Here is a 288,358-nt window from a genome sequence, read left to right as displayed (position 1 = left end):
AGTATATAAGACTGAGCCCTTATATACTGTATATAGGACTGATCCACTATATACAGTATAAAGGACTCAGCCACTATATACAGTATATAGCACTGAGCCCTTATATACAGTATATAGCACTGAGCCCTTCTATACAGTATATAGGACTCAGCCACTATATACAGTATATAGGACTGATCCACTATATACAGTATATAGCACTGAGCCCTTATATACAGTATATAGGACTGAGCCCTTATATACTGTATATAGGACTGATCCACTATATACAGTATATAGGACTCAGCCACTATATACAGTATATAGCACTGAGCCCTTATATACAGTATATAGCACTGAGCCCTTATATACAGTATATAGGACTGAGCCCTTATATACAGTATATAGGAATGAGCCCTTATATACAGTATATAGGACTGAGCCCTTATATACTGTATATAGGACTGATCCACTATATGCAGTATATAGCACTAAGCCCTTCTATACAGTATATAGGACTCAGCCACTATATACAGTATATAGCACTGAGCCCTTCTATACAGTATATAGGACTGAGCCCTTATATACAGTATATAGGACTAAGCCCTTATATACTGTATATAGGACTGATCCACTATATACAGTATATAGGACTCAGCCACTTTATACAGTATATAGCACTGAGCCCTTATATACAGTATATAGCACTGAGCCCTTATATACAGTATATAGCACTGAGCCCTTATATACAGTATATAGCACTGAGCCCTTCTATACAGTATATAGGACTCAGCCACTATATACAGTATATAGGACTGAGACCTTATATACAGTATGTAGCACGGAGCCACTATATACAGTATATAGGAATCAGCCACTATATACAGTATATATCACTGAGCCCTTATATACATTATATAGCACTGAGCCCTTATATACAGTATATAGCACTGATCCCTTATATACAGTATATAAGACTGAGCCCTTATATACTGTATATAGGACTGATCCACTATATACAGTATAAAGGACTCAGCCACTATATACAGTATATAGCACTGAGCCCTTATATACAGTATATAGCACTGAGCCCTTCTATACAGTATATAGGACTCAGCCACTATATACAGTATATAGGACTGATCCACTATATACAGTATATAGCACTGAGCCCTTATATACAGTATATAGGACTGAGCCCTTATATACTGTATATAGGACTGATCCACTATATACAGTATATAGCACTGAGCCCTTATATACAGTATATAGCACTGAGCCAACTTATGTTATGTGCTGCACTTACCAGAAGGTGAGGCAGCACCCAAGTCCGCAGGGGAGAATGCCCCTGGGCTGGTGGTCCCAGACGATGCCGCTTCTGGAGGTGGTGTGGAAAGTGGAATATTGGAACCGTCTGTTGGTGGCATAGCTGGTGGAGCTGGAGGCGGCCTTGCGGGTGGAGCTGGAGGAACTGGAACATCTTCTGGTGGTCCTAGGGATAGGTGTTAGCTAATATTTAGCGGAATTCTAATTTAAGTAAGTAGATTATTATAGTTTATTATAGTTTAGTATAGTTATTATAGTTGACTTTAGGGGTGGGGGTTAGGGGTGGGGCTTAGCCTAGGGAGAATGGGGGGACAGGGGAGCCAGCAATGGACAGGGTAAGAGGCGAGTATCATGAGGAGGAACTTTTTTTAATACAGTTGCGGTAATTGGCGTCATTTTTAAACCGCCTGTCACCACGTGTACAGCCCTGGGGGGGGGGCTAAGCCACCTCCCCTGTGGTGTAGCACAAGTCTCCATGTACCTAATAAAGCTCCATGTACTTGGAGCTCAAGTGGACAGCGTGGTCGGGGTTAATAAGTAAACCCCACTTCACTACACCCGGTCTACAGAACTCACGGCGATGTCTCTGCCTCTGTTCCCGGATTCTGGCTATGAGATCCCCACACTTGTATCGCAGATCCGCCAGTTTTTTCTGGATCTGCTTTATGGTCCGCTCCACTCTTAACTTGCGCTGCAGGCCGCGGGCGATCCTCCGAAGGACCATCTGTTTATGGAGAACAGGATGCTCGTGCTCCCCATCATAATCCCAATCATCGATTTTTTAGATTAATATTCAAAGAAAACCACAGCCGCACCATGATTTACCAGATGAAATTATAAATAATAAACATCATAATATGTATAGACAGGATCCTGGATGGGGACTGAGGATAAGTCGCAATAATTTACCAAGAAGAGAGAGAACAATACGACCAACATCCAAAGTGCAAAAAGTGAGATCTTTATTGAGGGTAGGTGCAGGGCGGCACAATACAAGTGGAACCACAGACAACAAACACTGACAATATGTGCACAGTATATCACAAATTGTAGATGCATCTATGTACAGATCACATAACTCCAATCTCTAGTGCATATGGGAGACCCTTGATTGTGTATACAGATTCAGAAGTATGAAATTCAAAAAAGTGGACAAATTATCACAGGGGAGGGAAGGATTGCTATTATGTCCCTCAGGATGTATTATAGAATCCAGAATATCCCAGATATGTGTTAATTAATAAAATCGCATTATATACATAGCATGTGCTGTTGTCAATCTCAAACTGACATACTGGGTATCAGAAACTAAGCTGAAAGGATCTATAGAAAAATGGAAAGATGTGTACCACAGATTTAATGGTCACAAAAAAGAGGAAAAATTTCCCCACATCTCCCAACCATCAGAGATGTCCACTTAATAACAGTATGTTAATGTTTCACAAGGGAATCCCACAGTGCCTAAAGGAATGATGTAATCAATACTGTATACACAGTCCAAAAAATTCTACTTAGTAATAGCCACAATTGGCCTTATTAATAGACTGTGATCCTAACTATCATAGATGGTACACAACCATAACAAACCAATATAAGCGGTCTGCACCACTATGTGTGCTGGAAAGAGAGAGAGACATTTGTATGTATCTCAATCATGTAGGTCCGCTTATTATAGCTCAAGTACCTACATGCAAGGGAAACCATACCCCAATCGTGGCACACATATGGTACAGCACTATACCTGAATATTGATAGTCAGTGGGTGTTGTCCGCGTCCTTCCCGACGGCCGTTTCGGCGAGATGCCTTCGTCAGGGGGCCCCCTGACGAAGGCATCTCGCCGAAACATACTGTTATTAAGTGGACATCTCTGATGGTTGGGAGATGTGGGGAAATTTTTCCTCTTTTTTGTGACCATTAAATCTGTGGTACACATCTTTCCATTTTTCTATAGATCCTTTCAGCTTAGTTTCTGATACCCAGTATGTCAGTTTGAGATTGACAACAGCACATGCTATGTATATAATGCGATTTTATTAATTAACACATATCTGGGATATTCTGGATTCTATAATACATCCTGAGGGACATAATAGCAATCCTTCCCTCCCCTGTGATAATTTGTCCACTTTTTTGAATTTCATACTTCTGAATCTGTATACACAATCAAGGGTCTCCCATATGCACTAGAGATTGGAGTTATGTGATCTGTACATAGATGCATCTACAATTTGTGATATACTGTGCACATATTGTCAGTGTTTGTTGTCTGTGGTTCCACTTGTATTGTGCCGCCCTGCACCTACCCTCAATAAAGATCTCACTTTTTGCACTTTGGATGTTGGTCGTATTGTTCTCTCTCTTCTTGATTTTTTAGATTAAGTACACCTCTTCAGCCTGCCCCCAGGGTAAGGAACGTCTCCTGGATGCCATGTCGCCGACTATAAACAAAGACATCAGACTTCCTTTGACGTTGGGAATAGCGTCATGGGGCGCTAGCGTCACTTTAAGAGTGCAGCTGCGTCTCCGTCTGCCGGGAACGCAGTAGCGTCGCCGGAATTAGGGAATGCAGCTGCGTCTCTGGCCAGAAGGGAACGTTGGTGTGTGCACTAATTGTACAAGTGTGAATGTCTATGTATCTATCTAATAGATAGATGTATAGATATGGAATTAGGCATGTGTTTGTATATATGTATGTCGGATATTATGTATGTGTGTATTAAGATATATATATATATATATATATATATATATATACAGTGCCTACAAGTAGTATTCAACCCCCTGCAGATTTAGCAGGTTTGATAAGATGCAAATAAGTTAGAGCCTGCAAACTTCAAACAAGAGCAGGATTTATTAACAGATGCATAAATCTTACAAACCAACAAGTTATGTTGCTCAGTTAAATTTTAATACATTTTCAACATAAAAGTGTGAGTCAATTATTATTCAACCCCTAGGTTTAATATTTTTTGGAATAACCCTTGTTTGCAATTACAGCTAATAATCGTCTTTTATAAGACCTGATCAGGCCGCCACAGGTCTCTGGAGTTATCTTGGCCCACTCCTCCATGCAGATCTTCTCCAAGTTATCTAGGTTCTTTGGGTGTCTCATGTGGACTTTAATCTTGAGCTCCTTCCACAAGTTTTCAATTGGGTTAAGGTCAGGAGACTGACTAGGCCACTGCAACACCTTGATTTTTTCCCTCATGAACCAGGCCTTGGTTTTCTTGGCTGTGTGCTTTGGGTTGTTGTCTTGTTGGAAGATTAAATGACGACCCATCTTAAGATCCTTGATGGAGGAGCGGAGGTTCTTGGCCAAAATCTCCAGGTAGGCCGTGCTATCCATCTTCCCATGGATGCGGACCAGATGGCCAGGCCCCTTGGCTGAGAAACAGCCCCACAGCATGATGCTGCCACCACCATGCTTGACTGTAGGGATGGTATTCTTGGGGTCGTATGCAGTGCCATCCAGTCTCCAAACGTCACGTGTGTGGTTGGCACCAAAGTTCTCGATCTTGGTCTCATCAGACCAGAGAACCTTGAACCAGTCTGTCTCAGAGTCCTCCAAGTGATCATGAGCAAACTGTAGACGAGCCTTGACATGACGCTTTGAAAGTAAAGGTACCTTACAGGCTTGTCTGGAACGGAGACCATTGCGGTGGAGTACGTTACTTATGGTATTGACTGAAACCAATGTCCCCACTGCCATGAGATCTTCCCGGAGCTCCTTCCTTGTTGTCCGTGGGTTAGCCTTGACTCTTCGGACAAGCCTGGCCTCGGCACGGGTGGAAACTTTCAAAGGCTGTCCAGGCCGTGGAAGGCTAACAGTAGTTCCATAAGCCTTCCACTTCCGGATGATGCTCCCAACAGTGGAGACAGGTAGGCCCAACTCCTTGGAAAGGGTTTTGTACCCCTTGCCAGCCTTGTGGCCCTCCACGATCTTGTCTCTGATGGCCTTGGAATGCTCCTTTGTCTTTCCCATGTTGACCAAGTATGAGTTCTGTTCACAAGTTTGGGGAGGGTCTTAATTAGTCAGAAATGGCTGGAAAAAGAGATAATTAATCCAAACATGGGAAGCTCATTGTTCTTTGTGCCTGAAATACTTCTTAATACTTTAGGGGAACCAAACAGAATTCTTGTGGTTTGAGGGGTTGAATAATAAATGACCCTCTGAATAAACTTTTCACAATTTAAAAAAAAAAATAAAAAAAGAAATAATATTCTTTTTTGCTTCAGTGCATTTCACACTTCCAGGGTGATCTACAGTCCACATGTCACAATGCCAAGTTAATTCCGAATGTGTAAACCTGCTAAATCTGCAGGGGGTTGAATACTACTTGTAGGCACTGTATGTATCTGTTTTCGTATCTGTGTGTGCATATACATATTCATATAAATACGTATGTGTACATGGATGAATGTTTACATTAGAGTACACGGATGTATATGCGTGTACGTGTATATATATATATGTTGCTGAATAAGCATGTGTATACATATTTACAAACTGCTTAGTAGTGAAACAATGACAAAAAAAGCTGTGCTAAAATAAAACAAAAATTTTTTTGGACGTATCAATACAGAAAATAAAAAGTAGGGTATCAGTAGGCAACTATAACATCTGCTTAGCGAACTATAATATCTGCTGCTGCCAAGTAACAGCACCTGGACTGTTAAAATATTCACAGTACTTTTCACGGCAGGTCTTCGCATCATGTGTGTTTCTGCCATGTGCGAATGTTTGCAGGTCTGCAATAGCAGCAGTGTCTTGACGCCATTCACTGGGCTCCACTGCCCCATTGGCCGTATCCACAGAGTCCACAAAGCCAGGTGGACTGTACGCAACAGTATCGCGCTGGCGTAGAAAGTTGTGCAACACGCAACACGCCAACACAACAGAGTCTATTGACTCTAGCTTCAAGTTAATAGACGTGTGGAACACTCTAAAGCAATTTGCCATAGTACCAAAGGCATTTTCTACAACACGTCGCGCCCTTGATAAATGGTAATTATAAATATGTCTTTCATCCATAAGAGTTTTCTGGGGGAATGGTTTGATAAGATTTGGAAGAAGCGGGAAGGCTTCATCGTCGATAAAAACAGAATTAGGGTTGCCGGTAGTCTGAAAGTTTGGAGGCAAGTTCAAGTCACCGTTCAGCAATCGCTCTCCAAAACGTGTGTGCTCTAATACACCACCATCGGAAACCCTCCCGTTCATGCCAACATCAACATTTATGAATTCGTAGTTGGCATTAACAAGGGCCATCAAGATGATGCTGAAATATCCTTTATAGTTATAGAAATAGGATCCGGAGTTGTGGGGTTGGGTGATGCGCACGTTTCCTGTCCAATGCCCCACCGCAGTTCGGGAACTGCCAAATTCGCTCAAAATCAGAAGCAATTTTTTTCCATTCCTCCTGTGTTTTGGGAAACCGCACGTAGGAACATAGACTTTGAACAATCGCTCTGCATGTCTCTGGAATTAGAACGCTCAGAAGGGAACTTGAAACTGCTGCTGAAAAATGCAGGTCCTGCAGTGAGCGTCCAGTGGCTAGGAATCTCAGCGTGACTGCCAATCTTTCGTCTGCAGGGACAGCAGCACGCATCAGTGTATCCTTCCGCTGAATGAGTGGCGTAACCATTTCCAGCAACATTTTGAAGGACTCTTCTGACATCCGCAGATAGTTTCGGAAATCTTGAGGATCCTTGTCATCAAGCTCTCTCAGAAGTTGGATGTGGGATATTTCGGACCTCTTCAGCAACCACTCTCTGGTCCACATGCGACGCTTTCGTTTCAACGCCTCTCAAGCATCCTTGCATTATCTCGTCGCCGAGATTCCTCCATCAGCAATGCAGCAACAACAGCACGCTCTGCATCGGTCATGATGTGCAAACTGCTAAAATACAATGTAAAGATGAGAGAAGTTGCAACAAAATCATTACACATGTACATGTTAAATGTCAATGAGAACTGTATTCCATGTATGTGAACAGATACTGCACGGACCTCCAGTATGGGTGTTTACACAGATAGAAGGCAAGCCCTCCATTTGGTAGCCAGTGTAGAAGCATGACAACAATACAGAATAGGAGTTATGGATTGCACATGTCAGAAAATAAAATGGAAACACTATAAAGATCAGAATGTGATCACTACAAAAATCAGAATGTGATCGCTACAAAAATCAGAATGTGATCGCTACAAAAATCAGAATGTGATCGCTACAAAAATCAGAATGTGATCACTACAAAAATCAGAATGTGATTGCTACAAAAATCAGAATGTGATCGCTACAAAAATCAGAATGTGATCGCTACAAAAATCAGAATGTGAACGCTACAAAAATCAGAATGTGAACGCTACAAAAATGATGCTAACCGTAATTTATATTGACTTTATAGTATTGCAGACCAGCACGCTCAGGAACACAGGAACAGAGTAGCTTTGAAACAAAGGACGGAAGAGCTTTAAGTTGCCTCCTATTCAGTGAAAGCCACCAATCAGAAACACTACAGCGACCACCAATCGGAGGTAAGGGGGCGGGAAAGGGAACGCTATAGCACGCCTACGGGCTGGGTTCTAAGTTGCTAGTGATGTCGTTGTAAAGGTGTCAAACACACGGATGCATGCTGCACAGCAGGAAACAAAGGACCCAAAAATGTTCCTGAATGATTTGTAGCGATCAGCAACTTCCCAGCAGGGGCCAGGTCGCTGATGTGTTTCACACACTGCAATGTCGCTGGGAAGGTCGCTATTACGTCACAAAACCGGTGACGTTACAGCGATGTCGTTTGCGATGTTGCAGTGTGTAAAGCCACCTTTAGAGAGCTGTCCCACCCACACCAAGCTCCAATAGAGATTGTACAATGACAGAGACGTGTGAATCACAGGAGGGGTTGTGACATTGTAGTCCAGTAATCATAATCACTAGGTGATAAATCCTTTTGTATACATAAACAACAGCACACAACCTGATAAGAGATTTATAGTTAATTTTTGTTTTTTTAACCCCTACAACAAGCTGTCTTCAGATTATATTCCAAAAACTTCCTGACAGATTTTTTTTAAGCATAATTAATTGAGGTGTGTCATGTTGTAAAAAAAACAATTCATATGTGTCTTCTAAGGAAAGTGTTTGAACATTGTGGAATAGCAAGGACATCAGAGAAACACATTGGACGACGACGCTAATTGGGGGTACCCTTAACAATAGGTGCATTTAGAAAGTATGTAAAGTTGAATGAACTACAACAACATAGCTGTTTATGTGTAAAATTCCTTTTATGAGCAATTTTTTTAAACAAATTATTCATCTTTTCTTCTTGTAGACATTTTTTACCTTTAAATTATAATTAGACCATGATCATTTCATACTGTTTAAATTTATTTTTGTATTTAATAGGCAACCATTAATTTATCTTGATCAGAGGAATGATCCATCAATCTCTATTAACTCTGTATAATTTTATTAAAATAATTTTAAGGCTAAAATAACATTTATTGTTTTAAATTACCCATCCCATAACAAAAGTTGCTTAACCCTAAAAAAAAAATCGGCTGTACATAGGTGTCAGCACAGAAATTATTTCATGGCAATAGCCAGCAGTACAGATAGGCCTGCAATGTGTAAAGGAAAAGTTGAAGGCATGTGTTAGAAGTACTTTGCATGTTGCGACATCGCTACTGCGATATCGTCGGGGTCAAATCGAAAGTGACGCACATCCAGCGCCAGTAACGACGTCGCAACGTGTAAAGCCTAGATGTGACGATAAACGATCGCAAAAGCTTCGTAAATCGGTGATCTGTGTAGTGTCGGACATTTTTATTATGTCGCACCGATAGGAGATACGATGTTGTTCGTCGTTCCTGCGGCAGCACACATCACTGTGTGTGACACCGCAGGAACAAGAAACATCTCCTTACCTGCCTCCACCGACTATGCGGAAGGAAGGAGGGGGGCGGGATGTTATGTCCCGCTCATCTCCACCCCTCCACTTCTATTGGCCGCCTAACATGTGACATCGCTGTGATGCCGCACGACCCACCCCCTTAGGAAGAAGGCGGGTCGCCAACCAGAGTGACGTCGCAGGACAGGTAAGTGCGTGTGACGCTGCCGTAGCGATAATGTCGCTACGGCAGCTATCACAAGATATCGCATGTGCGATGGGGGAGGGTACTATCACGCTCTTCATCACTAGCATCGGCTACTGATGTCGCAGTGTGCAAAGTACCCCTTAGAGTTTAAGGTCAGATGAGGTGGAATCTAGTTTAGGATAGAGTAGGAAGTTTCTGGGAAGAGGTGGGGAAACAAGGGGTACATTAAAAATAGAGGAGGCGCTGAGGACTGAGGACATTTTCCATGATGATTCAAGATCTGTTAACGACAAAATGGACCCAATACTGTTGCCATCCTTGAAAGAAGCAGTGTAGAGATATCAAAAAAATAGTAGCTCCAGGAGCAGTTGAACTTTGAGCTAGACCTTCACAGCAACCCAGTGTGCCCACCTGCTAGAAATTGGCATCCTACAGAATGCGTAAGCTCTGATATGCCTCACCACTTCAGGTGTAGAAGAAGAAAATTGCACACCCTTCAGCAAGTTCTTGAGACCAGGTGAGCGTCTCCATAGGCTGAAGCACTCAGAAAAAGTCTGGACCACAATGCCATCACAGAAGGCGAAGAACATGCGGCCTCCGCTTTATCCCATGAGGTAGCTTTGGCCTCCTCCATTGCCACAATGAATTTCTAGTAAACAGTAAAAAAGAAAAACACAACGCATAGAAACATTTTTTTTATTAGAAATAAAACAAAAAAAGTAGAGCCTCCATCTTTATTGTAAAAAATCCTTAGCCCGACGTAGTCCACAGTGAGAGCCATGTCAGCTCTGCTTCATCGCTGGGTAAACACAAGTGTTTCTACAGAGCGAGCAGCAGAGACAGCCATGTCAGATTTGCTTCATCGCTCTGTACAGAGCAATACGCAGGCTAACAATGAGGGTATGATTCCACTTGCGTCTCACATTGCATCACTCCACATGGCCTGACACTCTCCAGATAGGGGCGGCTCAGCTGCATGGAAATACATGCAGCCGACACGCTCCTGTCGGGAGAGTGTGCGACGTGCCGCATGATGCGATGCAAGACTCGCACAGTGACAGTCAACTTTCAATCGAGTCCATGGCAGCCATGAACTTGGGTGAACCCTGACATCACCGTGAACACGGCCGAAAACAGCTGAAGACTGCCGAGTGACGAGCAGTGCAGTGAATACCCCCGAAAGTTAACAGGACCTTCCATTACATTATAGCCATGTGACCAGTCTGTAAGCCAATGTCTGTACAACATTCACACCAGACTGGTTACATGGCTATGACATCATGGAAGGTCCTGTAAGTCAGTGGTGGTTACCCCGGGGGCACAGCAATGATGGTTGAGTCAAGAATGTACGGGCTCCTGCCTGGTTAGTGGGCGTGACTGGCCTGGTTGGTGGGCATAGCTGGCTTGGTTGGGGGCATGACAATGTTTCTTCCTCTCCACTATAATCATGCAAGGGAGTTTCACCTCCCCTGCACCTCCTCATTTAGAGGTCTTACCCCCAGACCCCGTTTCTCTTATAACCAACTCTATGCCCATGTGGACTTAGAGAAAGAATGTTTATTCCCTCTGGAAAAGTCCGGCTGGAAACATCAGGCTGCATTTTGAACATGCCCCATCACATGACAAGTTACATCATACCGAGCAGGAGCCCAAACACTAGCATCTACCCAGCAATGATCGGACGCGGAAGCATAATGGCCAGGAGACATAGTCTGCAGGACGCATCGCGAGACCTGTAAGTACTCATAATGGTTTTTAATATTGTGCTTGCTTTTATAGCCCCTGGACGCAAACTGGACCCGAACTGTAACACGAGCTTCCCAGGAAAGCTCATATTAGGGATCGTGTGCACAAACACCATGTGTTCGGTACGGACCCCAAACTTTACAGTTCGAGTTTGCCCATCACTACTAGTGACATGTGGCCACACTGGAGGCAGAAAAAGATAGGATAATAAAAAACATTAGAGAGAAGATAGAGGCATTAATCAAAGGACAGATGAAATATAAAGAGGTTAGCAAAAGATTTTTTTTGTTCTTTTTCAGCCCTGTCTAGAAGGTTTGATTTGCCTTGAACTCATTCAAGGTGAATCGAATTTCCATAACAAGTTTCGATAAGTTGAATTTTGGAACGTATTCATTTACAGCGATATCCTCATTGTTTTAAGTTCTCAGGTTAAAGAAAGTGGAAAGATTTCAAGCAATAAAAACTGAAAAGAGAATAAAAACAATAGTGTACAGAACATAAGCAGCTGATTTCACTTTTACAAGTTTCTGTTCGAGTATTTTTTAAATTTAATTTAAAAATTTAAGTCTGGCCTCCACTAACAAGCAAGCCATCCTACCTCAGCCCTTCCTTTATATTCTTGTAGTGGATTTGTTTCTTCTTACAACACTTTTTGACGGCCAATATTAAACACTTAACGGATACTATTACAAAAAAAAACTTCTTTTCTCACTTTATGTATTAACTATGCAGTTCAAGTATATTGTACATTAAAAATATACCATAAGTAATTTATTCCTCCTTATGTTGGAGGAAAATATGTAAATCCTAGCAACTAAATTGTTCAACATAAAAAATAGTGACCTTGTTAAAATGAATATCTATTTACAGTTGCCCTTTTTTAAATTACTGTTTCCAGCAGGTGAAATAGAGATTTAGAATTTTACATTAATACTTTTGTAGATGCTCTTAACAAAAAAAAAATAATAATTGCAAATCGTAATTTTATTCCTGAATTGAATAACTGAAATAATGGAACTAAAGATGCAAATAGATGTGAAAAATATATATGTATGTTCAATATAGATACTTTGAAATAAAACAGAAGAATAATTATTAACCCCTTCACCCCCGGCAATTTTTCATTTTTCGATTTTTCCTCCCCTACTTCCAAAAGCCATAACTTGTTTTCCACCAATATTGCCATATGAGGGCCTGTTTTTTTGTATGGCAAGTTGTATTTTTCAATGAAACTGTTAGTTTTACTAATTAGTGTACTGGAAAAAGGGAAAAAAATCAAAGTGCATTGAAATTACAAAAAAAGGTCAATTGTACAATAGTTTTGGGGGTCTTTTATTCAACCTGATCACTGCATGGTAAAACTCATTTGACATTATGATGCCTGACATTGGTATGAGTTTGTAGATACCAAACATATATGCATTTACTTTTATCTAAGTGATGAAAAAAAAATCAGAATTTAATTTAAGAAAGGAATACCACTTTTGTCACCATTTTCCGAGATCTGTAGCATTCTCATTTTTCAGGATCTGGAGCTCAGTGTCATCTTATTTTTTTGCGTCTTGATGTGGTGTTTTTAAACATACTATTTTTCTTTAGATTTAACTTTTTGAAAGCCTATTATTGCATTTTAAAGCAATGTTGTGGCCACCAAAAAATGAAACTTTGGCGTTTGGAATTATTTTTCTCACTACTCAGTGTGCCGATCAATTTATTTGATTTTATTTTTTGATAGATCGGGCATTTCTTCAAGCGGCGATACCAAATATGTGTATTTCTTTATTTTTTTTAGTGTTTTATTTTTAATGGGGTGAAAGGGGAGTGAATTGAACTTTTAGTTTTTTTTTAATTTATTCATATTTTTTCAAATCTTTTTTAAATTTTTTATTGATTTTACTAGTCCCCAGGGGACTTTATCACTGTAATGTACGATCGATTGTGCTGATCAGAGCGATGCTACAGCACAAGTAGGTTGTCCAGTAATGGAAGTTGTTCCCATGTCTCTTGTCACTTTAAGGCATGTCAATTGTTTTTGCCATTTGAGTTTTGAACTGCAAAGCTGAGTTTTTGCCCAAATTTCTGCTGCAAAAAAGGCACCTTTTTGAACAGCATAGTGTGCACAAGAAACCCAAATTCCCATAGACTTTGCTTGAAAAGCAGAACACATCCATTTTGGCATTAAACACTGCAGTTGAAAAAGCAGGCAAAAAGCAGGTAAAAAGCAACGTGGATACATAACCTTATGTCCCACACGTACACCTCGAACACCCCACCTTCTTACACTTCTAGCACAACCTTGTTGTAATTTACCACTCATGGTTGATGTACCCTTCTCCTTTCAAACAGATGTCACGCAACCCTACACCCACACCTGTCAGACACTTGACACAAAAGAAAAATTTCTTGCCTGAGATGGCAATATTGTGAGGGCACTTAAAAGTACCAATACCTAGAAATGTGGTTCCCTGCACAATTTGGAGCAGAAACTAAAAAGTGCCAATACCTTTTTAGCTAGTTCACTAGCAAATTTAAAGTAGTCACTACTAAGTAACAATACCTAGAAATGTCATTCACTGGATAATTTGGAGCAGGCAGTAATAAGTAGCGATACTTAGAAATTTGCCTTATTACATAATTTGGATCAGGCACTGAAAAATGCAAACACTTATTTAGCTAGTTCACAAGCAAATTTAGAGCAGGCATTATTAAATAACAATAGTTAGAAATGTTGTTCACTGGGTAATTTGGAGCATGCATTAATAAGTAGCAATACCTAGAAATTTGCTTGACTGCGTAATTTGGAGCAGGCACTGAAAAGTGCCAATACCTATTTAGCTAGTTCACTAGCAAATTTAAAGCAGGCATTATTAAGTAATAATACCTAGAAATGTGGTTTACCGAGTAATTTGTAGCAGGCAATAGTAGGTGGCAACACCTAAAAAATTAGTTCACTACATAATTTGGTGCAGGCAGTGAAAAGTGCAAAGACTTTTTTTAGCTAGTTCACTAGAAAATTTAGAGCAGTCCCTACTAAGTAACAATACTACTAAGTAACAATACCTAGAAATGTCATTCACTGGGTAATTTGGAGCAGCCAGTAATAAGTAGCAATACCTAGACATTTGCTACACTGCATAATTTGGAGAACCCACTGAAAAGTGACAAGACATATTTAGCTAGTTCACTAGCAAATATACAGCAGGTGCTACTAACAATACCTACAAATGTTTTCCACTGACCAATTTGGAGCAGGCAGTAAAAAGTAGCAATACCTATTTGGATTGTTCACTGACAACTCTTTAGCAGGCACTCACAAGTAGCAATATATATTTCTATCATGAAATGCCGATTTGTGGCACAAATCTTTCCATACACTGCATTTCCCTATTCTACATTATCATTTTCCTATCTAACTCAACTACCTATCATTAAACCCCTAACTAAGCTAACTGGCTAGCAGTACCAGCGATAGCAGCAGCGGCAGCACCTTCCCTAAATTTAACATTCACAAAATGGCACCGATGCCTCATTTTTATGCAGCGGGACATGTGACAAGGGCCATTTACATGGTGCGACATCGCTGACGATATATCGTCGGGGACACGTCGTTAGTAACGCACATCCGGCGCAGTTCGAGACATCGCAGCAGGTGACACCAAGAAGCAACATTCAACGATCGCAAAAACGTCAAAAATCGTGGATCGTTGACAGGTCGCTCCTTTACCAAATATCGTTGGTGCTGCAGGTACGATATTGTTCGTCATTCCAGCGGCATCACACATCGCTATGTGTGACACTACAGGAACTACGAACATCTCCTTACCTACGTCCACCTGCAATGAGGAAGGAAGAAGGTGGGCGGGATATTCCATCGGCTCATTTCCACCCCTCCTCTGCTATTGGGCGGTTGCCGTGTGAGGTTGCTGTGACACCGCACAAACCGCCCCATAAGAAAGGAGGCGAATTGCCGGCCAGAGCGACGTCACAGGGAAGGTAAGTCCGTGTGACGGGTGTTAGCGATGTTGTGCACCACAGGCAGCGATTTGTCCATGACGCACAACCGATGGAGGCGGGTATGCTCGCTAGCGATATTGATACCGATATCGCAGCGTGTAAAGTACCCTTTAGGCAGCTAATGATACATGCCTTTATGTCAAAATCTTGTGGATGTTTGCTGCACTATGATTGGATACAGTAACTTCCACAAATAAAGTTAAGAAAAAAAAAGTGTGCCACTCCTTTGGCTTCTCCCATCACAGGAAAGGGATTCCCTATTCAGTGTGATGCCCTTGCTGACGATGAAACCCATGTGTTTTAAAACGTTTTGGCTTGGAGTTTGGCCGCTCCAGGTCTCTGTACTCAGTGGTGATGTCACCCACTTTAACTCCTGCAGAGTCTGCTTCCTGTGTCTTGCCATGTTGCTGGGGATGCCATCGGCCGAGGTATTCTAGCAGCGGCACCGTACTGAGCAGAACAGAGAATCCCTTTGCTGTGAAGGGATAGACACACATAGCATCTAATACGCTCTCCGGGGCTCCATCCATTCCAAGACTGCGGACCACGCAATGGATCTGATCATTTTGATATAACTCTCTGTGTCTGTCCTGCATGATGGTGGATCTCATCCTGCTTTGTATGTTACTTGTTTGACTTATTAACTCTCTGGACTTACTCCTTCAGCCTCCAGTGCTGAGAATTAAGTTAAAAGTAACCTTTGAAATGTAAAAATGCTATTATCATGCAGATATCGTGTTATTTTGCAGGTGATTAGAGTTTGAATTTCAGTCACGGTGGCAGTGCTGGCATAGGTTCAATCACCACTTTGTGTATAGAGAGCGACCAATCTAATCATGCACCCTGCACTGACTGACAACAGGCTCTGCATTAGAATACCTCTTAGTGAGGGCATGGTTACAGCCCCCGTTCTTCATACATAGGGCGGTACCTTAACCTCCGCCGGTGACTGAAACTCAAATGCTGCCAGGAGGAATACAGTTATTTTACTCCTAGCAGTTGGTTTCAATTTCCAGGCAATAGGTAGGTTTCAAACGCTGTTAACCTACAGAGTACTTACAGCAAAGAAGGAACTGCAGCTATACACTGCCTAGGCCAAAAACTACTACTCCAGAAGGATACAGCTTAGCCCCCACTATATTATATAGAGTGTAGGGACCTACAAGCATGAGGTTCCGGTGATGAGGGTTGTAAGCTTCCATTTTATGGCCATAACACCAACTAAAAATCTCATAATTTTTTGTACAGGATACAGCTAGGCCCCTTTTTGTTGGGCTTTGCATATTAGAGTTCCTGTCCCTGTATGATGCGCAGTTTGAGTACAGCTTGGCAGCCCGCCTGATTTAATAGTGTGGGCGTCGCCTAATAGGCTGTGAGTTTGTGACTGTGCATCTGCAAGTGTGAACAGCGCTCTATGCAAGCCATCAGTGTGCAGTTTTACCATCCAGCAATCGCCCCCTCCATGTTTTGGAATCGTGTGTGTGATTTGCTCCTCCTGCATCTGTGATGCCTCCAACAAGTGGTGGCTTAGCTGTATTCTGTTGGAGTAGTAGTTTTTCGCCTAGGCAGTAGAGATGAGCGAACCAGTCGCGGTTCGGCTCGAGTTCGGTTCGCCAAACGGAAGTCTCGTTCGAGTTCGGTTCGGCGAACCGCTCGAACCGCATAGGAAACAATGAGAGGCAATCACAAACACATAAAAACACCTAGAAAACATCCTCCAAGGTGTCCAAAAGGTGACAAACAACTCACAACACAACACAAACACATGGGAAAGTGACAAGGACATATACTCCTGCAAAAACAAAAGAGCTGGACAAGGAAAAAGAGGAGGAGACAGAGATATAGGCATGGCATGCCCTTCTAAAATCATGTAAAACACCGCAAGGTTACTCCAAGCGGAGTCTCCCTTTTTTCCAAAAATTAGGCCACACACACACCCACCCTTTCAGTGGCAGCACTTGTGCCCCAGTTGTACACTTCACAGGTAGATTTGCATCAAGCACATTCAAAAATACGCCACCCTTAACCGTCACCAGGATGACACCGGGGTAGGTAGCTAACTCTTTCCTGATCCCAGCTCTGTTCATCTTGGATCATTTTTAAAAACACTGTAAGCAAGGGTTACTCCAAGCGAAGTCTCCCTTTTTTCCAAAAATTGGGCCCCACACACACCTACCCCTTCAGTGGCACCACTTGTGCCCCAGTTGTACACTTCACAGGTAGATTTGCATCAAGCACATTCAAAAATATGCCATCCTTAACCGTCCCCAGGATGAAACCGGGGTAGGTAGCAAAGTCTTTGCTGAACCATGACTTGTTCATCTTGGCTCCTTTTAAAAAACACAACAAGCAAGGGTTACTCCAAGCGGAGTCTCCCTTTTTTCCAAAAATTGGGCCCCACACACACCCACCCCTTCAGTGGCAGCACTTGTGCCCGAGTTGTACACTTCACAGGTAGACTTGCATCAAGCACATTCAAAAATAGGCCATCCTTAACCGTCCCCAGGATGACACCAGGGTAGGTAGCAAAGTCTTTGCTGAACCATGACTTGTTCATCTTGGCTCCTTTCAAAAAACACAGCAAGCAAGGGTTACTCGAAGCGGAGTCTCCCTTTTTTCCAAAAATTGGGCCCCACACACACCCACCCCTTCAGTGGCAGCACTTGTACCCAAGTTGTACACTTCACAGATAGATTTGCATCAAGCACATTCAAAAATACGCCATCCTTAACCGTCCCCAGGATGACACCGGGGTAGGTAGCTAAGTCTTTCCTGATCCCAGCTCTGTTCATCTTGGATCATTTTTAAAAACACTGTAAGCAAGGGTTACTCCAAGCGGAGTCTCCCTTTTTTCCAAAAATTGGGCCCCACACACACCCACCCCTTCAGTGGCAGCACTTGTGCCCCAGTTGTACACTTCACAGGTAGATTTGCATCAAGCACATTCAAAATCCTCAAGCATTTACTCTCCCCAGGATTACACAGGGGAAGTAAATTCCTTGTGGATCCATGACTTGTTCATTTTGATGAACGTTAGTCTGTCCACATTGTCACTGGACAGACGCGTGCGCTTATCTGTCAGCACACACCCAGCAGCACTGAAGACACGTTCAGAGACAACGCTGGCAGCTGGACACGACAAAATCTCCAAGGCGTAAGTGGAGAGTTTTGGCCATTTTTCAAGATTTGAAGCCCAAAATGAGCAAGGCTCCATTTGCAAAGTCATGGCATCGATGCTCATTTGGAGATACTCCTGTATCATCCTCTCCAGCCGTTGACTATGTGTCAGACTTGTTGTCTCTGGTGGCCTTGCAAAGGATGGTCTAAAAAAATTATGAAAAGATTCAATAAAATTGCTGTTACCAGCACCATATACGGTAATACTGGTACGGGTAGACTGTTGAAGATGACGAGACCGTCCCATGTTTGTAAAGTTACAACTGGAAGATTCACTCCCTGCACCACGGTTGTTTGGTGGAAAAGCTGAGCTAAGATCAAGTAACAGCTTCTGCTGATACTCCTGCATACGTGCGTCCTTTTCTATGGCTGGAATTATGTCACAAAATTTGGACTTGTACAGGGGATCTAATAGTGTGGCAAGCCAGTAGTCATCGTCACTTCTAATTTTGACAATACGAGGGTCATGTTGGAGGTAGTGCAGCAAGAAGGCGCTCATGTGTCTTGCGCAGCCATGCGGACCAAGTCCACGCTGTGTTTGTGGCATAGAAGTGCTAACCGTTCTTTCTTCCTCTGACATCTCCCCCCAACCTCTTTTAACAGAAATTTGAACAAGGTCTCCCTCATCCGCTGAGTCTTCCATGTCCATGGACAGTTCGTCCTCCATTTCTTCATGTTCTCCTGCACCTTCCTCAACATTTCACCTGCTACTATGCGCCCTTGCTGATCCATGTTCCCCATGGTCCCATGCCTGCCGCGTTGGTGATGATGAACGTCTGGACCTTGGTGATGTTGTTGTGTCTTGCGCATATGAATCCTCCTGTAGTTCCTCCCCTTCCTGTTGTCCCACCCCCTGACTCCGAATAGTGTTTAGCGTTTGCTCCAGCATGTAAATGACTGAAATTGTCATGCTGATAATGGCATTGTCAGCGCTAAACATATTCGTCGCCATGTCGAAACTGTGCAGAAGGGTGCATAGGTCCTTGATCTGAGACCACCCCATCAGGGTGATCTGCCCCACCTCTGCATCTCGTTGGCTCAGGCTATACGTCATGACGTATTGCACCAGGGCTCGACGGTGCTGCCACAGTTGCTGTAACATGTGCAGAGTCGAATTCCAGCGAGTCGGCACATCGCATTTCAGGCGATGAACCGGCAGGCCGAAAGACTTCTGGAGCGATGCAAGTCGCTCAGCAGCGATGGTTGAACGGCGGAAGTGAGCAGACAGTTTCCGTGCCCTGTTCAGAAGGCCATCTAGACCGGAATTAGTGTGTTAAAAATTGCTGGACAACAAGGTTCAACACGTGAGCCATACAAGGCACGTGTGTCACCTTGCCCAGGCGAAGGGCAGCAGCCAGGTTTGCAGCATTGTCGCACACAGCCTTACCAGGCTGCAGGTTGAGTGGAGACAACCATTTATTAAACTTAGTCTACAGAGCTGCCCACAAATCAGCCGCTGTGTGACTCCTATTTCCAAGACATTTCAAGCTAAAGACCGCCTGATGCCGTTGCGCTCTGCTGCCAGCATAGTAATGAGGGGTGCGTGATTCCTTCTGCGCAGTTAGAATGCTGGTGGCCTGACCAGGCAGGCTTGGGGCGAAGGTGGAGGACCCAGACGAGGTGGAGGAGGCAGAAGCAGTGGCGGAACTTGGACAGACAGAGGATTGACACACAAGTCGTGGGGATGGCAAGACTTGTGCAGCAGACCCTTGACCATCTATCACCATAGTCCCAGTGCCCTTTCAGCGACATGTAACGTCCCTGTCCATGCTTACTGGTCCAAGTATCGGTGGTGAAAAGCACCCGGTCACACACAGAGTTTCTCAAGGAAGCGGTGATGTTGTGTGCGACATGCTGGTGTAGCGCAGGCACACCTTTCTTAGAGAAGTAGGGGCGACTGGGCATCTGGTACTGGGGCATAGCGACAGACATAAGGTCTCTAAAGTTCTGTGTGTCCACCAGGCGGAAAGGCAGCATTTCGGTAGCCAAGAGCTTACAGAGGGATAAAGTCAACCTCTTAGCTTTGTCATGGGTCGCAGGAAATGGCCTTTTATTTGTCCACATCTGAGGGACAGAGATCTGGCTGCTGTGTGTAGATGGTGTTGAGTAGGGTGTCCCTGGAAAGATGCATTTTTGTGAGGAAAGTGCAGGCGTAGAAATGATGTTGCCTTCATCCAACGTTTGTGCTAGAGAGCTGTACACACGCACTTGTTTCCCCTTCCAAACCAACTGACGACCTACCAAGCAAACTGCCTGTTGCGGTTACAGTGGTGGAAGTTGTGCGTGGAAAACCAGGTGTGACAGCTGTCCCCATGGACAAACCCTTTTTTTCCTTTTGCAACACGCCTCTTCCCCTTTCCACCAGCATCTGTCATTTTGCCACTCATTTTGATTGCGACAAGATTGTGCACTTAAAATGTGGTAGTAAAAATTGAGAGGTGGTGTAGATTGCAGCGGTGGTCTAGCTTTATTAACAGCAGAATAAACAACAATAATTATCCCTGACAATGCAACTACGGCCCTTAAACTGGCAGCATAGTTTGCTAGTATAATGGCTTAGTAACAATGAATTTGAGTGTGCAATGCAGAGGTGCTGCAAATAGATTTGCACTAGTGGGACACTAATGGAAGTCCAACAGCCACTTTTAGGATGCCACTAAGTTTACTCAGTGTTTGCTAGTATAATGGTTTAGTAACAATGAGTTTGAGTGGGCAATGCAGAAGTGCTGCAAATAGATTTGCACTAGTGGGACACTAATGGAAGTCCAACAGCCACTTTTAGGATGACACTAAGTTTACTCAGTGTTTGCTAGTATAATGGCTTAGTAACAATGAGTTTGAGTGTGCAATGCAGAGGTGCTGCAAATAGATTTGCACTAGTGGGACACTAATGGAAGTCCAACAGCCACTTTTAGGATGCCACTAAGTTTACTCAGTGTTTGCTAGTATAATGGCTTAGTAACATAGAGTTTGAGTGTGCAATGCAGTGGTGCTGCAAATAGCTTTGCACCAGTGGGACACTAATGGAAGTCCAACAGCCACTTTTAGGATGCCACTAAGCTTACTCAGTGTTTGCTAGTAAAATGGCTTATTAACAATGCGTTTGAGTGTGCAATGCAGAGGTGCTGCAAATAGATTTGCACTAGTGGGACACTAATGGAAGTCCAACAGCCACTTTTAGGATGCCACTAAGTTTACTCAGTGTTTGCTAGTATAATGGCTTAGTAACAATGAGCTTGAGTGTGCAAAGGGCACGAGGGTACAGTGGCAGGGTTGTGGGTCAGTGTACAGGAAAGGAAGCCTCACTTTCTATCCCTCCTAATGGGGAAATGCAGCGAGGAAGTCCCTGACCTTAGCTACACAGACGCTGTTATCTGTAGCTGTTAAAATCTGTGTCCACGGATCTGACTGTCACCTATGGCTCTGAGCCTGCTGTTATTAGCCCTTACAAGGGCTAATAGAAACTTCTATCCCTATTCTGTATAGCGCTGTGTGTAGAGGGTACACAGCAGTATCGGAGATAGGAGCTACGCCAGCGGTCACTGACACCTAGACACAGAAGAGATAAAGGCGTCCGGACGAGCAGATACCCGTTTTTATAATGCAGGGACATGTGACATGGACATCCTATCACACATGCCGTTGCTTCTCTGGCTAAAAGTCCACTTAGCTGTGTGTGTGTCTGGGATTGGCTGACATGCTGGCCCGCCCCACTACACGCGCGCTTAGGGAAGGAAGACAAGGAAAAAAAAAAAAAAATGGCGATCGCCATTATCCCAGCAGCAGTGATCTGAATGCGCTGTTCCCGCACACTATACGCTGAAATATCATAATAGTGTGAGTCACAGAGTGACTTACACTATTACAGCGGAAAGCCAGCTAGTAATTAGCTTGGCTTTTTGCTGCTAGAACCGTTCTCGAACGTAACTAGAACTATCGAGCTTTAGCAAAAAGCTTGAGTTCTAGTTCGATCTAGAACAGCCCCCAAAATCACTCGAACCGCGAACTGGAGAACCACGAACCGCGAACCACGCTCAACTCTACTAGGCAGTGTACAGCTGCAGTTCCATCTTTATTTTGTTGCTTTTTTTTATAACCTACAGATTAGCCCCATATGTACAGTTTAATAGTCTTTTTTAAGGTATCAGGTTCCCTTTAAGGACTGGTGTTTACACCTATTACATGTTCTTCTACCCATTATATGCTGCCACAAATTCAGACACACACACAGAAACATACACAGACATTCATACTCATAGAAGCACATAGTTATACAAACTTAGGTACACACCTGCTCTGCTGCTCTCTGACATCTTATGACCACTGCCTCTACCTCTCCTCAGCCAACACTAGAGGCAGTTCTGCATACTGAGAGAGGAGGATGCAATGTATGTGTTGCGGGCGGAGGAGGGGACGCTGCGCTCTCCCACTGCTCGGGTCCGGCCGCTGCTGCTGCGGCTGCTGCTACTGCTCAGTGGTGGCTCGAGCGGTGGGCCAGATCCCGGGGACTCGAGCGGCGCTCCTCACCCGTGAGTGAAAAGGGGCTGGGGATTGGATGGTGTGGATTTGGATATTGCCCGTGACGCCACCCACGGTTGTGGTAATATTGGTGACACCACCGCTGCTCTGGACGTGGATCCCGGGAGCGGTGACAGGGAGCAGCTTTGATGTTAGTTCTCCCCTCTGTGGGTAGGGAGTTGGTTGTCCCGGGGCCCGGTGATGGGGGTAGGGATGGATGACAGGCGGGCCACAGGGCCCGGTGAGGTGCAGGGCCATGGGGGCAGCGCTGTGCCGCACGGCACGGTGGCACCCACTCATCTAACGATGAGGACACAGCTCTTGGCAAAACACACGGCTGGATGGACGGGTCCCACAGACGGCCGCGGTGTTACTCCTCCCGGCAGGTTGATGGTGACTGCCTTTCCCTGCACCTATGTACGGTAGATGGTTCCAATGGGTTCCCACTGGTAACCCGCTCCCCAGCTTGGATATGGGCTGGAGGAGCCCCTTTTGCCCGCAGGCTCTGGCCCTGGGAAGGGTAGCCTTGGCGGTGGCTGTGTTTCCCTCTCACGGTTGGACTGTTGCCTTCTGTCGGGACCTGACCACTGGGAAACCCAGGAGGTCCCCCTCGTCAATGAATTTGGCAAATTCACGGCGACTCCCAGCCCCGCCGGGGTCCGCAAGCCCCTGCCAGATGGCGCTGACCTCTCCCCGCGCACCGGTCCGGCACCGCCGGGCCACCGCCTATCCATGGTCCCCACGGCAGACTCCGATAGGCCACTCCCGCAGACGGCCACCACCGTCCTCCAACCTTGCTGTACCGCCCGGGCCATACACCCGGACACTGTCAGTTAGATGCTCCACTACCACTTTCCTTCATCTCACTTTCACCTCCAAAACTAAAAACTGTTTACTTTTCCCGCCTCCAGGACTGTGAACTCCTCGGTGGGCGGTGCCAACCGGTGTGAACCTCAGCCCCTGGAGGAAGGCAACAAGGGTTTTGTGTCTGACTTTGGTGTGCCTGACCGGGAGTGTGGGGTGTGTGGGTGTTGTTCTCTGTGGCCCCTGGCTTGTCCAGGGCGCCACATATGCAATGTATGGAACTCATCCTTGTCTATGCAGGGATGCCAGGCTTCTCTCCCACAATAAGGGAAATCTCAGGTTAGAGGCCTGGATCATGGCCGTGGGGAGGCAACGATCAGGGCACACCGTAACTTTCAACTGACTTGCTGTTTTCCCCACTGCAATTTGATGGCCAGTGCCCTGTGAGGTTGCAGAAAGTTAAGGCCAACCATGAGAGTTAAAAACTACCTGCAGGTTAGTTTATAGACACATTGAAAAAAAATTATACTCGATGACCTGCTTTTGAATACCTGCAATTGACTTCTCCAGTAAATTACAACTCCTGAGCATCACACAAGTAAAACAACCTTTGATCAGCTAACGAAAATCTATCACACAAATTAGTTAATCCCTTTAGGTCACGTGGACACGTTGAGTATTTGTTGAGTTTTTACCTCAGTATTTGTAAGCTAAGAAAAGGAGTGGAAGGACAAGAGAAAAAGCATTTTGTATCCACTTCGGGTTTTATCTTACAAATCCTGAGGTAAAAGCATCACCGAATACTCAGCATGCACACATAGCCTTACACATTACAGTAACTACTGGTAGCCAAATATTTCTTGTAGATTTGCTTTAATGGCATAATATCTACATTATGGAGCCTATGTTAAAGTTATGATTAAATCTTCATTATTTGAGTTTTACATGTATATCCTAACAGCAAATTTTCATGAATTGTTCTGTGCACAAGATATTTTCCACTTTGACGCACATTTGATTTATTGTGATATTTTATGCTTTTTCACTTAATAATCAGAAGTTGAACCACTACTATATTCTGTTTATTTATGTTAATAGAATTCCCAGAAAGGTATAGCATTAAATCAAAAGATTTCACAGGACATTAATCAAAAAGCACTAAGAAGGCATGTACAATTCTGAGATACGTAATAAATTAAGACTCAGAGATATTAAACATGCTTGGCAAATGCAGATCACAGTGTGCCATCAAATATATTTACTTATGGTAAACATAAGGTAAAAATATATAAAGTTTTAATTTTTTATATATTTAATTAATATGCATAATATGGTATGTTATTTAAGGTATAAGAGATATATATTTTTTGCAATATCTCATTTCTTTACTTTACAAAATTATAACAATAGGGGTGAAAAGAAATTTAATGAAAAAAATAATACCAGTAATACAAAAAAATACAAAAAAGTGTAGCAAAGTGAGGGCTAGAATTAGAGATATTCGGTTTGAGGATGCCAAAGGAAAATTGCAAGAAAAAGAACCCTGATAAACTAAAGATCATAGTAGATAGAAATTTAATTTTAAGAACACAGTGTACCTCAATGTCTCATTTAAATAAATTGTAGATTTTTACAGATAGCAAGAGATACAGTTTACAAAAAGTGGGATGTCTTTTTCCAGCTGGAGATGAGCACTGCAATTGAATTTGCCATTCCATTGTTGAAAAACACAATAACATTAGATCTGTTATACATATACTTTTAAGGAGAAAACATGCCCAAACTTTAAAGGGAACCTGTCAGGTGCAATATGCACCCAGAACCACGAGAAGTTTTGGGTGCATATTGATAATCCCTGCCTAACTGTCCTTGTCTAGTAGCATAGATAAAGTGATCTTTAGAAAAAATATTTCTGAAGATCCTTTATGATATGCTAAATAGCACAGGGACTAGTCGCAAGGGCATTAGTTCCTGCACTTATTCCACTCTCCTACCATGTTAGCACACCCACAGATGCGTGCTAACATGCTATTCAATGCTGCATTATCAGCGGTAATGCATGGACCTGTGCCCCCTCTCACCGCTGATCAGAAGTCCCAGCACTTCCAATCATGCACACTAGATCTCTCTGACCCGGGGATGCATATACCTGGCTTCATACTGCGTATGACCGGAAGTGCCAGGAATTTAGCTTAGCAGTGAGAGCCTACATCTTTCTCTCATCACCTCAATATTTGTTATGTCAGTAGTCTAGGAAGCTAATGGTTATGTCAAAACAGTGGGGCTTCACTGTAAAATGTATTTTTACTGTTTTGGAAGCTTTTCAACACCCCCTAAAGGTGTTCTCTCTGTCTTAGGTTTGGCCTCCATTGAATCCAATGGGGTTTGAATTGGTTCGGCGAACAGTTCGGTAAATGTATCATTTGATCAGTAAGGCTTGGCGAACTGAACTTTGAAAGGTTTGCTCAACTCTAGCCATTATAGCTATCAGCTCACCCTGATGTTGTTGCGATAGAGAGCTCCCACCCTCTCACAACCATCTAAATGATGAAACTGATATTGAAGATAGCATCAGGAGGGTCAATCAACCAGTGGCTGTTACCGCTCTAGCTCAGCTGTCAGCTTAGCCGAGCGCCTGCGTTGATCTTGTGGGTAAGTGCTCATATTTCAACACCTTCTACCGATAACAGCGGTTCATCAAATTTACTTACTGACCAATCCAAACAATCAGAGAGTAGGAATCGCTGTAATTGGTCACCACGTCTTTAGACGTATCAGTCTGCTGTCAGACTGTTGTTGCAACAAAACTGTCACTGTCTATGTTTAAGGGAATTTTGTCATACTTAGAACTCTGCTGGCAAATGTGTTCTTATTCCTGCCAACGACAGCATTCATCTTTGACATGAGGTGGACCCTTGTATGGCTGGTACCTATAGCTGCCTTCCGGGACAGCACCCTCAACTTAATATTTAGTTACACGCAGTTTGGAATGAAGAACTGTAATTAGCTACTTCCTATGACCCTCAGCAAGTTTCTTTCACTTCTCAACTAGAATTTTGAACCACTCATCTCTTGTAAACTGCTCGAGGTCTCTCATGTTTGAAGGATGCCTTCTCTTGAAAGCAATTTTAAGATGTATCCATACATGCGCAATGCAATTTTAATCTGGAATCATTGCTTGCTACTTCTGGACTCTCCAATATAGATGTGTGAACCTCCCAGGTTCATGTAGGTTAGAGTTTGCTGACTTCACTTGTGTTCATCCAACAGTTCAACGAATTCCAAGACGAACATATCAGAACCCCATTGAATTCAATTAGAGGCAAAACAAAGTGGTAGAAAACACCTTTAGGGGGGCCCAAAAGTTGCCCAAACAGCTCAAACCATTTTACAATAGAGCCACACTGTTGTGGTACAGCCATTAGCTTCCTAGACTATTAACATAAGAAATTTTGAGGTGGATTAGTGACAGGGATAAGCCTGGTGTCTTGGGAGCCCTCATACCTCATGTAACAGTTAAAACTGCTTTTCTGCTCAGACACACTCAGGTGGCTGAAATATAGACTTATTGCTAGACACATTTAAGGACAGTGAGAGAGGTAGATGAGTGAAAGGTAGCTGCATACCTGTCAGTCTGAGAGCTTTACTGCTATAGGCCTAAAACACACTTCCACAAAAAAAAACGTCCGTATGACACAGTCCGTTTTTCGGGCCCAGGTTCCGTATTTGTGGGGCGTTTCTCCGGTACGTATGGCATCCGTGTGATGGCGTATGCGAGCCGTGTGCACGTGTGGAATGTCCGTATTGTCATGAAATACGTACGTGTGCAGTCCGTGTGCCGTCCGTTTTTTAGATACGTATTTTCACACAAATAACCTTGTTAGCCCTTCATAATGTGCTCCTGGTGTGCTAAATTGGTCAATTAACTACCCAATTTGGTTAGTTTGCTTAAAAAACCTTAAAAAACATGGCTTCAAAGCTCTTTCTCACATGAGACACACTCCAAAATGTCTCTCTCCAATGAAGCAACCATGTATTTTCTCTGGTTGATATCTAGGAGATTTGGGGTTAGGCGACATATGATTGAAGAAGAGCCACCACTGGAGAAAAGGATGTGGATTCACCCCCTTGTGAAGCTCAGGAAAACACATGGCCATTTTAATATTTTATATGGGGAAACGCGGAAATTTCCACCTAAATTCCAAGCCTACTGCCATCTCACCATTAATTCATTTGACAACATCCTTGGCCTTGTGTACCAATGTTTGAAGCATCAGGACACCTCTATGCGCCTCAGCATCTCCCCTGAGGAATGACTGTTGGTGACTTTACGGTAGGTGTTGACATGTTTACTCATGCCTTATCTGTCATTTTGAAATACATGTTAACTTGCTAAAGCATCATTTTGTAGATATATTTAAATTTAAAAATATCAAAGTTGTGGAAACTTTATATTGATCACTTAACCACATTGCAAAATCAAATTAAAAACTGAGAAGTCACTTCTTCCATTCTATATTTACCAAGATTAAAGAATCAAGAGGCTTAACTCAAACAAAATTGTTTATTAAACACAAAATTAGATAATTTTCCAATATGGAAAGTAAAGATCACATATGCTTTTCCCAACCAAAGAAATTATAACAAAACATACACAGTATCTCGCCAGTCATTGGATGTTACAAATATGTGTTGTGAAATATAAATTACATGAATAGTCAAAGTAATGTCATGTTTTTATTCTATTTCAGATACCTAGCAACTGGCCAATCCATCAGCAGTCTGCACTTCGAATTCTTATTGGGAAGGTCCACAATTGGCAAGATTATCCTACATACCTGTACTGTGCTTTGGGAGACCCTTAGACATCATGTCATGCAGCTACCTTCAACACAGGGATGGATGCACATTGCAGATGAATTTTTGGAGAAAACAGCTTTTCCTAATTGTATTGGTGCCATTGACGGAAAACACATTAGAGTTAAGAAACCACCGAACTCTGCATCAAGATATTTTAATTATCATAAGTTTTTTCTGTAGTTATTTTGACCATGGTAGATACAAACTATTGCTTTTTATTTGCGGATATTGGTGCCTATGGCAGTGCATCAGATGCACGCATTTTCAGAAGCTCACGTTTAGCAAGACAATTAATGTCTGATAGTTTAAGTTTGCCTGCACCAAGACCATTGCCTGGTACTAATGGCCCAATTGTCCCTTTTGTAATGGTTGCAGATCAGGGGTTTGCATTGTCAAGGCATTTGATGCGTCCATATCCCAGAAGGGGGCTGGACAGATCAAAAGCCCTATTTAATAGCAAATTGGCCACATCACGTTGCTATGTAGAACGTTCCTTTGGCATTTTAGCCTCAAGATGGTGCATTTATCAAACCACCATACAACTCCAACCAACCACCGTCAAGGCTGTCATTAAATCGACAGTAGTGTTACATAATTACTGTAGATTACATGAAAGCAATGACGAAGATATTGAGGAGTCGCCTGCTTTAAATGCACCATTTGTAGACAATGGTAGTGTCAGAACCACTGTGTCCACTTCTGGTCTACAAGTGAGGAATCAGTTAAAGATTTTTTAGTTTAAATAGCCATAGTCATGTATAATTTTGACATGAAGAAAGTTTGTCAACACTTGGTTACATAAGCACAAACACATATGTAATACAAAAAAGAAAATGACCATACATAGGTATCATTTGTGGTTTTTTGGTTGGTTGGTTGTGTTTGTGGTACCCATAAGCTTTTGTGATACAACTATATTGTTATGACATCAGGAATTTTTGTTATTCTTAAAAAAAAACTACTGAATGTACATGACTAATAAAATTATGGCAAATTTGTTATGAAAAACTTAGTCCAGAATTATTATTTTACCTATGTATGTATGTTCTCTTTTGCAAAACACCCTGTATTTTTTTTTAAATACAATTTTGTCAGGGACTTTAGCCCATACAAAACACCATACTTTATTATTAGTGATGAGCGAGTACTAAAAAGCTCGGGTGCTCGAGGCTCGGGCCGAGCATCCCAAGATACTCGTGTACTCGGCCCGAGCACCGAGCCCAATGTTATCCTATGGGAGACCCGAGTATTTTTGTGAAATGACCCCCGGCAGCATGTAAAAACCCTAAAAATGGCACAAAAGTCTCAGAAGAGTGCTCAAATGACATGGCAACAGCATGGGGAAGACCCCTTGAAGCATTTATCACTGAAAAGTCACAGCTGTGAACAATTTTGTCCGCGTTTTACGCCATTTTTACGGACTCACCAGAAAACCTTCCAAAATGACACCAAAATGAATTTTCATGGCGGAAATGTTAAGGGCACATACCCAATAGTGAGATAGAGCTAATGTATGTTACTTTTTGAGATTAATACATGAAAGATTTTACGTAAAACATTGTGTGGCACTCCGATGTCCCTGAAAAGAGACGTACATAAAGGCCTCTGAGTCTAATGTGCCCATTTTGAGGAAGTGAGTCTTTGTAGTATTTTCCTTTGCCAGGGCAGTCCAAAATTGTGAGGTTCACCAATGCCCCTGCATACAGACGTGCATGAGGGCCTGTAAACCTGAAGTGCCCATTGTAAGGAAGTGGGTCTATTGTAGTATAGCCCTTAGGCAGGGCAGCCAAAAATTGGGAGGCTCCACGTTGTCCTTGGATAAAGACGTGCATGATGGCCTCAAAACATTAAGTGTCCATTGTCAGGAAGTGGGTGTATTATAGTATAGCCCTTAGGCAGGGCAGCCAAAAATTGGGAGGCTCCACGTTGTCCCTGGATAGAGATGTGCATGATGGCCTGTAAACCTGAAGTGCCCATTGTAAGGAAATGGGTCTATTGTAGTATAGCCCTTTGGCAGGGCAGGCAAAAATTGCTAGGCTCCACGTTGTCCCTGGATAGAGACGTGCATGAGGGCCTGTAAACCTGAAGTGCCCATTGTAAGGAAGTGGGTCTATTGTAGTATAGCGCTTTGGCAGGGCAGCCAAAAATTGGGAGGCTCCACGTTGTCCCTGGATAGAGACGTGCATGATGGCCTGTAAACCTGAAGTGCCCATTGTAAGGAAGTGGGTCTATTGTAGTATAGCCCTTTGGCAGGGCAGCCAAAAATTGGGAGGCTCCACGTTGTCCCTGGATAGAGACGTGCATGAGGGCCTCAAAACATTAAGTGTCCATTGTCAGGAAGTGGGTGTATTATAGTATAGCCCTTAGGCAGGGCAGCCAAAAATTGGGAGGCTCCACGTTGTCCCTGGATATAGAGATGTGCATGATGGCCTGTAAACCTGAAGTGCCCATTGTAAGGAAGTGGGTCTATTGTAGTATAGCCCTTAGGCAGGGCAGCCAAAAATTGGGAGGCTCCACGTTGTCCCTGGATAGAGACGTGCATGAGGGCCTCAAAACATTAAGTGTCCATTGTCAGGAAGTGGGTGTATTATAGTATAGCCCTTAGGCAGGGCAGCCAAAAATTGGGAGGCTCCACGTTGTCCCTGGATAGAGACGTGCATGAGGGCCTCAAAACATTGTTCCCATTGCAAAGGAGCGGGTCTCCTGTCGTTGTAATGTCCATTTTGTAAAGAATGGGCGAAAAAATTTACCACTGGGGGTATACCTGAAACAAAGGCCTAACTATTGTAACGGTCATCATGGTGGCGCATGAGGAGAAGGAGGAGCAGTCCAGCGATTATCCAAAGTCCAGAAGTGTGTACCCATGGGTGAGTGGAGGTACATGGCAAATTCCCGTTACAAACTTTAAATTCCGCTCTCATTTGCTGGTGGTGTGGTGAAGTCTGGCCCAATCCAACCCTTGTTCATCTTGATCAGAGTCAGCCTGTCAGCATTTTCAGTTGACAGGCGGGTGCGTTTATCTGTAATGATTCCACCTGCGGCACTAAAAACACGCTCTGACAAAACGCTAGCGGCAGGGCAGGCCAGGACTTCCAAGGCGTAGAGAGCCAATTCATGCCACGTGTCCACCTTGGATACCCAATAATTGTAAGGCACAGAGGAATGTCGGAGTACAGTTGTTCGATCTGCAAGGTACTCCTTGAGCATCTGGGCAAACTTAGGATTTCTTGTGGCACTACCCCGCACCTCAGGGGCTGTGGTACGTGAGGGGCAGAGAAAACTGTCCCACATCTTAAAGACTGTTCCCCTACCTCTGGCGGATTGGACTTGTGCCTCTCTCGGCTGTACGCCTTGGTTGTCCACTGATTCCTGACCTATGCCGCTAGCGTTTTGTGAGGGGAATGCTTTGCCTACTTCCGTGACTATGGCCTTCCGGAACTGCTGCATTTTGGTTGACCTCTCCGCCTCGGGAATAAGAGACATAAAGTTCTCCTTGTAGCGTGGGTCTAACAGTGTTACCAACCAGTAATGATTGTCGGCCAAGATGTTCTTAACCCGAGGGTCACGAGACAGGCAGCTTACCATAAAGTCAGCCATGTGCGCCAGACTCTTAACAGCCAGGACTTCAGTAGCCTGACCAACACGATGACTGAACATGCTGTCCTCCTCCTCCTCCTCCTCCTCATCTACCCTGTCCTCTGGCCAGCCACGCTGAACCGAGGATATGACTGGTGTGCATATCATATCCTCAATTTGGCCGGAGAGTTGCTCCATGTCTTCATCCTCCTCCTCATCATAGTCCTCCACTGCACATTGTGATGAGACGAGGCTGGGCTGTGTGTTATCACCCACACCCACTACTGTTTCTTGCTGCAACTCATCGCGCTCCGCCTGCAATGCATCATGTTTGTTTTTGAGCAGAGACCGTTTTAGAAGGCAGAGTAGCGGTATGGTGACGCTAATAATGGCGTCATCACCACTCACCATCTTGGTGGAGTCCTCAAAGTTTTGGAGGATGGTACATAGGTCGGACATCCATCTCCACTCCTCAGGTGTTATGTGTGGAGTTTGACCCATTTCCCGACGGCTTAGGTGATGCAGGTACTCAACAACTGCCCTCTTCTGCTCACATATCCTGACCAACATGTGCAGAGTTGAATTCCAACGCGTGGGGACATCACACACCAGTCTGTGAGCCGGAAGATGCAAACGGCGCTGAAAGCCGGCAAGGCCGGCTGAAGCAGTAGGTGACTTTCGAAAATGTGCAGACAGGCGGCGAACGTTTACCAGCAGATCAGACAGCTCTGGGTATGACTTTAGAAACCGCTGAACCACGAGGTTGAGCACATGGGCCACGCATGGAACATGTGTCAGCTGGCCTCGCCTCAAAGCCGCCACCAGGTTCCGGCCATTGTCACACATGACCTTTCCTGGCTTTAGGTTCAGAGGTGTGAGCCAGTGATCTGCCTGCTGTTTCAGAGCTGTCCACACCTCTTCTGCATTGTGGGGTTTGTCACCTATGCAGATTAGCTTCAGCACAGCCTGTTGCCGCTTCGCCGAGGCAGTGCTGCAGTGCTTCCAGCTTGGGACTGGTGTGGAGGGTACAGTGGATGAGCATGCGCAGGAGGAGGAGGAGGCTGAAGAGCATGACATTCCGGAGCTGTAGAGTGTGGGTGAAACCCTGACTGAGGTAGGGCCTGCAAACCTTGGTGTGGGAAGGACGTGTTCCGTCCCTCGCTCAGACTGGGTCCCAGCTTCCACAATATTAACCCAGTGTGCCGTCAACGAGATGTAGCGGCCTTGCCCACAAGCACTTGTCCACGTGTCTGTGGTTAGGTGGACTTTGGGTGAAACAGCGTTGTTCAGGGCACGTGTGATGTTTCGTGACACGTGGTTATGCAACGCGGGGACGGCACACCGGGAGAAATAGTGGCGGCTGGGGACCGAGTAACGTGGGACAGCTGCCGCCATCAGGTCGCTGAATGCTTCTGTCTCCACCAGCCTAAAAGGCAACATTTCCAGCGCAAGCAGTCGCGAAATGTTAGCATTTAGAACTGTGGCATGTGGGGTGTTGGCAGTGTATTTGCGCCTGCGTTCAAAGGTTTGCTGAATGGATAACTGAACGCTGCGCTGGGACAAGGACGTGCTTGATGATGGTGTTATTTCTGCGTAGGCAACTGCAGGTGCAGGACCGGAGGAGGCTTGTTCGCAGGCAGCATGGACAGGGGATTGGCTCGCATGCACAACCAGCGAAGACGTAGCAGTGACATCAGCAAGCACTGCTCCTCGACTCTGTTGTACTTCCCACAAAGTCGGGTGCTTGGCTGACATGTGCCTGATCATGCTGGTGGTGGTCAGGCTGCTAGTTTTGGTACCCCTGCTGATGCTGGCATGGCAGGTGTTGCAAATGGCCTTTTTAGAATCATCTGGAGCCAACTTAAAAAACTGCCAGACTCGGGAAGACCTAACATTTGTACAGGCACCTTGTGTCGTGTTGTTGTTCCGGGGAACGGTTGCCTGACGTCTGCCTGGAGCCACCACCCTGCTTCTTACTGCCTGTTGGGATGCTACGCCTCCCTCCCCCTGTGCACTGCTGTCCTCGCTCTGCATATCCTCCTGCCAGGTTGGTTCAGTTACTGGATCATCCACCACGTCGTCTTCCTCTTCCGCACCCTGCTCCTCCTCCTGACTTCCTGACAATTGTGTCTCATCATCGTCCACCCCTTGTTGAGACACGTTGCCAACTTCGTGAGAACGTGGCTGCTCAAATATTTGGGCATCTGTACATACGATCTCCTCATGACCCACTTCAACATGAGCTGGCGAGAGGCCAGAATGTGTGAATTGAAACGTGAACAGCTCTTCCGAGTGTCCAAGTGTGGGATCATTAATGTCTGAGGACGTGTACTCAGCCTTGTGGTAGGAAGGAGGATCAGGTTCTGAAATGTTCGGTGCAGTATCACGGCTACTGACACTTGACCGTGTGGAAAACAGAGTGTTTGTGGTGGTGCCAATCTGACTGGAAGCATTATCCGCTATCCAACTAACAACCTGTTGACACTGGTCTTGGTTCAAGAGCGGTGTACTGCTGTGGTCCCCAAGAATTTGGGACAGGACGTGCGAGCGACTAGATGTGGCCCTTTGTTGTGGCGAAATTAGAGCTTGCCCACGACCTCGGCCTCTGCCTGCACCACCATCACGTCCACTTCCTTGTTCCTTGCCAACGCCCTTGCGCATTTTGCAATGCTGTGCTGACGTGTATTCACTAGACTTGTTCGTTATATCCAAGTTTGTGCAAATCGTGCACCTGTACGCTGCCACCGACAGGCACACACGTGCGGTTTTTAAATGCAAGCACGGACGCACTAAGAACCTAACAGGTTTTTAGGAGCAAAAATTACTGAGAAGTCTGACACTATCAGCCACTGCTGACTGACGTGTATTATACACTACACTTGTGCGTTATATAATAGTTTGGTAAAAACGCACACAAGTGCACCTGTACGCTGCCACCGACAGGCACACACGTGCGATTTTTAAATGCAAGCACGGATGCACTAAGAACCTAACAGGTTTTTAGGAGCAAAAATTACTGAGAAGTCTGACACTATCAGCCACTGCTGACTGACGTGTATTATACACTACACTTGTGCGTTATGTAATAGTTTGGTAAAAACGCACACAAGTGCACCTGTACGCTGCCACCGACAGGCACACACGTGCGGTTTTTAAATGCAAACACGGACGCACTAAGAACCTAACAGGTTTTTAGGAGCAAAAATTACTGAGAACTCTGACACTATCTGGACTGTTTTAGACTGTGTACACCAGCCCCAGATATGATGAAGGCTGGTATACGGTCACCACTAGGAATGGCTATATACCCTGCCTGCCTGCCTGACTGCCTGTATACTGCTACAATAGTCCTGACAAGGACTCTTCTGGTCACTAGCCTGTATTCCGACCTGGCTATACCCTGCCTGTATATAGCAACAATAGTCCTGAGAAGGACTCTGCTACTGTACTCCAACCTGGCTATACCCTGCCTGCCTGTATACAACTAGAATAGTCCTGAGAAGGACTTTTGGTCACACTGTTTGCAGCCCTGCTATGGAAATAGCTATAAAGGGCCGCAAACCTTTCCCTGAAGCAGCAACACTCTCCCTGCACTGACTGTCTGGATGGCTGTGAGCAGAGCACAGCGCGCCCGCCGGTATAAAGGCTCGGTCACGCTGTGCGGGCCGGCCAATCACTGCAATTCCACAACTAACAGGGCTGTGGCATTGCAGTGGTCTGCCAGCCAATCCCTGCATGAGGGCTGGCTCTCAAAAGAGCGCCAACATGCAGGGATGAAGACCACGAGTACAGCACGAGTATCGCGAGATTACTCGGTCCCCGCAGAGTAGCCCGAGTACAGTGATACTCGTGCGAGTACCGAGTAGTAACAAGCATGCTCGCTCATCACTATTTATTATGCAATAATGTCATGCAAACATAATTTGTTGTACACTATTGGAATACAAGTATGGGACCGGACAATATGCAGATACTGCATAGTGTCTGGATTTTTAATAATAAAGGTGTCTGCATGTTAGTGTGGTAGTTTATGTGTGTGAATCTTAGCCCTAAACCCAGTTAATTCTAATGGATGGTCCAAACAACATGTCCAGAGCAAGGCATCATTCTAGCAGCCAGGTATTGTTTTTGAAGTGATAGAGTAATTGCTATTTTTTTTGGTAAATGAAAACAAAAATATGACCCCATGCATATAGAGCAAGTAATGTGTTACATTTTGAAATGTTTTCCAACCAGCAATACCCTAGAAAACATACCAAAACGTAAAATAATACATACAATATCACATTATGATTCAACTAAATCCTCTAGGCTACTGATATTTTCCTGTGTAGTCTTTATTGCATTGACATCTACAGAATGTTTGCTGCACAACAGTAGATGTTGTAGTGAGTGTCTGATCAGTGTTTCCACTAGTAACAGTTGTTGCACTTGGAACAAATAATGAGGCAGTTGTTTGAGCAGATGGGAGACCAAGTGTAGGTGGTACATATTGATGTGTTGAAAGAGGCTGAGTATGTGTGTATGTAAAGTTAGTTGGGTAAGTCTGTTGTTGAAAGTACTGTTGTTGTGGATTATTAGGAACATGGTAGGCTCTTGGTTGTTGAAACATTTGAGGTAGTCTATGAACATTACTAACAATACTAGGATAGTTAAAAGAGGTTTGCATTGGTGTTTGTTGGGCTACTTGTGGGACAAATGATGGCTGTTGAGATGGCCTTTGTGTCATTAATGTACCTGTTTGGTGTGGGACAACTGTTGGCCTAATTTGTACATCAGTTACCATAGAAGAAGATGGACACTGTATATGTGTTTGTTGCACTACAGGATTAAGTTGAAAATTAGAGAAATGTTCTTCTGTTTGGGTTTCCACAGTTTGTTGAGTTGTGTTTGTGTGTGGGCCACGTGGATTGGCTCTCCATTGTTCTATCACTTCAAAACAATAAATGGGTTCTGGCTCACGTTGGGTAGCAGATATTAGTGTTATTAAGGATGCCCTCAATCTATCCTGCCTATCATCAGGAACCAATGCAAGAGAGGGAGAAAGGAAGCTGCAAAATCTCTCTCCATCACTCTCTGGTATCAGTGAATTCATCATGTATATAATTCTGGTATCAATGATATCTGGCAGGGAACGTAAATCTTCATAACGCCTATGACGGCGTCCGATAGATTGTGCTACTGTGCGCATGGTATTAGTTGATATTCTTGGCTGTGTGCCTGCATGTTGCTGTAGACTACTGTCTGCAATAACTGGTGAAAGGACACTTTGTTGCCCTGTAGACTGGCCTGCAATTACATTAGTGGATTGACTTGTGCCCAAACCCAAATCAGAGGACATTTCTTCTGCGTCTGGCTGGCTGGTGTTGGGGATTGGTGGAGGTTGATATGAGGTTGGCTCTATCTCAGAAGCAGAGGTCGCTGTTAATACTGCTGACTGGGCTTCCTCACTATCTTCCAGGTTATCCTCTCTACTTTGATGAAAAAAAAAAACCCATTACTGTGTGCCTTTTAAATAAAACCACCATGTGATGTAATGCTTGAAACTTACTTTGGTACTTCCATAATAGGCATAAGGAAGGTCAGTTTTTCATAATGGACATATTTTTTCTTCTTTGCAGCAGCAGCTGTGGTGGCCACTGGGTTATACTCTCTGCGGAACTAGTCACGGGCTGAGCGCCATCGCCATTTGACAAGATCCACTGTTAAAAAACATTAAAAAATGTAAATTCAGGTCACTAATTCAAACAATTGTAGATGTTAAAAAATTAGACATTAGTCTTGGATTGCATCAATTGTATGAAATAGGAAAACACATCCATGTGTATGACAACAACAACCCATTACACTCATCTAGTGACATAATAACACAATAAGCATGGGAATAAAAACAAGTTCAGCAGTAAACATCTGCAACCACTTATTCATCATTCATCTCCTTATAATTGTTCAAAAAATAAAAAACCTACAGAAAGCCATGAAATAAAATATCTACAAACCCATGAAGTGCCATATGTTCCACATATATTTTCCATTACACACTACACATTACTGTTACCATTCCAGACATGGTGACACCAAGGAACTTGCATAATAACCCAAACATAGAAATACAAATCCAAAAATATAGAAAAATCACAGCAAATTTGCAATAGAAAATGCACAGAAATGGTAACCAACCAAACCCCCAAACATGTTTAATAGTGGCTTCCCCACCATGAAATGCCATTTGTACATGCATAAAATACTTTAAAGCCCATATATACACATGCTGACATTACTAGTAAATTGCAAGGAATACTTCAAAAGTGCAGAAAACTACACTCTCCTGTTTGTGAGTCTCCAGTGTATCTCAAAATGAGTCAGGCCCATTAATACAGGCCCAACAAACAATACAAATATGAATATACTCTGCCTACAGACTGTGCAGATGTAGGTAAAGACAGAAGCAATGCAAATATCTGTACTCACCATATCTATTTTTCTTTCCAGGGGTACATTGAGACCATCCATTCCTAGGGTAGACTATCTCTGCCACAGCCATCCATGCTCGTTCCACCATTAGCCTGTCATGATAGCCATCAACACGTGTGTCCCACAGCTCTGGATGCCTCTCTACTTCTCCAATCAGCCTCTCTGTATCGATTCTGGGTGCCATGCTCAGTACCTGTGTTGTTCTCTGTGCTCAAAGTTCCCCTGCAGTGAGAGGACAGGTGTCCAGCTGCTGTCTGGCCTGCAAATGAGACAGGAAATGTATGTTTGGCACCAGAATTAATGGCCTACAATTGACCTGATAGATTGGTAACAAGTGTTTCAGATTTTGTGATGAAATACAGACACGGACGATACGTACTGAACACGGACATACTCCGTGTGCGGTCCGCGCAGGCACGGACCCATAGACTAAAGCGGGCCCGTGCCTGCGTGTTGCCGGCCAAAAACGGACATGTCGTCCGTGTTGAAAAGCGCACACACGTACTTACGACACGGACACACGATCCGTGTGATTTTACGTACGTGTGCCATCTTCCATTGAGTAACTTGGGTCTCCGTGTGTACGTGTCTCCGGTACGTGCAAACACGTACCGCACACGTACAAATTACACGGATGTGTGTTGCGGGTCATAGAAAACACACAAGGACCCCCAACTAGGAGTCCCCACCCCCATTTCCCAAAATTAGGGGCAGACACTAAGACAATTTCATCAATTGCCCCAGAGTACTCATAGTGTGTTTGCACAGCAGTCAGGCATGGGCCCTGCACCAGACAAGGTCTGGTGCATAATTTACAGCTTTCAAGTGAAGAGGTGGATGAGTGACAGGAGTAGGCCTGCTCCTCTGAGACCCCTGATACTACAGACAAGACACAACTTGGAGATCTAAGTTGGAGCTTCCACATTTCCAAACATTAGGGGCAGACACCAGGACAGTTTCATGAATTTCCCCAGAGTACCCATAATATTTTGGTGCAGCAGTGAGGCAATGGCCATGCACCAGACAGAGTCTAGCCCAGAATGTATAGTTTTCAAATGAAGAGCTGAATGAATGACAGGAGTAGATCTGTTGCACTGAGACCGCTGACACTACAGACAAGACATAACTTGGAGACCCAACTTGGAGTCTCCACATTTCTAAAAAGTTTGCTTTTCATGACTCAGGAGGAAGCAAAAAGAGGAGGAATAGAAGCAGAAATAGGAGGAACATTTGGTGCTTCATACATAAAAAAGCCAAATTGTAAAAGTAACAAGAGTAGACACACCATTGGATTGTTGTGCCACCAAAGCACTTGTTGGCAACATCAGCAGCAGTAGTAATAGAAGCCACAGAAGCCATGAAAATAGGTGAGAAAGACTGCAATACCGCAAGATCAATGCAGCACACTGAAAACTACACCCTCGCCTAGTCTGTACAGTCTGAGACTGGGGTAGAAAAGTCATTGGAGATCCATGACAAAATTCAAAAGGATCCAAACCCACTCTGATGGAATTGATATTGCTCTCTAGATACTCCTGCACTATTCTCTCCAATCATTCAGTATGTGTCAGACATGTACACTTTTCTTCTGGTGCACGGGATGGTCTAAAAAATGTTTGCCAAAACTCAGAAAAATTAATTCTACCACCTAAATTGATACTGCTGCTAAGGTTTCTATGATGAGGACTAGACATTCCTGGGGTTAGAAATTCAGAACAGCGATGTACACTGTGTGACTAATTACTGTCTTGGGGAAATCCACTTTTTAGATTGTGTACCAGTTGGTTTTGATACTCCAGCACATCCTTTTTAAGGTTGTGAAGCATCTGGCAAAATTTACTTTTGTATCGTGGATCAAATAGAGTGGCAACTCAGTAGTCAGCACAATTCCTAATCCTAACAATTCGGGATTCAAGTTGCAGATAGTGTAGCAAGAAGGTGCTCATATGTCGGGCGCATTTGTGAGGTCCAATCCATGGGGTGTTGGTGGTGGGCTAACATTCAAGCTTGTTTCCTCTGTCCAATCCCACCAACCACGGATAACAGAGAGGGGATCAATATCTTTTTCATCTCCTAACTGTTACATGCCCATCACCTTTTCCTCCTCGTTCTCCTCTATGTGTTTCTCGGCTCCTGCACCTTGACTAACAGATTGCATAGTACCATAAGCCCCTTTCGATCCCTGTACTCAACCCTCCCATGCCACCTGCCTGTAGTGACGACAGTCCGGACTTTACAGATTTTGGTCTCCTTTCTGCATCCTTATTTTCTTCCTCCACTTCCTCTGGGACCACCACCTCCTTGCATAGACTATTTAATGCCCGTCAAGTATGTACATGGCAGAAATATTAATGCTGATGATGGCATCATCAGAGATAATCATCTTTTTAGCCATTTCAAAACTCTGAAGGGTGAAGAGGTACAGACTAATCAGTGCCCACTCTGCAAGTGTGCATTGGCCCTGGCTATGCATCATGACATACTGCACCAGGGATTGTTGTTGCTTCCACAGTTGCTGTAACATGTGCAGAGTGGAATTCACAGGGTTGGCACATTGCATATTAACTAGTTAACCATTAAGCCGAAGGACCTCTGTAGCGATGCAAGTTGATTAGGTGTGCGAATGGCTGAAATGAGCACACAGCAACTGTGCCCTCTGCAGCACCGCATCTAGGCTGGAATATTGGCCTAGAAATTGCTGTACAACCGTCTGGCTGCCACCAGGTTTGCAACATTTTTGCACATGGCCTTCTATGGCTCCAGGTTCAGTGGAGACAGCCATTGCTGAATCTCAACCTGGATAGCTGTACACAACTCTTCAGCTGTGTGACTGCATTCTCAAATGCATTTTAATTTCAACACTGTCTGATTGCAGTGTACCCTGGCTGCTCCTTCCCCATCTGCCTCCTCAGCCACTAGAGTCACCCAGTGCCCAGTCAGTTAGATGTAATGCCCCTGGACATGCTTGCTCATCCAGGTGTCTGGACTTTGGCTATTCTGATTATCTTTTGGGCATTTTTGCACTCTTCCAAGATGGCGTCCTCTGCTTCATTCCTCTCCAATTTTTTTTTGCCCTCCTGTCTTTATAAACCCAAGTCCAGCCTTTAGTACTCTACTTTAGTATTCTGCCTGGTTTTCTGCTCCAAGTGGTATCTCAAGTTCCTCCCCCTACTCCGGCAATTCCTATGTGACGCTCCCATTGCTATTCATTAGAGGTTCTGCTACCTTCACCTGTTGCCAGCTTGCCTGCTGCTGTCAGCTGCTGCTACCTTACCCTTTGCTGCAGCTCTTGCTGGATCTGCTTTTACTGATATGTAAGATGGTTTGCTTAATAAGTGCTTTGCCACTTCTACATTTGAATAGGTGCAGTAACAGAGTTTGGGAATGTTCTGAACTTTTGTAAACTGCTCTGCATATTTTCTGGACTTTAGTAAACTGCTCTGCATCTGTTCTGGACTTTCAGAAACTTCCTTTCCCAGGTCTCCTTGGGTGTGTAATCTAATAGACTTTGCTAAAGCATCTCCTAGTGTTAACAGCTTTAAAGACTGCACTGCTAAATAGCATAATGCTGTGTGGCTTTCAAGAGACTTTGCTTAAAGGTTTCATATTGATATTTTAACTGTGTTTATTGACTTAATTGTTTTCCTCTGCACTTAGTTTGTTATCAACGTGTGTTACAGTGCAGACTTTATCACCTATAAACTGGGTTTAGGTGTGTCTTTGCGCCATGCAAAAAGATTCCTGAGTTATCCATTATTATTATTACATCAGGTGTCAGTGGTGAAATGCTCCCTGTTAGGCCCCCTTCACACGTCCGTGATACACGTGCGTGTTTGGTCCGTTTCCGTATATACCGGAGACACGGCCAAACGTGCACCAATGTTAATCTATGATTGTGGTCACACGTGCGTTATTTCATTATGTCCGTATGTGCGTGTCCGTGATCCGTATGTGTTTGCGTTTTGCACGGATGCATGTCCGTTATCTGCACGGAGCACGCACACGTGGACACAATGAAAGTCTATGGGTATGTGCACACACGTTAGTAAACACGTATGCATCTACCTATAGTCCGTGTCCGTTTGGTGTTTTTATTTCTAGTGATGTCGGCTATTTCTGTGTATGTCGGTCAATCTCCCTGAGTCCGTCGGTCGGTCTCTCTGTCTCTCTGTCGGTCTCTCTGTCTGTCTGTCCCTCTCTCACAGTCTGTCGGTAAGTTTCCCCCCCTCTCTCATACTTACCGTTCCCCGATCACCGGCGCGGCGCTGCACGGCATTCACACTGCTGCAGCGGCTTTTACTATTTTGAAAAAGCCGGCCGCTCATTAAACAATCTCCTACATTATATGCGACAGTTCTGGGGCTGTACCCGGCTCTTCCCGATTTACCCTGGTGCTTTGGCAAATCGGGCTAATAAGGAGTTAATGGCAGCCCATAGCTGCCACTAAATCCTAGATTAATCATGTCAGGCGTCTCCCCGAGATTCCTTTCATGATTAATCTGTAAATTACAGTAAATAAACACACACACACGAAAAATCCTTTATTAGAAATAAAAAACACACACATATACCCTGGTTCAACAATTTAATCAGCCCGAAAAAGCCCTCCATGTCCGGCGTCATCCAGGATGGTCCAGCGTCGCATCCAGCGCTGCTGCATAGAGGTGACCGGAGCTGCAGAAGACACCGCCGCTCCGGTCACCTCCACGCGGCAAATGAAGACAGCCGCGCGATCGGCTGAGCTGTCACTGAGGTTACCCGCTGTTACTGGATCCAGTGACAGCGGGTAACCTCAGTGACAGCTCAGCTGATCGCGCTTCTCACCTCAGTTGCTGCGTGGAGGTGACCGGAGCGGCGGTGTCTTCTGCAGCTCCTGTCACCTCCATGCAGCAGCGCTGGAAGCGACGCTGGACCATCCTGGATGACGCCGGACATGGAGGGCTTTTTCGGGCTGATTAAATTGTTGAACCAGGGTATATGTGTGTGTTTTTTATTTCTAATAAAGGATTTTTCGGGTGTGTGTGTTTATTTACTGTAATTTACAGATTAATCATGAAAGGAATCTTGGGGAGACGCCTGACATGATTAATCTAGGATTTAGTGGCAGCTATGGGCTGCCATTAACTCCTTATTACCCTGATTTGCCAAAGCACCAGGGCAAATCGGGAAGAGCCGGGTACAGCCCCAGAACTGTCGCATATAATGTATGCGGCAATTCTGGGCGGCTGCTGACTGATATTGTTAGGGTGGGGGGCTCCCCATAACGTGGAGCTCCCCATCCTGAGAATACCAGCCTTCAGCCGTATGGCTTTATCTGGCTGGCATTAAAATTGGGGGGGACCGCACGGCGTTTTTTTTTAATTATTTATTTATTTATTTTACTGCACAGTATAGACACGCCCACCGGCTGCTGTGATTGGGTGCAGTGAGGCACCTGTCACTCAGTGTGGGGGCGTGTCTCACTGCAACCAATCATAGGCGCCGGTGGGCGGGGAAAGCAGGGAATAGGAGATTGTTTAATGAGCGGCCGGCTTTTTCAAAAAAGTAAAAGCCGCCGCAGCAGTGTGAATGCCGTGCAGCGCCACGCCGGGGATCGAGGAACGGTGAGTATGAGAGAGGTGGGGAAACTTCAGTCACTCGGGGGATTAGCGGTCACCGGTGAATCCTTCACAGGTGACCGCTAATCAGTACTCGACACAGACAGAGCCGCGGTATGAGGATGAAGTCGGGTGAAGTTCACCCGAGTTCATTCTCATCGCGCAACTCTGTCTGTTGTCAGCCGACATTTATAAACGACATTGTGCATCACACACACGGACATTACACACGGACATTACAGGTACACATACACGTTAATTCCACACGCACACACGGACATTCTACACACAAACACGGCTAGCATACGCAATTCACACAGGTGCCACACGGACCATAAAAACAGACACAAAAACGGGACACGGACCCGAAAAACGGCCCGTAACACACATGCGTGTTTTTCACGGACGTGTGAAGGGGGCCTTAGACAGAGTTTTTCAAGGATCGGGTGATATACTCTGCCTCATGCTGGTGTAGCACAGGGACAGCTTTATTAGAGGAGTGTCTGGATTCTGCTCGAACCCTACTTCATCCAACCCCAGAGCCAACTGACAAAGGGCATCGGTGCAGATGCTTTTCTTTTCTTGAGTCTCGGAATCTTTGTTGCAGACCTCTGATGCCCATGAAATACAATGTGTGAAAAGTTCTGCAGACTCGCCTATCTGTGGCTCCACAAAGTCAGTTGGGCCGTTGAAGAGTTGTGATGCATGGGGAAACAAGGCTAATTGGGATGCCACCTCTAAGGACTGTTCTGTTATGTTGAGGTGGAGGAAAAGAAGGAGAGACCACTTAATGCAGCGCTTGCCATCCACTAAAGCACATGCTCATTTTGGCTCACATCTACAAGTTGTACCTTTGTATGGCTGCGAAAGGGAGAGAGGCAAGTAGCCCATCCAGTAACAGAAGTTGTAATTTGTCTTTGTATAGTATGAGCTGGTGTTTGTTCCGTAGAGCTTACAATAGCATTAGCGCCTACCCCACATACATCTCAAACACCACGCCTATTCCCCCTACCACCATATCTGCGGGATTTCCCACACATGTTTGATGTACCCTTCCCCTCGGTTAACCAGCTGTTTCACAACCATAGAGCCACACCTGTCAGTCACCTGTCACTAAACTAGTAATTACTATGTAGATGGTGAAATGGCAATTTGTGGCTTGACCATAGATGTTGCACTATTTAGATCATGAATTAGTAATTTTTAGCTGGACCACACAACTATCATTATTTAGATGAATAAATGGCGATTTTTAGCTGGACACTTAATTACCACTATTTAAATTATTGAATGGCCATTTTTGGCTTGAACTCAAGTTTTCTCTATTTATATGATGAAATACCATTTTTTGGCTGGACCACACAGCTACCACTATTTAGATAATTAAATAGCAATTTTGACCTCACCACAGATTTTGCATTATTTAGATTATGAAATAGCAATTTTTGACTGGACCACACATTTACCACTATTTAGATGATTAAATGGCAAATTTTGGCTTGATTACAGATTTTGCAATCTCTATTTAGAAGCTGAAATAGAAGTTTGTGAAAAGTCCAGACAATTAGCAATCACTAGATGATGAAATTCCAATTGGTGACACACACCATTCCGCACACTGCACTTCCCTATTCTACACTATCACCGTCCTCACTATCTCAACTATCTAAAATTAAATGCACTAGCTAAGCTAACTATTTGTCCAGCAGCAACAGCATTGGCAGCACCATCCCTAAGCTTTAGCAATCACAGAATGGTGCTGACATTGCATTTTATATGCAAAGGGACATGTGACTTAGGTACGCACCCAATATCAGAATCCCTTGTATCTGGTGTTTCTACTCCATGATTGGCTGCCAGAACATCCAAACATAAATTTAAAACAAAATAAAACAATCTACTGCTCCACTAGCCTCTCCCTAACACCCCCATCATCTTCTCACACATCCCCCCACTCATCATACAGCACCACTATCCTAACCAAAGTGATGATAAGGTAGAAGAAAAGCAGTAGTGCAACTGCAAAGGGTTACCAAACAATGCTGATCTTTGCCGATTTTTAAGAAAACTGTTCATGAATCCGATTTCCATTCAAACGAGCCAAGTTTTATGCTGACTTTGAGATTGTTACTTACAGCAAGATGGAATTGCAGCTGTATATTGCTCAGGCCAAAAGACTACTGCTACTCCAGCAGGATACAGCTAAATCCCACTAGGTGGAGGCATCACAGGTGCAGGAGGAGCCAATCACACGCACTTCCAAATATGGAGGTCACATCCAGCCATCACCTCCTCCATATTTGGAAGTGAGTGTGATTGGCTCCTCCTGCACCTGTGATGCCTCCACCTAGTGGGGGTTTAGCTGTATCCTGCTGAAGTAGCAGTAGTCTTTTGGCCTGAGCAATATACAGCTGCTATTCCATCTTGCTGTAAGTAATGATATTCTTTTTCTGCTTTTTTATACGACTTTGAGATTGGCAAATCTTTTCCGAACAAGCTTGCTCATCTCTATTCTCCAGTGCTTTACTTCCATCCATTTATGAGTGCTTCTTGAAGTACGTTTAAGGTCATTGTCCTGTTAGAATACCCATGACATAGAACACAAAACAATCTTCCTAAAACTGTGCACTACATTACGACCCAAAATCCTTTGGTAATCTTCAGATTTTATGATACCTTGCATACAGTAAAGGCACACAGTGCCAAAAGCAGCAAAGCAACACCAAAGTATCTTAAAACCACAACCATTTTTAACTGTATGTATTGTGTTATTTTCTTTGGCCTCATTTCATTTTCAGTAAACAGTAAAATAATTTGCTTTACCGAAAACCTGTATTTGTCTCATCTGTCAACAGGACACTTTTCCAAAGGATTTTGGCTTACTCACAAAAAATGTATCTTTGTACCGTGTTAGCCAATCAAGATAAAAACAATTGTTTAAAAGAAGTGAAGTCCTCAGTGGTTGATACCTTTTAATGGCTAACTGAAAAGATGTAATAATAGCAAGCTTTCGAGACTGGACTACTCAGGTCTCTTCATCAGGCTAAGTATGTACTAACGTACATTTTGGTGAACTGCAGTCTAGCTTTTATATGTGAGTGTTACAAGTGGGGTCCTCCAGGGTCTTCTCCCATAGTGTTTCATTTCATTCAAATGTCGACAGGTAGATCTTGCAAACACTGCACACTGAGCCAGCAGGACAGTTTGAACTTCTTTGGAATTTGATTGGGGCTGCTCATCCACCAACCAGACTATCTTGTGTTTCAAACTTTCATCAATTTTTCTCTGCTGTCTAAGTCCAGGGAGATTAGCTACAGTGCCATTGGTTGTAAACTTCATGAACATGTTGTACGCTGTGGACAAAGGAAAATCAAGATATCTGGAGATGGACATGTGGCCTAGAGATTGTTGATATTTTTAAACTAATTTGGTTCTCAAGTCTTAAGAAGAGATGAGCGAACCGGTCACGGTTCGGCTCAAGCTCGGTTCACCGTACCGAGGTCTGTTTCTAGTTCAGTTCGGCAAACTGGTTCGGCGAACCGCTCGAACCCATAGGAAACAATGGGAGGCAATCACAAACACATAAAAACACCTAGAAAACACCCTCAAAGGTGTCCAAAAGGTGACAAACAACTCACAACACAAACACATGGGAAAGTGACAAGGACATATACTCATGCGAAAACAAAAGAGCTGGACAAGGAAAAAGAGGAGGAGACACAGATATAGGCATGGCATGCCCTTCTAAAATGATGTAAAACACAGTCTCCCTTTTTTCCAAAAATCGGGCCATACACACCACTTCAGTGGCAGCACTTGTGCCCCAGTTGTACACTTCACAGGTAGATTTGCATCAAGAACATTCAAAATTACGCCATCCTTAACTGTCCCCGGGATGACACCGGGGTAGGTAGCAAAGTCTTTCCTGATTCCAGCTCTGTTCATCTTGGATCATTTTTAAAAACACTGTAAGCAAGGGTTACTCCAAGCGGAGTCTCCCTTTTTTCCAAAAATTGGGCCACACAGACACCCACCCCATCAGTCGCAAACCCATGAAGTGCCATATGTTCCACATATATTTTCCATTACACACTACATATTACTGTTACCATTCCAGACATGGTGACACCAAGGAACTTGCATAATAACCCAAACATAGAAATACAAATACAAAAATATAGACAAATCCCAGCACGTTTGCAATAGAAAATGCACAGAAATGGTAACCAAACAAACCCCCAAACATGTTTAATAGTGGCTTCCCCACCATGAAATGATATTTGTACATGCATAAAATACTTTAAAGCCCATATATACACATGCTGACATTACTAGTAAATTGCAATGAATACTTCAAAAGTGCAGAAAACTACACTCTCCTGTTTGTGAGTCTACAGTGTATCTCAAAATGAGTCAGGCCCATTAATACAGGCCCAACAAACAATACAAATATGATTATACTCTGCCTACAGACTGTGCACATGTAGGTAAAGACAGAAGCAATGCAAATATCTGTACTCACCATATCTATTTTTCTTTCCAGGGGTGCATTGAGACCATCCATTCCATTGCTAGAGTAGACTATCTCTGCCACAGCCATCCATGCTCGTTCCACCATTAACCTGTCATGATAGCCATCAACACGTGTGTCCGACAGCTCTAGATGCCTCTCTACTTCTCCAATCAGCCTCTCTGTATCGATTCTGGGTGCCATGCTCAGTACCTGTGTTGTTCTCTGTGCTCAAAGTTCCCCTGCAGTGAGAGGACAGGTGCCCAGCTGCTGTCTGGCGTGCAAATGAGACAGGAAATGTATGTTTGGCGCCAGAATTAATGGCCTACAATTGACCTGATAGATTGGTAACAAGTGTTTCAGATTTTGTGATGAAATACGGACACGGACGATACGTGCTGAACACAGACATACTCCGTGTGCGGTCCGTGCAGGCACGGACCCATAGACTAAAGCGGGTCCGTGCCTGCATGTTGCCGGCCAAAAACGGACATGTCGTCCGTGTTGAAAAGTGCACACACGTACTTACGACACGGACACACGTTCTGTGTGATTTTACGTACGTGTGCCATCTTCCATTGAATAACATGGGTCTCCGTGTGTACGTGTCTCCGGTATGTGCAAATACATACCGTACACGTACAAATTACACGGATGTGTGTTGCGGGTCATAGAAAACACACAAGGACCCCTAACTAGGAGTCCCCACCCCCATTTCCCAAAATTAGAGGCAGACACCAAGACAATTTCAGCAATTGCCCCAGAGTACTCATAGTGTGTTTGCACAGCAGTCAGGCATGGGCCCTGCACCAGACAAGGTCTGGTGCATAATTTACAGCTTTCAAGTGAAGAGGTGGATGAGTGACAGGAGTAGGCCTGCTCCTCTGAGACCCCTGATACTACAGACAAGACACAACTTGGAGATCTAAGTTGGAGCCTCCACATTTCCAAACATTAGGGGCAGACACCAGGACAGTTTCATGAATTTCCCCAGAGTACCCATAATATTTTGGTGCAGCAGTGAGGCAATGGCCATGCACCAGACAGAGTCTGGCCCAGAATGTATAGCTTTCATATGAAGAGCTGAATGAATGACAGGAGTAGGTAGGTCTGTTGCACTGAGACCGCTGACACTACAGACAAGACATAGCTTGGAGACCCAACTTGGAGTCTCCACATTTCTGAAAATTTTGCTTTCCATGACTCAGGAGGAAGCAAAAAGAGGAGGAATAGAAGCAGAAATAGGAGGAACATTTGGTGCTTCATACATAAAAAAGCCAAATTGTAAAAGTAACAAGGGTGGACACACCATTGGATTGTTGTGCCATCAAAACACTTGTTGGCAACATCAGCAGCAGTAGCAATAGAAGCCACAGAAGCCATGAAAATAGGTGAGATAGACTGCAATACCGCAAGATCAATGCAGCACACTGAAAGCTACACCCTTGCCTAGTCTGTACAGTCTGAGACTGGGGTAGAAAAGTCATTGGAGATCCATGACAAAATTCAAAAGGGTCCAAACCCACTCTGATGGAATTGATATTGCTCTCTAGATACTCCTGCACTATTCTCTCCAATCATTCAGTATGTGTCAGACATGTACACTTTTCTTCTGGTGCACGGGATGGTCTAAAAAATGTTTGCCAAAACTCAGAAAAATTAATTCTACCACCTAAATTGATACTGCTGCTAAGGTTTCTATGATGACGACTAGACATTCCTGGGGTTAGAAATTCAGAACAGCGATGTACACTGTGTGACTAATTACTGTCTTGGGGAAATCCACTTTTTAGATTGTGTACCAGTTGGTTTTGATACTCCAGCACATCCTTTTTAAGGTTGTGAAGCATTTGGCAAAATTTACTTTTGTATCATGGATCAAATAGAGTGGCAACTCAGTAGTCAGCACAATTCCTAATCCTAACAATTCGGGATTCAAGTTGCAGATAGTGTAGCAAGAAGGTGCTCATATGTCGGGCGCATTTGTGAGGTCCAATCCATGGAGTGTTGGTGGTGAGCTAACATTCACGCTTGTTTCCTCTGTCCAATCCCACCAACCACGGATAACAGAGAGGGGATCAATATCTTTTTCATCTCCTAACTGTTACATGCCCATCACCTTTTCCTCCTCGTTCTCCTCTGTGTTTCTCGGCTCCTGCACCTTGACTAACAGATTGCATAGTACCATAAGCCCCTTTCGATCCCTGTACTCAACCCTCCCATGCCACGTGCCTGTAGTGACGACAGTCCGGACTTTACAGATTTTGGTCTCCTTTCTTCATCCTTATTTTCTTCCTCCACTTCCTCTGGCACCACCACCTCCTTGCATAGACTATTTAATGCCCGTCAAGTATGTACATGGCAGAAATATTAATGCTGATGATGGCATCATCAGAGCTAATCATCTTTTTAGCCATTTCAAAACTATGAAGGGTTAAGAGTAGAGATGAGCGAACCGGTCCCGGATCGGCTCGAGGTCGGTTCGCCGAACGGAGGTCCCGTTCGAGTTCGGTTCGTCGAACGTTCGACGAACCGAACTCGAACCGCATAGGAAACAATGGCAGGTATTCACAAACACATAAAAACACCTAGAAAACACCCTCAAAGGTGTCCAAAAGGTGACAAACAACTCACAACACAACACAAACACATGGAAAAGTGACAAGGACATATACTCGTGCGAACACAAAAGATCAGGACAAGGGAAAAGAGGAGGACACACAGATATATGAGTATATGCAAGGAAACTTCGATGCCATTACTGTGCAACTTGAGCCCTGCTCATTTTATACTTCCAATCTGGATAAATTGCCTGAGCTTGCCACGTACGCCTTGGGGATCTTGTCGTGTACTGCAGCCTGCGTTCTCTTGGAACCTGTCTTCAGTGCTGCTGGGGGTCTGCTGGCAGATAAGCACACGTGTCTGTCCACTGACAATGTGGACATGGCTCTCAGAGGACTTTTCTTCCCCTGGGTCATCCAGGGGTGGCGAAAGGCACGCGTATTTTTGAGAGTGCTTCATGCAAAGCATCTTTGTAAGCTTGAAAATGGGGGTCAACTGATGCCAGTCAAGTGGGGTGTGTGTGGCCCAGTTAGTGGAAACGAGGGAGACTGTGGTTGGAGTCCCCTCGCTTTTGAAAAAAGAACCAAGATGAACAAGTCATGGCTCTCAGAAGACTTTTCTTCCCCTGGGTCATCCAGGGGAGGCGAAAGGCACGCGCATTTTTGAGAGTGCTTCATGCAAAGCATCTTTGTAAGCTTGAAAATGGGGGTTAACTGATGCCAGTCAAGTGGGGTGTGTGTGGCCCAGTTAGTGGAAACGAGGGAGACTGTGGTTGGAGTCCCCTCGCTTTTGAAAAAAGAACCAAGATGAACAAGTCATGGCTCTCAGAGGACTTTTCTTCCACTGGGTCATCCAGGGGAGGCGAAAGGCACGCGTATTTTTGATAGTGCTTCATGCAAAGCATCTTTGTAAGCTTGAAAATGGGGGTCAACTGATGCCAGTCAAGTGGGGTGTGTGTGGCCCAGTTAGTGGAAATGAGGGAGACTGTGGTTGGAGTCCCCTCGCTTTTGAAAAAAGAACCAAGATGAACAAGTCATGGCTCTCAGAGGACTTTTCTTCCCCTGGGTCATCCAGGGAAGGCGAAAGGCACGCGTATTTTTGAGAGTGCTTCATGCAAAGCATCTTTGTAAGCTTGAAAATGGGGGTCAACTGATGCCAGTCAAGTGGGGTGTGTGTGGCCCAGTTAGTGGAAACGAGGGAGACTGTGGTTGGAGTCCCCTCGCTTTTGAAAAAAGAACCAAGATGAACAAGTCATGGCTCTCAGAAGACTTTTCTTCCCCTGGGTCATCCAGGGGAGGCGAAAGGCACGCGTATTTTTGAGAGTGCTTCATGCAAAGCATCTTTGTAAGCTTGAAAATGGGGGTTAACTGATGCCAGTCAAGTGGGGTGTGTGTGGCCCAGTTAGTGGAAACGAGGGAGACTGTGGTCGGAGTCCCCTCGCTTTTGAAAAAAGAACCAAGATGAACAAGTCATGGCTCTCAGAGGACTTTTCTTCCACTGGGTCATCCAGGGGTGCGAAAGGCACGCGTATTTTTGATAGTGCTTCATGCAAAGCATCTTTGTAAGCTTGAAAATGGGGGTCAACTGATGCCAGTCAAGTGGGGTGTGTGTGGCCCAGTTAGTGGAAATGAGGGAGACTGTGGTTGGAGTCCCCTCGCTTTTGAAAAAAGAACCAAGATGAACAAGTCATGGCTCTCAGAGGACTTTTCTTCCCCTGGGTCATCCAGGGAAGGCGAAAGGCACGCGTATTTTTGATAGTGCTTCATGCAAAGCATCTTTGTAAGCTTGAAAATGGGGGTCAACTGATGCCAGTCAAGTGGGGTGTGTGTGGCCCAGTTAGTGGAAACGAGGGAGACTGTGGTTCGAGTCCCCTCGCTTTTGAAAAAAGAACCAAGATGAACAAGTCATGGCTCTCAGAGGACTTTTCTTCCCCTGGATCATCCATGGGAGGCGAAAGGCACGCGTATTTTTGAGAGTGCTTCATGCAAAGCATCTTTGTAAGCTTGAAAATGGGGGTCAACTGATGCCAGTCAAGTGGGGTGTGTGTGGCCCAGTTAGTGGAAACGAGGGAGACTGTGGTTGGAGTCCCCTCGCGTTTAAAAAAGAACCAAGATGAGCAAGTCATGGCTCTCAGAGGACTTTTCTTCCCCTGCGTCATCCAGGGGAGGCGAAAGGCATGCATATTTTTGATAGTGCTTCATGCAAAGCATCTTTGTAAGCTTGAAAATGGGGGTCAACTGATGCCAGTCAAGTGGGGTGTGTGTGGCCCAGTTAGTGGAAACAAGGGAGACTGTGGTTGGAGTCCCCTCGCTTTCGAAAAAAGAACCAAGATGAACAAGTCATGGCTCTCAGAGGACTTTTCTTCCACTGGGTCATCCAGGGGAGGCGAAAGGCACGCGTATTTTTGATAGTGCTTCATGCAAAGCATCTTTGTAAGCTTGAAAATGGGGGTCAACTGATGCCAGTCAAGTGGGGTGTGTGTGGCCCAGTTAGTGGAAACGAGGGAGACTGTGGTTGGAGTTCCCTCGCTGTGTTTTACATGCTTTTAGAAGGGCATGACATGGCTTAGAGGTTGACTTTCAGCATCTGGAAACTGTTGGCTACCAAAATGCTGCCTTTCCATCCTTTTTGACCGATGATTTTCGAGACCTTATGCCCATCGCAGTGCCCCAAGAGCCGATGCCCAGGCGCCACTCCTTCTCCAACAAAGGCGTGCACGCGCTACACCAGCATGTCGCACTAAACATCACTGATTCCTTGAGAAACTCTGTGTGACAGGGTGCATTTCACCACAGATAATTGGCCCAGTAAGCATGGACAGGGGCGTTACATGTCGCTGACTGGGCAATGCGTTACTGTGGGGAGAGATGGAGAAGGGTCTGCTGTACAAGCCTTGCCGTCCCCACGAGTTGTGTCAATCCTTCTTCTGTATTTAGAAGTTAATACACTGCTTCTGCCTCTTCAACCTCGTGTGGGTCCTCCACCTTGGCCCAAACCCTGTGTGGTCAGGCCACCCTTCCTTGTAACTGCGCACAAGGAATACCACACACCTCCTTACTATGCTGGCAGCAGAGCTCAATGCCATCAGGCGGTCAAAGGTTTACTTTGAAATGTATAAGAAATGTGAGTCACACCGCTGAGAAGTTGTGGACGGTTAGCTCTGGAGACCGAGTTTCATCAATGGTTGTCTCCAATCAACCAGCAGCCAGGGAAGGCCGGGTGCGACAATGATGCAAACATGGGTGCGGCCCTTCGCCGTGACAATGTGACACATGTGCCTTGTGTGGCTCACGTGTTGAACCTGGTTGTCCAGCAATTTTTAAAGCACTATCCTGGCCCACATGGCCATCTGCAGAGAGCACGGTGTAACGCCTTCCTTGATCCACACACTCAGATGGGCTGTAAATGATAGGCTAGAGGGAAGCCACTCACATAGCAGGACCCCTAGAACCCTGAAACCCTTTAACCCCTATACAGGGATTAGGAATTACACAGGGCCCAAGGTGATCAATACCTGTGGAAGGCTGCAGTTCCAGAGAATAGTAGTCAGGCAGGGTCAAAACATTAATTGAGGAACAGGAACAGAATGGGATGGCCAGGACTTAATCAGAAAACAAGCAGAGGTGAAATGCGGATCGGCCAACAAGGTACATAAACAGCAAGCAGGAAAAGTAGTCAGGTAACAAGCACACAAAATCATAAAACTGAACTGGGGGTAAAAGTAACCAGAGGTTCATAGCTATGTTTGGCAGTGGTCTGCAGACAGGATGGGCATAAAAAAGGGTGTGGTGTCTTCCCATTGGTTGTAGCTGAATGATGGTACTTCATCTGTGAGATACCCACCAGCTACATTCAGCCAGAGATTCTGCATCTGTCAAGGTAATGCAGCCCAGTGGGTGAGCATAACCTGCGTCCACCTGCGCCGCTGGCATCGACTCCTCTCCCATCATCAGCACTATGCATGAAAGGAACACGTTGTCACCTGGCGACCGGAGTACAAATTGACGGAGCGGACTCCGTTGGTGACTTAACAGCCGTGTGCGGCAATGATGCAAACCTGGCTGCGGGCCATCGTCAGGGCAATGTGACACACGTGCCTTGTATAGCTCACGTGTTGAACCTAATTCTCCAGCAATTTTTAAAACACCATCTTGGCCTACATGGCCTTGTGCAGCGGGCACGCTCGCTATGTGCTCACTTCCATCGTGCGCACACAGCAGCTCAACAACTTTCGTCGCTACAGAAGTCTTTACGTCTGGTGGTTAAACGCCTGAAATGTGATGTGCCGACACGCAGGAATTTGAATCTGCACATGTTGCAGCGTTTGTGGCCGCACCGCCGAACCCTGCTGCAATACGTTATGACATATAGCCTGGGATAACTTGATCCAGAGGTGGTGCAGATCACACTGCTGGAGTGGTGTCAGATCAAGGACCTATGCACCCTTCTACACAGTTTACAAATGTCGACGAAGATATTTAGCACTGGCGATGCCATTCTCAGCGTGACGATTCTGGTCATCTACATGATGGAGCACACTGTAATTATTATTCGGAGTCAGGTGTTGGGACAAGAGGAAGGGGAGGAAGTACAGGAGGAGTCATATGCGGAAGGGATAACAAGATCTACGAGGTCCAGATGGTCAGCGGCACCTAGGCGGCAGTCATGGTGAGGGAGAGGGATTAACAAGGGCGCATAGTATCAGCAAAAAGTGTTGAGGAAGGTGCAGGAGCCCATGAAGAAATGGAGTACGAACTGGCGATGGGCATGGAAGAATCAGCAGATGAGTGAGAGCTTGCTCACATTTCAGTTCTGCGAGGTTGTGGGGAGAGGGCAGAGGAAGGAGGCACGATTCTCACCTCTCTGCCACCAACACACCAAGGACTTGGTCCTCCTGGATGCACAAGACACATGGGCGCCTTCTTGCTGCACTACCTACAACATGACCCTCGGATTGTACGAATTCAAATTAATCCTGACTACTGGGTTGCCACACTGTTAGATCCCCGGTACAAGACAAAATTTGGCGAAATAATTCCTGCCATAGAAAGGGTCGCACGTATACAGGAGTATCTGCAGAAGGTGGTACGCAATCTTAGATCTGCTTTTCCTCTAAACACCAGTGCTGCACAGAGTGAATCTCAACGCTTTGTCATGGATAGGAGGAAATGGTCTTTTACTTGTCCACATCTGAGTGACCGAGGGCTGCTGGCTGCTATGCTGAGATGGCGTTGAGTACGGTGTCCCTGCAGAGTTGCACTTTTGGTCATATACCAAAATGAGTTGAAAAAGGACAGATGCTGGTGGAAAGGGGAACAGGTGTGTTGGAAAGGGGAAAAAAGTTTTTGTCCGTGGATTTGGTGGTTAAGCAACAGTAACATTTGATGAAGAAACACCATCTGTTACAGTGGGACTGGCAGATTTGGATAAGGTGGTATATACTATGTTACCGCTATATACCGAAAATTATTAAGAAAAGAAAGAGAAAGGTATATATCCCCATCAGCAGCCAGTGTCCACCGTGCTCCCAGATGGAAAAGGAGAGGTTGGCAACTGGAAGGTTTGGTGGAGGATACAGAGCTGTGTGGCTATGAAACTAATAGTAGCCTGAACCGAGTTAGACGCCATTCGGATCTGGAGACTGGGACCCCTGTTAGCGTCACAGGGTCCACATGCCCACCCAGCCCAGGAACTCCCTGTTAACAACACAGGGGCCATTGAGTACGCTGACCATGTGCGTAGGGGCCACACCTGTGGACAGCAGGTGCATCAGCAGCAGCAGGCCTGTTAATGCCACTGGGCTGCACAAGCAGGACTGGTAGGACAGGAGCTGGTCTTAACCGTTCTGCGTTACCAACTGTGGTGGCGGCCTGCATCGACGCCCTATCCCTGCCTACCTCTGGCCTAAAGCCGCAATGGGTTCAACACATGGAGGTGTGCTCTTTCGGAGCATAATAGAAGACTGCGCACCTCCTTGTTGGCTCCAGCCCCTTTTATAACCTGGGTCCGCCCCAAACCAGGGTGGACCACAATGCACCTCCTGGAGACAAAAGCAGAGTGATATGTCATGAGTGGCATAACTAGCGTCCTATTTGGAACCGCAACTTCAATGATGACCTCATGGCTGTCATGACCCAAACACCTCCCAGTCATCGTCTGACCATCAATAATGAGGTGACAAGTCATAGGGGCGGGCCTCTGCAAGCCATTTGGGAGTGGCCTGGCCACATCGTCAGGACACCTGATGCCCTGTGGTCTATATGGGACCCCCACAGTAGGGGCAGTGCCAAAGAGTTCATTACCGGACCTAGTCTCCGATGCAGTAAGTGCCTGAGCATGCTCAGTAGCATGAAATACAGTGTCTGAAAAAAGACTATCAGCTTTATGGTGTCTAGGCACAACACAGGACCTAGACCCGGCACAGAGTGCAAGTACCTGTGCAAAGAGGCTTTTCGCACTAAGTGTGGGAGCATGCGCTGTATCCCGAAATGAAGACTTAGCCTCAGCAATGGCACAGTCAGGCTGAGCATACTCACTAGGCGAAACACTGTAGTTAGGCTGCGGCTGGAATAAATCGGCACACGCATGCGCACTAGCTGCCTCTCCACACTTAGACGTGGAGGAGAAAGCAGCCAGCTGGACAACCCAAGGCACAGCCCTAAATGGCAGCTGACGCCTGGGCGCAAATGAAACCACAGCAGGCTTCAGGTTATAGGTTTTGTAACAACAAATACCATCCAAAAGAACAGGTGTACTTCTTCCCATGGATAATCTGATATGATCCTTTTTTTCAAGGACACAACCATCGCTAACAAATGTAGATGAGGCCAAAACAGCAACTGCTTCAATGGATCTGAAGTGCTCCATAAAGTGGCCTCTCCTCCACCCCAATTTCAAGATCCCAAATACTCCATTCCTCTGTGGTGTCAATCCAATCGCACTTGCTTCCTAACAGCTCTCAAGTTTCCACCAGCCCTGCTGAGTATGGGGTAACAGAGATGGTTGAGTTTGCATAGCTGTTCAGTCGCACTATAGCCTGGGAATCAGAGGTCTGCTCCAGAGCTGCAATGAGTACACACAAGGAAGTTATTATTATTTTTATTATTATTGATTTATAGAGCACCATTGATTCCATGGTGCTGTACATGAGAAGGGGGTTACATACAGAATACATATACAAGTAACTATAGACAGACTGGTACAGAGGGAAGAGGGCCCTGCCCTTGCGGGATTACATTCTAAAGGATTTATGGGAGGAGACCGTAGGAGTGGTGTAGCTTGAGCGTCAAGTACATATGGTGGTGGTGTCATTGAAGGTTATAGTCATTTCTGAACAGATGAGTTTTCAGATTCAGTTTGAAGCTTGGGGGTGTAGCAGATAATCTGACGTGTTGAGGTAGCGAGTTCCATGAGACAGGGGAAATGATCTGCGCAGATGGCCAGAAGCTTTGTGAGTGGAATCCAGGCCCCGATGAAGAAGGTGCTGAGCCTAATCTACACCCTCATTTCCAAAAAGTAAATCCTCCTGGTGGAGTCAATGGGGAACATGATGAGGAGCACAGATACCTGATTGGAATGACAACTTTACTATTCGGTCAGGGCAGGAAGAGGTTGTCTCGGAGGACTCAGGACGAGGGGAATGAAAACACACAGGGTTATTGATGAGGTTGGAGACCACACTTAATGTGAAACCAAAGTCAGCCAGTCGATGAGGTCAGCAGAGGAGGTGGAGGAGGATGCTACTGACGACGAGGTTACGTTGCGTCTTCCTAGCCAGAGACAAAGTACTGGAAGCACGTCAACAACTGAATCCTGGACCACAACTTTGACTCTGAGCAGAAGTCGTGTTGGCTATGCAGGTCGCATGGGCTGTAAGCCTTGCCTAGCCTGTGAATTTTTGGACATCGCAAAGGATCACCCAAGTCATGGAATCTGTAAGATTTGTCAACAATCTGTAAGTAGAAGGCAAAAACTCACACCTTTGAGTAGTTCCTCCATGAAGTGTCACATGGATATGAATTGATAGCGTGAAGGTGTATTGCTCAGCTTTAGCCACTGTCAATGCAACATGCTTATTTGCCATTGCATGCATTGTTGCAGACTACACACAAGGGGCTGCTGTTTTTTTGGATCTGCCTTTGTTTGGTCACTATAGCAATATCAAATTGCTCTTCGGATGTGGACTTGGAGATGCTGTCTATGAACAGAAGGAAAAGCTAAAGGTGTGTGTTACAGCAAAGAGCCACCGCGGAAACACTTCGTTCAATTGTGAGGGGAGTCATGTTGTACTTTGATGATGAGCCCCGTAATGCCAGTGAGCAGCATCCTGTGCCACAGACCAACATTCTTACATTGCTGTCTATACTGTTTACCGTGAGAGGAGCGTAAAGTCTGTATTTCTGGAAACTGGACATCAGAGTACCCGGGTACGGTAGGCTGTGCCCAGACAATAATGCGGGCACGCAACACTTTGTTTTATTAGCAAAACACATATCTGTTCTGGGTAGGCCGACTATATAGACAATAAGACTTGCTGCCTCTGCACTGTCAAATTGTCACGTACAGTTTAAATCATAGAGGGACAGCAACACATGTTTGCATTGACTGTTGCTTTTCAAGATTTCCATGACTGTGTTGCAGAGCTCTGTGGTTTGCATTCACACTGTTATCATCTGCATTATCTGTGAGGCTTCAGCTAACAAGGGTATTCAGGGGGGGTAATGTGTTTTGACTATGTTTAGGTAGATATCTTGGAAGCTCTTGTGATGCGCCACTGGTAAGTCGTGTTCAAACACACACACACACACACACACACATGCACAAACACACAATTAGTGCTACACAGAGGGATTAGCAGGTAGTAGGCAACAGAATAGATTGTTCAATTATTTAAATTGTATGCATGGTTCTTATTGTTTGTTTTGGTAAAGTTAAACAAACATTTATCAACCCAACTGCCTAGAGTCCTTTTCCTGTTGCCTGGTTTTGCTGCATACTGGGGAGCCCACCCTGTACACAACTTAAAATGAAGCATAAGTCGCAATGTGAATTTCACTGTGCTACAATGCGGCCTAGCGTGCTTGTGCAACCACCGCCTGCCCCATCAAGTGCATCTGCGTGCTCTTCATCCTCTGTGACTGTGGGGACAGCAGTCACACATGGTTTTTCACACTGAACTTCCACTCCTTTACCCGCAACAGGGAGTGTGATTGGCAGGTCATCACTAGAGATGAGCGAACCGGTCCCGGTTCGGCTCGAGGTCGGTTCGCCGAACGGAGGTCCCGTTCGAGTTCGGTTCGTCGAACGTTCGACGAACCGAACTCGAACTGCATAGGAAATAATGGCAGACAATCACAAACACATAAAAACACCTAGAAAACACCCTCAAAGGTGTCCAAAAGGTGACAAACAACTCACAACACAACACAAACACATGGGAAAGTGACAAGGACAAATTCTCATGTGAAAACAAAACAGCGTTACGAGGAAAAAGAGGATGAGATACAGATATAGGCATGGCATGCCCTTCTTAAATCATGTAAAACACCGCAAGGTGACTCCAAGCGGAGTCTCCCTTTTTTCCAAAAATTGGGGCCCACACACACTGACCCATTCAGTGGCAGCACTTGTGCCCCAGTTATACACTTCACAGCTAGATTTGCATCAAGCACATTCAAAAATACGCCATAATTAACCGTCCCCAGGATGAGACCGGGGTAGGTAGCAAAGTCTTTCCTGATCCCAGCTCTGTTCATCTTGGCTTCTTTTAAAAACAATGTAAGCAAGGGTTACTCCAAGCGGAGTCTCCCTTTTTTCCAAAAATTGGGCCCCACACACACCCACCCCTTCAGTGGCAGCACTTGTGCCCCAGTTATACACTTCACATCTAGATTTGCATCAAGCACATTCAAAAATACGCCATAATTAACCATCCCCAGGATGAGACCAGGGTAGGTAGCAAAGTCTTTCCTGATCCCAGCTCTGTTCATCTTGGCTTCTTTTAAAAACAATGTAAGCAAGGGTTACTCCAAGCGGAGTCTCCCTTTTTTCCAAAAATTTGGCCCCACACACACCCACCCCTTTAGTGGCAGCACTTGTGCCCCAGTTATACACTTCACAGCTAGATTTGCATCAAGCACATTCAAAAATACGCCATAATTAACCGTCCCCAGGATGAGACCGGGGTAGGTAGCAAAGTCTTTCGTGATCCCAGCTCTGTTCATCTTGGCTTCTTTTAAAAACAATGTAAGCAAGGGTTACTCCAAGCGGAGTCTCCCTTTTTTCCAAAAATTGGGCCCCACACACACCCACCCCTTCAGTGGCAGCACTTGTGCCCCAGTTATACACTTTACAGCTAAATTTGCATCAAGCACATTCAAAAATACGCCATAATTAACCGTCCCCAGGATGAGACCGGGGTAGGTAGCAAAGTCTTTCCTGATCCCAGCTCTGTTCATCTTGGCTTCTTTTAAAAACAATGTATGCAAGGGTTACTCCAAGCGGAGTCTCCCTTTTTTCCAAAAATTGGGCCCCACACACACCCACCCCTTCAGTGGCAGCACTTGTGCCCCAGTTATACATTTCACAGCTAGATTTGCATCAAGCACATTCAAAAATACGCCATACTTAACCGTCCCCAGGATGAGACCGGGGTAGGTAGCAAAGTCTTTCCTGATCCCAGCTCTGTTCATCTTGGCTTCTTTTAAAAACAATGTAAGCAAGGGTTACTCCAAGCGGAGTCTCCCTTTTTTCCAAAAATTGGGCCCCACACACACCCACCCCTTCAGTGGCAGCACTTGTGCCCCAGTTATACACTTCACAGCTAGATTTGCATCAAGCACATTCAAAAATACGCCATAATTAACCGTCCCCAGGATGAGACCGGGGTAGGTAGCAAAGTCTTTCCTGATCCCAGCTCTGTTCATCTTGGCTTCTTTTAAAAACAATGTAAGCAAGGGTTACTCCAAGCGGAGTCTCCCTTTTTTCCAAAAATTGGGCCCCACACACACCCACCCCTTCAGTGGCAGCACTTGTGCCCCAGTTATACACTTCACAGCTAGAGTTGCATCAAGCACATTCAAAAATACGCCATAATTAACCGTCCCCAGGATGAGACCGGGGTAGGTAGCAAAGTCTTTCCTGATCCCAGCTCTGTTCATCTTGGCTTCTTTTAAAAACAATGTAAGCAAGGGTTACTCCAAGCGGAGTCTCCCTTTTTTCCAAAAATTGGGCCCCACACACACCCACCCCTTCAGTGGCAGCACTTGTGCCCCAGTTATACACTTCACAGCTAGATTTGCATCAAGCACATTCAAAAATACGCCATAATTAACCGTCCCCAGGATGAGACCGGGGTAGGTAGCAAAGTCTTTCCTGATCCCAGCTCTGTTCATCTTGGCTTCTTTTAAAAACAATGTAAGCAAGGGTTACTCCAAGCGGAGTCTCCCTTTTTTCCAAAAATTGGGCCCCACACACACCCACCCCTTCAGTGGCAGCACTTGTGCCCCAGTTATACACTTCACAGCTAGATTTGCATCAAGCACATTCAAAAATAAGCCATAATTAACCATCCCCAGAATGAGACCGGGGTAGGTAGCAAAGTCTTTCCTGATCCCAGCTCTGTTCATCTTGGCTTCTTTTAAAAACAATGTATGCAAGGGTTACTCCAAGCGGAGTCTCCCTTTTTTCCAAAAATTGGGCCCCACACACACCCACCCCTTCAGTGGCAGCACTTGTGCCCCAGTTATACACTTCACAGCTAGATTTGCATCAAGCACATTCAAAAATACGCCATACTTAACCGTCCCCAGGATGAGACCGGGGTAGGTAGCAAAGTCTTTCCTGATCCCAGCTCTGTTCATCTTGGCTTCTTTTAAAAACAATGTAAGCAAGGGTTACTCCAAGCGGAGTCTCCCTTTTTTCCAAAAATTGGGCCCCACACACACCCACCCCTTCAGTGGCAGCACTTGTGCCCCAGTTATACACTTCACAGCTAGATTTGCATCAAGCACATTCAAAAATACGCCATAATTAACCGTCCCCAGGATGAGACCGGGGTAGGTAGCAAAGTCTTTCCTGATCCCAGCTCTGTTCATCTTGGCTTCTTTTAAAAACAATGTATGCAAGGGTTACTCCAAGCGGAGTCTCCCTTTTTTCCAAAAATTGGGCCCCACACACACCCACCCCTTCAGTGGCAGCACTTGTGCCCCAGTTATACACTTCACAGCTAGATTTGCATCAAGCACATTCAAAAATACGCCATACTTAACCGTCCCCAGAATGAGACCAGGGTAGGTAGCAAAGTTTTTCCTGATCCCAGCTCTGTTCATCTTGGCTTCTTTTAAAAACAATGTATGCAAGGGTTACTCCAAGCGGAGTCTCCCTTTTTTCCAAAAATTGGGCCCCACACACACCCACCCCTTCAGTGGCAGCACTTGTGCCCCAGTTATACACTTCACAGATAGATTTGCATCAAGCACATTCAAAAATACGCCATAATTAACAGTCCCCAGGATGAGACCGGGGTAGGTAGCAAAGTCTTTCCTGAGTTCAGCTCTGTTCATCTTGGCTTCTTTTAAAAACAATATAAGCAAGGGTTACTCCAAGCGGAGTCTCCCTTTTTTCCAAAAATTGGGCCCCACACACACCCACCCCTTCAGTGGCAGCACTTGTGCCCCAGTTATATACTTCACAGCTAGATTTGCATCAAGCACATTCAAAAATACGCCATAATTAACCGTCCCCAGGATGAGACCGGGGTAGGTAGCAAAGTCTTTCCTGAGCCCAGCTCTGTTCATCTTGGCTTCTTTTAAAAACAATGTAAGCAAGGGTTACTCCAAGCGGAGTCTCCCTTTTTTCCAAAAATTGGGCCCCACACACACCCACCCCTTCAGTGGCAGCACTTGTGCCCCAGTTATACACTTCACAGCTAGAGTTGCATCAAGCACATTCAAAAATACGCCATAATTAACCGGCCCCAGGATGAGACCGGGGTAGGTAGCAAAGTCTTTCCTGATCCCAGCTCTGTTCATCTTGGCTTCTTTTAAAAACAATATAAGCAAGGGTTACTCCAAGCGGAGTCTCCCTTTTTTCCAAAAATTGGGCCCCACACACACCCACCCCTTCAGTGGCAGCACTTGTGCCCCAGTTATATACTTCACAGCTAGATTTGCATCAAGCACATTCAAAAATAAGCCATAATTAATAGTGATGAGCGAGTATGCTTGTTACTACTCGGTACTCGCACGAGTATCACTGTACTCGGGCTACTCGGCGGGTACCGAGTAATTTTGCAATACTCGTGTTTTACTCGTGGTCTTCATCCCTGCATGTTGGCGCTCTTTTGAGAGCCAGCCCTCATGCAGGGATTGACTGGCAGTCCACTGCAATGTCACAGCCCTGTTAGTTGTGGAATTGCAGTGATTGGCCGGCCCGCACAGCGTGACCGAGCCTTTATACCGGCGGGCGCGCTGTGCTCTGTACACAGCCATCTCATATTCCCTGCTTTCCACGCCCACAGGCGCCTATGATTGGTTGCAGTGAGACACGCCCCCACGCTGAGTGACAGGTGTCACACTGCACCCAATCACAGCAGCCGGTGGGCGGGTCTATACTGTGCAGTAAAATAAATAAATAAATAATTTAAAAAAACGGTGTGCGGTCCCCCCAATTTTAATACCAGCCAGATAAAGCCATACAGCTGAAGGCTGGTATTCTCAGGATGGGGAGCTCCACGTTATGGGGAGCCCCCCACCCTAACAATATCAGTCAGCAGCTGCCCAGAATTGCCGCATACATTATATGCGACAGTTCTGGGGCTGTACCCGGCTCTTCCCGATTTACCCTAGTGCGTTGGCAAATCGGGGTAATAAGGAGTTAATGGCAGCCCATAGCTGCCACTAAATCCTAGATTAATCATGTCAGGCGTCTCCCCGAGATTCCTTCCATGATTAATCTGTAAATTTCAGTTAAAAAACACACACACCCGAAAAATCCTTTATTAGAAATAAAAAACACTAACAAAGTCCCTCATTACCAATTTATTAACCCCGACAAACCCTCCATGTCCGGCGTACTCCACGGACTCCGGCGTCGCGTCCAGCTCTGCTGCATGGAAGTGACAGGAGCTGCAGAAGACACCGCCGCTCCGGTCACCTCCACGCAGCTAATGAAGGGAATAGCTGCAGTCAGGTAACTCCCGGCCACCGCTGGATTCAGCGGTGGCCGCGATTAACCTCAGTGACAGCAGCTGATCGCTATACTCACCTCAGTTGGTGCATGGAGCTGACTGGAGCGGCGGTGAGTAGCGCGATCAGCTGAGCTGTCACTGAGGTTACCCGCGGCCACCGCTGCATCCACCGCTGGATCCAGGTAACCTCAGTGACAGCTCAGCTGATCGCTATACTCATCTCATTAGCTGCGTGGAGGTGACCGGAGCGGCGGTGTATTCTGCAGCTCCTGTCACTTCCATGCAGCAGAGCTGGACGCGACGCTGGAGGACTGTGGAATACGCCGGACATGGAGGGTTTGTCGGGGTTAATAAATTGGTAATGAGGGACTTTGTTAGTGTTTTTTATTTCTAATAAAGGATTTTTCGGGTGTGTGTGTTTTTTAACTGTAATTTACAGATTAATCATGGAAGGAATCTCGGGGAGACACCTGACATGATTAATCTAGGATTTAGTGGCAGCTATGGGCTGCCATTAACTCCTTATTACCCCGATTTGCCAACGCACTAGGGTAAATCGGGAAGAGCCGGGTACAGTCCCAGAACTGTCGCATATAATGTATGCGGCAATTCTGGGCGGCTGCTGACTGATATTGTTAGGGTGGGGGGCTCCCCATAACGTGGAGCTCCCCATCCTGAGAATACCAGCCTTCAGCCGTATGGCTTTATCTGGCTGGTATTAAAATTGGGGGGACCGCACGCCGTTTTTTTTAATTATTTAATTATTTATTTCACTGCACAGTATACACACACCGGCTGCTGTGATTGGGTGCAGTGAGACAGCTGTCACTCAGTGTGGGAGCGTGTCTCACTGCAACCAATCATAGGCGCCGAAAAGCAGGAAAGCAGAGAATACGAGATTGATTAATGAGCGGCCGGCTTTTTCAAAAGAGGAAAAGCCACCGGAGTTTGAACAGCCGTGCAGCGCCGCGGCAGTGATCGGGGAACGGTAAGTAAGAGAGGGGGGGGGAACTGACCGACAGACTGTGAGAGGGGGACAGACAAGACAGAGAGAGACAGACCGACGGGAGATAGAATGAAAAAAAAAATGACCGACATCGTTAGTAAAAAGCACAAAACGTGCGTTTTGGACATCGGAGTGCCACACAAGGTTTTCACGTAAAATCTTTCATGTATTAATCTCAAAAAGTAACATACACCAGCTCTATCTCACTATTGGGTATGTGCCCTTAACATTTCCGCCATGAAAATTCATTTTGGTGTCATTTTGGAAGGTTTTCTGGTGAGTCCGTAAAAATGGCGTAAAACTTGGACAAAATTGTTCACAGCTGTGACTTTTGAGTGATAAATGCTTCAAGGGGTCTTCCCCATGCTGATGCCATGTCATTTGAGCACTCTTCTGAGACTTTTGTGACATTTTTAGGGTTTCTACATGCTGCCGGGGGGTCATTTCACAAAAATACTCGGGTCTCCCATAGGATAACATTGGGCTCGGTGCTCGGGCCGAGTACACGAGTATCTTGGGAGGCTCGGCCCGAGCTTCGAGCACCCGAGCTTTTTAGTACTCGCTCATCACTAATAATTAACCATCCCCAGAATGAGACCAGGGTAGGTAGCAAAGTTTTTCCTGATCCCAGCTCTGTTCATCTTGGCTTCTTTTAAAAACAATGTATGCAAGGGTTACTCCAAGCGGAGTCTCCCTTTTTTCCAAAAATTGGGCCCCACACACACCCACCCCTTCAGTGGCAGCACTTGTGCCCCAGTTATACACTTCACAGATAGATTTGCATCAAGCACATTCAAAAATACGCCATAATTAACCGTCCCCAGGATGAGACCGGGGTAGGTAGCAAAGTTTTTCCTGATCCCAGCTCTGTTCATCTTGGCTTCTTTTAAAAACAATGTAAGCAAGGGTTACTCCAAGCGGAGTCTCCCTTTTTTCCAAAAATTGGGCCACACACACCCACTTATTCAGTGGCAGCACTTGTGCCCCAGTTATACACTTCACAGCTAGATTTGTATCAAGCACATTCAAAAATACACCATAATTAACCGTCCCCAGGATGAGACCGGGGTAGGTAGCAAAGTCTTTCCTGATCCCAGCTCTGTTCATCTTGGCTTCTTTTAAAAACAATGTAAGCAAGGGTTACTTCAAGCGGAGTCTCCCTTTTTTCCAAAAATTGGGCCACACAGACACCTTATCAGTGGCAGCACTTGTGCCCTACTTGCAAACAGGATGTTTTGATTTGCATCAAGCACATTACAAATCCACAAGCATTTACTCTCCCCAGGATGATACAGGGGTAGTAAATTCCTTCTGGATCCATGACTTGTTCATTTTGATGAACGTCAGTCTGTCCGCATTGTCACTGGACAGTCGCGTGCGCTTATCTGTCAGCACACACCCAGCAGCACTGAAGACACGTTCAGAAACAAAGCTGACAGCTGCACAAGACAAAATCTCCAAGGCGTAACTGGAGAGCTCTGGCCATTTTTCTAGATTTGAAGCCCAAAAGGAGCAAGGCTCCATTTGCAAAGTCATGGCATCGATGTTCATTTGGAGATACTCCTGTATCATCCTCTCCAGCCGTTGACTATGTGTCAGACTTGTTGTCTCTGGTGGCCTTGCAAAGGAGGGTCTAAAAAAATTATGAAAAGATTCCATAAAATTGCTGTTACCAGCACCAGATATGGTCCTACTGGTACAAGTAGACTGTTGAAGATGACGAGACCGTCCTATGTTTGTCAAGTTACAACTGGGAGAATCACTCCCTGCACCTGCATGGTTGTTTGGTGGAAAAGCCGAGCTAAGATCGAGTAACAGCTTCTGCTGATACTCCTGCATACGTGCGTCCCTTTCTATGGCTGGAATTATGTCACAAAATTTGGACTTGTACCGGGGATCTAATAGTGTGGCAATCCAGTAGTCATCATCACTTCTAATTTTGACAATACGAGGGTCATGTTGGAGGTAGTGCAACAAGAAGGCCCTCATGTGTCTTGCACAGCCATGCGGACCAAGTCCACGCTGTGTTTGTGGCATAGAGGTGCTACCCGTTCTTTCTTCCTCTGACATCTCCCCCCAACCTCTTTCAACAGAAATTTGACCAAGGTCTCCCTCATCCGCTGAGTCTTCCATGTTCGTCCTCCATTTCTTCATGTTCTCCTGCACCTTCCTCAACATTTCGCCTGCTACCATGCGCCCTTGTTGATCCCTGTCCCCCATGGTCCCATGCCTGCCGCGTTGGTAATGATGAACGTCTGGACCTTGGTGATGTTGTTGTCCCTTGCGCATATGAATCCTCCTGTAGTTCCTCCCCTTCCTGTTGTCTCACCCCCTGACTCCGAATAGTGTTTAGCGTGTGCTCCAGCATGTAAATGACTGGAATCGTCATGCTGATAATGGCATTGTCAGCGCTAAACATATTCGTCGCCATGTCGAAACTGTGCAGAAGGGTGCATAGGTCCTTGATCTGAGACCACTCCATCAGGGTGATCTGCCCCACCTCTGCATCTCATTGGCCCAGGCTATACGTCATGACGTATTGCACCAGGGCTCGGCGGTGCTGCCACAGTCGCTGTAACATGTGGAGAGTCGAATTCCAGCGTGTCGCCACATCGCATTTAAGGCGATGAACCGGCAGGCCGAAAGACTTCTGGAGCGATGCAAGTCGCTCAGCTGCGGCGCTTGAACGGCGGAAGTGAGCAGACAGTTTTTGTGCCCTGTTCAGAAGGCCATCTAGGCCGGGATAGTGTGTTAAAAATTGCTGGACGACAAGGTTCAACACGTGAGCCATACAAGGTACGTGTGTCACCTTGCCCAGGCGAAGGGCCGCACCCAGGTTTGCAGCATTGTCGCACACGGCCTTACCAGGCTGCAGGTTGAGTGGAGACAACCATTTATTAAACTCGGACCGCAGAGCTGACCACAACTCCTCAGCTGTGTGACTCTTATTCCCAAGACATGTCAAGCTAAAGACCGCCTGATGCCGTTGCGCTCTGCTGCCAGCATAGTAATGAGGGGTGCGTGATTCCTTCTGCGCAGTGAGAACGCTGGTGGCCTGACCAGGCAGGCCTGGGGCGGAGGTGGAGGACCCAGATGAGGTGGAGGAGGCAGAAGAAGTGGCGGAACTTGGACACACAGAGGATTGACACACAAGTCGTGGGGACAGCAAGACTTGTGCAGCAGACCCTTCACCATCTATCACCATAGTTACCCAGTGCCCAGTCAGCGACATGTAACGTCCCTGTCCATGCTTACTGGTCCAAGTATCGGTGGTGAAATGCACCCGTTCACACACAGAGTTTCTCAAGGAAGCGGTGATGTTGTGTGCGACATGCTGGTGTAGTGCGGGCACACCTTTCTTAGAGAAGTAGTGGCGACTAGGAATCTAGTACTGGGGCACAGCGACAGACATAAGGTCTCTAAAATCCTGTGTGTCCACTAGGCGGAAAGGCAGCATTTCGGTAGCCAAGAGCTTACAGAGGGATAAAGTCAACCTCTTAGCTTTGTCATGGGTCGCAGGAAGTGGCCTTTAATTGACCACATCTGAGGGACAGAGATCTGGCTGCTGTGTGTAGACGGTGTTGAGTAGGGTGTCCCTGGAAAAATGCAGGTTTGTGAGGAAAGTGCAGGCGGAGACATGATGTTGCCTTCATCCAACGTTGGTGCTATCGATGTCTGCGAGAGCTGTACACACTCACTTGTTTCCCCTTCCAAACCAACTGACGACCTACCAAGCAAACTGCCTGTTGCGGTTACAGTGGTGGAAGTTGTGCGTGGAAAAACAGGTGTGACAGCTGTCCCCACAGTCCTAGAAGATGAAGAGCGCGCGGATACACTAGAAGGGGCAGGCGGTGGATGGTTCGCTCCGCTAGGCCGCATTGCAGCACGGTGAGCTTCCCACCGGGACATATGATATTTATTCATTTGACGATTCATGGAAGAAGTTGTCAAACTGCTGAAGTTTTGACCTCTACTAATAGAACCATGACAAATTTTACAGATCACATAATTTGGGCGATCTTTTGCTATGTCAAAAAAGGACCAGGCTAGGCAAGGCTTAGAGGGCATGCGACCTGTTGATGTACCCCGACTAGTGCTCAGAGGCAGAGTGGTGGCTGAGGATGCAGTTGTAGACGTGCTACCAGTACTCCGACTCTGTCCAGGAAGGCGCAAGGTAACTTCGTCATCAATTGCATCCTCCTCCACCACCTTTGTTGATCTCCTCGAGTGCCTGACTGTGGGTTGACAGTAGGTGGGATCTACAACTTCATCATCAATTGTTGTGTTTGCACTCCCCTCCCCCTCAGACCGAGCCTCTTCTTGCCCTGACCGAATATTTAAGTTGTCATCCCAATCGGGTATCTGCGTCTCATCTTCATCAGTATGTTTCTCATTGTCTATAACCACAGGTGTTACAGTTTGTGACAAAGGGTCAACATTATGCTCAGAAACTTGGTCCTCACGGCCTGAATCAGAGTCACAAAGGTTCTGGGCATCACTGCAGACCATTTCCTGTTCTGTACTCACTGTAGCTTGGGAGCAGACCTCTAATTCCCAGGCTATAGTGTGACTGAACAGCTCTGCAGACTCAGCCATCTCAGTTCCACCATACTGTGCAGGGCTGATGGAGACTTCAGAGCTGGGAGACAGCAAGTTTAATTGGGATGACAACTCAGAGGACTGGTGTTTTTTGGATGCGGTACTTGAAGTGGCTGAGAGGGCACTTGTTGGACCACTTGAGATACATTCAAGCATTTTCCTTTTTTGGCCATCATCTACCTTTGTTCCTGTTGTTCGTGTACGTAAAAAAGGGAGCACATCGGATTGTCCACGGTAAGTAGTAGACATCTTACTTTTGCTGGTAGATGGTCTATCTTCAGCAGATGATAATGGAGCTTTGCCACCTTCCCCACGGACAAACCCTTTTTTTCCTTTTCCACCACGCCTCTTCCCCTTTCCACCAGCATCTGTCATTTTGCCACTCATGTTGATTGCAACAAGATTGTGCACTGAAAATGTTGTAGTAAAAATTGAGAGGTGGTGTAGATTGCAGTGGTGGTCTAGCTTTATTAACAGCAGAATAATAAAGAATAAATATCCCTGACAATGCAACTACGGCCCTTAAACTGGCAGCATAAATTGCTAGTATAATGGATTAGTAAATATCAGTTTGAGTGTGCAATGCAGGCAGACGTGCTGCAAATATCTTTGCATTAGTGGGACTATACAGAAGTCCAATAGCCACGTTTAGGATGCCACTAGGTACACTCAGTGTTTGCTAGTATAATGGCTTAGTTATAATTAGTTTGAGTGTGCAATGCAGGCAGACGTGCTGCAAATATATTTGCACTAGTGGGACTATACAGGAGTCCAATAGCCACGTTTAGGATGCCACTAGGTACACTCAGTGTTTGCTAGTATAATGGCTTAGTTATAATGAGTTTGAGTGTGCAATGCAGGCAGACGTGCTGCAAAAATCTTTGCACTAGTGGGACTATACAGAAGTCCAATAGCCACGTTTAGGATGATACTAGGTACACTCAGTGTTTGCTAGTATAATGGCTTAGTTATAATGAGTTGGAGTGTGCAATGCAGGCAGACGTGCTGCAAATATCTTTGCACTAGTGGGACTATACAGAAGTCCAATAGCCACGTTTAGGATGCCACTAGGTACACTCAGTGTTTGCTAGTATAATGGCTCAGTTATAATGAGTTTGAGTGTGCAATGCAGGCAGACGTGCTGCAAATATCTTTGCACTAGTGGGACTATACAGAAGTCCAATAGCCATGTTTAGGATGCCACTAGGTACACTCAGTGTTTGCTAGTATAATGGCTTAGTTATAATGAGTTTGAGTGTGCAATGCAGGCAGACGTGCTGCAAATATCTTTGTACTAGTGGGACTATACAGAAGTCCAATAGCCACGTTTAGGATGCCACTAGGTACACTCAATGTTTGCTAGTATAATGGCTTAGTTATAATGAGTTTGAGTGTGCAATGCAGGCAGACGTGCTGCAAATATCTTTGCACTAGTGGGACTATACAGAAGTCCAATAGCCACGTTTAGGATGCCACTAGGTACACTCAGTGTTTGCTAGTATAATGGCTTAGTTATAATGAGTTTGAGTGTGCAATGCAGGCAGACGTGCTGCAAATATCTTTGCACTAGTGGGACTATACAGAAGTCCAATAGCCACGTTTAGGATGCCACTAGGTACACTCAGTGTTTGCTAGTATAATGGCTTAGTTATAATGAGTTTGAGTGTGCAATGCAGGCAGACGTGCTGCAAATATCTTTGCACTAGTGGGACTATACAAAAGTCCAATAGCCACGTTTAGGATGCCACTAGGTACACTCAGTGTTTGCTAGTATAATGGCTCAGTTATAATGAGTTTGAGTGTGCAATGCAGGCAGACGTGCTACAAATATCTTTGCACTAGTGGGACTATACAAAAGTCCAATAGCCACGTTTAGGATGCCACTAGGTACACTCAGTGTTTGCTTGTATAATGGCTTAGTTATAATGAGTTGGAGTGTGCAGAGGACAGGAGGGTACAGTGCCAGGATTGTGGGGCTCTGGGTAGAGGAATGGAAGCCTGCCTTTCTATTCCCTCCTAATGGGGAAATGCAGCGAGGAAATCCCTGACCTTAGCTACACAGACGCTGTCTCTGTTTTCAGGACCTGTCACCTATGGCTCTGACCCTGCCGGTACGAGCCCTTAAAAGAACTGATATAAAGTGCTATCCCTATGCTGTACAGCGCTATGTCTGGAGCGTAATACAGCTGTATCGGCGATAGGAGCTGCGCCATTGATATCTGACACCAAGGACGCAGAAGGCAGATAATGGCGTGCTGGAGGAAAATGTCCAGTTTTATAATGCAGGGACATGTGACATGGACATCCTATCACACATGCCGTTGCTTCTCTGGCTAAAAGTACACTTAGCTGTGTGTGTGTCTGGGATTGGCTGACATGCTGGCCCGCCCCACTACACGCGCGCGCTTAGGGAAGGAAGACAAGGAAAAAAAAAAAAAACTGTTGATCGCCATTATCCAAACAGCAGTGATCTGAAGGCGCTGTTCCCGCACACTATACACTGAAATTTCATAATAGTGTGAGTCACAGAGTGACTTACACTATTACAGCGGAAAGCCAGCTAGGAATTAGCTGTTTTTTTGCTGCTAGAACCGTTCTCGAATGTTTCTAGAACTATCGAGCTTTTGCAAAAAAGCTCGAGTTCTAGTTCGATCTAGAACAGGCACCAAAATCACTCGAGCCTAGAACTGGAGAACCTCGAACCGCGAACTGCGAACCGCGCTCAACTCTAGTCATCAATTGTTTTGGAAGTTGAAACAGAAGGCATTGTTGAGCTGTCAGACATCGAGAGAACCATCATTGGATGCAGGCTACATTATATCCACGCCTGCACCTTCGTCACAGATTGGCTGGACTACCTGCAGTTAATAATTGCATTCCAGAAATGGAAAGGAGTGTAGAATGCACATGTGTTGTACCTTGCTTCGCAGCAAAGGAACACTAACTTAGTATTCCAGACAATTTTAGGATGGCAGAAAAAGAGTCAGCTCTTTGGGCAAATTAAATAGCGTGGCAAAAGTGGACAGATGGGTACAGTGGCCGTGTTCTGTGGGTACCAGGACTGTAAAAGAAGCCTCACTTTCTATCCCTCCTAAAGATCAAATGCAGCAAGGAATTCCCTGAGTTTGCTATAAAATTAGCATAGCTAAATGTGCATGAGGGTAGAATGCAGAGGTGCTTGAGATTGCTTGGCACAAGTGGCACAATAAAGGAGTCCAACAGCCACCTTTTGTATGCCACTAAATGGCAGTATTTTTTGCTATCATTATAGCTTATTAAAAACAGAGCAGAAGGGCGTCCTGCACAGCTGCTAGAAATAGCTTGGCACCAGTGGGGCACTAATGGAATACAACAGCCAGTTCTATGATGCCACTAAATGGCAGTATTTTTTGCTATCAATATAGCTTATTAAAAACAGAGCAGGAGGGTGTCATGCACAGGTGCTAGAAATAGCTTGGCACCAGTGGGGCACTAATGGAGTACAACAGCCACTTCCTGTATGCCACTAAGTTTACTCAATTTTTGGTATTATAACGCCTTAGTAAGTAACAATGAGTTTGAGTGTGCAATGCAGGCAGACGTGCTGCAAATATCTTTGCACTACTGGGGCAATACAGCAGTCCAACAGCCACGTTAAGGATGCCACTTGGTTCAATCAGTGTTTGCTAGTATAATGGCTTAGTAACAATGAGTTTGAGTGTGCAATGCAGGCAGAGGTGCTGCAAATATCTTTGCACTAGTGGGACTTCACAGATGTCCAATAGCCACGTTTAGGATGCCACTAGGTTCACTCAGTATTTGCTAGTATAATGGCTTAGCTACAATGAGTTTGAGTGTGCAATGCAGGCAGACGTGCTGCAAATATCTTTGCACTACTGGGGCAATACAGCAGTCCAACAGCCACGTTAAGGATGCCACTAAGTACACTCAGTGTTTGCTAGTATAATGGCTTAGTAACAATGAGTTTGAGTGTGGAAAGGGCAGGAGGGTACAGTTCCAGGGTTGTGGGTCTCTGGGGAGAGGAAAGGAAGCCTGCCTTTCTATCCCTCCTAATGGGGAAATGCAGCGAGGAAATCCCTGACCTTAGCTACACAGACGCTGTCATCTTGTGTAGCTGTTAAACTCTGTTTTCAGGACCTGTCACCTATGGCTCTGACCCTGCCGGTATGAGCCCTTAAAAGGACTTATAGAAAGTGCTATCCCTATGCTGTACAGCGCTGTGTATGGAGCGTATACAGCTGTATCGGCGATAGGAGCAGCGCCAGTGATGTCTGACACCAAGGACGCAGAAGGCAGATAATGGCGTGCTGGAGGAAAATGTCCATTTTTATAATGCAGGGACATGTGACATGGACATCCTATCACACATGCCGTTGCTTCTCTGGCTAAAAGTCCACTTAGCTGTGTGTGTGTCTGGGATTGGCTGACATGCTGGCCCTCCCCACTACACGCACGCGCTTAGGGAAGGAAGAAAAGGAAAAAAAAAAAAAATGTTGATCGCCATTATCCAAACAGCAGTGATCTGCAGGCGCTGTTCCCGCACACTATACACTGAAATGTCATAATAGTGTGAGTCACAGAGTGACTTACACTATTACAGCGGAAAACCAGCTAGGAATTAGCTGGTTTTTTTGCTGCTAGAACCGTCCTCGAACGTATCTAGAACTATCGAGCTTTTGCAAAAAGCTCGAGTTCTAGTTCGATCTAGAACAGCCCCCAAAATCACTCGAGCCTCGAACTGGAGAACCTCGAACCGCGAACCGCGCTCAACTCTAGTTAAGAGGTAAGGACTAATCAGTGACCACTCTGCAAGTGTGCATTGGCCCAGGCTGTGCATCATGACATACTGCACCAAGGATTGTTGTTGCTTCCACAGTTGCTGCAACATGTGCAGAGTGGAATTCACAGGGTTGGCACATTGCATATTAACTGGTTAACCATTAAGCCGAAGGACCTCTGTAGCGATGCAAGTTGATTAGGTGTGCGAATGGCTGAAATGAGCACACAGCAACTGTGCCCTCTGCAGCACTACATCTAGGCTGGCATATTGGCCTAGAAATTGCTGTACAACCGTCTGGCCACCACCAGGTTTGCAACATTTTTGCACATGGCCTTCTATGGCTCCAGGTTCAGTGGAGACAGCCATTGCTGAATCTCAACCTGGATAGCTGTACACAACTCTTCAGCTGTGTGACTGCATTCTCAAATGCATTTTAATTTCAACACTGTCTGATTGCAGTGAACCCTGGCTGCTCCTTCCCCATCTGCCTCCTCAGCCACTAGAGTCACCCAGTGCCCAGTCAGTGAGATGTAATGCCCCTGGACATGCTTGCTCATCCAGGTGTCAGGACTTAAGCTATTCTGATTACCTTTTGGGCATTTTTGCCCTCTTCCAAGATGGCGTCCTCTGCTTCATTCCTCTCCATTTTTTTTTTGACCTCCTGTCTTTATAAACCCCAGTCCAGCCTTTAGTACTCTACTTTAGTATTCTGCCTGGTTTTCTGCTCCAAGTGGTATCTCAAGTTCCTCCCCCTACTCCGGCAATTCCTATGTGACGCTCCCGTTGCTACTCATTAGAGGTTCTGCTACCTTCACCTGTTGCCAGCTTGCCTGCTGCTGTCAGCTGCTGCTACCTTACCCTTTGCTGCAGCTCTTGCTTGATCTGCTTTTACTGATACGTAAGCTGGTTTGCTTAAAAAATGCTTTGCCACTTCTACATTTGAATAGGTGCAGTAACAGAGCTTGGGAATGTTCTGAACTTTTGTAAACTGCTCTGCATCTGTTCTGGACTTTCAGAAACTTCCTTTCCCAGGTCTCCTTGGGTGTGTAATCTAATAGACTTTGCTAAAGCATCCCCTAGTGTTAACAGAGCTTTAAAGACTGTACTGCTAAATAGCATAATCCTGTGTGGCTTTCAAGAGACTTTGCTTAAAGGTTTCATATTGATATTTTAACTGTGTTTATTGACTTAATTGTTTTCCTCTGCACTTAGCTTGTTATCAACGTGTGTTACAGTACAGACTTTATCACCTATAAACTGGGTTTAGGTGTGTCTTTGTGCCATGCAAAAAGATTCCTGAGTTATCCATTATTATTATTACATCAGGTGTCAGTGGTGAAATGCTCCCTGTTAGGCTTCTGCCACACTCACGTGTAAAAAATGTACGTGTGCTGTAGTCCGTTTTTTGTGTCCGTGTTTCGTATTTACTGTCCGTTTTTCACCTCCGTGTAGTGTCCGTTTGCATATCGTGTGTCATACGTGTGTACGTGTGTGCGTTTTCCTGTGCGTGACATACGTCAGTGTGTGTTCCGTGTGCAGTCCGTTTTTTTGTGCGTGTTTCACATGTTTCACACATTGAGATAATGGTGATCAGTTGGAATTAAATGACACATAGGTGTATGTGATTAGGACATAAATATAAGTTACCTATAAACTGTTTCCTGCTTGTATTCTGCCTTGGAGCACCTATGTGTTTTGACAAATTTTTAGCAATGCCATTATCCACAGAGGCCTTAGTGTTTTTATGTTGGATTATATCTCGTCGTTTTGGCGTTACACGGCACATGTTGCAGTATGATAATGTAAGACGACACAGATTGTGGGTGCATCCACTAATCATGATGCGGCCTATGCATGGTCATTTCCATACTTTATTTATTGAGTTACGGAATTTCCCAGAGAAGTTTTTTTCATACTGCCATTTGTCAGTTGAGAGTTTTGATTACTTACTAAATATTTTACGACCTCATTTGCAACATCAGGACACTTGGATGCGGCTTTCCATTTCCCCAGAGGAGAGATTTATGGTGACTCTGAGGTATTTGTTGTTTTTACATTCTTTTTCAAATGTGTTATGTTTCACATTGAAATGTGTAATTGATATTTCTTGATCTCATCTCAGTTTTTAATCAATGTTTGTGTTGGTTTTTTTTTGGTTATCTTTAAAAAAACATATTGCTAATTTAAAATCATTGTTTGTCTTGTGTTCATAGATTCTTGGCGACTGGTCAATCTTTTAGTGCTTTACATTTTGATTTTTTGTTGGGGAGATCAACCATTGCCGTTATAGTACGTCACTCATGCGACATGATATGGCAACATTTAAAAGACCAAATGATGCCTCAGCCAAACAGAGAAGATTGGTTGAAAATCTCTAAGGGCTTCAAGGACTCTGTGGACTTTCCTAACTGTATAGGAGCTTTGGATGGCAAGCATTTCCGAGTTAAAAAACCACCAAACTCTGGTTCACGTTATTTCAATTTTCATAAGTTTTTTTCGGTTGTTATTTTGGCATTGGTTGACACAGAATACCGTTTTATTTATGCTGACATTGGGGCCTATGGTAGTGCCTCAGATGCCCGTATTTTCCGTTCATCAAGATTAGCCCAACGCCTGCAAGAAAATTCATTATTGATCCCACCCCCAGTTGCCCTACCTGGTACATCTAGACCGTTGGCACCATATGTCATGGTAGCAGATGCAGGATTTGCATTATCAAAACATGTTATGTGACCATATCCAAGGAGATCAATTGATGACAGGAAACAGTACTTTAATAATCGGCTAACTAAAGCTAGACGTTATGTGGAGTGTGCATTTGGTATTTTAGCTAACAAATGGCGCATTTATCACACAACTATTCAGTTGCAGCCAAACTCTGTCAAATCTGTCATCAAGGCTACCATAGTGCTTCACAATTTCTGTCGGATACATGAAAGAGGAAATTATGTTGATGATGAATCTGAGATAAACCATGTTGTTAATCCAACAGGTGAACCTATGTCTCATAATTCCGTGACATCTGGCTTGCAAATTAGAAAATTATTTACTGATTACTTTAATTTTTTTGATGCTAATAATAATATTGATGTTTGTTAACATTGTTATGTTTTTTTTTTTGTTAAAACGTCTTTTTTGCACTTAGATGAAAATGTTTAATTAGTTGAAACAATCTAAGAGCTAAAAGCTTACTTGTATTAAAGTGAAACGGCGTTAATCACCAACTGACATTTCTGTATGTATGTGTTTGTACATTTCTGTGTTAGTATCCTGTTTTGTTGTTTGTTGAAACTTACAACAATAATAATGTTAATAGTCTATGGTAAAAATGCAATATTATATATAAATATAAAAAAGAAACATAATCTTTATTTTGAAAACATATTTTTTTATTAATAATATGCCTATTATTACATAAAGTAATGATGGTTTTTTGTTATTTTCCCAATAACAAATGAAAAGCGTGCTCATCTTCTCTTAACTTTTACAAAGGTAAAAATTTTAATTATTTTCTTTACAAAATTTAAATACACTTTACTTAAATTAATAAACTTGTCCAAATTTTTACATTGCTTGCAATGTTGGTAAATTGTCAACCTATTATGTTTGTCACATGTTGGACATTGACATAGACATAATAATTTGAAACTTGTTTTTGAGAAGATATGAACTCATCTACCCATCAAATTAGTTGGTTACAATTGTGTTCATAAAAAAATAAACATATCCATGGCATAAAACATATATGTCATCCGGCACCAAATATAATCACACATGCCTTTGTTTTTTTAAGACTCTAAATTTAAACATTTTTGGCAATCCTTTTTTTTTTTTCCTCACATTCATTGTTTGTTGAATGTAAAGATTACCAAAAATGTGTATCATAAGTCAACAAGATCTTCTAGGGAAGTAACCTGAGTGTTGCTGAGTATGTTGTTTTGGGTGGCCTCAGAAATAGTATTTTCAGGAATGGAAGCAGTTGATTGCTGAACAACATTCCTATTACTAACTACAGTAGTGTGTGGAACAGTCTGTTGCATGCTGGTTTGTCCCAACACATTGCCTGTTGTTGAGTACACCTGTGGGTCTACATGGGTAAGTGGGTATTGTGTGTGTGTATGTTGTTGACCTTGAGGATAGTTGACTGATGTTTGTAAGTGTGGTGTAGGTAACATAGTTGAGATTGGATAATGAGGCATCATGAATGATTGTGGGTATGTTGAACCAGGAAACATGTTAGGTAAACCACCAATATTTGTGGGTTGAGTAAAGTAACTAGTACTTGGAGTGGGTTGTAAATTAATATAGTTTATGGGTTGCTGTGAGGTAGCACTTTATACAGTGCTTAAGGCGCCAGTATTGGTTGCAACATACCCTTGCCTAATTGGTGTTGGGAATACCGTACTTGAAGAAATAGAAGCTTGACCAGATTGTTGTAATACTGGATTAGTGACAACTACTGTTGCCATTGTTGTTTGTGTTGCAATGGTATTTGGATTGTCTGTTGTGTTTGGGACTGTATGTTGTTGCATAATGGTACGCCAATTTTCTATGGCCTCATACACTCTCACTGGTTCCTGTTCTGCCTGACTAGCTGACAGTAGGGTAAGCATAGCAGCTCGTACACGTTCCTGCCTATCGGATGGAATTTTGGTTAAGCTAGTAGATAAAGACCGACAAAAACGCTCGGCATCTGTTTCTGGAATTAAAGTGTTCATTATGTGAATAATGCGTGTGTCAATTATTTCCGGTAAGGATCTCATTTCCTCAGGTCTGCGGATTCTTCTTGCACGGAGAGGTTGTGGTGCAAAACGTGGAAGTACATTTGTTTGTGTTGATTGTGTAGCTGGTGTTGTTGTTTGTTGTGTTGATGAGCCTTGGGTGTTGGTTTGTGCACTCTCTGTCCCACGCTCATGTGATTCAGTTGCTGCTGCTGCATCTTGTTGGATCTCTTGATTTTCACTGTCTTCTCTGCCAGGTTCTTGTTCTGATGCTGAGGTGGCTGTAGCAGAGGGACCAGCTGTTGGTTGTTCATCAGAATCGTCGAGATTATCCTCCGTTCTATAATCAAATAGATAACATATTACAATCTTAACATTTATATTTTTAAAAATCACTTCTGAAAAAAAAGGGATTAATATTAAAAAATATTGTTTTGAAACAAATAAACATTTTTTAAAAAATACTTACTGTGTTACTTCTAAGATGGGTGCTAGGAAGCTTATTTGTTCATAATAAACATATCTGCGTTTGCGGCCTTGGCTGGATGAGGATGGTATAGGGTTGTACTCCCTTCGGTACTGATCACGTGCTGAACGCCAACGTCTTTTGACCAAGTCAACTGTTGAATATAACAAAATATGTCACTTGCAACATTCAGCATTATTGTGCACACATTAATGACAATAATGTTTGTTAAATGTAATATACAATTATAAAAAATAAAGGTGGCTAAATACATTAGAGGAAAAATAAAAGTTTTATATATTGTTCACTTAAAAACATTTTGCTATATTCACACATAACAAAATAATATTTCTCAGAAATAAACTTTGAAGTAATTGTGATATAGATATTAAAAAGGTATGTTTTTGTATTTGCAATATAATTAATAGAAAAAAAAGAGAAATATTATTTTATTATTTTATGACATGATCTAGAAATGTTATTTTACAAAATATTTGAAAAAATGTAAACAAAAAAATTAGAAATTGGTTTGAAAAAAATATTGAATCACAACACATGGAATTGAAAATCACATGACAGTTTTATCTGTTAAATAATTAACTTCATGAAGAATTAAGAATCATATTACAAATTAAAGTTTACTTTGAATTATTGAACTTTGGAAATGTTAGGTAACCTTTTATGAAATTTAACATTAACTGAATAAATAGATTAATACATATAACAATTCTTCATAAAGTTAATTTTAAGTAAAAACAACATTAAAATAACAAAACATTCACAGTTTGAAATAATTTAAAAAAACAAAAAAAAAATCAAAAACAAAGATAAAAATAATATAAAAACTTACCATATTTAGCACGCTTTGAAGGCGAACATCTATCCCATGCATTATTGGGGTACACTTCCTCAGCAACTTGAAGCCAATGGCGGTCAACTGTCAGTCTGTCATGGTAGCCATCAACACGTGTATCCCATAATGGTGGGTGAGTCTCGACAGCTGTTATCAGTTTCTCCGTGTCCACCCGTGGAGCCATTATTATATTTTGAAGCAGAAATTGTGCTCAAAATAGGTCTTTCACTACACAGAAATACAACTGCTTGCTTGCACACTCCTTCTGCAAATGCCAAGTAAGTTTTGTGCAAAACAAATATGTTAGCTACGCCACCTGAAAGTATTTGAAATTGTAACAATCTTCAAATTTAAAACACGGACACGGACCACACGGATAGCATACGGAGGCCATCCGTATCACGTACGTGTCAACACGGACCCATAGGATTTAATGGATCCGTGAGGACGTTATGCCGGTGGAAAACGGACATGTCAGCGCTTTTTCGGCACGGTCAAACGTATGCACGGAACGGACACACGCTCCGTGCCAAAACACTGACGTGAGGCTATTTAGATTAAAATGACTGTGTCAACATAAGCACGTGTCTCCGGTACGTGTAAAAAATGCCAAACACGTACCGGAGGCACGGATGTGTGGCACTAGCCTCAGACACAGAGTTTTTCAAGGAACGGGTGATATTGTCTGCCTCCTGCTGGTGTAGCACAGGGACAGCTTTATTAGAGGAGTGTCTGGGTTCTGCTCGAACCCTACTTCATCCAACCCCAGAGCCAACTGACAAAGGGCATCGGTGCAGATGCTTTTCTTTTCTTGAGTCTCGGAATCTTTGTAGCAGACCTCTGATGCCCATGAAATACAATGTGTGAAAAGTTCTGCAGACTCGCCCATCTGTGGCTCCACAAAGTTAGTTGGGCCGTTGAAGAGTTGTAACGCATGGGGAAACAAGGCTAATTGGGATGCCACCTCTAAGGACTGTTCTGTTATGTTGAGGTGGAGGAAAAGAAGGAGAGACTACTTAATGCAGCGCTTGCCATCCACTAAAGCACATGCTCATTTTGGCTCACATCTACAACTTGTACCTTTGTATGGCTGCGAAAGGGAGAGAGGCAAGTAGCCCATCCAGTAACAGAAGTTGTAATTTGTCTTTGTATAGTATGAGCTGGTGTTTGTTCCGAAGAGTTTACAATAGCATTAGCGCCTACCCCACATACATCTCAAACACCACGCCTATTCCCCCTACCACCATATCTGCGGGATTTCCCACACATGTTTGATGTACCCTTCCCCTCGGTTAACCAGCTGTTTCACAACCATAGAGCCACACCTGTCAGTCACCTGTCACTAAACTAGTAATTACTATGTAGATGGTGAAATGGCAATTTGTGGCTTGACCATAGATTTTGCACTATTTAGATCATGAATTAGTAATTTTTAGCTGGACCACACAACTATCATTACTTAGATGATTAAATGGTGATTTTTAGCTGGACACGTAATTACCACTATTTAAATTATTGAATGGCCATTTTTGGCTTGAACTCAAGTTTGCTCTATTTATATGATGAAATATCATTTTTTGGCTGGACCACACAGCTACCACTATTTAGATAATTAAATAGCAATTTTGACCTCACCACAGATTTTGCATTATATAGATTATGAAATAGCAATTTTTGACTGGACCACACATTTACCACTATTTAGATGATTAAATGGCAAATTTTGGCTTGATTACAGATTTTGCAATCTCTGTTTAGAAGCTGAAATAGAGGTTTGTGAAAAGTCCACACAATTAGCAATCACTAGATGATGAAATTCCAATTGGTGACACACACCATTCCCCACACTGCACTTTCCTATTCTACACTGTCACCATCCTCACTATCTCAACTATCTAAAATTAAATGCACTAGCTAAGCTAACTATTTGTCCAGCAGCAACAGCGGCGGTGGCAGCACCATCCCTAAGCTTTAGCAATCACAGAATGGTGCTGACATTGCATTTTATATGCAACGGGACATGTGACCTAGGCACGCACCCAATATCAGAAGCCCTTGTATCTGGTGTTTCTATTCCATGATTGGCTGCCAGAACATCCAAACATAAATTTAAAACAAAATAAAACAATCTACTGCTCCACTAGCCTCTCCCCAACACCCCCATCATCTTCTCACACATCCCCCCACTCATCATACAGCACCACTATCCTAACCAAAGTAATGATAAGGTAGAAGAAAAGCAGTAGTGCAACTGCAAAGGGTTACCAAACAATGCTGATCTTTGCCGATTTTTAAGAAAACTGTTCATGAATCCAATTTCCATTCAAACGAGCCAAGTTTTGTGCTGACTTTGAGATTGTTACTTACAGCAAGATGGAATTGCAGCTGTATATTGCTCAGGCCAAAAGACTACTGCTACTCCAGCAGGATACAGCTAAATCCCACTAGGTGGAGGCATCACAGGTGCAGGAGGAGCCAATCACACTCACTTCCAAATATGGAGGTCACATCCAGCCATCACCTCCTCCATATTTGGAAGGGAGTGTGATTGGCTCCTCCTGCACCTGTGATGCCTCCACCTAGTGGGGGTTTAGCTGTATCCTGCTGAAGTAGCAGTAGTCTTTTGGCCTGAGCAATATACAGCTGCAATTCCATCTTGCTGTAAGTAATGATATTCTTTTTCTGCTTTTTTATACGACTTTGAGATTGGCGAATCTTTTCCGAACAAGCTTGCTCATCTCTATTCTCCAGTGCTTTACTTCCATCCATTTATGAGTGCTTCTTGAAGTACGTTTAAGGTCATTGTCCTGTTAGAATACCCATGACATAGAACACAAAACAATCTTCCTAAAACTGTGCACTACATTATGACCCAAAATCCTTTGGTAATCTTCAGATTTTATGATACCTTGCATACAGTAAAGGCACACAGTGCCAAAAGCAGCAAAGCAACACCAAAGTATCTTAAAACCACAACCATTTTTAACTGTATGTATTGTGTTATTTTCTTTGGCCTCATTTCATTTTCGGTAAACAGTAAAATAATTTGCTTTACCGAAAACCTGTATTTGTCTCATCTGTCGACAGGACACTTTTCCAAAGGATTTTGGCTTACTCACAAAAAATGTATCTTTGTACCGTGTTAGCCAATCAAGATAAAAAAAATTGTTTAAAAGAACTGAAGTCTTCAGTGGTTGATACCTTTTAATGGCTAACTGAAAAGATGTAATAATAGCAAGATTTCGAGACTAGACTACTCAGGTCTCTTCATCAGGCTAAGTATGTACTAACGTACATTTTGGTGAACTGCAGTCTAGCTTTTATATGTCGGTGTTACAAGTGGGGTCCTCCAGGGTCTTCTCCCATAGTTTTTCATTTCATTCAAATGTCGACAGGTAGATCTTGCAAACACTGCACACTGAGCCAGCAGGACAGTTTGAACTTCTTTGGAATTTGATTGGGGCTGCTCATCCACCAACCAGACTATCTTGTGTTTCAAACTTTCATCAACTTTTCTCTGCTGTCTAAGTCCAGGGAGATTAGCTACAGTGCCATTGGTTGTAAACTTCATGAACATGTTGTACGCTGTGGACAAAGGAAAATCAAGATATCTGGAAATGGACATGTGGCCTAGAGATTGTTGATATTTTTAAACTAATTTGATTCTCAAGTCTTAAGAAGAGATGAGCGAACCGGTCGAGGTTCGGCTCAAGCTCGGTTCACCGAAGCGAGGTCTGTTTCTAGTTCGGCTCGGCGAACCGCTCGAACCCATAGGAAACAATGGGAGGCAAACACAAACACATAAAAACACCTAGAAAACACCCTCAAAGGTGTCCAAAAGGTGACAAACAACTCACAACACAAACACATGGGAAAGTGACAAGGACATATACTCATGCGAAAACAAAAGAGCTGGACAAGGAAAAAGAGGAGGAGACACAGATATAGGCATGGCATGCCCTTCTAAAATGATGTAAAACACAGTCTCCCTTTTTTCCAAAAATTGGGCCATACACACCACTTCAGTGGCAGCACTTGTGCCCCAGTTGTACACTTCACAGGTAGATTTGCATCAAGAACAATCAAAATTACGCTATCCTTAACCGTCCCCAGGATGACACTGGGGTAGGTATCAAAGTCTTTCCTGATCCCAGCTCTGTTCATCTTGGGTCATTTTTAATAACACTGTAAGCAAGGGTTACTCCAAGCGGAGTCTCCCTTTTTTCCAAAAATTGGGCCACACAGACACCCACCCCATCAGTGGCAGCACTTGTGCCCTAGTTGTACACTTCGCAGGTAGATTTGCATCAAGAACATTCAAAATTACGCCATCCTTAACCATTCCCAGGATGACCCCGGGGTAGGTAGCAAAGTCTTTGCTGAACCATGACTTGTTCATCTTGGCTCCTTTTAAAAAACACTGTAAGCAAGGGTTACTCCAAGCGGAGACTCCCTTTTTTCCAAAATTTGGGCCACAGAGACACCCACCCCATCAGTGGCAGCACTTGTGCCCTAGTTGTACACTTCACAGGTAGATTTGCATGAAGAACATTCAAAATTACGCCATCATTAACCGTTCCCAGGATGACCCCGGGGTAGGTAGCAAAGTCTTTGCTGAACCATGACTTGTTCATCTTGACTCCTTTTTAAAAACACTGTAAGCAAGGGTTGTTCCAAGCGGAGTCTCCCTTTTTTCCAAAAATTGGGCACACAGACACCCCATCAGTGGCAGCACTTGTGCCCTAGTTGCAAACAGGATGTTTTGATTTGCATAAAGCACATTCCAAATCCACAAGCATTTACTCTCCCCAGGATGACACAGGGGTAGTAAATTCCTTGTTGATCCATGACTTGTTCATTTTGATGAACGTTATTCTGTCCACATTGTTACTGGACAGACGCGTGTGCTTATCTCTCAGCACACAACCAGCAGCACTGAAGACACGTTCATAGACAATGCTGGCAGCTGGACACGACAAGATCTCCAAGATTTGAAGCCCAAAATAAGCAAGGCTCCATTTGCAAAGTCATGGCATCGATGTTTATTTGGAGATACTCCTGTATCATCCTCTCCAGCCGTTGATTATGTGTCAGACTTGTTGCTTCTGGTGGCCTTGCAAAGGATGGTCTAAAAAAATTATGAAAAGATTCAATAAAATTGCTGTTACCAGCACCAGATATGGTGCTGCTGGCACGGGTAGACTGTTGAAGATGACGAGACCGTCCCATGTTTGTCAAGTTACAACTGGGAGATTCACTCCGTGCACCCCGGTTGTTTGGTGGAAAAGCCAAGTTAAGATCGAGTAAAAACTTTTGCTGATACTCCTGCATACGTGCGTCCCTTTCTATGGCTGGAATTATGTCACAAAATTTGGACTTGTACCGGGGATCTAATAGTGTGGCAAGCCAGTAGTCATCATCACTTCTAATTTTGACAATACGAGGGTCATGTTGGAGGTAGTGCAGCAAGAAGGCGCTCATGTGTCTTGCGCAGCCATGCGGACCAAGTCCACGCTGTGTTTGTGGCATAGAGGTGCTAACCGTTCCTTCTTCCTCTGACATCTCCCCCCAACCTCTTTCAACTGAAATTTGACCAATGTCTCCCTCATCCGCTAAGTCTTCCATGTCCATGGACAGTTTGTCCTCCATTTCTTCATGTTCTCCTGCACCTTCCTCAACATTTCGCCTACTACCATGCGCCCTTGTTGATCCCTGTCCTCCATGGTCCCATGCCTGCCGCCTCGGTGATGATGAACATCTCGACCTTGGTGATGTTGTTGTCCCTGCGCATATGAATCCTCCTGTAATTCCTTCCCTTCCTGTTGTCCCACCCCCTGACTCCGAATAGTGTTTAGCGTGTGCTCCAGCATGTAAATGACTGGAATCGTCATGCTGATAATGGCATTGTCAGCGCTAAACATATTCGTCGTCTTGTCGAAACTGTGCAGAAGGGTTCATAGGTCCTTGATCTGAGACCACTCCATCAGGGTAATCTGCCCCACCTCTGCATCTCGTTGGCCCAGGCTATACGTCATGACGTATTGCACCAGGGCTCGGCGGTGCTGCCACAGTCGCTGTAACATGTGGAGAGTCGCATTTCAGGCGATGAACCGGCAGGCCGAAAGACTTCTGGAGCGATGCAAGTCGCTCAGCTGTGGCGGTTGAATGGCGGAAATGAGCAGACAGTTTTTGTGCCCTGTTCAGAAGGCCATCTAGGCCGGGATAGTGTGTTAAAAATTGCTGGACAACAAGGTTCAACACATGAGCCATACAAGGCACGTGTGTCACCTTGCCAAGGTGAAGGGCCGCACCCAGGTTTGCAGCATTGTCGCACACGGCCTTACCAGGCTGCAGGTTGAGTGGAGACAACCAATTACCAAACTCAGTCTCCAGAGCTGCCCACAACTCAGCTGCTGTGTGACTCCTATTTCCAAGACATTTCAAGACAAAGACTGCCTGATGCCATTGCGCTCTGCTGCCAGCATAGTAATGAGGGGTGCGTGATTCCTTCTGCGCAGTTGCAACGCTGGTGGCCTGACCAGGCAGGCTTGGGGCGCAGGTGGAAGACCCAGACGAAGTGGAGGAGGCAGAAGCAGTGGCGAAACTTGGACAGACAGAGGATTGACACCCAAGTCATGGGGACGGCAAGACTTGTGCAGCAGACCCTTCACAATCTATCACGATAGTTACCCAGTGTCCAGTCAGCGACATGTAACGTCCCTGTCCATGCTTACTGGTCCAAGTATCGGTGGTGAAATGCACCTGTTCACACACAGAGTTTCTCAAGGAAGCGGTGATGTTGTGTGCGACATGCTGGTGTTGCGCGGGCACACCTTTCTTAGAGAAGTAGTGGCGACTGGGCATCTGGTACTCGGGCACAGCGACAGACATAAGGTCTCTAAAATCCTGTGTGTCCTCCAGGCGGAAAAGACAGCATTTCGGTAGCCAAGAGCTTACAGAGGGATAAAGTCAACCTCTTAGCTTTGTCATGAATTGCAGGAAATGGCCTTTTATTTGTCCACATCTGAGGGACAGAGATCTGGCTGCTGTGGGTAGACGGTGGTGAGTAGGGTGTCCGTGAAAAAATGCAGGTTTTTGAGGAAAGTGCAGGCGTAGACATGATATTGCCTTCATCCAACGTTGATGCTATCGATGTCTGAGAGAGCTTTACACAAGCACTTGTTCCACCTTCCAAACCAAATAATGACCTACCAAGCAAACTGCCTGTTGCGGTTACAGTGGTGGAAGTTGTGCATGGAAAACCAGGTGTGACAGCTGTCCCCACAGTCCTAGAAGATGAAGAGCGCGCAGATGCACTTGAAGGGGCAGGCGGTGGATGGTTTGCTCCGCTAGACCGCATTGCAGCACGGTGAGATTCCCACTGGGACATATGATATTTATTCATGTGACGATTCATGGAAGAAGTTGCCAAACTCCTGAGGTTTTGCCCTCTACTAACAGAATCACGACAAATTTTACATATCACATGATTTGGGCGATCTTTTTCTATGTGAAAAAAGGTCCAGGCTAGGCAAGGCTTAGAGGGCATGCGACCTGCTGAGCCCCCCCGACTAGTGCTCAGAGGCAGAGTGGTGGCTGAGGATGCAGTTGTAGACGTGCTGCAAGTACTACTCCTCTGTCCAGGAAGCCGCAAGGTAACTTCGTCGTCAGTAGCATCCTCCTTCACTGCCTCTGTTGACCTCCTCGAGTGCCTCACTGTGGATTGACAGTAGGTGGGATCTAGAACTTCCTCATTAAGCATTGTGTTTGCAGTCCCCTCACCCTCAGACCGAGCTTCTTCCTGCCCTGACCGAATATTTAAGTTGTCATCCCAATCTGGTATCTGTGTCTCATTGTCATCAGTATGTTCCTCATTGTCTATTACAACAGGTGTTACAGTTTGTGAATAAGGGTCAACATTATAATCAGAAACTTGGTCATCACGGCCTGAATCTGAGTCACAAAGGTTCTGGGCATCACTGCAGACCATTTCCTGGTCTGTACTCACTGTAACTTGGGAGCAGACCTCTGATTCCCAGGCTATTGTGTGACTGAACAGCTCTTTAGACTCAGCCATCTCTGTTCCACCATACTATGCAGGGTGGATGGAAACTTGAGAGCTGAAAGAAAGCAAGTGTGATTGGGATGACAACTCAGAGGACTGGTGTTTTTTGGATGCAGTAGATGAGGTGGCGGAGAGGGCACTTGTTGGACCACTTGAGATCCATTCAAGCATTTTATTTTTTACTCTGTGACTCACACTATTATGAAATTTCAGTGTATAGTGTGCAGGAACAGCGCATTCATATCACTGCTGTATGGATAATGGCGATCGCAATTTTTTTTTTCCTTGTCTTCCTTCCCTAAGCGCACGCGTGTAATGGGGCGGGCCAGCATGTCAGCCAATCCCAGACACACACAGCTAAGTGGACTTTTAGCCAGAGAAGCAACGGCATGTGTGATAGGATGTCCATGTCACATGTCCCTGCATTAAAAAAACGGACATTTTCCTCCTGCACGCCATTATCTGCCTTCTGCGTTCTTGGTGTCAGTCACCGCTGGCGCAACTCCTATCTCCGATACTGCTGTGTACGCTCTATACACAGCGCTGTACAGAATAGGGATAGAACTTTCTATCAGTCCTTTTAAGGGCTAATACCGGCAGGGTCAGAGCCATAGGTGACATGTCCGTGAAAACAGAGTTTAACAGCTACACAAGATGACAGCGTCTGTGTAGCTAAGGTCAGGGATTTCCTCGCTGCATTTCCCCATTAGGAGGGATAGAAAGGCAGGCTTCCTTTCCTCTACCCAGAGACCCACAACCCTGCCACTGTACCCTCCTGCCCTTTGCACACTCAAACTCATTGTTACTAAGCCATTATACTAGCAAACACTGAGTGAACTTAGTGGCATCCTAAATGTGGCTGTTGGACTTCCATTATTGTCCCACTGGTGCCAAGCTATTTCTAGCACCTGTGCAGGACACCCTCCTGCTCTGTTTTTAATAAGCTATAATGATAGCAAAAAATGCTGCCATTTAGTGGCATACAAGAACTGGCTGTTGTATTTCATTATTGTCCCACTGGTGCCAAGCTATTTCTAGCACATGTGCAGGACACCCTCCTGCTCTGTTTTTAATAAGCTATAATGATAGCAAAAAATGCTGCCATTTAGTGGCATACAAGAAATGGCTGTTGTATTTAATTATTGTCCCACTGGTGCCAAGCTATTTCTAACACCTGTGCAGGACACCCTCCTGCTCTGTTTTTAATAAGCTATAATGATAGCAAAAATTGCTGCCATTTAGTGGCATACAAGAAGTGAATGTTGGACTTCCATTAGTATCCCACTGGTGCAAATCTATTTGCAGCACCTCTGCATGACACCCTCATGCACATTTTGCTACGCTAATTTTCTAGCAAACTCAGGGAATTCCTTGCTGCATTAGATCATTCGGAGGGATAGAAAGTGAGGCTTCCTTTAGCTTTTCCTTCTGTTCATAGACAGCATCTCCAAGTCCACACCCGAAGAGCAATTTCTCCTCCACGTCTAAGTGTGGAGAGGCAGCTAGTGTGCATGCGTGTGCCGATTTACCCAGCCGCAGCCTAACTACAGTGTTTCGCCTAGTGAGTATGCTCAGCCTGACTGTGCCATTCCTGAGGCTAAGTCTTCATTTCGGGATACAGCGCATGCTCCCAACTTAGTGCGAAAAGCCTCTTTGCACAGGTACTTGCATTCCGTGCCGGGTCTAAGTCCTGTTTTGTGCCTAGACACCATGCTAAAGCTGATAGTCTTTTTTCAGAGACTGTATTTCATGCTACTGAGCATGCTCAGGCACTTACTGCATCAGAGACTAGGTCCGGTAATGAACTCTTTGGCCCTGCCCCTGATGTGGGGGGCCCATATAGACCACAGGGCATCAGGTGTCCTGACGATGTGGCCAGGCCACTCCCAAATGGCTTGCAGAGGCCCGCCCCTATGACTTGTCACCTCATTATTGATGGTCAGACGATGACTGGTGAGTAGAGTTGAGCGCGGTTCGCGGTTCGAGGTTCTCCAGTTCTAAGCTCGAGTGATTTTTGGGGCTGTTCGAGATCGAACTAGAACTCGAGCTTTTTGCAAAAGCTCGATAGTTCTAGATACGTTCGAGAACGGTTCTAGCAGCAAAAAGCAGGGCTTTTTACAGCTACAGTGAGCAGGAGCCATCACTGGCAGCCTGCCACAAGCTGGTAACCAAGATAAACATCGGGTATCCAAGCAAAGCGCTTTGGTTAGTAACCCGATGTTTATCTTAGTTACATGCAGGAAGCCCAAACTTCCCCGCTCAGCTCGCTCCGCCCCCTCCTGCCCGCGGCATGTACACATACATACACATACACACACACACACACACACACACACACATATACACCCCCCCCCCCCGCTCGGCTTACCTGCGGTGATGAAGTCTCGCCATCCCGACCTCAGCGCTGTCACTGTCCTCCATGGCCGCCGCTTGTCACATCACCTCTCGCTTCCGACCCGAGACTGACTAGCGGTGACGTCACGGACCTCTCGCGATACTTGAGGGGAAGGCGCCGGGCGGTCATTGAGCTCAGTGACAGGGGCTGTTGGCAGTGCTGGAGATCAGCGCAGGTAATGTACCTCGCTGACAGCAGCACTTGTCATGCCCTGCAGTGACCTGGGCTGACCCATTGATGTTAGCTCAGGTCACTGCATTGCTCTCCCAGCCAATGGGGAACATTCTGCTCTTCATTGACTGGGACAGTGTGGGTCGTCATGGCAACCCCTTGGATTACACCAGACCTGGATTTGTTTTTCATTCTAATAAATTGGTTAAAGAGGGAATGTTTTGGGGAGTGTTTTTTCAAATAAAAATGTGTTTGTCGTCTATTTTTTTTTATTACTGACTGGGTTGGTGATGTCGGGTATCTGATAGACGCCTGACCTCACCAACCCCAGGGCTTGATGCCAGGTGACATTACACATCTGGTATTAACCCCATATATTACCCCGTTTGCCACCGCACCAGGGCGCGGGATGAGCTGGGGCGAAGCACCAGGATTGGCGCATCTAATGGATGCGCCACTTCTGGGGCGGCTGCGGCCTGCTAATTTTAGGCTGGGGAGAGTCCAATAACCATGGACCTCCCTAGTCTGAGAATATCAGGCCCCAGCTGTCTGCTTTACCTTGGCTGGTGATCCAATTTTGGGGGACCCCTACGTGTTTTTTTTTTAAATTATTTATTTAATTTAAAATAACAGCGTGGGGTGCCCTCAGTTTTGGATTACCAGCCAAGGTGAGGTTGCCAGCTGTGGTCTGCAGGCTGCAGCCGTCTGCTTTACCCTAGCTGGCTACAAAACTAGGGGGAACCCTACGTCATTTTTTTTTTCATTTTTTTGGCTAAATACAAAGCTAAGCACCCCTTAGTGCCACATGAAAGGCACCAAAGGGTGCTCCACTTTTTCTCCATATTTTCTCCACTTTTTCTACATTTTTTCTCCACTTTTTCTACATTTTTTTCTCCACTTTTTCTCCACTTTTTCTCCACTTTTTCTCCAATTTTTCTCCACTTTTTCTCCACTTTTTCTCCACTTTTTCTCCACTTTTTCTCCACTTTTTTCTCCACTTTTTCTCCACTTTTTCTCCACTTTTTTCTCCACTTATTTTCCAGTTTTTCTCCACTTTTTCTCCACTTTTTCTCCACTTTTTTCTCCACTTATTCTCCACTTATTCTCCACTTTTTCTCCACTTTTTCTCCACTTTTTCTCCAATTTTTCACCACTTTTTCTCCACTTTTTCTCCACTTTTTCTCCACTTTTTCTCCACTTATTCTCCACTTTTTTCTCCACTTATTCTCCAGTTTTTTTCCACTTTTTCTCCACTTTTCCTCCACTTTTTTCTCCACTTATTCTCCACTTTTTCTCCACTTTTTCGCCAATTTTTCTCCACTTTTTCTCCAGTTTTTCTCCACTTATTCTCCACTTATTCTCCACTTTTTCTCCACTTATTCTCCACTTTTTTCTCCACTTATTCTCCACTTTTTTCTCCACTTATTCTCCACTTTTTCTCCACTTTTTCTCCACTTATTCTCCACTTTTTCTCCACTTATTCTCCACTTTTTCTCCACTTTTTTCTCCACTTATTCTCCACTTTTTTCTCCACTTATTCTCCACTTTTTCTCCACTTTTTCTCCACTTTTTTTCCACTTTTTCTCCATTTTTTTCTCCATTTTTTTCTCCACTTTTTCTCCACTTTTTCTCCACTTTTTCTCCATTTTTTTCTCCACTTTTTCTCCACTTTTGCTCCACTTTTTCTCCACTTTTTCTCCACTTTTTTCTCCACTTTTTTCTCCACTTATTCTCCACTTATTCTCCACTTTTTCTCCACTTATTCTCCACTTTTTCTCCATTTTTTTCTCCACTTTTTCTCCACTTATTCTCCACTTTTTCTCCACTTTTTTCTCCACTTATTCTCCACTTTTTCTCCACTTATTCTCCACTTTTTCTCCATTTTTTTCTCCACTTTTTCTCCACTTTTGCTCCACTTTTTCTCCACTTTTTCTCCACTTTTTCTCCACTTTTTCTCCACTTTTTCTCTGTTCTTTTTCTCTGTTCTTTTTCTATGGTCGGTCTACCCATTAGCTCTGCCATGCATACTGTAGCTCTACACCTACTGCACATGTTACTTTGTGATTGACATCTCTTTCGTACCAGAGCTGTCTAAGTCTACTCTGACCCCATATTTGTCATTACTATATTGTCCTTGTACTGTATTATGACATTTGTATCATGTGTTTCATTTCTTGCTGTGTTGCAATTTTTTTGCTGCATCCCAATTGTACCTCTACATTGTTCTAGTTTATGTTATTGTTCTCTCACTCTTATGTGATACTGATTATTGTCATTTTTCATGATTACATGCAGATAAGTCCAATCTGACGAGGGCTCAGGCCGAAACGTCATTTGTAACTTGTTTTGGACAAAAACATATATGCTTATGAAAACATTTTTTTTCTTAATACGGACCAATAAAGAGTGATTTTGCATTACTATCCGTTGTGACTTACTGACTTAGTCTGGGAGATTTAGAGTGCCGAGGTTACTCACTAATTTTATCTATTATTACCTCTGAGCACCTATATACCAGTGAGCAGAGCTTCCTCTGCAGTAGTTCTCCTGATTAGGCATGCCCTTACCTCATGAGCAGGGCATTGCAGCTTTGGTAGCAACCATTACGACATGGACTCTGCTGCTGTGGACCCGGGGAGAGTGAGTGCAGATTCATTGCACCCACACTCCTCACATGAAGGGTCCGCACTCCTAGAAAATGGGGGATACGTTCCCTGAGTGTCTCCCCCCCATATTCTAGACAGTCCAGAGTCGTCGTGGGACCCCTTTATTTTTTTTCTTACAATAAATTGGTGAAAGAGGAAATGTTTTGGGGACTGTTTTTTCAAATAAATTTCTTTTGTCGATTTTTTGTTTTTGTTAGTACTGACAGTTTATGATGTTGGGTATCTAATAGACGCCATGACATCACAAACTGCTGGGCTTGATCTCAGGTGACTTTACAGCTAGTATCAACCCGATTTATTACCCCGTTTGCCACTGCACCAGGGCACGGGATGAGCTGGGGTGAAGCGCCAGGATTGGCGCATCTAGTGGATGCGCCACGTCTGGGGTGCCTGCGGCCTGCTATTTTTAGGCTGTGAAAGCCCAATAACTATGGACCTTTCCACCCTGAGAATACCAGACCACAGCTGCCCGCTTTACCTTGGCTGGTGATCCAATTTGGGGGGGATCCTACTTTTATTGTGTAATTATTAATATTTATAAAATAATTATAAAAAAGAGCCTGAGGGGACCTCCACATTGGATCCCCAACAACGGTAAAGCTGCCAGCTGTGGTTTTCAGGCTACAGCCGTCTGCTTTACCCTAGCTGGCTATCAAAAATGGGGGGACCCAACGTCATTTTTTTTTTAACTATTTTTTAAATAGAAAAAATTAATGGGCTTCACTGTATTTTGATTGCCAACCAAGGTAACGGCAGGCAGATGGGGGTGGCAACCCATAGCTGTCTGCTTTATCTGCGCTGAGAATCAAAAATACCGCGGAGCGCTACGTCATTTTTTTAAAGATTTATTTTTACAGCACTGTGATGTCCAGCAAATCATCAATTTAAATAAATAATTAAAAAAAATATATATGGGCTCCCGCTGCATTTTTTGTATTGCTAGCTAAGGGTAATCCAAGCAGCTACTGGCTGCTAACCCCCACTGCTTGGTGTTACCTTCACTGGCAATGGAAAATCCAGGGAAGCATTATTTATTTTTTTTGCCAAAAAACTACAAAAAAGGACGTGAGCTTCGCCATATTTTTGTATGCTAGCCAGGTACAGCAGGCAGCCACGGGCTGCCTCCAACCCCCAGTTGCCTATTTGTACCCGGCTGGGAACCAAAAATATAGGGAAGCCCGTTTTTTTTTTAATTATTTCACTTATTTCATGAAATAATTAAAAAACAAATGACGTGGGCTTCGCCCCATTTTTGTGTCCAGCCGGGTACAACTAGGCAGCTGGGGATTGGAATCCGCAGCACAGGTTAGCCCGAGGTTTCTGGACAGGCCAACCTGTGCTGCGGGTTAAAATCCCCAGCTGCCTAGTTGTACCTGGCGGGACACAAAAATTGGGCGAAGCCTACGTCATTTGTTTTCTAATTATTTCATGAAATTCATGAAATAATAAAAAAAGGGCTTCCCTTTATTTTTGGTTCCCAGCCGGGTACAAATAGGCAACTGGGGGTTGGGGGCAGCCGTACCTGCCTGCTGTACCTGGCTAGCATACAAAAATATGGCGAAGCCCACATAATTTTTTCAGGGGGCAAAAAACTTCTGCATACAGTCCTGGATGAAGTATGCTGAGCCTTGTAGTTCTGCAGCTGCTGTCTGTCTGTATGGAGAAGAGCAGACAGCAGCTGCAGAACTACAAGGCTCAGCATACTCCATCCAGGACTGTATGCAGAAGTTTTTTGCCCACCAAAAAAATGACGTGGGCTTCGCCATATTTTTGTATGCTAGCCAGGTACAGCAGGCAGCCACGGGCTGCCTCCAACCCCCAGTTGCCTATTTGTACCCGGCTGGGAACCAAAAATATAGGGAAGCCCGTTTTTTTTTAATTATTTCACTTATTTCATGAAATAATTAAAAAACAAATGACGTGGGCTTCGCCCCATTTTTGTGTCCAGCCGGGTACAACTAGGCAGCTGGGGATTGGAATCCGCAGCACAGGTTAGCCCGAGCTTTCTGGGCGCCTCTGCTGCGAATTTCAGTCCGCAGCCGTCCCAGAAAATGGCGCTCTCATAGAAGCGCCATCATCTGGCGCTGTATTCAACTCTTCCAACAGCCCTGGAGCCGGGTGGCTTGTTGGGTAATCATGAGTTAATACTGGCTTTGTTTTACTAGCCAGTATTAAGCCAGAGATTCTTAATGTCAGGCACGTTTGACCCGGCCATTAAAAATCTCCAATAAAGGGTTAAAAAAAACACCACACAGAGAAAAAATACTTTAATAGAAATAAATACACAGACACATTAGAGACTTCATCTTTATTACCCCCTGTCAGCCCTCCACGATCCTGCTCTTCTGTCTTCTTTCTTTCTAGTGTAGTAGTAGTGACGATTGTAGTGAGGATGAGATTCACCAGCTCATCACTTGGGGCTGGGGAACCTCCATCCTCACTACAAACCTCACTAGTGTAGTAGTAGTGACGATTGTAGTGAGGAAGGATGAGATTCACCAGCTCATCACTTGGGGCTGGGGAACCTCCATCCTCACTACAATCATCACTACAATCGGGAAGCAGCATGCAGCCTTCACTCCGTGATTGATCACTGCTGGCTGTCAGCGATAACAGCGGTAATGCTGACAGACGCATTACCATAGCAACGGTGCTCTCGGAGCCGCGGTTAGCGGTGACATCACCGCTAACTGCTTTGCTATGGCAACGGTGATCTCCGTTAATGACCGGCTGTGTCAGCCGGTCCCTAACGGAACGGGGAGTCGACCGTGTGCTAGAGCATGTCGCCGGTACACGGCGATACACAAATGTGCACCGTGTACCGGAGAGATGCACTCGCAGGTCCTACATGACGTATCATAGTCATGTGACCAGTCTGTAGCCAATGAGATAATAGCCACGTGACTGGTCACATGGCTATTTTGACGTCACGATAGGTCCTGCATCTCTGCTGGCAGTGCCATCACCGGGAGAATTCAGCGATCATCGGATGGAATAGCGGCAGGAGACAGAGTGCAGAAGGGATCGCGAGGACCGGTAAGTGTTATGGCAATCTTTATTAACTGTTTGTGTACATTTATAATGCATTTTTATGTGTTTGTGATTGCCTCCCATTATAGCCTATACGTTCGAGTTCGGTTCGTCGAACGTTCGACGAGCCGAACTCGAACGGGACCCCCGTTCGGCGAACCGGCCTCGAGCCGAACCGGGATTAGTTCGCTCATCTCTACTGGTGAGGTGTTTGTGTCGTGGCAGCCATGAGGTCATTATTGAAGTTGCGGTTCCAAATAGGACGCTAGTTATGCCACTCATGACGTTTCACTCTGCTTTTGTCTCCAGGAGGTGCATTTTGTCCACCCTGGTTTGGGGCAGGCCCAGGTTATAAAACGGGCTGGAGCCAACAAGGAGGTGCGCAGTCTTCTATTATGCCCTGAAAGAGCACACCTCCATGTGTTGAACCCATTGCGGCTTTAGGCCAGAGGTAGGCAGGGATAGGGCGTCGATGCAGGCCGCCACCACAGTTTGTAACGCAGAATGGTTAAGACCAGCTCCTGTACTACAAGTCCTGCTTGTGCAGCCCAGTGGCATTAACAGGCCTGCTGCTGCTGATGCGCCTGCTGTCCACAGTTGTGGCCCCAATGCACACGGTCAGCATACTGAATGGCCCCTGTGATGTTAACAGGGAGTTGGGTGGGCATGTGGACCCTGTGACGCTAACAGGGCTCCCAGTCTCCAGATCCGAGTGGCATCTAACTCGGTTCAGGCAACTATTAGTTTCATAGCCACACAGATCTATATCCTCCACCTAACTTTCCAGTTGCCAACTTCTCCTTTTCCATCTGGGAGCACGGTGGACATTGACTGCTGATGGGGATATATACCTTTCTCTTTCTTTTCTTATTAATTTTCGTTATATAGCGGTAACATAGTATATACCACCTTATCCAAATCTGCCAGTCCCACCGTAACAGATGGTGTCTCTTCATCAAATGTTACTTTTGCTTAACCACCAAACCCACGGACAAAAATTTTTTTCCCCTTTCCAACACAACTGTTCCCCTTTCCACCAGCATCTGTCCTTTTTCAACTCATTTGGTATATGACCAAAAGTGCAACTCTGCAGGGACACCGTACTCAATGCCATCTCAGCACAGCAGCCAGCCCTCGGTCCCTCAGATGTGGACAAGTTAAAGACCATTTCCTCCTATCCATGACAAAGCGTTGAGATTCACTCTGTGCAGCACTGGTGTTTAGTGGAAAAGCAGATCTAAGATTGCGTACCACCTTCTGCAGATAGTCCTGTATACGTGCGTCCCTTTCTATGGCAGGAATTATTTTGCCAAATTTTGTCTTGTACCAGGGATCTAACAGTGTGGCAACCCAGTAGTTAGCGTTACTTCGAATTCGTACAATCCGAGGGTCATGTTGTAGGTAGTGCAGCAAGAAGGCGCTCATGTGTCTTGTGCATCCAGGAGGACCAAGTCCTTGGTGTGTTGGTGGCAGAGACGTGAGAATCGTGCCTCCTCCTCTGCCCTCTCCCCCCAACCTCGCACAACCGAAATGTGAGCAAGCTCTCACTCATCTGCTGAGTCTTCCATGCCCGTCGCCAGTTCGTCCTCCATTTCTTCATGGCTCCTGCACCTTCCTCAACAATTTTTGCTGATACTATGCGCCCTTGTTAATCCCTCTCCCCCACCATGACTTCCGCCTAGGTGCCGCTCACCGTCTGGACCTTGTAGATCTTATTATCCCTTCTGCATATGACTCATCCTGTACTTCCTCCCCTTCCTCTTGGACCAACACCTGACTCCGAATAATGCTTACAGTGTGCTCCATCTTGTAGATGACCAGAATTGTCACGCTGAGAATGGCATCGCCAGTGCTAAACATCTTCGTCGACATTTGTAAACTGTGTAGAAGGGTGCATAGGTCCTTGATCTGACACCACTCCAGCAGCGTGATCTGCACCACCTCTGGATCAAGTTAGCCCAGGGTATACGTCAGACCGTATTTCAGCAGGGCTCTGCGGTGCTGCCACAGAGGCTGCAACATGTGCAGATTCCAATTCCTGCGTGTCGGAACATCGCATTTCCGGCGTTTAACCGCCAGACCCTAAGACTTCAGGAGCGATGAAAGTTGTTGAGCTGCTGGGTGCGAAGGATGAAAGTGAGCACATAGCAGCGTGCCCACTGCACAAGGCCATGTAGGCCGGGATGGTATTTTAAAAATTGCTGGAGAATCAGATTCAACACGTGAGCCATACAAGGTACGTGTGTCATTTTGCCCTGCCGAAGGGCCGCAGACAGGTTTGCATCGTTGCCGCACACGGCTGTTAAGTCACCAACTTAGTCCACTCAATCAATTTGTACTCCGGTCGCCAGGTGACAACGTGTTCATTTCGTGCATAGTGCTGATGATGGGAAAGGAGTCGATGCCTGCGGCGCAGGTGGACACAGGTTATGGTCACCCACTAGGTTGCGTTACCTTGACAGATACAGAACCACAGGCTGAATGTAGGTGGTGGGTATCTCACAGATGAAGTACCATCATTCAGCTACAACCAGTGGGAAGACACCACACCCTTTTTTAGGCCCCTCCTGTCTGCAGACCACTGCCAGACAAAGCTATGAACCTCTTGTTACTGTTACCCCCAGTTCAGTTTTATGATTTTGTGTGCTTGTTACCTGACTACTTTTCCTGCTTGCTGTTTATGTACCTCGTTGGCCGATCCGCATTTCACCTCTGCTTGTTTTCTGATTAAGTCCTGGCCATCCCATTCTGTTCCTCTTCTTCAATTAATGTTTTTGACCCTGCATGACTACTATTCTCTGGAACTGCAGCCTTCCACAGGTATTGATCAACTTGGGCCCTGTGTAATTCCAAATCACTGTATAGGGGTTAAAGGGTTTCAGGGTTCTGGGTGTCCAGCTTGGTGAGTGGCTTGCCTATAGTCTATCCTTTACAGCCCATCTGAGTGTGTCGATCCAGGCAGGCGTTACACCGTGCCTTCTGCAGAAGGCCATGTAGGCCGGGATAGTGTTTTAAAAATTGCTGGACAACCAGGTTCAACACGTGAGCCATACAAGGCACGTGTGTCACATTGCCCTGAAGAAGGGTCGCAGACTGGTTTGCATCTTTGTCGCACCCAACCTTCCCTGGCTGCTGGTTGAGTGGAGACAACCATTGATGAAACTCGGTCTCACTCTCCAGAGCTTACCGTCCACAACTCCTCAGCGGTGTGACTCACATTTCCCAGACATTTCAAAGTAGAGAGTCGACCGCATCATGCTGTTGAGCTGTGCTGCCCGCATAATAAGGAGGTGTGTGGGATTCCTTGGGTGCAGTTACAAGGAAGGGTGGCCTGACCACACAGGGTTTGGGCCGAGGTGGAGGACCCACACGAGGTTAAGGAGGCAGAAGCAGTGGAGGAACTTGTACATACAGAGGAAGGATTGACACACAAGTCGTGGGGACGGCAAGACTTGTACAGCAAACCCTTCTCCATCTCTCACCATAGTTACCCAGTGCCCAGTCAGCAACATGTAACTCCCCTGTCCATGCTTACTGTTCCAAGTATCTGTGGTGAAATGCACCCTGTCACACACAGAGTTTCTCAAGGAATCGGTGAGGTTGTGTGCGACCTGCTGTGGTAGCGCGGGCACGCCTTTCTTGGAGAAGGAGTGACGACTGGCCATTGGCTCTTGGGGCACTACAATGGGCATAAGGTCTCGAAAATCCTCGGTATCAAAAGGGTGTAAAGGCAGCCTTTCTGTTGCCAACAAGTTGCAGATGATGAAACTCAACCTCTTAGGCATGTCATGCCCTTCGAAAATCATGTAAAACACAACGAGGGGACTCCAACCACAGTCTCCTTCGTTTCCACTGATTGGGCCACACACACCCCACTTGACTGGCATCAGTTGACCCCCCTTTTGAAAAAGAAAAAGATGCTTCGCATGAAGCACTCTCAAAAATACGCGTGCCTTTCACCTCCCCTGGATGACCCAGGGGACGAAAAGTCCTCTGAGAGCCATGACTTGTTCATCTTGGTTCTTTTAGAAACACAGCGAGGGGACTCCAACCACAGTCTCCCTTGTTGCCACTAATTGGGCCACACACACCCCACTTGGCTGGCATCAGTTGACCCCCCTTTTGAAAAAGAAAAAGATGCTTTGCATTAAGCACTCTCAAAAATACGCGTGCCTTTCGCCTCCCCTGGCTGACCCAGGGAAAGAAAAGTCCTCTGAGAGCCATGTCCACATTGTCAGTGGACAGACACGTGTGCTTATCTGCCAGCAGACCCCCAGCAGCACTGAAGATAGGTTCCGAGAGAACGCTGGCTGCAGGACACGACATGATCCCCAAGGCGTACGTGGCAAGCTCAGGCAATTTTTCCAGATTGGAAGCCTAAAATGAGCAGGGCTCAAGTTGCACAGTAATGGCATCAACGTTTCCTTGCATATACTCATATATCTCTGTGTCCTCCTCTTTTTCCTTGTCCAGCTCTTTTGTTTTCGCATGAGTATATGTCCTTGTCACTTTCCCATGTGTTTGTGTTGTGTTGTGAGTTGTTTGTCACCTTTTGGATACCTTTGAGGGTGTTTTCTAGGTGTTTTTATGTGTTTGTGATTGCCTGCCATTGTTTCCTATGCAGTTCGAGTTCGGTTCGTCGAACGTTCGACAAACCGATCTCGAACGAGACCTCCGTTCGGCGAACCGAACTCGAGCCGAAACGGGACCGGTTCGCTCATCTCTACTAATGAAGTCCAACAGCCACTTTTAGGATGCCACTAAGTTTCCTCAGTGTTTGCTATTATAATGGCTTAGTAACAATGAGCTTGATGGTGCAATGCAGAGGTGCTGCAAATAGCTTTGCACCAGTGGGACACTAATGAAGTCCAACAGCCACTTTTAGGATGCCACTAAGTTTCCTCAGTGTTTGCTATCATAATGGCTTAGTAACAATGGGCTTGAGTGTGCAATGCAAAGGTGCTGCAAATATCTTTGCACCAGTGGGACACCAATTAAGTCCAACAGCCACTTTTAGGATTCCGCTAAGTTATCTCAGTGTTTGCTATTATAATGGTTTAGTAACAATGAGCTTGATGGTGCAATGCAGAGGTGCTGGAAATAGCTTTGCACCAGTGGGACACTAATGAAGTCCAACAGCCACTTTTAGGATGGCACTAACTGGGAGCGCTCTGCAATTAAAATGGCTTTGCTAAAAAGGGCAGGAGGGTACAGTGGCCAGTTGTAGGTCAGTGTAGAGGAAAGGAAGCCCCACTTTCTATCCCTCCTAATGGTGAAATGCAGCGAGGTAGTCCCTGAGCTTAGCTACACATACGCTGTTATCTGTAGCTAGTTTCCACGGACCTGACTGTCACCTGTGGCTCTGAGCCTGCTGTAATTAGCCCTTACAAGGGCTGAAAGAAACTTCTATCCCTATTCTGTATAGAGCTGTGTCTAGAGCGTACACAACAGGATCGGCGACAGGAGCTGCGCCAGCAGTGACTGACACCCAGACACAGAAGGCAGATAATGGCGTCCAGATGGGCAGATAACCTTTTTTATAATGCAGGGACATGTGACATGGACAGGCTTTGACACATGCCCTTGCTTGTCTGGCAAAAAGTCCACTTAGCTGTGGGTGTGCTGGGATTGGCTGACATGCTGGCCTGCCCCACTACACGCGCGCTTAGGGAAGAAAGACAAGAAAAAAAAAATGTCGATCGCCATTATCCCAGCAGCAGTGATCTGAACGCGCAGTCCCCGCACACTATACGCTGAAATTTAATAATAGTGTGAGTCACAGAGTGACTTACACTATTACAGCAAAAAGCCAGCTACTAATTAGCTTGGCTTTTTGCTGCTAGAACCATTCTCGAACGTAACTCGAGCTATCGAGCTTTTAGCAAAAAGCTCGATTTCTAGTTCGATCTAGAACATCTCCCAAAATCACTCAAACCGCGAACTGGAGAACCACGAACCGCGCTCAACTCTAGTCTTCAGACAGTATACTTTTTCTCTTTCTGTTCTCTGTGCTTGATGAGACACACACAGATATACAATTCAAAGATTGAGTCAACTTTTCACCTTTTAATCTGGTTTAAGGTGTGATTTTCAAATTACCCACATCTGTTACTTGCCCCAGCAATGCAGTAGGAAGGAGAAAAGCATAAATCCGCTCTGAGGAAGATCACTGAAGATCAAATGGAGTTAAAACATCTGACTTTATTTTTCTACACGTTTCAGAGTTGTCAACTCATTCTTCAGGAACAAAAATAAATAATGTACATTACACAGTGCATAGAGTTGATCTCTTAAATAGAACGCTAAGATTTAAAAAGAGGCATGCGGGTGATGTGTAGTCACCTGACATATCACATAAAAAAAATTATCTTCATTATAAAACAACAGATTAAAAATATATAGTTTCAAATGATTAAAACAGAAAAATATTTATTAGGCAAGGATCTTAAATTAAAACTGTGTTTGAAAGGTAAATTATTAGCTGATGGTTACAATTTAGGCTATGTCACACAGAGCATCTTTTCTATCTGCAAAGATGCAGCATTTTTGGCAACAAAAACTGCACCCAGGAGAAAAATGCATTAAAAACGCCTGCATTTTTGCTGCGTTTTTACCACCTTTTGCCCAATGCATTCTTTCAGTCAAATCTATTGACTGGAAGGGCTCAAAAACGTTGGAAAAATGCAAAAAGAATTGACATGCTGCATATTCAAAAACGCAGCCAAAAAAAGATGCCCAGTGTGGACAGCAACATAGAAATCTCATAGACTTTACTGGGGGAAGGAAATGCATGTATTCAGGTGCATCTTTGTGACCTTAAAAACGCAATAGAAGATGCACTGTGTTAACATAAAAAGGAATATGTCACGCTCCCCGGGTCCCCTGCGCTGTCCTCCGGCTCACCTGTCACGCTCCCCGGCTCCCCTGCCTCGCTTCCCGGGTCCTCGGTCCGGTCACCGCCGCTCCCCGCTCTCCAGCAGCCATCGCCGGCGCGTCCCCGGCATCCTGGTCCCCGCTCCCGGCGCCCGTCGGCTTCCCAGCCCCAGCCCGGCCCTGCTGCTTCCTCCTCGCAGCTTCCTGCTCTGGCTTCTGGCACTCGGGCCGCGCGCATGCGCATTAGGGCGCGCGCGCGGTCATTGACCCTTTCTTAAAGGGCCAGCGTCCATTAACAGGAAATGATGCAAACAGGTACAGGGTATAAAGGGGTTTAATGTCCAAGGGGGCGGGGCCTGATCTTCGTGTTTCTTAAGCTAGGAGTCAGGTCTCCTGGTGTCGCTGTGATATACTCACCTATCTCTCTTGTAGAGCCGTGCCTGCCTCGCCATCCGGTCCTGCCGAATCCCGAATCCCGAACCCCGAACCCTGTCCATCTGCCATCCTGACAGTCCGTACCATCTCGGATCCCTGCGGTGACCCGTCATCTCGCTCCAAAGGTTCCGGACCCCGCCTGACATCTTCTCGGCTTCCGAACCTGAGCTGCGTCACCCGGACTACCATCAGTGACGCCGTGGTCCCAGGGACTTCTCCGTTCTACTCGTGTGCACGGACTGTTCTGCTGCCTATAGTGCTCCAGCTACCGGACCCCTTACCACCATCTAGGAGTTCGGCCCAGTGGATCCACCTTCTGGGTCTGCCCGTCCACCTGGCCCTGACAGTAAGATCAGGCCATGGATCCCGCTGCAGCACTAGCAGCCGTACAGGAGGAACTCCAACGCCAGCGTGAAGTCCAGACCCGCATGCTGCAATTCATGTCTTCTGTGGACGCCCGCCTGAACACGCTACAAGCGGCAGTTACGTCTTCAACATCCCGGGCTTCCACTAGTCAATCCACGGCTCCAGCTCCCGTGGCGACTTCTTCAGATTCTTCCAAACTTCGTTTGGCCTCACCACCCTGGTACGCCGGAGACCCCAAGACCTGCAGGGGATTCTTAAACCAATGCTCCCTCCATTTCACGCAGCTGCCGCATTTGTTTGCCTCCGACCAAGCCAAGGTCGCCTTCATCATGTCCCATCTAGAGGGTGAGGCACTGGCGTGGATGAACCCCTTGTGGGAGAAGGGGGATCCTGTGACCACGAACATCCAGGAGTTCCTGCAGGCATTCCGTGGCACCTTTGATGAGCACGGACGCGCCTCCGCGTCTGCTTCGTCTCTTCTCCGGTTACGTCAGGGGACTCTGACGGTGGGTCAATACGCGATCCGGTTTCGCACCCTGGCCTCGGAACTCGGGTGGAACAACGAGGCCCTAACCGCCGCCTTCTGGGAAGGACTCTCGGGGCGAATTAAAGATGAGCTGGTGGGTTGTGACGTACCGACCACCCTGGATGCCCTGATTGCCCTAGCGACTCGAGTGGACATTCGCTTTCAGGAGCGATCCAAGGAAGTGTCCCGTGAGAGACGTCCGGTACGGCATTCCTCTCCTCCGCAGAAGCCCTCCATACTTCAGTCATCGACAGCTGGGGCCCCCGTCCACGAGCCCATGCAGATCGACCGAGTGCGGCAGTCTGAAGAACGTCGAGCAGAGCGGCTCGCCAAGGGTCTCTGCTTTTACTGCGGAGAGGGCACACACCTGCTACGCTCCTGTCCAGAGAGGCCGGGAAACTCCAAAGCCTAGGGTTGGTAGGAGAGGCCACCCTAGGTGCTGGGACTCTCTCAGACCCGGTTACGTGGACTGTGCAAGTGACAACGGGAGAGACGCGGTTCACGGCTGAGGCCTACCTCGATTCCGGGGCAGCAGGCAATTTCATCCAGCAGGCCACGGTGGACAAGTACCAGGTGCCTGTTATTCCACTCGACAAGCCCCTAGTGATTGCCTCTGTGGATGGGAGACCCCTCTCTGACACCATCTCCTGGATCACCAGGCCAGTCGAACTGCGTATCGGTGCCCTTCACACTGAGAACATCGCTCTCTACGTCCTCCCACACATGTCCCATCAAATCCTGCTGGGACTTCCCTGGTTGCGGACACACGAACCATCAGTCAGCTGGGGCACTGGCGAAATCACCCGATGGGGCTCTTCGTGCCAGGAGAAGTGTCTAAAGACCATACAACCCATCCGACGACCTCCGGTTCCAGAGAACCTACCAGGACTGCCCTCGGCCTATTGGTCCTTCGCAGACGTCTTTGATAAAAAGGAATCTGAGGTACTTCCGCCACATCGTCCTTACGATTGTGCCATCGACCTGCTCCCAGGAACAACACCACCTCGAGGACGGTTATACCCATTGTCTCCAGCCGAAACAAGGGCCATGTCTACTTACATCACAGAGAGCCTGGCAAGGGGATTCATTCGGAGATCCTCCTCTCCTGCTGGAGCAGGCTTCTTCTTCGTCAAGAAGAAAGCGGGCGACTTACGCCCATGCATAGACTACCGGGGATTGAATCAAATCACCGTAAAAAACAAGTACCCTCTGCCGCTCATCCCCGAATTGTTTGACCGGCTTAGAGGAGCTCGTGTGTTCACCAAGCTGGATCTTCGGGGTGCTTACAATCTGGTACGCATCCGCTCTGGGGACGAATGGAAGACCGCGTTTAATTCTCGCGATGGGCACTATGAATACTGCGTGATGCCCTTCGGCCTGTGTAACGCCCCAGCCGTCTTTCAAGAACTGGTGAACGACGTTTTCCGGGACCTTCTCTACGTCTGTGTGGTAGTGTATCTGGATGACATCCTTCTCTTCTCTCCGGACCTCCAGACCCACAGAGAGAATGTACAGCTGGTTCTACAGAGACTGAGAGAGAATCGTCTGTACGCCAAGTACGAGAAGTGTGTCTTTGAGCAGTCTTCTCTCCCCTTCCTGGGGTACATCATCTCTGATACCGGACTGCAGATGGATCCAAAGAAGGTCTCCTCCATTCTCAACTGGCCTCCTCCTTCTGGACTGAAGGCAATCCAACGCTTCCTGGGATTCGCCAACTACTACCGCCAGTTCATCCCTCACTTCTCTGCTCTGACTGCTCCTCTCTCCGCTTTGACCAAGAAGGAGGCTAATCCAAAGGACTGGTCCCCTGCGGCCGACGCCGCGTTTGGCTCTCTGAAGCGGGCATTTGCCTCCTCTCCTGTACTCCACTGTCCGCAGTTAAACCGCCAGTTCACCTTGGAGGTGGATGCCTCCTCCTCGGGAGCCGGAGAAAGGCTCATGCAGAAGTCCTCCTCCGGGAAGATGGTGACTTGCGGATTCTTCTCCAAGAGCTTCTCAGCGCCTGAACGCAACTACACCATCGGTGACCGAGAGCTTTTGGCAGTCAAACTGGCTCTGGAGGAATGGCGCTACCTTCTGGAAGGAGCAGTGTACCCCGTGATTATTTACACGGACCACAAGAACCTGGAATACCTGCGGTCCGCTCAGCGACTGAACCCACGGCAAGCCAGGTGGTCCTTATTCTTTGCCAGGTTTGATTTCCAGCTCCATTTCCGACCCGCGGACAAGAATGTACGCGCTGATGCCTTGTCCAGGTCTTTCATGCCCATGGAACAGGAGGAGGAGACTACCCAACCCATCATCTGTCCTAGCAAAATCATTCCGGTGGCCCCTGTCACCCTGGCCCAGATACCGCCCGGGAAGACCTATGTCTCTGAGACTGACAGGCAAAAAGTGTTACACTGGGGTCATGCCTCGAAAACAGCCGGTCATGCTGGTCAGAAGAGAACATGGGGTGCGATTGTACGTCATTACTGGTGGCCATCCCTTCGCACGGACGTCGCTGCTTTTGTCTCTGCCTGCTCATCTTGTGCCAGGAACAAGACGCCCAAACACATGCCATATGGCCGTCTTCTGCCTCTGCCGATACCCTCAGTTCCGTGGCAACACATAGCGATGGACTTTATTACGGACTTGCCATTGTCCTCTGGACACACAGTCATATGGGTCGTGGTGGATCGGTTCTCTAAAATGGCTCATTTCGTCCCTATGGCTGGACTGCCCTCTGCTCAGGAACTCGCGGATGCCTATATACATCACATCTTCCGCTTGCATGGCTTTCCATCACACATCGTATCCGACAGAGGAACTCAGTTCACCTCCCGCTTCTGGAGGGCCCTCTGCAAACATCTGGGAGTGACACTGGACTTTTCTTCTGCCTACCATCCTCAGTCTAATGGCCAAGTGGAGAGGGTCAATCAAATCTTGACCTCCTTCTTACGTCACTATGTCAATGCCCATCACGACGACTGGTCCACACTTCTTCCTTGGGCTGAATTCTCCCATAACCACCACGTCAGTGAGTCATCCTCCAGCTCTCCCTTCCATGTCGTTTACGGACTTCAGCCTTCCGTCCCATTGCCTGTATCCCCTTCTTCGGATGTCCCTGCTGCTGATACTGTAGCCCGTGACTTTGCAACCATTTGGGACTCTGTCAAGGTGTCCCTTGGGCGTGCTTCCCTGCGGATGAAGAGACACGCAGACAAGAGACGTCTGGACCCTCCGTGTTTCTCTCCTGGAGATCTAGTCTGGCTTGCTTCAAAGTACGTCCGATTGAAGATACCATCCTACAAGCTGGGTCCTCGCTACATCGGGCCGTTTAAAGTCCTCAACAAGATCAATGAGGTCTCCTACAAGCTACAGCTCCCGGCCACGATGAGGATACCCAACTCATTCCACGTCTCCCTGCTCAAGCCGGTTGTCCTTGGTCCCTTCTCCGCTGCTGCCAGTTCGGCTCCTCCTCCTATTGCCGATGACGACATCTATGCGGTAAGGGATATCGTGGCCATGAAGACCGTACGGGGTCGACAGTTCTTCCTGGTGGACTGGGCAGGGTTTGGTCCTGAGGATAGGTCCTGGGAGCCCCGGGAGAATGTGGGTACTCCGCTGATCCGTGCCTTCCTGTCCCGGTTGCGGGGAGGGGGGCTTGGGGGGGGGTACTGTCACGCTCCCCGGGTCCCCTGCGCTGTCCTCCGGCTCACCTGTCACGCTCCCCGGCTCCCCTGCCTCGCTTCCCGGGTCCTCGGTCCGGTCACCGCCGCTCCCCGCTCTCCAGCAGCCATCGCCGGCGCGTCCCCGGCGTCCTGGTCCCCGCTCCCGGCGCCCGTCGGCTTCCCAGCCCAAGCCCGGCCCTGCTGCTTCCTCCTCGCAGCTTCCTGCTCTGGCTTCTGGCACTCGGGCCGCGCGCATGCGCATTAGGGCGCGCGCGCGGTCATTGACCCTTTCTTAAAGGGCCAGCGTCCATTAACAGGAAATGATGCAAACAGGTACAGGGTATAAAGGGGTTTAATGTCCAAGGGGGCGGGGCCTGATCTTCGTGTTTCTTAAGCTAGGAGTCAGGTCTCCTGGTGTCGCTGTGATATACTCACCTATCTCTCTTGTAGAGCCGTGCCTGCCTCGCCATCCGGTCCTGCCGAATCCCGAATCCCGAACCCCGAACGCTGTCCATCTGCCATCCTGACAGTCCGTACCATCTCGGATCCCTGCGGTGACCCGTCATCTCGCTCCAAAGGTTCCGGACCCCGCCTGACATCTTCTCGGCTTCCGAACCTGAGCTGCGTCACCCGGACTACCATCAGTGACTCCGTGGTCCCAGGGACTTCTCCGTTCTACTCGTGTACACGGACTGTTCTGCTGCCTATAGTGCTCCAGCTACCGGACCCCTTACCACCATCTAGGAGTTCGGCCCAGTGGATCCACCTCCTGGGTCTGCCCGTCCACCTGGCCCTGACAGAATAAATGGATCTAGCATCAGAGATTAGGTATAAAATTAGAAAAAAAAATGTATTGATAAATTTTTTTTTTCTATTTTTATACCTAATCTCTGGTGCTGTATCCATTTTCCTTTTCCTGTTTAAGCGCTACACCAGACTTGGCCAGACTGGAGGCTTTCTGTGCACTCTAGGTAAGCTAAAAACCTTCCTTTTTCACAATACTGTGTGAACATAGCCGTAGAGACTCTGGGTGGATACCATAAGGCTATGTGCGCACTTTGCTTTTTACCTGCTTTTTTGCTGCTTTTTCAACTGCAGCGTTTAATGCCAAAATGGTTGTGTTCTGCTTTTTAAGCAAAGTCTATGGGAATTTGGTTTTCTTGTCCACACTATGCAGTTCAAACTGCAGCCTTTTTGTTGCAGAACTTTGGTCAAAAACTCAGCTTTGCAGGGCAAAACCCAAATGGCAAAAACAAAAACAGAACAATTGTTTTTGCTATTTGGGTTTTGCACTGCAAAGCTAAGTTTTTGACCAAAGTTCTGCAACAAAAAGGCTGCCGTTTGAACTGCATAGTGCGGACAAGAAAACCAAATTCCCATAGACTTTGCTTGAAAAGCAGAACACAACTATTTTGGCATTAAACGCTGCAGTTGAAAAAGCAGCAAAAAAGCAGGTAAAAAGCAGGTAAAAAGAAAGTGCGCACATAGCCTTAACCCTCAAACACATTGAAGAGTCAATAAATGCATATATAAGATTTAGTGGATATCCAAAGTTTGTGATCAAATTAATAGATATTTAGTTCCTTAGAAAAATTAGTAAAAAATTGATATAGGGTGTAGTTCTTTAGGCAAATTGGTATCTTTTTTGATAAAGAGGAAAGGGTGAGAGTGAAAAATCCGCCTATCTAGCTAAATTTATAGAAAACTAAACATCAAATTAGTTAAATTCATATGAATTCATCATGCTCATATATAACTATAAAGGAGCTGAAAAACACTTCCATAAAATTGACTGCTATTCATTCTAATAGTAAGTACTATTAAGTTCAAAGGTCTAAAGCTCTAATTAAATATTTATACTTTAATGAACTACAGGATATAAAATGGCCCATGTCTGTATTTGAACCACAGCCGCCTTAGATCTGAAGGAGTCCTCTAGGTGAGATAGGGGCACAGTCAGAATCGGGGTAACACCACTAGGCTATATCAACATTTGTTCCACTGTCTAAGCTGCTGTCACACACAGGAGGCTGGCATCCATCAAAAGGACCAATCGACATCGCATCCTAACAGATCACCACAAAAAGAGAAAAGAATGCAAGATTGGCGCACTCAAAACCCAGATAAGAGACTGCTATAACAGATTTAAGGGTTAGGAGCGAGAGATAGAGGGTCATATTAGAAAAATGAAATTAGTCAAGTAGCCTCAATAGTCATGTTTAAATTGCATAGAAAACACAAGTTACATTACAGAAAAAAAACAACGGATCATATTAAGGACATTGTTTATGATCTCCAGAGACTCCATATTATATATGAAATGCTAATTACAAATCCAATTATATTTATTGTTAATTAATACCTGGTAGATTCAATATTAGTATCTTAATATAATAATTACAATCGTCCTATACTGTATATGTTACCTAAATTTTGATACAGGTAAAATATATCTTTGTACCTTGTTAGTAGTAACCAGTGTTAGCTTGCTATTATTTCCATCTTTTCAGTTAGCCATTAAAAGGTATCAACCACTGAGGACTTCAGTTCTTTTAAACAAACTTTTTTTATGTTACCTAAGAAATTTAATAGATGAATTTTGCTCTGTTTGATTACTTTATGTGCATAGATAGTAATTGAAACCCATGTTACACACGGTTGTAAGGATTTGTTATTAGAGTCCATGGTAGAAAACTAATCACCCCAATGTTAACATATAACATATTGTCTCTCCAGGATGAGTTTGAAATAGGACTGAATAGGATAACTGAAGTGAGCACTAATATATATATATATGAGTGCAAGCCAAAAATACATACTATATATAAGAATAAGGCTGCACATCAAACTTAGATAATGGTATAATGCCTCAAGCATATGGAAAAATATTGGAATATACAATGAAAAATGCTACTTGCTAATTTGAACATGTGAATAATGAATTGCATACCTGCTATGAATATTAGGAAAAAGGAGATATTTAGCAATCGCATTGATCAATGTAACTGAGCCCCAAAGCCTCGTCAAGGCATATCTCTATATTGGGGTCCCTAGCTCTGTGACCCTAACTGTGTGTCATCTCATTGCAATTAAAAACTGCTATGGGTGGAGAGGGGTAACTAAGGACTTTCTTATATAGGAGATGGAAAAAACATGGCCGAAAGGGGCGGAGCTGTGTTCACATTCAGAAAAAAAACTACATTGAACTGAATAGGATAACTGAAGTGAGCACTAATATATATATATATGAGTGCAAGCCAAAAATACATACTATATATGTGAACACAGCTCCGCCCCTTTCGGCCATGTTTTTTCCATTGCATGTTTGCGATTGCTAAATATCTCCTTTTTCCTAATATTCATAGCAGGTATGCAATTCATTATTCACATGTTCAAATTAGCAAGTAGCATTTTTCATTGTATATTCCAATATTTTTCCATATGCTTGAGGCATTATACCATTATCTAAGTTTGATGTGCAGCCTTATTCTTATATATAGTATGTATTTTTGGCTTGCACTCATATATATATATATTAGTGCTCACTTCAGTTATCCTATTCAGTTCAATGTAGTTTTTTTTCTGAATGTGAACACAGCTCCGCCCCTTTCGGCCATGTTTTTTCCATCTCCTATATAAGAAAGTCCTTAGTTACCCCTCTCCACCCATAGCAGTTTTTAATTGCAATGAGATGACACACAGTTAGGGTCACAGAGCTAGGGACCCCAATATAGAGATATGCCTTGACGAGGCTTTGGGGCTCAGTTACATTGATCAATGCGATTGCTAAATATCTCCTTTTTCCTAATATTCATAGCAGGTATGCAATTCATTATTCACATGTTCAAATTAGCAAGTAGCATTTTTCATTGTATATTCCAATATTTTTCCATATGCTTGAGGCATTATACCATTATCTAAGTTTGATGTGCAGCCTTATTCTTATATATAGTATGTATTTTTGGCTTGCACTCATATATATATATATTAGTGCTCACTTCAGTTATCCTATTCAGTTCAATGTAGTTTTTTTTTTCTGAATGTGAACACAGCTCCGCCCCTTTCGGCCATGTTTTTTCCATCTCCTATATAAGAAAGTCCTTAGTTACCCCTCTCCACCCATAGCAGTTTTTAATTGCAATGAGATGACACACAGTTAGGGTCACAGAGCTAGGGACCCCAATATAGAGATATGCCTTGACGAGGCTTTGGGGCTCAGTTACATTGATCAATGCGATTGCTAAATATCTCCTTTTTCCTAATATTCATAGCAGGTATGCAATTCATTATTCACATGTTCAAATTAGCAAGTAGCATTTTTCATTGTATATTCCAATATTTTTCCATATGCTTGAGGCATTATACCATTATCTAAGTTTGATGTGCAGCCTTATTCTTATATATAGTATGTATTTTTGGCTTGCACTCATATATATATATATTAGTGCTCACTTCAGTTATCCTATTCAGTTCAATGTAGTTTTTTTTCTGAATGTGAACACAGCTCCGCCCCTTTCGGCCATGTTTTTTCCATCTCCTATATAAGAAAGTCCTTAGTTACCCCTCTCCACCCATAGCAGTTTTTAATTGCAATGAGATGACACACAGTTAGGGTCACAGAGCTAGGGACCCCAATATAGAGATATGCCTTGACGAGGCTTTGGGGCTCAGTTACATTGATCAATGCGATTGCTAAATATCTCCTTTTTCCTAATATTCATAGCAGGTATGCAATTCATTATTCACATGTTCAAATTAGCAAGTAGCATTTTTCATTGTATATTCCAATATTTTTCCATATGCTTGAGGCATTATACCATTATCTAAGTTTGATGTGCAGCCTTATTCTTATATATAGTATGTATTTTTGGCTTGCACTCATATATATATATATTAGTGCTCACTTCAGTTATCCTATTCAGTTCAATGTAGTTTTTTTTCTGAATGTGAACACAGCTCCGCCCCTTTCGGCCATGTTTTTTCCATCTCCTATATAAGAAAGTCCTTAGTTACCCCTCTCCACCCATAGCAGTTTTTAATTGCAATGAGATGACACACAGTTAGGGTCACAGAGCTAGGGACCCCAATATAGAGATATGCCTTGACGAGGCTTTGGGGCTCAGTTACATTGATCAATGCGATTGCTAAATATCTCCTTTTTCCTAATATTCATAGCAGGTATGCAATTCATTATTCACATGTTCAAATTAGCAAGTAGCATTTTTCATTGTATATTCCAATATTTTTCCATATGCTTGAGGCATTATACCATTATCTAAGTTTGATGTGCAGCCTTATTCTTATATATAGTATGTATTTTTGGCTTGCACTCATATATATATATATTAGTGCTCACTTCAGTTATCCTATTCAGTTCAATGTAGTTTTTTTTCTGAATGTGAACACAGCTCCGCCCCTTTCGGCCATGTTTTTTCCATCTCCTATATAAGAAAGTCCTTAGTTACCCCTCTCCACCCATAGCAGTTTTTAATTGCAATGAGATGACACACAGTTAGGGTCACAGAGCTAGGGACCCCAATATAGAGATATGCCTTGACGAGGCTTTGGGGCTCAGTTACATTGATCAATGCGATTGCTAAATATCTCCTTTTTCCTAATATTCATAGCAGGTATGCAATTCATTATTCACATGTTCAAATTAGCAAGTAGCATTTTTCATTGTATATTCCAATATTTTTCCATATGCTTGAGGCATTATACCATTATCTAAGTTTGATGTGCAGCCTTATTCTTATATAGAGTTTGAAATAGGATCACATGCTTGAAACAAAAGTTGTTAGCCTACAATTTTGGAATGGTGTAAAAAATGTGTCTGGCTCATTTTTGCGGTTTTGTGTGAAATTATGTCCAATTTGTCTTTTTTCTCTGTTATTTTTGTGTTGTTCAAATATTTACAAAGGAAATAAACATGCCTATGACAAAACATGTGTAATTTCAATAAATGTCTGGGAAAATACTTAATTTTCTGGAACAATTTCAAAGGTGGCAGCTGTTTCATTTATGACTGTATGTATACATACATACATACATTTGCACATATATATATATATATATATACAGTATATATATATATATATATATATATACATATATATATATATATATATATATATATATATATATATATATATATACATATATATATATATATATATATATATATATATATATATATATATATGTAAATGTAGGAGAATTAGGATCCAGCAAAAGGATGAAATTTCACCAGAATTTTAAAAACTTCTTCTTTATTATTCCTTTGAGTCATATAAAAGTATGAGGAACTCCAATCAATTAATAGCACTCCAGCAAGGGACTACATGTTTCAGCACTATGTGCCTTCTTCACGGTCCTTCCACGGTCCTGATATATCATTGTTTATTTATTATCAAATGTATATATTATTTGTCTATGTATAAAACATGTTCAATACATGTATTTTTCTAGCAATATTCTTGAACTGAGTCTCAACCATCTACTCAAATGTTTTTAATTGTCTTGTTCCACTGCTTTTAATTAAGGGTTATTTGAATATGTTCCACAAAGGAGGATATATTGTCAGTGTCATATTAGCAGCCATAATGTGCCCGTCCGTTCCAGCGAGAGTTTAAAAGTACCGTTCTCCAGACTTACCCATAGTAGACACGTGTGGGGCTCAGATGTCGGGTCCTGTCCCTCGCCCGACGTACGTTTCGAGGTAATCTTCTTCGGGGACATTATGGCTGCTAATTGAGCTTTGGCGCCATCTAGTGTCCGTCTGGCTAATAGCACATATTCTTATATTCAATTCAGCTATTTGTACCTGTGCTCCAGAATTGCTATTACACGATTATTATTGCCCATGTCTGTATTGGGTCTGTGAGGGCTCTGATGTCTGGCTCTGCCCTTTCTGGGCTTTTTACTGGTGTCTTCACTTCTGTCCTGCCCCCCCTTTTTTGGACTTTATATGCTTGAATTGTTTTTAGATCAATTGTATGGTTTGTACATGATCTTAATATAATAAACTGTTTTTTGTAATTTTCTATAATAAAAATAAATTAATCATAAACAGTTTCTGTGATTACTGGTAACATGTTTATATACATATTTTAGGTCAACTAATTTCCCAGAGGTGGAGCTGATGGGTTTAAATGTATTGTTAGGGAGTGACCTGATGACTGAAAAATGAGATTCCAATCCCCCCTTGCTTGTGTTGTTATTTATCCAATTGTGTGTAGCCATTGGAGACTTAAAGGGGATCTGGTTGATGGTCAATTTAGGTATGATTGGGGGTAAATGGGAGCAGTGATATCAATTTCTGAAGGTTTAAGTGTATAATTATACGTCTGATTATTACATCAGTTCAGATATGTACACCAATACCTAATTTTGATACTAATATGATTGTGTGTATTTGTCTATGGGTGAATTTTTTAGCAAAGAGAAAAAATCCTTTATTTAAAATAAAATATACACACACCCTCTTTCAGCCCTTTATTAACTCCCAGAACACCATTGCAAATCTGATGAAATCCACACGACATCCCACAACAATCCTAGCTGTGCTACATACAGAGGCTACGGTGATGGAAAACACAACCCATCACTGAAGAGCCCCGGAAACACTGACGGCAGTGGGGAAGGCCTTTGCTGGTAAAAGTGGTGACGGATTGATGGACTGCCAAATTGCGGAACACAATGCCACAGTAATTTGGCAAACTGGCAGTCAGGTCACCAGAGTTCACACTTGGGACTCCCCCACTGCCACATTTAACTCAGTTGAACCCACTGTCGGTTTGCCAGACTGCAGTGCAGCCATGTCACACACATGTCACACAATCTGACAGTCCATCAATCCAGACTGTCAGATTGCAAAATACATGGATTACACATTCTACTTCATCTCTCCTTCACCTACAGCATGGATTGTTAACACCTTTTCTTACTGGTATACTATTACGCATCATCATGGAGCTGCTGCAGCCATGCATTAAGTGCATTCTGACACACAATGTCAATCAAGTGAGCGTATTTCTTTACCTACACCAATAACATACCCTGGTAAGACCATATTGTGCTTGACTTTTTTCCAGTTTTTACCCTTGCCTCACAGAGCATCTTTGACAGAAGTTTTTTTAAAAGACTAATGCGGGCATCACACGGTACGATATATCGGGCGATATGTCGTCGGAGTCACGTTGTTAGTAATGCACATCCGGCATCGTCAGACATATCGTGCCGTGTGACACCTCGGAACGACTGTAAATGAGCAAAAATACTCACCTTATCGTTGCTCGTTGACACGTCGTTCATTTTCAAAAAGTCGTACCTCCTTCTGTGCTCCAGTTGTTCGTCGTTCCCAAAGCAGCACACATCGCTCCATGTGACACCACGGGAACGATGAACACAGCTTACCTGCGTCCCGCCGGCAATGGAAGGAAGGAGGTGGGCGGGATATTTTCGTCCCGCTCATCTCCTCTCCTCCGTTTCTATTGGCCGGCGGCTGTGTGACGTCGCTGTGACGCCGAACGTCCCTCTCCCTTCAGAAAGAGGATGTTCGCCGCCCACAGTGAGGTCGTCTGGCAGGTAAGTATGTATGATGGGGGTAAACAACTTGGTGTGCCACGGGAAACTAATTGCCTGTGACGCACAAACGACGGGGGCGGGTGCGATAGGAAAAAGAGGAAATCAGTTTACCGTTCTAGGTCATGGATGCTGTCATTGCAGGTGTAAAAAAGCGGCTTTGCTCTGTAGGTTAAGATTTTTACATCATGGAGGCTATTATTCTATGTTTGTGAAAATACATAAAAATGATGGTGTCACGCTCCCCGGGTCCTTGGCTCCCCTCCCCGGGTCCTCTGCTCCGCTCCCCGGGTCCTCAGCCCCGCTCCCCGGCTCACCTGCCACGCTCCCCGGGTCCTTGGCTCCGGTGCCCGTCCTTCCCAGGCCCCCTGGTCTCCGATCGCGGCGCCCGACGGCTTCCCAGGCCCTGGCCGGCTCCCCTGCGTCCTCTTCTCAGCCTCCTTCCCTGGCTTCTGGCACCCGGGCTGCGCGCATGCGCATTAGGGCGCGCGCGCGGTCACTGACCCTTTCTTAAAGGGCCAGCGTCCATTAACAGGAAATGAGGCTAAACAGGTACAGGGTATAAAGGGGTGTATTGTCCAAGAGGGCGGGGCCTGATCTTCGTGTTTTCCAAGCTAGGAGTCAGGTCTCCTTGTGTCTTCGTGCCATACTCACGTATCTCTCTTCTAGAGCTGATCCTGCCTCGCCATCCGGTCCTGCTGAATCCCGAACCCCGCACGCTGTCCGTCTGCCATCTGACAGTCCGCACCATCTCGGATCCCTGCGGTGACCCGTCATCTCGCTCCAAAGGTTCCGGACCCCGCCTGACATCACCTTGGCTTCCGAACCTGAGCTACGTCACCCGGACTACCATCTGTGACTCCGTGGTCCCAGGGACTTCTTCGTTACACTCACTGGCACGGACTGTTCTACTGCCCATAGTGCTTCAGCTACCGGACTCCTTACCACCATCTTAGAGTTCGGCCCAGTGGATCCACCTCCTGGGTCTGCCCGACCGCCTGGCCCTGACAGTAAGATCAGGCCATGGATCCCGCTGCAGCACTAGCAGCCTTGCAAGAGGAACTCCAACGCCAGCGTGAAGTCCAGACCCGCATGCTGAACTTTATGACTTCCGTGGACACCCGCCTGACCACGCTACAAGCGGCAGTCACGTCTTCGACATCCCAAGCCGCCACTAGTCAAGCCACGTCCCCCGCTCCCGTGGCTGCTTCTTCGGATGCTTCTAGACTGCGTTTGGCCTCACCACCCCGGTACGCCGGAGATCCCAAGTCCTGCAGGGGGTTTATAAACCAATGCTCCCTCCATTTCACGCAGCTGCCACATCTGTTTGCCTCCGACCAAGCCAAGGTCGCCTTCATCATGTCTCACCTGGAGGGCGAGGCACTGGCGTGGATGAACCCGTTGTGGGAGAAGGAGGACCCTATGACCAAGGATCTTCAAGAGTTCCTGCAGGCCTTTCGCAGCACCTTTGACGAGCCGGGACGCGCCTCTGCGTCTGCTTCATCCCTCCTCCGCTTACGTCAAGGAACACTGACGAAGGGCCAATACGCCATCCGTTTCCGCACTTTGGCTTCAGAACTCGGGTGGAATAATGAGGCCCTAACAGCCGCCTTCTGGGAAGGACTCTCGAGTCGCATCAAAGATGAGTTGGCGGGTCGTGACGTGCCCTCCACCCTAGATGCCCTGATTGCCCTAGCAACTCGAGTGGACATTCGTTTTCAGGAGCGCTCCAAAGAGCTGTCTCGTGAGAGACGTCCGGTACGGCATTCCTCTCCTCCACAGAAGCCCTCCGTATCTCAGTCATCAACAGCTGGGATTCCCGTCCACGAGCCCATGCAGATCGACCGAGTACGACAGTCTGAACAACGTCGAGCAGAGCGGCTCGCCAAGGGTCTCTGCTTTTACTGCGGAGAGGACACACACCTCCTACGCTCCTGTCCGGAAAGGCCGGGAAACTCCAAAGCCTAGGGTTGGTAGGAGAGGCCACCCTAGGTGCTGGGACTCTCTCAGACCCGGTTATGTGGACTGTGCAAGTGTCAACGGGAGAGACGCGCTTCACGGCTGAGGCATACCTCGACTCTGGAGCAGCAGGCAATTTCATCCAGCAGGCCACGGTGGACAAGTACCAGCTGCCTGTTACTCCACTCGAGAAGCCCCTAGTGATTGCCTCTGTGGATGGGAGACCCCTCTCTGATACCATCTCCTGGGTCACCAGTCCGGTCGAACTGCGTATCGGTGCCCTGCACACCGAGAACATCGCTCTCTACGTCCTTCCACACATGTCCCATCAAATCCTGCTGGGACTTCCCTGGTTGCGGACACACGAACCATCAGTCAGCTGGGGTACTGGCGAAATCACCCGATGGGGTCCTGCTTGTCATGAGAAGTGTCTGAAGTCCATACAACCCATCCGACGACCTCCGGTTCCAGAGAACCTACCGGAACTGCCTTCGGCCTATTGGTCCTTCGCAGACGTTTTTGACAAGAAGGATTCTGAGGTACTTCCGCCACACCGTCCCTACGATTGTGCCATCGACCTGCTCCCAGGAACTACACCGCCTCGAGGACGGATATATCCGTTGTCTCCAGCCGAAACCAGGGCCATGTCTACCTACATCACTGAGAGCCTGGCAAGGGGATTCATCCGGAGATCCTCCTCTCCTGCGGGAGCAGGCTTCTTCTTCGTTAAGAAGAAAGAGGGTGACCTACGCCCATGCATCGACTACCGGGGTCTGAATCAGATCACCGTAAAAAACAAGTACCCTCTGCCGCTCATCCCCGAATTGTTCGACCGGCTCAGAGGAGCCCGTGTGTTCACCAAGCTGGATCTTCGGGGTGCCTACAACCTAGTTCGTATCCGCTCTGGGGACGAATGGAAGACCGCGTTTAATACTCGCGATGGGCATTATGAATACTGCGTGATGCCCTTCGGCCTGTGTAACGCACCAGCAGTCTTCCAAGAATTGGTGAACGACATATTCCGGGACCTCCTCTATATCTGTGTAGTAGTTTATCTGGATGACATCCTTATCTTCTCTCCGGACCTCCAGACCCACAGAGAGAACGTACAGCTGGTTCTACAAAGACTGAGAGAGAATCGTCTCTACGCCAAATATGAGAAGTGTGTCTTTGAGCAGTCTTCTCTCCCTTTCCTGGGATACATCATCTCGGGCACTGGACTGCAGATGGATCCAAAGAAGGTCTCCTCCATACTCAACTGGCCTCCCCCTTCTGGACTGAAGGCAATCCAACGGTTCCTGGGATTCGCCAACTACTACCGCCAGTTTATCCCTCACTTCTCTGCCCTGACTGCTCCTCTCTCCGCTTTGACCAAAAAGGAGGCTAATCCAAAGGACTGGTCACCTGCGGCCGACGCCGCGTTTTGCTCACTGAAGCGAGCATTTGCCTCCGCTCCTGTACTCCACCGTCCGGAGTTAAACCGCCAGTTCACCTTGGAGGTGGATGCCTCCTCCTCGGGAGCCGGAGCAGTGCTCATGCAGAAGTCCTCCTCCGGCAAGATGGTGACGTGCGGTTTCTTCTCCAAGAGCTTCTCAGCGCCTGAACGTAATTACACCATCGGTGACCGAGAACTATTGGCGGTCAAACTGGCTCTGGAGGAGTGGCGCTACCTTCTGGAAGGAGCAGTGTACCCCGTGATTATCTACACGGACCACAAGAACCTGGAATACCTTCGGTCCGCTCAGCGACTGAACCCACGGCAAGCCAGGTGGTCCTTATTCTTTGCCAGGTTTGACTTCCAGCTCCATTTCCGACCCGCGGACAAGAATGTACGCGCTGATGCCTTGTCTAGGTCTTTCATGCCCATGGAGCAGGAGGAAGAGACTACCCAACCCATCATCTCTCCTAGCAAGATCATTCCGGTGGCCCCTGTCACCCTGGCCCAGATACCGCCCGGAAAGACCTATGTCTCTGAGACTGACAGGCAAAAAGTGTTACACTGGGGTCATGCCTCAAAAACAGCCGGTCATGCAGGCCAGAAGAGAACATGGGGTGCGATTGTACGCCATTACTGGTGGCCATCCCTTCGCACGGACGTCGCTGCTTTTGTCTCTGCCTGCTCCTCTTGTGCCAGGAACAAGACGCCCAAACACCTGCCCTATGGCCGTCTTCTGCCTCTGCCTATACCCTCAGTTCCGTGGCAACACATAGCGATGGATTTTATTACGGACTTGCCATTATCCTCTGGACACACAGTCATATGGGTCGTGGTGGACCGGTTCTCAAAAATGGCTCACTTCATCCCCATGGCTGGACTGCCCTCTGCTCAGGAACTCGCGGAAGCCTATATACATCACATCTTCCGCTTGCATGGCTTTCCATCCCACATCGTGTCCGACAGAGGAACTCAGTTCACCTCCCGCTTCTGGAGGGCGCTCTGCAAACATCTGGGAGTAACTCTGGACTTTTCTTCTGCATAGCATCCTCAGTCTAATGGCCAAGTGGAGAGGGTCAATCAAATCTTGACATCCTTCTTACGTCACTATGTCAACGCCCATCACGACGACTGGTCCACGCTTCTGCCTTGGGCTGAATTCTCACATAACCACCACATCAGTGAGTTGTCCTCCAAGTCTCCCTTCCATGTCGTTTACGGACTTCAGCCCTCCGTCCCATTGCCTATATCCCCTTCTTCGGATGTCCCTGCGGCTGATACTGTAGCCCGTGACTTCGCTACCATTTGGGACTCTGTCAAGGCGTCCCTTGGACGCGCTTCCCAGCGGATGAAGAAACACGCTGACAAGAGGCGTCTGGACCCTCCGTGTTTCTCTCCTGGTGACCTGGTCTGGCTTGCTTCCCAGTACATCCGATTGAAGATACCTTCCTACAAGCTGGGCCCTCGCTACATCGGGCCGTTTAAGGTCCTCTGCAAGATCAATGAGGTCTCCTACAAGCTACAGCTCCCGGCCACGATGAGGATACCCAACTCGTTCCACGTCTCCCTGCTCAAGCCGGTTGTCCTTGGTCCCTTCTCCGCTGCTGCCAGTCCGGCTCCTCCACCTATTGCCGATGACGACATCTATGCGGTAAGGGATATCGTGGCCATGAAGACTGTTCGAGGCCGACAGTTCTTCCTGGTGGACTGGGAGGGGTATGGTCCTGAGGATAGGTCCTGGGAGCCCAGGGAGAACGTGGGCACTCCTCTGATCCGTGCCTTCATGTCCCGGTTGCGGGGAGGGGGGCGTGGGGGGGGGGGTACTGTCACGCTCCCCGGGTCCTTGGCTCCCCTCCCCGGGTCCTCTGCTCCGCTCCCCGGGTCCTCAGCCCCGCTCCCCGGCTCACCTGCCACGCTCCCCGGGTCCTTGGCTCCGGTGCCCGTCCTTCCCAGGCCCCCTGGTCTCCGATCGCGGCGCCCGACGGCTTCCCAGGCCCTGGCCGGCTCCCCTGCGTCCTCTTCTCAGCCTCCTTCCCTGGCTTCTGGCACCCGGGCTGCGCGCATGCGCATTAGGGCGCGCGCGCGGTCACTGACCCTTTCTTAAAGGGCCAGCGTCCATTAACAGGAAATGAGGCTAAACAGGTACAGGGTATAAAGGGGTGTATTGTCCAAGAGGGCGGGGCCTGATCTTCGTGTTTTCCAAGCTAGGAGTCAGGTCTCCTTGTGTCTTCGTGCCATACTCACGTATCTCTCTTCTAGAGCTGATCCTGCCTCGCCATCCGGTCCTGCTGAATCCCGAACCCCGCACGCTGTCCGTCTGCCATCTGACAGTCCGCACCATCTCGGATCCCTGCGGTGACCCGTCATCTCGCTCCAAAGGTTCCGGACCCCGCCTGACATCACCTTGGCTTCCGAACCTGAGCTACGTCACCCGGACTACCATCTGTGACTCCGTGGTCCCAGGGACTTCTTCGTTACACTCACTGGCACGGACTGTTCTACTGCCCATAGTGCTTCAGCTACCGGACTCCTTACCACCATCTTAGAGTTCGGCCCAGTGGATCCACCTCCTGGGTCTGCCCGACCGCCTGGCCCTGACAGATGGTGACTGTGATTGTGGGATATTGTGGGTCATGTACCATTTTGTGTGGATTAATGTTTAGGCGTTGTTTACTGTCCACTATTTGTATTGCTCGCGTGTTTATTCTATTTTCTGTGGGTAATCACTCACTGTAGTGTTTGTCCCTATGTGTGGGGGGAAGTGGGCCTACAATCCAGTAACCTTTTTGCTACCTGGGGCATGAGCAGTCTGTTGGGGACTTGAAGCAAGAAGGAAGAAGATTGAATCTCTGAGGGAAGCTGGCTCTGTTGATTGTGTGATATTGGAGAAGGTCCCCGTCACAGTGACTATGTGGAAAAATGACATTGTGTAGTTGCAATCTTGCGATTTTCAACTATAGTGATATACTCTCTTTTTCTGTTGTAGTTCCATACAAATACTTAGGAGCCATTACTCTCATATCAACCTTCATACTTCTACTCTTCATTCAAAATGTAATGCGGATTTGAGAAAAAATTAAAAGCAGCTGCCTCAACCACCTCACCTTTTGTAAAGTCACTAAAAAAAATCTTGATAAAATCTTGATGACATTTATAGATAACTTTTACAGTCATTGTCGTTAATATAGACAGAAGTATATGTGCATCAAACAGATTTGTTGAAGATCACAAATGGAAATACATCTGTTGTTTTAAATTAGTAAAACGTAATATATCAAGATTCTTATTCAAGGCTTATTTCAATTCTTGATTTGATGCAAAGTCATTTAAATATAGCTTACATCTGTAATAAAGAACAGCTTGCTGCACAGGCTATAAGGAACAACATTTAGGAGGCATGCTCAACAAATTCGGTCGGCTGAAGAAATATTTAGCAATTTTTGGTAAAACAATAATTAACATTTTGTGCTTTGTTATATATTATATTAAAACATTTAATTTACCAGAAACATCTGATTGATTCATATTAGTATACTACATCCTTACCTAATCAAAACACTTAAAGAGTATGTCCAAGACATTTTTTTCTCTAAATGTGCCTATGCACTACCAGGCAGTTAGTATCTACCTACCTGCCTGTGTTGCCTGGCGTCTTTCTTCGCTAGCATAGAGCCGTCACAGAGTGCTCCTGCCGGCGATACAATGGCTTTGTCAACAGAGCGGAGGCTTCTTTTCTGCTCTGCTCTGTAGATGGGGAGGGACAGCTGCCGTCATGCTGATTGACGTTGGCTCCCCACTGCCTAACTGGGGGAGCCGACTGTCAGTCAGCATGACAGCAGCTGTTCTGACCATTTACAGAGTAGAGCAGATGAGAAGCTGCATATCTTTTATCGTGATGTCAGCAGAAGTAGATGAATCACTGGCAGGAGCGGTTAGTGACCACTCTGTGCCAGCAAAAAAAGGCACCTGGCACAACAGGCAGGAAGGTAGTAACTACCTGCCTGTAATGCTTAGGCATATTTAAAAAAATAGTACTGGATATACCCTTTAAGCCACTAAGAAAGAACATATGAAGCTAGAATGTCCTAGTTCACCTGTCTTTTTTGTCTTCACGTTGGTTGTATAAACTAGAAGCATACTGCTGTGTCAATTAGTTTTGCATAAAATAAATTGATACTATCTTGTGTTAGAATAAGCTTCTAAATTGTTTTGTTTCAGATTCATGAATAATCAAAGAAAGAGAAAAACTCGCTCTATAGAATGAATGTAGTAAGCATTAATTTGCAATTTTAACCCTTGTCTATTATTTTTATGCATTGGATATGTGCAATGGACCAGCTATGGTTGTACAATTCTGATGTAAAATCAAAACAGAAAATAGATAACTAAACCAAAGAACAGAACAATGTATGTTATATACAAATAAACTTAATTGTTGTCATGATTTAAAGAAAAAAAGCCTTTAATATGGAAAAACATTATTTTATACTGAACACCAGTAAAAAGGGATGAGCGAACCCGAACAGTCAATGCAGGCCTAATCCAGATTTGTGTATCCAGCCCCAATACAGCCTGGTCCATTCAGACCTAATTCATTCTTGTTCATCCAGCCCTAATACAGCTTGATCCATACAGACCTAACACAACCTTGTGCATCCAGCCCTAATATTGAAGAGTCCATAAAGGCCTAACACAGCATGGTCCATACAGGCTTAATACTGCCTGCAGCATTCAGCACTAATACAGCCTGATCCATAGAGGCCTAATACAGCCCTGTGTATCCAGCCATAATACAGCCTAGTCCATACTACTTTAATCCAGCCTGGTGCATCCATCCCTAATGAAACCTGGTCTATAGAGGCCTAATCCAAGCTCATGCATCTAGCCTTAATGCAGCCTGGTCCATACATGCCTAATATAGCCTTGTGCATACACCTGTAACACAGCCTGGTGCAGGCTGCTGTAATCCAGCATCGTACATCCAGTTGTAATACAGTCTCTTCTCTACTTGTAATATTTTTTGGTGTTAAAAACATGAGGAGAGCATCAAACAGGGGATGTAGACATGGCTGTGGTGTTGCTGGTGTTGGTGGTGTAGCTGCTGCATTGAGAGGACGTGACCAATCTGTGCCTGCTATTTGCCTAAATGAAACACCTTCCTCTGGTGCACGCAGGTCAAAGGATTTTCTGCATCATTTCATAGCCCTTAGTAGAGTTGAGAGATGTTCGAGTCGAACGGTTCGCCAATTTCAAATTCAAGTGATTTTGGGCGACGTTCGAGTTGTTCGACGAACTCAAACGATTTGCTTCAAGTTCGGCAGTTCGAGTTACATTCGATAACGGTTCGATCACCAAAAAGCATAGCTAGTTACTAGCTGGCTTTTTACTGTAATACTGTGAGTCACTGTGAATCATGATATTATCAAAAATCAGCGTATAGTGTGCGGGGGGGGACGGGTTTAGATCAGTGTTGCTGCTGAGTGCTGAAAGAATGGCAATCGCCATTTTTTTGTTTCCTAACCACGCATACAGTGGGGCGGGCCAGGCTGTCAGCCAATCACAGACACACACACAGCAAAGTGAATTTTTGCCAAACAAGCAAGGGCATGTGTCATTAGCTGTGCATGTCACATGTCTTTGCCCTATAAGACCCAGATATTTTCCCCGTCGCCGCCATTATCTCTCTGCTGCAGGTGGGTGACAGTCACTGCTCCCGCTGCTGCTGCTGTGTGTGCTATAGACATACAGTGCAATCTACACATCGCTTTAGGGATAAGGGACTACTTGTAATTTCAGCCCTTTTCAGGGCTATATTACAGCCGTTCATAGCCATTTCTGCTAGGCAGGTCTGTGCCAGCGCTGTGCAGAGGTTTATATCACAGCGTCTGGCTAAATCAGCTCAGGCAATTCCTTGGGGCATTGTTTCATTGGCAGGGATAGAAAGTGAGGCTTCCTCTGCTGACAAGCTAGCTACAGCACCTGTACATTCTACACACCTCCCCATTTTTGCTTTGCAATTTTAATTGCAAAAAGTGCTTCCACTTTTAGGGGCACACTAAAATTGTCTGGGATACTACCTTAGGGTTTCTCTGCTGTCAAGCAAGGTACACCAAGTGCGCATTCTACACACCTGTCCATTTTTGCTACGCACTTTTAATTGCAAAAAGTGCTGCCACTTTTAGGGGCATACTAAAATTGTCTGGGATAGTCAGTGTTGGTTCTTCAGCTGTCAATAAAGCTAGACCACCTCTGCAATCTACACCACCTCTACATTTTTGCTATGACATTTTAAGTGTCCAATCTGGTCACAAACAAAATGAGTGGCAAAAGGACAGATGCTGGTGGAAAGGGGAACAGGCGTGTTGGAAAGGGAAGAAAAGTTTGTGTCCGTGGGGTAGGTGGTAAAGCTACAGTAACATCTGCTGAAGAAAGGCCATCTTCCAGCAAAAGTAAGATGTCTACTACTTTCGGTGGACAATCTGATGTGATCCCTTTTTTACGGAACCGAGCAACTTTAACAAAGGTAGATAATGCACAAAAAAAGCACATGCTTGAATGGATGCTCCATCAAGTGGTCTCTCCTCCACCTCAACTTCAACATACAAAAAACTCCAGTCCTCTGAGTTGTCACCCCAATCGCAATTGCTTTCTACCAGCTCTCAAGTCTCCACCCGCCCTGCAGAGTATGGGGTAACAGAGATGGATGAGTCGGCAGAGCTGTTCAGTCACACTATACCCTGGGAATCAGAGGTCTGCTTCAAAGCTACAGTGAGTCCAGACCAGGAAATGATCTGCAGTGATGTGCAGAAGCTTTGTGAGTCAGATTCAGACCCTGATGAAGAAGTTTTTGAGTATAATGTAGACTCTCATTCCCAAACTGTAACTCCTCTTGGTGGAGACAATGAGGAACATACTGATGAGAATGAGACCCAGATACCTGATTGGAATGACAACTTAACTATTCAGTCAGGGCCGGAGGAGGTTAGGTCTGAGGACAAGTGGAGTGCAAACACATAGGTTGATGATGAGGTTGTAAATCCCACATACTGTCAACCCACAGTCAGGCACTCGAGGAGGTCAGCAGAGGCAGTGGAGCATGATGCGACTGACGACGAGGTTAGCTTGCGCCTTCCTGGACAGAAATGGAGTACTGGAAGCACGTCAACAACTACCTCCTCAGCCACGACTCTGCCTCTGAGCATAAGTCGTGGTGGCTCTGCAGGTCGCATGGGCTCTAAGCCTTCCCTAGCTTGGTCCTTTTTGACATCGCAAAGGATCTCCCAACTCATGTCATCTGTAAGATTTGTCGCTAATCTCTAAGCAGAGGCCAAAAACTCACTAGTTTGACAACTTCGTCCATGAACCGTCACATGAATAACAAGCATAAGTCCCAGTGGAAAGCTCACTGTGCTACAATGCGGCCTAGCGGAGTGGGCCAACCACCGACTGCCCCTTCAAGTGCATCCGCGCGCTATTCATCCTCTATGACTGTGGGGAGAGCAGTCACACATGCTTTGCGACGCAGACCTTCCCCATCTTTAATCTCAACAGGCAGTGTGATTGGCAGGTTGTCAGTTGTTTATGAAGGGGAAACAGCTTCTGGTGTAGAGCTCTCTCAGACATCGAGAGCACCACCTTTGGATGAAGGCAACATTATGTCTCCACCTGCTCTTTCCTGACAGACGAGCAGTTTTCATGGGGCACCTTACTCAATGCCATCTCAGCACAGCAGCCAGCCATCGGTCCCTCAGATGTGGACAAGTAAAAGGCCATTTCCTCCTAGACATGACAAAACTAAGAGGTTGACTTTCACCCTCTGCAAGCTGTTGGCTACAGAAATGCTGCCTTTCCGCCTGTTGAACACAGAGGATTTTTGAGACCTTATGTCCGTCGCAGTGCCCCAGTACCAGATGCCCAGTCGCCACTACTTCTCCAAGAAAGGTGTGCCTGCTCTACACCAGCATGTCACACACATTATCACCGCTTCCTTGAGAAACTCTGTGTGTGACAGGGTGCATTTCACCACCGGTACTTGGACTAGTAAGCATGAACAGGAGCATTACATGTCGCTGACTGGGCACTGGCTAACTATGGTGAGAGATGGAGAAGGGTCTGCTGTACAAGTCTTGCTGTCCCCACGAGTTGTGCGTCAATCCTCTGTTTGTAGAAGTTCCTCCACTGCTTCTGCCTCCTCAACCTCATCTGGGTCCTCCATCTCAACCAAAGCCTGTCTGGTCAGGCCACCCGCATTGTAACTGCGTACAAGGAATCCCACACACCTCTTTACTATGCTGACAGCATAGGTCAATGGCATCAGGCGGTCTTTATGTTGAAATGTCTGGGAAATAAGAGTCACCCAGCTGAGGAGTTGTGGTAAGCTCTGGAGAGCGACTTTCGTAAATGGTTGTCTCCACTCAACCTGCAGCCAGGGAAGGACGTGTGCGACAATGCTGCAAACCTGGGTGCGGCCCTTCACCGTGGCAAGGTGACACACGTGCCTTGTATGGCTCACGTGTTGTACCTTGTTGTCCTGCAATTTTAACCCACTATTCTGGCCTAGATGGGCTTCTGCACAGGGCACGGTTACTATCTGCTCACTTCCGCCGTTCAAACGGCGCAGCTGACTGACTTGCATCGCTACAGAAGTCTTTCGGCCTGCCGATTCACCGCCTGAAATGCAATGCGGCAACATACTGGAATTCGACTCTCCACATACTGCAGCGACTGTGGCAACACCGCAGAGCCCTGGTGCAATACGTTATGATGTATAGCTTGGGCCAACGAGATGCAGAGGTGGGGCAGATCACGCTGATGGAGTGGTCTCAGATCAAGGACCTATGCACCCTTCTGCACAGTTTCGACATGGGGACGAATATGTTTAGCGCTGACAATGCCATTATCAGCATGACAATTCCAGTCATTTACTTGCTGGAGCACACTCTAAACAGTATTCGGAGTCAGGTGGTGGGACAAGAGGAAGGGGATGAAGTACAGGAGGATTCATATGCGGAAGGAATACCAAGATCTACAAGGTCCAGACGTTCAGCATCACCAAGGCGGCAGTCATGGGATGGTGGGGGAGAGGGATTAACAAGGGCGCATGGTAGCAGCCAAACTGTTGAGGAAGGTGCAGGAGCCCAGGAAGAAATGGAGGACGAACTGGCGATGGGCATGGAAGACTCAGCAGATGAGGGAGACCTTGATCAAATTTCGGTTGTTCGAGGTGGGGGGAGATGTCAGAGGAAGGAAGCACGGTTAACACCTCGCCAACACAAACACAGCAAGGACTTTGTCCGTATGGATGCGCAAGACAAATGAGTGCCTTCTTGCTGCACTACCTACAACATGACCCTCAGATTGTCCGAATTAGAAGTAATGCTGACTACTGGGTTGCCACACTCTTAGATCCCTGGTACAAGTCAAAATTTGCTGAAATAATTCCAGCCATAGAAAGGGACGCACATATGCAGGAGTATCAGCAGAAGCTGTTATGCAATCTTAGCTTGGCTTTTTCACTAAACACCAGTGGTGTACAGAGTGAATCTCACAGTTGCAACTTGCCAAACACGGGACTGTCGAGTCATCATCAGTCAAACTGTACCAGCAACACCATATCTGGTGGTAACAGCAATTTTATGGAATCATTTCATGATTTTTTTAGACCATCCTTTGCAAGGCCACAAGAGACAAGAAGTCTGACACATAGTAAACGGCTGGAGAGGATGATACAGGAGTATCTCCAAGTGAATATAGATGCCATGACTCTGGAGCCTGGAGTCTGTAGTCTGGAGCCTTGCTCATTTTGGGCTTCCAATCTTGAAAAATGACCTGAGCTCACCCCTTACGCTTTGGAGATCTTGTCGTGTCCCGCAGCCAGCGCTCTCTCTGAACGTGTCTTCAGTGCTGTTGGGTGTGTGCTGACAGATAAGCGCACACATCTGTCCAGTGACAATGTGGACAGACTAACGTTCATCAAGATGAACAAGTCATGGATCCGCAAGGATTTTGCTACCCCTGTGTCATCCTGGGGAGAGTAAAGGCTGGCGTATTTTGGAATGTGCTTGATGCAAATGTACCTGTCAAGTTTGCAACTGGGGCACAAGCGATGCCACTAAAGTGGTGTCTATGGCCCAATTTTTGCAAAAAATGGAGACTCTGTTTGGAGTCCCCTTGCTGTTTTTTTTAAAAATGTTCCAAGATGAACAAATCATGGTTCAGCAAGGACTTTGCTACCCCTGTGTTATCCTTGGGAGAGTAAAGGCTGGCGTATTTTTGAATGTGCTTGATGCAAATCAACCTGTCAAGTTTGCAACTGAGGGACAAGTGCTTCAACTGAAGGGGTGTCTGTGGTCCAATTTTTTTAAAAAAAGGGAGACTTTGCTTGGAGTCCCCTTGCTATTTTTTTTAAAAATGTTCCAAGATGAACAAGTCATGGTTTAGCAAGGACTTTGCTACCCCTGTGTCATCCTGGGGAGAGTAAAGGCTGGCGTATTTTTGAATGTGCTGAATGCAAATCAACATGTCAAGTTTCCAACTGGGGGACAAGTGATGTTACTGAAGTTGTGTGTGTGGCCCAATTTTCGGAAAGAAGGGAGACTCTGCTTGGAATCCCCTTGCTGTGTTTAACATGATTTTAGAAGGGCATGACATGCCTATATCTGTGTCTCCCCCTCCTTTTACTCGTCCAGCTCTTTTGTTTTCGCATGAGTATATGTGCTTGTGACTTTCCATGTGTTTGTGGTGTCTTGTGAGTTGTTTGTCACCTTTTGGACACCTTAGAAGGTGTTTTCCATGTGTTTGTATGTGTTTGTGTTTGCCTGCCATTGTTTTCAATGGGGTTCGAAGGTGTTAGACAAACATTTGCCGAACTGAGCCGCCGTTCGATGAACCGAACTCGAACACTAGGGGGGTGGCTCAACACTAGCCCTTAGTACTGCTTGAAGAATTGTGAGGCTGGAACATGTAGAGGCGGTTTGTATTTGTGAGTGTCTGCAGTTCTGTCGCATTGTCTTCCGCTTGGTCCCCTGCTAAAAGTGCCGAGTTGGCACCTAAGGCCATGGGCATCTTTTTTCCACCTCACACTGTAAATCTGTCAAGCAGTGTGAGCTCTAAGTTATGCAGCAGTCACTTCTGTTTTGTGGCCCATCCACCTGACCCAGCCCCAGAAGTGGAAGAGACTGAGTGCACTGATGCCCAAACACCTGTGTCAGAGGATGTATGTGGGAGGATTAGTACACCTGGTTCATATGGTCAGCGGCCCACCACAGCACATCTCTAAGGATGACAAAACACAGGTCCCAACTGCTGCAGCTGTCGGCAGTCGGCAGAGCAGCATAGAGGGCTGGGCTGAAAACAGGTTCTGTATGGGGTGCTTTTTTTAATTATTGCTCTTTGTTAGAACTCTGACAATCTTGGCTGTGTGGTTCAACTATGAAAACAGGTTGTGTATGGACCTTTTTGAAAATTGTTGCTCTCTAGGGAAACTTTGCTAATCTTGGCTGTGTGAGTTAGCTCTGTAAACAAGCTCTTTTTAAAAATTGTTGCTCTGTGATGGAACTCTTCCAAGCATCTAATGGATACGACAATTCTGGGGTGACTGCAGGTTGCTATTTTTAAGCTGGGGGCCAAGTAACCAAAGGCTTCCACAGCCTGAGAATACCTGTCCCCTGCTGTCCGCTTTATATTGGCTGGGCATCAAAATTGGAGGGAGACCACAAGCTGCTGTTTAAAATTATTCATTTAAAAACTTAAAAAAAGTTACAGAGGTCTCTCATATTTTGATACACAGCCCAGATAACACGCACAGTTATTTAAATAATTTAAAAAAAAAAACACCGCGTGTGGCTCCTCTTATTTTGATTTTCAGTAAAAATAAGTGCATGGCTGGGGGCTGCAGCCTGTAGCCGTGACATTATCTGTGCTGGTATCAATACGGGGTACCTTACGCCAATTGTTTTATTTATTTATCACCAGTTTAAGAAAACAGACAGCGTTTGTGATTCAACCAATCACAGATGATGTCTCAGAGGGTGGGGGCATGATCCAAGAGCAGCCAATCAGAGATGCTGGTGGAAGGGGAAAGCATTAGGGAAAATTCTTGGCCCCAGAAGCAGCGCTGCAGCTACTGGTGACTCCATAAGTATGCACTGCTTTAACATTTTTTTTATTTTCTTTCTTTTACAGCCCTCTATACCATTTTATTTAGCAGACACATAACCTTAGCAGTGCCCAACTGACCTCAATATATCCAGTTAGTAGAAAACAAATATTACCAGTAGTAACCTGCAGCCCATTTAACAATATTGCAGTAGCAGATCTTTTCAGCTACCTAAATAGTAAAACTGGTCAAATCTTTGTCCCTGTTTTGAGGCAAATGCCTGCCTTGCATGTGTTTTATATAGAGGTAGTCCAAATAGAACAAGCTGTGGATTCACACAAAGGGTGGGGCAAAAATTATACTTGTTTGGGGAATATCAAGAACTTTGTACATGAAGAAGTCATAGCCTTTTTTCAAGCTATTAAAAATTATCCCTATATTTAGAGAGCGGAAACAGATATGCTGCTTCAGAGGAATTGCTTCTCAGGTAAGAGTGAATCAATTATCCCTTTTTGGGATCTGCAACAGGTTTGCAATTGTTAAGATGACAAATTAGTTTTGGTTTCAGTATTTTTCTTCAGTAGCAAAATGTTGACATAGAGGTATTAAATTGATCTCCTTGTTTGCAATGCATCAAGGATAAGAAAGTATTATTAAGATGTTGCATTGCAGTATGTCATGTATAAATCAATTCACATTTACACTGCCTTTGAAGGTACATCACCTCCGTATCACTTGAAACTTTGCACTATTCATTGACTGAGACTACCACTCCCACCTTGATTGGTTTTCAGCACTGTAGTACTACACCACAATCAGATTTAGGTGGGCTTTGCACGTTGCGACATCGCAAGCTGATGCTGCGATGTCGCACGTGATAGTCCCCGCCCCCGTCGCAGCAGCGATATCTTGTGATTCCTGGCGTAGCGAACATTATCGCTACGCCAGCTTCACATGCACTCACCTGTCCTGCGACGTCGCTCTGGCCGGCGTCACGCCTCCTTCCTATGGGGGCGGGTCGTACAACGTCAGAGCAACGTCACATGGCAGGCGGCCAATCAAAGCAGAGGGGCGGAGATGAGCAGGATGTAAATATCCTGCCCACCTCCTTCCTTCTATATAGCCGGCGGCGGCAGGTAAGATGATGTTCCTCGCTCCTGCGGCTTCATACACAGCGATGTGTGGTGCCGCAGGAACGAGGAACAACATCGTACCTGACGCGGCAGCGTAATTATGAAAAAGTCGGAGCCTACACCGATGATACGATAACGACGCTTTTGCGCTCGTTAATCATATCATCTAAGATTCACATACTATGATGTCGAAAGTGACGCCAGATGTGCGTCACTTTCGATTTGACCCCACCGACATCGCACCTGCGATGTTGCAACGTGCAAAGCCGCCCTTATACCTTTTTCTATCCCTATTTACCACCTATCCCTAGACTGTGACACAGTAAAACGGAAACTGCTATTCCTTCCCTCTTCTTTTATAGTCCATACAATTGCTACAGGTGCATCGCAATAAATTAGAATATCATCAAAAAGTTAATTAATTTCAGTTAATTAATTTTAGTTAATTTATTTCAGAAATTCAATACAAAAACGGAAACGCATATATTATATAGAATCATTATAAACAGAGGGATCTATTTTAAGTGATTATTTCTGTTAATGTTGATGATTATAGCTTACAGCCAATGAAAACCCAAAAGTCATTATCTCAGAAAATTAGAACATTATATAAGACCAACTGAAAAAATGATTTTAAATTCAGAAATGTTGGCGCCTACTGAAAAGTATGTACAGTAAATGCCTCAATACTTGGTCACGGCTCCTTTTACATTAATTACTGCATCAATGCAATGGGACATGGAGGCGATCAGCCTGTGGCACTGCTGAGGTGTAATGGAAGCCCAGGTTGCCTTGATTGCATCCATCAGCTTGTCTCCATTATTGGATCTGATGTCTCTCATCTTCCTCTTGACAATACCCCATAGATTCTCTATGTGGATTAGGTCAGGCGAGTTTGCTAGCCAATCAAGCACAGTGATACTGTGGTTTTTAAACCAGGTATTGGTACTTTTGGCAGTGTGGACAGGTGCCAAGTCCTGCTGGAAAATGAAATTTCTATCTCCTAGAAGCTATGCAGACAGAAGTATGAAGTGCTCTAAAATTTCCTGGTAGACGGCTGTGCAGACTTTGGTCTTGATAAAACACAATGGACTTACACCTGCAGAAGACATGGCTCCCAAAACCATCACTGATTGTAGAAGCTTCACACTAGACCTCAAGTAGTTTGGATTTTGGCCTCTCCACTCTTCCTTAAGACTCTGGGACCTTGATTTGAAAATGAAATGCAAAATTTTTTTTCATCTGAAAACAACACCTTGGACCACTGAGGGACAGTCCAGTTCTTTTTCTTCTTGGCCCAGGTAAGATGCTTCTGGCGTTCTCTATTGGTCATGAGTGGCTTGACACAAGGAATGCAACAGTTGAATGGCCTTTTCTTATCATATCAAGGCTGCGTTTTTCCAGGTTGATTGTGCACTTTTCTCTACCACACTTTTTCCTTCCACTCAACTGTCCATTAATTTGCTGGAATACAGCACTCTATGAACAGCCAGCTTCTTTAACAATAACCTTTTGTTGCTTACCCTCCTTGTGGAGTGTGTAAATGACTGGATATCTGTCAAGTCAGCAGTCTTCCCAGTGACTGTGTAGCCTACTGAACTACACTAAGGGACCATTTTAAATGCTTAGGAAGCCTTTCCAGGTGTTTTATGGTAATTATTCTAATTTTCTGAGATAATGACTTTTGAATTTCCATTGCCTGGAAGCCATAATCATCAACAGTAACAAAAATAAACCTTTTAAAATAGATCACTACCTTTGTAATGACTCTATAATACATAAGTTTCCTTTTTTTAATTGACTTACTGAAATAAATTAACTTTTTGATGATATTCTAATTTATTGAGATGCACTTGTATATGGTGTTATAACATCAAGGCATTATGCGGAAGTCGCTTCTAATGTCTAGAACTCATGCTTAACTTCTACGATCTTCAGGTGTGTGTGAATTGGCACTTTACATTTTTTTTTCCTGATCTTTGAGAATCGATTTGCAAATTGATTGAACTTTCTAGGACTGGAGGATTTCTAGAAATTCCACTTAAAGTTAAGTATGCAGAGGATTAAGTTGCTCATTTGTAGTCAAGAAGTTAATTTCATATAGTCAGTTTATGAGGTTACACCATTTTAACAATAATGATGCCTTTTCCAAATGGCAGAGTTAAACATAAGACTACAGCAGCGAGGTCATCCTAAGAGAGAGATTTTTGACAGACATTTGAATGTGCCAATAAAATAAGAGTCAAAAATCTTTTACAGTTCCAAAAGATAGGAAAATGTAGTTTTGCTTCTGATTTAAACAAAGCCCCCATGATGTGGTTATTAGGTCAGTCATTTAAAAGATGGCAAGCGGCTCAAAAGAAACTTTAGATAGCCTATAAACATAATCATCATGATATAAAAGATGTGTTAGTACAAAGACATTTCTTCAATAGAGAAAAACACATTGCTTGAGAAATTGGTTCCAAAGGGAAAGTAAATATGTGGCAATTGCACCTTGTGTAAATATAATGCTTAAAGTAATGTTATATAAATGGGCAGTATAGTACATAAGCCGAATCAGTTTAACTCTTGCTAAACGGACTTCATAAGCTCCTTATTCTTGTGCTCTTGCAGAGTCTTTTACATGAAAAGCAATATGTAAGGATAAAAGAGCATATTAAACCTATGGCTATGGGAATTGGCTGACTCCATAAATTGAATAAGTTAGAAAATGTCAAGGAAGCAATACAGACAGAGTGCGATATTCAGGATAGAGGTTCGCTCACACAATACCAGGAGGGAAATCCAATGAAAAATTGGATTGCACTTGGACCAATGTTATCAGTGCTGATCTGTGAGTTTTTCCTCAGATGTATTTAGCTTGAGGAATAAATCACAGCATGCTGCATATAGTCGCATAAAATGTCAGAGACTTGTCATTGCAAGTCTATGGGTGCGAGAAAAAAATCAAATATTAAACAGACCATCCATATGCCGTCCAATTTCTACAGATTCATTACCCATCTGTTGCATAGAACATTGTAAATGGTCCTGTAAATGATTATTGAACAATAGCTGCCGAGAATAATAAAACGCATGTCATACGGATGGCATATGGATGGTAGATGAGAAATAAAATTGCAAACTCGCATGACATGAAGAATACTAAATGGATTTCACTTGGTTAAAATTGATGGGAAGATGGATGGATTTCACTTGTCCAACTTTTCTGTATGAAAATGGGACCGGTTTTTATACATTATTGTGTGTGAAACTTGGAGAGGGTTTTGCCATTACCAGAACATGGTGATAGGCATAGAGATCTTTTATGAAAATAAGTTGAAAGGAATCTTAGCACAAATGCTACAAGACTTTGGGGTTAAATGACAAAGACAGTATGAGTGTTCTTCTGTAATTTATGGTTTTCATTTAAATATCTACAGTATTACCTGTTTTTAATGTCATCAATATCAGTTTTGGTTTTACAGTTGTAATCATGGCAATATGGAAGAGTATGAATTAAAGGAGACTGCTGACACTATAACATACCAGGCCAGATGAAGCGCTAGTCAAGGCATGAGATGACCATCGCATTGTTGACGCTACCTGCATGCACAACCTCCACTGACCACTTCAAATGTCCAGTGAGTAAAGGTAGCGACTGATACCACAACCAAGGTGAGTGCTGCTAATTCATAACAGTTAAAAAAATCAATGTTTTCATCGATGGCAATGTGTGAGGACCTGTTTTCTACATGGTGTGCTGTAGATTTTATTAGTACGAATTTGAGATATAGTGAAGCAGTTTCAAAATTTCTAGTAAATCCAAGTGGACAATTTTATTTTTTTTTCCTATAAAAAATTCAAAATTGTATTTATTAATTTGATTAAGAAACACTACATTTGATTGGCTGGTAGAAAACTAACAAATTAACAAATACAATTTTGAATTTTATATAAGAACATTTTTTTTTGTCCATTTGGATTTGCTGGAAATTTTGACACTGCTTCAATATTCTCTCCTAGAAGGGTATTCACCCTGCTCTGTGCGACTCCACAGGACATAGGAGCTACATGAGGGAATCTCTACTACCAGTAAGCTGACCTTTTTTCTTTTTCTATATTTTGAGATACATGTACATGATTTATTTTCATTCCAATTTCATTGTATTTTGTGTAGGTATTATGAACAGAAAACAGTATTTTTTCTTTATGATGATTACCATTTGGGTTAAATTATTTTATATATGGATAAATTAGACTTTTACAGATGGCATTGAATTCAATGACTTCACATAAAGTGAGGTCACTGAGTTCATTGAGTTTACCTGTGGTCAGAGGTGTTGTTCCATGGGACCCTTCAGCTGTGACCGCAGGTAATCTCAGTGATATCACCACTCACAGCTGCGGCTTAGTCAGTGTCTGCCTGCCATATTATATAATGTATTCGCTGCAACTTCTGTATGTAGCAGACCAAGGATCGTTATGAGACTTTGTTTGGATTACGTCAGATTTTCAAAAGTGTTTTGTTTGTCAATTAAGAGATGAAATAGGGTGTGTATTTTATTGAAAAAATAAAGGATTTTTTGGTGTTTCTGTTTTATTTCTTTTCACTTACAGGGTTAGAAATTGGGGGGTCTCATAAAGCCCTCTGCTTTACTAATCCTGCACTTGATGGAAGCTTACAAATAATCACAGCTGTTATTAACTCCTTATATTACTCTGATTGCCATAGCACCAGGGCAATAGGGATGAGTCAGGCAAAGCGTTTAAATGATCACATTTAATGGATGCAACAATTATATCCATAGCTCCTCCCATCCTGATAATACCAGCCTAAAGTTGACTGCTTTATCAAAGCTGGTAATCCAAATTGGGGGACCCTACATCTTTTTCCCCCCTTTATTTTGACATCCAACCACAGTAAAACTCACAGGTGGGGGCTGCAGCCTGCAGCTGTTGTTTTACTCGCTCTGGCTTTCAAATAGAGCTGGAGCCTATGTAATTTTTTAAAAATTATTTATTTATGTATTTACTATTACATTACTATACAGAAAACTGACTGCAACTAATCTCAGCCATGGACACAGGGTGAGGGACGTGTATAGCAGTCTGCAACCAATGACAAACACTGACACAGAGGATGGGCAAGGAAACAGTGTATATTGATGAACCTAAATAAGCGGGCCAGGAAAAGAGTCTGACTACAGAGTGGTTCTCCGGCAAACACTGGTAAACCCGGTATGTATAACTATCTTGCCCTTACTACAATTTAACTTCAATTTGCAGCCCCCTAGCCCTTACCGCAGCTATTTTACAGACCCGAATTTCTTGTCCCCATTGACTTGTATGGGGTTCATTGTTCAGGGTCAAGACAAGCATCAAGTTCACTTGCCGAACCCAATTTTTAGTTTCTTTTGTGCTGATTCGGAAAACATGAATATCCACAGGTCCGGACAACATTAATGACAACCGTATTTGTCATGCTTCAGTCCTGCGGTAAAGACCCTGTTATTATGGAATCTGTGAAAATTGAAAGTAATGGATTGTCTTTGACTGTACTTAATTCCTGCAGTACTGAGGGTTTTATGCCATCAAGAGCTGGAGATTTGTCTACTTTAGTGATTTTAATGTGGCACTGGACTTCTTGCTGTGTTAAGTAGGTGATATTTAATATAAAATTTTTGCTATCCCTGATTATGTTATATATCATGAGATTTTCTTGCATAAATACTGTAACTAAAAGGGTATTTAACACATTGGCCTGTTTATGTAATTGAAGAATAATTTTGGATTATTTTTACTTTCATTGATTTCTCTTTTTGTTTCTCTGTCTCAGTCCTTACTACTATGACTTACTTTTTACAGAATGTATTTATTTTCTATAATTATATCATGCATTTGTACCGCCCTGCTCTCAACAGCCGAGCTGCTTGGATCCGGCCCTTCTGTGGGTGGCTCGAGGGTCTCCGGACCCGGGGGCCTCACGGTCACTTCAAATGCAAAGGGGTAGAGATGGGATGGAGAATTTAGGATGTATATGTACGGGCTGAGCCATACGGAGTTTGTGACGCCATCCACGGTGTGTGGTGATATTGGACACCACCACTGCAGTTACGGGGCACCCGGTGGAGATGTTGTGCAGCAAGTTGTTAACCCCTCCGTGGGCAGGGGTGGTGGCCCTGGGACCCGTTGGGGGTTTGGTGATCCAGGGAGATGGGCGACCGCAGGGTGCTGGTGTACTCACTATTAGAAAATATACGAGTCTCTGGTAAACCAAGGAGATGGTGGTCGGTGCCTGCAGCTGACTGCGTTCTGGTTCCCTTACCCGGCTGGTGGTCTCTGTCTTTCTCCTGCACCTGTTTTGAATGGTGGACTGCCTGTGCTTGCAACTTCAGGAGTCCGCTCCCGGCATGTGGTTGCCTAAGGAGCCCTTTGCCCGCAGACGCTGGCCCGTGGGATCTCTGAGCTGTGGCGGTGGCCTTTTATCCCCCTCGGTGGACTATTGCCTTCATTCGGGACTTTGGGTGGGACAGGACCTCTAGTCCTGGCCACAATCAGTTAATTAGCTAGCCCCCAGTCGCTTCTGGACCTAGCTTCAGGGTCTGAGTACCCCCCTTTGTGCTCCGGTTTTCGAGTCGCTTCCCCGGGTTTGTACCGGCGGGCCACTACCCTGTCCCCGTCCACCTCAGTTCTACTGAGCCGTCTTCCCGGCTCCTGCAGAGGGAGACCGTCGTCTGCCTCCTAGCCAAAGGCACAAGGGCTCCTACCCTGGCACCTGTTCAATTTGGGTTCTCGCCTCTGCTGGAGCTGCACACAGCTCCAGCCCACACTCCTCTCCAACTTGAACTCTAAACTCCTTCTGAACTTTCCCGCCCCAGGCTGTCTAGGACTCCTCGGTGGGCGTCTTTCAACCGCCTGGTTCCACCCCCTGGTGTGTCAATCAAGCCCAAAGGGGGGTGACTAGGGTTTTGTGGTTGGCTGCGTGTTACCTGTGAGGCCCTATTTATGACTACCTGGCCTGGCCAGGGCGTCACACATTGTCACTAACCTTTTGCTTTAATTCTCTAAATGCTTTCTTTTTGTCATTTATTGCGTTACTTGCAGCTCTATTAGTTTTCTTTTATTTCTAGCTTGTTTATTCCCATAAGTTATATATTGTGCACATGTCCTATTCGGGATGCTTATAAAAGTGTCCCATTTGCTCTCTGTACTTTTATATCTCAGGAAATTGTCCCAATTTATGCCATTAATTTCATCTCTGAAAAGATGGAATTTTGCCTTCATGAAGTTTAGTCTCATTGTAGCACCTTTACCACACATCTTGTTAAATGATGCATGAAAATTTATTATTTTGTTATCACTATTACCCAAGTGAACTCATCCAGTATAATTGATATGCAGTTCGACCTATTGGATAATATTTGGTCTAGTTGGCCCTTTTCCTGTTTGCTCCTGCACCAGTTGTGAAAGGTAATTGTCTTTCATTTTCTATTAAATTTCCATGTATGGTTTCTTCTGGCCTTCCGCCATCTACATTTCATAGGCACATGAGGACATTGCGTGTGGAGATGCCCAAATGTTTGATCAGCTACCGTCAGAAGAAGACGACGGTGGGGAATGGCAATTACTGTCTCAAGAAGTGGATGATGAGACACAGTTGTCAACAAGTCATATTAAGTCTAGAGTGGAAAACGAGATGGTTGACTATGAAGTCACAAAGCCAACCTGTCAAAGTGACATGTAGAGCGAGGACAGCAGCTCAGAGGGGGAGTGATCTGCAGCATCATAACAGGCAGCAAGAGGCAGTGGAGGGCTGGAGGGAGACAGCGGACAACTGTCCCCACATGGCAAGATCCCAGGCACAGGAAAAGGTGTTCCCCAGTCTGGTGCTTTTTTACAGTAAGTGCAGAAGACAAAAAAATTGACATTTTTTTAACCTGTGTTATAACAAGCTCAGTAGGGGCCAAACCACTACCAACCTAACCACAACCAGCACACTCAGACTCATGTCCTCCATGCACCTGACTACATGGGTGGAACGCCTGGATCTACAATCATTGTCCATTGGTGACCCTATTGCCTCTTCACCTGTGCTATGTGCAGGCCAATCTCCTATCCAGGATGCAGGAATGGATGCCTTTCTCCCTAAAACTGTCTTTGCACATTTGAAAACACCATCTGGAACCACGTACACTTCCTTTTCCCAATGCAGCTTCTAACTATCTCCACCCAAGGCCTTGGAGTGCAGGCATTATTATGCAGCCACTCAAACACAAGCCAAAACAATAAACGGTCACATTAGCAGACTGTGGTTTTTTTTGCTAGAAGATGCAAATTTAGTGCAAAAATTTGATGTATAAATTTTAGCACCAAATCTGCATCTCTTGGCAAAAATAAAACAAAACGGTTTTGACGCCGTTTCAGTGGGGTTTTCTTTCCTGGAGATGCAAATTTGGTGGAGAAACCTGAGGCAAAAATTTAAGTACCAAATTTGCATCTCCTGACTAGAGATGAGCGAACCGGTCGTGGTTCGGCTCGAGTTCGGTTCGCCGAACAGAGGCCCCGTTCGAGTTCGGTTCGTCGAACGTTGGACGAACCGAACTCGAACCGCATAGGAAACAATGGCAGGCAATCACAAACACATAAAAACACCTAGAAAAAAACCCTCAAAGGTGTCCAAAAGGTGACAAACAACTCACAACACAACACAAACACATGGGAAAGTGACAAGGACATATACTCATGCGAAAACAAAAGAGCTGGACAAGGAAAAAGAGGAGGAGACACAGATATAGGCATGGCACGCCCTTCTAAAATCATGTAAAACACCGAACGGTGACTCCAAGCGGAGTCTCCCTTTTTTCCAAAAATTGGGCCACACACACACCCACCCCTTAAGTGGCAGCACTTGTGCCCCAGTTGTACACTTCACAGCTAGATTTGCATCAAGCAAATTAAAAAATATGCCATTCTTAACCGTCCCCAGGATGACACCGGGGTAGGTAGCAAAGTCTTTGCTGAACCATGACTTGTTCTTCTTGGCTCCTTTTAAAAAACACAGCAAGCAAGGGTTACTCCAAGCGGAGTCTCCCTTTTTTCCAAAAATTGGGCCCCACAGACACCCACCCATTCAGTGGCAGCACTTGTGCCATAGTTGCAAACAGGATGTTTTGATTTGCCTCAAGCACATTCAAAAATATGCCATAATTAACCGTCCCCAGCATGACACCGGGGTAGGTAGCTAAGTCTTTCCTGATCCCAGCTCTGTTCATCTTGGCTCCTTTTTAAAAACACTGTAAGCAAGGGTTACTCCAAGCGGAGTCTCCCTTTTTTCCAAAAATTGGGCCACACAGACACCCACCCATTCAGTGGCAGCACTTGTGCCCTAGTTGAAAACAGGATGTTTTGATTTGCATCAAGCACATTCAAAAATACGCCATAACTAACCATCCCCAGCATGACATTGGGGTAGATAGCTAAGTCTTTCCTGATCCCAGCTCTGTTCATCTTGGCTCCTTTTTAAAAACACTGTAAGCAAGGGTTACTCCAAGCGGAGTCTCCCTTTTTTCCAAAAATTGGTCCACACACACACCCCACCAGTGGCAGCACTTGTGCCCTAGTTGCAAACAGGATGTTTTGATTTGCATCAAGCACATTCCAAATCCACAAGCATTTTCTCTCCCCAGGATGACACAGGGGTAGTAAATTCCTTGTGGATCCATGACTTGTTCATTTTGATGAACGTTAGTCTGTACACATTGTCACTGGACAGACGTGTGCGCTTATCTGCCAGCACACAACCAGCAGCACTGAAGACACGCTCAGAGACAACGCTGGCAGCTGGACACGACAAAATCTCCAAGGCGTAAGTGGAGAGCTGTGGCCATTTTTCAAGATTTGAAGCCCAAAATGAGCAAGGAACCATTTGCAAAGTCATGGCATCGATGTTCATTTGGAGATACTCCTGTATCATCCTCTCCAGCCGTTGACGTTGTGTCAGACTTGTTGTCTCTGTTGGCCTTACAAAGGAGGGTCTAAAAAAATTAGGAAAAGATTCAATAAAATTGCTGTTATCAACACCAGATATGGTGCTACTGGTACGGGTAGACTGTTGAAGATGACGAGACCGTCCCATGTTTGTCAAGTTACAACTGGGAGATTCACTCCCTGCACTTGCACGGTTGTTTGGTGGAAAAGCCGAGCTAAGATCGAGTAACAGCTTCTGCTGATACTCCTGCATACGTGCGTCCCTTTCTATGGCTGGAATTATGTCACAAAATTTGGACTTGTACCGGGGATCTAATAGTGTGGCAAGCCAGTAGTCATCATCACTTCTAATTTTGACAATACGAGGGTCATGTTGGAGGTAGTGCAGCAAGAAAGCACTCATTTGTCTTGCGCAGCCATGCGGACCAAGTCCACGCTGTGTTTGTGGCATAGAGGTGCTAACCGTTCTTTCTTCCTCAAACATCTCCCCCCAACCTCTTTCAACTGAAATTTGACCAAGGTCTCCTTCATCCGCTGAGTCTTCCATGTCCATGGACAGTTCATCCTCCATTCTTTAATGTTTTCCTGCACCTTCCTCAACATTTCCTCTGCTAACATGCGCCCTTGTTGATCCCTGTCCCCCATGGTCCCATGCCTGCCGCGTTGGTGATGATGAATGTCTGGACCTTGGTGATGTTGTTGTCCCTTGCGCATATGAATCCTCCTGTAGTTCCTCCCCTTCCTGTTGTCCCACCCCCTGACTCCAAATAGTGTTTAGCGTGTGCTCCTGCATGTAAATGACTGGAATTGTCATGCTGATAATGGCATTGTCAGCGCTAAACATATTCGTCGCCATATCGAAACTGTGCAGAAGGGTGCATAGGTCCTTGATCTGAGACCACTCCATCAGGGTGATCTGCCCCACCTCTGCATCTCTTTGGCCCAGGCTATACGTCATGACGTATTGCACCAGGGCTCGGCGGTGCTGCCACAGTCGCTGTAACATGTGGAGAGTCGAATTCCAGCGTGTCGCCACATCGCATTTCAGGCGATGAACCGGCAGGCCGAAAGACTTCAGGAGTGATGCAAGTCGCTCAGCTGCGGCGGTTGAATGGCGGAAGTGAGCAGACAGTTTTCGTGCCCTGGTCAGAAGGCCATCTAGGCAGGGATAGTGTGTTAAAAATTGCTGGACAACAAGGTTCAACACGTGAGCCATACAAGGAACGTGTGTCACCTTGCCCAGGCGAAGGGCCGCACCCAGGTTTGCAGCATTGTCGCACACAGCCTTACCAGGCTACAGGTTGAGTGGAGACAACCATTTCTTAAACTCGGACCGCAGAGCTAACCACAACTCCTCAGCTGTGTGACTCTTATTCCCAAGACATGTCAAGCTAAAGACCGCCTGATGCCGTTGCGCTCTGCTGCCAGCATAGTAATGAAGGGTGCGTGATTCCTTCTGCGCAGTGAGAACGCTGGTGGCCTGACCAGGTAGGCTTGGGGCGGAGGTGGAGGACACAGATGAGGTGGAGGAGGCAGAAGCAGTGGCGGAACTTGGACAGATAGAGGATTGACACACAAGTCGTGGGGACGGCAAGACTTGTGCAGCACACCCTTCACCATCTATCACCATAGTTACCCAGTGCCCAGTCAGCGACATGTAACGTCCCTGTCCATGCTTACTGGTCCAAGTATCGGTGGTGAAATGCACCCGTTCACACACAGACTTTCTCAAGGAAGCGGTGATGTTGTGTGCGACATGCTGGTGTAGAGCGGGCACACCTTTCTTAGAGAAGTAGTGGCGACTGGGCATCTGGTACTGGGGCACAGCGACAGACATAAGGTCTCTAAAATCCTGTGTGTCCACCAGGCGGAAAGGCAGCATTTGGGTAGCCAAGAGCTTACAGAGGGAAAAAGTCAACCTCTTAGCTTTGTCATGGGTCGCAGGAAATGGCCTTTTATTTGTCCACATCTGAGGGACAGAGATCAGGCTGCTGTGTGTAGACGGTGTTGAGTAGGGTGTCCCTGGAAAAATGCAGGTTTGTGAGGAAAGTGCAGGCGTAGACATGATGTTGCCTTCATCCAACGTTGGTGCTATCAATGTCTGAGAGAGCTGTACACACGCACTTGTTTCCCCTTCCAAACCAACTGACGACCTACCAAGCAAACTGCCTGTTGCGGTTACAGTGGTGGAAGTTGTGCGTGGAAAACCAGGTGTGACAGCTGTCCCCACAGTCCTAGAATATGACGAGCGCGCGGATGCACTGGAAGGGGCAGACCGTGGATGGTTCGCTCCGCTAGGCCGCATTGCAGCACGGTGAGCTTCCCACTGGGACATATGATATTTATTCATGTGACGATTCATGGAAGAAGTTGTCAAACTGCTGAGGTTTTGCCCTCTACTAACAGAATCACGACAAATTTTACAGATCACATAATTTGGGAGATCTTTTTCTATGTCAATAAAGGACCAGGCTAGGCAAGGCTTAGAGGGCATGCGACCTTCTGAGCCCCCCCGACTAGTGCTCAGAGGCAGAGTGGTGGCTGATGATGCAGTAGTAGACATGCTACCAGTGCTCTGTCTCTGTCCAGGAAGGCGCAAGGTAACTTCGTCGTCGGTTGCATCCTCCTCCCACCGCCTCTGTTGACCTCCTCGAGTGCCTGACTGTGGGTTGACAGTAGGTGGGATCTAGAACTTCCTCATCAATTGTTGTGTTTGCATTCCCCTCACCCTCAGACCGAGCCTCTTCTTGCCCTGACCGAATATTTAAGTTGTCATCCCAATCTTGTATCTGCGTCTCATCACCATCAGTATGTTCCTCATTGTCTATAACCACAGGTGTTACAGTTTGTGACAAAGGGTCAACATTATGCTCAGAAACTTGGTCCTCACGGCCTGAATCAGAGTCACAAATGTTCTGGGCATCACTGCAGACCATTTCCTGGTCTGTACTCACTGTAGCTTGGGAGCAGACCTCTGAATCCCAGGCTATAGTCTGACTGAACAGCTCTGCAGACTCAGCCATCTCAGTTCCACCATACTGTGCAGGGCGGATGGAGACTTCAGAGCTGAGAGAAAGCAAGTTTGATTGGGATGACAACTCAGAGGACTGGAGTTTTTTGGATGCGCTAGTTGAAGTGGCTGAGAGGGCACTTGTTGGACCACTTGAGATCCATTCAAGCATTTTCCTTTTTTGGCCATCATCTACCTTTGTTTCAGTGGTTCGTGTCCGTAAAAAAGGGAGCACATCGGATTGTCCACGGTAAGTAGTAGACATCTTACTTTTGCTGGTAGATGGTCTATCTTCAGCAGATGTTAATGGAGCTTTGCCACCTTCCCCACGGACTATCCCTTTTTTTCCTTTTCCAACATGCCTCTTCCCCTTTCCACCAGCATCTGTCATTTTGCCACTCATGTTGATTGCGACAAGATTGTGCACTTAAAATGTGGTAGTAAAAATTGAGAGGTGGTGTAGATTGCAGCGGTGGTCTAGCTTTATTAACAGGAGAATAATAAAGAATAAATATCCCTGACAATGCAACTACGGCCCTTAAACTGGCATCATAAATTGCTAGTATAAAAGCTTTGTAACAATGAGCTTAGATGTTCAATGCAGACGTGCTGCAAATATCTTTGCACTAGTGGGACAATACAGAAGTCCAACAGCCAGTTTTATGATGCCACTAAGTTCACTCAGTGTTTGCTAGTATAATGGCTTAGTAACAATGAGTTTGAGTGTGCAATGCAGGCAGACATGCTGCAAATATCTTTGCACTAGTGGGACAATACAGAAGTCCAACAGCCACGTTTAGGATGCCACTAAGTTCACTCAGTGTTTGCTAGTATAATGGCTTAGTAACAATGAGTTTGAGTGTGCAATGCAGGCAGACGTGCAGCAAATATCTTTGCACTAGTGGGACAATACAGAAGTCCAACAGCCACGTTTAGGATGCCACTAAGTTCACTCAGTGTTTGCTAGTATAATGGCTTAGTAACAATGAGTTTGAGTGTGCAATGCAGACAGATGTGCTGCAAATATCTTTGCACTAGTGGGACAATACAGAAGTCCAACAGCCACGTTTAGGATGCCACTAAGTTCACTCAGTGTTTGCTAGTATAATGGCTTAGTAACAATGAGTTTGAGTGTGCAATGCAAGCAGACATGCTGCAAATATCTTTGCACTAGTGGGACAATACAGAAGTCCAACAGCCAGTTTTATGATGCCACTAAGTTCACTCAGTGTTTGCTAATATAATGGCTTAGTAACAATGAGTTTGAGTGTGCAATGCAGGCAGACGTGCAGCAAATATCTTTGCACTAGTGGGACAATACAGAAGTCCAACAGCCACGTTTAGGATGCCACTAAGTTCACTCAGTGTTTGCTAGTATAATGGCTTAGTAACAATGAGTTTGAGTGTGCAATGCAGACAGATGTGCTGCAAATATCTTTGCACTAGTGGGACAATACAGAAGTCCAACAGCCACGTTTAGGATGCCACTAAGTTCACTCAGTGTTTGCTAGTATAATGGCTTAGTAACAATGAGTTTGAGTGTGCAATGCCGGCAGACGTGCTGCAAATATCTTTGCACTAGTGGGACAATACAGAAGTCCAACAGCCACGTTTAGGATGCCACTAAGTTCACTCAGTGTTTGCTAGTATAATGGCTTAGTAACAATGAGTTTGAGAGTGCTATGCAGGCAGACGTGCTGCAAATATCTTTGCATCAGTGGGACAATACAGAAGTCCAACAGCCACGTTTAGGGTGCCAATAAGTTCACTCAATGTTTGCTAGTTTAATGGCTTAGTAACAATGAGTTTGAGTGTGCAATGCAGGCAGACGTGCTGCAAATATCTTTGCACTAGTGGGACAATACAGAAGTCCAACAGCCACGTTTAGGATGCCACTAAGTTCACTCAGTGTTTGCTAGTATAATGGCTTAGTAACAATGAGTTTGAGTGTGCAATGCAGGCAGAGGTGCTGCAAATATCTTTGCACTAGTGGGACAATACAGAAGTCCAACAGCCACGTTTAGGATGCCACTAAGTTCACTCAGTGTTTGCTAGTATAATGGCTTAGTAACAATGAGTTTGAGTGTGCAATGCAGGCAGATGTGCTGCAAATATCTTTGCACTAGTGGGACAATACAGAAGTCCAACAGCCACGTTTAGGATGCCACTAAGTTCACTCAGTGTTTGCTAGTATAATGGCTTAGTAACAATGAGTTTGAGTGTGCAATGCAGGCAGACGTGCTGCAAATATCTTTGCACTAGTGGGACAATACAGAAGTCCAACAGCCACGTTTAGGATGCCACTAAGTTCACTCAGTGTTTGCTAGTATAATGGCTTAGTAACAATGAGTTTGAGTGTGCAATGCAGGCAGACGTGCTGCAAATATCTTTGCATCAGTGGGACAATACAGAAGTCCAACAGCCACGTTTAGGGTGCCAATAAGTTCACTCAGTGTTTGCTAGTATAATGGCTTAGTAACAATGAGTTTGAGTGTGCAATGCAGGCAGACGTGCTGCAAATGTCTTTGCACTAGTGGGACAATACAGAAGTCCAATAGCCCCGATTAGGATGCCACTAAGTTCACTCAGTGTTTGCTAGTACAATTGCTTAGTAACAATGAATTTGAGTGTGCAATGCAGGCAGACGTGCTGCAAATATCTTTGCACTAGTGGGACAATACAGAAGTCCAACAGCCACGTTTAGGATGCCACTAAGTTCACTCAGTGTTTGCTAGTATAATGGCTTAGTTACAATGAGTTTGAGTGTGCAATTCAGGCAGATGTGGTGCAAATATCTTTGCACTAGTGGGACAATACAGAAGTCCAACAGCCACATTTAGGATGCCACTAAGTTCACTCACTGTTTGCTAGTATAATGGCTTAGTAACAATGATTTTGAGTGTGCAATGCAGGCAGACGTGCTGCAAATATCTTTGCACTAGTGGGACAATACAGAAGTCTAACAGCCACGTTTAGGATGCCACTAAGTTCACTCAGTGTTTGCTAGTATAATGTCTTAGTAACAATGAGTTTGAGTGTGCAATGCAGGCAGACGTGCTGCAAATATCTTTGCACTAGTGTGACAATACAGAAGTCCAACAGCGACTTTTATGATGCCACTAAGTTCACTCAGTGTTTGCTAGTATAATGGCTTAGTAACAATGAGTTTGAGTGTGCAATGCAGGTAGACGTGCTGCAAATATCTTTGCACTAGTGGAACAATACAGAAGTCCAACAGCCACTTTTATGATGCCACTAAGTTCCCTCAGTGTTTGCTAGTATAATGGCTTAGTAACAATGAGTTTGAGTGTGCAATGCAGGCAGAGGTGCTGCAAATATCTTTGCACTAGTGGGACAATACAGAAGTCCAACAGCCACGTTTAGGATGCCACTAAGTTCACTCAGTGTTTGCTAGTATAATGGCTTAGTAACAATGAGTTTGAGTGTGCAATGCAGGCAGATGTGCTGCAAATATCTTTGCACTAGTGGGACAATACAGAAGTCCAACAGCCACGTTTAGGATGCCACTAAGTTCACTCAGTGTTTGCTAGTATAATGGCTTAGTAACAATGAGTTTGAGTGTGCAATGCAGGCAGACGTGCTGCAAATATCTTTGCACTAGTGGGACAATACAGAAGTCCAACAGCCACGTTTAGGATGCCACTAAGTTCACTCAGTGTTTGCTAGTATAATGGCTTAGTAACAATGAGTTTGAGTGTGCAATGCAGGCAGACGTGCTGCAAATATCTTTGCATCAGTGGGACAATACAGAAGTCCAACAGCCACGTTTAGGGTGCCAATAAGTTCACTCAGTGTTTGCTAGTATAATGGCTTAGTAACAATGAGTTTGAGTGTGCAATGCAGGCAGACGTGCTGCAAATGTCTTTGCACTAGTGGGACAATACAGAAGTCCAATAGCCCCGATTAGGATGCCACTAAGTTCACTCAGTGTTTGCTAGTACAATTGCTTAGTAACAATGAATTTGAGTGTGCAATGCAGGCAGACGTGCTGCAAATATCTTTGCACTAGTGGGACAATACAGAAGTCCAACAGCCACGTTTAGGATGCCACTAAGTTCACTCAGTGTTTGCTAGTATAATGGCTTAGTTACAATGAGTTTGAGTGTGCAATGCAGGCAGACGTGCTACAAATATCTTTGCACTAGTGGGACAATACAGAAGTCTAACAGCCACGTTTAGGATGCCACTAAGTTCACTCAGTGTTTGCTAGTATAATGTCTTAGTAACAATGAGTTTGAGTGTGCAATTCAGGCAGATGTGGTGCAAATATCTTTGCACTAGTGGGACAATACAGAAGTCCAACAGCCACATTTAGGATGCCACTAAGTTCACTCACTGTTTGCTAGTATAATGGCTTAGTAACAATGATTTTGAGTGTGCAATGCAGGCAGACGTGCTGCAAATATCTTTGCACTAGTGGGACAATACAGAAGTCTAACAGCCACGTTTAGGATGCCACTAAGTTCACTCAGTGTTTGCTAGTATAATGTCTTAGTAACAATGAGTTTGAGTGTGCAATGCAGGCAGACGTGCTGCAAATATCTTTGCACTAGTGTGACAATACAGAAGTCCAACAGCGACTTTTATGATGCCACTAAGTTCACTCAGTGTTTGCTAGTATAATGGCTTAGTAACAATGAGTTTGAGTGTGCAATGCAGGTAGACGTGCTGCAAATATCTTTGCACTAGTGGAACAATACAGAAGTCCAACAGCCACTTTTATGATGCCACTAAGTTCCCTCAGTGTTTGCTAGTATAATGGCTTAGTAACAATGAGTTTGAGTGTGCAAAGGGCAGGAGGGAACAGTGCCAGGGTTGTGGGTCTCTGGGTAGAGGAAAGGAAGCCTGCCTTTCTATCCCTCCTAATGGGGAAATGCAGCGAGGAAATCCCTGTCCTTAGCTACACAGACGCTGTCATCTTGTGTAGCTGTTAAACTCTGTTTTCACGGACCTGTCACCTATGGATCTGACCCTGCCGGTATTATCCCTTAAAAGGACTGATAGAAACTTCTATCCCTATTCTGTACAGCGCTGTGTATGAAGCGTACACAGTAGTATCGGAGATAGGAGCTGCGCCAGTGATGACTGACACCAAGGACGCAGAAGGCAGATAATGGCGTGCTGGAGGAAAATGTCCGTTTTTATAATGCAGGGACATGTGACATGGACATCCTATCACACATGCCGTTGCTTCTCTGGCTAAAAGTACACTTAGCTGTGTGTGTGTCTGGGATTGGCTGACATGCTGGCCCGCCCCACTACACGCGTGCGCTTAGGGAAGGAAGACAAGGAAAAAAAAAAAATGGTGATCGCCATTATACATACAGCAGTGATCTGAATGCGCTGTTCCCGCACACTATACGCTGAAATTTCATAATAGTGTGAGTCACAGAATGACTTACACTATTACAGCGGAAAACCAGCTAGGAATTAGCTGGTCTTTTTGCTGCTAGAACCGTTCTCGAACATATCTAGAACTATCAAGCTTTAGCAAAAAGCTCGAGTTCTAGTTCGATCTAGAACAGCCCCCAAAATCACTCGAGCCGCGAACTGGAGAACCTCGAACCGCGAACGGAGGTCCCGTTCGACGAACCGAACTCGAACCGGATAGGAAACAATGGCTGGCATTCACAAACACATAAAAACACATAGAAAACACACTCAAAGGTATCCAAAAGGTGACAAACAATTCACAACACAACACAAACACATGGGAAAGTGACAAGGACATATACTCATGTGAAAACAAAAGAGCTGGACAAGGAAAAAGAGGAGGAGACACAGATATAGGCATGTCACGCCCTTCTAAAATCATGTAAAACACCGCAAGGTGACTCCAAGCGGAGTCTCCCTTTTTTTCCAAAAATTGGGCCATACACACACCCACCCCTTCAGTGGAAGCACTTGTGCCCCAGTTGTACACTTTCCAGCTAGATTTGCATCAAGCACATTCAAAAATACGCCATTCTTAACCGTCCCCAGGATGACACCGGGTTAGGTAGCAAGGTCTTTGCTGAACCATGACTTGTTCATCTTGGCTCCTTTTAAAAAACACAGCAAGCAGAAGTTACTCCAAGCGGAGTGTCCCTTTTTTCCAAAAATTGGGCCCCACACACACCCACCCCTTCATTGGCAGCAGTTGTGCCCCAGTTGTACACTTCACAGCTAGATTTGCATCAAGCACATTCAAAAATATGCCATTCTTAACCGTCCCCAGGATGACACCGGGGTAGGTAGCAAAGTCTTTGCTGAACCATGACTTGTTCATCTTGGCTCCTTTTAAAAAAACAGCAAGCAAGGGTTACTCCAAGCGGAGTCTCCCTTTTTTCCAAAAATTGGGCCACACAGACACCCCATCAGTGGCAGCACTTGTGCCCTAGTTGCAAACAGGATGTTTTGATTTGCATCAAGCACATTCCAAATCCACAAGCATTTTCTCTCCCCAGGATGACACAGGGGTAGTAAATTCCTTGTGGATTCATGACTTGTTCATTTTGATGAACGTTAGTCTGTCCACATTGTCACTGGACAGACGCGTGCGCTTATCTGTCAGCACACACCCAGCAGCACTGAAGACACGTTCAGAGACAACGCTGGCAGCTGGACACGACAAAATCTCCAAGGCGTAAGTGCAAGGCACCATTTGCAAAGTCATGGCATCGATGTTCATTTGGAGATACTCCTGTATCATCCTCTCCAGCCGTTGACGTTGTGTCAGACTTGTTGTCTCTGTTGGCCTTGCAAAGGAGGGTCTAAAAAAATTATGAAAAGATTCAATAAAATTGCTGTTATCAACACCAGATACGGTGCTACTGGTACGGGTAGACTGTTGAAAATGACGAAACCGTCCCATGTTTGTCAAGTTACAACTGGGAGATTCACTCCCTGCACCTGCACGGTTGTTTGGTGGAAAAGCCGAGCTAAGATCGAGTAACAGCTTCTGCTGATACTTCTGCACGTACGTGCGTCCCTTTCTATGGCTGGAATTATGTCACAAAATTTGGACTTGTACCAGGGATCTAATAGTGTGGCAAGCCAGTAGTCATCATCACTTCTAATTTTGACAATACGAGGGTCATGTTGGAGGTAGTGCAGCAAGAAAGCACTCATTTGTCTTGCGCAGCCATGTGGACCAAGTCCACGCTGTGTTTGTGGCATATAGGTGCTAACCGTTCTTTCTTCCTCAAACATCTCCCCACAACCTCTTTCAACTGAAATTTGACCAAGGTCTCCCTCATCTGCTGAGTCTTCCATGTCCATGGACAGTTCGTCCTCCATTTCTTCATGTTCTCCTGCACCTTCCTCAACATTTCGCCTGCTACCATGCGCCCTTGTTGATCCCTGTCCCCCATGGTCCCATGCCTGCCGCGTTTGTGATGATGAATGTCTGGACCTTGGTGATGTTGTTGTCCCTTGCGCATATGAATCCTCCTGTAGTTCCTCCCCTTCCTGTTGTCCCACCCCCTGACTCCGAATAGTGTTTAGCGTGTGCTCCAGCATGTAAATGACTGGAATTGTCATGCTGATAATGGCATTGTCAGCGCTAAATATATTCGTCGCCATATCGAAACTGTGCAGAAGGGTGCATACGTCCTTGATCTGAGACCACTCCATCAAGGTGATCTGCCCCACCTCTGCATCTCGTTGGCCCAGGCTATACATCATGACGTATTGCACCAGGGCTCGGCGGTGCTGCCACAATCGCTGTAACATGTGGAGAGTCGAATTCCAGCGTGTCGCCACATCGCATTTCAGGCGATGAACCGGCAGGCCGAAAGACTTCTGGAGCGATGCAAGTCGCTCAGCTGCGGCGGTTGAACGGCGGAAGTGAGCAGACAGTTTTCGTGCCCTGGTCATAAGGCCATCTAGGCTGGGATAGTGTGTTAAAAATTGCTGGACAACAAGGTTCAACACGTGAGCCATACAAGGCACGTGTGTCACCTTGCCCAGGCGAAGGGCTGCACCCAGGTTTGCAGCATTATCGCACACGGCCTTACCAGGCTGCAGGTTGAGTGGAGACAACCATTTATTAAACTCGGACCGCAGAGCTGACCACAACTCCTCAGCTGTGTGACTCTTATTCCCAAGACATGTCAAGCTAAAGACTGCCTGATGCCGTTGCTCTCTGCTGCCAGCATAGTAATGAGGGGTGCGTGATTCCTTCTGCGCAGTGAGAACGCTGGTGGCCTGACCAGGTAGGCTTGGGGCGGAGGTGGAGGACACAGATGAGGTGGAGTAGGCAGAAGCAGTGGCGGAACTTGGACAGATAGAGGATTGACACACAAGTCATGGGGACGGCAAGACTTGTGCAGCACACCCTTCACCATCTTTCACCATAGTTACCCAGTGCCCAGTCAGCGACATGTAACGTCCCTGTCCATGCTTACTGGTCCAAGTATCGGTGGTGAAATGCACCCGTTCACACACAGAGTTTCTCAAGGAAGCGGTGATGTTGTGTGCGACATGCTGGTTTAGCGCGGGCACACCTTTCTTAGAGAAGTAGTGGTGACTGGGCATCTGGTACTGGGGCACAGCGACAGACATAAGGTCTCTAAAATCCTGTGTTTCGGTAGCCAAGAGCTTACAGAGGGATAAAGTCAACCTCTTAGCTTTGTCATGGGTCGCAGGAAATGGCCTTTTATTTGTCCACATCTGAGGGACAGAGATCTGGCTGCTGTGTGTAGATGGTGTTGAGTAGGGTGTCCCTGGAAAAATGCAGGTTTGTGAGGAAAGTGCAGGCGTAGACATGATGTTGCTTTCATCCAACGTTGGTGCTATCGATGTCTGAGAGAGCTGTACACACGCACTTGTTTCCCCTTCCAAACCAACTGACGACCTACCAAGCAAACTGCCTGTTGCGGTTACAGTGGTGGAAGTTGTGCGTTGAAAACCAGGTGTGACAGCTGTCCCCACAGTCCTAGAAGATGAAGAGCGCGTGGATGCACTGGAAGGGGCAGGCCGTGGATGGTTCACTCTGCTAGGCCGCATTGCAGCACGGTGAGCTTCCCGCTGGGACATATGATATTTATTCATGTGACAATTCATGGAAGAAGTTGTCAAACTGCTGAGGTTTTGCCCTCTACTAACAGAATCATGACAAATTTTACAGATCACATAATTTGGGCGATCTTTTTCTATGTCAAAAAAGGACCAGGCTAGGCAAGGCTTAGAGGGCATGCGACCTGCTGAGCCCCCCCGACTAGTGCTCAGAGGCAGAGTGGTGGCTGATGATGCAGTTGTAGACGTGCTACCAGTGCTCTGACTCTGTCCAGGAAGGCGCAAGGTAACTTCGTCGTCGGTTGTATCCTCCTCCACCGCCTCTGTTGACCTCCTCGAGTGCCTGACTGTAGGTTGACAGTAGGTGGGATCTAGAACATCCTCATCAATTGTTGTGTTTGCACTCCCCTCACCCTCAGACCGAGCCTCTTCTTGCCCTGACCGAATATTTAAGTTGTCATCCAAATCTTGTATCTGCGTCTCATCATCATCAGTATGTTCCTCATTGTCTATAACCACACGTGTTACAGTTTGTGACAAAGGGTCAACATTATGCTCAGAAACTTTGTCCTCACGGCCTGAATCAGAGTCACAAAGGTTCTGGGCATCACTGCAGACCATTTCCTGGTCTGTACTCACTGTAGCTTGGGAGCAGACCTCTGATTACTAGGCTATAGTGTGACTCAACAGCTCTGCAGACTCAGCCATCTCAGTTCCACCATACTGTGCAGGGCGGATGGAGACTTCAGAGCTGGGAGAAAGCAAGTTTGATTGGGATGACAACTCAGAGGACTGGTGTTTTTTGGATGCGGTAGTTGAGGTGGCTGAGAGGGCACTTGTTGGACCACTTGAGATCCATTCAAGCATTTTCCTTTTTTGGCCATCATCTACCTTTGTTCCAGTTGTTCGTGTCCGTAAAAAAGGAAGCACATCGGATTGTCCACGGTAAGTAGTAGACATCTTACTTTTGCTGGTAGATGGTCTATCTTCAGCAGATGTTAATGGAGCTTTGCCACCTTCCCCACGGACAAACCCTTTTTTTCCTTTTCCAACACGCCTCTTCCCCTTTCCACCAGCATCTGTCATTTTTAGAGATGAGCGAACCGGTCGCGGTTCGGCTCAAGGTCGGTTCGCCGAACGGAGGTCCCGTTCGAGTTCGGTTCGTCGAACGTTCGACGAACCGAACTCGAACCGCATAGGAAACAATGGCAGGCAATCACAAACACATAAAAACACCTACAAAACACCCTCAAAAGGGTCCAAAAGGTGATAAACAACTCACAACACAACACAAACACATGGGAAAGTGACAAGGACATATACTCATTCGAAAACAAAGGAGCTGGACAAGGAAAAAGAGGAGGAGACACAGAGATGAGTACATGCAAGGGAACGTCGATGCCATTACTGAGCAACTTGAGCCCTGCTCATTTTAGGCTTCCAATCTGGATAAATTGCCTGAGCTCGCCACGTACGCCTTGGGGATCTTGTTGTGTCCTGCAGCCAGCGTTCTCTCGGAACCTGTCTTCAGTGCTGCTGGGGGTCTGCTGGCAGACAAGCACACGTGTCTGTCCACTGACAATGTGGACATGGCTCTCAGAGGACTTTTCTTCCCCTGGGTCAGCCAGGGGACGGGAAAGGCACGCGTATTTTTGAGAGTGCTTCATGCAAAGCATCTTTTTCTTTTTCAAAAGGGGGGTCAACTGATGCCAGTCAAGTGGGGTGTGTGTGGCACAATTAGTGGCAACGAGGGAGACTGTGGTTGGAGTCCCCTCGCTGTGTTTCTAAAAGAACCAAGATGAACAAGTCATGGCTCTCAGAGGACTTTTCTTCCCCTGGGTCAGCCAGGGGACGGGAAAGGCACGCGTATTTTTGAGAGTGCTTCATGTAAAGCATCTTTTTCTTTTTCAAAAGGGGGGTCAACTGATGCCAGTCAAGTGGGGTGTGTGTGGCACAATTAGTGGCAACGAGGGAGACTGTGGTTGGAGTCCCCTCGCTGTGTTTCTAAAAGAACCAAGATGAACAAGTCATGGCTCTCAGAGGACTTTTCTTCCCCTGGGTCAGCCAGGGGACGGGAAAGGCACGCGTATTTGTGAGAGTGCTTCATGCAAAGCATCTTTTCCTTTTTCAAAAGGGGGGTCAACTGATGCCAGTCAAGTGGGGTGTGTGTGGCACAATTAGTGGCAACGAGGGAGACTGTGGTTGGAGTCCCCTCGCTGTGTTTCTAAAAGAACCAAGATGAACAAGTCATGGCTCTCAGAGGACTTTTCTTCCCCTGGGTCAGCCAGGGGACGGGAAAGGCACACGTATTTTTGAGAATGCTTCATGCAAAGCATCTTTTCCTTTTTCAAAAGGGGGGTCAACTGATGCCAGTCAAGTGGGGTGTGTGTGGCACAATTAGTGGCAACGAGGGAGACTGTGGTTGGAGTCTCCTCGCTGTGTTTCTAAAAGAACCAAGATGAACAAGTCATGGCTCTCAGAGGACTTTTCTTCCCCTGGGTCAGCCAGGGGACGGGAAAGGCACGCGTATTTTTGAGAGTGCTTCATGCAAAGCATCTTTTCCTTTTTCAAAAGGGGGGTCAACTGATGCCAGTCAAGTGGGGTGTGTGTGACACAATTAGTGGCAACAAGGGAGACTGTGGTTGGAGTCCCCTCGCTGTGTTTGTATAAGAACCAAGATGAACAAGTCATGGCTCTCAGAGGACTTTTCTTCCCCTGGGTCAGCCAGGGGACGGGAAAGGCACGCGTATTTTTGAGAGTGCTTCATGCAAAGCATCTTTTCCTTTTTCAAAAGGGGGGTCAACTGATGCCAGTCAAGTGGGGTGTGTGTGGCACAATTAGTGGCAACGAGGGAGACTGTGGTTGGAGTCCCCTCGCTGTGTTTCTAAAAGAACCAAGATGAACAAGTCATGGCTCTCAGAGGACTTTTCTTCCCCTGGGTAAGCCAGGGGATGGGAAAGGCAAGCGTATTTTTGAGAGTGCTTCATGCAAAGCATCTTTTCCTTTTTCAAAAGGGGGGTCAACTGATGCCAGTCAAGTGGGGTGTGTGTGGCACAATTAGTGGCAACGAGGGAGACTGTGGTTGGAGTCCCCTCGCTGTGTTTCTAAAAGAACCAAGATGAACAAGTCATGGATCTCAGAGGACTTTTCTTCCCCTGGGTCAGCCAGGGGACGGGAAAGGCACGCGTATTTTTGAGAGTGCTTCATGCAAAGCATCTTTTCCTTTTTCAAAAGGGGGGTCAACTGATGCCAGTCAAGTGGGGTGTGTGTGGCACAATTAGTGGCAACGAGGGAGACTGTGGTTGGAGTCCCCTCGCTGTGTTTCTAAAAGAACCAAGATGAACAAGTCATGGCTCTCAGAGGACTTTTCTTCCCCTGGGTCAGCCAGGGGACGGGAAAGGCACGCGTATTTTTGAGAGTGCTTCAGTGGCAACGAGGGAGACTGTGGTTGGAGTCCCCTCGCTATGTTTTACATGATTTTCGAAGGGCATGACATGCCTAAGAGGTTGAGTTTCATCATCTGCAACTTGTTAGCAACAGAAAGGCTGCCTTTACACCCTTTTGAGACCGAGGATTTTCGAGACCTTATGCCCATTGCAGCGCCCCAAGAGCCGATGGCCAGTCGTCACCCCTTCTCCAAGAAAGGCGTTCCCAAGCTACCACAGTAGGTCGCACACAACCTCACCGATTCCTTGAGAAACTCTGTGTGTGACAGGGTGCTTTTCAACACAGATACTTGGACCAGTAAGCATGGACAGGGGAGTTACATGTTGCTGACTGGGCACTGGGTAACTATGGTGAGAGATGGAGAAGAGTTTGCTGTACAAGTCTTGCCGTCCCCACGACTTGTGTTTCAATCCTTCCTCTGTATGTACAAGTTCCTCCACTGCTTCTGCCTCCTCAACCTCGTGTGGGTCCTCCACCTCGGCCCAAACCCTCTGTGGTCAGGCCACCCTTCCTTGTAACTGCGCCCAAGGAATCCCACACACCTCCTTACTATGCTGGCAGCAGAGCTCAAGGCCATCAGGCGGTCAAATGTTTACTTTGAAATGTAGGGGAAATGTGAGACACCGCTGAGGAATTGTGGACGGTTAGCTCTGGAGAGTGAGACCGAGTTTCATCAATGGTTGTCTCCACTACACCAGCAGTCAGGGAAGGTCGGGTACGACAATGATGCAAAGCAGTCTGCGACCCTTCTTAAGGGCATTGTGACACACGTGCCTTGTATGGCTCACGTGTTGAACCTGGTTGTCCAGCAATTTTTAAAACACTATCCCGGCCTACATGGCCTTCTGCAGAGGGCACGGTGTAACGCCTGCCTGGATCGACACACTCAGATGGGCTGTAAAGGATAGGCTAGAGGCAAGCCACTCACCAAGCTGGACACCCAGAACCCTGAAACCCTTTAACCCCTATACAGTGATTTGGAATTACACAGGGCCCAAATTGATCAATACCTGTGGAAGGCTGCAGTTCCAGAGAATAGTAGTCATGCAGGGTCAAAAACATTAATTGAGGAAGAGGAATAGAATGGGATGGCCAGGACTTAATCAGAAAACAAGCAGAGGTGAAATGCGGATCGGCCAACGAGGTACATAAACAGCAAGCAGGAAACATAGTAAGGTAACAAGCACACAAACTCATAAAACTGGGGGTAACAGTAACAAGAGGTTTATAGCTTTGTCTGGCAGTGGTCTGCAGACAGGAGGGGCCTAAAAAAGGGTGTGGTGTCTTCCCATTGGGACCAGAGTACAAATTGATTGAGTGGACTACGTTGGTGACTTAACAGCCGTGTGCGGCAATGATGCAAACCTGTCTGCGGCCCTTCGTCAGGGCAATGTGACACACGGGCCTTGTATGGCTCACGTGTTGAATCTGATTCTCCAGCAATTTTTAAAATACTATCCCGGCCTACATGACCTTGTGCAGCGGGCACGCTGCTATGTGGTCACTTTCATCCTTCGCACCCAGCAGCTCAACAACTTTCATTGCTCCGGAAGTCTTAGGTTCTGACGGTTAAACGCCGGAAATGCGATGTTCCGACACGCAGGAATTGGAATCTGCACATGTTGCAGCGTGTGTGGCAGCACCGCAGAGCCCTGCTGAAATACGGTATGACGTATACTCTGGGCTAACTTGATCCAGAGGTGGTGCAGATCACGCTGCTGGAGTGGTGTCAGATCAAGGACCTATGCACCCTTCTACACAGTTTACAAATGTTGAGGAAGATGTTTAGCACTGGCAATGCCATTCTCAGCATGACAATTCTGGTCATCTACATGATGGAGCACACTGTAAGCATTATTCGGGGTCAGGTATTGGTCCAAGAGGAAGGTGAGGAAGTACAGGAGGAGTCATATGCAGAAGGGATAATAAGATCTACAAGGTCCATACAGTAAGCGGCACCTAGGCAGCAGTTATGGTGGGGGATAGGGATTAACAAGGGCGCATAGTATCAGCAAAAATTGGTGAGGAAGGTGCAGGAGCCATGAAGAAATGGAGGACGAACTTGCGATGGGCATGGAAGACTCAGCAGATGAGTGAGAGCTTGCTCACATTTCGGTTGTGCGAGGTTGGGGGGAGAGGGCAGAGGAAGGAGGCACGATTCTCACCTCTCTGCCACCAACACACCAAGGACTTGGTCCTCCTGGATGCACAAGACACATGAGCGTCTTCTTGCTGCACTACCTACAACATGACCCTCGGATTGTACGAATTCAAAGTAATCCAGAATACTGGGTTGCCACACTGTTAGATCCCCGGTACAAGACAAAATTTGGTGAAATAATTCCTGCCATAGAAAGGGACGCACGTGTACAGGAGTATCTGCAGAAGGTGGTACGCAATCTTCAATCTGCTTTTCCACTAAACACCAGTGCTGCACAGAGTGAATCTCAACGGTTTGTCCTGGATAGGAGGAAATGGTCTTCTACTTGTCCACATCTGAGGGACCGAGGGCTGGCTGTTGTGCTGAGATGGCATTGAGTACGGTGTCCCTGCAGAGTTTCACTTTTGGTCATATACAAAATGAGTTGCAAAAAGGACAGATGCTGGTGAAAAGGGGAACAGGTGTGTTGGAAAGGGGGAAAATGTTTTGGTCCGTGGGTTTGGTGGTTAAGCAAAAGTAACATTTGATGAAGAAACACCATCTGTTACGGTGGGACTGGCAGATTTGGATAAGGTGGTATATACTATGTTACCGCTATATAACGAAAATTAATATGAAAAGAAAGAGAAAGGTATATATCCCCATCAGCAGTCAGTGTCCACCGTGCTCCCAGATGGAAAAGGAGAGGTTGGCAACTGGAAGGTTAGGTGGAGGATACAGATCTGTGTGGCTATGAAACTAATAGTAGCCTGAACCAAGTTAGACGCCACTCGGATCTTGAGACTGGGAGCCCTGTTAGCGTCACAGGGTCCACACGCCCACCCAGCCCAGGAACTCCCTATTAACATCACAGGGGCCATTCAGTACGCTGACCGTGTGCATTGGGGCCACACCAGTGAACAGCAGATGCATCAGCAGCAGCAGGCCTGTTAATACCACTGGGCTGCACAAGCAGGACTGGTAGGACAGGAGCTGGTCTTAACCGTTCTGTGTTACCAACTGTGGTGGCGGCCTGCATCGACGCCCTATCCCTGCCTACCTCTGGCCTAAAGCCGCAATGGGTTCAACACATGGAGGTGTGCTCTTTCGGAGCATAATAGAAGACTGCGCACCTCCTTGTTGTCTCCAGCCCCTTCTATAACCTGGGTCCGCCCCAAACCAGGGTGGACCACAATGCACCTCATGGAGACAAAAGCAGAGTGATACGTCATGAGTGGCATAACTAGCGTCCTATTTGGAACCGCAACTTCAATGATGACCTCATGGCTGTCATGACCCAAACACCTCACCAGTCATCGCCTGACCATCAATAATGAGGTGACAAGTCATAGGGCCGGGCCTCTGCAAGCCATTTGGGAGTGGCCTGGCCACATCGTCAGGACACCTGATGCCCTGTCGTCTAAATGGGCCCCCCACATCAGGGGCAGGGCCAAAGAGTTCATTACCGGACCTAGTTTCTGATGCAGTAAGTGCCTGACCATGGTCAGTTGCATGAAATACAGTCTCTGAAAAAAGACTATCAGCTTTAGCATGGTGTCTATGCACAACACAGGACTTAGACCCGGCACGGAGTGCAAGTACCTGTGCAAAGAGGCTTTTCGCACTAAGTGTGGGAGCATGCGCTGTAGCCCGAAATGAAGACTTAGCCTCAGGAATGGCACAGTCAGGCTGAGCATACTCACTAGGCGAAACACTGGAGTTAGGCTGCGGCTGGGGTAAATCGGCACACGCATGCGCACTAGCTGCCTCTCCACACTTAGACGTGGAGGAGAAAGCAGCCAGCTGGACAACCCGAGGCACAGGCCTAAATGGCAGCTGATGCCTGGGCGCAACTGAAACCGCAGCAGGCTGCTTGCGTTTAAGGCGTCACCGTTTTGTAACAACAAATAACATCCAAAAGAACAGGTGTACTTCTTCCCATGGATAATCTGATATGATCCCTTTTTTCATGGACACGACCATCGCTAACAAATGTAGATGAGGCCAAATCAGCAGCTGCTTCAATGGATCTGAATTGCTCCATAAAGTGGCCTCTCCTCCACCCCAATTTCAAGATCCCAAATACTCCATTCCTCTGTGGTGTCAATCCAATCGCACTTGCTTCCTAAAAGCTCTCAAGTTTCCACCAGCCCTGCTGAGTATGGGGTGACAGAGATGGTTGAGTTTGCATAGCTGTTCAGTCGCACTATAGCCTGGGAATCAGAGGTCTGCTCTAAAGCTGCAATGAGTACAGACAAGGAAGTTATTATTATTTTTATTATTATTGATTTATAGAGCACCATTGATTCCATGGTGCTGTACATGAGAAGGGGGTTACATACAGAATACATATACAAGTAACTATAGACAGACTGGTACAGAGGGAAGAGGGCCCTGCCCTTGCGGGATTACATTCTAAAGGATTTTTGGGAGGAGACCGTAGGAGTTGTTTAGGTTGAGCGTCAAGTACGTATGGTGGTGGTGTCATTGAAGGTTATAGTCATTTCTGAACAGATGAGTTTTCAGATTCAGTTTGAAGCTTGCGTGTGTAGCAGATAATCTAACGTGTTGAGGTAGCGAGTTCCATGAGACAGGGGAAATGATCTGCGCAGATGGCCAGAAGCTTTGTGACTGGGATCCAGGCCCCGATGAAGAAGGTGCTGAGCCTAATCTACACCCTCATTTCCAAAAAGTAAATCCTCCTGGTGGAGACAATGGGGAACATGATGAGGAGCACAGGTACCTGATTGGAAGGACAACTTTACTATTCGGTCAGGGCAGGAAGAGGTTGTCTCGGAGGACTCAAGACGAGGGGAATGAAAACACACAGGGTTATTGATGAGGTTGGAGACCACACTTACTGTCAAACCAAAGTCAGCCAGTCGATGAGGTCAGCAGAGGAGGTGGAGGAGGATGCTATTGACGACGAGGTTACGTTGCGTCTTCCTGGCCAGAGACAAAGTACTGGAAGCACGTCAACAACTGAATCCTGGATCACAACTTTGACTCTGAGCAGATGTCGTGTTGGCTATGCAGGTCGCATGGGCTGTAAGCCTTTCCTAGCCTGTGAATTTTTGGACATCGCAAAGGATCACCCAAGTCATGGAATCTGTAAGATTTGTCAACAATCTGTAAGTAGAAGGCAAAAACTCACACTTTTGAGTACTTCCTCCATGAAGTATCACCTGGATATGAATTGACAGCGTGAAGGTGTATTGCTCAGCTTTGCTTTAGCAACTGTCAACGTAATATGCTTATTTGCCGTTCATTGCATGCATTTTTGCAGACTACACACAAGGGGCTGCTGTTTTTTTGGATCTGCCTTTGGTCACTATAGCAATAGAAAATTGCTCTTCGGGGGTGGACTTGGAGATGCTGTCTATGAACAGAAGGAAAAGCTAAAGGTGTGTGTTACAGCAAGGAGCCACCGCGGAAACACTTCGTTCAATTGTGAGGGGAGTTGTGTTGTACTTTGATGATGAGCACTGTAATGTCAGTGAGCAGCATCCTGTGCCACAGACCAACATTCTTACGGTGCTGTCTATACTGTTTACCGTGAGAAGAGCGTAAAGTATGTATTTCTGGCAACTGGACATCACAGTACCCGGGTACGGTAGGCTGTGCCCAGACAATAATGCGGGCACGCAACACTTTGTTTTATTAGCAAAACACATATCTGTTCTGGGTAGGCCGACTATATAGACAATAAGACTTGCTGCCTCTGCACTGTCAAATTGTCACATACAGTTTAAATCATAGAGGGACAGCAACACATGTTTGCATTGACTGTTGCTTTTCAAGATTTCCATGACTGTGTTGCAGAGCTGTGTGGTTTGCATTCACACTGTTATCATCTGCATTATCTGTGAGGCTTCAGCTAACAAGGGTATTCAGGGGGGGTCATGTGTTTTGTCTATGTTTAGGTAGATAACTTGGAAGCTCTTGTGATGCGCCACTGGTAAGTCGTGTTCGCACACACACACACACGCACAAACACACAATTACTGCTACACAGAGGGATTAGCAGGTAGTAGGCAACAGAATAGATTGTTCAATTATTTAAATTGTATGCATGGTTCTTATTGTTTGTTTTGGTAAACTTAAACAATCATTTATCAACCCAACTGCCTAGAGTCCCTTTCCTGTTGCCTGGTTTTGCTGCATACTGGGGAGCCCACCCTGTACACGACTTAAAATGAAGCATAAGTCGCAATGTGAATTTCACTGTGCTACAATGCGGCCTAGCGTGCCTGTGCAACCACCGCCTGCCCCATCAAGTGCATCTGCATGCTACTCATCCTCTGTGACTGTGGGGACAGCAGTCACACATGGTTTTTCACACTGAACTTCCACTCTTTAACCCACAACAGGGAGTGTGATTGGCAGGTCATCACTTGTTTTGGAAGTGGAAACAGATGGTATTGTTGAGCTGTCAGACATCGAGAGAACCATCAATGGATGCAGGCTACATTATATCCACGCCTGCACCTTCGTCACAGATTGCCTGGACTACCTGCAGTTAATAATTGCATTCCAGAAATGGAAAGGAGTGTAGAATGCACATGTGTTGTACCTTGCTTGGCAGCAAAGGCACACTAACTTAGTATTCCAGACAATTTTAGGATGGCAGAAAAAGAGTCAGCTCTTTGTGCAAATTAAATAGCGTGGCAAAAGTGGACAGATGGGTACAGTGGCCGTGTTCTGTGGGTACCAGGACAGTAAAATAATCCTCACTTTCTATCCCTCCTAATGATCAAATGCAGCAAGGAATTCCCTGAGTTTGCTATAAAATTAGCATAGCAAAATGTGCATGCGGGTGTCATGCAGAAGTGCTAGAAATAGCGTGGCACCAGTGGGGCACTAATGGAATACAACAGCCAGTTCTATGATGCCACTAAATGGCAGTATTTTTTGCTATCATTATAGCTTATTAAAAACAGAGCAGGAGGGTGTCATGCAGAAGTGCTAGAAATAGCTTGGCACCAGTGGGGTACTAATGGAATATAACAGCCAGTTCTATGATGCCACTAAATGGCAGTATTTTTTGCTATCATTATAGCTTATTAAAAACAGAGCAGGAGGGTGTCATGCAGAAGTGCTAGAAATAGCTTGGCACCAGTGGGGCACTAATAGAATACAACAGCCAGTTCTATGATGCCACTAAATGGCAGTATTATTTGCTATCATTATAGCTTATTAAAAACCAGAGCAGGAGGGTGTCATGCAGAAGTGCTAGAAATAGCTTGGCACAAGTGGGGCACTAATGGAATACAACAGCCAGTTCTATGATGCCACTAAATGGCAGTATTTTTTGCTATCATTATAGCTTATTAAAAACAGAGCAGGAGGGTGTCATGCAGAAGAGCTAGAAATAGCTTGGCACCAGTGGGGCACTAATGGAATACAACAGCCAGTTCTATGATGCCACTAAATGGCAGTATTTTTTGCTATCATTATAGCTTATTAAAAACAGAGCAGGAGGGTGTCATGCAGAAGTGCTAGAAATAGCGTGGCACCAGTGGGGCACTAATGGAGTACAACAGCCAGTTCTATGATGCCACCAAATGGCAGTATTTTTTGCTATCATTATAGCTTATTAAAAACAGAGCAGAAGGGTGTCATGCAGAGGTGCTGCACATAGATTTGCACCAGTGGGTAACTAATGGAGTACAACAGCCACTTCTTGTATGCCACTAAGTTTACTCAATTTTTGGTATTATAATGCATTAGTAACAATGAGTTTAAGTGTGCAATGCAGGCAGACGTGCTGCAAATATCTTTGCACTAGTGGGACTAGACAAAAGTCCAATAGCCACGTTTAGGATGCCACTAGGTACACTCAGTGTTTGCTAGTATAATGGCTTAGTAACAATGAGTTAGACTGTGAAGTGCAGGCAGACGTGCTGCAAATATCTTTGCACTAGTGGGACTAGACAAAAGTCCAATAGCCACGTTTAGGATGCCACTAGGTACACTGAGTGTTTGCTAGTATAATGGCTTAGTAACAATGAGTTGGAGTGTGCAATGCAGGCAGACATGCTGCAAATATCTTTGCACTAGTGGGACGATACAGAAGTCCAACAGCCACGTTTAGGATGCCACTAGGTTCACTGAGTGTTTGCTAGTATAATGTCTTAGTAACAATGAGTTTGAGTGTGCAATTCAGGCGGACGTGCTGCAAATATCTTTGCACTAGTGGGACTAGACAAAAAGTCCAATAGCCACGTTTAGGATGCCACTAGGTACAATGAGTGTTTGCTAGTATAATGGCTTAGTAACAATGAGTTGGAGTGTGCAATGCAGGCAGATGTGCTGCAAATATCTTTGCACTAGTGGGACTAGACAAAAGTCCAATAGCCACGTTTAGGATGCCACTAGGTACACTGAGTGTTTGCTAGTATAATGGCTTAGTAACAATGAGTTTGAGTGTGCAATGCAGGCAAATGTGCTGCAAATATATTTGCACTAGTGGGACGATACAGAAGTCCAACAGCCACGTTTAGGATGCCAATAGGTTCACTGAGTGTTTGCTAGTATAATGACTTAGTTATAATGAGTTAGAGTGTGCAATGCAGGCAGACGTGCTGCAAATATCTTTGCACTAGTGAGACTAGACAAAAGTCCAATAGCCACGTTTAGGATGCCACTAGGTACACTGAGTGTTTGCTAGTATAATGGCTTAGTAACAATGAGTTTGAGTGTGCAATGCAGGCAGACGTGCTGCAAATATATTTGCACTAGTGGGACGATACAGAAGTCCAACAGCCACGTTTAGGATGCCACTAGGTTCACTGAGTGTTTGCTAGTATAATGGCTTAGTAACAATGAGTTTGAGTGTGCAATGCAGGCAGACGTGCTGCAAATATCTTTGCACTAGTGGGACTAGCCAAAAGTCCAATAGCCACGTTTAGGATGCCACTAGGTACACTGAGTGTTTGCTAGTATAATGGCTTAGTAACAATGAGTTGGAGTGTGCAATGCAGGAAGACGTGCTGCAAATATCTTTGAACTAGTGGGACTAGACAAAAGTCCAATAGCCACGTTTAGGATGCCACTAGGTACACAGAGTGTTTGCTAGTATATTGGCTTAGTAGCAATGAGTTGGAGTGTGCAATGCAGGCAGACGTGCTGCAAATATCTTTGAACTAGTGGGACTAGACAAAAGTCCAATAGCCACGTTTAGGATGCCACTAGGTACACAGAGTGTTTGCTAGTATATTGGCTTAGTAGCAATGAGTTGGAGTGTGCAATGCAGGCAGACGTGCTGCAAATATCTTTGCACTAGTGGGACTAGACAAAAGTCCAATAGCCACGTTTAGGATGCCACTAGGAACACTGAGTGTTTGCTAGTATAATGGCTTAGTTATAATGAGTTGGAGTGTGCAATGCAGGCAGACATGCTGCAAATATCTTTGCACTAGTGAGACTAGACAAAAGTCCAATAGCCACGTTTAGGATGCCACTAGGTACACTGAGTGTTTGCTAGTATAATGGCTTAGTAACAATGAGTTGGAGTGTGCAATGCAGGCAGATGTGATGCAAATATCTTTGCACTAGTGGGACTAGACAAAAGTCCAATAGCCACGTTTAGGATGCCACTAGGTAAACTGAGTGTTTGCTAGTATAATGGCTTAGTAACAATGAGTTTGAGTGTGCAATGCAGGCAGACGTGCTGCAAATATCTTTGCACTAGTGGGACGATACAGAAGTCCAACAGCCACGTTTAGGATGCCACTAGGTTCACTGAGTGTTTGCTAGTATAATGGCTTAGTAACAATGAGTTTGATTGTGCAATGCAGGCAGACGTGCTGCAAATATCTTTGCACTAGTGGGACTAGACAAAATTCCAATAGCCACGTTTAGGATGCCACTAGGTACACTGAGTGTCTGCTAGTATAATGGCTTAGTAACAATGAGTTGGAGTGTGCAATGCAGGCAGACGTGCTGCAAATATCTTTGCACTAGTGGGACTAGACAAAAGTCCAATAGCCACGTTTAGGATGCCACTAGGTTCACTGAGTGTTTGCTAGTATAATGGCTTAGTAACAATGAGTTTGAGTGTGCAATGCAGGCACACGTGCTGCAAATATCTTTGCACTAGTGGGACGATACAGAAGTCCAACAGCCACGTTTAGGATGCCACTAGGTTCACTGAGTGTTTGCTAGTATAATGGCTTAGTAACAATGAGTTTGAGTGTGCAATGCAGGCAGACGTGCTGCAAATATCTTTGCACTAGTGGGACTAGCCAAAAGTCCAATAGCCACGTTTAGGATGCCACTAGGTACACTGAGTGTTTGCTAGTATAATGGCTTAGTAACAATGAGTTGGAGTGTGCAATGCAGGAAGACGTGCTGCAAATATCTTTGAACTAGTGGGACTAGACAAAAGTCCAATAGCCACGTTTAGGATGCCACTAGGTACACAGAGTGTTTGCTAGTATATTGGCTTAGTAGCAATGAGTTGGAGTGTGCAATGCAGGCAGACGTGCTGCAAATATCTTTGAACTAGTGGGACTAGACAAAAGTCCAATAGCCACGTTTAGGATGCCACTAGGTACACAGAGTGTTTGCTAGTATATTGGCTTAGTAGCAATGAGTTGGAGTGTGCAATGCAGGCAGACGTGCTGCAAATATCTTTGCACTAGTGGGACTAGACAAAAGTCCAATAGCCACGTTTAGGATGCCACTAGGAACACTGAGTGTTTGCTAGTATAATGGCTTAGTTATAATGAGTTGGAGTGTGCAATGCAGGCAGACATGCTGCAAATATCTTTGCACTAGTGAGACTAGACAAAAGTCCAATAGCCACGTTTAGGATGCCACTAGGTACACTGAGTGTTTGCTAGTATAATGGCTTAGTAACAATGAGTTGGAGTGTGCAATGCAGGCAGATGTGATGCAAATATCTTTGCACTAGTGGGACTAGACAAAAGTCCAATAGCCACGTTTAGGATGCCACTAGGTAAACTGAGTGTTTGCTAGTATAATGGCTTAGTAACAATGAGTTTGAGTGTGCAATGCAGGCAGACGTGCTGCAAATATCTTTGCACTAGTGGGACGATACAGAAGTCCAACAGCCACGTTTAGGATGCCACTAGGTTCACTGAGTGTTTGCTAGTATAATGGCTTAGTAACAATGAGTTTGATTGTGCAATGCAGGCAGACGTGCTGCAAATATCTTTGCACTAGTGGGACTAGCCAAAAGTCCAATAGCCACGTTTAGGATGCCACTAGGTACACTGAGTGTTTGCTAGTATAATGGCTTAGTAACAATGAGTTGGAGTGTGCAATGCAGGAAGACGTGCTGCAAATATCTTTGAACTAGTGGGACTAGACAAAAGTCCAATAGCCACGTTTAGGATGCCACTAGGTACACAGAGTGTTTGCTAGTATATTGGCTTAGTAGCAATGAGTTGGAGTGTGCAATGCAGGCAGACGTGCTGCAAATATCTTTGAACTAGTGGGACTAGACAAAAGTCCAATAGCCACGTTTAGGATGCCACTAGGTACACAGAGTGTTTGCTAGTATATTGGCTTAGTAGCAATGAGTTGGAGTGTGCAATGCAGGCAGACGTGCTGCAAATATCTTTGCACTAGTGGGACTAGACAAAAGTCCAATAGCCACGTTTAGGATGCCACTAGAAACACTGAGTGTTTGCTAGTATAATGGCTTAGTTATAATGAGTTGGAGTGTGCAATGCAGGCAGACATGCTGCAAATATCTTTGCACTAGTGAGACTAGACAAAAGTCCAATAGCCACGTTTAGGATGCCACTAGGTACACTGAGTGTTTGCTAGTATAATGGCTTAGTAACAATGAGTTGGAGTGTGCAATGCAGGCAGATGTGATGCAAATATCTTTGCACTAGTGGGACTAGACAAAAGTCCAATAGCCACGTTTAGGATGCCACTAGGTAAACTGAGTGTTTGCTAGTATAATGGCTTAGTAACAATGAGTTTGAGTGTGCAATGCAGGCAGACGTGCTGCAAATATCTTTGCACTAGTGGGACGATACAGAAGTCCAACAGCCACGTTTAGGATGCCACTAGGTTCACTGAGTGTTTGCTAGTATAATGGCTTAGTAACAATGAGTTTGATTGTGCAATGCAGGCAGACGTGCTGCAAATATCTTTGCACTAGTGGGACTAGACAAAATTCCAATAGCCACGTTTAGGATGCCACTAGGTACACTGAGTGTCTGCTAGTATAATGGCTTAGTAACAATGAGTTGGAGTGTGCAATGCAGGCAGACGTGCTGCAAATATCTTTGCACTAGTGGGACTAGACAAAAGTCCAATAGCCACGTTTAGGATGCCACTAGGTTCACTGAGTGTTTGCTAGTATAATGGCTTAGTAACAATGAGTTTGAGTGTGCAATGCAGGCACACGTGCTGCAAATATCTTTGCACTAGTGGGACGATACAGAAGTCCAACAGCCACGTTTAGGATGCCACTAGGTTTACTGAGTGTTTGCTAGTATAATGGCTTAGTAACAATGAGTTTGAGTGTGAAATGAAGGCATACGTGCTGCAAATATCTTTGCACTAGTGGGACTAGACAAAAGTCCAATAGCCACGTTTAGGATGCCACTAGGTTCACTGACTGTTTGCTAGTATAATGGCTTAGTTATAATGAGTTGGAGTGTGCAATGCAGGCAGACGTGCTGCAAATATCTTTGCACTAGTGAGACTAGACAAAAGTCCATTAGCCACGTTTAGGATGCCACTAGGTACACTGCGTGTTTGCTAGTATAATGGCTTAGTTATAATGAGTTGGAGTGGGCAATGCAGGCAGACGTGCTGCAAATATCTTTGCACTAGTGAGACTAGACAAAAGTCCAATTGCCACGTTTAGGATGCCACTAGGTACACTGAGTGTTTGCTAGTATAATGGCTTAGTTATAATGAGTTGGAGTGTGCAATGCAGGCAGACGTGCTGCAAATATCTTTGCACTAGTGGGACTAGACAAAAGTCCAATAGCCACGTTTAGGATGCCTCTAGGTACACTGAGTGTTTGCTAGTATAATGGCTTAGTAACAATGAGTTGCAGTGTGCAATGCAGGCAGACGTGCTGCAAATATCTTTGCACTAGTGGGACTAGACAAAAGTCCAATAGCCACGTTTAGGATGCCACTAGGTACACTAAGTGTTTGCTAGTATAATGGCTTAGTAACAATGAGTTTGAGTGTGCAATGCAGGCAGACGTGCTGCAAATATCTTTGCACTAGTGGGACTAGACAAAATTCCAATAGCCACGTTTAGGATGCCACTAGGTACACTGAGTGTTTGCTAGTATAATGGCTTAGTTATAATGAGTTGGAGTGTGCAATGCAGGCAGAGGTGCTGCAAATATCTTTGCACTAGTGAGACTAGACAAAAGTCCAATAGCCACGTTTAGGATGCCACTAGGTACACTTAGTGTTTGCTAGTATAATGGCTTAGTTATAATGAGTTGGAGTGTGCAATGCAGGCAGACGTGCTGCAAATATCTTTGCACTAGTGGGACTAGACAAAAGTCCAATAGCCACGTTTAGGATGCCACTAGGTACACTGAGTGTTTGCTAGTATAATGGCTTAGTTATAATGAGTTGGAGTGTGCAATGCAGGCAGACGTGCTGCAAATATCTTTGCACTAGTGGGACTAGACAAAAGTCCAATAGCCACGTTTAGGATGCCACTAGGTACACTGAGTGTTTGCTAGTATAATGGCTTAGTTATAATGAGTTGGAGTGTGCAATGCAGGCAGACGTGCTGCAAATACCTTTGCACTAGTGGGACTAAACAAAAGTCCAATAGCCACGTTTAGGATGCCACTAGGTACACTGAGTGTTTGCTAGTATAATGGTTTAGTTATAATGAGTTGGAGTGTGCAGAGAACAGGAGGGTACAGTGCCAGGGATGTGGGGCTCTGGGTAAAGGAAAGGAAGCCTGCCTTTCTATTCCCTCCTAATGGGGAATTGCAGCGATGAAATCCCTGACCTTAGCTACTCAGACGCTGTCTCTGTTTTCAGGACCTGTCACCTATGGCTCTGACCCTGCCGGTACGAGCCCTTAAAAGGACTGATAGAAAGTGCTATCCCTATGCTGTCTAACGCTGTGTATGGAGCGCATACAGCAGTATCGGCGATAGGACAAAGGACGGAGCTGCACCAGAGATGTTTGACACCAAGGACGCAGACGGCAGATAATGGCGTGCTGGAGGAAAATGTCCGGTTTTATAATGCAGGGACATGTGACATGGACATCCTATCACACATGCCGTTGCTTCTCTGGCTAAAAGTCCACTTAGCTGTGTGTGTGTCTGGGATTGGCTGACATGCTGGCCCGCCCCACAAGACGCGCGCGCTTAGGGAAGGAAGAAAAGGAAAAAAAAAAAATGGCGATCGCCATTATACAAACAGCAGTGATCTGAAGGCGCTGTTCCCGCACACTATACACTGAAATTTCATAATAGTGTGAGTCACAGAGTGACTTACACTATTACAGCAGAAAGCCAGCTAGGAATTAGCAGTTTTTTTGCTGCTAGAACCATTATCGAACGTTTCTAGAACTATCGAGCTTTTGCAAAAAGCTCGAGTTCTAGTTCGATCTAGAACAGGCCCCAAAATCACTCGAGCCTAGAACTGGAGAACCTCGAACCGCGAACCGCGCTCAACTCCAGTCATTTTGCCATTCATGTTTATTGCAACAAAAGCCACGTTTAGGATGCCACTAAGTTCACTCAGTGTTTGCTAATATAATGGCTTAGTAACAATGAGTTTGAGTGTGCAATGCAGGCAGACGTGCTGCAAATATCTTTGCACTAGTGGGACAATACAGAAGTCCAACAGCCACGTTTAGGATGCCACTAAGTTCACTCAGTGTTTGCTAGTATAATGGCTTAGTAACAATGAGGTTGAGTGTGCAATGCAATAACGACACACCTATTGCCAATCCATACAATACGCATAAATAGCCTGGGTCTCAGCTTCCCATACACGGTAAGTTTTTTTAACTGCATGAGAGGACACACACAAGCTAGGGACCCCAACGTAGAGAAATACTTTGGCGTAGTGTTGGGGCTCTATTGCATTGATCAATTCAGTAGCTAAATTTCTCTTGATTCATATGTTCATGGCAGTAATGCAGATTCCATTTTTCACATTTTCACTTTTACACATAGCTATTGGATTTTTCAAGTCAGTATTCACACAGCAGTTTCTGCTATTCCATGTATTCCCCTTACATAGTCACTGGTGTGCATACCTTATCTCCCAATAGTGATTTTTTTTAGGTTTTTTGCACCCAGTTCAGACTTAGAATGGTGTTCCAAACGTTATTCGTTATTGTTAGTTTTTTCGTTTGTGAACCCTCCCCACCACACCTATTGACAATCCATACAATACGCATAAATAGCCTGGGTCTCAGCTTCCCATACACGGTAAGTTTTTTTTAACTGCATGAGAGGACACACACAAGCTAGGGACCCCAACGTAGAGAAATACTTTGGCGTAGTGTTGGGGCACTATTGCATTGATCAATTCAGTAGCTAAATTTCTCTTGATTCATATGTTCATGGCAGTAATGCAGATTCCATTTTTCACATTTTCACTTTTACACATATTTATTGGATTTTTCAAGTCAGTATTCACACAGCAGTTTCTGCTATTCCATGTATTCCCCTTACATAGTCACTGGTGTGCATACCTTATCTCCCCATAGTGATGTTTTTTTAGGTTTTTTGCACCCAGTTCAGACTTAGAATGGTGTTCCAAACGTTATTCGTTATTGTTAGTTTTTTCGTTTGTGAACCCTCCCCACCACACCTATTGCCAATCCATATCATACGCATAAATAGCCTGGGTCTCAGCTTCCCATACACGGTAAGTTTTTTTTTAACTGCATGAGAGGACACACACAAGCTAGGGACCCCAACGTAGAGAAATACTTTGGCGTAGTGTTGGGGCTCTATTGCATTGATCAATTAAGTAGCTAAATTTCTCTTGATTCATATGTTCATGGCAGTAATGCAGATTCCATTTTTCACATTTTCACTTTTACACATAGCTATTGGATTTTTCAAGTCAGTATTCACACAGCAGTTTCTGCTATTCCATGTATTCCCCTTACATAGTCACTGGTGTGCATACCTTATCTCCCCAGAGTGTGCAATGCAGGCAGACGTGCTGCAAATATCTTTGCACTAGTGGGACAATACAGAAGTCCAACAGTCACATTTAGGATGCCACTAAGTTCACTCAGTGTTTGCTAGTATAATGTCTTAGCAACAATGAGTTTGAGTGGGCAATGCAGGCAGACGTGCTGCAAATATCTTTGCACTAGTGGGACAATACAGAAGTCCAACAGCCACGTTTAGGATGCCACTAAGTTCACTCAGTGTTTGCTAGTATAATGGCTTAGTAACAATGAGTTTGAGTGTGCAATGCAGACAGACATGCTGCAAATATCTTTGCACTAGTGGGACAATATAGAAGTTCAACAGCCACGTTTAGGATGCCACTAAGTTCACTCAGTGTTTGCTAGTATAATGGCTTAGTAACAATGAGTTTGAGTGTGCAATGCAGGCAGACGTGCTGCAAATATCTTTGCACTAGTGGGACAATACAGAAGTCCAACAGCCACGTTTAGGATGCCACTAAGTTCACTCAGTGTTTGCTAGTATAATGGCTTAGTAACAATGAGGTTGAGTGTGCAATGCAGGCAGAGGTGCTGCAAATATCTTTGCACTAGTGGGACAATACAGAAGTCCAACAGCCACGTTTAGGATGCCACTAAGTTCACTCAGTGTTTGCTAGTATAATGTCTTAAGTAACAATGAGTTTGAGTGTGCAATGCAGGCAGACGTGCTGAAAATATTTTTGCACTAGTGGGACAATACAGAAGTCCAACAGCCAAGTTCATGATGCCACTAGGTTCACTCAGTGTTTGCTAATATAATGTCTTAGTAACAATGAGTTTGAGTGTGCAATGCAGGCAGACGTGCTGCAAATATCTTTGCACTAGTGGGACTAGACAAAATTCCAATAGCCACGTTTAGGATGCCACTAGGTACACTGAGTGTTTGCTAGTATAATGGCTTAGTTATAATGAGTTGGAGTGTGCAATGCAGGCAGAGGTGCTGCAAATATCTTTGCACTAGTGAGACTAGACAAAAGTCCAATAGCCACGTTTAGGATGCCACTAGGTACACTTAGTGTTTGCTAGTATAATGGCTTAGTTATAATGAGTTGGAGTGTGCAATGCAGGCAGACGTGCTGCAAATATCTTTGCACTAGTGGGACTAGACAAAAGTCCAATAGCCACGTTTAGGATGCCGCTAGGTACACTGAGTGTTTGCTAGTATAATGGCTTAGTTATAATGAGTTGGAGTGTGCAATGCAGGCAGACGTGCTGCAAATATCTTTGCACTAGTGGGACTAGACAAAAGTCCAATAGCCACGTTTAGGATGCCACTAGGTACACTGAGTGTTTGCTAGTATAATGGCTTAGTTATAATGAGTTGGAGTGTGCAATGCAGGCAGACGTGCTGCAAATACCTTTGCACTAGTGGGACTAAACAAAAGTCCAATAGCCACGTTTAGGATGCCACTAGGTACACTGAGTGTTTGCTAGTATAATGGTTTAGTTATAATGAGTTGGAGTGTGCAGAGAACAGGAGGGTACAGTGCCAGGGATGTGGGGCTCTGGGTAAAGGAAAGGAAGCCTGCCTTTCTATTCCCTCCTAATGGGGAATTGCAGCGATGAAATCCCTGACCTTAGCTACTCAGACGCTGTCTCTGTTTTCAGGACCTGTCACCTATGGCTCTGACCCTGCCGGTACGAGCCCTTAAAAGGACTGATAGAAAGTGCTATCCCTATGCTGTCTAACGCTGTGTATGGAGCGCATACAGCAGTATCGGCGATAGGACAAAGGACGGAGCTGCACCAGAGATGTTTGACACCAAGGACGCAGACGGCAGATAATGGCGTGCTGGAGGAAAATGTCCGGTTTTATAATGCAGGGACATGTGACATGGACATCCTATCACACATGCCGTTGCTTCTCTGGCTAAAAGTCCACTTAGCTGTGTGTGTGTCTGGGATTGGCTGACATGCTGGCCCGCCCCACAAGACGCGCGCGCTTAGGGAAGGAAGACAAGGAAAAAAAAAAAATGGCGATCGCCATTATACAAACAGCAGTGATCTGAAGGCGCTGTTCCCGCACACTATACACTGAAATTTCATAATAGTGTGAGTCACAGAGTGACTTACACTATTACAGCAGAAAGCCAGCTAGGAATTAGCAGTTTTTTTGCTGCTAGAACCATTATCGAACGTTTCTAGAACTATCGAGCTTTTGCAAAAAGCTCGAGTTCTAGTTCGATCTAGAACAGGCCCCAAAATCACTCGAGCCTAGAACTGGAGAACCTCGAACCGCGAACCGCGCTCAACTCCAGTCATTTTGCCATTCATGTTTATTGCAACAAAAGCCACGTTTAGGATGCCACTAAGTTCACTCAGTGTTTGCTAATATAATGGCTTAGTAACAATGAGTTTGAGTGTGCAATGCAGGCAGACGTGCTGCAAATATCTTTGCACTAGTGGGACAATACAGAAGTCCAACAGCCACGTTTAGGATGCCACTAAGTTCACTCAGTGTTTGCTAGTATAATGGCTTAGTAACAATGAGGTTGAGTGTGCAATGCAATAACGACACACCTATTGCCAATCCATACAATACGCATAAATAGCCTGGGTCTCAGCTTCCCATACACGGTAAGTTTTTTTAACTGCATGAGAGGACACACACAAGCTAGGGACCCCAACGTAGAGAAATACTTTGGCGTAGTGTTGGGGCTCTATTGCATTGATCAATTCAGTAGCTAAATTTCTCTTGATTCATATGTTCATGGCAGTAATGCAGATTCCATTTTTCACATTTTCACTTTTACACATAGCTATTGGATTTTTCAAGTCAGTATTCACACAGCAGTTTCTGCTATTCCATGTATTCCCCTTACATAGTCACTGGTGTGCATACCTTATCTCCCAATAGTGATTTTTTTTAGGTTTTTTGCACCCAGTTCAGACTTAGAATGGTGTTCCAAACGTTATTCGTTATTGTTAGTTTTTTCGTTTGTGAACCCTCCCCACCACACCTATTGACAATCCATACAATACGCATAAATAGCCTGGGTCTCAGCTTCCCATACACGGTAAGTTTTTTTTAACTGCATGAGAGGACACACACAAGCTAGGGACCCCAACGTAGAGAAATACTTTGGCGTAGTGTTGGGGCACTATTGCATTGATCAATTCAGTAGCTAAATTTCTCTTGATTCATATGTTCATGGCAGTAATGCAGATTCCATTTTTCACATTTTCACTTTTACACATATTTATTGGATTTTTCAAGTCAGTATTCACACAGCAGTTTCTGCTATTCCATGTATTCCCCTTACATAGTCACTGGTGTGCATACCTTATCTCCCCATAGTGATGTTTTTTTAGGTTTTTTGCACCCAGTTCAGACTTAGAATGGTGTTCCAAACGTTATTCGTTATTGTTAGTTTTTTCGTTTGTGAACCCTCCCCACCACACCTATTGCCAATCCATATCATACGCATAAATAGCCTGGGTCTCAGCTTCCCATACACGGTAAGTTTTTTTTTAACTGCATGAGAGGACACACACAAGCTAGGGACCCCAACGTAGAGAAATACTTTGGCGTAGTGTTGGGGCTCTATTGCATTGATCAATTAAGTAGCTAAATTTCTCTTGATTCATATGTTCATGGCAGTAATGCAGATTCCATTTTTCACATTTTCACTTTTACACATAGCTATTGGATTTTTCAAGTCAGTATTCACACAGCAGTTTCTGCTATTCCATGTATTCCCCTTACATAGTCACTGGTGTGCATACCTTATCTCCCCAGAGTGTGCAATGCAGGCAGACGTGCTGCAAATATCTTTGCACTAGTGGGACAATACAGAAGTCCAACAGTCACATTTAGGATGCCACTAAGTTCACTCAGTGTTTGCTAGTATAATGTCTTAGCAACAATGAGTTTGAGTGGGCAATGCAGGCAGACGTGCTGCAAATATCTTTGCACTAGTGGGACAATACAGAAGTCCAACAGCCACGTTTAGGATGCCACTAAGTTCACTCAGTGTTTGCTAGTATAATGGCTTAGTAACAATGAGTTTGAGTGTGCAATGCAGACAGACATGCTGCAAATATCTTTGCACTAGTGGGACAATATAGAAGTTCAACAGCCACGTTTAGGATGCCACTAAGTTCACTCAGTGTTTGCTAGTATAATGGCTTAGTAACAATGAGTTTGAGTGTGCAATGCAGGCAGACGTGCTGCAAATATCTTTGCACTAGTGGGACAATACAGAAGTCCAACAGCCACGTTTAGGATGCCACTAAGTTCACTCAGTGTTTGCTAGTATAATGGCTTAGTAACAATGAGGTTGAGTGTGCAATGCAGGCAGAGGTGCTGCAAATATCTTTGCACTAGTGGGACAATACAGAAGTCCAACAGCCACGTTTAGGATGCCACTAAGTTCACTCAGTGTTTGCTAGTATAATGTCTTAAGTAACAATGAGTTTGAGTGTGCAATGCAGGCAGACGTGCTGAAAATATTTTTGCACTAGTGGGACAATACAGAAGTCCAACAGCCAAGTTCATGATGCCACTAGGTTCACTCAGTGTTTGCTAATATAATGTCTTAGTAACAATGAGTTTGAGTGTGCAATGCAGGCAGACGTGCTGCAAATATCTTTGCACTAGTGGGACAATACAGAAGTCCAACAGCCCCGTTTAGGATGCCACTAAGTTCACTCAGTGTTTGCTAGTATAATGGCTTAGCAACAATGAGTTTGAGTGTGCAATGCAGGCAGACGTGCTGCAAACATCTTTGCACTAGTGGGACACTACAGAAGTCCAACAGCCACGTTTAGGATGCCACCAAGTTCACTCAGTATTTGCTAGTATAATGTCTTAGTAAAAATGAGTTGGAGTGTGCAATGCAGGCAGACGTGCTGAAAATATCCTTGCACTAGTGGGACAATACAGAAGTCCAATAGCCACGTTTAGGATGCCACTAAGTTCACTCAGTGTTTGCTAGTATAATGGCTTAGTAACAATGAGTTTGAGTGTGCAATGCAGGCAGACGTGCTGCAAAAATCTTTGCACTAGTGGGACAATACAGAAGTCCAACAGCCACGTATAGGATGCCACTAAGTTCACTCAGTGTTTGCTAGTATAATGGCTTAGTAACAATGAGTTTGAGTGTGCAATGCAGGCAGACGTGCTGCAAATATCTTTGCACTTGTAGGAAAATACAGAAGTCCAACAGCCACTTTTATGATGCCACTAAGTTCACTCAGTGTTTGCTAGTATAATGGCTTAGTAACAATGAGTTTGAGTGTGCAATGCAGGTAGACGTGCTGCAAATATCTTTGCACTAGTGGGACAATATAGAAGTCCAACAACCACGTTTAGGATGCCACTAAGTTCACTCAGTGTTTGCTAGTATAATGGCTTAGTAACAATGAGTTTGAGTGTGCAATGCAGGCAGACATGATGCAAATATCTTTGCACTAGTGGGACAATACAGAAGTCCAACAGCCACGTTTAGGATGCCACTAATTCACTCAGTGTTTGCTAGTATAATGTCTTAGTAACAATGAGTTTGAGTGTGCAATGCAGGCAGACGTGCTGCAAATATCTTTGCACTAGTGGGACAATACAGAATTCCAACAGCCACGTTTAGGATGCCACTAAGTTCACTCTGTGTTTGCTAGTATAATGGCTTAGTAACAATGAGTTTGAGTGTGCAATGCAGGCAGACGTGCTGCAAATATTTTTGCACTAGTGGGACAATACAGAAGTCCAACAGCCACTTTTATGATGCCACTAAGTTCACTCAGTGTTTGCTAGTATAATGGCTTAGTAACAATGAGTTTGAGTGTGCAATGCAGGCAGACGTGCTGCAAATATCTTTGCACTAGTGGGACAATACAGAAGTCCAACAGTCACGTTTAGGATGCCACTAAGTTCACTCAGTGTTTGCTAGTATAATGTCTTAGCAACAATGAGTTTGAGTGGGCAATGCAGGCAGACGTGCTGCAAATATCTTTGCACTAGTGGGACAATACAGAAGTCCAACAGCCACGTTTAGGATGCCACTAAGTTCACTCAGTGTTTGCTAGTATAATGGCTTAGTAACAATGAGGTTGAGTGTGCAATGCAGGCAGAGGTGCTGCAAATATCTTTGCACTAGTGGGACAATACAGAAGTCCAACAGCCACGTTTAGGATGCCACTAAGTTCACTCAGTGTTTGCTAGTATAATGTCTTAAGTAACAATGAGTTTGAGTGTGCAATGCAGGCAGACGTGCTGAAAATATTTTTGCACTAGTGGGACAATACAGAAGTCCAACAGCCAAGTTCATGATGCCACTAGGTTCACTCAGTGTTTGCTAATATAATGTCTTAGTAACAATGAGTTTGAGTGTGCAATGCAGGCAGACGTGCTGCAAATATCTTTGCACTAGTGGGACAATACAGAAGTCCAACAGCCCCGTTTAGGATGCCACTAAGTTCACTCAGTGTTTGCTAGTATAATGGCTTAGCAACAATGAGTTTGAGTGTGCAATGCAGGCAGACGTGCTGCAAACATCTTTGCACTAGTGGGACACTACAGAAGTCCAACAGCCACGTTTAGGATGCCACCAAGTTCACTCAGTATTTGCTAGTATAATGTCTTAGTAAAAATGAGTTGGAGTGTGCAATGCAGGCAGACGTGCTGAAAATATCCTTGCACTAGTGGGACAATACAGAAGTCCAATAGCCACGTTTAGGATGCCACTAAGTTCACTCAGTGTTTGCTAGTATAATGGCTTAGTAACAATGAGTTTGAGTGTGCAATGCAGGCAGACGTGCTGCAAAAATCTTTGCACTAGTGGGACAATACAGAAGTCCAACAGCCACGTATAGGATGCCACTAAGTTCACTCAGTGTTTGCTAGTATAATGGCTTAGTAACAATGAGTTTGAGTGTGCAATGCAGGCAGACGTGCTGCAAATATCTTTGCACTTGTAGGAAAATACAGAAGTCCAACAGCCACTTTTATGATGCCACTAAGTTCACTCAGTGTTTGCTAGTATAATGGCTTAGTAACAATGAGTTTGAGTGTGCAATGCAGGTAGACGTGCTGCAAATATCTTTGCACTAGTGGGACAATATAGAAGTCCAACAACCACGTTTAGGATGCCACTAAGTTCACTCAGTGTTTGCTAGTATAATGGCTTAGTAACAATGAGTTTGAGTGTGCAATGCAGGCAGACATGATGCAAATATCTTTGCACTAGTGGGACAATACAGAAGTCCAACAGCCACGTTTAGGATGCCACTAATTCACTCAGTGTTTGCTAGTATAATGTCTTAGTAACAATGAGTTTGAGTGTGCAATGCAGGCAGACGTGCTGCAAATATCTTTGCACTAGTGGGACAATACAGAATTCCAACAGCCACGTTTAGGATGCCACTAAGTTCACTCTGTGTTTGCTAGTATAATGGCTTAGTAACAATGAGTTTGAGTGTGCAATGCAGGCAGACGTGCTGCAAATATTTTTGCACTAGTGGGACAATACAGAAGTCCAACAGCCACTTTTATGATGCCACTAAGTTCACTCAGTGTTTGCTAGTATAATGGCTTAGTAACAATGAGTTTGAGTGTGCAATGCAGGCAGACGTGCTGCAAATATCTTTGCACTAGTGGGACAATACAGAAGTCCAACAGTCACGTTTAGGATGCCACTAAGTTCACTCAGTGTTTGCTAGTATAATGTCTTAGCAACAATGAGTTTGAGTGGGCAATGCAGGCAGACGTGCTGCAAATATCTTTGCACTAGTGGGACAATACAGAAGTCCAACAGCCACGTTTAGGATGCCACTAAGTTCACTCAGTGTTTGCTAGTATAATGGCTTAGTAACAATGAGTTTGAGTGTGCAATGCAGACAGACATGCTGCAAATATCTTTGCACTAGTGGGACAATATAGAAGTTCAACAGCCACGTTTAGGATGCCACTAAGTTCACTCAGTGTTTGCTAGTATAATGGCTTAGTAACAATGAGTTTGAGTGTGCAATGCAGGCAGACGTGCTGCAAATATCTTTGCACTAGTGGGACAATACAGAAGTCCAACAGCCACGTTTAGGATGCCACTAAGTTCACTCAGTGTTTGCTAGTATAATGGCTTAGTAACAATGAGGTTGAGTGTGCAATGCAGGCAGAGGTGCTGCAAATATCTTTGCACTAGTGGGACAATACAGAAGTCCAACAGCCACGTTTGGGATGCCACTAAGTTCACTCAGTGTTTGCTAGTATAATGTCTTAAGTAACAATGAGTTTGAGTGTGCAATGCAGGCAGACGTGCTGAAAATATTTTTGCACTAGTGGGACAATACAGAAGTCCAACAGCCAAGTTCATGATGCCACTAGGTTCACTCAGTGTTTGCTAATATAATGTCTTAGTAACAATGAGTTTGAGTGTGCAATGCAGGCAGACGTGCTGCAAATATCTTTGCACTAGTGGGACAATACAGAAGTCCAACAGCCACGTTTAGGATGCCACTAAGTTCACTCAGTGTTTGCTAGTATAATGGCTTAGCAACAATGAGTTTGAGTGTGCAATGCAGGCAGACGTGCTGCAAACATCTTTGCACTAGTGGGACACTACAGAAGTCCAACAGCCACGTTTAGGATGCCACCAAGTTCACTCAGTATTTGCTAGTATAATGTCTTAGTAAAAATGAGTTGGAGTGTGCAATGCAGGCAGACGTGCTGAAAATATCCTTGCACTAGTGGGACAATACAGAAGTCCAATAGCCACGTTTAGGATGCCACTAAGTTCACTCAGTGTTTGCTAGTATAATGGCTTAGTAACAATGAGTTTGAGTGTGCAATGCAGGCAGACGTGCTGCAAAAATCTTTGCACTAGTGGGACAATACAGAAGTCCAACAGCCACGTATAGGATGCCACTAAGTTCACTCAGTGTTTGCTAGTATAATGGCTTAGTAACAATGAGTTTGAGTGTGCAATGCAGGCAGACGTGCTGCAAATATCTTTGCACTTGTAGGAAAATACAGAAGTCCAACAGCCACTTTTATGATGCCACTAAGTTCACTCAGTGTTTGCTAGTATAATGGCTTAGTAACAATGAGTTTGAGTGTGCAATGCAGGTAGACGTGCTGCAAATATCTTTGCACTAGTGGGACAATATAGAAGTCCAACAACCACGTTTAGGATGCCACTAAGTTCACTCAGTGTTTGCTAGTATAATGGCTTAGTAACAATGAGTTTGAGTGTGCAATGCAGGCAGACGTGATGCAAATATCTTTGCACTAGTGGGACAATACAGAAGTCCAACAGCCACGTTTAGGATGCCACTAATTCACTCAGTGTTTGCTAGTATAATGTCTTAGTAACAATGAGTTTGAGTGTGCAATGCAGGCAGACGTGCTGTAAATATCTTTGCACTAGTGGGACAATACAGAATTCCAACAGCCACGTTTAGGATGCCACTAAGTTCACTCTGTGTTTGCTAGTATAATGGCTTAGTAACAATGAGTTTGAGTGTGCAATGCAGGCAGACGTGCTGCAAATATTTTTGCACTAGTGGGACAATACAGAAGTCCAACAGCCACTTTTATGATGCCACTAAGTTCACTCAGTGTTTGCTAGTATAATGGCTTAGTAACAATGAGTTTGAGTGTGCAATGCAGGTAGACGTGCTGCAAATATCTTTGCACTAGTGGGACAATACAGAAGTCCAACAGCCACTTTTATAATGCCACTAAGTTCACACAGTGTTTGCTAGTATAAAGGCTGAGTAACAATGAGTTTGAGTGTTCAATGCAGGCAGACGTGCTGCAAATATCTTTGCACTAGTGGGACAATACAGAAGTCCAACAGCCACGTTTAGGATGCCACTAAGTTCACTCAGTGTTTGCTAGTATAATGTCTTAGTAACAATGAGTTTGAGTGTGCAATGCAGGCAGACGTGCTGCAAATATCTTTGCACTAGTGGGACAATACAGAAGTCCAACAGCCACGTTTAGGATGCCACTAAGTTCACTCTGTGTTTGCTAGTATAATGGCTTAGTAACAATGAGTTTGAGTGTGCAATGCAGGCAGACGTGCTGCAAATATCTTTGCACTAGTGGGACAATACAGAAGTCCAACAGCCACTTTTATGATGCCACTAAGTTCACTCAGTGTTTGCTAGTATAATGGCTTAGTAACAATGAGTTTGAGTGTGCAATGCAGGTAGACGTGCTGCAAATATCTTTGCACTAGTGGGACAATACAGAAGTCCAACTGCCACTTTTATAATGCCACTAAGTTCACTCAGTGTTTGCTAGTATAATGGCTTAGTAACAATGAGTTTGAGTGTGCAATGTAGGCAGACGTGCTGCAAATATCTTTGCACTAGTGGGTCAATACAGAAGTCCAACAGCCACGTTTAGGATGCCACTAAATTCACTCAGTGTTTGCTAGTTTAATGTCTTAGTAACAATGAGTTTTAGTGTGCAATGCAGGCAGACGTGCTGCAAATATCTTTGCACTAGTGGGACAATACAGAAGTCCAACAGCCACGTTTAGGATGCCACTAAGTTCACTCAGTGTTTGCTAGTATAATGGCTTAGTAACAATGAGTTTGAGTGTGCAATGCAGGCAGACGTGCTGCAAATATCTTTGCACTAGTGGGACAATACAGAAGTCCAACAGCCACTTTTATGATGCCACTAAGTTCACTCAGGGTTTGCTAGTATAATGGCTTAGTAACAATGAGTTTGAGTGTGCAATGCAGGCAGACGTGCTGCAAATATCTTTGCACTAGTGGGACAATACAGAAGTCCAACCGCCACGTTTAGGATGCCACTAAGCTCACTCAGTGTTTGCTAGTATAATGGCTTAGTAACAATGAGTTTGAGTGTGCAATGCAGGCAGACGTGCTGCAAATAGCTTTGCACTAGTGGGACAATACAGAAGTCCAACAGCCACGTTTAGGATGCCACTAAGTTCACTCAGTGTTTGCTAGTATAATGTCTTAGTAACAATGAGTTTGAGTGTGCAATGCAGGCAGACATGCTGCAAATATCTTTGCACTAGTGTGACAATACAGAAGTCCAACAGCCACGTTTAGGATGCCACTAAGTTCACTCAGTGTTTGTTAGTATAATGTCTTAAAAACAATGAGTTTGAGTGTTCAATGCAAGCAGACGTGCTGCAAATATCTTTGCACTAGTGGGACAATACAGAAGTCCAACAGCCACTTTTATGATGCCACTAAGTTCACTCAGGGTTTGCTAGTATAATGGCTTAGTAACAATGAGTTTGAGTGTGCAATGCAGGCAGACGTGCTGCAAATATCTTTGCACTAGTGGGACAATACAGAAGTCCAACCGCCACGTTTAGGATGCCACTAAGCTCACTCAGTGTTTGCTAGTATAATGGCTTAGTAACAATGAGTTTGAGTGTGCAATGCAGGCAGACGTGCTGCAAATAGCTTTGCACTAGTGGGACAATACAGAAGTCCAACAGCCACGTTTAGGATGCCACTAAGTTCACTCAGTGTTTGCTAGTATAATGTCTTAGTAACAATGAGTTTGAGTGTGCAATGCAGGCAGACATGCTGCAAATATCTTTGCACTAGTGTGACAATACAGAAGTCCAACAGCCACGTTTAGGATGCCACTAAGTTCACTCAGTGTTTGTTAGTATAATGTCTTAAAAACAATGAGTTTGAGTGTTCAATGCAAGCAGACGTGCTGCAAATATCTTTGCACTAGTGGGACAATACAGAAGTCCAACAGCCACGTTTATGATGCCAATAAATTCACTCAGTGTTTGCTAGTATAATGGCTTAGTAACAATGAGTTTGAGTGTGCAATGCAGGTAGACGTGCTGCAAATATCTTTGCACTAATGGGACAACACAGAAGTCCAACAGCCACTTTTATGATGCCACTACGTTCACTCAGTGTTTGATAGTATAATGGCTTAGTAACAATGAGTTTGAGTGTGCAATGCAGGCAGACGTGCTGCAAATATCTTTGCACTAGTGGGACAATACAGAAGTCCAACAGCCACGTTTAGGATGCCACTAAGTTCACTCAGTGTTTGCTAGTATAATGGCTTAGTAACAATGAGTTTGAGTGTGCAATGCAGGCAGACGTGCTGCAAATATCTTTGCACTAGTGGGACAATACAGAAGTCCAACAGCCACGATTAGAATGCCACTAAGTTCACTCAGTGTTTGCTAGTATAATGGCTTAGTAACAATGAGTTTGAGTGTGCAATGCAGGCAGACGTGCTGCAAATATCTTTGTACTAGTGGGACAATACAGAAGTCCAACACCCAGGTTTAGGATGCCACTAAGTTCACTCAGTGTTTGCTAGTATAATGGCTTAGTAACAATGAGTTTGAGTGTGCAAAGGACAGGAGGGTACAGTGCCAGGGTTGTGGGTCTCTGGGTAGAGGAAAGGAAGCCTGCCTTTCTATCCCTCTCAATGGGGAAATGCAGCGAGGAAATCCCTGACCTTAGCTACACAGACGCTATCATCTTGTGTAGCTGTTAAACTCTGTTTTCACGGACCTGTCACCTATGGCTCTGACCCTGCCGGTATTAGCCCTTAAAAGGACTGATATAAACTTCTATCCCTGTTCTGTACGGCGCTGTGTATGGAGCATACACAGCAGTATTCGAGATAGGAGCTGCGCCAGTGATGACTGACACCAAGGACGCAGAAGGCAGATAATGACTTGCTGGAGGAAAATGTCCGTTTTTATAATGCAGGGACATGTGACATGGACATCCTATCACACATGCCGTTGCTTCTCTGGCTAAAAGTCCACTTAGCTGTGTGTGTGTCTGGGATTGGCTGACATGCTGGCCTGCTCCACTACACGCGCGCGCTTAGTGAAGGAAGACAAGGAAAAAAAAAATGCGCTGTTCCTGCACTCTATACGCTGAAATTTCATAATAGTGTGAGTCACAGAGTGACTTACACTATTACAGCGGAAAGCCAGCTAAGAATTAGCTGGTCTTTTTGCTGCTAGAACCGTTCTCGAACGTATCTAGAACTATCGAGCTTTAGCAAAAAGCTCGAGTTCTAGTTCGATCTAGAACAGCCCACAAAATCACTCGAGCCGCGAACTGGAGAACCTCGAACCGCGAACCGCGCTCAACTCTACTCCTGACAGAAAACAGCATCAAAATGAAATCAAACCCACTATTATGTTTTTATTTTTCCAAGAGATGCATATTTGGTGCTGAAATTTATACATCATATTCCTGCACCAAACCTGCATCTCCTGGTAAAAAAAAGTCCATCAATGACGCATTAAAACCTTATTGTGTTTTGAGGCAATTTTTTATCATCAGACACAGATTTGGTGCAGTAATATGGTATATAAATTGCAGCACCAAATCTGCATCTTTTGGCAAAAAAAAATGCGGTTTTCTGCCAGAAGATGTAGATCTGTGAACTCAGTGACCTCACCTCACTCAGTGAGTTTAATGAGGTTACCTGAGGTCCGCTTACCTGCTGTCAAAGCTGGGGTACCGTGGGAACCTTTAGCTTAGACCGCAGATAAGTTGAGTGATGTCACCGCTTACAGCTGCAGCTCAGTCAGTCTCTGCCTGAAGCCGCAGTGTGTGGTCATGTTCTGTGCCTACGCTACATAGAGTGCCTTTCGAAGGTATTCGTCCCCCTTGAATTTTTCAACTTTTTCCCACATTTCAGGCTTCAAACATAAAGATAAAAAAATTAAATTTTATGGTGAAGAATCAACAACAAGTGGCACACAATTGTGGAGGTGAACGATATTTATTGCTTATTTTAAACTTTTGTAAAAAATAAAAAACTGAAAATTGGGGCGTGCAATATTATTCGTCCCCTTTACTTTCAGTGCAGCAAACTCACTCCAGAAGTTCATTTAGGATCTCTGAATGATCAAATGTTGTCCTAAATGACTGATGATGATAAATATAAGCCACCTGTGTGTAATCTATTCTCCATATAAATGCACCTGCTCTGTGATAGTCTCAGTGTTCTGTTTAAAGTGCAGAGAGCATCATAAAGACCAAGGAACACAACAGGCAGGTCTGTGATACTGTTGTAGAGAAGATTAAAGCCGGATTTATTTGCAAAAAAGATTTACAAAACTTTAAACATCCAAAGAAGCCCTGTGCAAGCAATCATATTGAAATGGAAGGAGTATCATACCACTGCAAATCTACCAAGACCCGGCTGTCCCTCAAAAATGTCATGTCAAACAAGGAGAAGACTGATCAGAGATGCAGCCAAGAGGCCCCTGATCACTCTGGATGAACTGCAGAGATCTACAGCTGAGGAGGGAGAGTCTATCCATAGGACAACAATCAGTCGTACACTGCACAAATCTGGCCTTTATGGAAGAGTAGCAAGGAGAAAGCCATTTCTCAAAGATATCCATAAAAGTGTTGTTTAATGTTTGCCACAAGCCACCTGGGAGACACACCAAACATGTGGAAGAAGGTGCTCTGGCTAGATGAAACCAAAATTGACCTTTTTGGGCACAATGCCAAATGATATGTTTAGCGTAAAAGCAATACTGCTTATCACCCTGAACACATCATCCCCACTGTCAAACATGGTGGTGGCAGCATCATGGTTTGAGCCTGCTTTGCTTCAGCAGGCACAGGTTAGATGGTTAAAATTGATGAGAAGATGGATGGAGCCAAATACAGGACTATTCTTGAAGAAAACCTGTTGGAGTCTGCAAAAGACCTGAGACTGGGCAGGAGATTTGTCTTTCAACAAGACAATGATCCCAAACATAAAGCAAAATCTACAATGGAATGGTTCACAAATAAACGTATTCAGGTGTTAGAATGGCCAAGTCAAAGTCCAGATCTGAATCCAAGACGAGAATCTGTGGAAAGAGCTGAAAACTGCTGTTCACAAGCTGTTTGCAAAGGAAGAATGGGCAAGAATTTCAGTCTCTCGATGTGCGAAACTGGTAGAGACATACCCCAAGCGACTTGCAGCTGTAATCGCAGCAAAAGGTGGCGCTACAAAATATTAACTTAAAGGGGACGAATAATATTGCACTCCCCACTTTTCAGTAAATTATTTTTTACAAAAATAAGCAATAAATTTCGTTCACCTTCACAATTGTGTCCCACTTGTTGTTGATTCTTTTTTCCATAACATTAAAATTTTCATCTTTATGTTTGAAGCCTGAAATGTGGGGAAAGGTTGAAAAATTCAAGTGGGCTGAATACTTTCGCAAGGCACTGTAACTTCAGTATGTAGCAGAGCCTGAATCATCACAGGACCTCTTGTGGATTACATTGGACTTGTGTATTTGGGGTTAATAAATGGAGAAAGGGAGGTTTAAATTGTATTTTATTTCCAATAAATGATTTTTTCTGTGTTTGTGTTTATTTCTTTTTACTTACAGTATTAATACTGGGGGTTCTCATAGATGCCTCTCATTACTAAACTAGGGTTTAGCGGCAGCTGGGAGCTGTCATTATCCTCTTATATTACAACAATTGCCACCGCACCAGGGCAATCAGGATGAGTGAGGTAAAGTGCCGGGATTGTCACATTACATGGATGCAACAATTCTGGGTGGCTGCAGGCTGCTATTTTTTGACTGGCAAGCCCAATAACCATGGTCCTTCTCAGCCTGAGAATACTAGCCCCAGCTGTCGGCTTTATAATGGCTAGGTATCAATATTGGGAAGAATCAAGCACCTTTTTTTACAATTTTCATTAAAATAATTAAACAAAAGCCTCATAGGGTCCCTCGTATTTTGATACACAGCCAAGATAAACACACATGTGAGGTTTGCAGCTTGTAGCCATATGCTTTGTCTGTGCTGAGTATCACAATATGGGGGGACACTACGTCAATTTATTTCTTTAATTTTGCACTACAGAGATGAAGATAGCGTGTGTGTTTCCAAACAATCACAGATGCTGTCACACAGGGTGGGGGAGCTGTCTGACTAAAATCGATCACAGACACCAGGACTGCCAGAGGTCTGGAGAATCAGTAAATATGTATGAGGGTTAATGAGCAGACCCGGAAGTAGTGTTAGGGCAGCTTTGCACGTTGCGACATCGCAAGCCGATGCTGCGATGTCGCACGCGATAGTCCCCGCCCCCGTCGCAGGTACGATATCGTGTGATAGCTGGCGTAGCGCAAATTATCGCTACGCGAGCTTCACATGCACTCACCCGCCCTGTGACCGTTGCTCTGGCCAGCGACCCGCCTCCTTCCTAGGGGGGCGGGTCGTGCGGCGTCATAGCGATGTCACACGGCAGGCGGCCAATAGCGGCGGAGGGGCGGAGATGAGCAGGATGTAAACATCCCGCCCACCTCCTTCCTTCCGCATATCCTACGGAAGCCGCAGTGACGCCAGTAGGAGATGTTCCTCGCTCCTGCGGCTTCACACACAGCGATGTGTGCTGCCGCAGGAGCAAAGAACAACATCGGACCGTCGCATCAGCGTAATTATGGATTACGCCGACGCTGCACCGATGATACGATTACGACGATTTTGCGCTCGTTAATCATATCATCTAGGCTTTACACACTACGATGTCGCATGCGATGCCGGATGTGCGTCACTTTCAATTTGACCCCACCGACATCGCACCTGCGATGTCATAGTGTGCAAAGCCCGCCTTACAGCCATGCAGGAGACTCCGAAAGTATAACTCTCCTTCTTAATTCAATTTTCTTTCTTTTTCCTTAATTTTTTTAATTATCCTGGTGGCTGATTCCAAACAGTTACATGGAGTTCCATGAGAACTCCGTGTTCGAGATCCGTGCATGGGCACTAAGTATCCGGTCCAGACCCCGAACTTTACAGTTAGGGTTTGCCCATCACTATTATAGGATAGATTACATTTTTCAGGTATCAGCAGCATGCTAGGTAAGGCTAATATCCCTGCCTACAGGCCTGTAATACATGATTCCTACACCACCATCTTACCATACACTAAAAGCAGCTAAATTTGATGTTATTATAGAATAGATTACATTTTTAGGTATTAGCAGCATGGTGTGTAAGGCTAGAAACCCTGCCTACAGGCACATAGTACATGCTCCCTACTCCAGAGTCTTAAACAACACTAATTGCAAACTAAGGTGGGTATTGAAAGACAATAGATTTTTGCCTACAGTCCTGTTATACACAATCTAATAATTCATAATTTCACCTGACATTAAACAAAAAGGGGTATTTAAAGAGAATTTAGCAGATTTTTTTTAACCTAGCAGCAGGAGGCTGTATAAGGCTAATGTTGCGGGCAGGGGGACAGACCACGGCTGGGAGAGGGGGCTGCTCGAGACTAGAGATGAGCGAACCGGTCCCGGTTCGGCTCGAGGTCGGCTCGACGAACGGGGATCCGAACTCGAACGTATAGGCTAGAATGGGAGGCAATCACAAACACATAAAAATGCATGATAAATGTACACACACAGTTAATAAACATTGCCATAACACTTACCGGTCCTCGCGATCCCTTCTGCACTCTGTCTCCTGCCGCTATTCCATCCGATGATCGCTGAATCCTCCCGGTAACGGCACTGCCAGCAGAGATGCAGGACCTATCGTGACGTCAAAATAGCCATGTGACCAGACACGTGGCCATTATCTCATTGGCTACAGACTGGTCACATGACTATGACACGTCATGTAGGACCTGCGAGTGCATATCTCCGGTACACGGTGCACATATGTGTATCGCCGTGTACCGGCGACATGCTCTAGCACACGGTCGACTCCCCGTTCCGTTAGGGACCGGCTGACACAGCCGGTCATTAACGGAGATCACCGTTGCCATAGCAACGCAGTTAGCGGTGATGTCACCGCTAACCGCGGCTCCGAGAGCACCGTTGCTATGGTAACGCGTCTGTCAGCGTTACCGCTGTTATCGCTGACAGCCAGCAGTGATCACTCACGGAGTGAAGGCTGCACGCTGCTTCCCGATTGTAGTGATGATTGTAGTGAGGATGGAGGTTCCCCAGCCCCAAGTGATGAGCTGGTGAATCTCATCCTTCCTCACTACAATCGTCACTACTACTACACTAGTGAGGATTGTAGTGAGGATGGAGGTTCCCCAGCCCCAAGTGATGAGCTGGTGCACCTCATCCTCACTACAATCGTCACTACTACTACACTAGTGAGGATTGTAGTGAGGATGGAGGTTCCCCAGCCCCAAGTGATGAGCTGGTGAATCTCATCCTCACTACAATCGTCACTACTACTACACTAGAAAGAAAGAAGACAGAAGAGCAGGATCGTGGAGGGCTGACAGGGGGTAATAAAGATGGAGTCTCTAATGTGTCTGTGTATTTATTTCTATTAAAGTATTTTTTCTCTGTGTGGTGTCTTTTTTTAACCCTTTATTGGAGATTCTTAATGGCCGGGTCAAACGTGCCTGACATTAAGAATCTCTGGCTTAATACTGGCTGGTAAAACAAAGCCAGTATTAACTCATAATTACCCAACAAGCCACCCGGCTCCAGGGCTGTTGGAAGAGGTGGATACAGTGCCAGATGATGGCGCTTCTATGAGAGCGCCATTTTCTGGGACAGCTGCGGACTGAAATCCGCAGCAGAGGCGCCCACAAACCTCGGGCTAACCTGTGCTGCGGATTCCAATCCCCAGCTGCCTAGTTGTACCCGGCTGGACACAAAAATAGGGCGAAGCCCACGTCATTTGTTTTTTAATTATTTCATGAAATAAGTGAAATAATTAAAAAAAACGGGCTTCCCTATATTTTTGGTTCCCAGCCGGGTACAAATAGGCAACTGGGGGTTGGAGGCAGCCCGTGGCTGCCAGCTGTACCTGGCTAGCATACAAAAATATGGCGAAGCCCACGTCATTTTTTTGGTGGGCAAAAAACTTCTTCATACAGTCCTGGATGGAGTATGCTGAGCCTTGTAGTTCTGCAGCTGCTGTCTGCTCTTCTCCATACAGACAGACAGCAGCTGCAGAACTACAAGGCTCAGCATACTCCATCCAGGACTGTATGGAGAGGTTTATTGCCCCCTGAAAAAATTATGTGGGCTTCGCCATATTTTTGTATGCTAGCCAGGTACAGCAGGCAGGTACGGCTGCCCCCAACCCCCAGTTGCCTATTTGTACCCAGCTGGGAACCAAAAATAAAGGGAAGCCCTTTTTTTATTATTTCATGAATTTCATGAAATAATTAGAAAACAAATGACGTAGGCTTTGCCCCATTTTTGTGCCCAGCCAGGTACAACTAGGCAGCTGGGGATTGGAATCCGCACCACAGGTTGGCCTGAGCTTTCTGGGCCCCACTGCTGCGAATTGCAGTCTGCAGCCGCCTCAGAAAATGGCATTTTCATAGAAGCGCCATCTTCTGGCGCTGTATCCAACTCTTCCAGCACCTGCCTGCTATACCTGGCTAGCATACAAAAATATGGCGAAGCTCACGTCCTTTTTTTGTAGTTTTTTGGCAAAAAAAATAAAAAATGCTTCCTTGGATTTTCCATTGCCAGTGAAGGTAACACCAAGCAGTGGGGGTTAGCAGCCAGTAGCTGCTTGGATTACCCTTAGCTAGCAATACAAAAAATGCAGCGTGAGCCCATATATATTTTTTTTAATTATTTATTTAAATAACTAAAAATAAAATGGGCTTCCCTGTATTTTGATTGCTGGACATCACAGTGCTGTAAAAATAAATCTTTAAAAAAATGACGTAGCGCTCCGCGGTATTTTTGATTCTCAGCGCAGATAAAGCAGACAGCTATGGGTTGCCACCCCCATCTGCCTGCCGTTACCTTGGTTGGCAATCAAAATACAGGGAAGCCCATTAATTTTTTCTATTTAAAAAATAGTTAAAAAAAAAAAATTACGTTGGGTCCCCCCATTTTTGATAGCCAGCTAGGCTAAAGCAGACGGCTGTAGCCTGAAAACCACAGCTGGCAGCTTTACCGTGGTTGGGGATCCAATGTGGAGGTCCCCTCAGGCTCTTTTTTATAATTATTTTATAAATATTAATAATTACACAATAAAAGTAGGGTCCCCCCCAAATTGGATCACCAGCCAAGGTAAAGCGGACAGCTGTGGTCTGGTATTCTCAGGGTGGGAAGGTCCATAGTTATTGGGCCTTCACAGCCTAAAAATAGCAGGCCGCAGGCACCCCAGACGTGGCGCATCCACTAGATGCGCCAATCCTGGCGCTTCACCCCAGCTCATCCCGTGCCCTGGTGCAGTGGCAAACGGAGTAATAAATCGGGTTGATGCTAGCTGTAAAGTCACCTGAGATCAAGCCCAGCAGTTTGTGATGTCATGGCGTCTATTAGATACCCAACATCATAAACTGTCAGTACTAACAAAAACAAAAAATCGACAAAAGAAATTTATTTGAAAAAACAGTCCCCAAAACATTTCCTCTTTCACCAATTTATTGTAAGAAAAAAAATAAAGGGGTCCCACGACGACTCTGGACCGTCTAGAATATGGGGGGGAGACACTCAGGGAACGTATCCCCCATTTTCTAGGAGTGCGGACCCTTCATGTGAGGAGTGTGGGTGCAATGAATCTGCACTCACTCTCCCCGGGTCCACAGCAGCAGAGTCCATGTCGTAATGGTTGCTACCAAAGCTGCAATGCCCTGCTCATGAGGTAAGGGCATGCCTAATCAGGAGAACTACTGTGGAGGAAGCTCTGCTCACTGGTATATAGGTGCTCAGAGGTAATAATAGATAAAATTAGTGAGTAACCTCGGCACTCTATATCTCCCAGACTAAGTCAGTAAGTCACAATGGATAGTAATGCAAAATCACTCTTTATTGGTCCGTATTAAGAAATTTTTTTTTCATAAGCATATATGTTTTTGTCCAAAACAAGTTACAAATGACGTTTCGGCCTGAGCCTTCGTCAGATTGGACTTATCTGCATGTAATCATGAAAAATGACAATAATCAGTATCACATAAGAGTGAGAGAACAATAACATAAACTGGAACAATGTAGAGGTACAATTGGGATGCAGCAAAAAAATTGCAACACAGCAAGAAATGAAACACATGATACAAATGTCATAATACAGTACAAGGACAATATAGTAATGACAAATATGGGGTCAGAGTAGGCTTAGACAGCTCTGGTACGAAAGAGATGTCAATCATAAAGTAACATGTGCAGTAGGTGTAGAGCTACAGTATGCATGGCAGAGCTAATGGGTAGACCGACCATAGAAAAAGAACGGAGAAAAAGTGGAGAAAAAAATAGAGAAAAAGTGGAGAATAAGTGGAGAAAAAGTGGAGAAAAAGTGGAGAAAAAGTGAAGAAAAAGTGGAGAAAAAAATGGAGAAAAAGTGGAGAATAAATGGAGAAAAAGTGGAGAAAAAAATGGAGAAAAAGTGGAGAAAAAGTGGAGAAAAAGTGGAGAAAAATAGGAGAAAAAAATGGAGAAAAAGTGGAGAAAAAGTGGAGAATAAGTGGAGAAAAAGTGGAGAAAAAAATGGAGAAAAAGTGGAGAAAAAGTGGAGAATAAGTGGAGAAAAAGTGGAGAAAAAGTGGAGAAAAAGTGGAGAAAAAAATGGAGAAAAAGTGGAGAAAAAGTGGAGAATAAATGGAGAAAAAGTGGAGAAAAAGTGGAGAAAAAAATGGAGAAAAAGTGGAGAAAAAGTGGAGAATAAGTGAAGAAAAAGTGGAGAAAAAGTGGAGAAAAAAATGGAGAAAAAGTGGAGAAAAAGTGGAGAATAAGTGGAGAAAAAGTGGAGAAAAAGTGGAGAAAAAGTGGAGAAAAAAATGGAGAAAAAGTGGAGAAAAAGTGGAGAATAAATGGAGAAAAAGTGGAGAAAAAATGGAGAAAAAAATGGAGAAAAAGTGGAGAAAAAGTGGAGAAAAAAATGGAGAAAAAGTGGAGAAAAAAATGGAGAAAAAGTGGAGAATAAGTGGAGAAAAAGTGGAGAAAAAGTGGAGAAAAAGTGGAGAAAAAAATGGAGAAAAAGAGGAGAAAAAGTGGAGAATAAATGGAGAAAAAGTGGAGAAAAAATGGAGAAAAAGTGGAGAAAAAATGGAGAAAAAGTAGAGAAAAAGTGGAGAAAAAAATGGAGAAAAAGTGGAGAAAAAGTGGAGAATAAGTGGAGAAAAAGTGGAGAAAAAGTGGAGAAAAAAATGGAGAAAAAGTGGATAAAAAGTGGAGAATAAATGGAGAAAAAGTGGAGAATAAATGGAGAAAAAGTGGAGAAAAAGTGGAGAAAAAAATGGAGAAAAAGTGGAGAATAAATGGAGAAAAAGTGGAGAAAAAGTGGAGAAAAAAATGGAGAAAAAGTGGAGAATAAATGGAGAAAAAGTGGAGAAAAAGTGGAGAAAAAGTGGAGAAAAAGTGGAGAAAAAAGTGGAGAAAAAGTGGAGAAAAAGTGGAGAATAAATAGAGAAAAAGTGGAGAAAAAGTGGAGAAAAAAATGGAGAAAAAGTGGAGAATAAATGGAGAAAAAGTGGAGAAAAAAATGGAGAAAAAGTGGAGAATAAATGGAGAAAAAGTGGAGAATAAGTGGAGAAAAAGTGGAGAAAAAGTGGAGAAAAAGTGGAGAAAAAGTGGAGAAAAAAATGGAGAAAAAGTGGAGAAAAAGTGGAGAATAAATGGAGAAAAAGTGGAGAAAAAGTGGAGAATAAATGGAGAAAAAGTGGAGAAAAAATGGAGAAAAAGTGGAGAAAAAATGGAGAAAAAGTAGAGAAAAGTGGAGAAAAAAATGGAGAAAAAGTGGAGAAAAAGTGGAGAATAAGTGGAGAAAAAGTGGAGAAAAAGTGGAGAAAAAAATGGAGAAAAAGTGGAGAAAAAGTGGAGAATAAATGGAGAAAAAGTGGAGAATAAATGGAGAAAAAGTGGAGAAAAAGTGGAGAAAAAAATGGAGAAAAAGTGGAGAATAAATGGAGAAAAAGTGGAGAAAAAGTGGAGAAAAAAATGGAGAAAAAGTGGAGAATAAATGGAGAAAAAGTGGAGAAAAAGTGGAGAAAAAGTGGAGAAAAAGTGGAGAAAAAAGTGGAGAAAAAGTGGAGAAAAAGTGGAGAATAAATGGAGAAAAAGTGGAGAAAAAGTGGAGAAAAAAATGGAGAAAAAGTGGAGAATAAATGGAGAAAAAGTGGAGAAAAAGTGGAGAAAAAAATGGAGAAAAAGTGGAGAATAAATGGAGAAAAAGTGGAGAATAAGTGGAGAAAAAGTGGAGAAAAAGTGGAGAAAAAGTGGAGAAAAGTGGAGAAAAAAGTAAAGAAAAAGTGGAGAATAAATGGAGAAAAAGTGGAGAAAAAGTGGAGAAAAAGTGGAGAAAAATAGGAGAAAAAAATGGAGAAAAAGTGGAGAAAACGTGGAGAATAAGTGGAGAAAAAGTGGAGAAAAAGTGGAGAAAAAAATGGAGAAAAAGTGGAGAAAAAGTGGAGAATAAGTGGAGAAAAAGTGGAGAAAAAGTGGAGAAAAAGTGGAGAAAAAAATGGAGAAAAAGTGGAGAAAAAGTGGAGAATAAATGGAGAAAAAGTGGAGAAAAAGTGGAGAATAAGTGAAGAAAAAGTGGAGAAAAAGTGGAGAAAAAAATGGAGAAAAAGTGGAGAAAAAGTGGAGAATAAGTGGAGAAAAAGTGGAGAAAAAGTGGAGAAAAAGTGGAGAAAAAAATGGAGAAAAAGTGGAGAAAAAGTGGAGAATAAATGGAGAAAAAGTGGAGAAAAAATGGAGAAAAAAATGGAGAAAAAGTGGAGAAAAAGTGAAGAAAAAAATGGAGAAAAAGTGGAGAAAAAAATGGAGAAAAAGTGGAGAATAAGTGGAGAAAAAGTGGAGAAAAAGTGGAGAAAAAGTGGAGAAAAAATGGAGAAAAAGAGGAGAAAAAGTGGAGAATAAATGGAGAAAAAGTGGAGAAAAAATGGAGAAAAAGTGGAGAAAAAATGGAGAAAAAGTAGAGAAAAAGTGGAGAAAAAAATGGAGAAAAAGTGGAGAAAAAGTGGAGAATAAGTGGAGAAAAAGTGGAGAAAAAGTGGAGAAAAAAATGGAGAAAAAGTGGAGAAAAAGTGGAGAATAAATGGAGAAAAAGTGGAGAATAAATGGAGAAACAGTGGAGAAAAAGTGGAGAAAAAAATGGAGAAAAAGTGGAGAATAAATGGAGAAAAAGTGGAGAAAAAGTGGAGAAAAAAATGGAGAAAAAGTGGAGAATAAATGGAGAAAAAGTGGAGAATAAGTGGAGAAAAAGTGGAGAAAAAGTGGAGAAAAAGTGAAGAAAAAGTGGAGAAAAAAATGGAGAAAAAGTGGAGAATAAATGGAGAAAAAGTGGAGAAAAAAATGGAGAAAAAGTGGAGAAAAAGTGGAGAAAAAGTGGAGAAAAATAGGAGAAAAAAATGGAGAAAAAGTGGAGAAAAAGTGGAGAATAAGTGGAGAAAAAGTGGAGAAAAAGTGGAGAAAAAAATGGAGAAAAAGTGGAGAAAAAGTGGAGAATAAGTGGAGAAAAAGTGGAGAAAAAGTGGAGAAAAAGTGGAGAAAAAAATGGAGAAAAAGTGGAGAAAAAGTGGAGAATAAATGGAGAAAAAGTGGAGAAAAAGTGGAGAAAAAAATGGAGAAAAAGTGGAGAAAAAGTGGAGAATAAGTGAAGAAAAAGTGGAGAAAAAGTGGAGAAAAAAATGGAGAAAAAGTGGAGAAAAAGTGGAGAATAAGTGGAGAAAAAGTGGAGAAAAAGTGGAGAAAAAGTGGAGAAAAAAATGGAGAAAAAGTGGAGAAAAAGTGGAGAATAAATGGAGAAAAAGTGGAGAAAAAATGGAGAAAAAAATGGAGAAAAAGTGGAGAAAAAGTGGAGAAAAAAATGGAGAAAAAGTGGAGAAAAAAATGGAGAAAAAGTGGAGAATAAGTGGAGAAAAAGTGGAGAAAAAGTGGAGAAAAAGTGGAGAAAAAAATGGAGAAAAAGAGGAGAAAAAGTGGAGAATAAATGGAGAAAAAGTGGAGAAAAAATGGAGAAAAAGTGGAGAAAAAATGGAGAAAAAGTAGAGAAAAAGTGGAGAAAAAAATGGAGAAAAAGTGGAGAAAAAGTGGAGAATAAGTGGAGAAAAAGTGGAGAAAAAGTGGAGAAAAAAATGGAGAAAAAGTGGAGAAAAAGTGGAGAATAAATGGAGAAAAAGTGGAGAATAAATGGAGAAAAAGTGGAGAAAAAGTGGAGAAAAAAATGGAGAAAAAGTGGAGAATAAATGGAGAAAAAGTGGAGAAAAAGTGGAGAAAAAGTGGAGAAAAAAATGGAGAAAAAGTGGAGAATAAATGGAGAAAAAGTGGAGAAAAAGTGGAGAAAAAGTGGAGAAAAAGTGGAGAAAAAGTGGAGAAAAAAGTGGAGAAAAAGTGGAGAAAAAGTGGAGAATAAATGGAGAAAAAGTGGAGAAAAAGTGGAGAAAAAAATTGAGAAAAAGTGGAGAATAAATGGAGAAAAAGTGGAGAAAAAAATGGAGAAAAAGTGGAGAATAAATGGAGAAAAAGTGGAGAATAAGTGGAGAAAAAGTGGAGAAAAAGTGGAGAAAAAGTGGAGAAAAAGTGGAGAAAAAAGTGGAGAAAAAGTGGAGAAAAAGTGGAGAATAAATGGAGAAAAAGTGGAGAAAAAGTGGAGAATAAATGGAGAAAAAGTGGAGAAAAAATGGAGAAAAAGTGGAGAAAAAATGGAGAAAAAGTAGAGAAAAAGTGGAGAAAAAAATGGAGAAAAAGTGGAGAAAAAGTGGAGAATAAGTGGAGAAAAAGAGGAGAAAAAGTGGAGAAAAAAATGGAGAAAAAGTGGAGAAAAAGTGGAGAATAAATGGAGAAAAAGTGGAGAATAAATGGAGAAAAAGTGGAGAAAAAGTGGAGAAAAAAATGGAGAAAAAGTGGAGAATAAATGGAGAAAAAGTGGAGAAAAAGTGGAGAAAAAAATGGAGAAAAAGTGGAGAATAAATGGAGAAAAAGTGGAGAAAAAGTGGAGAAAAAGTGGAGAAAAAGTGGAGAAAAAAGTGGAGAAAAAGTGGAGAAAAAGTGGAGAATAAATGGAGAAAAAGTGGAGAAAAAATGGAGAAAAAGTAGAGAAAAAGTGGAGAAAAAAATGGAGAAAAAGTTGAGAAAAAGTGGAGAATAAGTGGAGAAAAAGTGGAGAAAAAGTGGAGAAAAAAATGGAGAAAAAGTGGAGAAAAAGTGGAGAATAAATGGAGAAAAAGTGGAGAAAAAGTGGAGAAAAAAATGGAGAAAAAGTGGAGAATAAATGGAGAAAAAGTGGAGAATAAGTGGAGAAAAAGTGGAGAAAAAGTGGAGAAAAAGTGGAGAAAAGTGGAGAAAAAAGTAAAGAAAAAGTGGAGAATAAATGGAGAAAAAGTGGAGAAAAAGTGGAGAAAAATAGGAGAAAAAAATGGAGAAAAAGTGGAGAAAACGTGGAGAATAAGTGGAGAAAAAGTGGAGAAAAAGTGGAGAAAAAAATGGAGAAAAAGTGGAGAAAAAGTGGAGAATAAGTGGAGAAAAAGTGGAGAAAAAGTGGAGAAAAAGTGGAGAAAAAAATGGAGAAAAAGTGGAGAAAAAGTGGAGAATAAATGGAGAAAAAGTGGAGAAAAAGTGGAGAATAAGTGAAGAAAAAGTGGAGAAAAAGTGGAGAAAAAAATGGAGAAAAAGTGGAGAAAAAGTGGAGAATAAGTGGAGAAAAAGTGGAGAAAAAGTGGCGAAAAAGTGGAGAAAAAAATGGAGAAAAAGTGGAGAAAAAGTGGAGAATAAATGGAGAAAAAGTGGAGAAAAAATGGAGAAAAAAATGGAGAAAAAGTGGAGAAAAAGTGAAGAAAAAAATGGAGAAAAAGTGGAGAAAAAAATGGAGAAAAAGTGGAGAATAAGTGGAGAAAAAGTGGAGAAAAAGTGGAGAAAAAGTGGAGAAAAAATGGAGAAAAAGAGGAGAAAAAGTGGAGAATAAATGGAGAAAAAGTGGAGAAAAAATGGAGAAAAATTGGAGAAAAAATGGAGAAAAAGTAGAGAAAAAGTGGAGAAAAAAATGGAGAAAAAGTGGAGAAAAAGTGGAGAATAAGTGGAGAAAAAGTGGAGAAAAAGTGGAGAAAAAAATGGAGAAAAAGTGGAGAAAAAGTGGAGAATAAATGGAGAAAAAGTGGAGAATAAATGGAGAAACAGTGGAGAAAAAGTGGAGAAAAAAATGGAGAAAAAGTGGAGAATAAATGGAGAAAAAGTGGAGAAAAAGTGGAGAAAAAAATGGAGAAAAAGTGGAGAATAAATGGAGAAAAAGTGGAGAATAAGTGGGGAAAAAGTGGAGAAAAAGTGGAGAAAAAGTGAAGAAAAAGTGGAGAAAAAAATGGAGAAAAAGTGGAGAATAAATGGAGAAAAAGTGGAGAAAAAAATGGAGAAAAAGTGGAGAAAAAGTGGAGAAAAAGTGGAGAAAAATAGGAGAAAAAAATGGAGAAAAAGTGGAGAAAAAGTGGAGAATAAGTGGAGAAAAAGTGGAGAAAAAGTGGAGAAAAAAATGGAGAAAAAGTGGAGAATAAATGGAGAAAAAGTGGAGAAAAAGTGGAGAAAAAAATGGAGAAAAAGTGGAGAAAAAGTGGAGAATAAGTGAAGAAAAAGTGGAGAAAAAGTGGAGAAAAAAATGGAGAAAAAGTGGAGAATAAATGGAGAAAAAGTGGAGAAAAAGTGGAGAAAAAAATGGAGAAAAAGTGGAGAAAAAGTGGAGAATAAGTGAAGAAAAAGTGGAGAAAAAGTGGAGAAAAAAATGGAGAAAAAGTGGAGAAAAAGTGGAGAATAAGTGGAGAAAAAGTGGAGAAAAAGTGGAGAAAAAGTGGAGAAAAAAATGGAGAAAAAGTGGAGAAAAAGTGGAGAATAAATGGAGAAAAAGTGGAGAAAAAATGGAGAAAAAAATGGAGAAAAAGTGGAGAAAAAGTGGAGAAAAAAATGGAGAAAAAGTGGAGAAAAAAATGGAGAAAAAGTGGAGAATAAGTGGAGAAAAAGTGGAGAAAAAGTGGAGAAAAAGTGGAGAAAAAAATGGAGAAAAAGAGGAGAAAAAGTGGAGAATAAATGGAGAAAAAGTGGAGAAAAAATGGAGAAAAAGTGGAGAAAAAATGGAGAAAAAGTAGAGAAAAAGTGGAGAAAAAAATGGAGAAAAAGTGGAGAAAAAGTGGAGAATAAGTGGAGAAAAAGTAGAGAAAAAGTGGAGAAAAAAATGGAGAAAAAGTGGAGAAAAAGTGGAGAATAAATGGAGAAAAAGTGGAGAATAAATGGAGAAAAAGTGGAGAAAAAGTGGAGAAAAAAATGGAGAAAAAGTGGAGAATAAATGGAGAAAAAGTGGAGAAAAAGTGGAGAAAAAGTGGAGAAAAAAATGGAGAAAAAGTGGAGAATAAATGGAGAAAAAGTGGAGAAAAAGTGGAGAAAAAGTGGAGAAAAAGTGGAGAAAAAGTGGAGAAAAAAGTGGAGAAAAAGTGGAGAAAAAGTGGAGAATAAATGGAGAAAAAGTGGAGAAAAAGTGGAGAAAAAAATTGAGAAAAAGTGGAGAATAAATGGAGAAAAAGTGGAAAAAAAAATGGAGAAAAAGTGGAGAATAAATGGAGAAAAAGTGGAGAATAAGTGGAGAAAAAGTGGAGAAAAAGTAGAGAAAAAGTGGAGAAAAAGTGGAGAAAAAAGTGGAGAAAAAGTGGAGAAAAAGTGGAGAATAAATGGAGAAAAAGTGGAGAAAAAGTGGAGAATAAATGGAGAAAAAGTGGAGAAAAAATGGAGAAAAAGTGGAGAAAAAATGGAGAAAAAGTAGAGAAAAAGTGGAGAAAAAAATGGAGAAAAAGTGGAGAAAAAGTGGAGAATAAGTGGAGAAAAAGTGGAGAAAAAAATGGAGAAAAAGTGGAGAAAAAGTGGAGAATAAGTGGAGAAAAAGTGGAGAAAAAGTGGAGAAAAAAGTGGAGAAAAAGTGGAGAAAAAGTGGAGAATAAATGGAGAAAAAGTGGAGAAAAAGTGGAGAATAAATGGAGAAAAAGTGGAGAAAAAAATGGAGAAAAAGTGGAGAATAAATGGAGAAAAAGTGGAGAAAAAGTGGAGAAAAAGTGGAGAAAAAGTGGAGAAAAAAGTGGAGAAAAAGTGGAGAAAAAGTGGAGAATAAATGGAGAAAAAGTGGAGAAAAAATGGAGAAAAAGTAGAGAAAAAGTGGAGAAAAAAATGGAGAAAAAGTTGAGAAAAAGTGGAGAATAAGTGGAGAAAAAGTGGAGAAAAAGTGGAGAAAAAAATGGAGAAAAAGTGGAGAAAAAGTGGAGAATAAATGGAGAAAAAGTGGAGAATAAATGGAGAAAAAGTGGAGAAAAAGTGGAGAAAAAAATGGAGAAAAAGTGGAGAATAAATGGAGAAAAAGTGGAGAAAAAGTGGAGAAAAAAATGGAGAAAAAGTGGAGAATAAATGGAGAAAAAGTGGAGAAAAAGTGGAGAAAAAGTGGAGAAAAATAGGAGAAAAAAATGGAGAAAAAGTGGAGAAAAAGTGGAGAATAAGTGGAGAAAAAGTGGAGAAAAAGTGGAGAAAAAAATGGAGAAAAAGTGGAGAAAAAGTAGAGAAAAAGTGGAGAAAAAGTGGAGAAAAAGTGGAGAAAAAAATGGAAAAAAAGTGGAGAAAAAGTGGAGAAAAAGTGGAGAAAAAAATGGAAAAAAAGTGGAGAAAAAGTGGAGAAAAAGTGGAGAAAAAGTGGAGAAAAAAATGGAGAAAAAGTGGAGAAAAAGTTGAGAAAAAGTGGAGAAAAAGTTGGAAAAAATGGAGAAAAAAATGTAGAAAAAGTGGAGAAATAGTGGAGAAAAAAATGGAGAAAAAGTGGAGAAAAAGTGGAGAAAAAAATGGAGAAAAAGTGGAGAAAAAGTGGAGAAAAAAATGGAGAAAAAGTGGAGAAAAAAATGGAGAAAAAGTGGAGAAAAAGTGGAGAAAAAAATGGAGAAAAAGTGGAGAAAAAGTGGAGAAAAAAATGGAGAAAAAGTGGAGAAAAAGTGGAGAATAAATGGAGAAAAAGTGGAGAATAAGTGGAGAAAAAAATGGAGAAAAAGTGGAGAAAAAGTGGAGAAAAAGTGGAGAATAAATGGAGAATAAATGGAGAGAAAGTGGAGAAAAAGTGGAGAAAAAGTGGAGAAAAAAATGGAGAAAAAGTGGAGAAAAAGTGGAGAAAAAGTGGAGAAAAAATGGAGAAAAAAATGGAGAAAAAGTAGAGAAAAAGTGGAGAAAAATTGGAGAATAAATGGAGAAAAAGTGGAGAAAAAAATGGGGAAAAAATGGAGAAAAAGTGGAGAAAAAGTGGAGAAAAAGTGGAGAAAAAGTGGAGAAAAAAATGGAGAAAAAGTGGAGAAAAAGTGGAGAAAAAGTGGAGAAAAAGTGGAGAATAAATGGAGAAAAAGTGGAGAAAAAGCGGAGAAAAAGTGGAGAATAAGTGGAGAAAAAGTGGAGAATAAGTGGAGAAAAAGTGGAGAAAAAGTGGAGAAAAAAATGGAGAAAAAGTGGAGAAAAAGTGGAGAATAAATGGAGAAAAAGTGGAGAAAAAAATGGAGAAAAAGTGGAGAAAAAGTGGAGAAAAAGTGGAGAAAAAAATGGAGAAAAAGTGGAGAAAAAGTGGAGAAAAAGTGGAGAAAAAGTGGAGAAAAAAATGGAAAAAAAAGTGGAGAAAAAGTGGAGAAAAAGTGGAGAAAAAAATGGAAAAAAAGTGGAGAAAAAGTGGAGAAAAAGTGGAGAAAAAGTGGAGAAAAAAATGGGGAAAAAGTGGAGAAAAAGTGGAGAAAAAGTGGAGAAAAAGTGGAGAAAAAAATGGAGAAAAAGTGGAGAAAAAGTGGAGAAAAAGTGGAGAAAAAGTGGAGAAAAAAATGGAAAAAAAGTGGAGAAAAAGTGGAGAAAAAAATGGAAAAAAAGTGGAGAAAAAGTGGAGAAAAAGTGGAGAAAAAGTGGAGAAAAAAATGGAGAAAAAGTGGAGAAAAAGTGGAGAAAAAGTTGGAAAAAATGGAGAAAAAAATGTAGAAAAAGTGGAGAAAAAGTGGAGAAAAAGTGGAGAAAAAAATGGAGAAAAAGTGGAGAAAAAGTGGAGAAAAAGTGGAGCACCCTTTGGTGCCTTTCATGTGGCACTAAGGGGTGCTTAGCTTTGTATTTAGCCAAAAAAATGAAAAAAAAAATGACGTAGGGTTCCCCCTAGTTTTGTAGCCAGCTAGGGTAAAGCAGACAGCTGCAGCCTGCAGACCACAGCTGGCAACCTCACCTTGGCTGGTAATCCAAAACTGAGGGCACCCCACGCTGTTATTTTAAATTAAACTAGATGCGCCAATCCTGGCGCTTCACCCCAGCTCATCCCGTGCCCTGGTGCAGTGGCAAACGGAGTAATAAATCGGGTTGATGCTAGCTGTAAAGTCACCTGAGATCAAGCCCAGCAGTTTGTGATGTCATGGCGTCTATTAGATACCCAACATCATAAACTGTCAGTACTAACAAAAACAAAAAATCGACAAAAGAAATTTATTTGAAAAAACAGTCCCCAAAACAATTCCTCTTTCACCAATTTATTGTAAGAAAAAAAATAAAGGGGTCCCACGACGACTCTGGACCGTCTAGAATATGGGGGGGAGACACTCAGGGAACGTATCCCCCATTTTCTAGGAGTGCGGACCCTTCATGTGAGGAGTGTGGGTGCAATGAATCTGCACTCACTCTCCCCGGGTCCACAGCAGCAGAGTCCATGTCGTAATGGTTGCTACCAAAGCTGCAATGCCCTGCTCATGAGGTAAGGGCATGCCTAATCAGGAGAACTACTGTAGAGGAAGCTCTGCTCACTGGTATATAGGTGCTCAGAGGTAATAATAGATAAAATTAGTGAGTAACCTCGGCACTCTATATCTCCCAGACTAAGTCAGTAAGTCACAATGGATAGTAATGCAAAATCACTCTTTATTGGTCCGTATTAAGAAATTTTTTTTTTCATAAGCATATATGTTTTTGTCCAAAACAAGTTACAAATGACGTTTCGGCCTGAGCCTTCGTCAGATTGGACTTATCTGCATGTAATCATGAAAAATGACAATAATCAGTATCACATAAGAGTGAGAGAACAATAACATAAACTGGAACAATGTAGAGGTACAATTGGGATGCAGCAAAAAAATTGCAACACAGCAAGAAATGAAACACATGATACAAATGTCATAATACAGTACAAGGACAATATAGTAATGACAAATATGGGGTCAGAGTAGGCTTAGACAGCTCTGGTACGAAAGAGATGTCAATCATAAAGTAACATGTGCAGTAGGTGTAGAGCTACAGTATGCATGGCAGAGCTAATGGGTAGACCGACCATAGAAAAAGAACGGAGAAAAAGTGGAGAAAAAGTGGAGAAAAAAATAGAGAAAAAGTGGAGAATAAGTGGAGAAAAAGTGGAGAAAAAGTGAAGAAAAAGTGGAGAAAAAGTGAAGAAAAAGTGGAGAAAAAAATGGAGAAAAAGTGGAGAATAAATGGAGAAAAAGTGGAGAAAAAAATGGAGAAAAAGTGGAGAAAAAGTGGAGAAAAAGTGGAGAAAAATAGGAGAAAAAAATGGAGAAAAAGTGGAGAAAAAGTGGAGAATAAGTGGAGAAAAAGTGGAGAAAAAGTGGAGAAAAAGTGGAGAAAAAAATGGAGAAAAAGTGGAGAAAAAGTGGAGAATAAATGGAGAAAAAGTGGAGAAAAAGTGGAGAAAAAAATGGAGAAAAAGTGGAGAAAAAGTGTAGAATAAGTGGAGAAAAAGTGGAGAAAAAGTGGAGAAAAAAATGGAGAAAAAGTGGAGAAAAAGTGGAGAATAAGTGGAGAAAAAGTGGAGAAAAAGTGGAGAAAAAGTGGAGAAAAAAATGGAGAAAAAGTGGAGAAAAAGTGGAGAATAAATGGAGAAAAAGTGGAGAAAAATGGAGAAAAAAATGGAGAAAAAGTGGAGAAAAAGTGGAGAAAAAAATGGAGAAAAAGTGGAGAAAAAGTGGAGAATAAGTGGAGAAAAAGTGGAGAAAAAGTGGAGAAAAAGTGGAGAAAAAAATGGAGAAAAAGTGCCTCTAATACACTATGTCTCCTCCAGAAGCTTTCCCTACACTAAATGCAGATAACAGTGGTAGTATTAGAGAATAGATTATTTTTTTAGGTATCAGCAGCACAGTGTGCAAAGCTAGAATCACTGCCAACTTTCCTGTAATACAAATTTCCTACTCCAGCAGCTTGCCCTACACTAAATGCAGCTAAGAGCGGTATTATTACAGAATAGATTATTTTTATTAGGTATAACAGCTTGCTGTGTAAGGCTAGAATCCCTGCCTACAGGCCCATAATACACGATCCCTACTCCAGAATCTGAACTGACACTAATTACAAAGTAAGAGCGGTATTTAACACTAGAAGTCCCAGAGAGGGGTCATTTAACATTTCTACCTTTGGAACCAAGAGACGGGTCGAATGACCTGAAGGATTTTAGCTAACATCCTATAATCACCGTCTTTTGTTCTATAATTAAGGCCATTACTGTTGCATCACAAGAGGTTGTTGTTTTCCATTGAGTTTAGCCATTTAGTTTCTAGTTAGTTAGGTCAGTTTGGACTAAGGGTCATTTGACCCTCTTTCGGGACTTCAGGGGGAAGCTTGAAATTTCTGGGACTTCTAGTGATAAGGGAAAAGGACTAGCTTTAAGCTAGTAGCAATGACATGTAAGACTAGAATCTCTGCCTACAGGTATGTAATACATGCTCCCTGTTCCAGAATCTCATCCAATTTTAATTGAAAACTATGAGTGGTATTTAAAGAGGATAGATTTTTTAAATAGAAGCAGCATGCCGTGTAAGGCTACAATCCCTCCTCACATGATTCTAATACACTATGCGTACTCCAGAAGCTTGCCCTACACTGCATGCAGCTAAAAGTGGTATTATAAATATTATAAAAGAGTAGTGACATTTTTTTAGGTATCAATAGCACTTTGTGTAAGGCTACATTCCATGTCTACTGGCCTGTAATACACGATCCCTACTCCGGAATGTTAACTGACACTAACTGCAAACTAAGAGTGTTATTTAAAGAAAAAAATAATAGATTTTTTAAGTTAGAAGCAGCAGTGTAAGGTTAGAATCCCTGCCTCTAGGTCCAAAATATGCGACCCCTACTTCAGAATCTTAATTCAAAATTAATTACAATTTAAGAACATTTCTAAAGTGAGTAAAATAGATTCTTTTAGCTAGCAGCAGCTACAATTCCAGCCTACAGGCCTGTAATGTATGATCCCTACTCCAAAATCTCCCCCAAAATTAATTGCAAACTAAGAGTGGTATTTAAAAAGAATATAAGTTTTAGCTAGCAGCAGCACGCTATGTATGGCTCCAATCCTTGCCTGAATGCCCCAAACACACTATGCCTTTTCCAGAAGCTTGCCCTACACTAAATGCAGCTAAGAGCGGTATTTTTGGAGAATAGATGTCATTTCTTAGGTATCAGCAGTACACTGTGTACAATCCCTGCCTACCAGCCTGTAATACAAGCTTCCTACTCCATAACCAGAATCAACATTAATTGCAAACTAAGAGCGGTATTTAAAGAGAATAGAATTTTTAGCTAACAGCAGCAGCGCACCGTATAAGGCAAGATTCCCTGCCTACAGGCTCGTAATACACAATCCCTACTCCAGTATCTCACCTGCAAAACCAAGAGTGGTATTTAATAGGAATAGATTTTTTGACTAGCGGCAGCCCACTCAAGAAGCTTGCCCTACAATAAATGCAGCTAACAGCGGTACTATTAGACAATAGATACAAATTTATATGTACTAGCAGCACAGTATATAAGGCTAAAATCAGTGGCCACAGATCTGTAATGTGCAATCCCTACTCCAGCATCTTGCTCTATACTAACTGCAGCTAATAGTGGTAGTATTAGAGAATAGATTACACTTTTAGGTACCAGCAACATGGTATGTAAGGTTAGAATCCCTGCCTATATGCCTCTAATATATTATGTCTATTCCAGATGCTCAACCTACACTAAATGCAAAATAAGAACGATATTCTTAGAGAATAGATTTCAATTAACCCTGAAGAGGGCTGTTGGTTTACTGTTGTACCAGCAGGTAATGTCATGCTATTGCACACTGTTTCTTCGCCAACAGAATCTTTAACTAGTCCTTACTCTATTTTCAGGTAGAGTGCAGTAAACATTTTGTTTTTAGGTCTTATATAGACCTGATGATGCTGTGGGGCCAACCAATCCCAGCTCGTAATGCCAGTAGCCAACATGGCTAACGCATTACCATGATTGAAATGTATTCCCTGGATGTTTACTGGCTGATTAAAACCCTGGAAACATGAGCGCAGGGGACATGAGCAGGCACAAGAATACCAGAATACGTGATTGAGTATTGAATACTGCTGACCATACTTGCATATCTCTAATTGCTACCCTTTTCTCATCAGTGTATAATGTCTAACCATATCTCCCACCACAACGTCCAATTGATTATAATGTCATTTCCATTGACCAACCCCCGTTATTCAACTTAAAGAAAAAAAAAAATTGCTTACCTCTCCAGACAATTCCCTGTGGCTCCTCTTCCTTCTTTTTCTGGCTGGCGGCAATGATCTAAATAATCTTGCTAGCTGAATTATAGAAATAGTGCTGGCTTCAGATAGTTACTCTGCAATTCTTAGAAGCTCCCTGCTCAAGGCAGCATTTATACTGCTCCAATCAATGGCACCACAATCTTGCTTTACTATATGCAAGACAACTTGTCTTTGAACTTCTTACCTGGTTGACATCACAAATGCTTGAAACCATCTGAACCAAATAAGATTATCTTGGTCTCATCAGACCAGAGGACATGGTTCTAGTAATCCATGTCCTTAGTCTGCTTGTCTTCAGCAAACTGCAAGCTTTTTTGTGCATCATCTTAGGACAAGGCTCCCTTCTGGGATGACAGCTGTTACGAACCGGCGCCGCCATAGCCGCAAGCAGCCTGCTGCAGTTCCTGTTGCGCCCAGGTGCCGGCTGCCGTTCTTGGCCGTGCCTCGGGGTGTCCAGTTGGCTGCTCCTTCCACCACGTCTAAGTGTGGAGAGGCGGCTAGTGCGCATGCGTGCGCCGATTTACCCCAGCCAGAGTCTAAGCCCGGTGTTTTGCCTAGTGAGTAGAGATGAGCGAACCGGTCCCGGTTCGGCTCGAAACCGGTTCGCCGAACGGAGGTCCCGTTCGAGTTCGGCTCGTCGAACGTTCGACGAACCGAACTCGAACTGCATAGGAAACAATGGCAGGCAATCACAAACACAGAAAAACACCTAGAAAACACCCTCAAAGGTGTCCAAAAGGTGACAAACAACTCACAACACAACACAAACACATGGGAAAGTGACAAGGACATATACTTCTGCAAAAACAAAAGAGCTGGACAAAGAAAAAGAGGAGGAGACACAGATATAGGCATGGCACGCCCTTATAAACTCATGTAAAACACCGCAAGGTGACTCCAAGCGGAGCCTCCCTTTTTCCAAAAATTGTGCCCCACACACACCCACCCCTTCAGTGGCAGCAGTTGTGCCCCAGTTGTACACTTCACAGCTAGATTTGCATCAAGCACATTCCAAAATACGCCATAATTAACCGTCCCCAGGATGACACCAGGGTAGGTAGCAAAGTCTTTCCTGATCCCATCTCTGTTCATCTTGGCTTCTTTTAAAAACAATGTAAGCAAGGGTTACTCCAAGCAGAGTCTTCCTTTTTTTCCAAAAATTGTGCCCCACACACACCCACCCATTCAGTGGCAGCACTTGTGCCCTAGTTGTACACTTCACAGCTAGATTTGCATCAAGCACATTCACAAATACGCCATAATTAACCGTCCCCAGGATGACACCGGAGTAGGTAGCAAAGTCTTTGCTGACCCATGACTTGTTCATCTTGGCTTCTTTTAAAAACAATGTAAGCAAGGGTTACTCCAAGCGGAGTCTCCCTTTTTTCCAAAAATTGGGCCCCACACACACCCACCCCTTCAGTGGCAGCAGTTGTGCCCCAGTTGTACACTTCACAGCTAGATTTGCATCAAGCACATTCCAAAATACGCCGTTCTTATCCGTCCCCAGGATGACACCGGGGTAGGTAGCAAAGTCTTTCCTGATCCCAGCTCTGTTCATCTTGGCTTCTTTTAAAAAAAATGTAAGCAAGGGTTACTCCAAGCGGAGTCTCCCTTTTTTTCCAAAAATTGTGCCCCACACACAACCACCCATTCAGTGGCAGCACTTGTGCCCTAGTTGTACACTTCACAGCTAGATTTGCATCAAGCACATTCCAAAATACGCCGTTCTTATCCGTCCCCAGGATGACACCGGGGTAGGTAGCAAAGTCTTTCCTGATCCCAGCTCTGTTCATCTTGGCTTCTTTTAAAAACACAGCAAGCAAGGGTTACTCCAAGCGGAGTCTCCCTTTTTTCAAAAAATTGGGCCACACAGACACCCACCCCATCAGTGGCAGCACTTGGGCCCTAGTTGCAAACAGGATGTTTTGATTTGCATCAAGCACATTCAAAAATACGCCATAATTAACCGTCCCCAGCATGACACCGGGGTAGGTAGATAAAGTCTTTGCTGAACCATGACTTGTTCATCTTGGCTTCTTTTAAAAACAATGTAAGCAAGGGTTACTCCAAGCGGAGTCTCCCTTTTTTCCAAAAATTGTGCCCCACGCACACCCACCCCTTCAGTGGCAGCAGTTGTGCCCCAGTTGTACACTTCACAGCTAGATTTGCATCAAGCACATTCCAAAATACGCCGTTCTTATCCGTCCCCAGGATGACACCTGGGTAGGTAGCAAAGTCTTTCCTGATCCCAGCTCTGTTCATCTTGGCTTCTTTTAAAAACACAGCAAGCAAGGGTTACTCCAAGCGGAGTCTCCCTTTTTTCCAAAAATTGTGCCCCACACACACCCACCCCTTCAGTGGCAGCAGTTGTGCCCCAGTTGTACACTTCACAGCTAGATTTGCATCAAGCACATTCCAAAATACGCCGTTCTTATCCGTCCCCAGGATGACACCGGGGTAGGTAGCAAAGTCTTTCCTGATCCCAGCTCTGTTCATCTTGGCTTCTTTTAAAAACAATGTAAGCAAGGGTTACTCCAAGCGGAGTCTCCCTTTTTTTCCAAAAATTGTGCCCCACACACACCCACCCCTTCAGTGGCAGCAGTTGTGCCCCAGTTGTACACTTCACAGCTAGATTTGCATCAAGCACATTCAAAAATACGCCATAATTAACCGTCCCCAGGATGACACCGGAGTAGGTAGCAAAGTCTTTGATGACCCATGACTTGTTCATCTTGGCTTCTTTTAATAACAATGTAAGCAAGGGTTACTCCAAGCGGCGTCTCCCTTTTTTTCCAAAAATTGGGCCCCACACACACCCACCCCTTCAGTGGCAGCAGTTTATGCAAATCACAGCTAGATTTGCATCAAGCACATTCCAAATCTACAAGCATTTACTCTCCCCAGGATGACACAGGGGTTGTAAATTCCTTCTGGATCCATGACTTGTTCATTTTGATGAACGTCAGTCTGTCCACATTGTCACTGGACAGACGCGTGCGCTTATCTGTCAGCACACACCCAGCAGCACTGAAGACACGTTCAGAGACAACGCTGGCAGCTGGACACGACAAAATCTCCAAGGCGTAAGTTGATAGCTCTGGCCATTTTTCTAGGTTTGAAGCCCAAAAGGAGCAAGGCTCCAGTTGCACAGTCATGGCATCGATGTTCATTTGGAGATACTCCTGTATCATCCTCTCCAGCTGTTGACTATGTGTCAGACTTGTTGTCTCTGGTGGCCTTGCAAAGGAGGGTCTAAAAAAATTATGAAAATATTCCATAAAATTGCTGTTACCAGCACCAGATACGGTCCTACTGGTATGTGTAGACTGTTGAAGATGACGAGACCGTCCCATGTTTGGCAAGTTACAACTGGGAGATTCACTCCCTGCACCTGCACGGTTGTTTGGTGGAAAAGCGGATCTAAGATCGAATAACAGCTTCTGCTGATACTCCTGCATACGTGCGTCCCTTTCTATGGCTGGAATTATGTCACAAAATTTGGACTTGTACCGGGGATCTAATAGTGTTTCAAGCCAGTAGTCATCATCACTTCTAATTTTGACAATATGAGGGTCATGTTGGAGGTAGTGCAACAAGAAGGCACTCATGTGTCTTGCGCAGCCATGCGGACCAAGTCCACGCTGTGTTTGTGGCATAGAGGTGCTAACCGTTCTTTCGTCCTCTGACATCTCCCCCCAACCTCTTTCAACTGAAATTTGACCAAGGTCTCCCTCATCTGCTGAGTCTTCCATGTCCATGGACAGTTCGTCCTCCATTTCTTCATGTCCTCCTGCACCTTCCTCAACATCTCGCCTGCTACCATGCGCCCTTGTTGATCCCTGTCCCCCATGCTCCCATGCCTGCCGCCTTGGTGATGATGAACGTCTGGACCTTGGTGATGTTGTTGTCCCTTGCGCATATGAATCCTCCTGTAGTTCATCCCCTTCCTGTTGTCCCACCCCCTGACTCCGAATAGTGTTTAGCGTGTGTTCCAGCATGTAAATGACTGGAATCGTCATGCTGATAATGGCATTGTCAGCGCTAAACATATTCGTCGCCATGTCGAAACTGTGCAGAAGGGTGCATAGGTCCTTGATCTGAGACCACTCCATCAGGGTGATCTGACCCACCTCTGCATCTCGTTGGCCCAGGCTATACGTCATGACGTATTGCACCAGGGTTCGGCGGTGCTGCCACAGTCGCTGTAACATGTGGAGAGTTGAATTCCAGCGTGTCGGCACATCGCATTTCAGGCGATGAACCGGCAGGCCGAAAGACTTCTGGAGCGATGCAAGTCGCTCAGCTGTGGCGCTTGAACGGCGGAAGTGAGCAGACAGTTTTCGTGCCCTGTTCAGAAGGCCATCTAGCCCGGGATACTGTGTTAAAAATTGCTGCACGACAAGGTTCAACACGTGAGCCATACAAGGTACGTGTGTCACCTTGCCCAGGCGAAGGGCCGCACCCAGGTTTGCAGCATTGTCGCACACGGCCTTACCAGGCTGCAGGTTGAGTGGAGACAACCATTTATTAAACTCGGACCGCAGAGCTGACCACAACTCCTCAGCTGTGTGACTCTTATTCCCAAGACATGTCAAGCTAAAGACCGCCTGATGCCGTTGCGCTCTGCTGCCAGCATAGTAATGAGGGGTGCGTGATTCCTTCTGCGCAGTGAGAACGCTGGTGGCCTGACCAGGCAGGCTTGGGGCGGAGGTGGAGGACCCAGATGAGGTGGAGGATGCAGAAGCAGTGGCGGAACTTGGACAGACAGAGGATTGACACACAAGTCGTGGGGACGGCAAAACTTGTGCAGCAGACCCTTCACCATCTATCACCATAGTTACCCAGTGCCCAGTCAGCGACATGTAACGTCCCTGTCCATGCTTACTGGTCCAAGTATCGGTGGTGAAATGCACCCGTTCACACACAGAGTTTCTCAATGAAGCGGTGATGTTGTGTGCGACATGCTGGTGTAGCGCGGGCACACCTTTCTTAGAGAAGTAGTGGCGACTAGGCATCTGGTACTGGGGCACAGCGACAGACATAAGGTCTCTAAAATCCTGTGTGTCCACTAGGCAGAAAGGCAGCATTTCGGTAGCCAACAGCTTACAGAGGGATAGAGTCAACCTCTTAGCTTTGTCATGGGTCGCAGGAAGTGGCCTTTTATTTGACCACATCTGAGGGACAGAGATCTGGCTGCTGTGTGTAGACGGTGTTGAGTAGGGTGTCCCTGGAAAAATGCAGCTTTGTGAGGAAAGTGCAGGCGGAGACATGATGTTGCCTTCATCCAACGTTGGTGCTATCGATGTCTGAGAGAGCTGTACACACTCACTTGTTTCCCCTTCCAAAACAACTGACGACCTACCAAGCAAACTGCCTGTTGCGGTTACAGTGGTGGAAGTTGTGGGTGGAAAAACAGGTGTGACAGCTGTACCCACAGTCCTAGAAGATGACGAGCGCGCGGATGCACTGGAAGGGGCAGGCGGTGGATGGTTCGCTCCGCTAGGCCGCATTGCAGCACGGTGAGCTTCCCACCGGGCCATATGATATTTATTCATGTGACGATTCATGGAAGAAGTTGTCAAACTGCTGAGGTTTTGACCTCTACTAAGAGAACCATGACAAATTTTACAGATCACATAATTTGGGCGATCTTTTTCTATGTCAAAAAAGGACCAGGCTAGGCAAGGCTTAGAGGCCATGCGACCTGTTGATCCACCCCGAATAATGCTCAGAGGCAGAGTGGTGGCTGAGGATGCAGTTGTAGACGTGCTACCAGTGCTCCGACTCTGTCCAGGAAGGCGCAAGGTAACTTCGTCGTCGGTTGCATCCTCCTCCACCGCCTCTGTTGACCTCCTCGAGTGCCTGACTGGGGGTTGACAGTAGGTGGGATCTAGAACTTCATCATCAATTGTTGTGTTTGCACTCCCCTCCCCCTCAGACCGAGCCTCTTCTTGCCCTGACCGAATATTTAAGTTGTCATCCCAATCGGGTATCTGCGTCTCATCTTCATCAGAATGTTCCTCATTGTCTATAACCACAGGTGTTACAGTTTGTGACAAAGGGTCAACATTATGCTCAGAAACTTGTTCCTCACGGCCTGAATCCGAGTCACAAAGGTTCTGGGCATCACTGCAGACCATTTCCTGTTCTGTACTCACTGTAGCTTGGGAGCAGACCTCTGATTCCCAGGCTATAGTGTGACTGAACAGCTCTGCAGACTCAGCCATCTCAGTTCCACCATACCGTGCAGGGCTGATGGAGACTTCAGAGCTGGGAGAAATCAAGTGTGATTGGGATGACAACTCAGAGGACTGGTGTTTTTTGGATGCGGTACTTGAAGTGGCTGAGAGGGCACTTGTTGGACCACTTGAGATCCATTCAAGCATTTTCCTTTTTTGCCCATCATCTACCTTTCTTCCTGTTGTTCGTGTCCGTAAAAAAGGGAGCACATCGGATTGTCCATGGTAAGTAGTAGACATCTTACTTTTGCTGGTAGATGGTCTATCTTCAGCAGATGATAATGGAGCTTTGCCACCTTCCCCACGGACAAAACCTTTTTTGCCTTTTCCACCACGCCTCTTCCCCTTTCCACCAGCATCTGTCATTTTGCCACTCATGTTGATTGCGACAAGATTGTGGACTGAAAATGTGGTAGTAAAAATTGAGAGGTGGTGTAGATTGCAGTGGTGGTCTAGCTTTATTAACAGCAGAATAATAAATAATAAATATCACTGACAATGCAACTACGGCCCTTAAACTGGCAGCAAAAATTGCTAGTATAATGGCTTAGTTATAATGAGTTGGAGTGTGCAATGCAGGCAGACGCGCTCTGCAAATGTCTTTGCACTAGTGGGACTATAGCAAAGTCCAATAGCCACAGATAGGATGCCACTAGGTACACTGAGTGTTTGCTAGTATAATGGCTTAGTTATAATGAGTTGGAGTGTGCAATGCAGGCAGACGCGCTCTGCAAATGTCTTTGCACTAGTGGGACTATAGCAAAGTCCAATAGCCACAGATAGGATGCCACTAGGTACACTGAGTGTTTGCTAGTATAATGGCTTAGTTATAATGAGTTGGAGTGTGCAATGCAGGCAGACGCGCTCTGCAAATGTCTTTGCACTAGTGGGACTATAGCAAAGTCCAATAGCCACAGATAGGATGCCACTAGGTACACTGAGTGTTTGCTAGTATAATGGCTTAGTTATAATGAGTTGGAGTGTGCAATGCAAGCAGACGCGCTCTGCAAATGTCTTTGCACTAGTGGGACTATAGCAAAGTCCAATAGCCACAGATAGGATGCCACTAGGTACACTGAGTGTTTGCTAGTATAATGGCTTAGTTATAATGAGTTGGAGTGTGCAATGCAGGCAGACGCGCTCTGCAAATGTCTTTGCACTAGTGGGACTATAGCAAAGTCCAATAGCCACAGATAGGATGCCACTAGGTACACTGAGTGTTTGCTAGTATAATGGCTTAGTTATAATGAGTTGGAGTGTGCAATGCAGGCAGACGCGCTCTGCAAATGTCTTTGCACTAGTGGGACTATAGCAAAGTCCAATAGCCACAGATAGGATGCCACTAGGTACACTGAGTGTTTGCTAGTATAATCGCTTAGTTATAATGAGTTGGAGTGTGCAATGCAGGCAGACGCGCTCTGCAAATGTCTTTGCACTAGTGGGACTATAGCAAAGTCCAATAGCCACAGATAGGATGCCACTAGGTACACTGAGTGTTTGCTAGTATAATGGCTTAGTTATAATGAGTTGGAGTGTGCAGTGCAGGCAGACGCGCTCTGCAAATGTCTTTGCACTAGTGGGACTATAGCAAAGTCCAATAGCCACAGATAGGATGCCACTAGGTACACTGAGTGTTTGCTAGTATAATGGCTTAGTTATAATGAGTTGGAGTGTGCAATGCAGGCAGACGCGCTCTGCAAATGTCTTTGCACTAGTGGGACTATAGCAAAGTCCAATAGCCACAGATAGGATGCCACTAGGTACACTGAGTGTTTGCTAGTATAATGGCTTAGTTATAATGAGTTGGAGTGTGCAGAGGACAGGAGGGTACAGTGCCAGGATTGTGGGGTCTGGGTAGAGGAATGGAAGCCTGCCTTTCTATTCACTCCTAATAGGGAAATGCAGGGAGGAAATCCCTGACCTTGGCTACACAGACGATGTCGCTGTTTTCAGGACCTGTCACCTTAACTCTGACCCTGCCGGTTTGAGCCCTTAAAAGGACTGCTAGAAAGTGCTCTACCTAAGCTGTCTAACGCTGTGTATGCAGCGCATACAGCTGTATCGGCGATAGGACAAAGGACGGAGCTGCGACAGTGATGTCTGACACCAAAGACGCAGAAGAGATAATGGCATCCTGGAGGAAAATGTCCGGTTTTATAATGCAGGGGCATGTGACATGGACATCCTATCACGCATGCCGTTGCTTCTCTGGCTAAAAGTCCACTTAGCTGTGTGTGTGTCTGGGATTGGCTGACATGCTGGCCCGCCCCACTACACGCGCGCGCTTAGGGAAGGAAGACAAGGAAAAAAAAAAAAAATGGCGATCGCCATTATAGAAACAGCAGTGATCTGAAGGCGCTGTTCACGCACACTATACACTGAAATGTCATAATAGTGTGATTCACTGATTAAAGCGGAAACCAAGCTAGGATTTAGCTGTTTTTTTGCTGCTAGAACCGTTCTCGAACGTTTCTAGAACTATCAAGCTTTTGCAAAAAGCTCGAGTTCTAGTTCGATCTAGAACAGGCCCCAAAATCACTCGAGCCTAGAACTGGAGAACCTCGAACCACGAACCGCGCTCAACTCTACTAGTGAGCATGCTCAGCCTGATTGTGTTATGTCTGAGTCTAAGTCCTCAGTTCAAGCTACTGAGCATGCTCCCACAATTAACCCTAACAGCCTCTTTGCAAAGGTACTTGGACTTCGTGCTGTGTCTAAGTTCTGGGATGTGCCTACTGAGCATGCTCAAACTGATAGTCTGCTTTCTGAGCCTGTTACTCAGGCTACTGACCATGCTCAGGCACTTAGTGCATCAGAGGCTAGGTCCGGTAAGGACCTCACTGAGCATGTCTGTGAGGTGGCAGGCCCTGATAGGGCAGAGGGTGTCAGGTGTCCTGATGACGAGGCAACTCCGGACTGGCTCGCAGAGGCCCGCCCCTATGATCTGGCACCTCACCATTGGTCGTCAGACGATGACTGGTGAAGTGTTTGGGGCGTGACTGCCATGAGGTCATCAATGACATGGCGGTTCCGGATAGGTCGCATGTGACGTCACTGATGAGATGGCACTCTGCTATTGGACCTTGGTGGTTCCACACTGGGTTTGGGGCGGACCCAGGTTATAAAAGGGGCTGGAGACAACATGGAGGTGCGCAGTCTTCATTTAGAGTTCATGGTGGCATAAGCCTTGTTGGAAGCGGTAGGTAGGGCTAGGCGAACGGTGCCTGTCACGCCAAGATTCGTGGCTCAGCACATGAGGGTCAGGCGCCGTGCTTCCTTGCTACCGATCCTGTTGTGCTAGAGCAGTCCAGTGGCGTTAACTGGGCTGCGGCTGCTGAGTCACCTGTTCAGATGTGCCTCCTACGCACACGGACAGAATACCTGTTGCGTCACCTGTCCGAGAGTGCCCTCTACACACACGGACAGTGTACCTGCTGCACCACCTGTCCTGTTGTGTCCTCTACGCGCACGGACAGCGCACCCCAGAACCCCTGTGAAGTTAACAGGGTGTTCCTGGATTGGGTGTGTGAACTCTATTATCCTCCTTGGCTTCCCAGTCAAATGCTACTGGTGTGACTACCTGGTCTGACGTGTCCTTTACACACGTGGCCAGTCGAGCGGTGGTCAGAAACGCTAATCGGAGGACCGCTCGGCCTGACGTGTCTTACACATGTGGCCGACAGGGCGCTGTCGCAGCGGTCTTCTCGGTCAACGCTAACTGGTTACCATCCGGCCTGACGTGTTGTTACACACGTGGTCGGAGTAGCGTCCGCTCCACCGAAACGCTAACTGGGTTGTCGTCCGGTCTGACGTGTCCCTACACACGTGACCGGTTCCTTGAGTTATCTCAGAGCCATCCAGCTCTATAGTCTCCGCCTAACCCACAGGGTGCCAGCAGCTCCATTACCATCTGGAGCACGGTGGGCCCCGACTGGCGATTGGGATATATACCCCTGGTCCTAATCTGCCGGTTTCCCCGTAACAACAGCCATGTAGACCAATTTGATGCAATGTGAGGTGTAAAGTCTGAGCACTGACACACTAACCCTACAACCCATTAACCTCTTATTGAATTCTGGCAGCACTCACAAGTCAATTTTGAAAAGACAACCTTTGGATATAATGCTGAACATGTGTACTCAACTTCTTTGGCGAGGTCTGTTCTTAGTGGAACCTTTCTGGTTAAACTGCTTATGGTTTTAGCCATAGTGCATAAGGTTCGTTTCAGGGTGTTTCAATCTTCTTATAGCCTAGGCCATCTTTATGTGGAGCAACAATTCTGTTTTTCAGAACTTTAGGGAATTCTTAGGCATGAGGTGCCAAGTTGAACATGCAGTGACCAGTATGAGAGAGTGTGTGAGCGATAACACTAAATTTAATACACCTGTTCCCCATTCACACCTGAGACCTTGTAACACTCATGAGTCACATGACACTAGGGAGGGAAAATGGCTAATTGGGCATAATATCACCATTTTCTTCTAGGAATGTACTCATTTTTGTTGCCAGCGGTTTAGACATTAATGGCTGTGTGTTGAGTTGTTTAAAGGGCACATCAAAATTAGACGGTTATAAAAGCTGTACACTGACTACTTTACATTGTATCAAAGTGTCATATCTTTAATGTTTTCCCATGAAACGATATAATAAAATATTTATAAAAAATGTGAGGAGTTTAATTACTTTTGTGATATACCGTATCTCAAATGACTTATTTTAACATTTTCAAAATTCTTCTTCCAGTCTCTTAAAAGAGTAGATATTGTTTACAATCAATGTCAAATAAATAACTTTGTTCAATGCTGTTCATATACAGTATATAACTTTTCACTTGAATGGTTTCTTCTCAGTGAAGCAATGAAAGCATTCTCTCCACAAATATAGCTTACTCGCTTTGAAGAATATCTGCACTGTACATAAAACAGAGAACCCAGCTGTGCATCACATATCAGTTACAGTACAACATATGCACAAGGGGAATCAAGCTGTTTGCAGCTAATGCTGAACTGTTATGCCGATAGGAACATATCTGACCAGTGTATTTCATCTTTCCAGAAAAAAGTGGACATATTAAAAAATAATTAAATACATTACAAAATTATAAACATTTTAAAGAAAGTACTTAAATGTTAACCTTTAAACTAAAAAAGGTTTCAAAACATATCTCTCTCTGCAATGTAAAAATACACATATATATATATAAATATGTATGTATGTATATATGTATATAAATGTGTATGTATGTTTATATATATAGTTAACGTCATAGACATACAGCCAAAAAACTTTTCTGACCAAGAGGATTAGCATTGATGGTCAGTATAGGAATGGATTTCGCTAGCGCACAAGAGGACAAATCATGGGTCAGAGCAAAATGAGAATCCACCATGATGGCTTCTTCTCCACTGTCTATCGGGACAGAAACAGTCTCAGTTTTTGCCCCAAGAACCATATCAGCAGTTATGGCGAGCTGTGACATATAGTTGAAACCAGAACTTTACATACACTATCTAAAAAGACACATCTGCATGTTTTTCTCACCATCTGACATGAAATCAGAAGAAACCTTTCCTGTTTTAGGTCAATTTGGTTTACTAAAATTATTTATATTTGCCAAATGGCAGATTAATGACAGAGAGAGAGAATATTTTAAGGCATTTTTATTACTTTCCTCAAAGTCAAAAGTTTACATACACTAAGAGTACTATTCCTTTAAACAATATGAGAGAGCCCATATGATGATGTCATGTCTTTGGAAGCTTCTGATTCTGGTTTTTTGGAAACATCTGAGTTAATTAGAGACACACCTGTGGATGCATTTTAATGCACATCTGAAACACACTGCTTCTTTGTTTTGCATCGTGGGAAAGTCAAAGGAAATCAACCAAGATCTCAGGAAAAGAATTGAGGACTTGCACAAGTCTGGTTCATCCTTGGGTGAAATTTCCAGATACCTTAAGGTGACACTTTCAACTGTACAAACAATTATATGCAAGTACAAACAAGATAGGAATGTCCAGTCATCATAATGTTCAAGAAAAAGATGGGTTTTGTGTACCAGAGATGAACGTGCTTTGGTTAGACATGTGCATTTCAACCCAAGAACAAAAGCAAAAGACCTTGTGAAGATGCTAGCGGAAGCTGGTAAGATTGTGTAATTATCCACAGTGAAATGAGTGCTGTATCAATATGGGTTGAAAGCCCACTCTGCCATTGTGAGAAAAACATGCAGATGTGTCTCTTTAGATTGTGCATGGAAACTTCTGGTTTCAACTGTGTAAATGAAGGAAATGTACACACCCAGTTCACCTTCCTCCACAAGACCTAGTGGATGTGGCGTTTTGGAAGGTATTACATGTTTTGGTATAGATGGACAAATGCTAATATAGACCACAGTAAAAACATGCCCAAATCCTACGGCGAACCGGAATTGACCTAAAATGCACCTATGGAACATGCTTCCTATAGAGAACAACAGTGAGTAGGGTCATTGTAGGTCTCTCTCTGAGGTGTCTACACTACTGAACCAAAGAAGGAGTCTTTGGTGCAGTTCTATAAACACTTTCTTTACTCAACCTATTTACTCTTATAGCATGGGCCATGGCAAGGGGGTGCCCAGCGCATGCTGCAATTCAAAGGTTCCAGCAGGGATGGAAAAGGAGAGGAAGGACCTAACGATACGGAGTAGGGATCAGGACACCTCCTGACGCTAACTTGTGTCTTAACCCTGAGCTCCCTTAACATCCCTTTAAGAGTCCTTCCCCTCGTCGCCATCACATTCCTTGTCCCTATCTGGCCCTCCACTCAGCACCATGGCTAGTGCGAAGGCCGGTGAGTGCACTAGACTACATCTTTACAATATTCCAATACATGGAAAGGTAAACAGACTGGGAAAACAGACAAAAAAGGATATACTTCAACTTCAGAGCTGCAACTAAACTCAAAGGCTGCAGGCAACAGGACTCCAGTAGCTACAAGAAGCTTCTTTTCTCCAAGGTGGTCAATTCAGAATGAATCATTAAAACCAGCATTAGGTGATGGAACATGTGACTATTTAAAGTGGAAGGGAGTGGTCACAAACTGACTGCACCTGAGATTGGAGTAACAAAGAACTACCAGCAAGGAAAGAGTCATTAGCCCTTGCTGCACCAAAAGAAAGATACTATGTTTAAATTTCAAAGTATCACAAGGAAATGTGAGACTCAGATCCCAAACCTGTCACAAGTCTCTCAAAGACAGGAGACCCTCGTGACAGTACTGTCACAGAGACTATCACCAACCAGCCAGTCAGTACACCTGTCTGTCCCAACAGATCCTTAGTCAACTGTAGTTAAGTCATCATTTCTTGCATATAATGTGGGCCAAATGCAGCCCCCTTGGAAATGTCATTAAGAGCAGGAGGCTTCATATTATGGATGCAAAACCCAATACCATGTGGCCACACAGCTAGCCACTGTACCCTTTGTTAAACCCTTTTACCTCCAACTCATCCATTGTCCAACCACATCAACCACCAACACAGCAATATTTCCCCAATCCTGCCATCTAGCACAGATCCACTCACACATATTATAACTTGTAATGTGTTTTGTGTGAAGGTTTTTTCCTCTTTCTGTAAGGTTGTGACAGAATTTATTTTTGGGGAAATTACAACAATAATTAAACAATATGAATAAAATATGGGACATATTGCCTAGTTGGCTTTTTATTTTTGAATATTGAATTTAAGTATACCAGTCCTGTTTCGCTTTTTATTAACCGTTAATCTTATGTTTCAGAAAAAAAATACAGGTTGACCAAACACACATCATATTTTGGAGAAAATCAGACAGAATTATAAATAAACATAATAAACATCACTTAAGGCTAAGCAACAAAGGATTGTTGCCAGGAAGTTGATCCCTATAGTGACAAAAACGTGATGCAAACATGTCCGGAAATTTGAGGGCCGATGGATTATTTTGTCTACTGACAACACATTGGAGTAGGCCCAGAATAGGTCTGTGGTCTCCATCATCAGCAACATCCTCTGGACATACAGTTAGGTCCAGAAATATTTGGACAGTGACACAAGTTTTGTTATTTTAGCTGTTTACAAAAACATGTTCAGAAATACAATTATATATATAATATGGGCTGAAAGTGCACACTCCCAGCTGCAATATGAGAGTTTTCACATCCAAATCGGAGAAAGGGTTTAGGAATCATAGCTCTGTAATACATAGCCTCCTCTTTTTCAAGGGACCAAAAGTAATTGGACAAGGGACTCTAAGGGCTGCAATTAACTCTGAAGGTGTCTACCTCGTTAACCTGTAATCAATGAAGTAGTTAAAAGGTCTGGGGTTGATTACAGGTGTGTGGTTTTGCATTTGGAAGCTGTTGCTGTGACAAGACAACATGCGGTCTAAGGAACTCTCAATTGAGGTGAAGCAGAACATCCTGAGGCTGAAAAAAAAGAAAAAATCCATCAGAGAGATAGCAGACATGCTTGGAGTAGCAAAATCAACAGTCGGGTACATTCTGAGAAAAAAGGAATTGACTGGTGAGCTTGGGAACTCAAAAAGACCTGGGCGTCCACGGATGACAACAGTGGTGGATGATCGCCGCATACTTTCTTTGGTGAAGAAGAACCCGTTCACAACATCAACTGAAGTCCAGAACACTCTCAGTGAAGTAGGTGTATCTGTCTCTAAGTCAACAGTAAAGAGAAGACTCCATGAAAGTAAATACAAAGGGTTCACATCTAGATGGAAACCATTCATCAATTCCAAAAATAGACAGGCCAGAGTTAAATTTGCTGAAAAACACCTCATGAAGCCAGCTCAGTTCTGGAAAAGTATTCTATGGACAGATGAGACCAAGATCAACCTGTACCAGAATGATGGGAAGAAAAAAGTTTGGAGAAGAAAGGGAACGACACATGATCCAAGGCACACCACATCCTCTGTAAAACATGGTGGAGGCAACGTGATGGCATGGGCATGCATGGCTTTCAATGGCACTGGGTCACTTGTGTTTATTGATGACATAACAGCAGACAAGAGTAGCCGGATGAATTTTGAAGTGTACCGGGATTTACTTTCAGCCCAGATTCAGCCAAATGCCGCAAAGTTGATCGGACGGCGCTTCATAGTACAGATGGACAATGACCCCAAGCATACAGCCAAAGCTACCCAGGAGTTCATGAGTGCAAAAAAGTGGAACATTCTGCAATGGCCAAGTCAATCACCAGATCTTAACCCAATTGAGCATGCATTTCACTTGCTCAAATCCAGACTTAAGACGGAAAGACCCACAAACAAGCAAGACCTGAAGGCTGCGGCTGTAAAGGCCTGGCAAAGCATTAAGAAGGAGGAAACCCAGCGTTTGGTGATGTCCATGGGTTCCAGACTTAAGGCAGTGATTGCCTCCAAAGGATTCGCAACAAAATATTGAAAAAAAAATATTTTTTTTGGGTTTGGTTTATTTGTCCAATTACTTTTGACCTCCTAAAATGTGGAGTGTTTGTGAAGAAATGTGTACAATTCCTACAATTTCTATCAGATATTTTTGTTCAAACCTTCAAATTAAACATTACAATCTGCACTTGAATTCTGTTGTAGAGATTTCATTTCAAATCCAAGGTGGTGGCATGCAGAGCCCAACTCGCGAAAATTGTGTCACTGTCCAAATATTTCTGGACCTAACTGTACATGAATGCTGGTATAGTTGTGCAGTATCATACATGCCTTAATGCACAAATAACATTTTGATCAATAAGTTGGCTGATATTAGTACCATCCATTTTGCACTCAGAATGCCACATTCTACCAATGCGTCAGACACGGGATAACTGGTAGTTAAACATGATATAACTTCTCTGATGAGTTCGAAGGCCTCATCTCAAACCACAATATAAGAAACTGGATCTCCAATGGAACTGGGTATGGGCCAAGAGGGTGATACATAAGTCCTTATTTTGAAGATGCTGACCCATTCTGGAAGAATTTAAAGATTTGAGAATCTCCCATTCTTTCATAGGCCCCAATATTATCAACTACAAACCTGTATGAGCTGGCAGGACCTGAGGAGGAGTCTTCTGTCTCATCTGTCATGGCACATGCAACAGAAATCAGAGGAGGAGGGTGAATGCAGTTGGCACGCTGGTCATCCGCGCCGCCATCTTGGATTATCGGGAGGGGGTTGGGGGGCACTTTGGCGACACCGGGCCAGGGAAGGAGATTTATCTCCCATCTGACATGTTTGATCATGCAAGGTGGGAGATAAATAATTTTTTACCGGCGCCGCCATTTACTGTCACGTCAACATGGTTACACGGTGTGTGCCGGCGATCACATGACCGGGGACCGGAAAAACCGGGCGGAATCATGATCTCAGGGTCTCAGCTACCCCCAGTAGCTGAAATCACAGAGATTGTCCAACGCTGGGGGAGCTATTCCCTTTTTTCTGACTGCCGTTTTAAGGCAGCAAAATGGCATAAGTACCCTTTTATACTGCCGTTTTAATCCGTACGGCAGTCGTAAAGGGGTTAATGCAAACATCACTTTAAAAATATCAATGTAACCTTAATATATTTGGTTACTGATAAGCGGACGGTAATTGATGGTAAATAGGACTGCATGAATAAGGAAAAATTTGAATTTGCTTGTTCACATGGTGTTTACTGTGAAGCTCAAATCACAGAGAAGTTACTCTCCGCAAATGTAATGTTTCTTATGCTAAGGGGTCTCTCCACATCACAAAACATAATAAATTTAGAATTAAAAAAATAAAAAAAAATGTATATTCAACTCACTGTTTACTTTTGTGGTTGCTTACTCTGGTCCTTGCCTGTAGTCAAGCCATCTGCACCACTGTGGCATTATATGACCAGCCCAGCATTAACTCTAGACAGGGGCTTCTGGCTGCAAAAACCCACCGAGGAGTTCACAGGCCTGGAGGTGGGAAAACAGTTAGTCAAGTTCCGGTTCTAGTAGAGTCTAGTTCAGGGACAAGGAGAGAGCAGTCAAGGTCACGGACAGTCCTTTGTCCATGCCCTGATAAGAGACTACCAGGTGGCTTGTTCAGAGCCCAGTCGCCATTGGCAAGGAGGCAGACGGAGGTGGCCGCCTGCAGGAGACCGGGAATACGACCGGTGGAACCGTAAGGGACTGGGACATGGTAGTGGCCCGCCGGGACCGAACCAGGGAGCCAACTGGATACCGGAGCACCAGACAAGGTACTCAGACCCAGTACAAAGCCCTGAACCGACAGGACCGAGTCGAATCAACATATTGCGGACTGGACTTAAGGACCTATCCCACACAAGTCCCTTTAGAAGACAACAACCCAACCATACAGGGTAAAGCCACCGCCAAGGTATAGAGACCCAAATGGGCTCCTATGGCATATGCAAGTCGGGGAGAGGACTACCGGTGTCTAGGCATAGGAGTCAAACATTTACACACAGGAGGAGGGCGGAAACCACCAACCTATTATGGGAGAAGCTGCAGCCAGCTGCAGGCCCCGTTCATCACTCCGTTTGGTTTACCAGAGACTCCAGTGTCTTGTGTCAGAGTGAGTACACCAGTGCCATCAGGCACCGCACTGCACCGCAACACTTCACCCTGCACTCCGGCCCTCGCCCTACCCACGGAGGGGTCAACACCTAGCTGCGCCATTACACCGCTCCCAGGAGCCCCCCATACCTTCACCACAGCGGTGGTGTCTACAATCACCACAACTCGTGAGTGGCGTCACGAACTAACATCCAAAACCAAACCACCGCGGCCCCGGCCGCGGAACTCATCACCCAAATCCCTGCATGTAGCGCCATCTCCCTTGCAGAGCAACGTGACCCCCAGGCCCATGAGAGGCTCAAGCCACCACCCGCAGTACGAGCATGGATCCGAGCGGCTCGGCGGTCGCAGCCGAGCCCGCGGGGCGGTACAAGTGTCAAACGGATCAAGCAGGTAAAGGAGTAAAGGAGAGGATTTGGATGCCTGGAGGTCCTTGTTGTGCTGATTGCAGCCTCGACAGGGATGGTTGTTAAGTCTGAGTACCTTGCCTCTGGGACTTTTTGTTATTGGCCATGAATGACTGAATTTGAAGAATGACCCCTCCCTCTGTTTGGATGTGCACATTTTACATTCCCCTTTGCTGTACTGTTAAACTAGAGCCATGAAAGAGTTTTTCACCCTTTGCCTTGGACCCTACCCAGTCGGCCATGGACTTTGTCCCCATTTGCCCAATCAGCCTGGAAATTTCCCTCATGTACTGTGCCCCCCCCCCCCATTCATGTACTTTATGGAGTCCTTTCTATGGACTTTGCCCAATCTTGTCCCATCTTTCACCCCTCATGGATGGACTCTGCCCTGCCCAATAAGACCCTTTTTAAGGGGAAGGTCACTTTTATATATGCTATTTGTGGGGGAAGAAGACTTGACTGTATGTACTATGTGTTGATAAGAGTTAACATTGCTATATATGCTTCATTTGATGGAAGGGAGACTTGGCTAGATATACTCTGTGCAGGTGAGGACTTTGTTATGCATGCTATATTTAAGAGTCAGGGATTTGGCTGGTCAGGGATTTGGCTGGTTTGCTATGTGTGGAGCAGGTGGACTATTCTATAAATGGTGAATTAAGATACTGAGCACTGATCATGGCAGGCGAGCCGGATTCCCTGTTTACCAATAGGTGAATTAAGGGCAGCAATGATCCATAATTGCTTACTTTTGGTATATGTAATATTTTCTATTCTTGTAGAGGACTACATTGTCGGCCTGGTTGTGAAAAGCCACCTGCTGCACTGAATACTTTCTCTGACATTACATCACCTTCTTAAAAAATTAATTTCCTGGGCAAGATCATTTTTATCAAAGACAATAACATACAAACTTCAATTTTATAAACCCACAGGCTGTTCCGCATGTCTAATGCAGGCTTCACATGGTACGATCTATCGTGCGATTGTACGAGCGATCGTACCCGCCCCTGTCGTTTGTGCGTCACGGGCAATTAGTTGCCCGTGGCGCACAAAGTCATTAAACCCCCGTCACACGTACTTACCTGCTGAGCGACCTCGCTGTTGGCGATGAACATCCACTTCCTGAAGGGGGAGGGTCGTTCTGCGTCACAGCGACGTCACACAGCGGCCAGCCAATAGAAGCGGAGGGGCAGAGATGAGCGGGACGTAAACATCCCGCCCACCTACTTCATTCCGCATAGCCGGTGGGACGCAAGTAAGCTGTGTTCATCGTGACCCGGGGTGTCACACGGAGTGATGTGTGCTGCCCCAGGTACTATGAACAACCGGGGCCATTAAAAATAAACAATTTTTTAAAAATAAGCGACGAGTAAACGACTCACGATTTGTGAGCGATTCTGCGTCACTTGGAGGTGTCACACGAAACGATGTCGCAAGCGATGCCGGATGTGCGTCACAAAAAACGTGACCCCAACGATGCATCGCGCGATAGCTCGTCTCGTTTGACGCCCACATAAGATGTAACAGCTTTCAACCAAAACATACAAAAAAATCCATCATCTGCTGCCAAATTCTGAGATATATTCAGATCTCTTAAGACAATGAAAATAGACAACTACACCAGCTATCTTTGAAAAAAACATTTTTACAAGTATGACATCAACTGATATTAATAAAAGATGAACATAGCCACAGAGAGCAAAGGATCCCAGAGAGCAGCCTTCCAGGCTAAAAACAGATGTGTAATAACAATAGGGAGCCTCTTGTGGTCATTTAAAACTCCCACATGGGCAGCCTAAGGAAAATTGGTGCTAGTCGTCAACCCACATTTCACAGGGATCACAGACTGAAAGAAATATTCACAGATCTAAAGGCCCTGTCACACACAGAGATAAATCTGCTGCAGATCTGTGGTTGCAGTGAAATTGTGGACAATCAGTGCCAGGTTTGTGGCTGTGTACAAATGGAACAATATGTCCATGATTTCACTGCAACTACAGATCTGCCAAAGATTTATCTCTGTGTGTGACAGGACCTTTACTCTCCTACAAGCAGCCACGAAGCTTAAGGAATTTCCTTGTCGGAAGTGTCCCCTCTTCAACATTAGAACCTGGCACATTCTCTGTAAAAGTTAAAAATGCAGTACCTGTACGCACATATTATCATAAACAAAATACGCATATCTACCTCAAAACTGGACTATAAAATTGCAAGTGCATCTCAATAAATTAGAATCAAAAAGTTTATCAAAAAGTTAATTTATTTCAGTAATTCAATACAAAATGGAAAACGCATATAGAGAGAGAAACTCATTACAAACAGGGTGATCTTGTAAGGGGTAGTCGGACCCCTGGTAGTGAAGGAGCTGTTTTTCCCCCCCTGAAGACGCCACAGTAGTATGGTGGCAAATTGTAAATGTTAATGGTAAAATGTTACCTGTTGTTGTAGTGATTAAACAGTTTCCCCACTAGGTGCCAGTGTAGAGCAGTGGTTCCCCTGGTAACAGTGGCAGGGAAGGAAGGGAGGTCTCTGAAGGCAGAGCAGTGTGCAGTGAGATGTGACTGGAGAAAGAAGTCTGAGGTGACGGGGCAGAGTGTGGAAGTGGTGCAGTGGCAGAAGAAGTGGAAGAGTCAAGACTAGTCCCAAAGCCGGTGGTGTGTACTACAGTGCAGTGCAGCTATCAGGGGGATAACAAGTGGCCCCTGCAGGCGAAGGGTAGTGCCCTGACAAAGACGTGAAGGTAAATGGAAACGCCCGTAGAAAACAAGTGAAGTAGTTCCCCCGCAAAGAAGTGGAGAGGTGAGAACTTATCCGGAGCCGGTAGTCTGTGCTAGATCTGCCCTATAGTAAATCCGGGTTCAGTGTGCAGCTACTAGGGGGTTAACGCATGTCCCCTGCAGGCAAGGGAAAGTTACCGGGGAAAGAGGAAACCGTCAGCAAGAAGTTTAACCTGTAAACCAAAGTGACTTGATGCTGAAAGGTGTAAAGAAGAGTGGAAGCTGTGCTCAATAAAATGTTTCTTAGTTCATCAACTGCCTGTCTGTGGCTCTTTACTGGGAGTGGTGAAGAGGCCTGTGAGCCCAGAGAAAAAGGTGTTACCAAGAAGCAAATGGCTCACATGGAAGCGTCCCTGCCACCTACACTCTGCCCCACAAACAACACCCCTGTCTTACAAGTGACGGCCGGGCCAGGGGTCAGCCTGCCGCCCCCTGGGCGAGAGACTGCGACTACAACCCCCGAGGCGCCCCCTGCCCCCGTTACAAACTGGCGTAGTCGGCAGGATCAAGCCTGCATGCAAGAAACCCTGACCAGAGACTGTGAGGAAGATCAAGTGGTGCCTGACATGCTGAAGGGGCCACAAGATGGCGGCAAGATGGCGGCCGTCCTCATGGACTCAGTGGAGGCGCGAAAAGTTGGCGCCAAACGAAAAGCGCTGGGCTGGCCTGGGAGGAAGAAGCCCGGAGTGCGCCGCCCAAAGAGGGGAGGTACTTGCCCCAAGAAGCTGCAGAGGTCTAGAGACGTGGGCGGCGCCGCAAGAAAGAAAAGGCGTCGCCAACGCTATGCAGACCTGGTGGGTGAAGCCGGGGGCGGAGTGTGTGCTAAAGCGGGAAAAGAAGAACCGCCTCCACCTTCCCCGGCGCCATTGCAATCCCAGCAGCAGAAGCAACAGTTCCAGTTACCTGTGCTACACAAAATGGAGGCCAGGACCGACAAGCAAGCCGTAGCGGGCGCGCTGGTGCCCGTAGGACGCGGAAGAGAACGTCCAATGGAGAGCTCGGTGGGAGAGTTACCCATCATCACGTTGCCGGCAAGCATGATACCGGCCGTGACTGGAGTCTCGGAGAAACCAGCGAAGGTCACGTTTTTTACCTCATGGGATGCCGTTACCGGAAGTCCGGGCCACCTACAAGTCCCGGCTGACTCTGGGGAGCGGGCCACCAGGAGCATCCATACAGATTCCGGAGGCACCCGCGTCTGTTAAGGTAGGCCCTCTGCCCCCCTCAGGAGTTAAGGCCCCGTACTGGCAAGATATCCCAGAACCAGAGGTAATCGTCCGGAAGAGAGTGATTTGTTTGCCGTTGAAAACCGGTACTGTTGAAAGCCGGTGAATGTTTCCAGTTACAGTAACGTTAAAAGTACTGAACCCGGGAGGAGCTTAATGCAGAACTGTGCGTGGACTCCTTCCGTGACTGTTAAGAAGGAATCTTGTTGTCTTGTTGTTTTCTGCCCACCCAAAGACCGGGAGCGCTTGGAAATAGCCTCCGGGCAGAAGGTCAGCTAAGACCGGGAGCGCCTGAGGAGGGCCTCCGGGCAGATGTGCGACTAAGACCGGGAGCTTCCCTGGAGGGACTCCGGGCACCAAACTTGTGTGCCAGTCTGTGTGTTTTCCTACATGTGTTGTTTTGCAGGTACGAACCTCGCCAGGAGGCTGAGGTTAAAGAGGGGAGGAATGTAAGGGGTAGTCGGACCCCTGGTAGTGAAGGAGCTGTTTTTCCCCCCCTGAAGACGCCACAGTAGTATGGTGGCAAATTGTAAATGTTAATGGTAAAATGTTACCTGTTGTTGTAGTGATTAAACAGTTTCCCCACTAGGTGCCAGTGTAGAGCAGTGGTTCCCCTGGTAACAGTGGCAGGGAAGGAAGGGAGGTCTCTGAAGGCAGAGCAGTGTGCAGTGAGATGTGACTGGAGAAAGAAGTCTGAGGTGACGGGGCAGAGTGTGGAAGTGGTGCAGTGGCAGAAGAAGTGGAAGAGTCAAGACTAGTCCCAAAGCCGGTGGTGTGTACTACAGTGCAGTGCAGCTTTCAGGGGGATAACAAGTGGCCCCTGCAGGCGAAGGGTAGTGCCCTGACAAAGACGTGAAGGTAAATGGAAACGCCCATAGAAAACAAGTGAAGTAGTTCCCCCGCAAAGAAGTGGAGAGGTGAGAACTTATCCGGAGCCGGTAGTCTGTGCTAGATCTGCCCTATAGTAAATCCGGGTTCAGTGTGCAGCTACTAGGGGGTTAACGCATGTCCCCTGCAGGCAAGGGAAAGTTACCGGGGAAAGAGGAAACCGTCAGCAAGAAGTTTAACCTGTAAACCAAAGTGACTTGATGCTGAAAGGTGTAAAGAAGAGTGGAAGCTGTGCTCAATAAAATGTTTCTTAGTTCATCAACTGCCTGTCTGTGGCTCTTTACTGGGAGTGGTGAAGAGGCCTGTGAGCCCAGAGAAAAAGGTGTTACCAAGAAGCAAATGGCTCACATGGAAGCGTCCCTGCCACCTACACTCTGCCCCACAAACAACACCCCTGTCTTACAAGTGACGGCCGGGCCAGGGGTCAGCCTGCCGCCCCCTGGGCGAGAGACTGCGACTACAACCCCCGAGGCGCCCCCTGCCCCCGTTACAATCTATTGTAAGTGTTTATATCTGTTAATGTTGATGATTATGGCTTACAACCAATAAAAACCTAAAGTCATTATCTCAGAAAATTAGAATAATTACCACAACACACCTACAAAGGCTTCCTAAGTAGAGTTGAGCGCGGTTCGAGGTTCTCCAGTTCGCGGTTTGAGTGGTTTTGGGGGGTGTTCTAGATCGAACTAGAACTCGAGCTTTTTGCTAAAAGCTCAATAGTTTGAGTTACGTTCGAGAACGGTTCTAGAAGCAAAAGCAGGTCTTTTTACAGCTACAGTGTGCAGGGAGCCATCGCTGGCAGCCTGCGGTAAGCTGGTAACCAAGATAAACATCGGGTATCCATACAAAGCGCTTTGGTTAGTAACCCGATATTTACCCTGGTTACACGTGCAGGGAGCTGACACTTCCCCGCTCAGCTCGTTCCGCCCCCCTCCTGCACTCAGCATGTACACACACACACACACACTTACACTCACCTGTCCCCAGCCATGCAGTCCCCGGCACTGGCGTCCTCAGTGCACATGGCCCCGCTAAGCTCCACCAACATCACACTCCGCCGCCCGCAGACATAGCCCCGCTAGGCTCCGCCCACCTCGCACCTGCACACATTACCTCGCTAGGCTCCGCCCACCTCGCACCCGCACACATTACCCCGCTAGGCTCCGCCCACCTCACACCCGCACACATTACCTCGCTAGGCTCCGCCCACCTCGCACCACAAACAGCCCCCTAGGCTCCGCCCACCTTGCACCGCACACACAGCCCCGCTAGGCTCCGCCCACCTCGCACAGCACACTTAGCCCCGCTAGGCTTCGCCCACCTTGCAACCGCACACATTACCTCGCTAGGCTCCGCCCACCTCGCACCGCACACATAGCCCCGCTAGGCTCCGCCCACCTCGCACAGCACACTTAGCCCCGCTAGGCTTTGCCCACCTTGCACCCGCACACATTACCTCGCTAGGCTCCAACCACCTTGCACCGCACACATGGCCCCGCTAGGCTCCGCCCACCTCGCACCCGCACACATTACCCTGCTAGGCTACGCCCACCTCGCACCGCACACATAGCCCCGCTAGGCTCCGCCCACCTCGCACAGCACACTTAGCCCCGCTAGGCTTCGCCCACCTTGCACCCGCACACATTACCCTGCTAGGCTCCGCCCACCTTGCACCGCACACATGGCCCCGCTAGGCTCCGCCCACCTCGCACCCGCACACATTACCCTGCTAGGCTCCGCCCACCTCGCATCGCGCACACAGCCCCGCTAGGCTCCGCCCACCTCAAACCCGCACATATGGCCCCCCTTGGCTCCGCCCACCTCGCACCGAACACATAGCCCCGCTAGGCTCCGCCCACCTCAAACCCGCACACATTACCCTGCTAGGCTCCGCCCACCTCGCACTGCACACATGGCCCTGCTAGACTCCGCCCACCTTGCACCGCACACATTACCCCCTAGGCTCCACCCACATCACACCCGCACACATTACCCTGCTACGCTCCGCCCACCTCGCACCGCACACAGAGCCCTAAAAGTCTCCGCCCACCTCGCACACGCACACATTACCTCGCTAGGCTCCACCCACCTCGCACCCGCACACATTACCTCGCTAGGCTCTGCCCACCTCGCGCCCACACACATTACCTTGCTAGGCTCCGCCCACCTCGCACCCGCACACATTACCTTGCTAGGCTCCACCCACCTCACACCGCACACATTACCTCGTTAGGCTCCGCCCACCTCGCACCCACACACATTACCCTGCTACGCTCCGCCCACCTCGCACCCACACACATTACCTCGCTAGGCTCCACCCACCTCGCACCCGCACAAATTACCTCACTAGGCTCTGCCCACCTCGCGCCCGCACGCATTACCTCACTAGGCTCCGCTCACCTCACACCCGCACACATTACCTCGCTAGGCTACGCCCACCTCACACCCGCACACATTACCTCGGTAGGCTCCGCCCACCTCACACCGCACACATGGCCCTGCTCAGCTTACCTGCGGTGATGAAGTCCTGCCCTCCTGACCTCAGCTCTGACACTGTCTTCTATGGCCACCGCTTCACATCTGTCACTGCGGCTCGAGACTATCACTAGCGGTGATGTCACGGGCCGCTCGCGATACTTGGCTGTGAAGCTGATTGAAGTCAGTGTGCAGTATCAGCAGTGCAGGAGATCAGCGCAGGTATTTTTGAGAGTGCTTCATGCAAAGCATCTTTTTCTTTTTCAAAAGGGGGGTCAACTGATGCCAGTCAAGTGGGGTGTGTGTGGCCCAATTAGTGGAAACGAAGGAGACTGTGGTTGGAGTCCCCTCGATGTGTTTCTAAAAGAACCAAGATGAACAAGTCATGGCTCTCAGAGGACTTTTCTTCCCCTGGGTCAGCCAGGGGAGGCGAAAGGCACGCGTATTTTTGAGAGTGCTTCATGCAAAGCATCTTTTTCTTTTCCAAAAGGGGGGTCAACTGATGCCAGTCAAGTGGGGTGTGTATGGCCCAATTAGTGGAAACGAGGGAGACTGTGATTGGAGTCCCCTCGCTGTGTTTCTAAAAGAACCAAGATGAACAAGTCATGGCTCTCAGAGGACTTTTCTTCCCCTGGGTCAGCCAGGGGAGGCGAAAGGCACGCGTATTTTTGAGAGTGCTTCATGCAAAGCATCTTTTTCTTTTTCAAAAGGGGGTCAACTGATGCCAGTCAAGTGAGGTGTGTGTGGCCCAATTAGTGGCAACAAGGGAGACTGTGGTTGGAGTCCCCTCGATGTGTTTCTAAAAGAACCAAGATGAACAAGTCATGGCTCTCAGAGGACTTTTCTTCCCCTGGGTCAGCCAGGGGAGGCGAAAGGCACGCGTATTTTTGAGAGTGCTTCATGCAAAGCATCTTTTTCTTTTCCAAAAGGGGGGTCAACTGATGCCAGTCAAGTGGGGTGTGTATGGCCCAATTAGTGGAAACGAGGGAGACTGTGATTGGAGTCCCCTCGCTGTGTTTCTAAAAGAACCAAGATGAACAAGTCATGGCTCTCAGAGGACTTTTCTTCCCCTGGGTCAGCCAGGGGAGGCGAAAGGCACGCGTATTTTTGAGAGTGCTTCATGCAAAGCATCTTTTTCTTTTTCAAAAGGGGGTCAACTGATGCCAGTCAAGTGAGGTGTGTGTGGCCCAATTAGTGGCAACGAGGGAGACTGTGGTTGGAGTCCCCTTGATGTGTTTCTAAAAGAACCAAGATGAACAAGTCATGGCTCTCAGAGGACTTTTCTTCCCCTGGGTCAGCCAGGGGAGGCGAAAGGCACGCGTATTTTTGAGAGTGCTTCATGCAAAGCATCTTTTTCTTTTCCAAAAGGGGGGTCAACTGATGCCAGTCAAGTGGGGTGTGTATGGCCCAATTAGTGGAAACGAGGGAGACTGTGGTTGGAGTCCCCTCGCTGTGTTTCTAAAAGAACCAAGATGAACAAGTCATGGCTCTCAGAGGACTTTTCTTCCCCTGGGTCAGCCAGGGGAGGCGAAAGGCATGCGTATTTTTGAGAGTGCTTCATGCAAAGCATCTTTTTCTTTTTTAAAAGGGGGTCAACTGATGCCAGTCAAGTGAGGTGTGTGTGGCCCAATTAGTGGAAACGAGGGAGACTGTGATTGGAGTCCCCTCGCTGTGTTTCTAAAAGAACCAAGATGAACAAGTCATGGCTCTCAGAGGACTTTTCTTCCCCTGGGTCAGCCAGGGGAGGCGAAAGACACGCGTATTTTTGAGAGTGCTTCATGCAAAGCATCTTTTTCTTTTTCAAAAGGGGGTCAACTGATGCCAGTCAAGTGAGGTGTGTGTGGCCCAATTAGTGGAAACGAGGGAGACTGTGGTTGGAGTCCCCTCGCTTTTGAAAAAAGAAACAAGATGAACAAGTCATGGCTCTCAGAGGACTTTTCTTCCCCTGGGTCAGCCAGGGGAGGCGAAAGGCACGCGTATTTTTGAGAGTGCTTCATGCAAAGCATCTTTTTCTTTTCCAAAAGGGGGGTTAACTGATGCCAGTCAAGTGGGGTGTGTGTGGCCCAATTAGTGGAAATGAGGGAGACTGTGGTTGGAGTCCCCTCGCTTTTGAAAATAGAACCAAGATGAACAAGTCATGGCTCTCAGAGGACTTTTCTTCCCCTGGGTCAGCCAGGGGAGGCGAGAGGCAAGCGTATTTTTGAGAGTGCTTCATGCAAAGCATCTTTTTCTTTTTCAAAAGGGGGTCAACTGATGCCAGTCAAGTGAGGTGTGTGTGGCCCAATTAGTGGAAACGAGGGAGACTGTGGTTGGAGTCCCCTCGCTTTTGAAAATAGAACCAAGATGAACAAGCCATGGCTCTCAGAGGACTTTTCTTCCCCTGGGTCAGAAAGGGGAGGCGAAAGGCACGCGTATTTTTGAGAGTGCTTCATGCAAAGCATCTTTTTCTTTTTCAAAAGGGGGTCAACTGATGCCAGTCAAGTGGGGTGTGTGTTGCCCAATTAGTGGCAACGAGGGAGACTGTGGTTTGAGTCCCCTCGCTGTGTTTCTAAAAGAACCAAGATGAACAAGTCATGGCTCTCAGAGGACTTTTGTTTCCCCAGCAAAGGCGTCCACGCGCTACACCAGCATGTCGCACCAAACATCACCGCTTCTTTGAGAAACTGTGTGACAGGGTGCATTTCACCACAGATACTTGGCCCAGTAAGCATGGACAGGGGCGTTACATGTTGCTGACTGGGCAATGGGTTACTATGGGGAGAGATGGAGAAGGGTCTGCTGTACAAGTCTTGCTGTCCCCACGAGTTGTATCAATCCTTCCTCTGTATGTAGAAGTTAATACACTGCTTCTGCCCCCTCAACCTCGTGTGGGTCCTTCACCTCAGACCAAACCCTGTGTGGTCAGGGCACCCTTCCTTGTAACTGCGCACGAGGAAAACCACACACCTCCTTACTATGCTGGCAGCAGAGCTCAATGCCATCATGCGGTCAAATGTTTACTTTGAAATGTATGGGAAATGTAAGTCACACCAATGAGAAGTTGTGGACGGTTAGCTCTGGAGACCAAGTTTCATCAATGGTTGTCTCCACTCAACCAGCAGCCAGGGAAGGCCGGGTGTGACAATGATGCAAACATGGGTGCGGCCCTTCGTCGTGACAATGTGACACACGTGCCTTGTGTGGCTCACGTGTTGAATCTAATTATCCTGCTATTTTTAAAACACCATCCCGGCCTACATGGCCTTGTGCAGCGGGTACGCTCGCTATGTGCTCACTTCCATCATTCGCACACAGCAGCTCAACAACTTTCCTCGCTCCAGAAGTCTTTAGGTCTTGTGGTTAAACGCCTGAAATGCGATGTGCCGACACGCAGGAATTTAAATCTGCACATGTTGCAGCGTTTGTGGCAGCACCGCCGAACCCTGCTGCAATACGTTATGACATATAGCCTGGCCTAACTTGATCCAGAGGTGGTGCAGATCACGCTGCTGTAGGGGTGTCAGATCAAGGACCTCTGCACCCTTCTACACAGTTTACAAATGTCGACGAAGATGTTTAGCACTGGCAATGCCATTCTCAGCGTGACAATTCTGGTCATCTACATGATGGAGCACACTGTAAGCATTATTCGGAGTCAGGTGTTGGGACAAGAGGAAGGGGAGGAAGTACAGGAGGAGTCATATGCGGAAGGGATAACAAGATCTACGAGGTCCAGATGGTCAGCGGCACCTAGGTGGCAGTCATGGTGGGGGAGAGGGATTAACAAGGGCGCATAGTATCAGCAAAAAGTGTTGAGGAAGGTGCAGGAGCCCATGAAGAAATGGAGGACGAACTGGCGATGGGCATGGAAGACTCAGCAGATGAGTGAGAGCTTGCTCACATTTTGGTTGTGTGAGGTTGGGGGAGAGGGCAGAGGAAGGAGGCACGATTCTCAGCTCTCTGCCACCAACACACCAAGGACTTGGTCCTCCTGGATGCACAAGACACATGAGCGCCTTCTTGCTGCACTACCTACAACATGACCCTCGGTTTGTACGAATTCGAAGTAATGCTAACTACTGGGTTGCCACACTGTTAGATCCCCGGTACAAGACAAAATTTGGCAAAATAATTCCTGCCATAGAAAGGGACGCACGTATACAGGAGTATCTGCAGAAGGTGGTACGCAATCTTAGATCTGCTTTTCCTCTAAACACCAGTGCTGCACAGAGTGAATCTCAACACTTTGTCATGGATAGGAGGAAATGGTCTTTTACTTGTCCACATCTGAGGGACCGAGGGCTGGCTGCTGTGCTGAGATGGCATTGAGTACGGTGTCCCTGCAGAGTTGCACTTTTGGTCATATACAAAGTGAGTTGAAAAAGGACAGATGCTGGTGGAAAGGGGAACAGGTATGTTGGAAAGGGGAAAAAAGTTTTTGTCCGTGGGTTTGGTGGTTAAGCAAAAGTAACATTTGCTGAAGAAACACCATCTGTTACGGTGGGACTGGCAGATTTGGATAAGGTGGTATATACTATGTTACCGCTATATAACGAAAATTAATAAGAAAGAGAAAGGTATATATCCCCATCAGCAGTCAATGTCCACCGTGCTCCCAGATGGAAAAGGAGAGGTTGGCAACTGGAAGGTTAGGTGGAGGATAGAGAGCTGTGTGTCTATGAAACTAATAGTAGCCTGAACCGAGTTAGACGCCACTCGGATCTTGAGACTGGGAGCCCTGTTAGCGTCACAGGGTCAACACACGCCCACCCAGCACAGGAACTCCCTGTTAACATCACAGGGGCCATTGAGTATGCTGACCGTGTGCATTGGGGCCACACCTGTGGACAGCAGGCGCATCAGCAGAAGCAGGCCTGTTAATGCCACTGGGCTGCACAAGCAGGACTGGTAGGACAGGAGCTGGTCTTAACCGTTCTGCGTTACCAACTGTGGTGGCGGCCTGCATCGACGCCCTATCCCTGCCTACCTCTGGCCTAAAGCCGCAATGGGTTCAACACATGGAAGTGTTCTCTTTCGGAGCATAATAGAAGACTGCGCACCTCCTTGTTGGCTCCAGCCTGTTTTATAACCTGGGTCCGCCCCAAACCAGGGTGGACCACAATGCACCTTCTGGAGACAAAAGCAGAGTGACACGTCATGAGTGGCATAACAAGCGTCCTATTTGGAACCGCAACTTCAATAATGACCTCATGGCTACCACGACACAAACACCTCACCAGTCATCGTCTGACCATCAATAATGAGGTGACAAGTCATAGGGGCGGGTCTCTGCAAGCCATATGGGAGTGGGCTGGCCACATCGTCAGGACACCTGATGCCCTGTGGTCTATATGGGCCCCCCACATCAGGGGCAGGGCCAAAGAGTTCATTTCCGGACCTAGTCTCTGATGCAGTAAATGTCTGAGCATGCTCAGTAGCATGAAATACAGTCTCTGAAAAAAGACCATCAGCTTTAGCATGGTGTCTAGGCACAAAATAGGACTTAGACCCGGCACGGAGTGCAAGTACGTGTGCAAAGAGGCTTTTCGCACTAAGTCTGGGAGCATGCGCTGTATCCCGAAATGAGGACTTAGCCTCAGGAATGGCACAGTCAGGCTGAGCATACTCACTAGGCGAAACACTGTAGTTAGGCTGCGGCTGGGGTAAATCGGCACATGCATGCGCACTAGCTGCCTCTCCACACTTAGACGTGGAGGAGAAATTGCTCTTCGGGTGTGGACTTAAAGATGCTGTCTATGAACAGAAGGAAAAGCTAAAGGTGTGTGTTACTGCAATGAGCCACCGCGGAAACACTTCGTTCAATTGTGAGGGGAGTCATTTTAGAGTTTGGTGAGGAGTACCGTAACGCCAGTGAGCAGCATCCTGTGCCACAGACCAACATTCTTACGGTACTGTCTATACTGCTTACCGTGAGAGGAGCGTAAAGTCTGTATTTCTGGCAACTGGACATCACAGTACCCGGGTACGGTAGGCTGTGCCCAGACAATAATGCGGGCACGCAACACTTGGTTTTATTAGCAAAACACATATCTGTTCTGGGTAGGCCGACTATTTATAGACAATAAGACTTGCTGCCTCTGCACTGTCAAATTGTCACGTACAGTTTAAATCATAGAGGGACAGCAACACTTGTTTGCATTGACTGTTGCTTTTCAAGATTTCCATGACTGTGTTGCAGAGCTGTGTGGTTTGCATTCACACTGTTATCATCTGCCTTATCTGTGAGGCTTCAGCTAACAAGGGTATTCAGGGGGGGTAATGTGTTTTGTCTATGTTTAGGTAGATAACTGGGAAGCTCTTGTGATGCGCCACTGGTAAGTCGTGTTCGCACACACACACACACACGCACAAACACACAATTACTGCAACGCAGAGGGATTAGCAGGTAGTAGGCAACAGAATAGATTGTTCAATTATTTAAATTGTATGCATGGTTCTTATTGTTTGTTTTGGTAAAGTTAAACAATCATTAATCAACCCAACTGCCTAGAGTCCTTTTCCTGTTGCCTGGTTTTGCTGCATACTGGGGGGCCCAACCTGTACACGACTTAAAATGAAGCATAAGTCACAATGTGAATTTCACTGTGCTACAATGCGGCCTAGCGTGCCTGTGCAACCACCGCCTGCCCCATCAAGTGCATCTGCATGCTCTTCATCCTCTGTGACTGTGGGGACAGCAGTCTCACATGGCTTTTCACACGGAACTTCCACCCTTTTAAACGCAACAGGGAGTGTGATTGGCAGGTCATCACTTGTTTTGGAAGTGTAAACAGTTGGTATTGTTGAGCTGTCAGACATCGAGAAAACCAACATTGGATGCAGGCTACATTATATCCACGCCTGCACCTTCGTCACAGATTGGCTGGACTACCTGCAGTTAATAATTGCATTCCAGAAATGGAAAGGAGTTTAGAATGCACATGTGTTGTACCTTGCTTGGCAACAAAGGAACATTAACTTAGTATTACAGACAATTTTAGGAAGGCAGAAAAAGAGTCAGTTCTTTGGGCAAATTAAATAGCGTGGCAAAAGTGGACAGGTGGGTACAGTGGCCGTGTTCTGTGGGTACCAGGACAGTAAAGGAAGCCTCACTTTCTATCCCTCAGAATGATCAAATGCAGCAAGGAATTCCCTGAGTTTGATATAAAATTAGCGTAGCAAAATGTGCATGAGGGTGTCAAGCAGAGGTGCTGCAAATAGCTTTTCACCAGTGGGGCACTAATGGAAGTCCAACAGCCACTTCTTGTATGCCACTAAATGGCAGCATTTTTTGCTATTATTATAGCTTATTAAAAACAGAGCAGGAGGGTGTAATGCAGTGGTACTGCAAATAGCTTTGCACCAGTGGGACACTAATGGAAGTCCAATATCCACTTCTTGTATGCCACTAAATGGCAGCATTTTTTGCTATTATTATAGCTTATTAAAAACAGAGCAGGAGGGTGTAATGCAGTGGTACTGCAAATAGCTTTGCACCAGTGGGACACTAATGGAAGTCCAACAGCCACTTTTTGTATGCCACTAAGTTGCAGCATTTTTTGCTATTATTATAGCTTTTAAAAACAGTGCAGGAGGGTGTAATGCAGAGGTGCTGTAAATAGCTTGGCACCTGTGGGGCACAAATGAAGTACAACAGCCACTTTTTGTATGCCACTGAATGGCAGTATTTTTTGCTATTATTATAGCTTATTAACAGAGCAGGAGGGTGTAATGCAGTGGTACTGCAAATAGCTTTGCACCAGTGGGACACTAATGGAAGTCCAACAGCCACTTTTAGGATGCCACTGAATGGCAGCATTTTTTGCTATTATTATAGCTTATTAAAAACAGAGCAGGAGAGTGTAATGCAGTGGTACTGCAAATAGCTTTGTACCAGTGGGACAATAATGGAAGTCCAACAGCCACTTTTTGTATGCCACTAAGTTGCAGCATTTTTTGCCATTATTATAGCTTTTCAAAACAGAGCAGGAGGGTGTAATGCAGAGGTGCTGTAAATAGCTTGGCACCTGTGGGGCACAAATGGAGTACAACAGCCACTTTTTGTATGCCACTAAGTTGCACCATTTTTTGCTATTATTATAGCTTTTAAAAACAGAGCAGGAGGGTGTAATGCAGTGGTACTGCAAATAGCTTTGCACCAGTGGGACACTAATGGAAGTCCAACAGCCACTTTTAGGATGCCACTGAATGGCATTTTTTGCTATTATTATAGCTTATTAAAAACAGAGCAGGAGGGTGTAAGGCAGTGGTACTGCAAATAGCGTTGCACCAGTGGGACACTAATGGACATCCAACAGCCACTTTTAGGATGCCACTGAATGGCATTTTTTGCTATTATTATAGCTTATAAAAACAGAGCAGGAGGGTATAATGCAGTGGCACTGTAAATAGCTTTACACCAGTGGGACAATAATGGATGTCCAACAGCCACTTTTAGGATGCCACTGAATGGCAGCATTTTTTGCTATTATTATAGCTTATTAAAAACAGAGCAGGAGGGTGTAATGCAGTGGTACTGCAAATAGCTTTGTACCAGTGGAACACTAATGGAAGTCCAACAGCCACTTTTTGTATGCCACTAAGTTGCAGCATTTTTTGCCATTATTATAGCTTTTAAAAACAGAGCAGGAGGGTGTAATGCAGAGGTGCTGTAAATAGCTTGGCACCTGTGGGGCACAAATGGAGTACAACAGCCACTTTTTGTATGCCACTGAATGGCAGCATTCTTTGTTACTATTATAGCTTATTAAAAACAGAGCAGGAGGGTGTAATGCAGTGGTACTGCAAATAGCTTTGCACCAGTGGAACACTAATGGAAGTCCAACAGCCACTTTTAGGATGCCACTGAATGGCAGCATTTTTTGCTATTATTATAGCTTATTAAAAACAGAGCAGGAGGGTGTAATGCAGTGGTACTGCAAATAGCTTTGCACCAGTGGGACACTAATGGAAGTCCAACAGACACTTTTAGGATGCCACTGAATGGCAGCATTTTTTGCTATTATTATAGCTTATTAAAAACAGAGCAGGAGGGTGTAATGCAGTGGTACTGCAAATAGGTTTGCACCAGTGGGACACTAATGGAAGTCCAACAGACACTTTTAGGATGCCACTACGTTTACTCAGTGTTTGCTAGTATAATGGCTTAGTAACAATGAGTTTGAGTGTGCAATGGAGAGGTGCTGCACATAGATTTGCACCAGTGGAACTCTAATAGAAGTCCAACAGCCACTTTTAGGATGCCACTAAGTTTACTCAGTGTTTGCTAGTATATTAGCTTAGTAACAATGAGCTTGAGTGTGCAAAGGGCAGGAGGGTACAGTGGCAGGGTTGTGGGTATGGGTAGAGGAAAGGAAGCCTGCCTTTCTATCCATCCTAATGGGGAAATGCAGCGAGGAAATCCCTGACCTTAGCTACACAGACGCTGTCATCTTGTGTAGCTGTTAAAATCTGTTTTTACGGACCTGACTGTCACCTATGGCTGTGACCCTGCCAGTATTAGCCCTTAAAAGGACTAATAGAAACTTCTATCCCTATTCTGTATAGCGCTGTGTATAGAGTGTACACAGCAGTATTGGAGACAGGAGCTATGCCAGCGGTGACTGACACCAAGACGCAGAAGGCAGATAATGGCGTGCTGGAGGAAAATGTCCGTTTTTATAATGCAGGACATGTGACATTGACATCCTATCACACATGCCGTTGCTTCTCTGGTTAAAAGTCCACTTAGCTGTGTGTGTGTCTGGGATTGGCTGACATGCTGGCCCGCCCCACTACACGCGCGCGCTTAGGGAAGGAAGACAAGGAAAAAAAAAAAAAATGGCGATCGCCATTATCCATACAGCAGTGATCTGAATGCGCTGTTCCCGCACACTATACACTGAAATTTCATAATAGTGTGAGTCACAGAGTGACTTACACTATTACAGCGGAAAGCAAGCTAGTAATTAGCTTGTCTTTTTGCTGCTAGAACCGTTCTCGAACGTATCTAGAACTATCGAGCTTTAGCAAAAAGCTCTAGTTCTAGTTCGATCTAGAACAGCCCCCAAAATCACTCGAGCCGCGAACTGGAGAACCTCGAACTGCGAACCGCGCTCAACTCTAGACATGAGGCTATGCTGGGTTTATAAGATTGGCCTTGCCATGTGGGCGGGGCCTAATCAACGTATCTTGTAAGCCTTGTCTTGAAAGCTAGGTGCTCAGGTCCCCCTTGTGCCGTGTCCTTTGATCATACTATTGCCTGACATTCCTACCCGGCACCTGTGCCGGATTCCTGCACTGTCTCCAGGAACTCTGAAGCCCCAGTGACTGTTCTACCTGTCCCCTGTGGGACGCAGTCCCTGCCATGCTAGTGCTCCGGCTACCGTGCACCCAGGCCTCCAGTGGGGTGCACGGCCCAGTGGATCCACCACCCGGACCTAACAATACGGAATGGAAACGGATGCCACACGGATGCACCCGTGAAAAAAACGGACCGTTTTTTGCAAACCGCAAAAACGGATCGGTCGTGTGAATGTAGCCTTATTCTAATCTGCCGTTTATAAACAGCAGGCAGAAATAAGTGAATAACGCCCCCCAGCATCAGAAAATCTCCGGGGTGTCAGGGGGTAGTTGAGACCCTGGAGCTCATGATTCAGGTCGGTTTGTCTGGTCTTCGCTCACATGATCACCGGTATACACCGTATACCGGTGATCACGTTTCAGTAAATGACAGCGCCGGTAAAACATTATTTATCTCCCATCTGGCATGAACAAATATGTCAGATGGGAGATAAATCTCCTCCCTGGTCCCCCGGTGTCGCCAAAGTGCCCCCCCCTGGCCCCCTCCCAGAAAATCCAAAATGGCCGCGTGCACAGCAGTGCGCCAGCCGCATTCACCCTACTCCTCTGATTTCTGTCGCATGTGCCATGACACATGCGACAGAGAACTCCTCCCCAGGCCCCGCCAGGTCATCCCCTATAACCCCACCGGTGTTCCCCGGTGTCCCACGGTACCTGTGCAGCGTTGATCCCCAGCAGCCCCCTCCTTCACAATAGACGCTGCCGCATGCACAGAGCGGCTGTCAGCTCAAGTTCCTGTGTTCGGACACAGTGAGTGGTGGTAACCATGCATCTGTAAGCTACTGCAATGCCCTGCTCATGAGGTAAGGAACATAGTTGATCAGGAGAGCTTTACTACATTTCCAAATGGAGAGACTTGCTTTTATAGTTGCCCTGCTGAACGACTACCAAACATGAGAGTCCATTATACGCCACAAGAAAACATGTCTAAATAGCGAGCTCTGTTGTTTAGTATTCATTCACCTGGATAACTGAACTTAAAAGGGGTATTCCATCTCCAAGATCCTATCCTCAATATATAGTAGCTGGAATAGCAATAATATCAGCAAATACCAATATTTGGAAATGTAGAATAGTTCTCCTGATTAGGCATGCCCTTACCTCATGAGCAGGGCATTGCAGCTTTGGTAGCAACAGTTACGACATGGACTCTGCTGCTGTGGACCCGGGGAGAGTGGGTACAGATTCATTGCACCCACACTCCTCACATGGAGGGTCTGCACTCCTAGAAAATGGAGGATACGTTCCCTGAGCATGTCCCCCCATATTCTAGACGATCCAGAGTCATCGTGGGACCCCTTTATTTTTTTTCCTTACAATAAATTGGTGAAAGAGGGAATGTTTTGGGGAGTGTTTTTTCAAATACATTTTTTTTCGTCTATTTGTTTTGTTAGTACTGACAGTTTGTGATGTCGGGTATCTGATCGACGCCATGACATCACAAACTGCTGGGCTTGATGTCAGGTGACTTTATAGCTAGTATAAAGCCCATTTATTACCCCATTTGCCACTGCACCACACGCCAATTCTGGGACGCGTGTGGCCTGCTATTTTTAGGCTATGAAGGCCCAATAACTATGGACCTTCCCACCCTGAGAATACCAGACCACAGTTGTCCGCTTTACCTTGGCTGGTGATCCAATTTGGGGGAGACCCTACTTTTTTTTTGTAATTATTATTATTTATAAAATAATTATAAAAAGGAGCCTCGGGTGTTCTCCACATTGGATCCCCAACCACGGTAAAGCTGCCAGCTGTGGTTTTCAGCCTACAGCCTTCTGCTTTACCCTAGCTGGCTATCAAAAATGGGGAGACCCCACGTCATTTTTTTTTTAAATTTTTTTTTTAAATAAAAAATATTAATGGGCTTCCCTGTATTTTGATTGCCAGCCAAGGTAACGCCAGGCAGATGGGGGTGGCAACCCATAGCTGTCTGCTTTATCTGCGCTGAGAATCAAAAATATCGCGGAGTGCTACGTCATTTTTTTAATGATTAATTATTTGCAGCACTGTCATGTCAGAATCAAAATACAGGGAAGCCCTTTTTTTAAGTTATTTAAATAAATAATAAAAAAAAAATATATATGGGCTCCCGCTGCATCTTTTGTATTGCTAGCTGAGGGTAATCCGAGCAGCTACTGGCTGCTAACCCCTACTGCTTGGTGTTACCTTCACTGGCAATGGAAAATCCAGGGAAGCATTTTTTTTGCCAAAAAACTAAAAAAAAAATGACGTGGGCTTCGCCATATTTTTGTATGCTAGCAGCAGGCAGGTATGGGCTGCCCGCAACCCCCAGCTGCCTATTTCTACCCGGCTGAGAACTAAAAATATAGGGAAGCCCTTTTTTTAATTATTTCATGAATTTCATGAAATAATTAAAAGAAAAACGACGTGGGCTTCGCTCCATTTTTGTGTCCAGGCAGGTACAACTAGGCAGCTGGGGATTGGATCTGCAGCACAGGTTAGCCCGAGGTTTCTGGGCCCCTCTGCTGCGAATTGTAGTCTGCAGCCGCCCCAGAAAATGGCGCTCTCATAGATGCGCCATCATCTGGCGCTGTATCCAACTCTTCCAACAGCCCAGGAGCCGGGTGGCTTGTTGGGTAATCATGAGTTTATACTAGCTTTTTTTTTACTAGCTAGTATTAAGCCAGAGATTCTTAATGTCAGGCACGTTTGACCCGGCCATTAAGAATCTTCAATAAAGGGTTAAAAAAAACACCACACAGAGAAAAAATACTTTAATAGATATAAATACACAGACACACTTAGAGACTCCATCTTTATTACCCCCTGTCACCCCTCCAAGATCCATGGTCTTCTGTCTTCTTTCTCCTTCAACACATGCAGCTCTGTCTGCTCCATCAGACAGCAGTGCATGGGAGAAAGGACGCTGTGCTCCGTGCAGAAATCACTCTGTGAGAGTGACCACAGGCTCCCGACTCTAAGCGGTGGCACGGGTTGCCATAGCAACAGTGCTCCGATCACGTGATTCCGGTGCCGCTGCGTGCTGGTAGCGGGACGTTCCCATCACCGCTACCAAGCGCTTTGCTATGGCAATGGTGATCTCCGTTTTTGACTGGCTGTGTCACCGGTCAGGAGCCGGCTTCTGCAGACGCTGGTAAGTACGGTAAACATTGGGTAACCAAGAAGCCCTTTCCTTGGTTACCCGATGTTTACCTTCGTTACCAGCGTCCGCCGCTGTCACGTTGTCAGTGCCGGCTCTTGCTGCCTGCACACATAGCCAGACTACACATCGGGTAAAATTAACCCGATGTGTACTGTGGCTAGGAGTGCAGGGAGCCAGCGCTAAGCGGTGTGCGCTGGTAACCAAGGTAAATATCGGGTTGGTTACCCGATATTTACCTTAGTTACCAAGCGCAGCATCGCTTCCATGCATCGCTGCTGACTAAGGCCTGAGGGCTGGTCACTGGTTGCTGGTGAGATCTGCCTGACAGCTCACCAGCAACCCGTGTAGCGACGCTCCAGCGATCCCTGCCAGGTCAGGTTGCTGGTGGGATCATTGGAGCGTAACAGAGAGATGCAATCACAGGTCCTAGCATGTCGGCGTCATAGTCATGTGACCAGTCTGTAGCCAATGAGATAATAGACAAGTTGACGTCACGATAGGTCCTGCATCACTGCTGGCAGTGCTGGTTACCGGGAAGATTCAGCGATCATTGGATGGAATAGCGGCAGGAGACAGAGTGCAGGACGGATCACAGGGACAGGTAAGTGTTATTGCAATTTTATTAACTGTATGTGTACATTTATAATGTGTTTTTATGTGTTTGTGATTGCCTCCCATTGTTTCCTATGGGGTTCGAGTGGTTCGTCGAACCGGTTCGCCGACCCGAACTCGAACCAGACCTCGGGTCGGCGAACCGAACCGCCGCCGGTTCGCTCATCTCTATTCCTAAGCATTCAGTCACTGACACACTCCACAAGAAGGGTAAGCAACAAAAGGTCATTGCTAAAGAAGCTGGCTGTTCACAGAGTGCAGTGTCTAAGTATATTAATAAAGAGTTTAATGGAAGGGAAAAAGTGTGGTAGAAAAAGGTGCAAGAGCAAACGGGATAACCGCAGCCTTGCTAGGATTGTTAAGAAAAGGCCTTTCAGAAACTTGGGGGAGATTCAAAAGGAGTGGACTGCTGCTGGAGTCATTGCTTCCAGAGCCACCACACACAGATCTATCCAGGACATGTAACAAGGGAGGAGGAAAGGAGACAAGGCAACAAATATAGTTGAAAAATACATTTTATTAATTAAAAACACGTGGAAAAATAATGTCATAAAACATGTAATAATCCGGATAGGTCATACAATTTATGGAAAACAGGGGGTGGTTTATGTTGGGGCAAGACAAATTACCGCACAGAACCAACCAGATCATAAATATCAGGTAGTTAGAGTTTACACACCAACTTGGCAAACATCAGATTAATTAATTGGAGTGGTAAACTAGAAGGGGCATATGTTGTAGAAAGTGAATATAACCATATATCTGTAGTCAGGCACAGATAAAATGCCCCCAATAAAAACCACTAATAAGTAAATGGAGGGTAGGAAAGTTTCCTTAGCTGCGGCAGAGCTCATCAAAGGAGGGAACACATACAATCAGAGCAAAAGTTTGGATATTAGTTACCCAAGTTTGAAAGAGCCATGCAGATAAAGGAAAATTCCATGTGGAACAGCAAGGAAGAGATACAATACCTGGTGGTGTATGAGGGGGTTGGTTCTGGTGGTAAACGTAACCTCCTGACAGCTGTTTCGCAACACGCTTTTTCATAAAGGAAGTAAGGTGTATGCGATAAACAGTAAGCTTTATTGGGAAAAGGGAGAGTGAAAGCAATCAATCCTGATTGCGGTTAGTACTGTGCGCATGCGCCAGCAGCTGGGTACAGGCGGCAGCAAGGGACAAGAGCACCGCTTGGTATAGCACACGCGCGGGGCCAGGGCCGGCTCCAGGTTTTTGTGGGCCCCGGGCGGAAGAGTCCCAGTGGGCTCCATCCACACGCAGACACACATACGTACACATACATATACATATTTAACGACAAACTCACAAAAATACATATAGAACTGACATATCTATACAGTCATATACACTGACATACATAGATACACATCATACATGCATACATACAAACACACACAGCTCTGCTGGATACATACATACAGACACAGCGCTGCTACATACATACACACATAGCTCTGCCACATACATACACACATAGCTCTGCCACATACACACATAGCTCTGCCACATACACACATAGCTCTGCCACATACACACATAGCTCTGCCACATACATACACACATAACTCTGCTATATACATACACACATAGCTCTGCCACATACACACATAGCTCTGCCACATACACACATAGCTCTGCCACATACATACACACATAACTCTGCTAAATACATACACACATAGCTCTGCCACATACACACCTAGCTCTGCTACATACATACACACATAACTCTGCTATATACATAACTCTGCTATATACATACACACATAGCTCTGCCACATACACACCTAGCTCTGCTATATACATACACACATAGCTCTGCCACATACACACCTAGCTCTGCTACATACATACACACATAGCTCTGCCACATACATACACACATAACTCTGCTATATACATACACACATAGCTCTGCTATATACATACACACCTAGCTCTGCTACATACACACATAGCTCTGCTATATACATACACACATAGCTCTGCTATATACACATAGCTCTGCTATATACATACACACATAGCTCTGCTATATACATACACACATAGCTCTGCTATATACATACACACATAGCTCTGCTATATACATACACACATAGCTCTGCTATATACATACACACATAGCTCTGCTATATACACATAGCTCTGCTATATACATACACACATAGCTCTGCTATATACATACACACATAGCTCTGCTATATACATACACACATATCTCTGCTATATACATACACACATAGCTCTGCTATATACACACATAGCTCTGCTACATACACACATAGCTCTGCTATATACATACACACATAGCTCTGCTATATACACACATAGCTCTGCTATATACACACATAGCTCTGCTATATACACACATAGCTCTGCTATATAAATACACACATAGCTCTGCTATATACATACACACATAGCTCTGCTATATACATACACACATAGCTCTGCTATATACACACATAGCTCTGCTATATACACACATAGCTCTGCTATATACATACACACATAGCTCTGCTATATACATACACACATAGCTCTGCTATATACATACACACCTAGCTCTGCTATATACATACACACCTAGCTCTGCTATATACATACACACCTAGCTCTGCTATATACATACACACCTAGCTCTGCTACATACATACACACATAGCTCTGCCACATACACACATAGCTCTGCCACATACACACATAGCTCTGCCACATACACACATAGCTCTGCCACATACACACATAGCTCTGCCACATACATACACACATAACTCTGCTATATACATACACACATAGCTCTGCCACATACACACATAGCTCTGCCACATACACACATAGCTCTGCCACATACATACACACATAACTCTGCTATATACATACACACATAGCTCTGCCACATACACACCTAGCTCTGCTACATACATACACACATAACTCTGCTATATACATAACTCTGCTATATACATACACACATAGCTCTGCCACATACACACCTAGCTCTGCTACATACATACACACATAGCTCTGCCACATACATACACACATAACTCTGCTATATACATACACACATAGCTCTGCTATATACATACACACCTAGCTCTGCTACATACACACATAGCTCTGCTATATACATACACACATAGCTCTGCTATATACATATAGCTCTGCTATATACATACACACATAGCTCTGCTATATACATACACACATAGCTCTGCTATATACATACACACATAGCTCTGCTATATACATACACACATAGCTCTGCTATATACATACACACATAGCTCTGCTATATACACATAGCTCTGCTATATACATACACACATAGCTCTGCTATATACATACACACATAGCTCTGCTATATACATACACACATATCTCTGCTATATACATACACACATAGCTCTGCTATATACACACATAGCTCTGCTACATACACACATAGCTCTGCTATATACATACACACATAGCTCTGCTATATACACACATAGCTCTGCTATATACACACATAGCTCTGCTATATACACACATAGCTCTGCTATATACACACATAGCTCTGCTATATACATACACACATAGCTCTGCTATATACATACACACATAGCTCTGCTATATACATACACACATAGCTCTGCTATATACACACATAGCTCTGCTATATACACACATAGCTCTGCTATATACATACACACATAGCTCTGCTATATACATACACACATAGCTCTGCTATATACATACACACCTAGCTCTGCTATATACATACACACCTAGCTCTGCTATATACATACACACCTAGCTCTGCTATATACATACACACCTAGCTCTGCTACATACAGACAGAGACAGACATGCGCGGCTCCGGGGGGGGGGGGCATAAATCGGGGGGTGAGGAGGGCACATACCGCTCAGGTCACGGAGGAGAAGGGGCCCACACAGCGCCGGAGGGACACGCTGTGCTGGGGGTCGCTGGCTGGCACTGCAACTCTCATCTGTGGGACTGAGCAGGATGCCGATCTGTAGCTCCGCCCACAGATGAAGTTCAAACCAGGAAGTCTGCGCGCCTTAAAGAGACGGCACCGCAGATTCCTGCCGAGGACTGCGGTCTCCGGAACTCGGCCCGGGGACCGCAGAACTAAGGAGAGTGGGCCCCGGCCAAGGGGCACCAGAACTGACGAGGCCGAGTGGGCCCCCCCGGCTCTCCAGGGCCCCGGCATTTGCCCGGGTATGCCGGGTGCTGACGCCGGCCCTGCGCGGGGCCATGGGACGCGTCACCATGGTTCCCGCGCGTGCGCACCAGATGCACGCCGCTCCCCGCCGCCGCCCGCTGACAGCATGCTGGAGGATGCGCGTAGCCGCAAGCAGGTAAGTATAAAATGTATAAATAGATATATAAGAACATTGGACAAAAAAGTGCATTTGTGACAGTCATTGTATGGAAAAACAGGAATGGAACAGAGATAAGGATCCACAAGGTTCGGGACAGTGTTAAACAAAATTGAGAGACAATACTGGATCTCATAGTATGATTATAAGGCAAAGGCTTCATAAAGCATAATTATAGACCAACAGACATAAGAAGTCGTTTAGGATTGCCAAATAAATACCCCTTATTTATCTTACAATAGCTCAATGAAATATGACAAAAAATGTATTTAAAACATTTTTATTGATACAAAATGTCATTTAAAGCCATTAAGAGGGACATAATCCTTACAAGGTAATATGATAAAACCAAGTTCAAACAGACACAGGAGGGTGAAAGAAAACCCCCACAGGTCTACCCATCACATATCTAAGCATAGTTTCTTGGGACCATGCAATTGCCACATACAAAAGAAAAGATAGATAAATTCCCAGTTGGGATAGCTAAGGATCTCTCTGTTACTGTGTTAGTAAAGTAATGCACAGCACAGCCAGAGAGTCATCACATAGTAGAGCAAAAACACATAGTGGCATGCAGGTACACCAAGCATATACTATGCAGACTGCTTACCAGAATAGGACGTGTAGACAGGTGGGACGACAAGTCCCAACACGTGTTTCGCGTGTTGCTTCGTCGGGGGACCATAGACACTGAGGGGGAAGTGAGGGTATATATGTCTTCCAGAGTCCACATGATTCAGCTCACCTGGCGCACTCAGGGTCCTTAGGTGTAATGCTGCAGTCGGCGCAGGCTCTCCGGCGCTCCACAGGCTAGGGAGAAAACTCCCAGTGACGTCATTTACCCATGGAGCACTGAGTAGGAGACCGCGCCATCTGCGCATGTGCAGATCACGGACCAGGAAGTGCGTTCCACTGTCACCATGTTGGAGACTGGCAGCGCTAAGGGCAAAAGCAGTTAGATATCTCTGTGCATTTTGCACAGGAGATCATGCACCATAGCACAAATCTAGAGGTATATAAACAAGGGCATAAAGATTACATTAATATAGCAGTAGTCAAATATATTTAATTCAATAGAAAACAAAATCTTTTAATGCTCATGTAAATCCATAGGACCCTAGCTGATCCACATGGTCATATTCTAATAGGGTGAAACAGTCGCAACATCACATCAGGGGACTCAACAGAAGAAAGGAAGACACACTAATGAAAAAAAGTGAAAGGCATAATGTTAAAAATTTGATAAAAATACTACGAACAAACAGGGACTAGGGCAAAATCTATATCTGTTTTAAATTATAAGGAGATAAAAAATCCTCTTATCATTAGCTGAACAAAGAATGATGAGACAAAGGTGATTCTAAGTGGAAGAACAGAGATGAAATTATGTACCTATAGGGCATCAATTGCCCCATACAAAGACACAGTACCTGGCAAAAAAAGGGGGAAGAGAAACGGGTCAAAGAAAAGAAGCCAAACTTTGCTTCTCATTCAGCCCCTTAGGTGCACTGTTTCTAGGAGGGAGATCCACCGGCACTCTGATCATGCCAGTGCCTTGTGGATATCCCCCCTCTCAGGCCAAGGTGAACCCAGTTGATACCTCTAACTTTAAGGCTCGAGGGATTTGACTCGTGCCTCAGCTAAAAGTGGCATGGAAGGGTTTTCAAGGTGTTAATTTCATCCGATTTTGCCTTTTTAGATGCTCTGATGTCTCTAACGTGTTCCCTTGTGCGGGTCCAGAGTACACGACTAGTCAGCCCACAGCCACACGTGGCATAATATATTATGCCTGCGGTGCTGCAGGAGATATAGTGCCTGATCTGAAAGCTCCTGGACCCATCCGAGGGATCAAATGAGGTAGCTCTATTGATGTTTTTATGGCGGCATGCAACACAGGAGCCACAAGGGAAGCAGCCCCACTTGGGGCGTCCCGTGTCAAATGGCAATCCAGAGAAGGGAACGTAGTGACTATGCACTAGGGTGTTCCTGTGACTCCTCCCACGTCGAGCCGTCATCAACGGGCAAGGGGGTAGCATCTTTTTTCAAGGAAGGCTCTCTCGGTAAGACCGCCCTGTGTCTAGTCAAAATCGGTCTGATGCAGCCCCATTGCTGATTAAATGTTGAAATAAATCTTATCTTGGGTTCATCAGACAGAGTCTTCTCTGGATTGTATCTCATCAAGACACGATCACTTGGGGTCTGTTTGGCTCGATGGTATGCCTTTTTAATGGAACCCTGGCTATATCCTTTTTTCGGTGCAGTGTACACGCATTTCCTTGGCCTGCTCCACAAAAACCTGTTCCTCTAGGCAGATCCGCTTAAGGCGAATAAACTGGCCAGTAGGGACGGCATTAATGGTGATTCTGGGGTGGCCAGAGGAAGTGTGTAATAACGCATTCACTGACGAGGGTTTCCTAAATATGTCTGTAGTCAGGTGACCCCCATTCTCAGCGGATATAGTCAGGTCCAAAAAATCGATTTTCACTTCGTCAAAACGATATGTCAAAAAAATATTATAGTCATTGAAATTCAGTTGGCACACAAAGTCCTCAAGCTCCACTGCGGTCCCTCCCCAGATGACAAAAATGTCATCATTAAAGCAGAGCCAGCACTGCCCATGGGAGCTCACACACACGCCACAGAACACCTCCCTCTCCCAGTATCCCCCATCGCAGTACCGCACCACGGGAGGAAAAACCGCCCATTGAAGGTGAAGACGTTGTGCGCCAAAATGAACTCCAATAACTCCAAAATCAAAGAACGCAGTGAAAAATCCCAGTTACTCATCTCCAAGAAATAAGACACGGCCCGAAGGCCGTGTTCATGGCAAATCTTCATATATAACATCTCCACATCCATTGTCACCAGCAAGGCATCACCCTCTACCGTTATACGATTAAGTCGTCGCAGGACGTCTGAAGTGTCTCTGACATGGGAGGGCAAGGTCTCTACCCTCCTGTGTCTGTTTGAACTTGGTTTTATCATATTACCTTGTAATGATTATGTTCCCCTTAATGGCTTTAAATTATGTTTTGTATCAATAAAAACATTTTATATGCATTTTTTGTCATATTTCATTGAGCTATTGTAAGATAAATAAGGGGTATTTATTTGGCAATCCTAAAAGACTTCTTATGTCTGTTGGTCTATAAGGTTCTGGACAGGCTCGATACAGGGGAGTATTCGCTGTCCCAATAAACTTTTAGTGGACCTATGGAACATGAAAATAAAGGGATTAAGTGACTGAGAATAAAAAAGTTAAAAACAAGGGCATGCACCCAAGAAAAAAACCCTCAATCCCACCAATTACAAGGAAAGTCCTATCTATATATGGGCTGATCCCATAAAAAGCCGCAAGCACAGTAAAGGGAGATGACTAGAGGAAAACTAGGAGGGTGCAAGAATTTCCAAAGGGGGTAAATGGCAATATGCATGTCAAAGGCAAAAACCTGACCAAAAGGTCAAGCGCTGAAAGGTGCCCCTTATAAAAAAGGGGTGCAATTAACCACTTTGTTCAATCCAAAGGGGACCAGGGTGTTCAGGGAGACAATCCACCTGGACTCCCGCTGAGCGAGTCTTGCGTAGATTGCCCCTCCGGACACCCCCATTGATCACATCAATGCTCCGTATCTGTAGTGATTTAGGGCTGCAATTATGGACAGCCCTGAAATGGCGGGGCCTCGTCTTCAGCAAAGTAACATCCTTCACCGTAGCAGCCGCAATGATCACGTGCTCCCTGACTCTCACGCGGAGCTCATGTGACGTGAGCCCCACTTAAATCAGGAATTACGAGCATGTTGCAAAGTAAACCATGTGTGTGGTGCTGCATGTGATGTATTGATCGATGGAAAATGTCCTTTTGCCGTCAGAAGAAATAAATGATGATGCCCTAATGGTATTACTACAAGCGGCACAGTGGCCACACGGAAAACAGCCCCGGAGGGGTCCCTTAGATCAAAAGTAATTTTGCCTGGGAGGGATGTAATGGCTTTTGACGAGAAGACTTTTTTATTCTCAGTCACTTAATCCCTTAATTTTCATGTTCTATAGGTCCACTAAAAGTTTATTAGGACAGCGATTACTCCTCTGTATCGGGCCTGTCCGGAACCTTGTGGATCATTATTCCTTAAGCCTGCTTTACACGTTGCAATTAGTTGTACAATCGCATTTGCGATGTGACACGCCCAGGTTGCATACGGGATCTTATGAGATTGCACGTAGGTCGTTCATTTGCTGTCACACGAGCGTTAGTACTCTATGTTAAATTGATCAATTTTATGTGCGATCCTTTAGATCATGTGTTCTGTGACGTATGCACTGGGCACCTTTTTTTTTTTTTTATTTATTGACTTGACAAGCGTGTGTAATGTGTAGGGATGCATTTTTACTATGTGATCTGCCATTCAGCTCTGCTACATGGCCGCTGACAGCAGACACAGACAGCCATGTAGCAGAGGTGAATGGCAGATGACAGCAGACACAGACAGAGCCACACGATCAGAATGAACTCGGGTGAACTTCCCCCGACTTCATTGTCATGCTGCGGCTCTGTCTGTGTCGCGCCCTGATTAGCGGTCACCTGTGAAGGACTCACCGGTGACCACTAATCTCCTGAGTAACTGAATTGAGCAGCCCTCTCTCATATACTCACCAATCCCCGATCACCGGCGCTGCACGGCATTCACACTGCTCCGGCGCCTATGATTGGTTACAGTGAGACACGCCCCCACGCTGAGTGACAGGTGTCACACTGCACCCAATCACAGCAGCCGGTGGGCGTGTCTATACTGTGCAGTGAAATAAATAATTAAATAATTAAAAAAAACGGCGTGTGGTCCCCCCCAATTTTAAAACCAGCCAGATAAAGCCATACGGCTGAAGGCTGGTATTCTCAGGATGGGGAGCTCCACGTTATGGGGAGCCCCCCAGCCTAACAATATCAGCCAACAGCCGCCCAGAATTGCCGCATACATTAGATGCGACAGTTCTGGGACTGTACCCGGCTCTTCCCGATTTGCCCTGGTGCGTTGGCAAATCGGGGTAATAAGGAGTTATTGGCAGCCCATAGCTGCCAATAAGTCCTAGATTAATCATGTCAGGCGTCTCCCCGAGATTCCTTCCATGATTAATCTGTAAATTACAGTAATTAAACACACACCCGAAAAATCATTTATTAGAAATAAAAACACAAACATATACCCTGGTTAACCACTTTAATCAGCCCAAAAAAGCCCTCCATGTCCGGCGTAATCCAGGATAGTCCAGCGTCGCTTCCAGCGCTGCTGCATGGAGGTGACCGGAGCTGCAGAATACACCAACGCTCCTGTCACCTCCACACAGCTAATGAAGACAGCCGCGCGATCAGCTGAGCTGTCACTGAGGTTACCCGCTGTCACTGGATCCAGCGGTGGATGCGGGTAACCTCAGTGACAGCTCAGCTGATCGCGATACTCACCGCCGCTCCTCTCACCTGCACGCAGCAACTGAGGTGAGCTGTGACTGAGGTTACCCGCGGCCACCGCTGGATCCAGTGACAGCGGGTAACCTCAGTGACAGCTCAGCTGATCGCACGGCTGTCTTCAGTTGCTGTGTGGAGGTGACCGGAGCGGCGGTGTATTCTGCAGCTCCGGTCACATCCATGCAGCAGCGCTGGAAGTGACGCTGGAGCATCCTGGATTACGCCGGACATGGAGGGCTTTTTTGGGGCTGATTAAAGTGGTTAACCAGTGTATATGTTTGTGTTTTTATTTCTAATAAATGATTTTTCGGGTGTGTGTGTGTTTATTTACTGTAATTTACAGATTAATCATGGAAGGTATCTCATAGACGCCTGACATGATTAATCTAGGACTTATTGGCAGCTATGGGCTGCCAATAACTCCTTATTACCCCGATTTGCCAACGCACCAGGGCAAATCGGGAAGAGCCGGGTACAGTCCCAGAACTGTCGCATCTAATGTATGCGGCAATTCTGGGCGGCTGTATACACGGCTTTATCTGGCTGGTTTTAAAATTGGGGGGGACCGCACGCCGTTTTTTTTAATTATTTAATTATTTATTTCACTACACAGTATAGACACGCCCACCGGCTGCTGTGATTGGGTGCAGTGTAACACCTGTCACTCAGCGTGGGGGCGTGTCTCACTGTAACCAATCATAGGCGCCGGTGGGCGGGGATAGCAGGGAATACGAGATTGTTTAATGGGCGGCCGGCTTTTTCAAAACCGTAAAAGCCGCCGGAGCAGTGTGAACGCCGTGCAGTGCCGGGGATCGTGGATTGGTGAGTATATGAGAGAGGGTGATAGACTGACATGGACAGAGAGTGAGGGACAGAGATAGTGACCGACTGACAGAGATTAGTGAATGACAGACATTGTGAGGCGCTTCAGAACGCAGCTTTTCAGCTGCGCTCTGAAGCGGACCTTTTTTAAGCTGCGGTGCAGAGCGCACACCTGCGCACATAGCATCAGACATCAAAATCGTATGAGAGATGTCACACATTACAATTGACTAGGTTCGTGCAACAAAACACTCAATTCTAGACAAAGATACGATGTGTTTGCGATCAACGGTTTTGCGTTCAATCCTGATCGCACGTAGATGTCACACGCAGATACCTCACAAACGATGCCGGATGTGCGTCACTTACAACTTGACCCCAACGACGGATTGTGAAATATATTGAAGCGTGTGTAGCGGGCTTTACTCTGTTCTGTTCTTGTTCCTCCATACAATGACTGACACAAATGCACTTTTTTGCCCGATGTTCTTATATATCTATTTATAAATTTTATACTTACCTGCTTGATGTTACGCCCGTCCTCCGGCATACTGTCAGCGGGCATCGGCAGGGAGTGGTGTCCGTCTGGTGCGCACGCGCAGGAACCATAGTGACGCGTCCCATGGCCTCGCGCGTGCGCTATACACAGCGGTGCTTTTGTCCTTTGCTTCCGCCCGTACCCGGCTGCTGGCGCATGCTCACAGTACTAACCGCAATCAGGATTGATTGCTTTCACTCTCCCTTTTCCCAATAAAGCTTACTGTTTATCGCATACACCATACTTCCTTTCTGAAAAAGCTTGCGAAACAGCTGTCAGGAGGTTACTTTTACCACCAGAACCAATCCCCTCATACACCACCAGGAATTGTATCTCTTCCTTGCTGTTCCACATGGAATTTTCCTTTATCTGCACAGCTCTTTTAAACTTGGGTAACTAATATCCAAACTTTTGCTCTGATTGTATGTATTCCCTCCTTTGATGAGCTCTGCCGCAGCTAAAGAAACTTTCTTACCCTCCATTTACTTGTTAGTGGTTTTTATTGGGGGCATTTTATCTATGCCCGACTACAGATATATGGTTATATTCACTTTCTACAACATATGCCCCTTCTAGTTTACCACTCCAATTAATTAATCTGATGTTTGCCAAGTTGGTGTGTAAACTCTAACTACCTGATATTTATGATCTGGTTGGTTCTGTGCGGTAATTTGTCTTGCCCCAACATAAACCACCTCTTTTTCCATAAATTGTTAGACCTATCCGGATTATTACATATTTTATGACATTATTTTTCCATGTGTTTTTAATTAATAAAATGTATTTTTCAACTATATTTGTTCCCTTGTCTCCTTTCCTCCTCCCTTGTTACATGCTCTTTGGAGCTGGCATTCATCCTTGGAGACACTACTGAGTTGTTTCTCACTGTTATACATTATTGCCATTTTTTTGTATTTAACTTGCTTTTCTGTGTTCTTCACAGCCTTTCAGTTGGCCACTATGAATTTTCGCTTATGTGACCAGGCGTGGCATACCCAATTGGACAAGGTCTTTCAAGATTATAGGAATAACTACCCAAATCTAACCAGTGATCCCATAACCACGGAAAACCAATCCTTACAGTTTACTATGCAGAGGTATAGGGATTTGTACAGGAAGAGAATACGGTTGTGGTAGAATCGAGCATTCCTGACCAAATATATGGAAAATGCTTGGGTGCCACGGGGACTTCGCATCCAAGTATTTCCCTCCTTCCCTATTATTGATGAAGGCTTCAAAAAGGAATGGGAGGATAATCTACATACTTGCTCCATTAAATCCATGGAACTTCTTTCCAAACACAACAGCTCTACACTTGACCGCATTGAATCAGAACTGGAGGGCCTCGAAAAGACCATCCAGAGCCTGTGTACAGCGGATGTCTTCAATAAATTTAACTTGGATATCACTGATGATGCCCAGAAAAATTGGAGAAGGAAATCTGCGATATAAAATCTAAAAAATTCCAGCGCAATGCCAATGACTATTCCTCAGGGTCTGTCTATAGGTGGAATCACCGTTTTTCAAGGGGCAGAAAACCTTTCAAACAAGGACTCCCCTGTCGGTCTCGTTCTACCTCGTTCTACTCTGAGTCATCCCTAGAAGAGGCACTGTCGGGTTCATCTGACAGAACATGCAATTTTGTGAATTCTACGGGAGTAACAACCAGAAGCCATCATAAGGTACCTAATGTTACTTCTAAACAACATGTGAGAGTCAGTATCAGAAACAAGATACAGGTAATCAATTTACTACACGTGTCCTGTTGGATGCTGAACTTGACGTGCTCTCTAGGGGTCTTAACTTTTGCCCAACCAACTCCTTTAACCTTTTCACAGCATTGAAAGACATGAATTTGTTCGCTCGGAAACTGCTGCTGAAAAAACTCTATTCTCGGAGGCAGCAGTTGGGCGAGTTGGACGCGACCGAGAGGGGTGACCTTCAAGACTTCCAAGATCTTTTAGAGGAACAGAATTCAACCCCAGGTATGTCACCAGATTTTCTATGGCCCAGATCTACATTGTTTACCCCCTTGTCCTTATGCCCGGGTATTGTCATTTTTCTTAGATTGGTGACCGACGACTTCAAACAATTACCAACAAGATGTAAATTTGATCATTTAACTCACTGTCAGAGGTCAGTGGCCACCCAATTACAGAGCTATGATGATGTCGTGATTAAGGGCGCGGACAAGGGGGGTAACATTGTAATCTGGCAGGTGGAGAAATATGAAAAAGAGGCATTGAGGCAGCTCCGGGACAAAACCACCTATTCATGCCTCACCTATAATCGCTTGACTTCCTTCTCCCTTGAGCTCAAGAAAATCCTCACTCGGGCTCATCAGCAACACATTATTGATTAGAAGAAGCTCCAGGGGCTGCTCATTAGCTTTCCACGTGTCCCTACATTCTACCTTTTACCCAAGATCCATAAAGATGCCCTCAACCCCCCGGGGTGTCCGATTGTGTCTGGCATAGGAGGGTTATGCGAACCCATTCGTAGATTTGTTGATTTTTATTTAAAACCCTTAGTTGAATGCTTACCCTCCTATGTCAAGGACACCACAGACGTCCTGAGGCGTCTTGATGGCATCTTTATGGATACTGACATGTTGATGGTTTGTGTTAACGTGGAGTTGCTTCATACCTGCATCGGACATGAGGACGGTCTGGAGGCGGTCCGCTTCTACCACACATCCTCCAGTCTGGATGGCACTTTGGTTATATTGATACTAGAGTTGCTCGATTTCGCCCTGACACATAACTTTTTTGTTTTTAAGGATTTGTTTTATTTACAGTGTCGCGGCACTGCGATGGGCATGGCCTGTGCGCCCGCCTACGCCAACCTCTTCCTAGGTTACTGGGACTGGGAGCCATTCTTATTTGGGGACGGTGGTGTTGCGGGAAGCGCCCATGTGCAGTGCTGGCTCCGCTTTATTGATGATATTTTTATTATTTGGCAAGGCCCGACCGAGCAACTCGATCAATTTATAGATGACCTTAACTTCAACCCTTTTAATATTAAATTGACCTACAGGTAAAGTAAGACCAACTTGGACTTTTTAGACGTTGGCATCTACGTGGATGGGTTGGGGGGCATTCAGACCGATGTCTTCCACAAGGACACGTCGATCAATGCCCTCCTCCATGCATTCTCGGGTCATACCATAACTACCATACGCGCCATCCCAACCGGACAGTTCTTGTGGATGAAGCGGATCTGTTCTACCTCTTCCACCTTTGAATCCCAGTCATCTGATCTCCGATGCAGGTTTAAAGTGAGGGGGTATAGCAATAGATGTATTAAGAAAGGCTATCTACGTGCTAAAAATACCCCTAGGGAACAAATTCTCCAAGACAAACAATGTCGGCCAACCACTGACAATAAGATTTGATTCATTTGGCCTTTTAACCATGAATGGGACACGATGAGGGGAATCCTGGGAAAGCACTGATCGGTAATTTTTACCGACCCCACTTTGGCCGAATTGCTGCCCAGGAGACTCCTCATGATGGCTAAGAGGGCTAGGAACCTGGGGGATCTTCTCGTCAAAAGCAATTACATGCCTCCCAGGCAGAAATACTTTGGATCTAGGGGACCCCTCTGGGGCTGTTTTCCGTGTGGCCACTGTGCCGCTTGTAGTATACCATTAGCGCATCATCATTTATTTCTTCTGATGGCAAAAGGACATTCTCCATCGATCAATACATCACATGCAGCACCACACACGTGGTTTACTACACAACATGCTCGTGCTCCCTGATTTATGTGGGGCTCACGTCACGTGAGCTCTGTGTGAGAGTCAGGGAGCACGTGAGAGACATCATTGCGGCTGCTACGGTGGAGGATGTCACTTTGCTGAAGACGCTGCCCCGCCATTTCAGAGCTGTCCATAATTGCAGCCCCAAATCACTACAGGTATGGGGCATTGATGTGATCCATGGGGTTGTCCTGTGCGGCAATTTACGCAAGACTCTCGTTCAACAGGAGTCCAGGTGGATTGTCTCCCTGAACACCCTGGTCCCCTTTGGATTGCATGAAGTGGTTAGTTACGCTCCTTTTTTTTTATAAGGGACACCTTTCGCCACTTGCCCTTTTGGTCAGGTTTTGCATTTGACATGCATATTGCCATTTATCCCCTTTGGAAATTCTTGCACCCTCCTAGTTCTTCTCTAGTCATCTCCCTATACTGTGCTTGCGGCTTTTTGTGGGATCACACAATATATAGATAGGACTTTACTTGTAATTGGTGGGATTGAGGTTTTTTTTTTTTTCATTTTATTGGGTGTATGCCCTTGTTTCCTCGGTGTTATACATTATGGCCATTTTTTTGTATGTATCCAGGACATGGGCTACAACTGTTGCATTCCTTGTGTCAAGCCACTCATGACTAATATATAACACCAGAAGCATCTTAGCTGGGCCAAGGAGAAAAAGAACTGGACTGTTGCTCAGTGGTCCAAGGTGTTTTTAGATTAAAGTAATTTTTGCATTTCATTTGGAAATCAAAGTCCTAGAGTCAGGAGGAAGATTGGAAAGGCCACAATCCAAGCTGCTTGAGGTCTAGTGGGAAGTTTCCACAATCAGTGATGGCTTCAGGCGTCATGTCATCTGCTGGTGTAGGTCCAATGTGTTTTATCAAGACCAAAGTCAGCACAGCCATCTACCAGGAACTTTTAGAGCACTTCATGCTTCCCTGTGTCGACAAGCTTTTTGAAGATGAAAATTTCATTTTCCAGCAGGACTTGGCACCTGTCCACACTGCCAAAAGTACCAATATCTGGTTTAATAACCACAGTATCATTGTGCTTGATTAGTCAGCAAACTTGCCTGACCTAAACCACATAGAGAATCTATGGAGTATTGTTAAGTGGAAGATGAGAGACACCAGACTCAATAATGCAGATGAGCTGAAGGCTGCTATCAAAGCAACCTGGGCTTCCATAACACCTCAGCAGTGCCACCGTCTGATCGCCTACATGCCACACCACATTGATGCAGTAATTCATGCAAAAGGAGCCCAGACCAAGTATTGAGTGTCTTTTCTGTGCATACTTTTCAGTAGACCAACATTTCTGAGCTTAACCCCTTAACGACCGCGGGCCGTAAAATTACGTACTAGCAGTCATAACGTTACTGCCCGCGGTCTGCCGGCAGCATCATGCTGCGATCGGCACACATCTCAGCTGATTTTCACAGCTGAGATGTGTGCTTGCTAGGCACGAGCAGAATCGTTATCTGCTCGTGCCGTTTAACCCCTTATATGGCACTGTCAATATGTGACAGCGTCATTATAAGCGCAATCGCGGTAAACTTTTACTTACCGCCCGATACCGGAAGTCACGTGACGCGATCTATACTAACTTCCCATAGTTGTCATGGTATCACAGGGTCATGTGATGACTCCTGTACTACACCTGACTTGCTTTCACTTTTGCTGTGCCAGCGGCACAGCAAAAGAGAAAGAGAGCGTATCTGCTGTTTACAGCCTTGTAGCTGTGATCAGCAGATACTGCAGAGCGATCGGATTGCTGATCGCAATAGCCCCCTAGGGGGACTAGTAAAATAAAAAAAAAGTTAAAAAAAAGTTTTAAAAAATTAAAAAAAAACAAAAAAACCTAAAAGTTCAAATCACCCCCCATTCACCCAATTGAAAATTAAAGGGTTAAAAAAATAAAAAAATATACACACATTTGGTATCACCGCGTTCAGAAACGCCCGATCTATCAAAATATAAAATCAATTAATCTGATCAGTATGCGGCGTAGCGGCAAAAAAATTCCAAACGCCAAAACGACATTTTTTTGTCGCCACAACTTTTGCGTAAAATGCAATAAGAGTCAATCAAAATGTAGCATCTGCGCAAAAATGGTACCGTTAAAAACATCAGCTCGAGATGCAAAAAATAAGCCATCACTGAGCCATAGATCCCGAAAAATGAGAACGCTACGGGTCACGGAATATGGCGTAAAACGTGCGCAAACTTTGTTCGGACAAACTTCTGATTTTTTTTTAACCCCTCCTCTAAAAGTAAAACTATACATGTTTGATGTCTACGAACTCGCACTGACCTGAGGCATCACACTCACATATCAGTTTTACCATATAGTGAACACAGTGAATAAAATATCTCAAAAACCATAGTGCTATCGCACTTTTTTTGCAATTTTTCTGCATTTGGAATTTTTTTGCCGTTTTCCAGTACACTATATGGTAAAACTGATGGTTTCATTTAAAAGTAGTACAGCTCGTTCCACAAAAAATGAGCCCTCACATGACCATATTGACTGAAAACTAAAAAAGTTACGTCTCTCAGAAAAAGAATGGCGAAAAAAAACGGAAAGCGAAAAATCGGCCGGTCGTGAAGGGGTTAAAATCATTTTTTTCTGTTGGTCTTATAGAATATTCTAATTTTATGAGATAATGACTTTTGGATTTTAATTGGCTGTAAGCCATAATCAACATTAACAGAAGTAAACACATGAAATAGATCACTCTGTGTGTAATGACTCTTATTATATGTGTTTCCCTTTTTGTATTGAATTACAGAAATAAATTAACTTTTTGATGATATTGTAATTTATTGAGATGCACTTGTAATTATAAAAAAATAAAAAAGGTAGGATGTTAGTGTTAGGCACCATCCATATTTAGGTACACCTTGACGTGGTTGGATGGCTTTTGTGCTCTTTGGTGGAAAAAAAATGCTAGCCAAGTATCTTACATTTTTTACATATGCAGCAATAATGGAATTTATGTACTCATTGATCGCCGTGTGCTGACGCATCATGTATGAAAAATAAATAATTATTTCTTTTCATGTACATCCTTCAATGTGTTGGATGTAATACAGTGTACATGGTTCCTTGAAGGAGCCTTTGTGCTTTGAAAGTTTGCAGATATACTTTTCTAGTTAGCCAATAAAGGTATCACTCCAGAATACTTTTGTCTTTTTCCGGGCATAAAAACATTTGCACAGATTCTCTGGCTAACACATTACTACAGTATAATTTTTTATTGCACGTGAGTAGGAGGCAGAGGAGCATTTACAGCATGAGTCACTGAAAGGGAACACCAGCTGGCTGCTCATTTGGAATTTATTTGAGGAACCACATTAAAAAGGTAAAAGTCAACGCATCAATTTTTTAACATCCATGCATACCTTTCTTCTCCCCAAAAAATAAAATTTTATCATAAATTAGACATGGCTTTGAAACTCAAACCTGTAATTCATTTCTGCACTCATATTTTACAATGTGCATTGTAGCAAGAAATGTTCTTTTTATCCAAATTCTACAAATGTAAGGATTTATTCCTTTTAGAAATCATAAAGAGCATTAGTAGTCACCTCCTAAGTTTTGTGAAGTATCTAGCTCGGTCTGCAACCATGAGATGTTACTCCTCTGTGACTGCTAATATTCATACAATTTTAATAGGGAATTTTTTCATTAAGATACATTGTTATTTTTTTCTTTTTAATTTTTATTGAAGTTTTAGAACAAAAGATAACAGTTTGCACATAAATCATCATGAGTTAACCAAAAGATGAGTTAAAAGTAAATGAGAAAAATAAAGTTCTTTATTCAGCTATAGACTTCCAAGAGGGCAAAGTGTGTGGTGTCTTGGGAGACATTAATGTCCCGAGAGAGACATATAGAGTTGGTATGCACTTTTGATTGATACAGGGTAATACAATAAAACTAGAACATGTGTCAACATGTGATTGGGATGTTGTAGCTTAGAGATTAATTTTCATGTCTTGGAAAAGATGTAGTGTCTTAAGGTGCAGTCACACTAAGCAACATCGCTAGCAACATCGCTGCTAACGAACAACTTTTGTGACGTTGCTAGCGATGTCGCTGTGTGTGACATCCAGCAACAACCTGGCCCCTGCTGTGAGGTCGTTGGTTGTTGCTGAATGTCCTGGGCCATTTTTTAGTTGTTGCTGTCCTGCTGTGAAGCACAGATCGCTGTGTGTGACAGCGAGACAGCAACAACTAAATGTGCAGGCAGCAGGAGCCGGCTTCTGCAGAGGCTGGTAACCAATGTAAATATCGGGTAACCAAGAAGCCCTGTCCTTGGTTACCCGATATTTACCTTCGATACCAGCCTCTCTCACTGCCTGTGCTGCCGGCTCCTGCTCTGTGCACATGTAGCTAGTTGCAGGACACATCGGGTTAATTAACCTGATGTGTCCTGCAGCTAGGAGAGCAAGGAGCCAGCGCTAAGCATTGTGCGCTGCTCCCTGCTCTGTGCACATGTAGCTGCAGCACACATCGGGTTAATTAACCCCATGTGTGCTGTAAGTAGGAGAGCAGGGAGCCAGCGCTAAGCATTGTGCGCTGCTCCCTGCTCTGTGCACATGTAGCTGCAGGACACATCGTGTTAATTAACCCGATGTGTGCTGTAGCTAGGAGAGCAGGGAGCCAGCGCTCAGTGTGCACTGCTCCCTGCTCTCTGCACGTGTAGCTGCGTGCGCTGGTAACCAAGGTAAATATCGGGTTGGTTACCGATATTTACCTTAGTTACCAAGTGCAGCATCTTCCACAAGGCGCTGGGGGCTGGTCACTGGTTGCTGGTGAGCTCACCAGCAACTTGTGTAGCCACGCTCCAGCGATCCCTGCCAGGTCAGGTTGCTGGTGGGATCGCTGGAGCGTCGCAGTGTGACATCTCACCAGCAACCTCCTAGCAACTTACCAGCGATCCCTATCGTTGTTGGGATCGCTGGTAAGTTGCTTAGTGTGACGGTACCTTTAAATGTAAATCTGGGGGTAACTAGTAAAAAGATATAAAAAGTGTGGGGTAAAGCTGGTTTTCAACAGGCGGGGAGAGGGGAATTAGTGCTGAAACTCTCCAATGTGGTTTATACCCTTACCAACGTATTACATACTAGTACATCATATACCGGCTCCCTGACTTTTGTGTGGGCTCGCAAGCCGAACCTGCGTCTTTTCCAGTAGATGATGGCTGTAATATTTAGCCAACATTTGCCTATAACAGCTGCCAGTGGAGAGTACCTCTACCTGCGGCTGTTAACCTGTTAAATGCCACTGTCAATCTCTGACAGAGAATTAACTGCACACCGGAGCGGTGTAGCGTCTTTCTATGCACCAATCACTAGAGATGAATGAACCTGAGGTTCAATTGTTGAACTGAATACCAACTTAAAAAATCAAAGTCCGGTTTGTTGTTTGGATGCTTTACGTGCAAACTTCACTCATGTGAGCAATGCTGTGCTCAGGTGCGCTTGGTGCTTAGCCCTGTGCGAGCCGCTTGCAGTGTTTGAACAGCGCACACTTGGGGTAACAATAGCATGATTACATGTAGTAATGCAAGCCAAAAATTTGTTTCAAAAAACCCACCCATTCTCCCCCAGAAGTGATTTGCTTATGGCTGGCCATTTGTGGACGGAGACTCAAACTGCCAATCAGTTACTTGCTCCGGAGTTTGGGTCAAGCTCAAGCCAGCGGAGGCGCGGCTCCTTGGCTGAACCTCCACGGAACCACTCGTCTCTACCCATCCGCACACCAGTGAAGATGTTGCGCCCCTGAGGCTCTGGTCACTATAGGGTACTGCACCTCAGTTAAAGTGCAGTATCCGTCTCAGGCAAGGGAGGGGTTATTTACTGGTGTTCCACATTCTCACTCTACATACAGCTTAGGAGCCTTCTCACGGGGGAGGGGGGGTTTAGCTCAGGGTAGATAGGGGGTGGCCATCATGATGCATGGGACTTCCCCGGTCACTGAAGCCAGCCACCTAGGGGGCGGGTTACACTTACACTTGGGAGTAGAAGTAGGCTCAACACACTCACATACAGACAGGCAAGTCGGGACCATAGTTCTGACAAGACACTTCTGGAACTCTTAGGCCCGCGGGGATTGGAACGGGAGCTCGGCCCGGGTACCTAACTGCTGAGGGGGACATCCTAGGAAAAGGACACTCTCTCTCTTTCTCTCTTCAAACACCGGTGGTGGCTCCTTACTTGCTTGGAATTGATCGGAGCCCACAACGGCAGAGACCAGCACTTTGGTGCAGCTTTAAATCAATGAGTAAAAGAACCTGGAACCGCAGCTGCTGATTCAGACTCTGATTAGCGATGCCTTCGCCCCCCCCCACTCCAGCACCCCCAGGGGACTGCCAAACTCTTCGTGTTGATATAACACCCGCCCCGGTGAGGAATTCTGAAGCGGTGGCTACTCCCTGGCCGCAAACCACAGGTGGTATCACGACAAACTTTCCCCAATCACCCGCACACTCCTCACCATTTACTGCACGCCTCGGGGCAACAGAACCAGGCAAGGCCACCCGTGACATCACCTGACCCGACCCTCAACGGCCCGGCAACGAGTAGGTTAACCACCTGCCCCATTGGGCGCTGCAATGACATGAGTTGCTTTTTTAGTCAGAGGTCTGCTAAAGACCTCAGTGCCTGTCATGACTGTAGTCCTGTGAATGCCACCTCATATAGCTGGTATTTATAGGAAACTGTATTTATTGTTATATACAGCAGTACTATAATATTGTATCGATTGGATAATCACGTTTAAAGGGGTATTCTCATCTCCAAGTTCCTATTCCAATATGTAATAGGTGTTATAATAATATTATTAGCAAATACAATTAGAAATCTAGTATAGTTCTCCTGACATAGTCATGTCTCTTACCTCATGTGGAGGGCCTTGCAGCATAGGTATCCATGGTTACAATCACTAGCAACACACTGTCAGTGTATGAGTGGACGTTACCATGGATACGTATGCTGCAATGTCCTGCACATGAGGTAAGAGACATGGCTTTATCAAGAGTAGAGATGAGCAAACCGGTCGCGCTTCGGCTCAAGCTTGGTTCGCCAAACGGAGGTCTTATTCGAGTTCGGTTCAGCGAACCACTCGAACCCCCTAGGAAACAATGGGAGGCAACCACAAACACATAAAGTACACATACAGTTGATAAACATTGCCATAACACTTACCAGTACTCGCGATGCGTCCTGCACTCTGTCTCCCGCCGCTTTTCCATCGGTAATCGCTGCGTCCTACCGGTAACCAGCACTGATGCAGGACCTATCATGACGTCAAAATAGCCATGTGACCAGTCATGTGTCTGTTATCTCATTGGCTACAGACTAGTCACATGACTATGACGCGTCATGTAGGACCTGCGAATGCATCTCTCCAGTACGCGATGATTGTTTGTGTATCGCCGTGTACCGAGGACATGCTCTGGCACATGGTCGGGTTCCCGGTCTGATTCCCCTTTCCGTTATAAACCGGCTGCCACAGCCAGTCGGTAATGGAGATCACCGTTGCTATAGCAACGCGCCTGTCAGTGGTCATGTCACCGCTCACAAGCAGCAGCTCCTTTTAACTCACGGATTGAGAAGATTGCATGGGGAATAGCACCGCCTTCTTCCTATGCAGCGCTGCTGATGGAGCAGAGCTGCATGTGTTGAAGGAGAAAGAAGACAGAAGAGCCGGATCGTGGAGGGATGTGAGGGAGTAATAAACATGGAGTCTCTAATATGTCTGTGTATGTATTTCTTTTAAAGTATTTTTTCTCTGTGTGGTGTCTTTTTTTAACCCTTTATTGGAGATTCTTAATGGCCGGGTCAAACTTGCCTGACATTAAGAATCTCTGGCTTAATACTAGCTAGTAAAACAAAGCCAGTATTAACCCTTATTACCCAGCAAGCCATCGTCACCAGGGCTGTTGAAGAGTTGGATACAGCGCCAAATGATGGCGCTTCTATGAATGCGACATTTTCTGGGGTGGCTGCAGATTGCAATTCGCAGCAGAGGTGAGCAGAAACCTCGGGCTAACCTGTGCTGCGGATTCCAATCCCCAGCTGCCTAGTTGTACCCGGCTGGACACAAAAATATGGCAAAGCCTACGTCATTTGTTTTTTAATTATTTCATGAAATAAGTGAAATAATTAAAAAAATGAGCTTCCCTATATTTTTAGTTCCCAGTCAGGTACAAATAGGCAGCTGGGGGTTGGGGGCAACACGTAGCTGCCTGCTGTACCTGGCTAGCATACAAAAATATGGCGAAGCCCATGTCATTTTTTTGGTGGGCAAAAAACTCCTGCATACAGTCCTGGATGGAGTATGCTGAGCCTTGTAGTTTTGCAGAAGCGCCATCATCTGGCGCTGTATCCAACTCTTCCAACAGCCCTGGTGACGGTAGCTTGCTGGGTAATAATGGGGTTAGGGCTAGCTGTATATTATCAACTGGCCCTAAGCCCGAAATTCATGGTGGCACACCAATATTAGACATGGCCACCATGAATTTATAGTACCGATAAAAAGAACCACAACACACAGAAAAATATTTTTATTATAAATAAAACACAACACAATTAGTGACTCCATCTTTATTGAAGTAAAGAACCCCCCTCCACAGTAATCCTGGGTCAAGGGTTCCAATCCGGATCCAATATCATCTGATCGGTTAGCTGGAAGGCAAAGTGATCAGATGGTGTGTCAGGTTCAAGGGCCTGATTCACATGACACAGCAGCTGATTGTATAAACGGCTTTTATACAATCAGCTGATGCATCAGTGCAAAAAAAAACAAAAAACAAACTACACATTTCAGTGCAGACTCCTGTCCGACAGCATCAGCTGATAGTTTAGCCGGCCGGGCGGTAAAAAGCCGGCCCCACCGCTCGACTTATAGTGTCAGCTGATTCCGTCAGGTGACCGTATCAGCTGATCATCGCCAGGTCTGAGAAAGAGAGAGAGAGAAAGAAAATAGAAAGAGAAAGAAGAGAGAAAAATAAGCAAAAGAGGAGAAAGAAGAGAAAGAAAGGAGAGAGGGAAAGGAGAGAAAGAAAGGAGAGAGAGAAAGGAGAGAAGGAAAGGAGAGAGAGATAGGAGAGAGAAAGGAGAGAGAGAGAAAGAAAGGAGATAGAGGAAAGAGAGCGTGAAAGAAAGAGAGAGAGAAAGAAGAGAAAGAGAGAAGGAAGAGAGAGAGAAAGAGGAGAGAGAGGAGAAAGGGGAGAAAGAAGAGAAAGAAGAGAAAGTAGAGAAAGAAGAGAAAGAAAAGAGAGAGAGAAAGGAGAGAAAGAAAGGAGAGAGAGATAGAAGAGAGAGATAAAGGAGAGAGGGAGAGAAAGAAAGGAGAGAGAGAAAGAAAGGAGAGAGAGAAAAAAGAGAGAGAGAAAGAAGAGAGAGAAGAGAAAGAGGAGAAAGAAGAGAAAGAACAGAAAGTAGAGAAAGAAGAGAAATATAAGGAGAGAGAGAAAGGAGAGAAAGAAAGGAGAGAGAGATAGGAGAGAGGGAAAGGAGAGAGAGAAAGGAGAGAAAGAAAGGAGAGAGAGAAAGGAGAGAGAGAGAGAAAGGAGAGAGATAGAGAGAGAGAGCTCACAGCTGGTGTCCGGCTCCTCCCCTCAGTGCATAATTAAATTATATTTATAAATATATTATAAATATAATTTATTAAAAATAAAAAAATAAAAAAAATTCTTCACCAGGACTAGAACTCCCGACGTTATGCTTCTTAGGCAGGCGCTTTATCCACTAGTCTATGGCTTCTTACAAAACAGAGAGGCAGATTTTCTAATCGTGAAGCCTGCTGGGCTGACTGAAGTCTCTGCTAACTGCATGAGTCACTTCATTGCTACGGAACCACTACAGTCATGGCCAAAAGTTTTGAGAATGCTACAAATATTAATTTTTACAAAGTCTACTGCTTACGTTTTTCTAATGGCAATTTGCATATACTCCAGAATGTCATAAAGAGTGATAAGCTTAACAGCAATTACTTGCAAAGTCAATATTGGCTAAGAAAATGAACTTTAACCCCCAAAGCACATTTCAACATCTTTGCATTCCTGCCTTAAAAGGAGCAGCTAACATCGTTTTAGTGATTGTTCCATTAACACAGGTGTGGGTGTTGATGAGGACAGGGCTGGCGATCAATCAGTCATGATTAAGTAAGAATGACACCACTGGACACTTTAAAAGGAGGCTGGTGCTTGGTATCATTGTTTCTCTTCAGTTAACCATGGTTATCTCTAAAGAAACACGTGCAGCCATCATTGCTCTGCACAAAAATGGCCTAACAGGGAAGAGTATCGCAGCTACAAGGATTGCACCTCAGTCAACAATCTATCGCATCATCAAGAACTTCAAGGAGATAGCTTCCATTGCTGCCAAAAAGGCTCCAGGGCGCCCAAGAAGGACCAGCAAACGCCAGGACCGTATCTTAAAACTGTTTCAGCTGCGGGATCGGACTACCAGCAGTGCAGAGCTAGCTCAGCAATGGCAGCAGGCTGGTGTGAGTGCTTCTGCACGCACTGTGAGGCGGAGACTGCTTGAGCAAGGCCTGGTTTCAAGGAGGGCAGCAAAGAAGCCACTTATTTCCAGAAAAAAACATCAGGGACCGACTGATGCAAAAGGTACAGGCAGTGGACTGCTGAGGACTGGGGTAAAGTCATTTTCTCAGATGAATCCCCTTTTCGATTGTTTGGGACATCTGGAAAACAGCTTATTAGGAGAAAAAGAGGTGAGCGCTACCACCAGTCTTGTCTCATGCCAACTGTTAAGCATCCTGAAACGATTCATGTGTGGGGTTGCTTCTTAGCCAAGGGAATCGGCTCACTCACAGTTTTGCCTAAAAACACAGCCATGAATAAAGAATGGTACCAGAATGTCCTCCAAGAGCAACTTCTCCCAACTGTCCAAGAGCAGTTTGGCGCCCAACAATGCCTTTTCCAGCATGATGGAGCACCTTGCCATAAAGCAAAGGTGATCACTAAATGGCTCATGGAACAAAACATAGAGATTGTGGGTCCATGGCCTGGAAACTCCCCAGATCTTAATCCCATTGAGAACTTGTGGGCAATCATCAAGAGATGGGTGGACAAACAAAAACCAACAAATTCTGGCAAAATGCAAGCATTGCTTATGCAAGAATAGAAAGCTATCAGTCAGGATTTGGTCCAGAAGTTGATTGAGAGCATGCCAGGGAGAATTGCAGAGGTCCTGAAGAAGAAGGGTCAACACTGCAAATATTGACTTGGTGCATTAACTCATTCTAACTGTCAATATAACCTTTTGGTACTCATAATATGATTGCAATTATATTTCTGTATGTGATGTAAACATCAGACAAACACAATTAAAAACCAGAGGGCAACAGATCATGTGAAAATATAATTTTGGTGTCATTTTCACAACTTTTGGCCATGACTGTGCATCCCAAGAGAGCAGAGCTGACCTTGTCATGTGGATTACTTCGGACCTGGAGGGGTATTGAAGGATTTTAATAAAATAGTGAAACTGTGTATTTTTGTCTTTTATTCCAAATAAAGGATTTTTCGCGGTGTGTTTATTTACTTTCACTTTATAAATAGATAATTTGAAATTATAATTAAAAAAAAAAAAAATTCTTTACCGGGACTAGAACTCATGACGTTATGTTTCTTAGGCAGGCACTTTATCCACTAGTCTGTTGCTTCTTTCGAAAGAAATAGGCAGATTTTCTAATCTTGAAGCCTGCTGTGCTGACTGAAGTCTCTGCTAACTGCATGAGTCACTTCATTGTTACGGATCCACTACATCCCGAGAGAGCATTGCTGACCTTGTCGTGTGGATTAATTTGGATCTGGAGGGGTATTTTTGGGATTAATAAAGGGGTGAACTAGGTTTTTTTTTTGTCTTTTATTCCAAATAATTGATTTTTCGGTGTGTGTGTTTCTTTACTTTCACTTACAGTTTAATCATGGAAGGCGTCTCGGGGAGACGCCAGCCATGATTAAACTCATTATTACCTCAATTGTCACCGCACCAGGGCAATACGGGATGAGCTGGGTAGAGTCCCGCAAGACTGTCGCACCTTATGGATGCGGCAATTCTGGGCGACTGCTGGGTGATATTGTAAGGGTGGTGGGCTCCCGATACCATGGCGCTTTCAATCCTGCCAATACCAGCCTCCAGCCGCGCGGCTTTATCCTAGCTGGTATCAAATATGGGGGAAACCGCATTTTTTTTTAATTTATTTATTTTAATGCATGATATAGACCCGCCCACCGGCGACTGTGATTGGTTGCAGTGAGACAGCTGTCACTCAGCTTGGGGACGTGTCTGAATGCAACCAATCATAAGTGCCGGTGGGTGGGGAAAGCACGGAATAACTATCTGACTAATGAAGCGGCAGCTATTTTCTAAAGAGGAAAAGATGCCGCAGATTTGTGACAGCCGGGGAGCGAGACGCCCATGATCGGTGAGCAGGAAAGGGAGAGGGATTGTGCTGGGGACGCAGGACACATGCAGATAGCAACATGTACACATAGCCTTACTGTGTAAAGCCACATTTGTAGTGATTGAACCGTTCTCGAACGTAACTCGAGCTGCCGAACTTTTAGCAAAAAATAAAAATAAAAATAAAGAAATAAAAAATACACATATTTAGTGTCATTACGTCCACAAAAGTCTACAAATGGTGTAACAAGAATAACATTAAAAAGCCAGAGTTGTGTTTTCTGGCCCCTGCAACACTGCTAAAAATAAAATGAAATAAGAGGCAATTAAAACATCTATATATATAATTGCCTTATTCTGTCTTTCTGTCTGTCTGTCTTGCTCCAAAATTCTGTCGTTACCGTGACAAGTGTCTCATTGGCCGCTCGCCTCGCCTCAGCTCCGCCCCCCCAGCACGGATTGGCCGCTCGCCCAGGCTCCGCCCCCCACACGGATTGGCCTCTCGCCCCGGCCCCCTGCACGCATTGGCAACTCGGCCACGCACCGTCCCCCTCACGCATTGCATGCTCGCTCTGGCCCCGCCCCCCGCACGCATTCCCCGAACCGACACGAAGCCCCAACTTCCAGGTGAGTGCTGTACCCCCAGGAGCCCACACCAGCGTACGCCGGCAACCCAGCCGACACATACCCTCGCATTGCTGAGGTTGCCGGCATACACTGGTGTTGGCTCCCGTGCGTGCAGGGGGCGGGGTACGCTGGTAACCATGGTACACATCGGGTAATATTGTGTAGCATGGTTACCAGTGTTTGCCGGCTCCCTGCCCATTCAGATCGTTGGTCTCCCGCTGTCACACGCTGATGCGTGCTGCACAGCAGGAGACCAACCAGTGACCCAGCACTGTCTCTTTGAATACTTACCTGATGTGTACCATGCTTACTAGCATACCCCGACTCCCGGCACACGTACGCTGATAACAATGATACACATCAGGTAACTATGGAAACCACTTTGCATAGTTGCCCCCTCGGCCATGCCCCCACTCTAGGCCACGCCCCCACACTGCCACACCCCCTGCTCGGCCTCTGCCCCGCTCGGCCACGCCCCCCACACTCTGCCCCCTCGGCCACGCCCCCCCCACACTCTGCCCCCTCGGCCACGCCCCCCACACTCTGCCCCGCTCGGTCACGCCCCCACGCTCGGCCACGCCCCCACTCTCGCCCCTCGGCCACGCCCCCCACAATCTGCCGCCCCCTCGGCCACGCCCCCCACACTCTGCTCCTCGGTTACACCCCTACATGCTCGGCCACGCCCCCACACGCTCGGCCATGCTTCCCTGCGCGGCCACGTCTGCCCCGCTCGGCCACGCCCCCCACACACATTGGGCACCTATACACCTCCCCCAAGGACTACTCCACCTATCAGACACCTCTCCTCCAGGACTACTCCTCCTATTATCCTCCTCTCCCCCCAGGACTACTCTTCCTATTATTCTTCTCTCCCCCCAGGAATACTCCTATTAGACTCCTCTCCCCCCCAGGACTACTCCTCCTATTAGACTCCTCTCCCCCCAGAACTACTCGTCCTATTAGACTCCTCACCCCCAGGACTACTGCTCCTATTAGACTCCTCTCCCTCCAGGGCTACTCCACCTATTATCCTCCTCCCCCCGAGGACTACTTATATTATACTCCTCTCACCCCAGGACTACTCCTCCTATTATCCTCCTTTCTTCCCAGGACTACTCCTCCTATTATCCTGCTCTCCCCACAGGACTACTCCTCCTATTATCCTCCTCTCCCCCTAGGACTACTCCTCCTATTATTCTTCTCTTCCCCCAGGAATACTCCTCCTATTATACTCCTCTCCCCCCAGGACTACTCCTATTAGACTCCTCACCCCCAGGACTACTCCTCCTATTATCCTCCTCTCCCCCCAGGAATACTCCTTCTATTAGACTCCTCTCCCCCCAGGACTACTCCTACTATTATACTCCTCACCCGCAGGACTACTTCTCCTATTTTCCTCCTCTCCCCCTAGGACTACTCCTCCTATTATACTCTTCACCTCCAGGACTACTCCTCCTATTATCCTCCTCTCCCCCCAGGACTATTCCTCCAATTATCCTGCTCTCCCCCCAGGACTACTCCTCCTATTATACTCCTCTCCCCCCAGGACTACTTCTATTATACTCCTCTCACCCCAGGACTACTTCTCCTATTATCCTCCTTTCTCCCCAGGACTACTGCTCCTATTATCCTGCTCTCCCCACAGGACTACTCATCCTATTATCCTCCTCTCCCCCCAGGACTACTTCTCCTATTATACCCCTCACCTCCAGGACTATTTTTCCTATTATACTCCTCTCCCTTAGGACTACTCCTCCTATTATACTCCTCTCCCCCAGGACTCCTCCTCCTATTATCCTGCTCTCCCCACAGGACTACTCCTCCTATTATACTCCTCTCCCCCAGGACTACTCCTCCTATTATACTCCTCTCCCCCAGGACTCCTCCTCCTATTATCCTGCTCTCCCCCAGGACTACTCCTCCTAATATACTCCTCACCTCCAGGACTACTCCTCCTATTATCCTCCTCTCCCCCCAGGACTATTCCTACTATTATACTCCTCTCCCTGCAGGACTACTCCTCCAACACACACACACACTGCACAAAACATACCTCCCCCCAAAACACACACAAACACCCACACAAATCGTGCAACACATACAGCACCACACACACACACAATGCTGCAGACACACAGCGCTCCACAAACAACACAACACACACAACGTAACACACAGCACCACACACACACAAACAACGCTGCAGACACACAGCACTCTACAAACAACGCAACACACAAACAACACCGCTCTCACACCCCCCCACCCAGACAACACCCAGAACATTTACAGCGCCCTACACAAATACTTGGCAACTACAGACAACATCAATATATATATAACAAAAATTATACAGTAACTACACAATAAAGTCTAGAATACCCGATGCGTTAGAATCGGGTCACCTTCTAGTCGTAAATATTGATGAGCCAGTTTCGAATTACTCGGCTTCGCGATACTCATAACGAGTACTATGGAATTCTCGCGTATACATTCAGTATAGTGTGTGCAATGCCAGTCAAAAGGGAAAAACTCGCAAAGCAACAAGTAATCCGAATGCCGCACTATTTGTGCGAGTAGAGAATAGTGTGGAATTCGGGTTACTCGTTACATTGCGTGTATTCCCCATTCACTTGTATTACACATGCTATTCGGATTGAATACACGAGTATTAGACAGTACTCGTTATGAGTATCGTGATTCCAAGTATTTCGAAACTCGCTCATCATTAGTCGTAAATAACCCCCAAAATGGTATCAATAACAAAGCTACCAAAAAACAAACCAATACATAGCCCTATTGACCAAAAATTGAAAATTGTATCAGTCTCGGAAATGGCGACATAAGCTAAATATATTTAAAAAAAATCTGATTTTTTTTCACCAATAAAATAAAAAAATTATGCATTTCTGGTATTGCCATATACATATTGACTTTGAAAATCTTATTATTGAGTAATCTTTACCATATAGTGAACGTTGTAAATAAAAATATAGTGTAACATTGAACGTTGTAAATAAAAATCCCAAAAAAAAACAATTGCAGAATTGTGCTTTTATTTGGCAATTTCGCTGCACTTGGATTTATTTTCTGCTTCCCAGTATAATACATAATAAAATGAATGGCGCCACTCAAAATTCAACTATTACTGCAAAAAAAAAGTTATCACATGATTATGTGGATGGGAAAAAAAATTATGGATCTTGAAAAAAATAGAGGAAAAAATGGAAACTCAAAAGCTGAAAATAGCTATGTCATAAGTGTATTTTTTGGATTATTCTGTGGTTTTGGATGTTATTGTTTTTTGTATCAGCCTGGAAGGAGTGAAATTCATGCTAGTGTTTCTAGATGTGGAGTAAGGAGGCCAATAATCTGTATAGTTGATTTTATTGTTACTCAACCAGTGTCCTATAGCTGGACACATAGTGTCAAAGTATTGGGATGAAAAATTGTGTTCCTATGATTAGAAAAGTGTATAAAGTCTATATTTGTCTATTATATACCTTTGTAAGCCATATCATTTTATTTTACTTATGGCTTGTAGAGGAATTTTTTTTTAAAACTGCAATAATAAATGAAAACATTTCTATAACGAAGACCCGGCAAATTCCATGAAATGCATTTGTGTTAATTGTTTTACTTACAGGTACCTGAATGAAATTAAGGATAGGCTAAGCGTTTCATTTTCTCTTGATACATTTATTCAGTTACAGTACATGAAATATGGTTTTATGGTTGCCAGAGTGTAAATCTGTAATTAGGAAAAAAAATTATATGAGCTTTAATATTTTACTTTTAATTAGAATTATGTCAACTATTCTTTATTCCTGTTTCCCAAAGACTTCAGCTCACCCTAAATAATTCTATTTAATTTGATTAAATTCCTTTGTTACCATTCAATGCCCCCTATAAGTTATGCATAGTTACTGTAATTACATCTGAATAAAAAATTATGTATTCTGATATAATTGCAAATTATTGAGGCAGAGCATAGTTTTCTGCTTCTTAAACCTTTGTCTGTTTCCTAATATTCTTGCATTGTTTTATTCTCTTCATGAATAAATATTTTGACTTTGTGATAACTACTTTTGTGACTTTGCCATGCTCAGTATTGTGCATATGAATGTATGTATGTAAATCGTGTACTTTTAATGTTGCTCAAATTTTTTTTGAAGCAAAGTCTCTGATGCTGGTAGAAATAAATGAAAAGAAATGTTCTGCTTGAATTTAATTATGCTATTAGCGAATTACTGGCACATGCACTATTGCTGGATTTGGATTGTGAAAGCTAAGGGTGTGTAAAGTTATCAGATTAAAGATGGGTGCTTTAAGGAACGTAACACATAATTTGCTTTGTTTCACGCTTGTTTCTTTAATACTTGTTTCCATATGTGAGTTTTTGTAGTTTTGTTGTCTTAATCTATAATTGCATAAACTAGTGTTCCAACTTTTCACTGGTACTGTGCATACAAACATACAAGTACCTACCTGCACGCAACCTCAGATCCTTGCAAGATCTCCTCCTCTACTCCTCTGTTATCTCCTCTTCCCAAAATAGCATCCAAGATTTCTCCCGTGCCCTATACTCTGGAACACTCTACCCCAGCATGTCAGACTCTCTCCTACAGTGGAAAGCTTCAAGAGGAACCTGAAGATCCACCTCTTCCGACAAGCCGACAACCTACAAAAACCCTCATTCCAGTCCACACCAGCGCAACCAGCTCTGTTCTCATCTATTGTACCCTCACCCATTCCCTGTAGACTGTGAGCCCTCGTGGGCAAAGTCCTATATCTTCCTATACCAGTCAGTTTTGTATTGTTAATGTTTGTTGTACTTGTTTTTTTGTATACCCTTTTCCCTTGTAAAGCGCTACGGAATAAATGGCGCTATAATAGTAAATATAATAATATATACAATACCAGTCAAAAGTTTCAACAGAACTGTTCATGCAATGGCTCTTTCTTCTTCATAGTGGATTGTGAACATTTTAGATTGAAACAAAAGGCAGCAAAATCATATGGGAACACACATGGAAACAAGGAGTAAAAAAAAACATGTGAAACAAACCAGAATATATTAAGCCAGAGATTCCTCATTGTACCCGCCTTTTAATCTGTAGACAGCTTTAGTACCCCATTGCATTCTCAGAAGCAGCTTCATCAAGTAGTCACTGGAAATGGTTTCCTTAAACAAATATGTAGTGTCAGAAGTTCATTTATGAAATCGCCGACCTTGTAAAAGTGTTTATGACTATCAGATGTGTTTTGCAGAGGCAATGATGGACAAAGTTTCATACAGTGCTGAACCCTGTTCCACAACAGTTCTAAACCAGAGTATAGCATTGACTGCTGAAATAAGTAAAGAGAAATTACAGTTCATAATTATGTTGAGACACAAGGCTCAGTCTTGAAAAATACTCCAGCGTTAATGAAATTTCCAAGAGTAGTCATAAACACTATCAATTACTTTGCTAAATTGTCTCTAATCAGGTCCACCCCAGTAAAGGAAGACTAAAGGCCACATCTCACTAAGCAACATTGCTAGCAACATCGCTGCTGAGGCATGACTTTTGTGACGTAACAGCGATGTTGCTAGCGATGTTGTTGTGTGTGACATCCAGCAACAACCTGGCCCCTGCTGTGAGGTCGCTGGTTGTTGCTGAATGTCCTGGGCCATTTTTTAGTTGTTGCTCTCCCGCTGTGAAGCCCACATCACTGTGTGTGACAGCGAGAGAGCAACAACTGAATGTGGAGTGAGCAGGGAGCCGGCTTCTGCGGACGCTGGTAACCAATGTAAATATCGGGTAACTAAGAAGCCCTTTCCTTGGTTACCCGATATTTACCTTCATTACCAGCGTCCGCCGCTCTCACGCGGCGAGTGCCAGCTCCCTGCACACATAGCCAGACTACACATCGGGTAATTAACCCGATGTGTACTCTGGCTACGCGTGCAGGGAGCCAGCGCTAAGCAGTGTGCGCTGTTAACCAAGGTAAATATCGGGTTGGTTACCCAATATTTACCTTAGTTACCAAGTGCAGCATCGCTTCCACGCGTCGCTGCTGGCTGGGGGCTGGTCACAGGTTGCTGGTGAGATCTGCCTGTGTAACAGCTCACCAGCAACCCGTGTAGCAACGCTCCAGCGATCCTTGTCAGGTCAGGTTGCTAGTAGGATTGCTGGAGCGTCGCTTAGTGTGACGGTACCTTAAGTATTTAATCTGCTGTAAAGATAAGTTCATCAGAGTTACCAGCCTCACAAATTACAAACTGACAACACCACAGATAACCTGTGTCATAAATGATACACAGACATCAAGTATCAAGTATCAGACACATATCAAAATCAACCATTCAGAGGAAACTGCAAGAAACAGGTGTTTATGGTCAAATTGATTTAAAGTAGTAACTACTGAGAACCGCAAACAATAGGAACAGACCTGGTTAAGTGAAACTTTGTAAGGACTAAATATTAGATAAGTAAAAATCTACACAGATGTCTGAAAAGTACCAACCATCCCGTGCTGCTAAGACAAAGAAAAACAGAGCAGATGGTTTTTACATATGTGGTACCTATTGTGAAGAAAAGGGAAGGAGGTGGTGTGGGGGTTTTTGCTGGGGACACTGATGGCATTTTATTCCAAAATCAAGTATACTTCCCAACATGGGTTATGCTTTCAAAATCTGTTTTATTCTATTAGACCGAAAAAAAGTTTATTTCTTTTCTATTTAAATAATGTAAAATAATAATTTAGAACATAATCCTTGAAACCAATAAGAATAACATATTTAAGAAAACATGACAGTATAAATGCACTAGCTGAATTATAATGCTAGCTTAAAATGTGGAATGGAGCAGCGGCCGGTGGCTACCACCCGTAGTACAACCTTAAAATCTCAATGTCCTCCAGAAATTTCACAAGGTTTAGGATCAGTGGGTTGGAATAAAAGTAATTTTCATTAGGTATATATATATATATATATATATATATATATATATATATATATACTGTATAGAGAAGAGGAGAGAAGAGGAGAGAAGAGAGAGAGAAAAGAGAGAGAGAGAGAGAGGAGCGAGAGAGAGAAGAGAGAGAGGAGAGAGAGAGGGGAGAGAGGAGAGAGAGAAGAGAGGGAGGAGTGAGAGAGAGAGAAAAAGAGAGACTGAGAAAAAGATTGAGAGAGAAAAAGAGAGAGAAAAAGAGAGAGAAAGAGAAATAGAGAAAAAGAGAGGAGAGAGAGAGGGAAAGAGAGAGAGTAAAAGAGAGAGAGAAAGAGAGAGAGAGAAAAAGAGAGAGAGAGGGGGGAGATAGAGCGAGAGAGATAGAAGAGAGAGAGAAGAGAGCAATGCAGCCTCATTCCGTGAACTGCTCCGATTTTAGAGGTGTGTCCTGTGGCTCACAGCTGATGTCCGGCTCCTTCCCTCAGTGCATAATTAAATTAAATTATAATTATAAATAAATAATAATTATAATTTAAAATTAAAAATAAATTAAATTCTTTACTGGGACGGCCAGGACTCGAACTCGTGAACTAACTCTCCTTAGGCTGGAGCTCTACCCATTGAGCCACTGCCTCTCATGAAAAAGCATAGGAAGATTTGGTAATCTTTACCTCAATACTGCAGTAGAGAATCTAGTAGCAGATTAATCAGCTTCAAGGATGAATGGATGGGCGGATGGACAGACGGACGGATGGGCGAATGGGCGGATAGATGGATTAATGGGCGGATGGGCGGGAAAACACCAGCAGTACCGTACTCATCACCGCACACACGCAGGCACTAACGCAGGCACTACGGCACTCATCTTCACACACACGCAGGCACCACAACCCCCAACATCCTCCCCTCAGTGCATAATTAAATTAAAATATAATTATAAATAAATAATAATTATAATTTAAAAGTAAAAATAAAATTAATTCTTCACGGGGCAGCCGGGACTTGAACTCGTGAACTAATGCTTCTTAGGTGAGAGCTCTAACCATTGAGCAACTGTCTCTAATGAGAAACATAGGCAGATTTGGTAATCTTGACCTCTGCATTGCAGACTGAAGTCTCCGGTGACAGCGTGGCTCACTTCAGGTGCTGCGTGGAGAGGACACAGAGCGCTCCCTGCATCTTCATGTAACAGAGCTGACAGTGTCGCCTGGATTACTTTGGACCTGGATTGCTGTTTGGGGATTAATAAAGAGATAAATGAGGTGTTTTTTG

The sequence above is a fragment of the Anomaloglossus baeobatrachus genome, chromosome 7, assembly GCF_048569485.1.
Source record: "Anomaloglossus baeobatrachus isolate aAnoBae1 chromosome 7, aAnoBae1.hap1, whole genome shotgun sequence".
In the NCBI taxonomy this organism is placed as follows: Eukaryota; Metazoa; Chordata; class Amphibia; order Anura; family Aromobatidae; genus Anomaloglossus; species Anomaloglossus baeobatrachus.
The sequence above is the reverse complement of the archived record's forward strand: the minus strand, read 5'-3'. Positions refer to the sequence as shown.